General features: G+C 40.0%; 1 protein-coding gene across 2 annotated transcripts; it reads left to right on the top strand.

The window, feature by feature from the left end:
- The first annotated feature begins 277 nt into the window (after positions 1-277).
- parga (poly (ADP-ribose) glycohydrolase a) lies at positions 278-163,758 on the top strand. Of its 2 annotated transcripts, none has more exons than XM_067972525.1 (18): positions 278-381; positions 5,030-5,096; positions 5,781-6,833; positions 15,467-15,629; positions 18,987-19,109; positions 20,829-20,912; positions 23,543-23,617; positions 66,504-66,596; positions 80,173-80,330; positions 108,559-108,638; positions 113,402-113,462; positions 116,718-116,793; positions 122,198-122,345; positions 136,883-136,961; positions 138,855-138,963; positions 159,595-159,700; positions 162,299-162,427; positions 162,792-163,758. In XM_067972525.1, exons 1-18 carry the CDS (start codon positions 375-377, stop codon positions 162,932-162,934), a joined length of 2,754 nt encoding a protein of 917 aa, XP_067828626.1. In that variant the 5' UTR covers positions 278-374; the 3' UTR covers positions 162,935-163,758. The 2 variants fall into 2 exon arrangements, with proteins under 2 accessions (XP_067828626.1, XP_067828625.1); XM_067972524.1 differs by lacking the exon at positions 278-381 and adding an exon at positions 616-969.
- Positions 163,759-217,836: the final 54,078 nt, after the last annotated feature.

A 217,836-nucleotide genomic window follows, 5' to 3' on the forward strand; every position in this document is an offset into this window, starting at 1 on the left:
ACGACTAACAAACATTTAAACCAAAATGAGCATCACTGCAAAACGAATGAGAGTTGGCAGATCTGCTAAACAACGAAGCATTGCCTGGCACAATTTCAACCAATTTCAATTCTTGGAGTTTCCTGCAGTCTGGCAGCACCCGCCCTCGCGGTGACGTGTCCCCACCCTCGGCAGGATTGGTGGATTCAGCTGTCAATCATGATGCTCCCTGACAGTTGGCGGAAACGCATGCCGGGATTTGTAGTTCCCGCCTCCGTTTTTCACCATTCAGTTTCGGCTCCGCCCTACCCGCGGAAAACTACAGCGCTCGGCGCCTGGAGAGAAAGAGAGCGATCGGAGGCTGCGATCAAAGCAACAATGCCGGGGAGGCGGACATGACAGGTTAAATATAAATTGTTGACCAACTGTACAGTAAAGCGGGCCGGCGGGGTTTTAATTTGCTTCAGGGCCGCTCTGTGGTGATGGGGAAACCCGTTCCTCCTCCTCCTCCCCCCCCACCTTGACTCCGGGGCTTCTGGAAACTTCAGCCGCTGGCCCGTGCACCCCGCGCGTACCGATCGCGAGACTTGTCCGTTAGCTTCCCTCCCTCCGCCCGCCATCTTCCATTCGGAGCCGCCGTCCTGATGAGTTGTCGCCGCGGCCGAGTTGTGTCCGGAAGCGGCGGTCTGTGTGCCCGAATCCAGCCCCTGGTCATGACCGACTCTGGGCTTCCACAGTCGCCACGCTGACAAAAAAAAAACATAACATTTTTTTTGTTTGGCCGGGGGTAGATTTAATTATCTTCATTATTTTTGATTTTTTTTTTCAAAAGAAAAAATATATAGTATATAATGAGTGCAGTGCCTGACTGCGAGCCCATGAGGAAAAGATTCAGGTTGGAAGTTTGCCCATCAGCGCCACAGCAGCCCTCCTCTTCCACCAACTGTCAGCCAGAGGAGAAAAGCGCTGGCATTTTAGTCCGCAGGAAAGGTCTGTAAACAGCCAGGAAAGGCCCGTCCTTGGTGCATACAGTAGCATTTCCAGGGGAGTCTTTCACCTTTTAAAACATCCCACTAATCGCCTTCCATACGGGACTGCAATGCCCATTCATTTTCAGGCAATGCAATTTTATCTGCTATAGCAAACCTTTTTTTTTTCCATGTACTTCAGGTGAAATATATAAGAAACAAAATGTACAGTTGTTGGGTAGGGTTGCCAACTCTGGTTGGACCTATGCCTGGAGGTTTCACAATAAGACCTCTGACCTCCAAAGATCTCTCCCACTCAAACAGCCTTGTTTCCTATCTTTTATAAATAATAAACAAAAGTGTTCAAAGAAAATGAAACAATGCCCCTATGATTTTTGTCCTGGGTTGCTTGCAGCAGTGTCCATGAGATTAATCTTTAATTTCTAGAGACTCCAGGACAATCCTGAGGGGCTGGCGGCCCTATTGTTGAGTGTGGCAGGCAAAATCATTCCCATCAGTTAACTTTGCAGTCCCTGTTGCTCAGCCAGTTTCCTATCTTCTTGATTTAACTCGTTGCTTTATTTACATCTGCTCCTCTTCAACAGCAGTCTGTTGAGTCCTCTCAAAGATCCAGTTGTTAACATTTGCTGCACTAGGTGGCAGATTCTTTCACAAATCACCAAACCTATGTGAGAAGTTGTACTCTGGCATTGTTGCTGCTTTCTTTTCACGCATAAGTGGAATTTTTTTTCTACGTGCAAATGCCATGCTCTGAATTAGTGCTGGTGCAAAGTAAATTCATGTCCAAAGTAACTGTTAAAGATTTTTTTTCTGCTTTACATGATTCCCTGAGAGGATGGGTAAGGGAACTATTCCCAGGCCTGCGCGAATGTTGCTATTGAGAAAACTGAATGTGGGTGGCACAAGTTGACTTGTGCTGTAATTCTTGCATCATTTTTTATTTTCTGATTGTGTTTTCCTCTTTCTGTGGGGAGATGCTTGGCACTTCTCTCTGGCGATGTGGCTGTGATTGTAAACTGTTACTTTATATTGAAATTTCTTTGAACACAGTGAGATATATTTCTATTTCTTGATGAGCAATTAAATGCACTTCTGAATTATTTGAGATTTTGGAACCATGACTCAAAGAATTATTGTCAAGGCCACTGAATCACAGTTTACATGAAAAATGGACAGAATCAAGGAATTGAATCCCCAAAATAAGGATGCAAATTCTGGTATCCAGTAAATTAGAAACAGAATTTGATTTATTTAATCATCATAAATCAGTAGTTCTGATTTATGTGTGTTATATATATTCTCATGAAAGTCATTCACTTATATATTTCATGAAGCCATTATACCTTCATGTATATATTTTATGAGGCCACTGTACATTTGGATTTCACAGTGGTTGTGGGAAGAGTACATTGATATAGTTACGTTAGGAATATTGTAAATTTTCTGGACACAAATTGTATTTTTTAATTTAAAATTTTAATTGAACCTGGCATCAAAATATTCAGTGAATGCAAAAAAAATCCATCTTCTAAGCTCTCTGTATTCTATTTTGCCTTTTAAAAAAGATTTTTGTGCTAAATTTCTCCTTTTCCCTCCTCTAATGAAGGGTTTGACTCCTTCCTGGGGTACAGTTCTACAGGTGTTTGCTTTTCCTGCGCTACCTACATAAGTGACCATTTTTATGTCTAAGCCCGGCATTATGTTTTGGCAGGCTATTTAACCATGGGGATATCATAGCCAAGCACATGCCTGTCATCACTTGCCTCCCATGCAAGTGCATGTTCAGCAGGAGTTGCTGGATAGTGATCAGGAATGCAAACCTTAGTTAATTTTTTCCCCTTGGTAACGGGGGCACTGAATCCAGACACCTTGGTTAAGATCAGCTAATAACGCAGACTGGGGATCAAACCCAGGACCTTTCTGCTGTGTGTAGTTCAGCGACTCACTGGATAAACATAATGAGCCATTGGGGAAGCCACACTGTGTATTTTTAAGATAATTAATATCTCAATGTTTTGTCACTACTTTTTTCCATTTTAAAACAAATACTACAAACCGTTATTGAAGGTACCACCACTCTTGCTTCATTGATAACTATCTGGATTGCATGACAGTGATTCTGTTTAACAGATGTTGGTTTTCCTATGTTACTTCACACAAATGGCCATTATTCAAGTGCGAGCAAGACAGTGAGTTTTGTCAGGCTATTCGTCATTGAGGTGTATCGCTGCTGAGCCCAAGCCTGTCTTCAACTTGCATCCAACCACAAACATTTCCAGCAGGAGTTGCGAGATAGCGATCAGGAGTGCGAACCTTGGCTAAGTTTTAAGAGAGATCTATGGCTTTTAGCCTCCAGTGGGCTAACTAACGCAGTAGTTGCTTCCCCAGCTGTTAGCCAAGCTACGCATGCTGGCCTTATGTTCATGAACTGAGGCTTTAAAAGAATAAAGGATGCGCAAACTTACACTTGCAGTTGTTTCACAGTGGGAGTGGCTGATGTCGAAACCATGTTGCAATATTAGCTTCTTTGGTGCTTGGGACCAGGAGTCAGTATTGCAGGCACACTTGACTAAAATTGTTCTGCAGTGCACATGCATCATTTCAGCACAGGTCATGGATAGATATTGAGACTTTCCTGGTCTGTATGGCTCCATCCATGCATGTATTTACCTGCTGAGCTAGTGGGGCAAGACCTGACATTTTTTTCACGTATTCATTTGATAATTTCTGACCTAGAAGCCAGAACTACAACTTTGAGATGTTGGTGATGCTATTAAATGGCAGAACAGCCAGTTTGACACTAACCAAATGGTAGAAAAAGTGATTCCTCTAAAATATTGTCAGAAAAAAGATTCCAGACTGTGCAATAAGTGTAGCCCTTGTTTCAAAATTGTGATTTTTCTGTTAAGCATAGTATTACCAGAAGTTCAGTCAAAAAATTATTTGAAGCCTCAATCTATATATCTATATAATTAAAATTTTTGTGCACATTGCTCTTTTCTGATTGGTTTCTGAGATGGTTTAAGCCAATCAAGAAAGATTTTTATGGCTAAGCACAACTTGCACACAATTCTTTCCAAATCTCAGGTGTGTTTGCCACCTCTGATCTTTCTTTGTGTAACATCTAATGAACTTACACCATATTATGCAACTTAATGCCATGGAGATCCATGAGGATTAGGTGTCTGCCTTGGCTCAATGGTCACACTGTCACCTCAGAGTCAGGTTTGAGGGTTCACGCCCCACTCCAGAAACTTGAGCACACAACTTAGATGAACACTTCAGTGCAGTACCAATGGAGTGCTGCATTGTCGGACCTGTCATCTTTGAGCAATTTCACTGAGGTCTATCTGCCTGATTGGGTGAATGTAAAAGACATAGAAGATTCTGTGGCACTATTCGAAGAACAACAGGGGAGTTCTCCTAGTGGCCTAGCCAACATTTATCCCTCAACCAACATAACAAAAACAGATTACCTGGTCATCTACACTTCAAAAGTAACTCATTGGCTGTGAAGTGCTTTGCGACGTCCTGACGTGTTATATAAATGCACCTTCCTTTCTTTATTACTGTTTTGTACTAACTACTACTTGTGGAAGTGGATGCTTATTCTATGTCGGAGTTGCTGTTAATGAAATGTAAAGCAAGTCATAGCTTAAAAAAAAAGTTGAAAATAATGTGTAGGATGGAAAAGTACAGAATGTTCTGACCATGAGCTGATCATGCATGAGGTAATGTCTTGATCTTAAAAAAAGATACTGGAATTGGGAAATAACACACAAATATGCAAGTGCTCCTTTGAATAAGTAGAAGTCTGTGAAAAGAATTGCTTCAGTCAAGACAGCTACCCTTTCTGAGATGTAAACAACTTGGGTATATAGGGGAAAATTAGGGGAAAAGTACACATCAAGAATAAGAAATGAAGAGATGATAGTCAGCATGGGTTAAACAGTTAGTTCTGTAATACCTGGATGGAATTAATACAACAGTACCATTAGATTTTTTAAAAATTGAATTTGAAATCATGAATTTTACAGTATTGTATGTTTGATATTTTGTAGGCCAAAAACAAAAGTGGGCTGATTTGGCGACAGACAAATGTAAAGATTTAAAGATGGACCAAGCCAGGTATGATCCTCTATAATGTGTATTGCTTGTAATGTGGTAACTCCTGTTGTGCTTTAATGCAGTCAGTTTCCCCAAGAGTGTGGTGCAGGACGATATAGTTCAAATCCTACGATGACAAGTTGTAAAGTAATAAAATGATGATGAAAGCTGTTAGATTATTGTAAAACCCAACTGATTCACTAATGTCTGGCGTATGTGCGATACCAACCCTACACTATCTGCGGTTGACTCTAAATGCCCTCAAGGCAGTTAGGGATAAACTAATTGGAAGTTAGTCACATGATTAAAGCAAGCTGGGGATCAGAGCAAAACTTTGTAACCACAGTATTGGACTCTTAGCTTGGGAGGTCAAATTGGGATTCTTGACAGGAATTCACATTTGGTTTTCCCCAGGGTATTTGGTTAGGTATGGTGTCTCTCCACAAAACTCAAATGCATCTCCTTTTGGACAATCCTAGGATCAGCAAGGAGTATTCATGGATTAAACTATAGCTCTCTAACTGTGGAGGATACACTGGTGTGTAGTTTTTGAAAAGTGTGGGGGGTGGGTCTGCAAAGTGGCAAAGGATGAAAATGTAAAAAAAAATAGTAGTTTAGTTTAACAGGGTGAACAATTTATTAAATACACATTTATATATATTTAAATAAGTTGATTCTTCATCTCAACATTGTATGATTTTGCAGCACTGAACAAACACTGGAAGTCAAAGATGGAGGATTGGAAGAAACTCCTAATGAGAGTGGAAACGTGGATGTACAGACAGTCCAGTATATGCATCAGAGCAGTACGTTGAATACTTCAGAAAATGATTCCAACAATAGTAAAACAACAGAGTACTGTGAATCCGAAGAGAAGACTAGAAAGCAGAAAGGGAAAAATCCCTTTGGTTCAGAGGCCAATAGATTTGAACAGACCACCAAAAGTGTGCAGTACACACACACTTCTGAAAGTGATAGAGATAACCAAAAAGCACCAAGTACCAAAGTGGAAAGTTCTGGTTCTGGAGAAAACAGTAAGAGCGTTACCCTGGATACAAAAAAGTACAAGACACTTGAGGCATGGGTAATAAAACCTGGTACAAAAGGCTCAAGGAATACCACAGTCACCCAAGCTGGTGAGCTAATCGCTGTTAAAGAGGACCATCACATCAAAGACCCAGAGGCCGTGAACTCGATTGAAGATCCATTTGATGAGATGTATGTTGTTCCTGAGAGTCCGCTCTCTGATTCTGGCTGTGAGCAATATATGCCTGGTCCAAGTGGAACTGGAAAGCAAGATAACGGGAAGAGAGACACAGGAGATTGTTTCCCCATTAGGAAAGGGACTGAGCCTATCTCGCCTATGCAAGTAGATACTTCAGGTAATAGTTCCCATGAATCAGAGACTGAACATACTTGTTTATCATCCAAAGTTGCAGAAGGTCTAAAGGACACCTCCTTTACCCAGAAGGCTGAATGTGTTAATACTTACTTTGGTAATAAAAAAGATGAAATGATGGAAGTGGATGAAGACATAAAATGTCTCTTTGAGGATCCATTCTTAAAGGCACACTCAAAAGCATTTTGTGGTTTAAAGGATGGCACACATGAAGCATTGAAGCCAGAGCAAAAAATAAACCCATCAACTAGTTCATCTTCACAGATGGGGAAACAGAAAGGTCCTTCAAAGATGCCAACAAAAATCACTGACCATTTTGAGTACCTGAGCAGGAAGACACAAAGGATAAAAGACAACAGGTACAGTTCTTCTTTTGATTTTTCCATGTTCCAGGGATCCATGTGTACAGAGAAAATTTCATCAGTGATTATGAGATCGAGCAATTCCTCCACAAGTGCGTGAGGTCCGCAATGGCCAGTGAGTTGCTGAGCCATACAGACGAGAATGGTTTCTATTTCCACTCTGAACTGACATAATTAATCTTAGCCAGGGTGATGATGGGATACTACAATTATCTTCAGTGCCCCTTGTTAGAGAGTGGAAAATCAGCCAGGGTTCCCATTCCTGTTTGCTCAACCAACACTTGCTAGGAATGCATTTGTGGACATCTGGTGAGGATGGGCTCTGGCTTGGCTGTGATTTCCTACTCACTAGAATTGCATACAGGCGCAGTAGACTCAAACATAAACAAAGGCCTTCGAGGTAAGATGTTGGAGAGTGATCGTGGGACTATAATCTCAGAAGAAGTCACCAACTTTAGCAAAGGAGGGGAGCAGCGAAAATTAGGGAGAAAGAGAAAAAAAATGACTATTATTTACCAAAAAGATATGCAAGACCCATAATTGGTCACATAGGTTTTCTTTAGGCGGGAAAGCATGTCAGGGAAGGTATACTGTCTGAGATATTCTCTGTGTGTGGGGATCCTGGGAGAACCTTTTACTACATCTTATAAAGAAATCTAACATTACGCTCCATGCTTTTTGTAATCTCTGTGGTGACTGGCTATTTTTGATTTTCTTTTTCCTTTCATGTGCAGCATCTTCTATTTATTGATGTGACAAATTATATCAGTGCACATATCATATTTTGTCATGTTGCACCAGTGTTATCTTTTACTATCTAAGTTTCAACATGCATCGCGATGGTTGTGTTAAATAAATGATGAGGTAGTGCTATGACTTAAATAGCAATGACAAAGTTGCTGCATGCAGTATAACCTAATTGAAGTGAAGTTATTGGATATAAGGTAGAGTTTGATAGAGGTTTAGGAGTTACCTAATGCCAATCCAGGGACTGAGTGGAGCAGTTCTCATCCCTGTGCCATGAGTTTGAATAGATATTGTAGTGGTAGTCATGTGAGCTTAAGTTTGGGCATTGTTGCTTGAGCTCCTGGTGGGTGCAGGTTCACGGTACAGTTTCGCCAACAGTTTTACATCAAATTCAGTGTTACATAGTGTGGGCAGCAGGAAATGAAAAAAGGGCTTTGATGTATTGCCGTGATCTTCTGATAAGTTTAAAGTAGAACACTAACCATTTTAGAATTCAAACCTTTATCAAAATTCAGAAAACTTCGTACAGAATATGCTAAGGACAGCAGATTTAATAAAATTGAATCTTACACCATTCGTTCTGAAAAGTTCTTTGTTTCTCAGTATAGAACTTATTAATGACATCTAGTGATAATACGCAGCATTAAGTTGATGAAGCTTTTGGTCATCCGTCTTAATATTAGCTTGGTGATATTTTTTCCCTTAAGCTTCTACGCAGCTCTTTGGAATGTTTTTCTACATTCATGCTGCAATATAAACACATTGTTGTTGACCTAGCAATGCTTCACTGTTAGCAATAACTTTTAGCAAGTTCAGTACGTAGCTGTAATGCAATAAAAGTAAGTAAAAGTCTTTCTACCAAGTATTTTGAACTATGTGGAGTTGACTGGAGAAGAAATTGAGCTTAAAACATTATAATATTTTTGTACTTGCTTTGTCATTAATTGTGGATTATCTTCCTGTTTTAAAAATGCTTATGCATGGGCGCATTATTTGAAGTGTTAACAGCAGAGTCCCACCCTCTGTCCTGTTAGTCAGTAAATCTGCATTCTGGATAGTGAATACTAGCTGGGACCATTTTTATTGGTGAAATTGGGTTGTAGTGAAGTCAGTAAGTAAATGCAAGGAAGGCAGTATTGGCCTACATACCTCTCCCATCTTCTGCCCAGAAATTGCTGAAGCCAATTGCAGTGCCCCATATCCCCCTGTCCAGCTAACAAGGCACAGATCATGGATCAAATCTGTAACTTTTCAGATCTATATGGCCCAGTACACACTAGGTGGTGCATTTACCTATTTAAGCCATCCAGGACATTCCCAACTTATTTTGTTGTAAGTTAATTAAACCACACCAAGTGTTTTGTGATTCTAAGATATGAACATAAATAATTTAGAATAAACGGGAGACTTTTCAAAAGTGATACTTTTGCAGTATTTGATTATTGCGCACTTTTTAAAAAAGGAGTAGAGCTGTATTACTGATCTCCTACGTATGCCTAGTAATGCTACGAAGCTAGCATTGCAGATGTGGTTGTGTTTATGTTCCGCTCACTTAAATTTTGTGTTATCAGTAATATATAGCTCATTTATATTATAATTTGGAAGATTATGATAGCTCAAAGATCTACATGTGAAACAAAAGGAGTGCATACACTGAAATTCATTCACTGATCTCTTGAACTTTGATTGGTTGATTTGGAAACAGGAAGCAGGAAGCAAACAGTGGATGGTGGTTCCTGTGTGTGGAGTTGATTTGCTGAACTAATTGAAGGAGTTAGCGACTGAGCAAAGGCCTGTTCCTGCAGTGTAGCTGGATGAGATGCCCTGTCAATTAGCTGAATTTTACTCCAGCTGCAAATTAGGCAACTGAGCGAAAGTGATGTTTTAATGCAGAATTTAATGCTCTGTTGCTGAACAATTGTGGCTGTTTTTAAGTGTTTTGTGATCATGAAGGTTTGTAGAAAATGCTGTGAAGCTGTGGTATTTTGGTTGTTGCAGTGGGTGCTGTAGTTTTGTTGAATTTGCTAATTTATCAGATAGTTGTGAACAGTTCGGTAAATCGGCCTATAATGTATGGTGTGTAGAAGGCACAAAAAATGAGTGTTCCTACTTTTGCATAGTGCCATCACTATATCGAAGTAGAAGGGTTTAGGAGAGTGCTGTAGATGTTTAAGGAGCTTATCATAAGATATGTTACATTGCTGTTCCAGGTGCATCAAATATTATAAAAGGAGTTGAATGAAAAATTGCACCAGGAGAAAAGTTAAATTACAGAATTTGTGCACAATACAGTGTCTTTTATCCTTGCTTCCTGAAAAGAGGCAGTCAGGCTAGGATCCTAAGAAGTAAAACTCTTTTTTCCAGTTGAAGAACAAATTGTGTGGAAATGTGAAACCACAGCAACAGTGAAATGTTTGGGCTGAATAAGAATTTTCTACCTATGTGGTTTTGATTTTTTTCTCTCTCTCCAGGAGCTGGAAATGAAAGTGAAAGTAACACAGCAGTGCTCAGTTTTACTTCACAACCACAATTTGTTGCATTATCTTGCATAACAGGGTCAAGTCTGAAAATTTACGACACTGCATCTGCTGTGGCACTGTTCCTGTAGGCAGAGGATATGGGAGCACGTTAATGGACAATGTATTCTGCTGCTTAAGTGAATAATTTGATCTGTCCTTTCTTTTGAAGTGCAGTCACTTGTTATCTAGGCAAATGCAGCAACCAAATAGCACAGCAAGACTTCACAAACAGCAAATGAGATGAATAGCCAGTTATTAGAGTAGTTTTAAAGTATTAAAAAAAACAATTTGTCAAGGCAAATTGTGAAATGCAGTACACGGTACTGTGTTCTCTTGGAAGTATGTTGACAGGTTTCCTTGTGTACAGTCCCCACCACTTCCACCATCCATGCTTATCATGGGCAGCTGTCTATATCTGGCAAATAGCGCTAACCAATTGTCAATGCCAGTACTGGAGCTGCGTGGTCCTAGCGGAGCCCAAACTAAGCATCAATGAGCAGGTTATTGCTGAGTAAGTGCCACTTGATAGGACTGTTGATGACTCTTTCATCACTTTGCTGCTGATTGAGAGTAGACGGATAGGCCGGTAATTGGCTGAGTTGGTTTTGTGCTGCTTTTTGTGGATAGGACATAGCTGGACAATTTTCCACATTGCCTGGTAGATGCCAGTGTTGCAGTTGTACTGGGCCAGCTTAGCTAGGGGTGTGGCTAGTTCTGGAGCACAGGTCTTCAAACTATAGCTGGGATGTTTCAGGGCCCATGCTGTATTCAGTGCACGTAGCTGTTTCTTGATGTCATATGGAGCGAATCAAATCGGCTGAAGGTTGATATCTGTGATGGTGGGGACCTCAGAAGAAGTCCAAGAAGGATCATCTACTCAGCATTTCTGTCTGAAGACGGTTGCAAACACTTCAGCCTTGCCTTTTCAACTCACATGCTGGGCTCTGCCATCATTGAGGATGGGGAGGTTCATGAAGACTCCTCCTCCTCCTCCTGCTGTTGGTTGCTTAATTGTCCACCACCATTCATGACTGGGTGTGCTGGGTTGCAGAGTTTTGACCTGATGCATTGATTGTGGGATCGCTTAGCTCTGTCGAAAGCATGTTGCTTTTGCTGTTCAATATGCATGTAGTCCTGTGTTCTGGCTTCACAAGGTTGGCAACTCATTTTCAGGTATACCTGATTCTGCTTCTGGAGTGTTCTTCTACACCTCATTGAAGCAGGGTTGGTCATCTGGCTTGATGGTGATAGAGGAATGAGTGATAAGCTGGGCCATCAGGTTGCAAATTGTAGTGGAATACAATTTTGCTGCTGCTGATGGTACACATTGCCTCATGGATGCCCAGTTTTGAGCTGCTAGATCTGTTCTTAATCTATCCCACTTAGCACAGTGGTAGTGCCATATGACAGAGGGTGTCCTCAGTGTGAAGATGGGACTTGGTCTCCCCAAGGACTGTGTGGTGGTCAGTCCCACCAATTCTGTCGTGGACAAGCACATCTGCAACAGGTAAATTGGTGAGGACGAGGTCAAGTGGATTATCCCCTCTTGGTTCTCTCACCAATTGCCGTAAGCCCAGTTTGGCAGCTATGTCCTTCAGGACTCGGCCAGCTCAGTCAGTGGTGGTACTACCGAGCCACCCTTGGTGATGAACATTTGAAGTCCCTCACCTAGAGTACATTCTATGCCCTTGCTACTTTCAGTGCTTCCTCCAAGTGGTGTTGAACATGGAGCAGTACTGATTTCATCAGCTGAGGAAGGGCGCTAGGTGGTAATGAACAGGATCTTTCATTGTCCATGTTTAACCTGAAGCCATGAGATTTCATGGGGTCTGGAGTCAATATTGAGGATTCCCAGGAGCACTCCCACCCCAAATGTATAACATTGTGCCCCCAGCTCAACAGGATTGATAACACTTAAAATTTAAAAAATAGGACTAGAATTCTGCGTCGTAAGTTTGGAAATCAAGGAGTTTTACCTTTTGAGGAAGAAGTTTCATCGTTTTTTTTTCCCCCTTGCCTATTCACACTTGTAGTTTTGCATCAGTAGTGGCTTGCACTTCTGAAGAGGGATCTTGGATTAGCTTTTTTCATTTATTTGCATACTGCATAAATTGGCTCCTGATTTATGTAATGATCCAAGTTATAATTGATTAGTGTTCCCTACTTTCTTTTTGAAAGGGGGATAAAATTCAACAATGTGAATATGAGCATCTCTCTGTCCTAATTTTGTTTCCCAGCCTTCCAGTTTTGCAATATCAACAAGCAATTTTTTTGGTATACAACCCTTACTATATGTACTACCTATCAGACTCAACATTTCAGTCATTGTATGGCGATGAAAGTAGAATCATTGTGGATGATATTGTATCTCATCCTGTGAAGTGCACTTGCCTGCTTCTGACCTTGCCCTGCTTTCTTGTCAATTTTGGACCCTCCAGTGCTGCTCCACTCTCTCTTGCCTTGTGGTGTCCTGTCTCTACCTCTGGTTTCTTGTCTCCTGCTCCCAGATCTCTGGTTTGCTGCCATCTGATCCCTGTCTTTGTTCAATTGTAACAGAGCATGGATGTTGGCCTTATACAATAGTATCTATGGTATATATTGTCTGCAGTTTGATTTGGTTTTAGGCTGCTCCAAGCAACAACCATTTTCTTTAAAAGCTTAAAAGATGTACAGTGCACATGAAACTCAACTTTTAATCAATTCTGTAAAGTCTAGTGCATATGTTTTTTTTTGTCCTGGAAATTAGTATGGATATTGTAAGAAAATTTATAAGAAAGGTTGTATCTTTGAACATACTGGTTTTGAAGGAGAGCATTTACAGTCTTTTGGATCCAAAAATAGCTACTTTTTTGTAGGAAGATTGCAGTAATGTAATATCTTGTCATTTTATATAATAAACAGTAACTTACTGAACTGTTACACAGCAGCCTTATATTTTGTGAAAAGTTAATTCTGCTTCATGTATTTTTGTCAGCTGTTATTTTATATTGCGCACATCATTGCAGCACTGCTTTCAACTATCATTGCCAATTTTGTAGCAAATCAGCCTATACACACCACTGTTACAACAGTATGTGTTCTCAATTCAGTTTTTTTCTGTCATCTTGACTTTTTAAGCAAAATACATATAATGCCTGATTTCCATCCATAATGATCTGAGTTTTATGCAGAAAGTAGCTATAGATAGTGTTAAATAAAATTACTAGGTACTCTAGAAACATTACTGGCTCTAAATCGATCTGCTGTGTCTTGAGGTTTGCAAACTACTGAAGCTGCATTTTCTTGCATTCTGGATAGTTCCACATTGATGTGCCATTGGTGGTTCCTGTCAATATAAAAGAAGCAAACCCAGTACCTCCAATGGCATTGAGGAACCTGACATTTCACAGTTTCCAAGAGCAAAATCCAGTCTTCCATCATATTCGCTCTCCAACAGGCGTAATAGGTTTCCCAGTGGCATGGTGCAAATTTTTTTAAAAGAAGACAGTGACACTCATAAGCTGTGGTTTCTGTCTGCATGGCACTCTCCTCATACCCGACTGTCAACTTAAAAAGACCGTATGATGTTACCAGATAACTAGCTGCTGGTGTGTGTGACAATAGAACTGCAGTATGCCGACATTGACATGGCTTGCCTTAATTGGGTTTAACCCGAATTTTATAATTCATCCATCAGGGGTTAATTATCAGATTTAACCCTAAAATCAGAAGGAAACATTTTTGCTTATAGCCCTTGAGTAAAACTTTTACTGATTTCTTAGTAAATGCCTACTTTTTCTAGAAAGCCTTTGTGTTAGAGTATTTTGAAATGTCAATGAGGAGTAGCAGCACATAAGTTTGCTCTTTTTTAAATTTTGTTAAAATAAGCTTGTTAAAATCTTTGGGTACCATTAGACTACAGTGTTTTTGTACAGTCTACTTTTTCCTCCAGGGGTATATTTGCAATGAACTGAGCGTGTTGTGTAATTGACAGACAGTAAAGTACTACATCTGCAGAAGTGCTGCAGTAATGTGTGTATCCAGCAAGGAAAGGGACAGGAATCAGAAGCAATCACCTGCTTCTGGGCTGTTCATCTGGTGCCATCAAAAATGGAAAAGCCTGTAAGTGATGTTTGTGATTTTTTTTTAACATCCTCAAGTCAGTTACTGTGAACATTCTGTAATCACATGATTTTAAAATATTGCACAATGGCACATATCTCAAAAGCAACTATGTCTGCTTGTGGAAGTTGAGAATGTACATCAGCAATTGCACAGTTTGCAACTTGGGCAATCATGTGCTGAGATCATTTTCAGCCAAGTTTGTGTGAACTTGAAAGAAAGCAGAGGAATAAAGAAGTATTGTATGTAATCTTATTTGCATGATACTCATAGCCACCAAAAAATACTGCCATACTGTCACAATTAGTTGCTGTTTACCACCACTGCCCTCAGAAGGACACTTCATAGTGTTGTTGCTCTTACAAGGCATGGGAGAGTCCCCAGTTTAATCCATGACTTTACCATTTGGAGATTTTTTTGGGTTCCAAGACACCTCTTATGGTCTTTGCCATTGTAAGCAGTATTTCCCTAGTAGATAAGAGAATGATAGTGCATGGAAACCAAATTGGTGTCATGCCGGCTGCAGAATTTGCAAGTATTGGAGGCCAGAAGTGCCTTGAGTTGACCATGACACGAATGGTTCATTCTCTCTAAGCCCAGATATGTGAATTCTGTTTATACAGCATGCATTACTGGTTAAATAGTTTGCCCTTTTCATTTATTTTCCTATTGATTTTGGGCATCTGTAACAAGAGGCAAAAATCATGTCAGATTTTCAAAACAACATTAAAATAATGAGGGTACTTTTTTAAAAAAATGATAAGACACTTCTTAGGTTTTTAAACATCTCTCCAGCTGAAACTCATTTGGAAGCATAAATCACTGGTGTATACCACAGGTGAGTTGTATCAAATAGGATAATGAAGATCAACGCCACAATAAGTGCTTTCTCCCAAAGGTACTCGTTTAACATCCTGTTGAACCAATCCCATAATAGCAGAGTCTGGCAGTGTAGGATTTACTTTTTCCATCTGAAATATTCATTGAAATAACTGGGCCTTTTTTTTTCACTTTTGATTTGAGTGGAAAGACAAATCTGAACATTGAATCAGTTGAGTGAATTTTTGCTCACCTGGAGGATTACGTTTTTTTAGCTCGGTCTAGAAAAAAAATGTTATTACCTATTTAAGTTGTGTTAAGTTTTGTGTCCTTTGAATTTTTCCTCTGAATGTAAGGAATCCTGGCACTGTGATCTACAAATTAGTAGTTAGATTTTGGAGGCAGGTTATAGTATTTTTATGCTAACAAATGTTTGACTTTTAGAAGAGCGAATTGTGACGTGGAAAACAAAAGGCCTAACAGAGAAAGATATCCTGTGGATGTCAAATGGCTTGGAACTCCAATCTGTGAGATGCGACGAATGCCAGAATGCAGCGGTGTTTTGCCAGCTTTAAGAGCATCTGGCAATCATTCAGTGACCATCCGAGTAAGTTGAAATAAAATCTCTTTCCAAGTAGTATATTAGCTGTTTGAAAATAGGAGTACCCATCTTAATATTAAGTGTTAAGCTATTTATTAATCACTGTTACAGAAAAACTTAGCTACTCACTACCTTATCCAACTGAACCATTGGGGAAGCACCTGTGGCTTCTCTATAGTACTGACTTATTACTGAGTTTTGTACTTTGGGACCGAATATTGTTCCTTCAATATGTTAAGCATCTTGTTTTTCCTTTTTCCAAAAATTGTGTCCTTTACAGTACTTAACTGATTTACCATTTTTTAAAAAACTTATTTACTGTGCAGATCTCTCCTCTCCTCTTGAATCGAACAGCTCTACTTTAGAATAAATGTTATATTAAAAAATGAGGTACAAAAACTTGAAAAGAAACTGAGTTTCCAAAAAAAATAAAAGTTTTTAAAAAATCTTAAATGGCTGCTGAGCTCAATAACCAGATAGGTTTAGTAAGAAACATTGATGTGATTTTAATGTAAAATTGCACATAAAAATAAAGCAAATGTTTTCAAATGACCTGTATCCAGACAAGTTTGGAAAAGTTTTACATTAAAGCTTTGAGATATCACTGGTGCACTGTGTGTTGGGCACTTTGTGCCCTGGTCAAACCACATCTGGAGTACTGTGCACAGTTCTGGGCATCGTACCGTAGAAAGAATATACTGGCCTTGGAAGGAGAGCAGTGCAGATTCACCAGAATGTTACCAGGGCGCCAAGGGTTAGATTATGAGGGGATACATAAACTATGATTGTATTCCCTGGAATATAGAAGGTTAAGGGGTGATTTGATTGAGGTTTTTAGGATTTTGAAAAGAATTGACAGGGTAAGTAGAGAGAAACTTTTTCACTGGTGGGGGTGCCTAGGACAAGGGGACATAACCTTCAAATCAGAGGCAGGCCATTCAGGAGAGAAGTTAGGAAACCCTTCTTCATGCAAAGGGTGGTAGAAGTGTGGAGCGCTCTCCCACAAAAAGCAGCAGATGCTAGCTCAATTAATAATTTTAAATCTGAGATCGATAGATTTTTGCTAGCCAAGGGTATTAAGGGATATGGAGCCAAGGTGGGTGGATGGAATTAAGATACAGATTAGCCATGATCGCATTGAATTTGTTGAAATACCAAACAAATTCTACAGATGGAGAGGAAATTAGTGATTGATTCAATGTGCTACCTCACATACTACTGAAGGACTGGTTCATGAGTGGCTCTGGTAGTGAAAGGTCTCTTTCCTTCACTTTTGAGTTGGAGCTTGTGGATTTATAGTTAGGGAGACAAAACATGTGGTGAGAGCGTACTGTGATCATCAACTTGTAATGGCAGATAGGAGTCAGACTGAAAAGGGTTTAATAAAATCTAATTAATCAAATGTGGCTTGACTGGTTGCATTGTCAATTATTAAAATATGAGTTTGTCCTCGGTTCCCAGTTGTTTCTCTAGGGTTAGGAGGTTGATAATAGGATTTCACAACAGGAATAAAACCAGGTCAAATTTTGATGCCTGTGTGCTGGCAGAGACTCATGTTTTGGGTTTCAGCAGAAGAACCAAGTAGCAGGAAGGAGAGAAAAGCTGAAGGAGTATAGGGAGCAGTTTTAGGAATGGTGACACGGGACAGGTGGTCAGGGCCTCAGTGAACTTAGAGGAAAAGTTATAATAGTTCATTTTTATCAGTTCAGTTTACTTAATTACTGTAGCTCTCTTTCAACAACATGAGTTAAGCAGTAGACTACATTACATTTAATAATATCAGTTACTCTTTTTCATCTGCGTCCTTGGTCTTAGGGATTCTTGCCCTCTGGCTCCCACGAAACAATATATCTTCACGTTTGGAAAACAGTCAATCTTTGCAGAAGTAGCATGTTTAATAGTTGCAGCTAAATTGCTTTCTGGTTCATGGAGTAAGTACTAAAAAAGATTGCGAGGCAAAAGACATATATTCAAACTATTGTAAAATTATACAGAGTTCTGTGCTGGAATCTCTTTTTTGCATTTATATAAATGATTTGGACATAGGTATCCAAGGAATTATATTGAAGTTTGCTGATACTAAATTAGGGTCATGACAAACTGAGAAGGAATGCAAGAGGACCCAGACAAATTAACAGAGGGGACAGCTAGGTGGCAGATGCAGTTCAATTTAGAGAAATGTGAAGTAATACATTTTTAGGAAAGAACAGTGAACCTTTCCCTTAAGAGTGGAGGCACAAAGAGATCTGGAGGTTCAGATATGTAGATCTTTAAAGGTGGGAGTGTAGGTAGAAAAGGCCATAAAAAGGCAAATGGGATTCTAACTTTTAAACACAGGGGCATTGAATGTATTGAAACATAAAGTAAGTCATGCTGAATTTGTACAGCTCATTGGTGACGTCACTGTTGGAATATTATGTGCAGCTTTCGGTGCCCTCTTAGAAGAGTGATATTAGAGCTATGGAAAGGTCACAGTGATGATTCATTAGAATGACCAGGAATGGGAGATGATAGTTATGAAGAAAGGCTTGGAAAATTGAGGCTTTCTTTACCAGAACAGAGCAAATTAAGGGAGGGGGGGGGTCTAATTGATGTTTTCAAAATTCCTCATGGTTATTCTTTAGTACATTGGAGTAGTACATTGGCCTCAGCACTGCCGGGTTAAGGAAGAGAAAATCAGTGAATTTGCACACCTGATCATTCTCCAGTGAACCCTGCTGGAAATTGCACTGTGGACATTGGGTGAGGACAGGATCGAGCTTGTTTGGGATGCCCCCATTTTTGAATAGCCTGCTGATATTTGGCATCTAGATTTACACATGAATAATGCACACTTGGGTGAGGTACTGCAGATGCCTTTTGCTTCGTACACCAGCAAGAAATCGACATCTTCAGGATGGAGCTTCAGTTTGAAGTCTCTGCTAGAAGATGGCACCTCTGATGTTGCAGCAATCTTTCAATACTGCGCTGGAGTGTCGGCCTAGATGATGTGCTTGAATCCCACAACCTTCTGACTTGGGAGCAAGAGTGCTACCAACTGAGCCAAGCTGACAACTGTTGTCATCAATCGTTGATTTGCACACTCCCATTTCCAAACTTAGTAAAGTGGCTCAAAAGACTTTATACCAAATGATTACAGCACTTAAATAAATTAGAAACTGCAGTGAGAAATTAGCCATAGTTTTTGAAGCCAATTTTTGAATTGGCTAGATGTGCTTCTTCCCCCTAATATTTAAAGGGTATCAAACTGAGGGCTATTTCTTTTGATGTATATATCTGTTTGGTGCGAAAAACTGTTTTTTCCATTTTCTCCTACAGGCTATCTATCCAACTGTTGAAGTAACTTTTGTGCTTATATTGCAGACAGACTTGTTGAAAATTGGTGAGGTCCCTCGACCCTATCCTACGCATTTTAAAGATGCCTGGGATGACAAACACGTGAAAATGCCCTGCTCTGAGCAAAATCTTTTTCCTGTTGAAAGTGAGGTAAAGAATTGTCATGCTTTAATTAAACGTATTTCTGTGGATTTTGCAAATGTGCTCAACTGAAATAGAATTTGACTGCAGTTTACCAAGCTCAAGAATCCAAGCCAGATTTTCATATCTTTTCATTTTTCTGTAGCTTGCATAAAAGCAGTTCTCTGAATTGGCAAATAGTTAATTTAACAAGTTTGAATGCATAAAATACATGATCAGCATGGCTGTCGAAGCACTTTGACGGACTTCAGCTTGTTATGAACCTGCACGATTGATGGATAGATTTAACACTGCAGCAATGCAATTGAAATGAGAACAATAACCGAGGACGTAATTGTCATCGGGCTAGTCAGCTTGTCTCTTATGACCGTTATGAATGTCATTCTGTGATCAGCCAGCAAGATCGGTCTTTCAAATTCAGCAAGTGGGAAGGGTCATCTTATCATTCTACTCCCAAGTTGGTACTTATTTTGACACAGTGCTTTGCCTGGTGGTTTAGCTGGGAACTGGTGAATCATACCGAATAAAAGCCAGATGGATTATAGTGATGAGTCGTCTTGGGGCTCAACTATTTGTAGCTAGTTGGGAGGCAAGCACTTGCAGGTTCGTACCATCTTCTGCCACAATTTGAAATATTTTTCAATCTAGTTCTGGATTATTGTAATACAATCAAAGCTGCAATGTTAAATCCATCTATGAATCATGTGGATTCATACTGACTTATGTAGGCTCAATGAATTAAATGCTTCCCCTTTAAAGACAACTCGCTTACTTGTAAACGGATGAGCTCAATAAGGAGAAAAAGAATGATGTGGAGTTGCCACACGGCAACAGTCTAAAGATCATCATATTACCTTATATTTCTAATTTTTGCTGTGTACAAATGTTAGTGTGGGAAGAAGAAGATGTAGTTTTTGTAGAAATGTTGCTGTAATTTTAAATTGTATTTTACTTTAGAAAAAAATTAGTCATTTTTAATTGGGTTGTTTTGGAATCGTAATTCTTAACTTCAATCACCAGGTGTCACTCTAAGAGCAATATGAATACACAGGGCTTGATCTTGTAGATCAGTAGTGCTCAAGCTTTTTTGTCTTTGGGCTACTTAAGTGAATGCCATGGAGCCCCTTGGGACATACGTAAAGTTTAATTCACTAGTTCATTAATTTGTATTTATCTCGATGGTGCAAATTACTCTATCCTGTTACAAACTTTTCTCTTGAATACCTAGCACATAAATTGTATGTTAGTATTGTGCAGAAAACATGGTCATGCATGGTTCCACGTAGAATGCAGTTTTGTGGAACTTCTTCAATTAGTGTGTTTGAGTTGTTGCTGCTAAATTGTAACATTACATATCCTTAATGCTTATGTGAAAAAATGAAGCTTTTTGTCCATCATACCACAATTTTTTTTGAGATAGGGAATATTTCTGCACGATTGCGGGTTTAGTGGGGGGGTTGTCACTTAATGACACCCCATTATTTTACATGTGTCACGTAATGTTACGTTTGCAGCACCACACCATTTGACTATAGAGAACACTCACCCTTTTTAATATATAGTAGATTATTTTATTAAACAGTGTTTGCATTTCCAAGGAAATGTAAATTTTTAGAGGATGCACTTTTGAAATATCTTTGTCATTTGGTATATTGTATAAATTCTACTGCACAGCTTGTGAACATGCACCGCACTGCAACCTAATGTTAGTTTGTTTTATCTTTTCAGGATGGAAGCAAGATCGTGAGCAGTCGATGGGATTTGATTCGAATAGCACTGTTGCGAAAGTTTACCAACTCACTGGATGTAAAGGTGCAGTGTGAAATAAGGTTAAATCTGCAACTCCGGATTGCGGGGTGGGGGGGTTCACTAAGAAATTATTTGAAATGCATTTCTAGCAATTAGTTCTTTCGAACACGTTTGCATGTTGAATTAAACAATTCTCTTCCATTGTTAGTCAGGCAAGCATTTTGTTACCACTGAGATCCCCTCAGAAGACTGCATTTTCACTCCCTTGGGACATTTTGTGCAAAATCATGGCAGCTGATGGCTTTAACGGTGTGATTGTAGAAATTTGTGGGATGTTGCACTTAGTTAAATCTCTTGTCCTAAATTTCAGCTCTCTATGTGGTATTTTAGTAGTTGATAGGTTAACAGAATGGTCATCATTACTGTATCGTAGTTGTATTTGTAGTCGTGATGATAAGAAGTAATGAAAAAGCTTTCTCGCGTTTTATTGAGGAAACAATTACATTGATTGCATGCACTTGCAAGTTTATTATAACTGTCATATAATAATTGCAGTCCTCAAAAGGCTTTGGGGAAAGGGCAGGGAAATGGGTTTAAGTGGATAGCTCTTTCAGTTAGTTGGCTGAGGTGTGATGGCCAAATTGCCTCCCTCTGCGCTGTATGATTCTATGAAATCACTGCACGAATCTCTAACAATCTGCAAAGAATTGTCAGAGGCCTTACCAGTGTTGAGTTTTAAAATGATACCCTCCTCATGCTTCGCAAAGCTATGTTACCAGAAAATTAATATTCTGCATTTTTTCATAACTTCAAACTGTCTTATTTATGCCTGAGATTCCAACACCCAGCAAGTTATCAATCTTGACTGATCTGTCATGTGAGGCGGCACAAAGTGAATTTAAAACACATACTTGTTGAAAAAAGCTGTTCAGTCCTAGATTTTATAAATGGGGATGTACAGTGAAAAATCCAAGAGGCAATACTAAACTACAAATCATTGGTTAAAATATTGTGCACAGTTTTGGGGACCCTACTTTAGGAAGGTATGAAGGCTATGGAGAGAGCGCAGAAGAGATTTACTAAGATGAATCCTTACCACTCGCCTGGGAGGATCCTATCACAATAATGCTCAAGAAGCTCGCTACCATCCAGGACAGGGCAGTTGGCTTGATTGGAACCCCTGTCATCAGACTCAATATCCCCCCCACCATCACCAGCATACTCTGGCTGCAGTATATATGATCTGTGGGCTGCAATGCAGCAACTCATCCAGCTTACTTGAGCAGCACTTTCCTCCACTGTGACCTTGACCACCAAGAAGGAGAGCAGCAACGTTGTGGGAATACCATCTACTCCAAGTTTTGCACCAGGTTTCCCTCCAAGTCACACACCACCTTAAGTTGGGCATATGTCACCATTCCTTCATCGCTGCTGGGTCAGTATCCTGGAATTCCCTATCTAACACCATCACCATAAGGACTAGTGATTCAAGGAGAAAACCCACCATCACCTCCTCAAGGTATATTGGGATGGGCAATAAATGCAGCCTTGACAGCATCACCCATATCCCGAGAACAAATAAAAAAATAAAATAATGCAAGGGATGAGAGGCTTTAGTTAAGAGGTGAGAATGGAGAAACTGAGGCTCTTTTCATCAGTGTAGAGAAGATTAAGTGGTGATTGATAGGTGTTCAAACTTAGAAGGGGTTTTGACAAGGTAAATTGAGAAAAACTGTCCAGTGTTGGTGAATTGGTACCTAGAGGACTTAAATTTATGGTCATCACCAAAACAACGAAAGGAGAGGTGAGGACAATTTCTTGTAGGACAGGGACCAAAAATAGTGATAACAGCTTTCAGAAGGAAAGTGGATAAATATTCAAAAATTAAAAGGATAAAGGGAATGGGATGAGAGGATTAGCTCTTTCAGAGAGCTGGCGCAGGTCCGGTGGCCATTTTCTCATGTCAGGCAAGAGGGTAAATGTTGGTGGTCTGTTTGATTATGGAGCGTATCACAACCAAATTCAATGCTGTCCTCCCACATAAACACATTGGAGCAGGATGCTGATCATGATTTTTTTTTTGCTTTGCCATCCACCAAGCCAGTGATGCTGAGGCCAAGGAATAAAGCTGGAATCTTGGTTTTCATGGCTCTGTGGTAAATCTTGAGAAAGTAACTGAGATTTAAAAAAATACTAAAACAGAGTAATCTTTAAGTGTCGTTGTGGTTAAATAAAAAGAGAAGAAAATTCTTTGTGGTATGCAACAGTGCTCGAGAGGCAGATTATGGGAGTGCACTTTCAATTTGTTCAACTTTCCTTTAGTTATAATCAGAATTTTCACATCGTGTTTTTTTATAAATTTTCTTTGGATTTGCTCTATTTTCTCTCTTCGATTTTGTTTTTTTTCCCCAATTGTCATTAATTCTCTTTCTGCGATATGCTGGTGTTTTCAGTCCCTTTTTGTTTTTAGATTCAACCATATGCCGCTATATCTGCTTTCTTCTTGGCTTGCTGGTTTATCATTCCCTGAACTGCTCATCCTTGCCTTGTTTTGGTTCCTGGCTGGTTACATTAACTTACAGCAGGGGCATGCTTGTGGCATAACCTTGGCAATTATCACTGCTGAGAAAGGATTCTTTATTTTGAAACCAGTTGAATAACCAATGCTTGGAAATTATTCTTTTTTTTTTAAGGATGCAATACTGAAGTATAATGCAGGATTTGCCAAGAAATGGGACTTCACAATCCTGAATTACCTTTGTACTGAGGTAAGAAAATTACAGGTGGGGTTGTGAGAATGTGAATCTATACTATGCAATTTTGAAATCTCATCTTGCACATTTTTTTAAGTGGCAATATTAGACCAACATAACTTGTATATATTATGGGGCATGATATCAATCCTGCTTTCACTTTGTTTTAAAATAATTCCAATAATATTCTTTTCTATGTGTTGGTGACATTGGCTAAACCCTAACTGGGATACTTTACTTTTAATGAATACGTTAGTAATTTCAGTGGATATTAGGATGTACCTGCACTCGGTGTCAAAAACATTCAGATCCTGCACAATATGTTTTTATTTTCGTCTTAAAAAGTAACACTATCTTATGTCCTTCTCCACAGAAAACCTCCATAAATGTAGTCTTTTTAAAAATTGTACTTCAAGGGCTCTTCAGTTAACACTGGGGAAAGAAACTGGGATGAGATCAGCCACCTCAGCAATATGTCTGCACTTCAACATTGGTGTCAGTCTTTTGAGAGTTCAATCTTTGTGTGGCTACCTCTGCTATTAGTCTCTGAGAATTTGTTGAAATGCAGCAAATAATCAGAAAAACAAAAGTGGGGGGAGAAGGGAACTAATGTCCTTTAAACACAGGAGGTCGTCCAAACCTCTTGGACTCTTCCCTCAAATCTTTTCTTTGCAATGCATATTGGGTACATCAAGAAGAAACTGGGAAGCACAGATATTTCACACTCTTGATCCGTGTATCTGAAAGTATGTAGGACCATTTTGGCAAGGACAACAGTAGCCAAGGCCTGGAAGCATGCTGTTTGTACAGTCTACTCAATTCAAATTATATGATAATTCATTTTTTTTAAAGCACTAAATTTGCACTTTGTTGTATTATATTAATTCACATCATTGAATAATTCAAATATTTTAGTGCAAAAAAACTTGAATTATCAGGAGTAGATGGTACCCTGTTGTGGTCTGGAATTTTGCACGCCACTTGTGAAAGATCTAAATTAAGTTTTACTGTGTTCATAGAATAGAATCATAGAAGTTTACAACATGGAAACAGGCCCTTCGGCCCAACATATCCATGTCGCCCAGTTTATACCACTAAGCTAGTCCCAATTGCCTGCACTTGGCCCATATCCCTCTATACCCATCTTACCCATGTAACTGTCCAAATGCTTTTTAAAAGACAAAATTGTACCCGCCTCTACTACTGCCTCTGGCAGCTCGTTCCAGACACTCACCACCCTTTGAGTGAAAAAATTGCCCCTCTGGACCCTTTAGTATCTCTCCCCTCTCACCTTAAATCTATGCCCTCTCGTTATAGACTCCCCTACCTTTGGGAAAAGATTTTGACTATCTACCTTATCTATGCCCCTCATTATTTTATAGACTTCTATAAGATCACCCCTTAACCTCCTACTCTCCATGGAAAAATGTCTCAGTCTATCCAACCTTTCCCTCCAAGTCAAACCATCAAGTCCTGGTAGCATCCTAGTAAATCTTTTCTGCACTCTTTCTAGTTTAATAATATCCTTTCTATAATAGGGTGACCAGAACTGTACACAGTATTCCAAGTGTGGCCTTACTAATGTCTTGTACAACTTCAACAAGACATCCCAACTCCTGTATTCAATGTTCTGACCAATGAAACCAAGCATGCTGAATGCCTTCTTCACCACCCTATCCACCTGTGACTCCACTTTCAAGGAGCTATGAACCTGTACTCCGAGATCTCTTTGTTCTATAACTCTCCCCAACGCCCTACCATTAACGGAGTAGGTCCTGGCCCGATTCGATCTACCAAAATGCATCACCTCACATTTATCTAAATTAAACTCCATCTGCCATTCATCGGCCCACTGGCCCAATTTATCAAGATCCCGTTGCAATCCTAGATAACCTTCTTCACTGTCCACAATGCCACCAATCTTGGTGTCATCTGCAAACTTATTAACCATGCCTCCTAAATTCTCATCCAAATCATTGATATAAATAACAAATAACAGCAGGCCCAGCACCGATCCCTGAGGCACACCGCTGGTCACAGGCCTCCAGTTTGAAAAACAACCCTCTACAGCCACCCTCTGTCTTCTGTCGTCAATCCAATTTTGTATCCAATTGGCTACCTCACCTTGGATCCCGTGAGATTTAACCTTATGTAACAACCTACCATGCGGTACCTTGTCAAAGGCTTTGCTAAAGTCCATGTAGACCACGTCTACTGCACAGCCCTCATCTATCTTCTTGGTTACCCCTTCAAAAAACTCAATCAAATTTGTGAGACATGATTTTCCTCTCACAAAACCATGCTGACTGTTCCTAATCAGTCCCTGCCTCTCCAAATGCCTGTAGATCCTGTCTCTCAGAATACCCTCTAACAGCTTACCCACTACAGATGTCAGGCTCACCGGTCTGTAGTTCCCAGGCTTTTCCCTGCCGCCCTTCTTAAACAAAGGCACAACATTTGCTACCCTCCAATCTTCAGGCACCTCACCTGTAGCTGTCGATGATTCAAATATCTCTGCTAGGGGACCCGCAATTTCCTCCCTAACCTCCCATAACATCCTGGGATACATTTCATCAGGTCCCGGAGATTTATCTACCTTGATGCGCGTTAAGACTTCCAGCACCTCCCTCTCGTAATATGTACACTCCTCAAGACATCACTATTTATTTCCCCAAGTTCCCTAACATCCATGCCTTTCTCAACCGTAAATACCGATGTGAAATATTCATTTAGGATCTCACCCATCTCTTGTGGTTCCGCACATAGATGACCTTGTTGATCCTTAAGAGGCCCTACTCTCTCCCTAGTTACTCTTTTGCCCTTTATGTATTTGTAGAAGCTCTTTGGATTCTCCTTTGCCTTATCTGCCAAAGCAATCTCATTTCCCCTTTTTGCCCTCCTGATTTCTCTCTTAACTCTACTCCAGCAATCTCTATACTCTTCAAGGGATCCACTTGATCCCAGCTGTCTATGCATGTCATATGCCTCCTTCTTCTTTTTGACTAGGGCCTCAATCTCCCGAGTCATCCAAGGTTCCCGACTTCTACCAGCCTTGCCCTTCACTTTATAAGGAATGTGCTTACCCTGAACCCTGGTTAACACACTTTTGAAAGCCTCCCACTTACCAGACGTCCCTTTGCCTGCCAACAGACTCTCCCAATCAACTTCTGAAAGTTCCTGTCTAATACCATCAAAATTGGCCTTGCCCCAATTTAGAATTTTAACTTTTGGGCCAGACCTATCATTCTCCATAGCTATCTTAAAACTAATGGAATTATGATCACTGGTCCCAAAGTGATCCCTCACTAACACTTCTGTAACCTGCCCTTCCTTATTTCCCAAGAGGAGGTCAAGTTTTGCCCCCTCTCTAGTCGGGCCATCCACATACTGAATGAGAAATTCCTCCTGAATACACTCAACAAATTTCTCTCCATCCAAGCCCCTAATGCTATGGCTGTCCCAGTCAATGTTGGGAAAGTTAAAGTCCCCTACTATTACCACCCTATTTTTCTTGCAGCTGTCTGTAATCTCCTTACATATTTGCTCCTCAATTTCCTGTTGACTATTTGGGGGTCTGTAGTACAATCCTATCAAAGTCATCTCTCCCTTCTTATTTTTCAGTTTTACCCATATAGACTCAGTGGGCGAATCCTCGGATATATCCCCTCTCACTACTGCCGTGATGTTCTCCCTAATCAAGAACGCAACTCCCCCTCCTCTCTTACCTCCTGCTCTATCTTTCCTATAGCATCTGTACCCTGGAACATTGAGCTGCCAGTCCTGCCCCTCCCTTAGCCATGTTTCAGTAATAGCTATAACATCCCAGTCCCATGTACCCATCCATGCCCTGAGTTCATCTGCCTTGCCCATCAGACTTCTTGCATTGAAATAAATGCAGTTTAATCTAGACTTCCCTTGGTCTTTGCCCTGCTTTCTCAGATCATCTGTCCGGTCATGTTTTGTACACTCTCCCTTCCTGCCTTTTGTTTCTGTCACCACTTTACTTCCCACTGACTTCCTGCATCGGTTCCCATCCCCCTGCCACATTAGTTTAAACCCTCCCCAACAGCACTGGCAAACACTCCCCCTAGGACATTGGTTCCAGTCCTGCCCAGATGCAGACCGTCCAATTTGTACTGGTCCCACCTCCCCCAGAACCAGTTCCAATGGCCCAGGAATTTGAATCCCTCCCTCTTGCACCATCTATCAAGCCACGTATTCATCCTAACTATCCTGTCATTCCTACTCTGACTAGCCCGTGGCACTGGTAGCAATCCTGTGATTACTACCTTTGAGGTCCTACTTTTTAGTTTAACTCCTAACTCCCTAAATTCAGCTTGTAGGACCCCATCCCATTTTTTACCTATATCGTTGGTACCTATATGCACCACGACAACTGGCTGTTCACCCTCCCCCTCCAGAATGTCCTGCAGCCGCTCAGAGACATCCCTGACCCTTGCACTTGTTCAGTTTTGTTTTATTTTGTTTGCCCATGTCATCTCTCTTATACCAAATGCTGTCAAGACTGAGAATCACAAGGTAAGTGGGAGTGGGTGGAATTTCATACAGTTATCCAATAAAGCTTGGATGGAGTTAATTTATGAAGCTGTATGCAAAAATATTCTCTCTCCCTTCTCTTTGTGTATTGCACTATTGCTAGTAGAGAGCTTAATGTGGTTCCAGGCCTTTATGTATGTCATTCTTGAGTAGTGCAAATTGACTATACCTTTTACTTCCTCATTCCTCTCATTCGTCATCTTCCTTCTTGCTTTCCCCTGCAAAAGCATTGTGGATGTAAACCACAGTAGTGTATGGTATGAGATGCAGTATGTAGCTATCCTTGAGGTAACTAAATGTAAACTTACCAGTCTAGTCAAGGACGTAAATGTTGATGATTTCAGTAGGTTCTGTATTTCAAAAAATATAATATTCCTCACATGTTGGCATACTATTTCTAAGAATTCAGTCCTGGATCCAATTATTGTTCTCTTTCCCTGATCCAGTGGGACTAATCCAAGGATAGCTCATTTTCACATCACTTAACATTTATCAAGCTTCCACTGTACTTGTATAGAAATTAAATGTAGGAAGAGGTCAGACAACAGAAGGTACACAAACCCCAGAGAGAGGGATTTCTATTGACTGTCATTAAAGTTGTCAAAATCCCCATAAAATGCAGATGGTCCATTAACATTTTATAATTTTCCCAATGCAAATTTAACATGCTGATTTAATTTCCTGTGTGTATGTTGTTTTTTAGAAAAAATCTTCTTAAAACCATTAGGTAAGTATTTGCATTATTGATGGAAGATTCTGGAGTCTCTGCAAGCTTGAGAGATATTTGACTTTGTGTGTGTGTCTGCGTGTGTCTGCGCTGTCCAAAGTAATCCGACTATACATCATGTATATTCAGTATACCTGCAAGTTCTTTGGCTATCTCATAGTTGGACTGAAGGATAAGGTTTTTTCCCTCTTTTGCTGGTACCCTGTGCGTATTGGGTTGAAATGATTTTCTGTAAAAAGAAAAAGCTGCAAATGTTGGAAATCAGAAATACAAAAATCTTTTGAGTCCTTCCAGCTGCCTGAAAATTTTCATTCAACTGAAAGCATAATGTAATGCTGAAAAAAAATGGTGCTAGTATACATGCGTTCATGATCATTTTCTTTATCACTGCATCATGCCATTTCCACTGTACTCTACCTGTTGGGGAAAAGTCAGAAATCTGAAAGTTTAGTGTATTAAAATAAAGCAGACTGCATAATACAAGAACATGAAGTGCCTGTTAGTAAGTTTAAGGTGTTAAATCGTCTCTATGAATTGATTTTCAGAAACCATTCTAGTATTACTTGTAATGATGACATTAGACCCACTCAATTAAATTGCTGCCACCTGCCTGTCAACTTTTTAATGTAAAACTATAAATCTTTTAAAAGATCAGAAGAGGGAAGGCAAATGGAAATGTTGGCTGTTTTCATGCATATGTTGGAATTTTTTTGAACATGTGGGTGCTCTTAAAATTACAGAAGCACATTGCTTTCATTCTGCTTACCAACAATGTTTTTGTCTGCACACTCCGCTACCTTTAAATAAAAATGATGAAGACTCTCAGTAAGAATTTGCCAGATGCTCTAATACCAGTATTTACATTATCATCCATAATGTTTTTACCCTTTTAAGCACAAACCTGCCACAATGAAAAAATATGGGACATCGGATGAAACGTATGATTTTCTTTGTAGTTGAACTTGCTTAATGTTGACAGATGCAGAGTTATGCTGAAATTGAACCTCAATATTTAACCCCTTCCCTCTTTCAGTTACCAGTGTTCTCCGTTTTACAGCTCTCAAGTGTAGCATTATATTAAATTACAGGGTGTATGCCTTTAATTTGTATTTGTAGTAATTAATATATACCACTGTGATTTTTCTCACTAAAACCAGCTTAATAAATCATTAATGGGGAATGATGCACCCATATTGCCAGAAGGCATTTTGAAATGTTTCTTAATAGACTTCAAATATTTTTCTGAGTAACAGATTTGTATCGAATTTCTGCAATGTGAACCAGCAGAGTTCACTTATTCTGCATATTGTAAAAGGAGCAATATTAATAGTTGCCTTACAGTACTGTAAAAATAAATTGCAATATGTTTAATCATCTTTTAGTTCAGGGTCTAGATATAACATGAAATGCAAGTCTAACTTGGCAGTAAAAATTCAATTCATATCGATCTTGAGCAAATGGATTTTTTTTCTGGATTTTTTTTTTCTACCCACAGCCCCCCGCCCAAGTACAATGACAGGTATGGCTTGTGAAAATGACCACATATTTTACTGAGTCTGAATGCAGTTTCCTGGGAGGATAATAAATTGGCTCATTTGAACTGAAATTAATTAACTCGCTACAAATTTTACAGAAGAGAGAATTTAACACTTTCCTTTCAGAGCTGGGTATGTTCTAATAAAATCAAAATGGCATTTAAAAATTTTTGCACTTGCTCCTAGGTTTTTTGTTTTGCATTTAACGAGACACATTGATAGCATTCATAAAGACAGTAAGTTAATGAATGCTCACGTCCTCCTTGGATGATTTTGTCTAATAAAGACTAAAAATCTGTAACTATTCTGATATCAAAAGTACAAATAACTCAATTCTTATGAGATCCCTGTGATTTTTAAGGGTTTCAGCTATTCAGTAGTTGGGTTTGAAACCATGTTCTTTACGCTACCCACATAGCAACTGTAGTTGTCTTCCACTTTCCTCACTGGCCTGTTTGTTACTTGAATTTCTCAGATTTCCTCCTCCACAAAGCAAGCATGGAAGTCTCACTTCAACAGGCACCCTTGGATTGAATGCAAGATCTCAACATGCTTTTTAAAAAGTTTCTGTACCTCCCCTTGGTCTTAGGTTCTGTAACTCAGAATAATATACTAATATAGGAAAACATACCCTGTTGGTGAAGTTGATTTCAACCTGGAAAGTTGGTAAAATCTAAACATTCATCAACCCTGCCTCATCTGGTGGGAATGCTTGGACTTTATCTTAGGCTCCTCCCTATGATAACTTCTGAGTTCCATCTTTGGGAATGGCAAATTCTCCACTTTCTCCTCCTGCATCCATTGAAAATCGTTGTTGATTCCTGTGCATGGAGGAAGGAGGAGATGAAGACTAAAACCAGTTGAATTTTGAACAAGTATTTGAAGGAAAAAAAGAAAATTGTCACGAGAGATTTTCAATGCTCCGTGTGCTGTAACATTAGGTGCTGCAATTCAGCCTGCTGTGACAAATATTGTAGTTCTCAGCTATCTAAAATTTGATTTAAACATGCATCATATTCTTTATGTTGCTCATAAAAATACATGACTGAAGTGTAGTTCTCCACCAAGTTTCTAGTTTTGGATCAAAATTAATATTGCAGGATTAATAATTCTCAGCCTTGTTGCCTTTGGACCATAGGAACATAGTTGGCAAAAGTCACTCTTGGATCAAAGTTTCAGACAGTACAAAGGTATTTATTTTCTATATGGTGATGTCTACTGGAAACATTTCCATAGAATGAGCTTCCCATGTGTGAAAATAGTATACAGTGAAGCTACAATTTGAGGTTCAGTGGACCAGTCATACTCGCACTGTAATTGGCAATTTGCTAAGTTAACTTGTATATCTCTGGTGAATCAGTACTGGAAATTAGTCCAGAAAATGGAAATGTGAAACCTTGGAACAAGATGCTTGTATGTGGGAGTCAACTTTACTCGGTTGAAATTTTAATTGAACTGGAATGATGTGACTTGAAACATACCTAATATCTTTTTCAGAATGATCACTTACATTTTTAAAAAGACTGAAATTACAAATTAATCATTGTCACTCAGTGACTTAGAGAATTGAATACAGTAGTACAGGCCCCATCACTTAAAACGTCCACACTTATATCGGCTAAAAAGTGATTACCATTACCCATTTGCATTAACGTCGATTTCAAAGTTGCTGGTTATGGCGTATTAGGTGCTCTGTTTATTTTGGGCCGAAACAGCTGTACTTAGTCACTAGTTCGCACCTTGTTAAGGTGCGCTGAATGCAAGAATCAAGATCTTGTTCGATAAGACAAACTGTCTTCAAGTTAAGAGGCTATTCCACGAATAGTATCGCATAATTTCCACCAGCAAAGTACTTTACCACTAATGACAATTTCTAGGCTTCATAGATTTCTACATTTCCTGATCAATAGCTTAATAAATGTTGGTACAGATTTCACAGAGGTGCGCAGCCACTGAGGCATTAACATCCTCTGTTCTGTATGTGTTGCAGCTGCCCGCGTTTCAGATGTAATGTCTGCCTGTCTGCATTTGTAGATTAAAATCAATGGAGCTCCCCAATTTTCCCCTTCTGCTACCTGATGCCAGTTATTTTTAATTTAGAAAAATAATTAGGGGCTAAGTGAGAGTCAGAATCCCATAAAATGGTGTCCTTGAACTGTGTAAACAATTGTGGATCGTCATTCAGCTTGACTGCATGTTATCTTCAGTTACAGAAACGTTCAAAATAAAAACTTTTTAAAAACTGACTTCTCTCTGAATTTCCCCACTGATTTTTCTCCTGTTAGGCTAAAATTAAAACTCGGAAAATCCGAAGAAACCTTTTTTAAATAGGCAATAAAAACTGACTTTAATTGATCCTTACACATCTTTATTATCTGCAGTCTAATTTTCTCTCCTTGGACTAAACACAACAGAATTTAGTTTCAGCAATGAACTGTGACAAGTCTTTACATCAAATCTATTAATCTGTGCTGGCTTGAAGAAAAGGCTTCCTTTGATTAATTTTAAGTTACTGTCTGCCTGAAAGCTCAAGCTATCAAAAATAATAATTTCAGTCGTTGATTGAAATGTTTTTATCGAATACTGCAATCAAAAGTGATTTCCTATTATTTCTCAAATGGAGGGAAAGTCAAGGAGAAGTGTGTTTTTTTTTCAAAATACTCCCTACAACTCTTTAAAAAAATATGTGGCTTCTGAAAATATACACTAGTTGTATTGAAATACAATGACATTTGTTGTCTCAAGGAAAGCCATCATTCCAGGTCTACTTCCCTCCTCAGCCACTTTGTTGAATTTGGTTATGTGGAAGGGTCACCTAAAACCCATGGCAGCTTCTTTCATTTGAGAGTCGATCCGGAACTAGCAGACTCCAGAAAGCCCTTTACTGACTGAGGATGCTGCTTTACTCAGTGTGTATTTTTGCTGAATGGCTTTAGGTTGTCTCCCAGGCTGAAAAAAGAAATTGTTGGGAGTTCAGGCTTTTTGAACACTGCTTGCCTTTCACCATTTGTATCAGGCTGCCCATGAGTGAACTATGCCCCATGTGAACAAGGATTGTATATCTTAGGTTGTGCAGCCCAGGGCTAACAATTACTCTATTTTGCAGTAATTTTTTGGAGTGGAATTTACACAGTTTTCTCATAGTGTCTTCTACAAATCAAATATGGAAATATACTCAGGCTCTCACTGGCTAAAATCGCTACAGTACTTCCCACTTAAATATGCTGAAGTTTAGGAACTTATGCACTTCTGGAAATAAAAGACAGTATCGCCAGGCATACATAGATGGTTTGATAGTATCCACTAAGGGAGTAACTTTTCCTTTTAAAATTCTTTCAACTCTATAAAAGATCTTTTTTTAAAAAAAAGCTAGAATCGTTTTTCAGTGAAGGTATGAAAATAAAGAGTATTGGTAAGATTGGCTCAGTTCTACTACTCTTGTCTCGGTGTCAGAAGGTTGTGGGTTTAACTCCAAACAGGATCAGAGCATATAATCTGGGCTGAGACTTTAATGCAGCAATGAAGGAGGGCTGCATCAGCAGATGCTGTCTTTTGGTTGAGACATTAAATTGCGGCCCCATGTCATGTTCCAGTGGTTCCGGTAGGCATTAAAGATCTCAGGGCAGTATTTAAAGAAGATCAGGGTGTCCCAGTGTAATAACACTGGGATCAACACCCTGGCAAGAATATTCATCAAGGGCACCAGAGAAATTGTTAATCATATCACCGTAACTCCTCTTGAAGGAACCATCTGGGGTTTACCACCCAGTCTATGCTTGGAAGTTAATGCCGAATTGTCTTGCATCAACCAGTTTGGATTATATTAACATTTAGACTACCAACCTCCCATCAGGATTCGCAGATGCTACTGAATGAATTCATTAATCCTTTCTTGCCAATTATCAAAGATGTCGTCAGACAATAAAATCATAAACTAACAATTGTTTATTAACCATACAACAACAACTTTCATTTATATAGCGCCTTTAACATAGTAAATTGTCCCAAGACGCTTCGCAAGAGCATTATCAAACAAAATTTGACACCAAGTCACATAGGAGGTAATGCACAGGTGACCAAAAGCTTGGTCAAAGAGATAAGTTTTAAGGAGCGTCTTAAAGGAGGAGAGAGAGGCAAAGAGGGAACTTCAGAGCTTTGGGCCTAGGCAGCTGAAGGCACAGCCGCCAATAATGGAGCGATTGAAATCGGGGATGCACAATAGGCAAGAATTGGAGGAGTGCAGAGATCTCGGAGGGTTGTAGGGATGGAGGAGGTTACAGAGATAGGGAGGGGCGAGGCCATGGAGGGATTTGAAAACCCGGATGAGAATTTTAAAATCGAGGCGTTCCTGGACCGGGAGCCAATGTAGGTCAGCGAGCACAGGGGAGATGGGAGAACGGAACTTGGTGCAAGTTCGGATACAAGCAGCAGAGTTTTGGATGAGCTCAAGTTTATGGAGGGTGGAGAATGGGAGACCATCCAGGAGAGCATTGGAATAGTCACGCCTGGAGGGAACAAAGGAATGGATGAGAATTTCAGCAGCAGATGAGCTGAGGCAGGGGTGGAGACGGGCAATACTGCGGAGGTGGAATTAGGCGGTTTTGGTGATGGAGTGGATATGTGGTCGGAAGTTCATCTCGGCGTCAAATAGGACGCCAAGGTTGCGAACTGTCTGGTTCAGCCTCAGACAGTGACCAGGGAAAGGGATGGAGCCGGTGGCTAGGGAACGGTCTTGCCAATATTTAGTTCTCAATCATAGTTAACAACACTTGCATTGAATGTGAAAATAATTAATAGATAGTTAATTGACAAAATAGATAAGAGGTTACAAAGGCAGTTAAGTTACATCACAGTAATTCAGCATTAACTGATTGCTGGTTATAAATTTATGGTTGAAATAGTATCTGAGCTTGATATAAATTAGTGAAATTAATTTAGCATTAGGCTCATTGGATAGCTGACAAGTTAACAGCATTAGGTAGCTAATCTATTTAATATATGCTTTTAGTTAGCAATGTTTCCAATGTTTTATATGACCGTGTCATTATGAGCTGGCGTGGATGAACTGGTTGCCTTGCCATCCACTGGGAGAATGGTCTTAGTCTTGTGAGACGGCAGAGTGAGGAACCTTTGGCTGTAGAGGTGCTATCCATTGCTCCTGAATCTTCTGCTCCTGGATAAATTCACCGTCTACACAATTGCTGTATCCGGACTAACTGTCTTAAATTTCTCCTCCCTTGATCACAGGGAAACTTGTACATCCAAGTGGTACATTTATCTCTGCCTTTATCTGGCTGGTAAAGCCATACTTTCTCGCTCAGAGATGCACTTTCTGATTTTCAAGAGATACCCTTTTACATACACTCAACAAAGGACTTCTACACCTTCTATTACAAAGACTACTACTACAAGAACTATGACTGAGGACTTTAGTGTCAAAAACATCATCTTATATATCCTTAATTCCCTAAGAATCTCCTCAATTCTGTTGACCAATTTAAGTGACACATGTTGGAAGAGTTCAGCCCTTTGGGTATCGGTCATTTCACACAACCATGTTGGTACCCTTGATGACTTCCAAATCAATAAAGCATTGGCATCCATGCATGCCAGGTTGCTCATTTACTCTAGCTTCTCATGTCTTTACTCACAAAGGGTCTCACACAGGTCCAGATAAGATGGGGCATCTTTATGTTCCCCTTAATGAGCCATCTCAGGGCCTGCAGCATTGATGGCTTGTCTTCTAACCACAGTAAGGAATGTTTTGTTTGCATAAACCTTCATGGTTTAATCAGTATTAGTCCTTTCCTTTCCAAGCATTCAGTCTACTGACTCCATTTAATGACACAATTAAGGCAATTCTTAGGCAATTTCTCCTAGTGTAGCCAACACTTTCCCTCAACCAAACACCATCAAAAACAGATTAACTGTTCATTTGTTTCATTGCTGTTTACAAAATGATTACCAAGTTTGTCTAAATAACAACAATGACTGCACTTCCAAGTAATTCTTTGTATCTGAATTCCTTTGAGGAATTTCTGAGAGCTGTGATAAGGCACTATATAAATGCAAGTTTTTTTTTTCATTTTACTTATGCTGCAGCAAGTTCTCAGAACACACAAGAAAATATCTCCAGCTTTTGCCTCTTACTCAATACTTGGATGAAACTGGCCTTTCTCCTGGACCTAGGGGAAAGTGTCGTCATAGCTGCAAAAACTTTAGCTTTGTAGCTGTTTTGCACCTAAGCTTGACAAGACGACCAGTTGTAAAATACAGTTCATAATGGAATTTTGTTTGCTCAACTAATTTTGAGATCAAAAGTTTTGAGCATCAAGCAGCTACTTTACAGATGTAAAATTATATCTTCATACCAAAATACCTGACACCATTGGCAATTCAAAAAGCTCAGACATCCACGTAGAATAAGATGATGTGGTTACCTGTCAACAAATTCAACTGAGATGGATATTTAACACAGTGTTCTTAATCAATCTAACAGTGATGAAGTCTATTTGCAGTGCAGCTGGCAAGGTTAATTGGCAATCTGAATGTGCAAAGAAAAAAAATTCTCAAGACATCCCAGAGATACAGCTTTGTAAACATACTCTCATCCATTTTAATTTGAGTTACCATTGCTTTTTATAACTTGTGTTGCCAGATCCATAAAAGTAGGTGTGCACAAGGCTGCAAAACGAACACTATTTTACGATGAGCAAGATATATATTTGATGCACTTTTTTTTCAAGCACAGATAGGGAAAGTGTTTTGAATAGAAAGCTCTCCTTCGTGAAATACTATTTAAGTTGCAGCCATCTGTAGATGGTATTGTAGCACAGATATTTCTTAATGTCTGGTCTATAACTGGTACCATAATTCAGACAATACACAAATCTGTGAGAGTTGAGTTAAGTTGCCCCATTTATACTGTCGGCTTTGTTCTGATTTTTACCATGCAATGAAACACAGCCACATTGTGAATTATATTTTAGGATTGATAGTATTGTCAAGCTTGGCTGTGAAAGCAGCTTCAAAGCTGCTTTTTTTTCTGCTCCTAAGACACATTCCGCTAGGTCCAGGAGACAGGCCAGTTTCATCCAACTATTGAGTTGGAAGCAGAAGTTGAAGACTTTATTCTCGTGTTCTGAGAACTTTGAAATGCGCACACATAATAATAGTCAATTTGGATTGGGTCTGACCGCTGCTTTGACAATATAGGGTGGGTTAAGTTTTTATGTACTAATGGCAATAGTTTACTCAAATTTGCCATTTTGCAAATACCAGCAAATTTCTGAGGGTGTCTCTGTATTACCTAATCATTGCTCTGAAATAGGTTAGCTTGGATCTGCTGGGAATTTAAATTGCTGGCTTCAGAGTTGAATTTAATCTTGGCAAATACTCTGTTTTTATATACATATCTACAATTAATAGACTCGTGTTATCAACCACGCAAATTCTTCTGAACAACCGACTTAAGGCACTCTTATAATGCAGGAATGCAACCGACTGCAAACGTGAGTTTTCCTCCATTGGCTGTACTCCATAATGTACACAGGTGCAAATTCCAGAACTGGCAGCATCATAGACCCATGAACATGTTTAGTTATTTGTCTTAACATCTTAACAATGGACTGCAGCATGGCCGTGGAGACTGGCCCCGACAGAGAATAGAAAAATGGAAGACCAGCATGGGATCTGAGAACCAATGTTTGAGTGCAAAAGTAACAACATTTTGATATTACAAAGCCTAGTTTTATTGCAGCTTAATTTTTAAAGTCATTATTTTTGCCATGCTTTCTCCTGTGATACAAACCATTCCCCTGACCAAGTGACCAGTGAGCTGTTCTAGGGACTCTACCATCGCTTTCTTGGTCCAGCAGTTAGGAGACATCCAAGAGTGGTTCAAAATTACTTTCTTTCCTTTACTGAAAAAATAATTTGACTTTGTTTGCCCTGATAGCACAGCTCGCATCCTGGAATCAGATCTATGCACTGAAACTTGCTGCAGTGCTCGACCTGTCTTTAATCTGTATGTGCAGTTCTTGTGAATTATTTAATGTTGCTTTGTGCATGCTTCTAACTTAAGTTTTCATTGCTGTTAATCTTTATGTACTACCTGCTTCTTGCTGTTTTTTTGTTGTTGTCCTCCTTCATTCCTTTAAGATACAGCCATTCTGGAAATTACTTACAGCTGTGTTGGGTGGTATGAAGTATACGTTATGTTTAAGCTTTGGAAACTCTTTGTAATGGGTGCGTTCTACTTCATTACATGGCTCTATGTTATAACACAATTTTTGTTATAAGGCTATGGACTGTGGCTTTTTCTGTGTTCCACGTCATGACACACTCACTGTAGCAAACAAACATCTTTCCTCCTTGAATTCTATTATAATGACGGTGGTGGATATTAAAACATATTATTTAAAATTGACTAGATTGGATGAAAATAAATTCGACTATCGGATAAAATTGTCACATGTCCATTCATGTGTGCCCACTGTATTTTTTTTTTAAAAGTACCTCAAGATGTTTTCAATGCATCAACATTTATCATGAGAATTGCCAATAAAGTTCCTTTACCGAAATGTCAAACCTCATGCTGTTGTCCTTTAAGTTTGGCGGGGGGAGGAAATACATTACCTTATGTAAGGGAAGGACGTAGAAATAGAGATATTTTGTCCGCATGTTTTTATTTAAATACATTTTTAGTTTATTATATCTGGCAGTCGTTCAGAATACTGAAAGTTTTTTTTAACTTGCAAATATGTAAATGCAGAAACAAAAAATTTTCATCACTGTTAAAAATATAGTCTGTTGATGCTGAACCATTTTATTGCACGTGGTTCATTTAGCGGAGTTCCTTGGGTGTAAAATACTATTTGTGCTATGAAGGAGATTGCATAGGCTGCAGTAAGGCTTATCGTAATGTTGATGAATCTGAGCAGCCTACCAACTGCTAAGTATAAATTTTATGTCCTTGCAAGATCTCAAAGTGGACTGACAGCTAATTAGGCAAGGCAGAGACATGGAGCATGAAATCAACAGCTGTTAGGTATGTGCTGTATTGAAAGATGTGATGGGCCTTTCTCACTAAAAGGATGCTAGTAAGATATCTTAAGTGCTCCAAGTTTAACTATAAAACTGGAGTGGCTTAACATAGAAATTACGAGAGACCCAGTAATGCATTTAAATCAGTCACTTTCTGCAACTGTTGATTGGTTTTAAACAAAGTGAATACTAGTCCAATAGACTGAAACCAATAAATTTAGCAGTGCAGTAGTGACTGGTCCAATAGAACAGTGAGGGTATTCCGAAGTGGATGCTTGCTCGTGTTATTACAGTCCAGCACACTGGAATCTTGGCATTTTTTGAAAATTACACTCAATGGGCACTTTTGTGTAAAAGATAAGTACATTTCAGTTTTTATGAAGTTGGTGGACCAGTGTCTGTTCACTTTTTTCCCTCCCATTTATGGACAATTACATTTGTTATTACATTTGTTATTACTTGAGCTAGCCTACTGGTTTGTAGTCCTGTTGGATGTGGCTCACTTGCAGAGGTGGCAATTATATTTGTGATAACAATTGATTTCCTCAGCAGGGCTGTAAGGTGAGATTTTTCCCTACGCAGAATGACTGAACACTTATTTGCCCCATGGAAGCACCCATATATGTGCTTGCAAATTGAGACAGAAGTATAAATGCTAAAAGCTGTGGCGGAATCACATGTTAGTTTTACAAGTTGGAGGAGAGAAGGGCATGTTTTACAGACATAACTGTCCTTGATTTTCAACAAAAGATCTTCCAGATAGAATTAACTGATTGAGACACCCAGTAATATACTTAAAGCACCAGCTTACAATGTGCCAGTTTATGCATCTGGTAATTTATGCCTCTGCAATCAGTAACTATTTAGATGATGATCTATGAATTAATTGCATGTGAAAAGTAGTGAAAATCTTGACTTTTCTGATGGAGTTGAATAATATATTTTAAATCATATCTGTGAGCATACACCATCAGAGAACTTTCTGTCCCGATTAAAGTTTAAAAGCTATGACGATCACTTCTGCAGTTGAAAAATGCTACTGAGGTTTATGCGTTTGATTCAAGAGTAAAATGTTCCCACTATATTATTTACTTGTCTTGTGTGTAGCCATGAGAGGATGTAGTCAGAATTCAAGGACTGTTAATTTTGTGGTCTGCAAATTTCAAACCACGGCTGTATTTAGCATCTATTCCTCTTTAACTTTTTTAAAGCTAAATTTCATCAAGTGCTGAGGATTTTGTTACAGACAACTTTTTAAAAAATATACATTTAACTAGTTGATACTGTGAGAAGTTGGGGTAGATTCTCTGATTTTGAAATGCCAGTATAGTCTCTCTGCATTTATTGCTGTTCTTCGTGATAAATTGTTTCACACATCTCACACTCTGACTAGGGTGTTGTGCCCTCTAGTGGGGGCAAAGAGTAATTGTGCTTGGAAACTGAGTTGAAGTAGCTACCTAATATGGATTACTTGCTTCATTACAACTTTACTTCAGTTGCCAATTTAAAAATGTATGCAGCAAAAAAAAAACAAGAGCCGGTGAAAGGTGAATGGGGAGCAGGATGAAAATGAAAAGCATATGGAAGATTCCCCAATGTGTTCCCTCTGAATGAAGGAAGTAGCAGGAACCATCAATCATCTAGAGTACCAAGTGAGCTGAGCACTTCCAAAGAAGACATATCTGAAGTTATGTCTTGAAATCAAATCCAAAATTTATATATAAATGTATTCTGGCAAAATGGAAAACATGGAAAGTTAAAGTTGCAGATTAGGTTGGAACCGAAAAAGGAGGCTTATGACAAATGTCAGGTTCATAATGCAGTAGAGAACCAAGCCGAATACAGAAAGTGCAGGAGATAACTGAAAAGGAAATAAGAGGAGCAAAGAGAGAGTATGAGAATAGATTAGCAGCTAACATAAAAGGGAACCCAAAAGTCTTTTATTAACATATAAATAGTAAACAATGAGGAGGATTTGTGAAATGGGCAGATACATGGCAGATGAAATTTAATGCAGAGAAGTGTGAAGTGAAACATTTTGGTAGGAAGAATGAAATGAGGCAATGTAAGCCAAATGGTATAATTTTAAGGGGGTGCAGGACCAGAGAGAACTGGGGTGTATGTACACAAATCTTTGAGGATGGCAGGACAAGTTGAAAAGGCTGTTTAAAAAAGCATACGAGGTCCTTGGCTTTATAAATAAAGGCTTAGAGTACAAATGCAAGGAAGTTATGCTAAACCTTTAGAAAACACTTTGGGCCCCAGATAGAATATTGTGTTCAATTCTGAGCACCACACTTCAGGAAGGATGTCAAGGCCTTAGAGAGGGTGCAGAAAAGATTCACCAGAATGGTACCCGGGATGAGGGACTTCGGTAACGTGGAGAGACTCGAGAAGCTGGGGTTGTTCTCCTTAGAACAGAGAAGGTAAAGGGAGATTTGATAAAGGTGCTCAAAATCATGAACGGTTTTGATGAGTGTAAATAAGGAGAAACTGTTTCCAATGGCAGAAGGGTCAGTAACCAAAGGATACGGATTTAAGGTAATTGGCAAAAGAACCAGAGGCGACATAAGGAAAAATTTTTTTACAGAGTTGTAACGATCTGGAATGCACTGCCTGAAAGGATGGTGGAAGCAGATTCAAAAGGGACTTTAAAGTAACTTTCAAAAGGGAATTGGATAATACTCGAAGAGGAAAAATGTGCAGGGCTGTGGGGAAAGAGCAGGAGTATGGGACTAATTGGATAGCTGTTCGAGAGCCAGCACAGGCACGATGGGCTGAATGGCCTCCTCCTGTGCTGTATCATTCCATAATTCTATGAATCTAGGTCATAGGCAGGTGAGTTTGATGAGGAAGGCCGTTTGGCCATCCAAAGAAATCTACAGTCCAAAACATCACAGCGTCATCGGTTTCTAATTATGATTTTCAGGTTTTTCCGTTATTGCTATTCCTAGATGTATGTTCCGTGTGTAGTTCATCCTTTGCATGAAGAAAGACTTGCTGACATTTGTCCTAAATTTGCCATTCACTACTTTGAGCCTGTGGCCCTGTCATTCCGTCAATATTTAGTTTGAAATACTGTTCTGGATTTACCTTTGCTATACCGTGTCAATATCTATGTAGGACTTATAAAGCTAGTTTTTATTGTCGATTTCAAAACCTGGGTGTTTCCAGGTGTTTTTCAGTTTTTGATTTTTAAAAAAAAAATTAAAAAGAAACCAAGAAGAAACACTTCTATTGTAAATTAGGGTTGATTAAAACTTTTAGGATGTATTAGGACTTGTGTTCTTTCTAACCCCTCCTCCCACCGCCCCCCCCACCCCCCTGCCCTGCTATGCAGCTTCCTGAAGATCCAAAGAACGATGTAACGTCAGTTTTAAATGCAGTCAGCAAGTGGCTCCAGTGAGTCCAGGATGGATCATCATTCTTTTTGCTTCTGAACATGAATTACGAGTGGTCAGAAAGTGGAAAATTCAGCATTGGTTACGGTATTGCTGTGTATTTGACTGGTACTGATTTCCAGTCTCTGTTGCCTGCCAGTTAACATCCGGAAGAAAAAAGGACCCCGATCGATCCTAAACTCCATGCAATCACTTTCTGATGTCAGCTGAGAAAATATCTCGTAGTTTTTGAGGTCCAGAAGATTGGATCTCCAGGAGACTGTGGAAGTGAACATGAAAAGACATTTGAAGCACTTCACATTTATTTCAAATAGGGGGTGGTGAATGCTTCATGTGGTTGGTATGGGCGATGAGTGAAGTTTCCCTTCAGACCTTCATTGTTGCAGGTTTAATTTTGTTATTAATGATGATTTAGTAAGTCTGCTGTACATGTAATAGGTTTTGTTAGGTGATAAACTACACCTGGTTCGAAATTGTTTGTAGTCTGATTTATTAGTTATCAGACTCTGTTCTGATATTCTTGTAGTATCCACTTCAAAAAAGCAGTGTGAGCAATAAAAACGTGGAAAATTTGTTCTTCAGTTGTAATACAAAGTAGCATTTATACCTGCCAACAGATGGCACTGTTAAATCATCTTGCATGCTATTGGCTTTAAAAAGAAAGAACTTGCATTTATAGAGGATCTTTCATATCCTCAGGATGTCTCAAAATACTTCACTGCCAATTTAAATTACTTTTGAAGTGTAGTTACTGATGATAGCGACTAACTAATGGTAGTGATTAACCATCTTCTCGCAATACTTGAAGAACAGCATCGAGCTTTTAGACCACGTTTCTCCCTCAACTGGTATTACCAAAATTGAATTGAATGATTATTTGTCTGTGTGTAGAATGTTGCTGACATCCAATGACTGCTGAATTTACTACATAAGTCACTGCAGTTCAGTAGTAATTCATTGTGAAGCATTTTAAGATGTTTTGATGTGATACGGTGCCATTCAGATCCTGGTGATGCTACAATAATTGTTCTTTGTTTTGACTTGGAGTGAACTGTATAAATATATGTCATTGAAGGAGTCACTGATTCTGATGAAGATTTGGATTTGTCATTTGAAGTGCTGTGAGAGACACTTAAAGTAAACATTCTTGTTATCTAAAAACTACTTAGACAAAACCAGACCTTTGGTACAGTAAAGAGAGCTTAGACATAATTTAATCAGTGGGAACTAATAGTTTAAAACCTTGCCTTATCAATGGAAATTGAATAAAGGATTTCCGTGGAAAGTTGATTACTTTTTGCGTCATCGTGCACTGACTAAAATGATAGAGGAGGTGACATTGTGCTTAATCTCTGCTTTTAAAAAAAATAGCACTGTTGAGTTGTCCATGTATGTCTTCATGCAGACAGTAGCAGTCCTGTATTCATATTTACTAGTAACAACTGATGTATTGGTTTCGGGACTAAAATCACCACAACAGGGAAAGGCCACCCTCTTCAGCTTTTATAGAAATTGCCAGAAGCTTTGTGATCTTTAGCAGGCATCAAGTAGAAAAAAAAATTCTGATATAAATAACCTGACTACCCAGGCAACTAGTGGGGGCTGTGCAAATCAAAACTCTCAAAAGCCCCTCACTTGCTTCCGTCTGTATTATGGGTGTCCTCAAAACAAAATGAAGCTCAGTTCTTTGACAGAATCCTTGGAGTTTGACTCAAAATAAATTGCAGCATGGCTCCTTGGCCAAGTTCTTGGACCCTGACGAGCAAAAAGAGCAAAAACATAATAATTCAAAGAGCACTATCTGGGTGTGGTCCTGAGCAGACCCAGGCCCAAGAAACAGAAGCCATCTTACATCTTGATGTGTGTAGAATATCATTCCAGTGTAGCTTGAAGCTAAGTTTGTCTGTTTAGGCAGTTCATACAACTTTCTGGACATTTTATGTACTTACTGCAGAGTCTTTTAGAAAAAAAAAAGTTTTGAGAAAGTGGGCATTTCTGACCACAATCTGAAAACATTAAAAAAATTACAACCAGAGAACATGTAAGTGCAGAGCTCTCACCTGGCGGAGCAGAGTACCTACTGCGCTTTGCATTCTGCAGATACTGGTCTTAGATGGGCACAACAATACATAATTGCAATCTTAGACTGATTGGATTGGATGGTCTAGGGCATGACAGATCCTGTGCTTCTTGGGTGGAGCTATCTGTGGAAGCTAGCAGACCAGGGCTACATAGTGAGATGTGAGAATAGATGGTTGTCTGTAAGTTCGCTGGGTATCCGGGAATACTGAACCAGAACTTTACCTCAGGAGATTAAATAATTGGGCTATATTGTATGTCGTCTGTGTAAGCCAGAGCTTCATGGACCAAATTACTTTTACTTGCTCCTATGCTTCCCCCCTCCAATTTTCTTCCCTGCTATCCTGAAAGAGCTGACATGTACTGCAGTATGATTCCAAGGGTGCTGGCAGACCTCTTCCTTGCTCAAATGATCATTCCTAATGTGGGAGCCCAGAGAGTGAGTGTCATGGCTTTACTGTGCAGGGCATCACAGCCAAGCCACAATGAATCACTGGGGAATAGTTAGCAGTGGATACCGGAGTAGATTTTTTTTTTTCATTTCTCCCTAGTTCAGGCCACTGAGACTATTGTTGCACACCAACTGCTGCCCCAGCTGAGATTAGCTAACTCAACACATACTGGGGATGATATCTGGGACCGACCTGGTCTGTACAGCTTGGTGCTACACCAAGATGTCCTTGCTTTAATTTCTTAAACCGCAAGACATTACAACAGTCCAGTGTCTTTGGTACGGATCTCTGTAGTCTACTTGTCTTTCCACAGAGATTGCTCGCTTTCCAGCATTAAAAAAAATCAGCAATTGCTTTCAGCGATGCATTTTCATTGATTGCTGCCCTATTCTACAAATTTGTTTATTTCTGTAGAACTGCTACCATAATTTTTACAAGATCCGCTACATCTACAGCACCATAGTAAACCATAACCATTCCTGCTCTTATCTTTCTCTTCTGGTTGATTACCTCTCTGACATTAGAATTTGAAATGAGGTTTTCAGCTGCAGGTACTCGAACCGAATGCACTTCTTTGCTGCTTAATTATTGCTTCAGAATTATCCCTAAAAATAATAACCTGTAATTCCTTCACACCAATTTATAAGTTTCTCCAGGTTTTGTACAAAGCACTTTTTTAAAAAACATTTGTTCTCGGGATGTGGGCGATGCTGGCAAGGCTGCATTTGTTGTCCATCCCCAGTTGCTCTGAGAAGGTAATGGGGGGCCAACTCTTTGAACGGCCACAGTACTTTTGAGACAGCCTGAGGACATGAAAAGGTGCTAGGTAAATGCAATTTCTTTCTTTACTTACCATTTACTGACGATGAGTGACTTGTTCTTAATCTTTTTGCAAATACTGGTCTGATCTGACCTGACTAGGAGGAGATTCAATTGTAGACTGTTTGTAAATGAATTCCCCGTGGGAAGTGGTGTAATTTTTTTCGCTACTGTTGCCATTGAGCATAATTCAGTTCCAAATTCATTGTCGGTGAGTTTGTGTTAACACGACAGTGGAAAGGAAAGTACACGCCGCTGGTTATTAGAGAACACTTTGAAGTGAAAGAAGAATTGGAACATATGATGATACAGAGGCTACCGCAAAAGCTGTTGTGTATATAATGTTTATTTCAATGGATGATTATATAGCAGTCCCTCATTCATGCAATAAACTGATTTGAGTTCCAGTGCTGCGTTATATTGATTTGACAAATGAGTTTAAGTTTTGTGTTCATTGGTTAAAAAATTGAAATAAAATTTGTTTTAGCAGTGCGGTATAGTTTTGGGCTGGTACAAGTTTTTCTTCTGCTATGAGTTAGAACTGCAGAATTCTTTAGTGTTTGTTGTCATTGTGATACCTTCAGTTGGATGATGTTGGAAGATTGAAGCAGTGTGCACCAACTGGTTATTAGGACATAGTGGGAGGTTTGTTCAGTTTTATTTTGGTGGTGATTTTATTTCTATTGTCGATTTATGGATGCATTTATACTGCCATAGTTGCATAGATTCAAAACAATTTTGGATGTGTAGTGATGTGAAAGTCGCAGTAGACAACATGGGGTCGTTAGGTACTGACTGAATTCTTGAGTGCACCTCCAGGAGATGTCTCCCATCGGTTTGAGTTCATACTTGGGGCAGTATAATTATAGACCAGTGCAAGGCTGCATTTCAAAATCCCAGGCAGTGCTTTGAACCACTGCTCTAACATTGAAAATTAGCCATCTAAACAGACATGTGCCTTGCTCCTTTGTCACTGGTTCCATTGTGACCATTGTAAGGCCAGTCAGGTTTGCCAGTTATGTATTGCACTCCACAGATACTGGTATGAAACCAGCAGCTGCAGTATAACTGCAAACAAAAGCATATTATCGCTTTGTTCAATTTTATTAAGTGGGTGGTTTTATAATTTGGTTACAGAAGACCATGTAGTTATTCCTTGTCAGCTTTTTATCTTGTGGTATTGATGTGATAGAATGCTCAGCTGCAGTTATTAGGTAGGAATTGCTACAGTTACAAATAGCAATCACTGGTGCTTAGGACAAGCTCACAGCTTTTGCTTTTTCCTTTCTCCTAGTGGTCAGTGGCTTGGAGGAAAGCTGTACTTGTTTGTCAATTATGGAAGAAATGAAAGAATGGTCAGTGTGTTTGGATAGCATAGAATGACAAGAGGCCATTCAAGCTTGTTCCATTCACAGATTATGCTCTATCATGGTCTGTACTTGACCCATTTACTCTTCTGATTCTACACAATTGCTCCCTGATTTTTTCCACTTCCTCGCATTAAAGTAAATTGAGATTATGTTAATATTTACTTAACCATATCTTTTGATCTTATTTATTTCTAATTGGTTGCATGACAGAGTCTTCATGCTTTTAACTCCTGGCCTTGTTCTGAACTAAATGATGATGATCAGCACATTATTTTTAAGGTGCTGTTTGGCACAGCATTACTGGTTTAGGCATGAGTTTATTTTACATAGCTGTGACTTTCACATCTGAAAACTTGATGCTTTATCCTGCTATTTTGTGCTTGCAGTTAAAGTTCAAAAGCCTTTTTGCAGCTAAATTATCTATTCCTATGAAGTCTTCCACGAATCCTCTTTTCTCCAAGAGTGTCTCTTCATAACTTGGAACACTAATATTTACAACTGTACTCTTCTCTAAACTCTCTCCTGTGTGTCAAAGTCCTTTTGAAGGCAAGCTGCTCAAAATTTCACACCTCATTGCAAATGTGGCCTCAACGATGATCTATTCAAGGTCAGAATAACTTCTTTTCAAGTCAAATAGTCAAATACTCTTCCGATGCACTCTAGTAGAAGAGGTCAGAGTAGCTGCTGTTGACATCAAGGCAGCATTCGGCCGAGTGTAGAACTAGGGAGCTCTATCAAAACTGAGGTCATTGAGAAGATACCCGTATCTGAAGGATCGGAAGATGGTCGTGGTTGTCGGAGGTTAATCCCTCGGACTTTGTTGCAGGAGTTTCATGGATCAGCATCATTGGCTCAGCCATTTTCAGCTGCCCCATCAGTGACCTGTCATGAGGTTAGAAGTGAGGCCGTTTGCTGACTTTTTTCTTAAGTGTTCAACTCCATTCACACGTCCTCCAGTAATGCAGCAGCCCATGCCAGCCTACAGGTAGATCTAGACAGCATCGATGCTTGTGCTGACAACTGGCAGGTAACATTTGCATCGCATAAATGCCAGGCAATGGCCATCTCCAACAAGAAAAGGCCCATTATCTTCCCCTGACCTTCAACAGCACCACCATCGCTGATTGCACCCCCCGTCATCACCATCCTTGGGGTTACCATTGCCCAGTAGCTTAACTGGATCAGGCATATCAACACAGTGGCTACAAGAGCAGGGAAGAGGCTGGGTACTTTGTGATGAATGTCTCACCTCCTGAGCCATCATAGCCTCTCCACCACCTAGAAGACTCCATTCAGGAGTGTGATGGACTATCCATCGCTCGCCTGGATGGGCACAGCCACAACAACACTGAAGAAGTTCAACACCATCTGGGAGAAAGTAGTCCGCTTGATCAATTTCCCTGCCAATATCTACCCCTCCACTGCCAGCACACTCTGGCTGTAGAATGCATTCTCTACAGGATGCACTGAAACAATTGGCCAGTCTTACTTTAGCAGCCCTGTCACTTTTACCATTGAGAAGGTCAAGAATAGCAACATGTGGGAACACCATCACTGCAGGTTTTCCTCCAACTCGCACAGCATCCTGGCCTGGTCATGTAGCAGCATTCCTTCATCGTCACTGGGTCAAAATCCTGGATTTTGTTCCATGTGCTTAAGCTTGCACTTACTGACATTAAAATCTAACAACTTCTCCGTAGCTCATTCACTTAGTCATTCTCAGTCTCTTTGAATAATATTGATTGCTCTTGTGTTCATCATCTGGCCATATAGCTGTGTGTCATCTGCAAATGTTACCGGCAGTAACACCCTCTATTTGGCTGAACAGTGTGAAAAGCAGGGTACCTGGGTTAGACCTTCTAACCCGAGGGTCTCAGTATGTCACTAACCCCAGCCAGACTGTTTTCTTCCTTTACATTAGCAGTCACATATATTGTGTAAAAGCTACTTGACACTATTGAACTGGAATTCAAAGTGGTTTTGCCATATAGAACTGTTGGATAATATTTAATACTAACAATGATAATGTAGAATTTATTTGTGAATTTTCAGAAAAATGGTGTTTTGGAATATTCTTCCTTTGCTTTGAAACTTGAAATTCAAATAAAGTTTTAGATGATCTAAAATTGCACGCAGAAAGAAAAATCTAGAGAAAAGTAAAATAGAATTTTTTAAGAAGTATATGCCATTGAACCTGAGTTAATTATATTTCATATTTTTTCTTAGGATTTGAACAAAATGTTCACACAGAAAATGCCAAATGTAATTGGGATGAATATGGCAGTGTTTTAATAGGATGATTTAATTAGTACGCCTTGTCGTGTTTGGCATTATATTTTGTGAAATGAAATGTCTAATTGTGGTTTTGGTGTGCAAAAACTCGAACCTTTATAAAGTAGGTTTCTAACTGCATGATTCGGTGATATAATTAAATGTATAAATCATAGCTGCACTTTCATTCAGCTATCATTTTACAGTCTCTGCTAGTTTCTAATCAGAATAATTGAGGGGCAAGGTTGACAGTTGTGGACATCTCATATCACGTTAACACAGTGGAGTGTGTTACCCTGTAAGTAAATAACGACAGGAGAGGATGCAGTTAATTATTTTCTGCTGGGCCTGTCAGGGTTGAGCCTGGAGGTGAAGGAGGTCTGAGGGGTGTTGAGACTGACAGTTCATCTAAATGACAACTAGCTATAAAAAAAAAATTCCACTATCTTGTCAGCTATATTGCACCTGCTGTCTGCCTTTAAGATCTGCTGGTTAATGAATAAATCTAATTTGTGTGCCTAAAGAATGCCTGGTCTGCAGCACATAAGTGATGAAAGGGTCCAATCCCAAAGTGTTAGTCTTGAGAAGCAGAAATATTTTCCCCCCAGTTTGACCTTTTAAAGCATCACAGCCAAGCCCAATTCTGTTTAAAGTGACACCCAGCACTGTCCATGATGAGTGATCAGGAAAGGCCACGCCCAGACCTACATATGGGACCCCCATCAGCCTTTCAACCCCTCCCAAACTCTCTCTTCCTGTCCTCTTGTGCATCCCCTTTTCTTTCACTCCACCTTTGGCAGCTATGCCTTTAATTGCCTAGGTCCCATTCTTTGGAACTCCTTCCCTAAACCTCTCCAGTTCTCTCCTCCTTTAAGACCCTCCTTTAGACTCATCTCTTGGACAAAGCTTTTGGTCAGCAATAGCTCCTTCTTTGACTAAGCTTCCATTTTTCCCTTACACCCCTGTGAAGCACTTTGGGATGCTTTTCCACATTACAAACACTGTATAAATGTACTTGTTGTTGTTTACAACATCTTCCCCCTCACCCCCTTAAAATCCACCTCCTTTGTTGAAGCCTCGAGTCTTTTGTAATCTCTCTTGAGGTTTGCATCCATTTCTCACCATGTCTCTGTGAAACCCCTTGGGATATTTTTTCTACATTAAAGACGCTATAGAAGAAGAAATATGTTGTAGTCGTAGTTTATAAGATTGACTTTTTTCTCCCCCCTCCCCCCCCCCCCCCCCCACCCCCAACCCTTGCTGATGACAATTGTAGAACCTCAAAATATTGTCTGGGCTGCTTTTAACTGACTTGGCACAGACTAGAAATAAAACCTGTGTCTTTCTTAATCAGTATTGCAAAGCTTAGTAGGAATATGTATATACGGTATTGTAACTCTCCATTGTTCCTAACATTACCTCTTCATGGACATGTGTTTAGTCAATAATCAGGTTGAAGATCAGCCATGATCTGATTGAATGGCGGAGCAGGCTCGAGGGGCCATTTGGCCTACTCCTGCTCCTATTTCTTATGCTCTTATAACAGTTTCATGTTGGAGAGCACCTTGGAGCATTTTACAGTGGTGAGTGGTGGATGCTGAGTAGGAGATGAGAAAGATGGAAGGCAAAAGCTAAAGTACTTTTTAGGGTTATGGTAGAAAACAACATTTACCCACATATTGTTGAATTTCAATTCTAAAGACTAATGTTTCATAATGTGTGCCATATTCTCATAATATGGTAACAGTCTTTATTGAGAAATATTTAAGGGTATAAATTACTTTTTCAAACCTCTGATGTAAAAGCAATGTACTATTGGATTCCACAGTAAAAGAAACAGCGCACATTGATATAAGCCATCCAAAAGCACTTCACACCCAATTAATTACTTTTAAGGTGTTGATACTGCTGTTTTAAAAGCAAATGTGTTTGCCTGTTTACTCACGTCAGAGTCCCACAAACTTTAAGTGAATGAATGACCTGCACTAATTAGACTGTAATGTTGGTTGAGGGAGGAATGTTGGCCAGCACACTGGTAGAACTCCTTCCTCGTCTTTAAATAGTGCAGTGGGATCTTTTACATCCACTTGAACATCAGACTCTGTTACACATTTTAAGTGAAAAATAGCTCCTCTGACAATGCACAACTCTATTGAAGTGTCTAAATTATGTGATTAAGTCAAGGCCTTGGAGAAGGTGCAGAATGGTTCCAGGAATGAGGGACTATAGCTATGTGAAGAGACTAGAGAAGCTGTGATTGTTCTCCTTAGTGCAGAGAAGGTTAAAGGGAGATTTAATGGAGGTGTTAAAATTATGAAGGGTTTTGATAGAGTAGACAGGGAAAAACCATTTCCACAGGCAGGAGGGTTGATAACCAGAGAACACAGATTTAAGATAATTGGCAAAAGAACCAGTGGGGAGATGAGGAGAATTTTTTTTTCACAGCAAGTTGTTATGATCTGGAAGGCACTATCTGAAAGAGTGATGAAAGCAGATTCAAGAGTAACTTTTTAAAAAAGGGAATTGGATATATACATGAAAAGGAAAAAATTGCAGGGCTATGGGCAAAGAACAGAGGAGTGGGACTAATTGGATAATTCTTTCAAAGAGCCAGCACAGGTTGTAAGATTCTATGATTCTAAGTCCCAGAGAGGCATTGTACCCACAGCAGCCTTCTGGCTCTAATATTCCTTGGGATGAAGATAACAGTGCTGTCCTGATCTATAATTTGAGCGATGTTTTTCTGAAGGGAGTTTCAGGTTTACTCTGAAGCTCGCAAGTAGAGCTATGACTTCATCCCAAGGCTGAGATTAGATGATTTCTGAGGCTATCAGAGCTTAATGAAAGCATAAAGAAAAAGCATAAGAGGCACACAGAGTGGGATACATATAGAAGGAGACACAAAAAAGACTTATCAAGAGAGAATGAAAAAGGCAGGAAGGTTTTAACAACAATAACTTGCATTTATCTAGCACCTTGACTGTAGAGAAGATGCTTCAGAGACATAATTTAAAAATTGGATGAGCCAAAGCCAGAGATATCTGAGGGCTGACCAAAAGCTTTGTCAGAGATGGGTTTTAAGAAGGGTATTAAAGGCGAAGATGGAGGTAGAAAGATGGAGAGAATTCCAGCACATGAGGCCTTGGTGCCTGAAAGCAGGCTGCCAATGGTGGGACAAAGGGAGGTGGATGAACACAAAGCCAGAGTCAGCGCAATGGAGAGCTTGGAAGGGGGGAGGTAGTAGGGCTGCAGGAGGTTACAGAGATAAGGAGGGATTGAAACACGAGGATGAGAACTTTAAATTTGAGTTGTTGGTGGACTGGGAACCAATGTAGGTTAGCAAGGACAGAGCTGATGGGTGAGCAGGACTTGATGTGTGATTGAATACAGGCAGCAGAATTTTGGATGAGCTGAAGTTTATGGAGGGTCGGGGATGGGAAGCTAGTCAGGAGAACATGAGAGTAATTGAGTCTGGAGTTGATAATGGCATGGATGAGGGTTTCAGCGGCAGATGAGGTGAGGGCGGAGGCAGATGACGTTATGGTGGTGGAAATCGGCAGTCTTGGTGATGGAGATGATATGGGGTTGGAAACGCAGCTTGCGTTCAAATAGGACATTGAGGTTGCAAACTGTCTGGTTTGGCCTAAGACAGTGATTTCATGGCGAAAGAGACACAATCTCATGTTAAGAGGGAGAGAGAATACATGAAAAAAATGTATTTTGTTCAAGATTTTTTCCTTTTGCTACCCAATGACATTTGCCATTTTGAATGTGGGAGGGCTGAGCAAACTCCAGCTGTGTGTTCCAGGTGACCTACAAACTATATTTTCCAGGCTGCGCATTCTCCAATGCCGGACACCACAGGCACACAGCATCAGAGCTGACCCAGAGACATGATGCAGGAAGGGATACAGAACCACTACTTTTTTTTTAATTCACTTTTTGGAATAACAAGGGTATTTGGGAATTGCATTGAAAAATAAAAAGCACAGTTGCAGCTTCTTCAAAATTAATATTATTTTGGATCAGCAGCCTCACCATAAACTGATTTCAAAAGCCAAGATGAACATAAAACAAAGAAAAACATTAATTACTTATGGAAGGAATTATGCAACAAAATAATTTTACATCATACAGTGGTCATTTCTTTGTTGAAATGTGTACAGCACAAATTTCTCATTTAAAAAAAATAGGTATACTGACTCATTGATGACCCGTTTGGCACAATCTTACTGATTTTAAATTTCTTGAATTATGAATTGTTTTGTACTTTAGTGTGCAGCCATGAGTTACAGTAATGCAGATTTATTATGACTTCTAATGGTACTTTTCTGACAAACACATTGGTTCTATAATTATACTCTAGATATGATAACCCAAAATTATATCCAATTTCTCTGTTCTCTCTATTCAGGCATGTTACTGCACCAAAATCATACTTTTCCTGATTTTCCCAGGAGGAGGGGATAACAAGGATGTGTTCAGTTCACTGCTATTCTTACCTGTGATTTGCTTTACCAAGGGAAATCCTGTCCTTCTGGCTGTACTGTGCCATTAAACCTATCCGACCTTTGGGGAATAGGTTTTGCCCTAACATTGAGTAGCAGTGCCACTATCGGCAAAGATTTCCATTATGCACTAGGTCTAGTGCAATCATAATGCAGGGTTATGATTTTGCTACACCTGGTGTGCAGAGGAAGCTTTCCCTCATTGTCACCTTGTACATCATTAGCATACATTTGAAGAATCTCTACAGTATAGCATTTGCTGAGCAAATCTTAAAACACAGAAAATAGCTTCTGTGCTAGCTTTTTATTTATTTTCCTTTAGTGTGTCAAAAATCAAATGATACAAGTGGCAACCTTGCTTCAGATGAAACTTCTGACAAATAAGAATTGGTCTTAATGAGTCTGTATGTGCTGTGCAAAAAAAAAGTCAGAATTGTTAGGAACGTACACCAAATTGCTTGATGTTGATATTTTTTTATGTCGAACAAAGTACTCCAAACATATTCTTTGTGCAAATACCTGTCAACTACTGATGGTCATTAAGTTCTTGAAAGCAATATCTACATGTTTTAAAATGCAAATTGAAAGTCAATAAATTGAATTTTATGGTTTCATTTTTTCTCAAAGAACATTTTAACCTTTTTGAGAAGTCTAGTGTCAGTCTCCATTTTGATGACATTGAAGTACAGAACTGCCTGGGGAATTGTAACAAAGAAATGCTGTCTCTTTAGTGATGGTTTCGGCTCTCAGTAGAGAAAGATGAATGATAACTTTTTTTTAAAATACGCTTGTCAGCTTTGCTCCTCAGCAAAAGGAAAGAAGTGGTTCAGCTTAAATTCAGTTGTTGATTTGCAGTCCACAAGATAAACGAAGGATCAAGGACTAATGGATAAGTTTATTTTCAGTGGAGCTGCTTCTTTGGAATAACATTTACTTGGGGCATACTTGATTACAAATTTGACTTGAAATATGTAGAACTTAACAATTCAAAGAGCTGCATTCATCCTATTGTCAAGGTCTGTCAAAGTAAATCAACCGTGTCAGCTTATCGACGTGGATAAATAAAATACTGTAAATCTGCCCCTTTATGTACATGGGTATTAAAACTGCCTTTTTACTTGATTAGTGCTTCTGCTTTGTGATGTATGGAAATGCCTGTGGTCATGTGACAGGTCTTCGTTTACTTGATTTGATGCGTTGTCAGGGTTTGATTTAAACCTGCTAGGCCTGCTGCCTCAGCTCCTTCTCATCCAGTCCCGTCAGGGGTACTCATTCATTACCCACACTAGAACAGTTTTATAGAGACACACAGTCATTAGTTATGACAGTATTTAGTCAAGCCTCTTTGTGGCAATATAAATGTTCGCTTTACTAAATTGCTAGTCAAGGCTGTCTGCCCAGGAAGTTGCCGTCCTCCAACTAAATCAAGCCATTTGCATTTCTTCTCTGCCTCCATTTAATCAACATCCTGTGAGCCAGCCGTGATGAAATTACTAAGTGATTGATTGCTGTGACACTTCCTAGCCAATATCTCTGTAAATCAATACTTGTGCAGGTCAGAGCTTGGAATATTTTTGTTTCAGATTTAATACAGAAATGGCCACTTTCCTTGTATTTTTGGCTATAACCCAAGTATTATTGTTTGCAAGAACTTTGTACTGCGAGACTTTCCTTCCAGTTTCACACATCTGTTAACTTTGAAAAGAAACAAGAATTATAGTATCTGCGCAACACTGAAGCAGATTTGTAATAATTCTGATTCGAATAGCAGAATATGATGAACATCTTGCAGTTTGGGCAATACAAAAGGATGTTATCTTTTGCCCTTTGAATTGCCACTAGCAATATGCATTCTACCCGATCAAACCTTGTTTAATATTCAGAGTGAGCTTTGTATTGGTGAGCCTGTTGCCATTATCATACTTTGAGTGTCACACCTGTAAAGTAGGAGAGAAATTTAGTATTCAGAGGATTAATGATTATTCAGGATAGTGTCTGTGCCATGCAGTGTATGGAAGCTGTTGACAGGTGCCAGAAATCAGGTCCTGCAAAAACTATTAGCCAATGACAACCTGCATCTTTTGGCCACAGGCTGAAAGCTGATTGCCTTTTCTCACATAACATTGCTCAGGAGTGACAGTACTACTAAGAAATAGGTTAGCTGTGGTCAAATGTCATGTTTGTAAAGCTGTGGTTGTCCAGAGCTTTGTTTTTTTGGTTTGAGGATTGTCAGAATACCATGGCAAGCTAATAGCTGAAGAGTGACAAGATATTGACTGAAATCACTGGGGAAAATATAGTAGTATTGAATCGAAGAAATAATACGACAGACGTAATTTATTTTGACAAGTTTTGGATTAGTCTGAGGAAAGTGAGTTTTACTCTTTCATTTTTTGAAAAAAGTGTTTTCTCTCTCTCTTTTGGGTCTCCAAATGCCATGCACCATCTCATGTTACCAAAAGTTTGCAAACTGCTTCCAAGTATTCACCTGTCCCTCTCAGAAACAAATTGTTGAAAATAGTTTAAGAGCAGTCTGGGTTGCTGCTTCTGATCATTTTTGTTGGCCCCATTAACTCTAAAATGTTTTTTTTCTTGGTACCACTTCATGGCAGCACAGCCAAGATCAAAAACACAATGTATGGGGGTTACAATGTGAACTGATGCCACAGTGTTCTGTGAACTCATCCCAAGGTTAAAGAGTGGTAGGTATCTGCTTCCAGGCTTCTGCCAGTATTGCTGGGCATTTGGATCTGGACTATTTCATGTTTTTTGTTTATGTACTTACAATGTAAGAGAATATAGATTCTGTGATGGAAACCTGAAACCATATTGTCTTTTAGATGCTTTGAGATTCCTTGGGGTACACATTAGTCTGGGCCCTGTCCAAGGATTTATCTTTGACCCACTCATTTTTCTCATCTATGTGCTGCCCCTAGTGGCATCATCCACAGGCATGGGGTCATCAACCATATGTCTGTTGATAACATCCCTCAAACCCAAAACTACCTATGTGCTGACTGACTGCATGTCTGACATTGTCATGGGTGTATCAAAATTGCTTCCAACTGAACATTTGGGAGACAGAAGCCATAGCTTTCGGTCCCCATCATAAACACCATTCCCTACCCACTGATTCCATCGCCTCACCCAACCACACCCTCGAGCTGAATCAGGCCATGCAAAACCTTACCATCTGCTCACTCGAGAGATCAGTTTAATGCGCCACATTTTATCCATCACCAGGATCACGGCCATCTCCTCAACATTGCTTACCTTCGCCCCTATCTCGGCCAGGCCCCTTATCCATACTTTTGTCACCTCTAGACTTGATTTCTTGAATGCTTTCCTTGTCAGCCTTCCATCCATCACTTCCCATAAACTCCAGCTTGTTCAAAACTCCATATTCTCCTCTGATCTAAGTCCTGCCCACCCATACCCCAGTCCTCCCTGAGCTGCATGGCTTCCATGCCCCTCAATGAATTTGAAATTCTCTTCTTCATCTTCAGATCCCTCAATGGCCTTGTCCCACCCTACTTCATTCCTTCTGTGCACCCTCCCCTCCTTTGCCCCACAATTAGAATAGAGCCTACAGTCGGCACAACCCTAGTTATCTAAAGTTCCTCCCCAACTTTTCCACCTCTCCAGTTTTAAAAACCCAAGACATTTTTTTTCAACCAAACTGCCTGTCATCTCTCACCACAGCCCAGTGTGCACTCCTTTTATTTATATATTTATTTATTTTCCCCTGCAAAAAGCCTTGGCACATTTTCTACATTAAAGGCATTATATAAATACAAGTTGCTATTGTTCTGGAGCATTTCTCTCCTCTTTATAAGCAATCTGAAATCAAGAGGAAATGGAGCTTTGTCAGTGGTAGCATTGCTAGAGATGTGTTGATGTCACCTCACACAGCATTTTCAGAGATCATTGAGCACAAAGTGCTGCTGGGACTGTTGGGCCACCCTAATTATCAGCCAGTTTTACAGAACTCCTGCAACGACAGTGAGAAGCCATTTGACAGCTGTGTGGAGAAATGGCTGGCACAATTTTATCCAATAATTTCTTTCAAAATGTACAACTGAAGGTGCGTTTTAACTCTTTAAAGATAGTGGTGGCCATTTTTACTTAAACATTTTTTAAAAATTCTCCATTCTGCTGAAGACTAAAACTTCAACCAAGCAGCTATTTTTAATACATCTTGACAGTGAACAGTGGCAGGCTATTCATTTTGTGGGATCATCAAAACCATACCTGATCGTGCCATCACCCAACATCCATCCATACATATTGTTTTCTAGCATGTGTTAATGGCAAGTGAGCAGAAGTGAACACATTGGTAGATCATTTTTTCTACCTCCCAAAGCCAGGGATATTAATGTCTTAACTGCCTTCCAAAATGGCCGAGCAAGCCACTCGGTTGTACAATCCCACTCCAAAAAATCGTCATATGAATAAAACCAGATGGACCACCCGGCATCGGACCACTAGGCACTGGACATGACAAAGGCAAAGACAACCAAACCCAGTCAACCCTGCAAAGTCCTCCTCACTAACATCTGGGGACTTGTACCAAACTTGGGAGAGCTGTCCCACAGACTAGTTAAGCAACAGCCTGACATAGCCGTACTCACAGAATCATACCTTTCAGCCAACGCTAAAGGGTACGGTAGCGTAGTGGTTATGTTACTGGGCTAGTAATCCAGAGGCCTGGACTAAAATCCAGAGTCACGAGTTCAAATCCCGCCACGGCGGCTGGCGAATTTAAATTCAATTAATTAAATTTTTTAAAAAATCTGGAATTAAAATACTAGTATCAGTAATGATAGCCATGAAACTACTGGATTGTCGTAAAAACCCATCTGGTTCACTAATGTCCTTTAGGGAAGGAAACCTGCCGTCCTTACCCGGTCTGGCCTATATGTGACTCCAGACCCACAGCAATGTGGTTGATTCTTAATTGCCCTCTTAGGGATGGGCAATAAATGCCGGCCTTGCCAGCGACGCCCACATCCCGTGAACAAATTTAAAAATGTTTTTTTTAAAACGTCCCAGACTCCTCCATCACAATCCCTGGGTATGTCCTGTCCCACTGGCAGGACAAACCCACCAGAGGTGGCGGCACAGTGGTATACACTGAGGAGGGAATGGCCCTGGGAGTCCTCAACATTGACTCCAAACCCCATCAAATCTCATAGCATCGGGTCAAACATGGGCAAGGAAACCTCCTGCTGATTACCACCTACCGTCCTCCCTCAGCTGATGAATCAGTCCTCCTCCGTGTTGAGCACCACTTGGAGAAAGCACTGAAGGTAGCAAGAATGTACTCTGGGTAGGGGACTTCAATGTCCATCACCAAGAGTGGCTCAGTAGCACAATTACTGACCGAGCTGGCCGAGTCCTGAAGGACATAGCTGCCAGACTGGGCCTGCAGCAGGTAGTGAGAGAACCAACACGAGGGAAAAACCTACTTGACCTCGTCCTCACCAATCTACCTGTGGCAGATGCATCTGTCCATGACAGTATTGTTAGGAGTGACCACAGCACAAACCTTGTGAAGGCCCGTCTTCACACTGAGGACACCGTCCATCGTGTTGTGTGGCAGTATCATTGTGCTAAATGGGATAGATTCAGAACAGATCTAGCAGCTCAAAACTGGGAACCCAAGAGGCACTGTGGGCCGTGAACAGCAGCAGAATTACGTTCCACCATAATCTGTAACCTCATGGCCTGGCATATCCCTCACTCTACCATTACCAACAAGCCAGGGGATCAACCCTGGTTCAATGAGGAGTGTAGAAGAGCATGCCAGGAGCAGCACCTGGTGCACCTAAAAAATGAGGTGCCAACCTGGTGAAGGTTGCGAAACAGCGGAAGCAGCATACTATAGACAGCTCGAAGCGATCCCACAACCAATGGATCAGATCAAAGCTCTGCAGTCCTGCCACATCCAGTCGTGAATGGTGGTGGACAATTAAACAACTAACTGGAGGAGGCGGCTCCGTGAACATCCCCGTCCTCAATGATGGCAGTACCCAGCATGTGAGTGCGTAAGACAAAGCTGAAGCGTTTGCAACCATCTTCAGTGGATGATCCATCTCCTCCCGAGATCTCCACCATCACAGAAGCCGGTCTTCAGCCAATTCGATTCACTCCACGTGATATCAAGAAACGGCTGTATGCACTGGATACAGCAAAGGCTTGGGCCCCAACAACATCCCGGCTGTAGTGCTGAAGATTTGTGCTCCAGAACGAGCCACACCTCTAGCAGCTACAACATTGGCATCTACCCGACAAAGTGGAAAATTGCCCAGGTATGTCCTGTCCACAAAAAGCAGGGCAAATCCAATCCGCCCCATCAGTCTACTCTCAATCATCAGCAAAGTGATGGAAGGTGTCGTTGACAGTGCTATCAAGTGACACTTACTCACCAATAACCTGCTCACTGATGCTCAGTTTGGGTTCAGCCAGGACCACTCAGCTCCAGACCTTATTACAGCCTTGGTCCAAACATGGACAAAAGAGCTGAATTCCAGAGGTGAGGTGAGAGTGACTGCCCTTGACTTCAAGGCAGCATTTGACCGAGTATGGCATCAAGGAGCCCTCATAAAATTGAAGTCAATGGGAATCAGGGGGAAAACTCTCCAGTGGCTGGAGTCATACCTAGGAGGATGGTAATGGTTGTTGGAGGCCAATCATCTCAGCCCCAGGACATCACTGCAGGAGTTCCTCAGGGCAGTGTCCTAGGCTCAACCATCTTCAGCTGCTTCATCAATGACCTTCCCTCCATCATTAGGTCAGAAGTAGGGATGTTCACTGATTTTTTATTTAATTCGTTCATGGGATGTGGGCATCGCTGGCGAGGCCAGCATTTATTGGCCAGCATTTATTGCCCATCCCTAATTGCCCTTGAGAAGGTGGTGGTGAGCCGCCGCCTTGAACCGCTGCAGTCCATGTGGTGAAGGTTCTCCCACAGTGCTGTTAGGAAGGGAGTTCCAGGATTTTGACCCAGCGACGATGAAGGAACGGCGATATATTTCCAAGTCGGGATGGTGTGTGATTTGGAGGCGAACGTGCAGGTGGTGGTGTTCCCATCTGTCTGCTGCCCTTGTCCTTCTAGATGGTAAAGGTCGCGGGTTTGGGAGGTGCTGTCGAAGAAGCCTTGGCAAGTTGCTGCATTGCATCCTGTGGATGGTGCACACTGCAGCCACGGTGCGCCGGTGGTGAAGGGAGTAAATGTTTAGGGTGGTGGATAAGGGTGCCAATCAAGCAGGTTGCTTTGTCCTGGCACTTGTCTGGCGCAAATGTTACTTGCCACTTATCAGCCCAAGTCTTGCTGCACGCGGGCTCGGACTAATTCATTAACTGAGGGGTTGCGAATGGAACTGAACACTGTGCAATCATCAGCAAACATCCCCATTTCTGACCTTATGATGGAGGGAAGGTCATTGATGAAGCAGCTAAAGATGGTTGGCCCTCGGACACTGCCCTGGGGAACTCCTGCAGCAATGTCCTAGGGCTAGGATGATTGGCCTCCAACAACCACTACCATCTTCCTTTGTGCTAGGTATGACTCCAGCCACTGGAGAGTTTTCCCCCTGATTCCCACTGACTTCAATTTTACTAGGGCTCCTTGGTGCCACACTTGGTCAAATGCTGCCTTGATGTCAAGGGCAGTCACTCTCACCTCACCTCTGGAATTCAGCTCTTTTCTCCATGTTTGGACCAGGGCTGTAATGAGGTCTGGAGCCGAGTGGTCCTGGGCGGACTCTTGAACGGATTGCACAGTGATTAGTTCCATTCACAACCCCTCATAATGAAGCAGTCCATGCCCACATGCAGCAAGACCTGGACAATATCCAGGCTTGAGCTGATAAATGGCAAGTAACATTCGTGCCAGACAATGACCATCTCCAACAAGAGGAAGTCTTACCACCTTCCCTTGACATTCAACGGCATTACCATCGCCGAATCCCCCACCATCAACATCCAGTGGGTCACTGTTGACCAGAAACTAAACTGCACACATAAATACTCTGGCTACAAGAGCAGGAATGAGGCAGAGTATTCTGAGTATTCCTGACTCCCCAAAGCTTTTCCAACATCTACAAGGCACAAATCAGGAGTGTGTTGGAATACTCTCCACTTGCCTGGATGAGAGCAGCTCCAACAACACTCGAGAAGCTTGACACCATCCAGGACAAAGCAGCCCGCTTGATTGGCACCCCATCCACTACCTTAAACATTCACTCCCTCCACCACCGGCGCATTGTGGCTACAGTGTACCATCTGCAAGATGCACTGCAGCAAATCGCCAAGGCTTCTTCGACAGCACCTCCCAAACCCGCGACCTCTACCACCTAGAAGGACAAGGGCAGCAAGCACATGGGAACACCACCACCCGCATGTTCCCCTCCAAGTCACACACCATCCCGACTTGGAAATATATCGGCGTTCCTTCATTGTCGCTGGGTCAAAATCCTGGAACTCCCTACCTAACAGCAGCATGGGAGCACCTTCACCACACACACTGCAGTGGTTCAAGAAGGCAGCTCACCACCACCTTCTCAAGAGCAATTAGGGATAGGCAATAAACGCTGGCCCTGTCAGCGACGCCCTCATCCCCTGAATGATTTTTTAAAAAAAGGTACAGAGCTTCCACTACTGCCTCAGCTGAGGTCCAAATGCTTCAGCAAGGACCAGGGATTAGACCTAGTGGCCTCAATATATCCACAATCTCTTCATTTACCCACTACAAAAAATATTCAAAGAATACTGAAATGCAGTAATGTTTGGGTTCATAGTTCTGTTTCCATTTTCTAGGACTCTGTGTCACAAACCTCAGAGTATATTTTTTTGCAGGTACTCTGGCAGTTTGTTATAAATAAGTGATTGTCAATGCAAGGTGATTTAGTTATATTGTAAACAATTTTACAACACCAAGTTATAGTCCAGCAATTTTATTTTAAATTCACAAGCTTTCGGAGATTTTCTCCTTCCTCAGGCAAATGTTTCAAGATCAACATTTGCCTGAGGAAGGAGAAAATCTCCGAAAGCTTGTGAATTTAAAATAAAATTGCTGGACTATAACTTGGTGTTGTAAAATTGTTTACAATTGTCAACCCCAGTCCATCACCGGCATCTCCACATCATAGTTATATTGTCACAGCTCAAAGTTGCATCACGTTTTTGTTGGTATTTGCCAATGAATGTGCCAACATGTTTTTTTGTGTCTTATGTTCCCAGATCCCTATTCCAACGTAAAATATGCTAGAATGTTTTAGTTATTGCTGTAGAAAACTGGAGTAGGTTACAACATCTAAGCAAATTCATTATTCAAAATGATAAATATTAGAGATACTTCCTAATCAGTGGTTTAAAATAACTTCCAGGAGTTTCATTTCCTCCATCCATTAGCCAGATTAACAATTGCATTAAAATAGCTGTAATTGAATTTAATGCAAATGTGTTAACCAGCACACTAAAAATACCCATACAGAGGAAATTAAACCTCTGGTGACCTATTAAGATTTTAGTAGTGTTGCTTTGAAATGTAAAACTTATCTTTTGCTAGTCGTAACAGCCCAGATTGTCCTCCGAAAGGAGACGGATCTATGAATTTTATTATTTCATATATTTTGACACAATCAGGGCCATTCTGAATCAGGTCTTGAATTAGTTTATTTTGGAGCAGTGAATCAGTCTGGTTAGTTTGGAGTTGCCTTTCTATTGATCAAACCTAGAAAAAATAAGTAAAATCAGTACAAAAAGGCTGCTTAAATTAAAGATGGTACTTTTGGTAAGGATTGTGAAAGCATGTATGACTGTATAGTGATGATCAGATATTTGGGATATAAGGAAAATCAGGTGATGCTCTTGTTCACAGCATTGCAGCCAAGGAAAAATCAATCTAACCTACTGTAATTAAAGTTAATAGGAAAATAACGATCTTCAGGAATCACGTAGCTCAAAGCAATTTCTACACTTCTACCTATAGATGTGTAAAATAAGCCATTTGGCTATAAAGCATAAAACAATTTTAAACAAACTCTCATTAATACTTTTATTTCATTTTACAATCTAACTGTAAACATGTTTTAAAATATACATAGTGAACCTAATAGAGGGGTTTGTAAATTGCTCATTGAAGGAACTGTCCTTTCATTGGTTGAAGTGGACATCAAAGACCTCATGCCGCTTTTCAAAGGAGAGCAGGGAAGCTCTCCCACTGTCTTGGACAGCATTCTTGCTTCATCTACCACCTAGCAAAATACATTAACTGGTCACTCGTCTTATTCGGTTATGGAATCTTGCTGTGCACAAATGACTGCCACGTTTGCCTACATAACCCATCACTGCACAATTATATTTGCATTGCCAATGTTTTTAAAAAGGACTCCAGTGAACATCGGTGTTTCCTTCTTTCATACAACTTCCACGGTCATGGAAGGGGCAAAAGACGCATTGCAGATTATACCTCTGAGAACTTTAAATTGCAACTTTGGTGCCAGTGTCCTGCTGAGATTTTCAGTGCACTGGTGCCAGAAGTACAGTGAAATAAAATGATTGGTGTGAGCTAGTATTGAAGTAACTGAGGTCCTCTTGCTTCATTATTGCCGTGTACAGTTTGAATGAAGCTAATCTTTGAACTTGGCCGCTACAAAACTTCAAAAACAAACTATAAACACAGTACTTTGCTTTCCAAGTTCCACAAATTAGAAAGAGCTGACTGTTTTGTCAGCTCTTTTCAAATAGGTCAGAATTGAGATGATTCAGCAGTACTTGGGCCTATGTCCAAATCTGTCGGCACAGATCTGTGCTTTCCTTCTCCCCCCTACCCCAATCCATTGGAAAGTGAGCAGATGGTGCAAGTCTGATGCACAGCTTGCATTTTTTTAAAATATTGATCTCAAGTTAATAGGTGTAATGTAGAGATAACGTAAAAGAGATGGACTAGCAACAGTGAACAGTGCTACTTTTCTTTGTGGGATCTGTTCTGTCTTGCTATTTGATCAGAGCATTCAGAAAAAAAAAGCTTGCTCTTCCCTCCTTTCCATTGTAACTTCATTCATCCTTTTTTTCTGTCTGTTTCCCTGTTTTCTGCTTACTAGGTTTTCTTTCATTTTTGGATTTAATTCTGGTCCTTGATCTTTGCCAAAGTGAATTATGTGAGGACCCAGATTAAGCAGTTGGTGATGAGTAAGTCTGGTATTCGGCACTGGACTTGAACATTGAGGTGGCTGATGTGTTGCAAGCTGCCCTTTCTAAGTTATTCCACCATGCTAAAGGTAGATGTCAGTTGAATATCTAAATTTGGGATGAAGACTGCTGGAAGGCATTACCTGGAAGCTAGGTGTAAGAAAAAAATTTGAGCCTATATTCAGAGCTAAGTGTCCACCATAATTCCTGGATGGATAAGCAGCTAGAAGCTTACCAATGCTTTGTGTTGGCACAATGCACACAACACTAAGCATTGGGTGTGCCAACCTGCACTTAATCTCTGAGTTTATGTAGAGGGTATGTCTCTATGGGGAGAGTGTGTGCACTTGACGGCAGGCAAACAGCATTCTACCTTTGCAAATTTCTCAGTAGCTTGGTTGAGGACTTCTAAACAAGATAATGGATTTTCATGCATGTTAAACATCTAATTGACCAAGGAAAATATACCTGCCTTGGGTTAGCTCATGGATCCAAGACATGCATGCCATTCACACCGTTGCAATGCCACAAAAACTGCTTTTACTTGTGTTATTTCATGTACATTTCAAAACTTAAATTTTTTTTAGAAATGACAGCCAAAAATCATTTATTTTTATATTGAAAATTTATTTGAAACTATTACACAGTAATAAACATGTGCACCTTTTAATAGTGAGTTATTTCCGATTTCACGGAAAATGATGAGAGCTTTTTTTAAATTAAAAAAATGCCCCCTCTTTCACTTTGCTATGTAGTATGATGCAGTATTAATGTAATTGCTTGGCAATCATTTTACTGACTAATGTTCATCATGCTAACATTACTGTGCTGAATATGTAGATGCCTTTAACACCTTTTACCCTAGGACACTGCAGCAATACTGCACAGGACATGGATTCAATTATTGCAACAACTTAGTAAGTTTTTTTATTTTTTTTTAGGATTTAGATGATGTTGAAACACAGCACCTTCTGCAGTCCCTTTTGCCTGAGATGGTCGAAATGGCTCTGCGACTACCAGATGTTTGTACCCAGGTAGGTAACGAAACTCAGCGAGGCTTGAGGTTTCACTTCTTGAAGTCTGGACAAATTCATGTATGACTAATAGAAGGGGTCAGGCTGTTGGGGCTGGGTTTTTTTTAAAAGGTCATTATTACTCCTTTGTCATTTCAAATTAAGAATAGTAGAATTAAGAATAACTGCATACATCACAATGAGACAGCATGGTAATAGAAAACAAAAGAGGCTTATGGGTTGGCAAATGAATCAGTTTTTTAATAAAATTCTGCCCAAAGGTGGGAACAATATTCAGCAGTGAGATATTAACTTACGTGGAGGACTAGGTGCTATGTAGATCGGGTATTGTACATTTAAACAATAAGCAGACTCCGCAGAATGACATCCAACTGCTGAAATCACTGTTACGTTATGAGGTTATATCCCTTTGTCCTAGACTCCCCCACCAGTGAAAAAAGTTCCTCTCTATCTACCCTTTGAATTCCTTTCAAAATCCTCAATCAAATCACCCCTCAATCGTCTCTATTCCAGGGAATACAAACCTAGTTCATATAATCTCTCCTCATAATTTAACCCTTGGAGCCCTGGTAATATTCTGGCAAATCTGCGTTGCACTCCTTCCAAGGTCAATATATCCTGTCTAAGGTACGGTGCCCAGAACTGTACACAGTATTCCACTGTAGTTTGAGAGTAATTGAATGTGGATTTTGAAGAGATTGTTCTTAATTAATTTTTGTTATATTTGAAGTTTTTCACTATAGTCAGATGTTTGTCCTTGCTCTGCCCCTACCTCAGCCCATTTGCTACTGAAACCATCATACATGCCTTTGTCACCTCAAGGCTCAACTATTCCTATGGTCTCTTGGCCAGCCTCCCATCCGCCACTCTATGTAAACTCTAATTATCTATCTAAACTTCTGCTGCCTATATCCTATCCCGTGCCAAGTCCTGCTCACCTATCACCTCAGTCCTTGCTGACCAACATTGGCTCCCGTTCCCCCAACGCCTCAAATGTAAAATTCTCATCCTCTTGTTAAAACCCCTCCATGGTCTTACCGCTCTCCATCTCCTCCAGCCTACAATCCCCCACACACCCCTGCACCTCTGACCTCTTGTGCATCCTCCGTTTCCTTCACCCCACCACTGGCAGCTATGCCTTCAGCCACCTCTGCCCCATGCTCAGGAGTTCCCTCCCTAAGCCCTTCCATCTCTCCACCTCCCATCTCCTCCTTTTAAGACCCTCTTTAAAATCCACTTCTTTGACCAAGCATTTGGCCATCGCTCCTGATATCTCCTTCTTTGTCTTGGTGTCCATTTTCTTTTATCACGTCTCTGTGAAGTGGCTATATAAATGCAAGTTGTTGTTGATTGGTGAAAAGCATTAAATTACACTTTCCTTTCATATGTTTAATATTGAAAAGGAATTCAGCTGTTTGCCCATATACGCAAAAAGCAATTAAGTAGATTGGTACAGATGCAAAATTTAACTGTCTGACACATATGTGTGTGTGTGCGCGTGAGTGCACATAATATATACATACACACCAGTAAATAAGTTTACACAGCAACTATACTATAGTTTCTATCATTTTAATGCCCTGCCTTAAGGACAAAACTACTACATAGACTTACGTCATTTATTTATTGAAATGAAATATATTTTTTCCAATGCTGTATCCTGAAGGAGCAAAAATTAAGTTTTGTTATTCAATTATATTGAACGGGGGGAGGGAGAAATCCGTAACATAATTTTGTTAAAAAAATTGTATTTTCAGTATCTCCACTTGAGATAAATTTTAGAAGTTAAATTTAGGGGTACAGAGTAGATGCAGTTGGTTGAAGTACATCTGGGACCTGGGTTCAAATCCAGTCCAGACTGGTGGGACGAAAATCTCCTGTGTCTGCTGGCTGTACGTGAAATGAGTTTGGACAGTCTCGAAGACTCTATAATTCACATAGCAGAAAACTGCCCATAATATGGCACCAATTGGTATTAAATTTGCGATCTCATTCAGGAAGACCAAAAGATGGATTGTGTAGGAAATGGAAAGTTATCACATTGATGCATAGGTGTTCTATTGAGATTGGGGCTGAGGCATATTGTTGGAGGCAGACCAAAGGGAGCTTGAGGGCATCATAAAGGTAGCTTTACTCCAACTTTGCTCTGCCTGATCTGGGAATACTTAACGCTCACATTGAATGTTGAAAATGGAATGGACCATTGCCCAGCACATAATGAGCACAAAAAAAATCTGGTTAACTGATTATTGATTTCTGTGAATCATCAGGGAAAGTAGTTGACAGAAGTCATGTAAATATATAAATTCCTGAGCTAACAGCAAATGTTTTACATTCCAGTAACTAATTTGAAACTCCGTATTTAAAAAGTGTTTTAAATCCTGAATATTATTTAAGTTATCAGTTGGTAGCAATCTTGCTATCTCTGAGTCAGAAGGTTGTGGGTTCAAGCCCCACCACAAACTTGGCTGGCATTTCAGTACAGTGCTGAGAGAGCACTGCCATTGTCGAAGGTACTGTCTTTCAGATGAGATGTTGAACCGAGGCCCTTTCTACCTATTCAAATGGACAGAAAAGATCTCATAGCACTGTTCAAAGAAGAACAAGAAGTTTTCCTGATGCCCTGGACAGCAATTTTCCTTGAACCACAAATCAATTGAACCTTCAATATATTTGATGTTCGTGAGATCTTGTGATTCATAAATTGTCTGCTACGCTTGCCGATATAACAGTGGCTCAAAAGTAATTCATAAGCTGTAAAGTGCTTAGGGACTGAGACTGTGATATGGTGCTATATAAATGCAAGTATTTTCTCCTTTCTTTAATTGTCAAAATTGCTTTTCTTTTTCTTGGCAAATTAACTGTTTGGATTCTATATTTAATTAAATAGATTACAGTGCAATAAGCCTTTATGACATCAATTATGTTTAAATGTATAGCAGCAGTTACTCAGGATAATTGATCACTTCACTGAAATTTAGGTAGAATATCACAACACAGGGACTACCAGGAATACTACATAGAAAAAGATATTAGGTGCAGACTTTAAGTTTTAAGTCATAACTTTGTCATGCAAAATTAATATCATATTTTGCACAGTTCAGTATTATGGATGCATTCAGTAGTATAAAGGAGAATAGCACTTTGTGTAAGGGGAAAGTACTTTTACAGCAAGGTTGAGATGGTATTTAATATCATGGTTATGCCATGACCTGAAGTTAAATAATTTTTTTTTATTCGTTCATGGGATGTGGGCATCGCTGGCGAGGCCGGCATTTATTGCCCATCCCTAATTGCCCTTGAGAAGGTGGTGGTGAGCCGCCTTCTTGAACCGCTGCAGTCCGTGTGGTGACGGTTCTCCCACAGTGCTGTTAGGAAGGGAGTTCCAGGATTTTGACCCAGCGACGATGAAGGAACGGCGATATATTTCCAAGTCGGGATGGTGTGTGACTTGGAGGGGAACGTGCAGGTGGTGTTGTTCCCATGTGCCTGCTGCTCTTGTCCTTCTAGGTGGTAGAGGTCGCGGGTTTGGGAGGTTGATTCAATAATCATTTCCTTTGTTTTACCATATTTTGCCTGTCTTTTTATCTTTCCCCACATTTGGTTTTAAAAAAAAATCAGTCCTACCAGGTCAGCTAAATGTTTAATTCTGCCAGCCTGTTGAGACTGACATACTGGGTCAGGTGGAGACACTGATTTGTTCTCAGTGAAAAGCTGTGTTGTTGAACAATTAGAGAGCACTGTCCTTTTTTCTTTCTTGGGTGCTGATCTGGAGTGGACATTAATTCCCTAAACCAGTGTCAGGCAAGTACACAGCCATACTTGACTGCTGCTGGCTTGGAACAGCAGATGTCCACTCAAGATTGCCAACCTTTTCCTTCATGGATGACTATCTCCATTCTTTGAAACCAGCAGCTGACTGATTCTGTTTGTCACTGATTTCAGCTGAGCGTAAATCAGTGGTTGCAACTGACTTGATGCATCTTTGGTCTCTTGAGGGGTTGGCATGGGGGAGTCCAGGTAGAAATGTTGGGATGAAAACTGAATATTATTCCTAATGGAATTTTTTTCTTTTCAAATTTATAATTGGGGAAGATGAAAGGAGGAAATACTGAACAGTAGTTTCCTCTTGAAAATTGCTTTGGATTAATTACTATTAAATGTATTGGGTTGACTGAGTTGTCTGTTTTGAATTTCTTTTATGTGTAATCAGCTTTTTGTGTCGGATGCAACAATTTTATAAATAAAAGTCACATTCAATAAAAAGTGATATTTGTCAAATTAATCATTGCCAACAAGAGAACCAAAAATAAACGTGTTCATTTATTATTGTGGGGTAGAACTACTCCATAACAATGCGAGTATTACTTATAGAAGAATAGGAAGTGATCACTTTTTCAGACTGAGACACTTGTATTTATATAGCACCTTATCACATCTCGAATACTTGACAAATATTGAAGTAGTATCCAACTAAGCTGCTACTGAAACAATTCAAATAGACACAACAGACGAAGCCTTTTAAATATAATTTTATTTTTGAAAGAGGTGAACTTTTTGTGCTCAATGATATGGAGGATATGAATGCAAGGAATATTTTTCCACTTTCTGAACCCAGCATCTGTGTCCAGCATTTCCATGTTATGTATATCATAGTTCAAATTGATTATAAAGCTGCCTCTGCTTAGCTCCAATCATATTTCACAGTCCAAGTCTCATAGATCACCAACTGTGCCAGCATGACATGTCCATTTCTCTCACCAGCCATTTTAGTGGTCTACCTGAGTGATACTGCCAATTTGGTACAAAATTGTAGACAGTTTTATATTGTGAAGTGGAACCAGCCAGGACAAACTCATTTCACTTGAGGTCTTACAACCATCAGAATGTGCCATTCCATCAGTCTGGGCTGGATTATAACACAGGTCCGAAAGGGTGAAAGGACAGTGTTCTAATCAATGCATCATCCGGATCCCCATTAGATTACCTAGTTCCAAGAAACAATAGGAGAAAATAAATTCAAAAAATTGTACGGCATTCTAGAAGGAACTTATAAAATGTCTGGGGAGGTGTTACAATATGCCATCGACAAAAGAGGAAAACAGGTGCAAGCACAGCAGGGGGGGCTTTTTGTTGCTCATGGAAAGATGGACTTACCACGAAAGTACAAAGTGTGATTATTCCAGTTTGGCTTGATTCGACGATTGCAGTGGTTGCAAACTATGAAGCAAGATTGTCAGGGGTGGAGAAGATGGAGTAAAAGGCTTGAAGCAATGGTTGGGATGTATTACTTTAAGTATGTGTAATATACAGGAAAGTATGGAAATGAAGTGTAAGGTGCACTGATGGTGAGTGTTACCAGACCCTGTTACGGTAGACTTGCAACCAAATGTGTTTGACGTTGTTGACCTTTATTTTTGTCCTTAGTTTCTTCATCATTCTGTTCAACAGAAAATGCTGGAAATGCACAGCATGTTAATCAGCATCTGTGCAGAGAACAGATAAGTTTATATTTTGGGAGCGGACCCTTTTTCAGAATTTCTGTTCAGCTACAATTTTTGGGGGAGTGGGGAAGAAAGATAAAAGTTTGAGCTATGGGTGACTGCACAATCATCGGCAATATTGCTTTTACTGCTATCTGACATTAGGTGTACTTATATCGGGGCATGTTGGCACTCCAATTTTCCTTGCCTTCAAATGGGACAACTTGCCATGGTGAGGCTTTATCTTAGAACTGACACAGCTCATTCCCAACATTCATTTGAATGCTGAAGTGACACGCAGTACTGGCGTTCAAAACTGTAGCCATCTGCTTGGGAGGAAGGTACACTTGGTCTTTTATTTTCAAGCATTGTGAGGGTATTAGAAAATGGAGATTGACTTTAAATTGTATACATTTTATTTATAAAATGTTTATCCTGGATTAAATACAAAAGTATCTAGTTGAACAAATCTTTCTTTTAATTCTAAAACTTCATCTTTGGATTCAACAGCGCATTTGAAAATATGCAAGAAGTTTTCATATTTTTCCGTCACTTCATGGCAAGCAAGCAATATTTACTTATGTTTTTTGTGAGTTCAATTCTCATTCATGTGCCTGACTCATTTTAAAATTTCTTATGAGACTACAGATTATCCTTATAGTAGTGATACATTCCTACAAATTACACTGATAATGAATAACTGATCATGTAAAGTCAATCTGTGGAGTCTTTTTTGTAGAAAAGAACAATTAGCTATCAAAAATAGAACTGAAAAAGTAAGGAAACTATTGTGGAAACCTCAGCAACATTATATTGCGTATGTAATGCATTGAGCAGTAATTGGGAACAGTTTTAAATGTGATTGATGCACATGAAGATTATTGTAGAAAATGCAATATATTGAATATGATTTGAAAATGCTCTGTTTGAAGTGACCTTTGTATCCTTCAGGGCTACTTGTTACCATTGGAAGTAAACATAAAAGAATACACTTGTTATGTCATCACTTAAATCTTAAAAGCAGACCTGTAGAGATTCAAGCATAGCCTTGCATTAAGCTCATTTGATTTTTTGGTTCAATTATTCAATTTAAAAATTAACAAAATTACCATTTTCATCATTAATCCTTTAAGTAAGAGAAGAAGATCCATCACTATCCACTGAAGTGCTTTAAACTGCTGTCAAAGGGCAGTGGTCTAGTAAGATTACTTAGGTTTTGAAATGGAGCAATGCTACATTAACTTTTATGCCATTTTTGCTGGATAATGCCTTCCATTAAGTGCTGTTTTTATTTTACATGATGGTGAAACTCTGTACGATAATAGCAGAATTCGGATTTGAGGTAACAAGGGCTCTGTAGCTTTTCCTGAGTGCTTGTGACCTATCACAAGTTTAATAAGACAGAAAATTGAATGGCTAAATGTGGATCAATAAAGATGCTGCTCATTCTTCAGGGCTGATTGGAATCTGTTGGTGATTGCCAAGGACTTAATGTGGAGATTAATGATTAGCTGATACCAAGTGCTCTTGTGTACTTTGTTCTGGCTGAGGGCTGTAAATCAACCAGTTGATACTGTGGAAAAATAATTGTTTTTAGTCATTCTGAACTAATTTATAGTTTCTGCTAATGTATGAGAAAGAAGGTGGACTTTTTGTAGTCTTGAAATCTGCTGCATGACTTTCTACAGGGTGCACCCATTCATAATGATGTGCAAAATTAAGTTCAGACCGTTTTTAAAATCTTGATGCCTTTGGCTAATTTCACTGAATTATTTGCTTGGAGAACATTTAACCATATTCCACTTCCACAGCTTTTATTTTCTTTTATTGCTGTTGTTAGTCTTTCACATATTAAAATTTAACACTGGAGAGAGCAGACTGACAGGGAAATTTTTTTGTTTTGTTTTTCCTCCCTCAATTTTCTCCTCTCTGCTGCTGAAGACACTGACTCGTGCTGGGATCAGTTTCTGCAGCCGCCTTTAGGTGTCTCATCCAAATGCTGTTCTTCATGTATTAAAAGTGATTCAACCATGAGGAGCAGAACGGCCGAAGCTGAGACCGTCCTCACACGACATCCAAGCATGAGCACTTTACAGTGGGGGGGTCACTGGATCATGATTTCAGCATAAGAATTCTGGCTGTTTTCTCCCTTTCCTTGGAACTCCGCAGCTAATTGTAGTAGCTGGGCTTAGTTGTTCCTTGCTCAGAATGTTGTGTGTTTGAGCCACATACCAATTAATAAGACCATAATCTAGGCTGGCACTTGGTTCAAGTGCTAGTTAAAAACGCCATGGCCTACTCAAAGAGTAAGAAGTTCTCTTGAGTTCCTTGCCAACATTCCTACCTCACCAAAAAATAGATTAATTGGCTGTCCATCTTATGATTGTTTATAGAATGTTGCTTTTCCAGAATGGCTACCATGTTGGCCTACATAAATACACTTGCTGCTCTTCAAATTAATTCATTATCTGCAGCGCTTTAAGATATTTTGACATGATGAGACATGACAGAAATACAAGGATTTTTTTTTCAAGTGTCCCTAATGCCACTGCTGGCTGAGATCAACAAATTCCACATGGGAGATTGGATATGGTCAGACTTTCAGAAAGCCTTTGACAAGGGGGCTATTGGAGAAGATTAAGGGGTATGGAATTAGGGGAAGGATAGTAAACTGGATGAAAATTTTGTTAGAAGGGAAAAAACAAAGAGTCGGAGTTGAAGGTAGTTTTTCAGAGTGATTGGAAGTGGATAGTGGTGTTCCACAGGATTCAGTTCTGGGCCCACCATAAATGATTTGGATATCGGCCTAGAGGGAGTGATGCTGAAATTGGCAGATAATACCATAATAGGAGGCATAGTTAATTCTTTGGAAGACCAAAGGAAGCTGCATTGGAATGTTAATGATAAGATGGGGGAATATGCTTAAAAAGTAGCAGATGGATTTTAGTGTCAGTGTGAGATGATTCATTTTGGTAAAGAAATATCAGCAGTAATTATACTTTGAATGGAAGTCGACTCAATGCTGTGGAACAACAGAGGGATTTGGGGGTACAGGGTCGCAGGATTTTAAAAACAGCACCTCAGGTTGATAAGGCTGTAAAAAAAAAAGCAGCCAATGGAATTCTAGGTTTTTTTTCACAAGTCATATGGAATATAAAAGCCCAGATGGAATGAGCCGAGATAAAATCTTAAGACCTCAGTGAGACTGCAATGTGTCACTTTGAGCTGCATGCTATGGGAAGGATATTGAAGCTTTAGAGAGGGTACAGCACAGATTCACTAGGAGGTTGCCCAAAATGAAGAAATACAAATACAAAGAAAGGTTTGAAAAATTGGCTCTTTTTTTGGTTAGAACAATACAGAATACCAGGCGATATGACAGATGTATTAACATTATGAAAGGATGGGACAGAGTAGAAAGAAGCATCCTGTTTCCAGCAATTGAACAATCAAGATCAAGGAGCCATAGATACAAGATTAAATGTAAAAGATTTGGAACAGAGGGCAGGAGTTATACAGAGAGTTGTGAGGCTCTGGAATTCACTTCCAGGGTTAATGGTTGAGATAGAAATGATGTCAACATTCAAGATTAATTGGATAGGTGGTTAAAGGGATATGGGAATGGGTTGGATATATGTGATTAGGACTATTTGCTTGTTTGGAGGGTAAACGCCAGCATGGATAGGTTGAGCAGAATAGCCTGTTTCCATGTTGTAACTTCGATGTATTCTGTGTAATTCAGTACAGTTTTCAGATTGACCCCTGGACTTTCGTAATCTTTATAATGGAGCAATGAATTACAGTTCATTTTTTAAAGTCAAATGTTATAAGTACATACATTTTATAAATCCTAACCTAACAAGTTAGTATAAATGTTATTTCCGGTAGGCCTCATCTGTCTTTCGATCAGTAATTTCAAATAGTTTAGAACATGCAGAAGACCGCTTTTAAAAGGCTTTCTTGGCAAGCCATTGATGGATTGTGTTATGGGGTAATTGGCGAGGAGGGGACGTTTACGCAAGTTTGGTATTTTGTCAGCAGTCATGTTACATTGCAGGAACTTTAAAGAGCTGCGCCTCTAGCCAAGCTGTTCCAGTACAGCTACAACACTGGCATCTACCCGACAATGTGGAAAATTGCCCAGGTATGTCCTGTCCACAAAAAGCAGGACAAATCCAATCAGGCCAATCCGCCCCATCAGTCTACTCTCAATCATCAGCAAAGTGATGGAAGGTGTTGTCGACAGTGCTATCAAGCGGCACTTACTCACCAATAACCTGCTCACCCACGCTCAGTTTGGGTTCCGCCAGGACCACTTGGCTCCTGACCTCATTACAGCCCTGGTCCAAACATCGATAAAAGAGCTGAATTCCAGAGGTGAGGTGAAAGTGACTGCCCTTGACATCAAGGCAGCATTTGACCGAGTGTGGCACCAAGGAGCCCTAGTAAAATTGAAGTCAATGGGAATCTGGGGGAAAACTCTCCAGTGGCTGGAGTCATACCTAGCACAAAGGAAGATGGTTGTGGTTGTTGGGGGCCAATCCTCTCAGCCCCAGGACATCATTGCAGGAGTTCCTCAGGACAGTATCCTAGGCCCAACCATCTTCAGCTGCTTCATCAATGACCTTCCCTCCATCATAAGGTCAGAAATGGGGATGTTCGCTGATGATTGCACAGTGTTCAGTTCCATTCGCAACCCCTCAGATAATGAAGTGGTCCGTGCCCGCGTGCAGCAAGACCTGGACAACATCCAGGCTTTGGCTGATAAGTGGCAAGTAACATTCGCGCCAGACAAGTGCCAGGCAATGACCACCTCCCCTTGACGCTCAACGGCATTACCATCACTGATTCCCCCACCAGCAACATCCTGGGGGTCACCATTGACCAGAAACTTAACTGGACCTGCCACATAAATACTGTGGTTACAAGAGCAGGTCAGAGGCTGGGTATTCTGCGGCGAGTGACTCACCTCCTGACTCCCCAAAGTCTTTCCACCATCTACAAGGCACAAGTCAGGAGTGTGATGGTAATACTCTCCACTTGTCTGGATGAGTGCAGCTCCAACAACACAAGAAGCTCGACACCATCCAGGACAAAGCAACCTGCTTGATTGGCACCCTTATCCACCACCCTAAACATTTACTCCTTTCACCACTGGCGCAGTGTGGCTGCAGTGTATACCATTTATAGGATGCACTGCAGCAACTCGCCAAGGCTTCTTCGACAGCACCTCCCAAACCCACGACCTCTACCTCCTAGAAGGACAAGGCCAGCAGGCACATGGGAACAACACTACCTGCACGTTTTCCTCCAAGTCACACACCATCCCGACTTGGAAATATATCGCCGTTCCTTCATCTTCACTGGGTCAAAATCCTGGAACTCCCTACCTCACAGCACTGTGGGAGAACCTTCACCACATGGACTGCAGCGGTTCAAGAAGGCGGCTCACCACCACCTTCTCAAGGGCAATTAGGGATGGGCAATAAATGCTGGCCTTGCCAGCGTCGCCCACATCCCATGAACGAATTTTAAAAAGAACTGAGAGCTATTGACTGGGGCCCATTCGGTAGACCATTAATTTGGTTGTGGAAATGTATGAGAAAGCTGTTTGTTTGCCTCAGTCCTGATATTCCTAAAAGCTTCCTCTGTCAGTCTCTCCCTTCACCGATAATTGAATTTTAACGGGGAGCGTGCGTGAAATGTTGGTGCTCTATTTCTAACCAGTCGCCTAACCGTGATAATTTCTTTTTCATGATTTTTCCAACTGGTTAAAGTGACTTACTGTATTATAGAATTGAAAACATCTTCCAAGTACTCTTATTAGAAGAAATAGTGTTTGTAACGGGCTTACTGTGATGCATATTACCAGGATTTTAAGTTGGCAACATTTGCTGCATTTGTATAAAGTGCATAAATTTACAGTGATTCTTGAGTAGTTATCTGTTCCATACTGATGTTGCATTTTTCAAGTAATTAATAAAGTTAACAGCATGAAAATAAATTCCTTTGACATCAGTTAAGCATCCTCATAACAGAAATACTGTTTCAATTAATTATAATTATTATTTACTCTTGAGTTTTGCTCCATTTTTGGATTCAAAAATAAAGTATATTAACCTAATGTTTGTGTGCTTGGAATATCTTTTAACTCTAGTAAATGACAACTATGTGAGGCTAGAAGAAGCTTTTTTAAGTTTAAATATACAAGTCAATGCATTTTCCTATGACATGAGGTTAATAAAAGAAGACACAACAAAAGATGCAAGTAAACATTATAAAGGTGTGAAAGGAAAATGCCAAGTGTACCAAATGAGTCTGTTTTTAATCCAAGTATAATATTCAGGATACACTAATACCTTATTTATATTTGGAACCTGAAGCATGGTAGTTGCATCGCAGATTAGATCAGTTCAAATAATTGTATAATTCTTTGCTGTTTAACTCCCAGCGTGCAAGTATGAGTCAGTGGCGCTGCAGAAATTTGATTATCTTTATCATGTCTCTCCACACTGAAAATACCAGTAGCTGACAAACCAAATGGGGAAATTGGTCAGCAGTTGATTCCAACTAGTTTTGCTGGAATTCAGGTGCAGATCACGTAACAAGGTCTGCCAGAATCCAAATCAATTTGCTACTGGATATCCAGGCAGCATCTTTACAAGAAGCTGGAAACAAAATTGCTTGGGAAAGTTTGGGCACTCCAGTTTTCAATTGATGGTGTAACCATGGAATGATAACCTCCAGTGTGTTAAACTTTTGTTCCACATTATGTTGAACGATGCTTGTGGAATCTGTTTTCTCCTTTGTCATAAAATAATTGATATTGTAAGCACTTTTAGCAACAACTCATTTTTTTAAACTATTGAATTTAAAGATTTTAATTTTTAGTGATTTCTACAGCATGTGCATTAAATTTAATTTTTTAATAAACAAAATCAACTACTTTTGTATATCCATAAATATAAATGCAAATTTTGAGGGTATTCTACTGTACCAAGCCTGTCAGTTGTACAAGTGTTGGGTGAGTGGGTTAAAACCAAAATTAGCAGTTGTTTCTTGTATCCTGAATAGTTTGTTGGCAAAAATATATTGCATTTTGTGCCCCAGCACTGTTCCTTAGCTGATCCGGAAGAGCATCCCCTATTCCAACAGTGTATATTTTGCATGCCATCAACCCTTGTGGCTTCTCTGAGGGTTATTGCTCATTTTCGCCAAAACAATTCCAGTAGCAATTGGGTTGAGATTACCCAAATGCATTTCACGTAGACAGAAAAGATTTTCAAGCCTCTATCTGAGTTGAAAGGATGGTTTATTACATCAACCAATTTCCCTCCAGAAAAAAATGGATTTTCTGTCACTTAGCTTAACCTTCAAGTGCAGTATAAAAACAGAAGATCTGGATCATTCCGAGAAATAGGCAAATTATTTGTAAAAGTAAAAAATAATTGTTTCTGAATTGTGGTCAAAATCTACTTCTCTAAAAACAAATGCTAAGTGACCATTTTATTCTTTAAATCAAAACTTTTAACTTTATAGTTAATCTCACCAAGCTCCACTTCAAAATGTTGCAATGGAAACTGAAATTCTGTTTGAAAAGTGATATTTTCAATTTTACATAGGCAGTCCATATAAAACTCAGTGCAAATACATAGCCCAACATCGTGACACAGAATCAATCTGAATAAAATAGTATTTTTTTTGATTAACTAAGGGTGTAATTATAATTTAAAATATTAATCTTTTAAATGACCAGTGTGAATTTAGAAGAACAAGAAGTGTCCTCTCCCTTATTCCAGATAAAAGTATCCAGGCTGTATTGTGACCCTTGCACAAATATTGGAAATGAGCCAATCTGTTTTTTCCTTGAGATTGTTTTGAGGGATTTTAAGACATCGGGAATCTGTAATACCTCGAATAAGAATATTTTCCGATCAATCGAGATAAATGAGATTACTGCCACAATGCTGCTTGTAGAACGTAGCAGTGTTCCTAAATTGCCACATGTACTATAATTTGGTAAATGTAATTTTGCTTCTCTGTTTGCTAAATTGCTAAACTAATTACCTCTGCCTTGCCTCCTTCCATGCCAGCCGATACCGCTGCTTAAACAGAAGATGAATCACTCCATCACAATGTCACAAGAACAAATAGCCTGCCTTCTGGCCAATGCCTTCTTTTGCACATTTCCACGACGCAATAACAAAGCAAAAGTTGAGTACTCTAACTTCCCGGACATAAACTTTAAGAAGTAAGTACAAGAAATTCCTCTAATGCATACTGCTCTTTAATTACATAATGCACAGGTTTTACAATGCCATTTCTCAAAGTGTGAGTCAACATTATTTTGTTTTAATTTATTGTGAATTTTCTGTTATAATTGTACATGCATGGAGAATCGTGCTTCAGTAATATTTGAAGCTGCCCTAATGTTTGTAATTTCACACATCAGTGTACCAGACAGTCAACCATTTATCTTGGGGAGTTGCCACTTGGAAGGCATGTGCTGTGCTGGAGGGAGGGAGAGAAAAAAGTATGGGTTCTTGGGTAAATGGCCTTGTAGTTGGATAAAGAAAGAACAGCAATACTGAATGCCTGGAAAATTATCTTGAGCTTATCGTCTTGGCTGAAGAAATTGTGTAGTGTCAGGAAACTGTGAGAAGGGACCGAAAAGGAAAGAGAATAACTTGCAAGGGAAATTATATTGTTGAGAAAGAGTGATTTAAATAGCATGTATTCAAAGAAAATGGAGCGAGCAGGGCCCTTGGTGATTTTGGTCGTGGCAGTCCATCGAACTATAACTGCTATGGGATATTGTGCAATCTTAAGATGATGGTATGTGTCTGGGTGCTTAATCATTTTTAAGTTTTATGATAAAGTTGGAGGTAGTAGTCTGAGGTATTTGAGAGTCTGTTTTGTGGCCTATTAGCTCTGCTGTGCAATTGACAACCAGGTGCATGCTGGATTGCTGGTAAGCATAGTCAGCAGGTTAGAGACTCATTGATTTTTTTTACAAATGCTTGCATGTGAGAGGGTAATTGGTGGAGTAGATCATGTTTTGAGAAGAATTGAGTTTTGTGGGGTAGGGCGATTCTGTTACCAAAGTAACATTTTTGTAAGTGCACAACTAAAACATTTTGGAATAAATAGTAGTTTGCAAACATGAATGTTGAAGATCTTAGTTTGCTTTTATATCCTATCTATATATTGGTGTATGATTTACGTAATGGCCGTAGGATTTTTTTCAAAAATCTTAAGAGTAGAGTATTGTATGGCTAAATACATGTATCTGTCTATTACGCATATATAGTAAGTCTTGCATGTACGTTCTGCTCCTGATTAGTTTAGCAATCATAGTCATCAAATAGCAACGAATCATAATTGAACATGTAGAAAATCCACCAATAAACAAGTCATGTCGTTTATTAGAAAAATATCCATTCATTTCAACAGACAGGAGTTAGAGCAATTAGTCTCTAATTTGCCTCAGGGTGTGCCTATTTATAGAATTCCTCCACGGAGCCATTGATTTGGTGGAAGACCAGATTTCTCTTCCGATCCACCTAGACATTGTGGCATAAAGGGACTTGCCAGGTTGAGCAGACTTCACCTGAGCTGCAGACAATTTTCCTCAAGGCAGTCCTTTTAAGCCTATTAAATAAGGACTGTTAAGACCTAAACAATCTGTTTTGAATTTGGTCTACCATAGCTATCTTCTCAGGTACAATGGTGTCAATTTCTCCCTTAAATATCTGAGCGCCTACTTTTTATGGAATTTGACTCCCACTGCTCTAGATCTACCCGTTTAGTAGTTGAGACCCAGGAGTGTAACAGTGAAACTTCCTTGTGATCTGGACAGAAATTCCATATCTTCTGCATGTGTACTCCTTCACTCTCTCTGAAGGTGAACCGAGTTACACTGGGTGAGGCAAAGTTCGGTTTGAATCGTAAGCTGATTTATTCCATAGTAGGTAAAACAGCACAGAACAATGAGATTGATGAGAGTCGCTTGATACAATCTAAACAACTTCTGTTTGTTTACTGTTAGAGAAATAAAGAACGTGTAAGTGCTAGCTCATTCCGGAGCGTTGTCTAACTCAACATAAAAGCACAATCTCTGTACTAGATCCTACCACCAGGACAGCAACCCATTGCTTTTTCAGCTTTTTGCTGCTCAATGGCTCTTGGTGTCTCTGTTCTGATTCTTACACAGTCATCACGGAGATCAAAAAAGGCTTCTAACACCAAGGTACAAAATGTCCTTTTGAATAACCAGACATGGTTAATGAATTTCCCATTGTTTTGGGCCTCAGAGAGGAACAACCTCCCATCTTGCATTGTAATTACCATTTGACTGCCTACGAGTACACATCCAAGCACAGAGCCATCTTGGGAAACTAATCTCTTTTAGGAAAGCATTTGGTAAACAAACATTTCTTAACATAGCTCATGTCCAAGGCCTTTCTGGAATAGAAAATGGCCAAAGAATCCCAAACCATGACACACTCCCCTAATAATAGGTTGTGTGTTGCATGATAATGTTTCTGTGATCATAAAACAGTTTATCCTCCAACTTGCGATACACAATGCCTCAGGAGATCCACTGGTACTGTTAAAGAAAACTCTCAAATGTTTAAAATATATCAATATTTATTTTTGTAATGCATGTTTATCATTGTGCTCCCAGGTGCAGTGCAATAGTCTGTCCATATTGTTGTGATAAGCAATCTTAATTCAGTTTAAATAACTTGAACCACAGAAACTAGAGCACAGAAGAAAACCATCCAGTGAATGTGTCTCTGCCAGGACTAGCCCTTCCATCTACTCCATTTAATTGCTAATAGAAAGAAAAGTTACTATAGTAGCAACAGTAACCACAACAAATCCAAATATACATTCAGTGAAGCACACTGATGAAAACATCTTGTTCATCCACCGATTTGTTTTCCCTGTTGACTTGCTTGTTAACTTGTGAACCCTGAGTACATCCAGTGTAGAAAATAATTTTTTGGTTGAAGAAGTTTGTTAATACATTGCATGATCTAACCACTGTGCCTAAGTAACAATGGTGATTGCACTTCAAAAGCATTAGTTGGATGTGAAGTGTTTTAAGATATCCTGATGGATGTGATGAGGTGCTATATAAATGCAAGCTCTTTCTTTCACTACGAAGAGTGACAATAATTCCAAACGTATTCTACAAACTTAGAACACTTCTATGATTACAAGTACACTGGCTATGACCAATCCGATGAATTATAAGTTTACGTAGATTACTTTTACAAGGCTAAAAATAAATTACTATGCAAAAATAATGATTGATAGATTTTAAAAAGTTAATTTGTTAGAGAATTATATAATTTTAAAAATCAAAGTGTACGTATTGTAAAATTGTAAAACTGATCAGATTTAATATTCTTTGAGACACTTCCAAAAAGCATTTCGGAGCAATAAGTGGGAATAGCACAAGTTGACAGTAATAATGTGCAATGCTTTATTTAAAATCAGTTCAAGCATCCAGCCACATAAGCAGCAAAAATATCTAGCCTATGGCATGAGAGATTTGTAAATGGTTAGCATTGTATTTATTCAGTTTTGAACCTTAGAATGTCAAACTTTTTGTGGTGTTCAGGAGGTGAGATGATGTTTGGTTGTTTTTTAACACAGTAGATTTAACAATACCATCATGTTGTGTCACAGCACACTTCACCCTTTTAAAAACACAAGTTGCTTGACATATTGCTTAAATTCTTGGTGGAATAATATTACTAGTAAAGTCAAGTTGTATACTGCATTGAGGTATATTTTGTGTATGCATAGTTTGTAATTATGAAGAGAAGTCTTATTTGTGGTATTCCAGAAGAGGCATAAACAAAGTTCTGGTATGAATGAGGGGCAAATTGATAAGTATGAGTATTCCATTCATAAGACATTTCCGCTCATGTTTGCTTTAAAAAAAAGGTAATTAAACATGTCGTGTTCAGAATGGTTTTCAATTTGATTTAGTATTATAAAGTGATTATAAAAGATGCATTACAGTAAACAACATAAATTATGGCAGTAATGGGCATCATCTGGTGATTCTTAAGAGTAAATTATCCAATTCAATTAATCTAACATAGTTAGAGGACAGCAGAGTAATGTCTTAACATAATTCTTGTTGAAGGCACACCAAAGTGTTCAAAAAACAGTTTCCATAGCTTCCTGGTTTTCATAGGCAGCTGCTCCCTGCGTGTTCATGGATAAATGGGCACCAGCAACCGAACCAAGCTTATGGTACAGTACATTAATTCTGCAACGACCAGTCCAAAACTGGCAGTATCAGTTTCAGCCAGGCAATATCTAATTTCTACTGACTAGCTTCAGCTGAATGCTCTGGCCCAAGAAAGTGCTGATGCATGCATATTTACACACAGACACAGAGCTTCCCTCCCAACGGTTAGAATTTTCACTAGGAGCATGACATTTGCTAAAATTTCAAATCAATTCTTGATACGTTGTAGTGTGAACACCTGCCAAGACCTTTACGAAGAAAATCAGCAGCGTTACGTCGAGTCTGTCGCACAGAAACAAGCCATTTGGCCCAACTGGTCGACCATGGCTTTTATGCTCCACATAAGCCTCCTCCCACCCCACTTCATCTAACCCTATCAACAGATCCTTCTAATCATTTCTCCCTCATGTGCTTATCTAGCTTCCCCTTAAATGCATTTATGCTATTTGCCTCAGGTACTCCATGTGGTACCTGTGCCCTGACTCCAAATGCTCTGACTTTAGTCATGCATCTACTATGCGGCACCTTTTCGAAGGCCTTTTGAAAATCCAGATATATTACATCTACTGCATTACCCTTGTCTACTCTTTCTGTTACTTCTTCAAAGAATTCAATAAGTTTGGTCAAGCATGATCTTCCCTTCGGAAATCTGTGCTGACTACTCTCTCTTTATATTTTCGGTTTCTTGGGGTATGATTTTAAAACTGAGCCGGGAGGGGGCGGGGGAGTCAATTTGAGGTCGGGAAACCCATTAGTACGGGTTTCCTGGACGTCCTTACGATTTTGACGTAAGGACTTCTTTTATTTTTTTTGCCGGTTTCCTGTCCGACTGGCCTGATTGACAGGCTGGTCTCAGTCGGACGGGAGACCAGCCAGGGAAAGGACGTCTGCAGGTAAGTCTTTGTTTGCATGGATTGGGGGTAGCATGGGTGGGCATAGGCGGGCACGGGGGTCGCGAGCCATGGAGGATGGGATCGGGGGTCAGTCACGGGGGAGGGTGGGATGGAGAGGGTCGGGATCAGGGGTTGGGAGTCCACGATCAGGGGTGGGGGATTGTCGGTGCAGGTAGGTTTGTTGGGCCTAGGGGAAGCACTCCTGCTCCTCCTGGCCCACAAGCTGTGCCAGAAAGGTACCTACCTGTTAGTCTCGGGCCTTCTCGCCTCCTTTCACGAGGCGTAAAACAGAAGGCCCGGGAATCCCAGCCCCCCAGGGTTGAAATTGGGAATTAGTGAAAAATGGAGGCCTGAAGGGTCAGTCGTCCGCCCCCGTGAAAACCAGAAATGGGCGGGTCTAAAATGGTGGCAATTTTCAATGCCCCCCCAACCCACCAGTTTTTTACTTTTAAAATTGAGCCCTAGATGTTTTTCAATTATATTGTTGAGTAAAGATTCCATTATCTTTCCTACCACCGATGTTAAGCTAACTGGTCTATCGTTCCCTGGACTTGTTCTGTCTCCCTTTTTAAATATAGGAATATCGGCTGTCCGCCAGTCCTCTGGCACTGTTCCCTTTTCCAATGAATTTTTATATATATGTAACAGTGCCTCTGCTATCTCTACCCTAACTTCCTTTAGTATGCATGGATGCAATCCATCTGGACCAGGGGTTTCAACCTCTAAGTTTGATTAGTTTATTAATTATCTCCCCCCTTTCTATCTTAAATGTCTTAATAAAATTTTTGTTCTCTTCTTCTAATGTCATGCCCATCTTGTTATTCTCCCTGTTAAATACTGAGGCAAAGTAACTATTCAATATTTCTGCCATTTTGCTGTCATTACCTGAGAGTTTTTCTTGTGCATCCCTAAGTGGCCCTATCCTTATCCTGATTTTTCTTTTGTTTCTGTGTCTGTAGAATACTTTACTATTTTTATATTCCTAGATAATTTAATTTCGTAGTTCCTCTTTGCTTTCGTAATTTTTTTTACATCTTTTCTAACCTCTTCATATTCACTTTTGTCATCCTCTCCTTTATTGTCTATGTACTTAGAGTATGCCTTTTTCTTTAGTTTCAATTTTACCCTTACCTGTTTATTCATCCGTGGTGTTTCATTATTGGCTAGTTTGTTCTTTTTTAGAGGAATATATTTCTCCTGAACTCTAATGATCACTGTTTTAAGTATTTCCCACTGCTGTTCTATCTTTGTCTATCAACATTTTTTTCCAGTTTACCTTCCCTAGTTTCACTCTCATCCCCTCATAATTAGCTTTTTTTTCCCAATCTATTATGGTCTTTGTCTGTCTTATGTCTTTTTCAGTCATTATTTTAACCTTATTATGTTATGATTGCTGTGCCTAGATGTTCCTCTGCACTTACTTCTCTTATCCACTCTGGTTCATTTCCCATTACTAGATCCATTAGTGATTCCTCTCTGGTTGGGCTTCTTATATACTGGGTAAGAAAGGAGTCCTGAACATACCGCAAAAACTCCATTCCCTTTTCCTACCTCCTCTTGCCAGTTTATTTGGGCGTAGTTGAAATCTCCCATGATTATTATTCGTGTCTTTTGCTCATTTCATAGATTTGCCTACATATTTCCTCCTCCACTTCCCTTCCACTATTAGTTCGTCTGTAGAATACCTCTATTAATGTGATCGATCTGTTCTTATCGTTTGTCTCACTCCATATGGATTCCGTTTCTATCTTACGTATGAACATACGAATTAAGAGCAGGAGTAGGCCATTCGGCCCCTCACGCCTGCTCTGCCATTTGATAAGATCATGGCTGATCTGATTGCGACCTCAACCCTACTTTCCCGTCTACCTACTGTAACCTTTGACTCCCTTGTTAATCAGGAATCTATCTAACTCAGCCTTAAAAATATTCAATGACCCCGCCTCCACCGCTCTCTGGCGAAGGGAGTTCCACAGATTCACAACCCTCTGAGAGAAAAAAATTTCTCCTCATCTCCGTCTTAAATGGGAGACCCCTTATTTTTAAACTGTGGCCCCTTGTTCGAGTCTCTCCCACAAGGGAAAACATTCTCTCAGCATCTACCCCTTCTAGTCCCCTCAGGATCTTAAATGTTTCAATAAGATCACCTCTCATTCTTCTAAACTCCAGTGTATAGAGGCCAAACTCGTCCAATCTTTCCTCATAAGATAACCCCCTCATCCCAGGAATCAGTCAAGTGAACCTTCTCTGAACTGCATCCAAAGCAATTATGTACTTTCTTAAATAAGGATGCCAAAACTGCACACAGTATTCTCGATGTGGTCTGACCAATGCCATGTACAACAGTAGCAAAACATCTCTACTTTTATATTCCATTCCCCTGGCAATAAATGACATATTTTACTTATGTCCTTTTTTTCTATTGCCATTATGTTGTCTCTAACTAATCGAGCTATCCCACCCCCGCCCCTTCTTCCTTCCCTATCCTTTCGAAATATATTATATCCTGCAATATTTAACTGGCTGTCCTGCTCTTCATTAAGCCATGTTCAGTTATCCCTGCTACATTTGGCTCCTCGCACGGAATTATTGCCTCTAGTTCCCCCGTTTTGCTTCAGCTGCTATGCATATTTCTGCACAGGCAATTTAATTTGTTTTTCTTAATTGTTCCCCTTTATTTTTAACAGTCATTTTATACTTATGTTCTATAACTGTATTACAGTGTCCTATTAGAAAAGGAAACAAAATTAAGCTTTAACAATATACTGGTTTTGCTCTTCTGTTTAAATATTGGAAGTGGTGTCAGTTCATCCCTAAATGATGCTGAGTAGCATGAGTAGTATATGTTAGTATTAATCTTGCAGCAATTTTGTTGGCTTCAGTTAGTATTTAGAAAAAAAACTTGGGGTTCAGGGCCTTGAAAATGGGGATCAGGCTGCACACTCTTAAAATTAGTATTGTTTTTTAATCTTGAACAATAGGAACTCCATTACATTAATTGATGAACAGTTCCAGTTTTCCTAATCCATATTGCACATTGATCAAATAGGTCATCACAGTTTTAAATACTGATAGCATCTTTTGGTCACATAATGATCAAAATTAATTTTAAAATAGAGAAAACCAATAAATCATTCTTGAGATTACAGAATGTTTACAAAAGAATTTTGTGACAACATGGAAAAATTTTTAATTCACAGGAACTACTTTGGGAAATTGTTAATCATTTTCAGGAATCTTGTGTCATTTGTCTCTACCTTGGAGAGAAATAAAGATAATTAAATTCAAAGGAGCAACTAGTGCTTCAGAACTTCAACAGATTTTCTGCTATCCACACGTTCTTAACTCTGTTGGAAAATTCTTTCTAAGGTGAAAAACTTCTCTTTGGTGTGGCCTTGCAAAGGAGACACTTTCAGATTTTTAATCTTTTTTTCAGTACAGCAGATTGCATTTATATAATTTCTTCAAATGTCAAAAGGCTATCCACACAGCCAAAGAAGCAGAGATTAGATGGGGTGACTCAAAGTTTGGTCAAAGATGAGTTTTAAGGAGGCTCTTAAAGGAGCGGGGTGGGGGGTGGGGGCGGGGGGAGATGCAGAAGCAGAGGGACTAAGCGAAAGAATTCCAGATCATGGGGCCTAATTGACTGAGTGCATGATTGCCAATGATGGAACAGAAGGAGAGCAGGGGGGGATGCATAAGATGCTGGAGTCATAGAAATGGAGGATGTGTGGGATGGGGGTGGGGACTTCATTGGGCTAGAGGAGGTTACGGAGATAGGGAGAGCCGAGGCCGTGTGCAGATATAAACAAAAGGATGGGGAGCCAATGCAGATCAGTGAAAACAAAGGTGATGGGCAACAGGGAAGTTGTGGGATAGGGTATGGGCAGCAGAGGTTTTGATGAACTGATAAAGGCATGATTGAAGGTTTCAGTGGTAGATGAGCCACGGTATAGGTAGGGGCAAGTGATGTTACAGAGGTAGAAGTAGGGGATCTTTGTGATGGAGAGAATGTGGGGACAGAAACTCAATACGGGTCAAACAGGCCACCGAGGGTCACGGTGGCCAGGCAGTGAGATGGAGCCAGTGACAGAGGTACGGAGTTTGTGGCCGAGGCCAAAGACGACAACTTCAGTCTTCCTGATATTTAGCTGGAGGAAATTATGGCTTATCCAATACTGACTATTGGACAAGGAGACTTTTTTTTTATTCGTTCATGGGATGTGGGCGTCGCTGGCAAGGCCAGCATTTATTGCCCATCCCTAATTGTCCTTGAGAAGGTGCTGTTAGGAAGGGAGTTCCAGGATTTTGACCCAGCAACGATGAAGGAACGGCAATATATTTTCAAGTCGGGATGGTGTGTGACTTGGAGGAGAACGTGCAGGTGATGGTGTTCCCATGTGCGCCAGTGGTGAAGGGAGTGAATGTTTAGGGTGCTGGATGGGGTGCCAATCAAACAGGCTGCTTTGTCCTGGATGGTGTCGAGCTTCTTGAGTGTTGTTGGAGCTGCACTCATGCAAGCAAGTGGAGAGTATTCCATCACACTCCTGACTTGTGCCTTGTAGATGGTGGAAAGGCTTTGGGGAGTCAGGAGGTGAGTCACTCGCTGGAGAATACCCAGCCTCTGACCTGCTCTGGTAGCCACAGTATTTATATGGCTGGTCCAGTTAAGTTTCTGGTCAATGGTGACCCCCAGGATGTTGCTGGTGGGGGATTCGGCAATGGTAATGCCATTGAATTCAAGGGGAGGTGGTTAGACTCTCTCTCGTTGGAAATGGTCATTGCCTGGCATTTGTCTGGCGCGAATGTTACTTGTCACTTATGAGCCCAAGCCTGGGTGTTGTCCAGGTCTTGCTGCATGCGGGCTCAGACTGCTTCATTATTTGATGGGTTGCGAATGGAACTGAACACTGTGCAATCATCAGCGAACATCCCCATTTCTGACCTTATGATGGAGGGAAGGTCATTAATGAAGCAGCTGAAGATGGTTGGGCCTAGGACACTGCCCTGAGGAATTCCTGCAGCAGTGTCTTGGGGCTGAGGTGATTGGCCTCCAACAACCACTACCATCGTCCTTTGTGCTAGGTATGACTCCAGCCACTGGAGAGTTTTCCCCCTGATTCCCATTGACTTCAATTTTACTAGGGCTCCTTGGTGCCACACTCGGTCAAATGCTGCCTTGATGTTAAGGACAGTCACTCTCACCTCACCTCTGGAATTCAGCACTTTTGTCCATGTTGGACCAAGGCTGTTATGAGGTCTGGAGCCGAGTGATCCTGGCGGACCCCAAACTGAGCATCGGTGAACAGGTTATTGATGAGTAAGTGCCGCTTGATAGCACTGTCGACGACACCTTCCATCACTTTGCTGATGATTGAGAGTAGACTGATGGGGCGGTAGTTGGCCGGATTGGATTTGTCCTGCTTTTTGTGGACAGGACATACCTGGGCAATTTTCCACATTGTCGGGTAGATGCCAGTGTTGTAGCTGTACTGGAACAGCTTGGCTAGAGGCGCAGCTAGTTCTGGAGCACAAGTCTTCAGCATTACAGCCGGGATGTTGTCGGGGCCCGTTTCTTGATATCACGTGGAATGAATCGAATTGGCTGAAGACTGGCTTCTGTGATGGTGGGGATATCGGGAGGAGGCCGAGATGGATCATCCACTCGGCACTTCTGGCTGAAGATGGTTGCAAACGCTTCAGCCTTGTCTTTTGCACTCACGTGCTGGACTCCGCCGTCATTGAGGATGGGGATGTTCACAGACCCTCCTCCTCCCGTTAGTTGTTTAATTGTCCACCATCATTCATGACTGGATGTGGCAGGATTGCAGAGCTTTGATCTGATCCGTTGGTTGTGGAATCGCTTAGCTCTGTCTATAGCATGTTGCTTCCGTTTTTAGCATGTTGATTCGCTCACCACCTGCTGCAGGCCCAGTCTGGCAGCTATGTCCTTCAGGACTTGGCCAGCTCGGTCAGTAGTGGTGCTACTGAGCCACTCTTGGTGATGGACATTGAAGTCGCCCACCCAGAGTACATTCTGTGCCCTTGCTACCCTCAGTGCTTCCTCCAAGTGGTGTTCAACATGGAGGAAGACTGATTCATCAGCTGAGGAGGGCGGTAGGTGGTAAACAACAGGACGTTTCCTTGCCCATGTTTGACCTGATGCCATGAGATTTCATGGGGTCCAGAGTCAATGTTGAGGACTCCCAGGGCCACTCCCTCCTTGACTGTACATTACTGTACCACCACCTCTGGTGGGTCTGTCCTGCCGGTGGGACAGGACATACCCAGGGATGGTGATGGAAGAGTCTGGGACTGGTAGCACAGAGGCAGTGGAGGGGTGAAGAGAGATGATGCAGAGGTAGAGTCGGCTGTCATCAGCGTACATATGGAAGCTGACCCCCATCTTGATGGATGATGTTACCAGGGAGAGCATGTAGATGACTAGGGGAGTCAAGGCTCGATCCTTGAGAAACTTGAGGTGACGGTTGGAAGAGGGGCCATTGCTGGAGATGCGCTGGCTATGATTGGATTGGATAGGTAAGAATGGAACCAAGTGAGGGTAGTTTGCACTTATTTGACTATGTGGTCTCCAAAGTGTGTTATTTGGAAGCATTCCGCATCGTATGACTTCTTAGTTATTCCTTCATATGAGGATTTATCCTCCAAAAAACTACTCAAAAAACAAAATAAATGACAGCAGGTTTTGAAAAGCATATTTTTGCAATTGCTTCTCTTTTGTAACTTATTCCTGCCCTCCTTTCCCCTTTTCTGCCTGCCCCCAAGTGATATTGATACATGAGCTTCTTGAAGGAAGATTGGTGGATTAAAGTAATGTCCATTAACGAAAGCTGCCAGTATTTTCTAACTTCAGTTCTTGCACTGGAAACAAAACTTGTGTCATGTTTTAATTTTTGCCAACTCAATATATAATTCTTGCAGAGGAATCATATTTATTATTGACTGACCTTTTCAGTCACCAAACCTTTCCTCTTTGGTGGCTCTACATAAATTCAATCTGCAGTGCAATGAGTTTTTTTAAAAAAACTTCTAATTTAAAACTTCATTTAACAAAAGAACTAAGCAACCTAATGAAATGTTTTCCTTGATTTGAACACAGAAGGTCGGGCTGCCATTCTATTTCATACAGAAAAGTTGGCAGGTGTATGTGCTTAATATATATATCCCCACAGATCTGGAATTCTAATTAGGCTTTCAGCTATGCTTAAAGTACTGTGTGGTCCTTACCATCGTTGTGGGAAGGAAGCATGTCTGCAATAGCAATTGAATCGGAATTGGATCTCCAGTGGTACAGGTGTCTGAAAGTTGACCTGATGACTTTTGACACTGAACAGTAAAATCAGTTTGTTCACTGCCCTTGATTTCTTTGTTAAGTAGAAGATGTAAGAGCATGAAGATATGTCACATCTTTCAACCAATGGAATTGTATTCTTTCTGAAAGTATCTTTTATGTGCACATATTTTTGGCCTTTAAGTAATGGCTTGTACACCCCCACCCCTGAAATATTTGTTTTCAGGCAGCGAATCAAAATGTAAGATTTGTTTAATGAATCTGCATGTCAGGATTTGGTTTAGAATGTTAGTTGATAAACTGTGAAAATGCATACCAGGTTACTATCACCATAGACCTCAACAAAAAAACATTATAAAGGAGTGACAGTAAGGATTTTACGAGAATGTTAATATGAGGATAACCTGTGGCAATGAATCAGCACTTCCTGGTACTAAGGATTTTGGCAGATGAATTTTATTCATACAAATGTTTAATTTCATTATGATTTCTCAATTTTACTTGTATAAGACAGCATTGCGTGATAGTGTCCTGCTATATATGTATACAATAAATATTTTAAGTTTACATTCTGAATGGTAGCTTATCCATCAATCTATATTATATGTATTAAAAATCTTACGTCTGCGCAGTTCCTGTAAAGTTTACCCACTAGAAATTCCTGTGTCCGCGTTTATAATAGGAGCTGCGTATTTAAACTTGTCATGTTGTAATTGCACCCTCCTGGCAGCAGTGGTGCTGCAGCAGCATAAGTGGAGCAAATAATAATGCTGATTGGCAGCTAATATCTGGAGAAGAGAAATCTTGCCTTGAAATGTTTAAGACTTCAAATGTGAGTTTAATGTAGAAAGTAAACACTTTGTAAAAATCCTCTGTTGAAAAAAAAATTGAGATGTTAGAGTAAGTTTTTGTGTAACTGTTTTGTCAGATGAACAGGTAACTATCAACAGATGGTGGTCAATTCAGTGTAATATATTTATTGGCTTCTGTCGCAGCAGCAGGCAATGTTTGGCTTACGAGTCTTGTCACACGCTGCCTGCGCAAGATTCATCAAGGTAAGGTTTCATTTTGGTTCATCTCATAAATAAAACTGGTCAGATATCTAACTGCATTAAATTGGCTTCATTTTTTAAAATTATTGAATGTTTGGCTCATGTACAGAAAGAGCCAAAAGAATAAGAAAAAACAATTTGTAAGCATACTCAAGAGGTAACAGTCAGAGCAGCCTCTTAACAAACTTTCTATTTTTCTTACAATCTTGCTAAAAACAACTTCATATATTAGGTTAATTAGGCTACAGCACAGATTCACTCGGATGCAGCCTGGTATAAAGACATTCAAATACGAAGAAAGACTTGAAAATTGAGAATAGAGGCGATTAAGGTGTGATTTGAGAGAGGTGTTTAAAATTAAGAAAAGATGAAACAGAGTTGATAAAAACAGACTGTTTCTAATAACTGAGGGGCCTACAATGAAGGGATATGGATATAATATTAATTGTAAGAGATTTAGGCCAGAGCTCAAGACCTTTTAACACAGAGGATTGTGAGGCTATAGAATGCACGACTAGAGTTAGGAATAGAAGCAGAGACCATGTCAACATTTAAGAATAGGTTAGATATGTGGTTGAAGGAAAGAAGGATAAAGGGATATGTGAACAGGGCGGGCACATGGGTTTAGGACGTTAGATCGTGGAGGATAAACACCAACACAGACTAGTTGGGCCGAATTGCCTTTTTTGAATTTGTTCATGGTATGTGGGCGTCGCTGGCAAGGCCAGCATTTATTGCCCATCCCTAATGCAGGTAGTGTTGTTCCCATGTGCCTGCTGCCCTTGTCCTTCTAGGTGGTAGAGGTCGCGGGTTTTGAAGGTACTGTCGAAGAAGCCTTGGTGTGTTGCTGCAGTGCATCCTGTGAATGGTACACGCTGCAGCTACAGTGCGCCGGTGGTGAAGGGGGTGAATGTTTAGGGTGGTGGATGGGGTGCCAATCAAGCAGGCTGCTTCGTCCTGAATGCTGTCAAGCTTCTTGAGTGTTGTTGGAGCTGCACTCATCCAGGCAAGTGGAGAGTATTCCATCACACTCCTGACTTGTGCCTTGTAGATGGTGGAAAGGCTTTGGGGAGTCAGGAGGTGAGTCACTCGCTGGAGAATTCCCCGCCTCTGACCTGCTCTTGTAGCCACAGTATTTATATGGCTGGTCCAGTTAAGTTTCTGGTCAATGGTGACCCCCCAAGATGTTGATGGTGGGGGCCTGTTTCTGTATTGTAATTTCTATGTGATTCTATGCTATCCAATTATTTTCGGCCTAATTGGATCCAGAGATTGCAACACTCTAAGTCTCATCCATTGCGTTTTACATATTGCCAAGTCCTGAGGTCTGGGAGGATCTAACTTGTATTGATCAAAGACTGGGATATTTTAACTAACGTTCCCTAATTTATTAACAGTTTGTTTTCATGGATTTGTTGAGAGAGTGCAGAGCCTAACTTGAAGTGTTAAATTGTTATTTTATTTAGTTATTTGTAGACTTTAGGGATTGTCACGGATGTTCTCTCTCCCATCCCTGAACGATAGGTCTTTTGTTGGGGGGGGGGGGGTGGAGGTGGTTAGGATGTGAAAATCTGATCTATTCACGAAGCTACCTGAAATAATTTTATTTGTAGAAGAAACAGCATCCAATTTAACAAAATGATCAGAACAAAACAAATACCTGACATCTCCACAACACATTTCAATGCAGCATTTGAAGGACTTTACTCAGGGATATATATTTCAGTCCAACATATTAAGAATACTCTATTTTGAAATGTGCTGGTCCATCTTGCCATGATTTAGTGCTTCAGTGTCAGTGACGAGAACTAGATGATACTTCAATGTGAGCTGATATTGCAGTACTTTAGGAAAACATGCTCAGAAGACTTAACTGCTTGAAACCATGGTGCCATCAATGAGTTGCAACAGTTGATGCTGTTTATCAAAATATCTGAGTCTTGGGCTTTTATAAAAGTAATTTACAAGTACTAGTAAATTGCCCATGATGCTGCCCAAGGTCAGTTAATGAATATAATTTTTTTATATGTATAAGGTGACAACAGAGTGGTGAGAGAGACTTCAAAAACCCACTCCACATCGTCACCTACTGGCAAGTGCCAGCAACGACGACAAAAGCAGTTTCAGTATTAAATATTTACATAAAAGCATGACACAAAATCGTGACAATGGGAATTTGGACAGGCAGTGCACATATACACAGGACTTTTTAATAATTTATAGATATGCATGAAGCTTAAATTATTTAGTATTTCATAAAATTTCATTTTTATAATTAAATAATGAAAAGTCATGATCTATATTGAACAGTATACCTTTTGAAGTACAGGTAAAACAGGAATAACTTTAGTTTGAGAAAGCACTGTAAACCTTGACTTGGTTTGTTTAAGCATCAAACAAAATTTGCATTAATTTGACTAGTTTTATAAGGAAAGATGTTAATAATGAATATTTGTCTCCATTAAACACACTGTGCAAAACCATGAGAAAGTTTAGTCCGTAACTGTCTAGGCTCCCCGAGTCATAAACTGCAACCTAAAATCACACATGGACTATGGAGTAGTACCTAAATTAGTCATGCATTTGATGTCCAATACCCTGCACAATCTAAAAGGTCATGGATAATTATGCAAGAGTTATTTTCATAATATAAACAACCTAATCCTAATGACTTGAGGGAGTAATTTCTGCTGCAAATGGTTATTATTCTCCAGTGAATCTTAATTGTCTGCAGCTGCTGTCTGATGACCTATCACACAAAGTTCAATGAGGTCATAATTTGTTACTTGACACAGAAAGAATTGTAAGCCCCAAAGCTGGTTACCATGTAAATGGGGAAGAAATAGCAAAGAAGAGCCTACTTCACAAGGAAACGGTCTATCATTAGGATTAAAAGAAAGTGCAAAATGGAATTTGAGACTGTATGGTGTTTCTATAATAGAAGTACATCAACGCACACTACATAACGGGACAAATGGCCTGACCACTTTGATCATACAGATCTGTTCTACGCACCAGTTCTTTTTATAGTTATTTTTGAAGTGTGGGTTCAGAATTCAAAATATCTATTCTGACATAATGTAACATGTTTTTTTAAAAAAGGGACAGCACAGAGAATTTCTTAACCTTCATTGCAGATAGAGTGGCCTGTAAACATTGTGGACTGTGTTTTTCCAAGTTTTTCTGTGTTAAAGGGTGAATTTACATTGTTTCAAAGATACTTCATGTTCATGAATTCAGTGTTTATAGAAAAAACTTGAATAATTGCAGATCTGATTGAGTGGGTTATAAAGTAAACCAGCTAGTAAGAAATGTCCTCGGTGGCAATCACTATCTTACAGTCTCTGTACTCCTTTGATTTGCTGAACGATAAGATAATGAAATACGATTAATTGCTTTTTATTTCCAAAGATGTTTGCTAAGTGTTGATTTTTTTTCTTCAAGCATTTGTAATTTGCTCAAGTCTTTTACTAATTTGAGTTCTTTTGAGTGCTTCTGTTGAAACTAAAGAGCTATAACTGTCAAGAAGCATTTTATTTCTCTTGGAACTCGAACAGTTTTGAAAAATATAGTAAGCTAATGATTTTTCATACCAGACCTGGTATATTGACTTCGTTCTATTGGAGTTTGATATTGTGCTTTTGTTACGATCCAGTTGTCAAGCTGGATTTTCAAATCCAAACTATTCAGTCAAATAAACACACAATCATACTTCTCATTCTGACTGATCTGCTCTTCGACAAGATGAATAAATTATGAAGACCCATGTGGGCTGTCCTCTTAACTACACCAACTTTGAATTCTATTCCTTGCCATGCATGGGCTATATCAAATCTCACAGATGTTCATAGTGCATTTATAGCATAAAATGTAAATTAATTGGGTCAAAAGGTTGAAATGTCCCTATAATATAAAATACTAATTATTCTGGAGAGGTTTTAGGGGTGCCCCCCCTCCCCTTCTTTTCCCCCACCATCTTCCCCAATGGTACAATTGGAAACTGAGCTGTTGCAGGTTAGAAGCTCTTGAGTTGAATCCTTGGTTTCTACTAAGTGAGATAATTGCTTGGATAACAATACATGCACTACAACTTGCCCAAGCGCTCTGGGCTGGGGAAGCAAAAATCAGCCTGTGTTCTTGCTCCTAATTGCTATTCAGTAATCCCTGGTGGAAAGTATGTATGTGAACGTTAGGTGAGGGCAGGATGTGGCTCAAGTGTAATGCCCCCATGGTTATAATACATGCTAACATTCGCTGTTTAGGCTCAAACATGAAAAATGACGACTTGGGGTGGTACAGAAGGCACCTGACACCTAACTGTAACTGCATTATCTTAAGGGAAGAAAAGAAGAGAAACTTGCAAAGAAAAAGAGGAATTTAAAGGTGAAAAAAGGATTTCATTCTGAATAATACACCTTAGTAGTTTGTTTCCAGTTCAGATAGCAACAATTTGGATGCTGCTTAAGATTTTGTGTGGTGTAGCAAAGAGAAATATTCCAGCAATTTTGCAATGTGACGCCATTGCCATGAAATATTACAAATATTTTGTAAAATGACATTGTAAGCAATACAATCTAAATTGCTCAATAAGATAATTTGATTGTTATATGGCTGCTGCCAGGTTAAGCGATTGACAGGATGTAGGAGAAAATAATTTTATACTACTTCCAATATTAAGCAGGATTCATTCAGCGAGACTCCATATACAATTAGGATTTGCCATCTTGAACAGGGGAAGATCACCTAGGAAATTTGTATTCTTGGGTAGTTTGTTTCCTCCCCATTCCACTGTATATACGGCCTTATTCTGACCACATAGTTAGGTTCTTATTTCTTTTTGGTGGTCAGCAATATTCTGGATTGCTATCCACATACGCAGAAACATTTCTTGTGTGAGTTTGATATTTTCCTACATTGTAAGGTACTGTTGTTATGTTATATACAGTTGTTGTGAGAGTTCCACAGGAGTTCTGTTTCGAAAATTTAACATAGTTTGGCAAAGTTTAGCTTCTGAAAATTAGACGTCTCAGTATTGGTTCACTGCGACACACCTTGGGTGGATTGGTCCCATCAGATCAGCCTCGAGTTAGTGCTAGCTCCTGGTCAAATATCATGGATTCTTCCTAGTTACTGATAGCCACAAAACTTGCTTGCTTTCTCTTTTGTCATTATACAACTTTCAAAAGTATCAAGCCTACTTCAAGTTTAGCACAAAATATCATCACCACACACATCTGATTTACTGCAAAGTTATCTTGTTAACAGTGTCCAAAGTTAATGTTCCAAACGTCAGTCTCAGTCTAAGAAGTTGAAAGATTTCCCATTGTGTTCCAGGAAAGGGACAGCATCTGAGTAACACTCCAGGATACTGTTGCAGCTGGTTCAGTAGAAAGCATTGGCTCAAAATTTCCTTGAGTGCACAAACCAACTTGTGACCGAGATTTTGTTTAGCTACCAACCCATTGGAGGTCATCTGCCATGGGCTGGATTTTTACAGTAAGAAATAAATGTTGCTACTGCATCATTTGAAGAGGTGTTCCAGGTCCACAGCTGAGAACTATAAGGGACAGAGGAGCACTTATCTATATAGGTAGACTAAAATATAACTGCGCACTATTTGTAATATAAACTGGTGGTATGAGTGGGAGACCCAGTTTATATTACAAATAATGCGCAGTTATACAGTTCAACAGCCAGTGCTTGGCATAATGTTCTCTGTCACTTAAATATTCTCTGGTGACCATGTCAATGTGAATTCAAATCCAAGAAGTTGGTACAGCGTACTTCAATTGCCTCCTGGATTGACAGAGAATTTTGAACCTTCAGTGGCAGAGGTAGATGCCTCTATTATGAGTAAATAACTTAGTCAAGAAAGGGATATTCAAAAAGATGACATTACATACTATAATTTCATTAATGAAAAACCATCCATTAAAATATTCATTTTTTAAACCATGCCTTTTCTCTGTAAATGTTTAGTTATTATATTCAATACGGATCTTTCCTTTTGGGTTGGCAATGGCCAATGTATCTTGGTAATGTCACCATACTCATCTTTACTTGAATGACTGGCTTCTCAGCTCAGTCAAGTTCCTGGAGAAAAACCTAGCAAGTTACTTGAAGCTAAGTGATCATCGGGATGAAATTTTGCCTAGTGCCAGAACTGAGAAAAGGATACTTTCCCTTTGAGAAGGAGGTATCAGTCAAATGGCCTGGCAGTTTCACTCTCCCATACCTCTGATGTCAAGAATGCTCCTAAAGCTATTAATACCATTTAACTGCCTTCTCAACTGTATCTTGAGACTGTTCTTTGACAAGAAAGTCTGGATAAGTTTGTCTTCTGTTTGGCACAGGAGCAGGACAGGGCACATGATAGCAGGTATCCTCCAGGCACCCTGACTGGAAAGTTCATCAGGACCCATGAATGTCTGAAGATCTTTTACATCAGGAGGAACATAAACGTCACTTTAATGCTTAGAAATCTTGGTAATTTCCACTGCTTTCCACTCAAACAGCTGTCCTATATTATCTGAAGCAATTCTGCAGGACCGAGGCAGAATGCTTTACACTGGTGGCTGTCTTCGAGAATAACTCTAAGGGTACTAGTCTAGCCATGACATAGAATGTTTTACTGATTATCTGAACAGATACAAATATCAGTGGGCTATATGGTAAAGTGTCTTCTTAGGACTTTAATTTCACCACTTCTACTCGTGGTCAGCTCAGAAGACATTCTTGAAGTGGATGCTTTCTTCCTTTCTTGGAGCCACATGGAAATCCTGCATTATTGTTGAATGGAACTGAACTGTTCGTCCATCTTGTCTGAAGGATCGCCTTCTTCATTTAAGGATTTAGTAGCAAAGAAAAACAAAGGAATAATTACCAAAGCTGTCGGTTGAAAGTTAATGTTATCTTGGCAGCTTTTGAACTCCATTTCTGTCGCAGCCAAGTGATAGTGTAATTCCCAGGTTCTTTATGAATAACCATGTTTTTTGAATGTGCACCTGAGTACACTACTTTATTGTAGCATTTACTGAATAAACTAACAAAATCAAGATGTGGAGATGCCGGTGATGGACTGGGGTTGACAATTGTAAACAATTTTACAACACCAAGTTATAGTCCAGCAATTTTATTTTAAATTCACAAGCTTTCGGAGACTTCCTCCTTCCTCAGGTAAATGTTCAAGAGCTCCTTGAAGCCTCCTTGAAGAGTTTTTTTTCTCTGTTTTTTTTCCCTGTTTGTTTTTTTGTTGAATGTGTATTTGGGGGTTCTGCAGGTGACACCTCTCTGTCTGAACACGGTGATTGCCTTGGCAACGGGCAGTTGCAGGGGCAGTCTGTAAACACCATGTATTGTTCTATATGTATAAATGCGTAGGCTTCAAGGAGCTCTTGAACATTTACCTGAGGAAGGAGGAAATCTCCGAAAGCTTGTGAATTTAAAATAAAATTGCTGGACTATAACTTGGTGTTGTAAAATTGTTTACAATTAACAAAATCAAAATTAACAATGGTGCTAAAAGGGTTCAAAAGAATGAATTTTAAAACTGTTGTATAAAGTTCGTCTGTGTCGATTTTATTTGGTTTTTTCCCACTCCTCTCATGCTTTTATTCATAATGACTAGCAGTGCTGTGTTTTTATGCCATTGTCCTGTCTGCATTGGGGTAGTTCAGACTCTGATTATCCAAGGAAAGGAATATATTTGATTAGCATTGATGCAGCTGCTCCATACTGACAGTGAAAAGGTCAAAGATAAGCTGTGGGTGGCCTTCATGGTGTGCTTCTCCTGTTAATTGAATTAGATGTATAGCATTCTGACATATGGCAGTGCCAAAAAGACATTAGTGTCTCCAAAAAGTACTGCACTTATGTGTGTTTAAAAAATAAATTCAAATTTGAATGTGGTGTGGAATATTTTGTTTGATTTATAGTCCCAGTAATTGGATGAGTGCATGCTTTCCCATTTAAACATTTGGCTTGTGCTTTTATAAATAGGAAATGCATTGACCCCTGATTACTGATCACTAAGCTATTTTTTGTCTTAAATATTCTGGCCAGCTTCTGTTGTCTGGCATTAGCGCAGAAATGACAACATTGTCCTTTTACCTCCACAACCGTACAAATGACATGCACATCTGCTGCCTGACATGCGACTCTGCCTGATTGGGAAATCTCAACGCATTAAATGATCATAAATCAACAGCTCCAAATTACCCTCAAATTTAAATGTATTAGATAGAAAATGCAAGGAAATGGGAATAACGCAGGTATGGGATGGAGTACTTTCCTTGGTCAATGAAGTAATCTGATGCAAATGGATCCCTGCATCTGTCCTGCACTTTACCCAATGTAGGAGTGTTCCATGCTTTCATAATGCAGCATGGCTAGTGCTATCCTTGACTGGTGCACAAATAGTTTTTGTTAGTCTGTTGGAAATATGCTAATATTAATGCTACCAAGGGTTGTTAATCCTTCTTAATAATAACTTCCACAATGATTCAGACCTGAGTGTGACCGAACACGCAAGCTTTATTATAGACGCAAGAACATCGTTCTAATGCCGTTATACCAAACAACAAGTATTTGAGATAACAATGTTCTAATTCAGTTATATCAAATAAACAAGGATGCTACAACCTGTCCCTAGGAAGTTTCAAGCTGATCAGGCCTGGTATCGTAGGGTGTGTGGACCTCCATTATCCCAAGAAACTGCTTCGAACTTTAGTGGGACAGTGCTTCAGTTTGTATATCTTTCCTGAAGCATGTTTGGTTTTGGTAGCTTAACGACATTAGTCTCACAATGTCGTCTGTCCCGGAAATCTCCCCCCACCAGGGTGCCCATTGTTCCAGACTCCTTTCCGATATCCATTCTGTGGTGTTAATTGTTGTCAATTCTGTCTATCTTATGGGGGAGGGACTTATCTTTCTGTGTATTTTGATTGTTCGGATGCAGATATTTAAGTTTTTCATCCTGTATGTGCCTATGATGAAAGTTACCTAATTAACTGAACAAAGCTCCTGCAATTAACACAACAGGATTAGTCTGTGTCCAGGTCCTGAGTCTTTGGTTATGCCTTGGGACATTTTGTTATCTGTTTCTGATAATTTGGTCTTCAATGTGTCTGTTGACAGTTTTATTGTCTTTGCAATATTCACAATTACTTTGCCTGATGTCAGGCATATCATTTTCTGTGGGATGCTGGTTCCCTTTGTATTCTCACGGATGCAAGGTCTGCCTACAGCCTTGCTTTGCAGGATGGGATACATGACTATGACTTGGTCTAGAAATCGTATTTCTTACACAGTCCATTGCAATAGTTGCATAGGAATTATATAAGCCAGCCCGAAATGACCATCACCAATTATTTTTTTCAGATTCTCCTCACAGTGCAGCCCCATACAGGGAATTACTGTGCAAATCATTTAACATGAGATAAAACCCACAGTTAAAATAACAGTCAAATAAATAGTGTCACGTTTTTGGAAATTGGGACCTTTTGTTTTACAGGCTCATTTGCAGGCCTCTCCTTAAGATATTTTGATAGATTGTAAAAATTTAAAAAGCAATAGCATGTTTTGCAGACAGACTTTTGTAGTCATTGCTTACATTTCCAGTTTATAAAACTTTTTGTGTTCTCCATATGCTTTCAGGAAAAAAAATCAGTGACCTTAATATAAGTTACTGATACGTTTTGTTTTAAAATTGTATTGTACTGTTCTGTGCAACCAATTGAGCTTGTAACTTAGATTACTGTTATCCATGCAGTATTTGACAGTGTTCTGATTTTATTTTTGCTGTAGTGTATGGTTAAAATATTACCATTGGCTCTTCTCAGCTATCCATAACAACATGCATGAATACAAATTAATGGTTAATTTTAGGGAAGTCAACATGCCTATTTATGTTGTGCAGTAAACTAAGTTGAACTACACTGTTTCTTTAGTGAGCCTGGAAAGAAATGTAATGGAGCCTCTAATTTTGTTCACAATTTTGCCTGCAGTCTAGACTTAACACACATAATTTTACCTACTTGCATGAAATGGGATGGTATTACAGTGACATGACTCTGAAGTGGGGATAATAAGTTAGAACCATACCACTGTTTGCCGCATTAAGTGCTTAATCATTCAGGGTGTGCGTATGGGTAGAGTCCACACCATCTATGTCCTTAGTCTGCATATAGTACGTGAGGGCATGGTAGACTTTTTTTTTACTGAATGCCTCTTGATGCTTTTGTTAGGCTAAAAATGTGAGTAATTATGTTAAAATTAATTTTATCACGCATACCCCTCATTATATCTGTTCTGTGCTTCCATGCTTCTAGTACAAAGTATTTTAAGCCTTTTGAATATAAAATACTTTTTCCTGGTTATATTTCAAGCTTCTGAATTTGGTTGGAATAAGCTTCTCCAATGGCACTGTAGATAAGTGTACTGTGTGGTACTGAGCCAAGAAGCATCTAGGTTTGAGCTTTCGATAATAGTCAGTACATTTCTGCAGGGGTAGTTCTGGGCATCAGAATCAGCCTTAGTGCTCTCAAGCCAGAGTAAGAAATGATTGGCCAGGATCAATGGCTTGTGATCAGATAGCTCGATGATACAGACTAGGAAGACTGGTCAGTTGAATGAGGTAGCAGTTATTTCCATCTTGCAGAACTGTATTCCAGCATGATTCACCACCTTCAGAAGCAGATGTAAACAATTTTACAACACCAAGTTATAGTCCAGCAATTTTATTTTAAATTCACAAGCTTTCGGAGACTTCCTCCTTCCTCAGGTAAATGTTTCAGGAGCTCCTTGAAGCCTACGCATTTATACATATAGAACAATACATGGTGTTTACAGACTGCCCCTGCAACTGCCCGTTGCCAAGGCAATCACCGTGTTCAGACAGAGAGGTGTCGCCTGCAGAACCCCCAAATACACATTCAACAAAAAAACAAACAGGGAAAAAAAAAAGAGAAAAAAAAACAGAGAGAGGCAGAAACATCCGGAAGGCAGAGAGAGCCAGCAAATGACCCATTATATTAAAAACAGATAACATTTGTTCGCTGGTGGGGTAACGTGTAGCGTGACATGAACCCAAGATCCCGGTTGAGGCCGTCCTCATGGGTGCGGAACTTGGCTATCAATTTCTGCTCGACGATTTTGCGTTGTCGTGTGTCTCGAAGGCCGCCTTGGAGTACGCTTACCCGAAGGTCGGTGGATGAATGTCCATGACTGCTGAAGTGTTCCCCGACTGGGAGGGAACCCTCCTGTTTGGCGATTGTTGCGCGGTGTCCGTTCATCCGTTGTCGCAGCGTCTGCATGGTCTCGCCAATGTACCATGCTCTGGGGCATCCTTTCCTGCAACGTATGAGGTAGACAACGTTGGCCGAGTCACAGGAGTATGAACCATGCACCTGGTGGGTGGTGTCCTCTCGTGTGATGGTGGTATCTGTGTCGATGATCTGGCATGTCTTGCAGAGGTTACCGTGGCAGGGTTGTGTGGCGTCGTGGACGCTGTTCTCTTGAAAGCTGGGTAATTTGCTGCGAACGATGGTCTGTTTGAGGTTGGGTGGCTGTTTAAAGGCGAGTAGTGGAGGTGTGGGGATGGCCATAGCGAGGTGTTTGTCCTCATTGATGACATGTTGAAGGCTGCGGAGAACATGGCGTAGTTTCTCCGCTCCGGGGAAGTACTGGACGACAAAGGGTACTCTGTTGGTTGCGTCCCGTGTTAGTCTCCTGAGGAGGTCTATGCGATTTTTTGCTGTGGCCCGTCGGAACTGTCGATCGATGAGTCGAGCGTCATATCCCGTTCTTACTGGGGCGTCTTTCAGCGTCTGTAGGTGTCCATCGCGTTCCTCCTCGTCTGAGCAGACCCTGTGTATTTGCAGGGCCTGTCCATAGGGGATGGCCTCTTTGACGTGGTTAGGGTGGAAGCTGGAAAAGTGGAGCATCGTGAGGTTGTCCGTGGGCTTGCGGTAGAGGTGAGGATGTTAAGGAGAAAAAACACAAAAAGCTGTGTGACAGTAGCATCTAATATAAAATGGTGCGAAAGATCATTTAGATAAAAGATCATTGTAAATCAGTTGAAATGTGAATCTGAACAAAAGTGCATGTAAGTGTTCTTTTAGAGTCCATTTTATGAAATGGAAATAAATGTATTGTATCCACTTCAACAGAATTCACGATAGAGATAGGATTTGATCAGCAAATCAAAGGTTGATCAGAGAATGAGGCTTTCTCATCTGTGCTCCTTGACTAAATTACACCTAACAGATTGATCAACAATTGTTTTTGTGACTTGAGGCCCTTTTTATATTGGTGCCAGTGGGCTATTTGCACTGCCAGTACGGGAGGTGCAGTTCTTGTTGAACAAGTAGCAACTTCGATATGAACCAGTGATTGGTTAAAAAGTGGGTCTTCCCACCATTGGATGTAGCAACTCCAGCTGGCTTACATTGGAGTTACTGTTGGCTACATGACGACTCAGTGGTGCAAACACCAGAGTCAAGAATATAAAGGGGTCTTTTGGCTGTAGTTGTACTATGCTGTTAATCTGAGACTTGAAGGTGCAGATTGCCTTTCAACCTGTTTCATTGCCTTCTGTAGTGATGTTTTCTACAACTGAGTGGCTTGCTAGGTCACTTCATAGGACATTAAAAGTCAACATTGTCATGTGTCGGCCAGAACAAAGTAGGCATGGCAAGTTCCCTTCCCTGAAGGGCAATAGTGAACAAAATTGAGTTTTTAGAACAATCCGGCTTTTAGGGTCATTTTCGTTTCTGGTGCCAATCCGCAAATTACCAGAATTTTTGGATTTAGTTTCACAACTTGATATGGTGCGAGTTGAACTCACCCTCTGGATTGTTGATCTAGTGCCTTAACCCACTATTGTAAACAATTTTACAACACCAAGTTATAGTCCAGCAATTTTATTTTAAATTCACAAGCTTTCGGAGGCTTCCTCCTTCGTCAGGTGAACGATGTGAAAATGAAATCCTCGAAATGAAATCGCATTTATAATTCACAGAACAATGCTTGGTGATTACAGACAGTTTTTTCAACTGCCCGTTGCCAAGGCAATCAGTGTGCAGACAGACAGGTGTTACCTGCCAGGTCTCAGAATATACAAATCACCAAAAAAAACAACAAACAAAAAAAAAACAGAGATAGAGAGGTAGAAACATAGAAAAGACAGCAACTGACCCGTTAATTAACCCACTATGTTCACACCCAGGTATAAAACTCCACTCCAGGTTGAAAAATTGTTTATTTTGAGAGCACAGAGGGAGCTGATGCTTTCTCAACGTATAAAAGCCTTTGCATAAGTCTATAAGGTGCCCCCAAAGTCCACCTTCACCCAGTGTCAGGCCCCACGATGTGTGATTGCCTGAAGGAGTTTCACACCACTGCATTCCAAAGTTTGATTGACTCCTGGCACCAGAGTTTACTCAAGTGGAAACTACTTTGCAGTGATACAAAAGTGGCAATATAATTGCACCCCAAATGTTTACTATTTTAAGTAAAAGCCATTGATTTGAAAGCAATGGTTGTAACAGGCCATTTCTAGACAACCTGTATATTCAAAGTGGAATTTTAATAGTTATATGTTGAGGCTTAGAAAAATATGCAAATTGATCAGTTAGCAAAGAATTACAAGATGCAGTATATCAAATTTACTCATCGTTTTTAAGGTAAATGCAAACGGTGACAGAAAAGTTATATTTGAATAATTGAATTAACACAAAACTTGTGGATACTCAAATTATAGAAAATAAACCATTCAACATCAAAAAGAACAATCCAGGCATCAACTGAGTAATGTTTTTCATAATTGGATGACTTCATTAATAATTCAAAAATGAAAATCACTCCGATGGAAGTTGGCAAATAGAAAATAGCTTCTGTAAGAGAGCAAGATACTTAATTAAAACTACATTGGAGTACTTGGGCTGTACAGAGACGCATGGATATGTTTAATGTCTGTCTAATGACAGCAAACTGGAAATATTTTTTTCCTTAGACTACAACAACAGAAGGGAAGTACTGTGCACTAATATTCAGTGAACAGCTTTAAATAGTTTTGTCACTGTGCGAACTCTGATATAAAAAATAGGGATTACCCAGGAAGCTAAGTTATCCTGAAGGCTATCCTTCATCAAAAAAAAGGTTTGCCCGTAAGGCATGCAGCAGTTCACCCGGCTGATGAAAAACACTATGTCACTTTAGTTTGGCAGTGAAATCAGTCGTATAGTGGAATCGGCTTTCAGAAATGATATCTGTAGCCTGAAGGGCTTTTACTGCATCAGCCTAGATTTAGCAATTTCATTCCCAACCTTGTTATTTGAAAGGCTCTGAGAGTGATATTTATATCTAGGAACAATGACATGATGTAGAAAGCAACTAAATAAGCTGTGCAGTCGGATGAGGGAGCGAATACTTTTCATACAATAGATTAGCATTTACTTGGGTCTAGCAAAGGAAAAAAAGACAATGGTATTACATTCAAGGGTTTCAGAATGGAGCATTACATTATTTTGAATACTGCTTGAGGGGTTAAAAACTTTTTTAAAAATTAAAATGACCATGAAAGGTACACAATTCATTAAGAAATTCCTTGGGTATTCACTTGTTTCTCAGGCTTTTTGAAAAGAATGAGACCAGTGAGGAGTAAAGAGATGAGAATTAATGTGTATTTCTTTGTTACAGCATTAAGCTTCCTTCGTCACGATTTAGAGAACAGTTCCAGTACCCATGTTTTATTTCCTTAAAATATTCAAGGTTGCTGCAGCCGGAGTAATTTATTTAACCAATTTGATATTGGCTATATGAGAAACTATTAGATATGACTTGTGCCATTAATACAAATTTAATCTTCTTGTCATCATTCTCCTCCCTCTCTTGTTTTCATTGTGGAAACTTTTTCTTGTGTTTTAATATTGCTTTAATTATTTTCTCAGATTGTTTGAAGGATCTTCACTCAAGAAAGCTGAAAAGCTTAAAACTCTTTTCTGCTACTTCAGAAAGGTCACAGAAAAAAGTAGGTTCATACTACTTAGAATAAGCGTTAATAGTTCTTCATTAAGCTTCTGCAAATAAAATAGAATTGAAAGATCAAAGCTTTCATGAATGGACCATCTGAAATCCTATTACTGATCTTGTGATATTAACAATTAAATATATAGAGCACCATATAAAATAGCAGATTGAAGTTCAAGTGCGCAGTGCCATACAGTAGTGAAGCATGGATTCATATTCTTTACTATCCACATCTGGAATTTTGATCTTAGCCATTATGTGAAGGTTGCAAACATAAGTCAGGATCTTTATCATAGGGAGGAAGGGGAAATCGTAAGCATTAGTTCCCCCCAGGTCAAGCCTGTACACTTCTGACCACTTATTTATAGAGTGACATTGTTGGAGGCCTGAGAGCACTGTGGTGTGAGAGCCTTCAGGGAAAAAGTAAAATAAGGTAAAAATGAAACCTACGTGGATTTTTGCAGCAAAAATTATATCCTATTGTGTGTGTGTGTGTGTCAGGAAAAAAGAAAAGAATAGTAGTTTTACAATTACTCTAACTGTTGTAAAATGAATTTTAAGTAAAATTTAACAAAATGTATCCCTGACTATTCATACTTCTTAGATTCTATAAATTCTAAGTTCCAGTGCAGAAGGTGTGTTACCTACTCCGGTGTGGACGTGGATGTTTAAGGTGGTTCTACTTACTGCAGAAATAGCCCTTTGTTACCATCGGGGAGGAAGATCATTGTATCAAATTAGGAATCTAAAGACAACTTGAAAATGGGTGTTGAAACAGAAATATGACTTCCCACCAATCTAAATGTTCCATTTTTGTTTTTTAATCTAGCACAGCTATGTCTGTTATGATATGAAGGAATATTGGAGAAATCAATGATGATTTCTGATACGACAACTTGTGTTTTTGTACAACCGTTAATAGAATAATACATCCCAATGTGTTTCTTAAAGACAACTGGACACCGATAGGAGCTGAGTTTGGAAAGGTTACCTTAGCGTAGTCAGAAAGGCAGATTTTGAGGACTTTTGAAGGAAGATGGGGGTGGGAGGTGTATGGAAGGGGCACTCCTTCTGTGTTGCGTTTTGCCGCACTATGAATTACAAGCAAACTCCTCATCACAAGCAGCTACTCTAGTGTTAGTAAAAGATAGCAGATCCTGACACACAAAAACAAAAGGAACAGCTCTTTGATTTAGCAATTTGAAGTAGCATAAAATGCTAAAAAGCAGCAAGAAGAAAAGCATAAGCCTGTGATGGTTCAAACTTCACAGGTGGAGAAAGTGACGCAGTCGGCAAGATCGCACTTTTGCAGAAAATAACATTATCAAGACTGCTGCAATTGCCCACGTATCAGAAATGGCATAATTGGTGCGATCAGCATGTTTCAGGAAGTGGCCACAGAATGTCACTATTCACTCTGAAAAAAGATTTAGTTCAGTTTTGAGACCAAGTTTTGAAGGATACATTGCTGCAGTCTCATCTGGCACCAGGACAGGGGAATTCTAGAGTCACATCCAAAATTCCTCTCCAATGTAACAGCTAAATTAATTCTAGCCAAATGAATTACAATACTGTCTTTTTGCCCTGCTCTTAAGTAAATCTTAAATGGGCTCTAAATGCCATTGTAGAAGTCCAGAGGGGTCCCTTGTTGCAGTGAAGGCAGCACAAAATGTGCCAGAAAATTGTCTCAGCAGTTTGTCTAATGGAAACAAAACTCTGGGCAAACCTGTAGTGAAATAATTGCTTATTTTAAGACTGCAGCTTGCTTTACTGAAGCTGCATGAGAGCCCTGACTCTGACAGAGTTGAGATTCATTTCATATGTGCAGTAACAATAGCATGATTGAGTTTTAAGCATTTTGCTTTTGAAAATATGCGTAAAACATCGATTAGGATAATCACGTTTTCACCAAACATTTTTCTACAAATTCGTGGCTGCCACAGATATCTACTTGGGTTCATTGGCATCAGGCACTCCCTTGAGCAGTCTGATCGTCTGCTTCTTATGGAAGTTGATTCTTACTGCCCTATATCTACAAGCGTGGAACACAATGTCAGGTCCCATCTGTACATTGCCAACACCCAGCTCTACCTCACCACCACCTGTCTCGACCCCTCCACTGCCTCTGATTTGTCATGCTGCTTGTCCAAGATCCAGTACTGGATGAGCAGAAATTTCCTCCAACTAAATGTTGGGAAGACCGAAACCATTATCTTTGGTCCCCACCACAAACTCTGTTCCCCAGCCACGGACTCCATCCCTCTCCCTGGCCGCTGTCTGAGACTGACCCAGGCCGTTTGCAACCTTGGCGTCCTATTTGAACCTGAGAAGAGCTTCCAACCCCATAGCCACTCCATCACTAAGACCTCCTACTTCCACCTCCGTAACTTCGCCCTTCTCTGCCCCTGTCTCAGCTCACCTGCTGCTGAAACTTTCATGCCTTTGTTACCTCTAGACTTGACTATTGCAATGCTTTCCTGGCCAGCCTCCCACCTTGCACCCTCCATAAGCTTGAGCTCATCCAAAACTCTGTTGCCTGTATCCTAACTTGCACCAAGTCCCGTTCACCAATCATCCCTGTGCTCGCTGAACTACATTGGCTCCCGGTCTGGGAACGCCCGATTTTAAAATTCTCATCCTTTATCTCCATGGCCTTGCCCCTCCCTATCTCTGGAACCTTCTCCAGCCCAACAAGCCTCCGAGATCTCTGCGCTCCTCCAATTCTGGCCTCTTGCATACCCCCAATTTTAATCACTCCACCATTGGTGACTGTGCCTTCAGCTCTCTAGGCCCTAAGCTCTGGAATTCCCTCCCTAAACCCCGCTACCTCTTGCTCCTCCTTTAAGACGCTCCTTAAAACCTACCTCATTGACCTTGGTCACCTGTCCTAATATCTGCTTATGTAGCTCGATGTCAAATTTTGCTTTATAACACTCCTCTGAAGCACCTTGGAACATTTTACTACGTTAAAAGCGCTGTATAAATGCAAATTGTTGTTGTTGCGGGACCCAGGAATGAAACAATAAAATTCCCCTATGTTCTGGATCAATCGCCTTGTCCTACGCACATGTACTCCCTCGATGTTTCTGAAAGCGGGCTGAGTTAACATAGGCTGAGAAGTTTGGTTCGAATCATAAGATGCTTTATTCCACAATAGGTAAAACACACAGCAATGAAATTGATGAGAGTTGCTTGATACAATTGGTAACATTTCTGTTCATGTACTGTTACAAAACAAAAGAACACAATAGTGCTAGCCCACTCTTGCACCCTTCTGCTGCTCAACTTCCGGTGCTTGTGTTGATTTTTAAAAGCCTCTCTCAGCAACTACCGTGATCGAAAAAAGATTCAAATACCCAGGTGTGAAGCGTCCTTTTGAATAACCAAACGTAGCTAATGAATTGTCCATTGTTTGCGTTTCTGAGAGAGCATCCCATCTGCGTTGAAATTGCTATTCGTCTGCCAACTGATACACAATTCAGAATAAGCCATTTTGGGAAGTTAGCCCCTTTTAGGCATGTATTTGTTAAAAAACCATCTTAACCTAGCTCATATTCAAGTCTTTTCTTTGGGGAAAATGGGCAAAGAATCCTGAATGGGTTTAGTTTCAAGGGAGATATACAGCTTGGCAAGCTATACTGGACTCTGCTTTGGCTCCTACAAGTAGGTTATGAAAAAGGCATTTTACTCACCTTTAAGTACAGTATCTCTCATTCTTTATATGTAGTTATTCCCTGTCCGCCCCACCACCACCACCACCACATCGTAAGTGTCATATCCTACACCTTCTGAAGTTTGTTCTTGGGGTGTTTGGATTTAATACATTGTATTTACAGCACAGAAACAGGCCTTTTGGTATTTCTGTGCTGTAAATGCTATGTATTAAATCCAAACATTATGCAGGTTTATATGCTCCTCATAAGCCTCCTCCCACTTCACTTCATCTCACCCTATCAGCATATTGTTCTGTTGCTTTCTCCCTCATGTACTTATCCAGCTTCCCCTTAAATGCATCTATGCTGTTTGCCTCATGGTAGCAAGTTCCACGTTCTAACAACTCTGAGTAAAGAAGTTTCTCCTGAGTTCCTTACTGGATTTATTAGTGACTATTTAATGTTTATGGCCCCTAGTTTTAGACTCCCCCACAAGTGGAAACATCTTCTCTACCCTATCATACTTTAGGAAGTAGTCAAAAAGAATTTCAACTGGGAGGGGAAATCAAGGTTATTGCTTAAAAAATGGGTTATTATTAGTTTTAAAAATAAAAGCAGTGATCTCCTTGACTATTTCTCTGCCAAAAAGAACCTAATATGTCCACACAGAAAGGCCTCTTGTAGCAAAGGTGGAGGTTATGTGCTCCATGTCGCGAGTTCTTAGAGGGACAGTGTGCCTCGTTATATCTCTCTTTGCAGTGAGAACCTTGTGGTTTGTGAAGGATGGGCATGTTTGAAGTTTGAGGAATAGTGTACTTCAAGCTGTGTCTTCTATTTCATGGCTGTTTTCTTGAATTTTGAAGTAAGAGGAGATTCGGAAAAAGTAACTGGAGAGGCAACAAAAGATACTTTGTGAAAGGTAAATGTATGTTTTCAATATCTCTAGAAAAGAGGTATTTGCCTAAAAGTGTGATGTGAGGTTCTTCTAGGTAAATATTGTAATAAATGTAACATTGTTTTGTTATAATTAGGTATATTTATCGGTGTGTTTATTATTTTGGATGCCTCAGTCTTTTTTTTAAATTAATTTCCATTCCTTTTTTTGTCTTAGAGCCTACTGGTCTAGTAACTTTTCAGAGGCAATGTCTACAGAACTTTCTTGAATGGGAAAGGTAAGAAAAATCTGTGGACCTATATTAAGCTTTAATTAGCAGCCAATACAGTTTTAACATTAACTTCAGCACAGCTACCAGTACCTAGTCACCACGTTTTGCTCAGTCATTGCTGAGTCGGGGCTGTGTTTGGTGTGGCTCTGTTGAAAAATGATTGAGGTTGCCAATAGCATGTAGCGCTTCTACCACTTAACATCTGCCACTCAGACCGAACCTGTGGGCAGATTTCATGTTCATGCCATCCAAGGTGAAAGCTAACTCAGCGTATCGCATTGCCTGCATTTAAATCAAGTCACACTTGACAGTTGGCACTTTCCAGCTCACAGAATGTATGTCATTGAATAGCTTTTTGTCGCAGTATAGTTTTAGTGTTAATAAAACAACACAGTAGTTTATTTTCCTTGTTGGTAGATAAAAATTCAATTTAACAAGAATTTAAGATGAAAAGAACTGGATTACTAGTTAAGCATATATGAAATATGTAACTTTTAACAAATATCATCACTTACTGGCGCTGTACCTTGACCCTATATTAAAGATCTCAAAAAATTAAGCACATAACAAAGCTGATTGTTGCAAGAATTTGTTTTTATCTAAATTAGTCTTGCAGATTGATACCGTATCGCTGTTAGTGCTGGATAAATGGACAGCCCTAAGGACATAGTATTGGAGTTTATTTGAGAGCAATGCAACTAAAAGTAGTCACCCAGAGAGCCAACACCTCAGTCCCCCGGCACTAGCAGAGAGTGCAGTTTGATTCAGTAAAGTGCAAAGAAGACATATTCTTTCAAGGTTCTGTTGCAGGCATGAGTTATTGAGGACAAGCACTCACATCAACAGAAAGGCCTCAGAAAAACATACAAGCAATGTGATTGCTAAAATAGTAAGCAAAGAAAGCCAGTAAAATCTATAAATTGCCGTAGTGCATCTGGAAAACTCATTGTGTGTGTTTAAATAATTTGTATTATATTACATTGATGCTGTTGGTGAAATCCTTTTCTGCCTTTAGCTTGAGGGTAGTTTGCTAATGTTATATTTCAGGATATGTTGCACTGGGATTTAATTGACATGTTTTTAGTACATTAAAACTCTATAGGAATAGTCAAACAGATCTGCCATGACTTCACCCTTTTGAAAGGTTAAATTTTTCTAAATAAAATCTGCCCACTTTTGCTTTTTGAAAGAAGTGTAGTATCTCAGTGTCACTGCTACCAAGAGGTAAAATATGGGTTCTTTTTGGCTGCTTTATTTGTAGCTTATTTGTTTCATTGGGTTTGTGCTCCTGTAGTGCAAATAATTTGCATGTTTCACAGGTTTGCTTCTTAATGTACATGTCCTGCACCTTTTCACCCTGTCTTCAGGACTTTTGAATTTGCAGAGATATCATTTCCAAGCAAAATATTGTTGCTTAGAAAACAGCATTAGGAATAATGGGCAATCAGTCATTTTTAAATAATGAATGTTTAAAAAAAATACTGATAGGCAGGAAGATGTGTGTGATTAGGGACTTGTCCTAAATATTATTTTAAAATCTGGCACTTGAATGTGTTCGTTTCCATTTACTAGTTGTTTAAGCAAATGTCTGATGCTGAGCAATCTTAACTTCCTTAACTAAAAGAATATAAAATATTGAATGAGAAAAACTCTTTCACCCAAGAAAGGCCACACCTTCCAACAGACATTCTGTGAATATATTAAATTGAGTACAGGGGTCAAGGAATGTATAATAATAAATTCCACTGATATACCGTTTTCACAGTAAAATGGACACTGGTGGAATTTGATCCAACTCACTTCTGATCAAAAATCCCAGAAAAACTCAACTTCACAACATCCGCCATCATAAATGAATGGGTTGGTTAATACAATGTGTGTCATGTGGCATAAACCAGCATGTCCGCCCACTTTCTGTGAGTAATGTCATGGGCGATCTGCTAAAACTTCCCCCAGTAGCCATAAAAACATATGACTGAAGTTCTACTCTGTTGCAGATATATCTGTTTGCAAAAAAATGTGGTAGTGAAAGATTTTTGTGATTTTTAATTCTATTGATTTTACAGTACTATTAAATAAATACTGTTAAAACACATTTACAACTTGTTAATAATTTAAAATTCTGGCAAATAATCAGATTTACTGATGGGTGACATTTTTTCCCTTATCATTGTTTTTAAAGGACAAGAAAAGATGGTGGTAACTTTGTCCTTCCACCTGGGTTAAAATCCTGAATACACAAGTAGTAAGGCCTTACTGTCAGTTTGGGCACAGAGTGCAAATTTATTTTGATTGGTGGTGGCCTGTAAATTTATTGTAAAGCATTGGCCTGTGAAAATTCATACCTCAAGCACTAAGGATGCTCATTACTATGAATGTAATTTGAACATGGGATATAACTTTTGCAATTCATGAAGCTACACTGAGAGCATGTGACAGTTCATAGTTTGTTTGGGGTTCAAGATTCGACAGGACTCGATTTTTCTTGTTGTGACAAACTTCCATTTTCTTTCGAGGAGGTGGTTTATTCATGTTTGATTAAACTGACTTGATACTTGAGTGAAATTTCATGGCGCCAGTTCACTTGAGATGCATATAGCCCAAGGCAATCTTTCTTATCTAAATACTTTGACTAGTGCATTTGCACAGGTATAATTGGATATTTTTTCAAAATTTGCCTTGGAAAAGACAAACGGCAATTTAATTAGGCCCTGATTTGCACATATTGTTTTGCTGATGTGCAGGTTTAAGGACTAGGCTTTGTCCTCTGTTTACACTATTTGTATAACTTGGTGTTTCTTTTCAATTTTGATGATTAAATTAATCACTTGAAAGCTTTTTTTTATTTCCCTTAAACAATTTGTCCAGTTTTTTAAAAAAAAGTAATTTCTGTCCAATTTCATGTATTTGGAGCAGTGATTTTTATGAACTTTGAAAGATGTAATTTGAGATGGATAAGAAATATATCACTGCATCAATAAGTAAACAAAAGAAAAACAGAAAACTTGGAATTCCAAAGGGAGATAATTTACTTTTTTTGTTATAAATTGCAGCCACTATCAATGAAACTTCAGGCAAGGATATAAAGCAGATTTAAGCCAGAATGCAGACAATCAGATTGGTTGAATATTCTGGAAAAATGATTAAATAAATATCCAGCATAGCCAAAGATGCATTCCTTAAATTTCAACAGCATATTAGTTTCCATGTATACCAGTTGTACGAATTAGATTTGTTTAATTGCAATATTTTTGTGTTCAGGTCCACAAAAAAGCTGACCAAGCTGCACATCACATGTGAAGGAACAATTGAAGACAATGGACATGGTATGCTACAGGTAGGAGCAGAACAAATGATTAAAGGAAGCTATCAGAATTAGCTGATACCCAAAACTATGTTGATCATTATCTTTCTTGATCCAACCAATAACACAGGAATGCTGTACATGTAAAACAAAATATTAAAATAACATTTACCTTCTAATTGACATTTCAACAGTGTTTTAATCAATTTAGAGTACTATACTTAAAATACTAGATTGCAATTAGAAAGCTTTTTCAGTGCAGTATTGTGGAAAAGATTTTGGGACCATTTTTTCCTACATAAAAGTAGTCACTGTATTCAAAAGTAATTCATAGGGTGAAGTGCTTTGATGCATTTTGACATGATGAGGCACGATATTCCCAGATGCTATGGGTGCTTGGTTCACTTCCTTTGCACGCACAAGCTTAAATGCAGAGTTAAACACCAAATTATATTTGACACTATAGCCTTTTCCAGGAGTGGTCAGCAAGCATAGAGTTCATGGTCTTTTTCTGCAAGTGTAGAAATTTACTGGATATTGCACCAGGCCAAATCACTTACTCCAGCCATTGTGTTGCATAAAAGCCTAATCAGTATGTGTTTCCATGGTATTCCCACATAGGTAATTGGGTCTACTCCTATTTCCAGAGGTGAATGAGAGCAGTCCAAAGCCACATTTGGGATTCCAATTAGCCAACCTGGAAGTCTTGAATACTTGCAGACTTGAATATTTACCTCACATATTGTGCTGCAATCTTTCTTATATTTTTAACTTTCTTAAGCAGCCTAGTCCATAACAGTAACCTGAGAAATACCCCTCATCAAACCCCATTTCACATTTCAGCAATTGGTAATTAATTTAATGCATTTAAACTTGTGCGTGCAAGGGAAGTGTACCAGACATCCACAGCATCTGGGATAAAGTGCTACAGTTAAGCAAAGTTATGTGTGAAGCTTTATTAGTATTTTCTGCATTGATATAGAATATTGACGTGCAGCTGTGTCAGTTTTTAAGTTCCTGGCATATATATGCAGCTCTGTCTCACACATTCAGCAACTCTTTTGATGCTGCTCCACTAATAATCTTGTGTGAGAGCCCATCCAGAGCATTTTTAGATTGAAGGTATCATATAGAGGGCAACTGGAATGTGAAGTTGCTTGATTCCTGATTGCGAGCTCAGGTTCCCAAGCTGCTTCGTATAACCCTTTTCGGCTTATTATATGGCAGCAGATCTGCACACTGAGAGACTGATTTTTAAATTGACACAATAGCCTGTTCCAAGGGCGTGCTGGTGGATTATTAGTGCAGCCTGAACGCTGTCCAGTTGCCTGTGGCTTGTGGTCAGTTTATAGGTCTACCAGCAGCTGCGATAAGTGTGCTGTTTGTGCTACCCTGCAAAGTCCACTATCCACCGAGGCAAAACGCAAAGGCTATTGTCAACATGACATATTTTTAAAAAGGTGTCAAGCCATTCCATCACCAGGTGGTTGAAATCTCAAGGCTTCATTTTTTTTGGTGGTTGGGGGGAGCGGGGGGGAGAAGAGAGATGGAATACAGCAAACAGCAGGTTATGTTGCATCTGATTTTCACTAGGTTAAGGAGATGTACCTAATTGGATAATGCACAGACATGTAACTCTAGAGAATTTACCCAAATGCAATTATGAGTGAATAGAGGTTGCTTAACCATAGAGCACTACTGGGAAGAATGTACAATCACAGTACACCCTGGGGATTAACTTCCTTTAAAGCAAATCGAAATAGTTCTCCATCTAGTAGCCTTTTTGTAACATTAAAAAGGATGAGCTTTTAATAATCGTTGCCCTAAAAGTCTTAAGAAATTACGATAATGTTTGATTATAATCACAGACTCAACATCCTTGGAAAACAGTATTTCAAGAAGCATACAGATTGATAAAATCGAAAATAAACTAAAAAGAATAAAATTGAAGGTTTTATATAACTCTTTAGCCTGTCTGGTTTAATATTGTGATTAGAGATGGAAAATGAAAAGTGCTTCAGAAGTTGCCGAGGGACACAGTTAGATTAGCATCTGAATAATGCACTGCTTTTTAAAAGTGCATTCTGCTTGTTGCAAATTGGAATGAATTACAGGTACATGAAGATGCTGGTGGTCATTGAGAAAGTCTACTTAAAATTTTGGCCCTGAGGCAGCTTCTATCATTTCTCCACTTCATTTTAACATGCTTGAAGGAGCTGCAATGGCAGCTGTCATCTGGCAAGTCGGAGACCAGAGCAAGGCTCTGATGGGATCATAGCCTCATCTCAGCGCTCTCCCTTTTTTTCTGTTGAATTTATAAAGAGCTTTTAAAGGACTCTGTGGCTTTCAACATGAGAGCATCAGAACTGAATTACAGAAGTTCAGATTTAATCTGAAACTCAGAAGTGTGATTCAGCCAATTAACCCTTACAGTCTTAAACTAGAGGCTTTATTGATTTGGTGTTCAATATGAGGGGACAGATTTCTTTTTGGTATTCTATTTCTTCAGAATGGTATACTGATGCTCGAGAGAGTAGCAGAGTCTGCGTGCGGTCTTTCCTCCCCTGCGAGTTCCCAAGCTCAGTTGTGCCACATGGGGGCCAAACATTTTCACACAAAAAAGAACAGAAAACTGTGCATCAGGTTACAAAACAGAATTGGCAGAGTTCTGGAGCCAGTTTCCAGCCCATTGAGCATGTAATCATGCAGACTTTTAGTATATTTTGAGGAAGTTTTCTCCCCATCCCTCCTCTCCTGAAGGTATTGATTTTTGCTGGGGTATGTATGTCCTGCAGCCCTGCTTACAGATGGTTTACAAGAATTTGCTTTTAAAATTGTAAATTGGAAAACTTGCACCTTACAAAACAAAGCTGAAGTTACATCGAGTATAATATTAGAAATCTGTGGTGACCTTGAAGTGAACAAATCAAACAAGCATCTTTTTACAGCAACAGGTTAAATTAGTTCTGCTTGTTTTATTGATTCAGTTCAATCTTGTTCTATATTAAATGCTGTTTACAGAATGTAACTGGGCCATAAATAACAATAGTTTTCAGTACTCATTCTCTCGCTGCTTTGATTAAATAATTATAGTAGAGAGGTAGATACACCGTGGTAATTTTATTGAATCCTTGAAACTATTTTACTAGTTTAGAAATCTGGCCATGGTGATTGGCTTTTTTGAAGTATTTTCCCACTTTCCCATGTCCTGGCTCTCCATGTGCAATCCCTGGCTGAGTGACCTGTTCCCAAACCTCTGCCAGTGCCCTTCTGAAACTTAGGAGGGGTATGACAGTGGCGCAGGGTGACCCTCCAGATAAATATGACCATAAAAGCTGCTGAATTGTCACAAAAACCCAACATTTTTACTATTCTTAAGGGAAGGGAACCTGTCATACCCACGTGGTCTAGCCTACATGTGACTTCAGTCCCACATTAATTACATGGTCAACTCAATGCCCTCTGAAGTGGCCTAGCAAGCCACTCAGTTAGAAAAGCAATCTTCTCAGGGCAGCTCGGGATGGGCAATAACTTGGCCTTGCCAGCATAACCTCGAGAACAATGGTTTTAAAAAAACTTAAGACAAATGAATTGAGGATTTAAGGTGCCAGAAGGAAGAAGTATCTCAAAATAGATTTAATTTCCAGCTTGTAAAAGTTCACCTGGCACTGACAATTTTGAAAATTGTCTCTGCATTTCTTTACTTAAAAATGTGTTTTCTTTGAACTGCGATTCTGTGTAAAAGTTTTACAAGAGATTTGAAGCTATGACCATTCTATGGAATGTTGCCCGTAATGAAGCAGTTGTATCCCTCTGGTACAGTATGACAAGTTGGACTCTCCCTAACATCGTAGCCTGTGGTTGAAAACGCTTAATTTTTGTGCTTGCAAGTTAACTGTTGAATGTACAAGCCTTTTATACTGAGTTGAATACTCCTTTAATAATCAAGATGCAGTAATTTGTGTATACCCCTAACTGACATGTTGTGCTGTGACTCATTAGTGTGTAATTAACCCACCTAATTAGTGTTACATTGTGCATATTTAAGTGAAACATAGGATTGTAGCAGTAAAAAAGGAAAAGGATTGGAGCAGTAAAAAATGCTTAAATAAATTACTAATTTGCTGATAGTAGGTAATGAGGTAAACCTATTTTTTATTGATTAATATAAATATTAAAGAAAACTCTAATTGAAGGTCATTTAAATTGTTGGACATCTTAGCTTACAGTGCTCCTCTTTTCACGTGATTTATGTGATTACCTCCAGTGTATAACATTTAGTTTTCTTCATAAATGTGACCTCTTTCTGTATTTTGTTTATAATATATTTTTGTCGTACTGTGTATTTTTGCTGTGTGTTTTCAGGCTATGAAAAAGTTAATGTAGTTGAACTGTGGGCTGGGTGATCTTAATTACTATGTTAGAAAAATGTTTCCAGTGTTGATTAATCATTTCACTATTTATCAAAGCAATTAAGAACCTTGTTTGGAAATATTAAGATTCACAGAAATGGCAATTGTTGGGAAAGAATTTTAGTAAATGATTTTAAAGTATCCATTAGAGTTAACTACATTACAAGGCAAAGGTGTCCAGTAAACCAGAGATTCAGCATATTAGAGCAAAAAGTATATTAAGTTAAATTAGCAGTACTGCAGAGTATAATTGAAAACCGATTAGCTGTCAGTTCCTGCTGATTTGTATTTCTTCATGACGATTAGCTAGTAACATGATGCTTCGCTACTGTTCAGATTTGTATCTGTTACTCACGTCAAGTTTTTCAACTGGACTGTTTTTTGTCGACTGGACCCTACTGCCTGGGAGTGCGGGCAAGCAAAGGCAAGGTGATTCTTTTGTGGGAGCACTTTCTCCTAGAGTGTGCCATTCCACTTACGAGTGACTAGCAAGAGGCCAGGGAACAATGTGCCCTCTGCCCTCTTGGTTGGGAAATAATACAAGAGACAATGGACCTAAAAGAGGTGAAATTAAAGGGAGAATATTAATAACTTTGATCAATCAGTTTTGGGCAGATCACCACTTCAAACTTAAAATAGCAGAGCAATGGAAATCTATTGCCACTCAACATTCCACTGCTGTCAGTGCAGCGGCTTCCATCCCTCATGTCCCTGTCTCAGCCTCAATCCAGATCATGGTCTCACTTTCCCAAGCCCACCAGCCAACTACTGTCTCACAGAATTAAAGTTCTTGCGTGTTTTACTGACGCTTGTGGTCTGGTCTTAGCACACATCCAGCCGCGGCACACTCTGGTTCGTAGGGAGTGAGAGTTTGCTTACAGCAGTGGTCTATGGTACTGGCCATGAGGCAAATATCCATTGAAGCCCTAAAAATGCAACAGCATTTGATACATATTCAATGCTCCTTACTTGTCTTTAAACCATAAATTTTTTTTAAAACACATAACATCTTCTTTTACTTTCAGGTGGACTTTGCAAACAAATTTGTTGGAGGTGGTGTCACTCGTGCCGGCCTTGTGCAGGAAGAAATCCGTTTTTTGATAAACCCTGAACTCATAGTTTCACGGCTGTTTACAGAGGCTCTGGACCACAATGAATGTCTCATCATTACAGGTTTGTTTTCTTTCTTGCCCTTTCTTAACATGACATTTTGTAGGTTGGCAAATTGTAAAAGATTCTTGATTAGTTATGTAGCATTGGACAAAGTAGAGAGGTGTCATTTAAACCTAATGAAAATTCTTCAGTTCTGATTAATTATAATTGAATATAATCAGAGTTGTAGGAACCTGCATCCGAAAAATCAATTCTATTAAGGATCTAGTTGAGTTTATTGTTTTGAAAGTAAAATGGTGCACTTCTCAAGATTTCAGTAAATTTTGACTGTTTTCCCAGCTGAACACATTCTCAAGGACCATTGCATTATACTTAATGAGACGATTCTGAAAATTGCATTCTCCACAAGCCATTTCCTCACTGCATTGTGATTCCCCTCGTTAATTTCTGTACTATTGAAGAATCTTGCTGTATATTTCTAAGAGGTTGTTCATGTATGAGTTTATCAATAAATTGTATGTATTCATGAAATTGTATGTTTATAGATTCAGTTATGTAGTACACATGAATTTGTTATTTGATGTGCACTTGCATTCAAATTTTTAAGTACCTGATAGGCTGAGAACCTGCCAACCACAAGAGACTATCTTCCCCCTCACAACTTGGAGGCGATGTAAAATAATAGGGAGGAAATGGCTCCACGTTACAATACTTTGGTCACAAAGATTGGGAATTTCATACATTCAGAACTTTAAAAGAAATCTCAAATTGTTCCTGCATTGCCACTGAGAAAATGTCAGCTCTTGAAAATAGTCCCAATTATTTTCACAAGAGCATGAATGCCAGGGTGGATCTGTCATACCTGAGCGTGCACATCTTCTTGAATATTGGAGCATGTTCTTTGAAAAGCAAAACGTATTTTAGTACATTGGTTGGTCTCTGTAGTAGCAACCTCTCCCTCCTCCTCCATTCTTTTATCTGTGTAAACAGGTAATGAGTAGATTCTTGTGAATAAATCACTGCAACAGCAACTCATCCATCGCTGACAAGACAGGTATCGTAAGCTCATATATTATGGGTTATTCACTGGAGGCTTTTAAACTAGCTGGCTGTTACTTCCAATGTTGAGTGAAGCACTGTAGGTGTGCTACAATCAGTCACCATTAAGTGACTTTTCTTCCGCTCCAAGCTTGTTTTCCTACAGCTTCCAGCAATCAGCTGTATCCTGCTGATTAGAGTACTTGATTCACTACTTAGTCTGATTAATTCAAACTTACTTCCAATTAGACATTGAATTCTGATAGAAACTGAACAGGATGATAAAAGTCAGTAAGGTGTGTGTGTGTGTGTGTGTGTGTGTAAAATGACGCAATACAATGAATAGAACACTTAATAAACTGATAATATGCCCTGTGGATAAGTATTTAAACAAAACTGTTGTTAATCCCGACAAAAGCATCCACTCTTTTTTAAAAAAATACTATTTGCTAAATTGAAGGTTTGATCAGTGCTGAATGAAAGCACAGTATATTATCAGAAATTAGTAATAGATCTGTGAGTTAATAATTTGCTGACATTTTATACCTGTAATTTTTTTTGTGTGACTTTAGAGCAATTATACAGTACATCCATTGAGGATTTAAGTGAATACATGGTATGATTTTATCAAACAATTCAAAGGAGAAACATTCCCCAAGGATAAGTACAGTGAGTGGCCAATATTTAAGGGCAAGGGATTGCTTATAACATCTGCTCCTTGAGGTTGTTGTCACTGATGCTGTGCATTATCTTTTTCAAAAACAAGATTTCCACTCTTTGCATAGTATTGGCTATATTGACAAGCAGGAGGAGAGAAACAGTGGGTGATGAGACTGTAATCAGTTTGCACAGGGACCATGACGTATTCCCTTGCCCTGCATCGTACCAGAGTGTCTCCAGCACTCATTGCTGATGAAATACTTCAATGTTGGGCTCTACATCAGGGCTTTGAAAATGTTCTTTTTAAAAGTATACATTATTTTAAATACTAACTATATAGCAATGATCTTGGGGTAAGCACTCCCATTTCTAGTGATGAAATATTTTTATGTTGCTATAAATAAGCAATTAGTAGGGTAAAACTGCTAAATTTATACAAAACAAAATATTCTGAAAGAATTAAAGTATTGTTAATTCTTTAACATTTAGATGAATAAAATATTGGTCACGAGAAAATAAGGCTAATTTGATGAGTGCTTTAACAGCACAATATTTCAGTGAGTGAATTAAAATCTACTTAAGATAGTTTTGCAGATTCGAAAGCAGCTGAAAAAAGAAAAGGTAGCTTAACATTTCAGATGTAGACTCCTTATCAGAACACTGATTTGAATTCTGACAAATGGTCTGCACCCCAAACATACGTAACTAATTTTTACCTCTTTATGGATGGCCGAAACGCCTGCTATGTAGACCCTTCATTTCTGCTTTTAATTCAGACTTACAGCTTTTGTTCTTACAGTTCTTATTTTTTTATCTCTGGTATTTTGAAAGAATGGTGATTTCCAACTACCAGGTAAAATGGATCTCTCATTGAAGGTCTCATGAGCCTACTGTATATTGAAGAATTATATTATTTCCATGTTCTGTGGTGCTGCACATGGGAGTCAAGACCATGTATAGTCTTCAGGTGAAGTGTTTCGAGACCAAGGATAATTGGACCAGGGCAAGGAGATATAATTCAGTCTCCATTTTGAAGTCCTACTTTCTGTCTCTATTTTATATGTTTCCTTTATAAAGTCATGTGTCTGTAATTATAATGGAAACTACCAATGTAAACTTGTCATGCTGTAAATACACCCTCCTATCAGTGGTCATACTATAGCACTTCAACTGCGGGGGGGGGGGGGGTGTTAATTATAGTGTGACATGTTTACCTTGGCAGTTTTCTTCATGAATGTGAACATATGTATAAAATAAAAAGGCAGACCAGACATGCAAATATCACTTTCTATTGCTTGTTTTGAAGCTGGGATTGTGGCTTTGTGACTCTTGTACGAAATTGTACAAAATACTGTAAAATCCTAAACCTAATCACTGTATGGATGAAGATTTCAGAGATTGAAAAAAAGATTCCAACAAATATCTTGCAGCCTATTAACTGTTCTTGTTGCAAAATTAAAATGCTACAAAAAACTTGTTTAATTTCCATAAAAGTGTACAATAGACTTACCTCTTTCCCTGGTGTATGACAGCAATAGTTGCCTGTGGGAGCCAATATTTCTGATTTGTGGCACTAATTGGTTCACTAATTTAAAACGATAGGACTTGAGATATGCTGGAGTTCGTGCTCGCTATTCTCTGATCTCGACTATGCTGCAATGGGCTGGTGTTGAGCAGAGACCAGATACCTGCCTGCAGGGAGAAAGGGTAAAATCAGATGCTCAGTCATCCAGTAATGTGCTCACACAACATAACATCTGGCTGAAGAATATGTTGTCTTAGCTGGAGAAAGTCCATGGCATAGTGAGTCTACAGGAGAGGAAAACAGAAAAGCAAATAAAATAAATGACAAGCTAAGCTGAAACTGGTGTTCTCCTGTTGCCATATTATTTTTTTCTCTCCTTAGAAGTTAACTAAAGAAAGACGTACTCCCTCTCCCAACTCTTTCCAAAACGATACGTGGTTGAAGGGATCCTTTATAGATCCCAAAGGACAGAAACACTTCTGATGTCATGGAATTCTCATGATGTTTCCTCATCATTCATTTTTACTAATTTATGATTGTTGAAAGGCACAGATCCCTTGGTTTGATTAACATAAAAAGATCAAATAATGTGGAAATTTTTGGTTTGCAGTGCACCCCGTCATAGGTCTCTTCCCTAGTGTCAAACAGGAAGCGTCAAATTTGAGAAAAAGACCACTTGGCCAAACATATTTCCAGTATCCCAGCTCTCACAGTATAGCATCAAACTGCATTTTGAATGCCTCTAATGGTTTTGCGCTACTGCCTTGTCTGGCAGATTATTCGAAATATATTTCACTCTTTGAATAAATAAGTTCTTCCTAATACCTTCTTTAAATTTACTTTTCACTAATTTAAATTTATGCCTCTAGTCCTACTTTTCTGACTTGCTTTAAAGTAATAATCTGGGTTTATGTTATTTTATACCATTTAGTATTATATACCTTGAGTAAGTTCGCCTTCTCTTAACCACCTTTCTAAACTGAGAAGCCTGAGCTTTTCAAATCTTTTCTTGTAGCTCATCTGCCTTCCACTTGACATCACTTTTATTGCACTTCTCCAGTACATGTGTATACTTCTGGTTGTATGACAACCAGAGGCATAATCAGACAAAAATGGACACCAAGACAAAGAAGCAGATGTTAGGATGGATGACCAACAGCTTGGTCAAAGAGCTGCATTTTAAGGAAGGCCTTAAAGGAGGAAAGGGAAGTGGGGAGTGAATCCTCGATCATAGGGCTTAGAGGCTGAAGGCAAAGCTGCCAATGTGGGGCAAAGGGAAGGCACAAGATGCCAGAATCAGTGGGGAGGTTGTAGAGATAGGGAGGGGCAAGGCCATGAAGCGATTTAAATGCAAGAATGAGAATTTTAAATTTGAAGCATTGGGGCACCATGAGCTAATGTAGGTCAGCAAGGACAGGGGTGATAGGTAAGCAGGACTTGGTGTGGTATAGAATACAGGCAGCAGAGTTTTGGATGAGCTGAAGTTTACAGAAGGTGGAGAATAGTATACCAGCCAGAAGGGCATTGGAATAGACGAGTCTGGAGATGATAGGCGTGAATCAGGGTTTCAGCGTCAAATGGGCCGAGTTGAGGGCGGAAGCATGCGGTTAGAGGTGGAAGTAGGCAATATCTGTGCTGGAGAGTATAGGGAATCGGAAGTTCATTTTGGGGTTGAATAGGATGCAGAGATTGCAAACAGCCTGGTCCAGCTTGAGGCAATAGCCAAGGACAGGGATGGAATCAGTGGAGTACAGTGTTTCCAGCAGGGGCCAAAGTCAAGACCTTCAATCTTCTCAATGTTTAATTGAAGGAAATTGCAGCTCATCCAAGATTGGATAGTAGTAATGGAGGGGTTGAGAGTGATGGTGGCGAGGTAGAGCTGGGTGTCGTCAGCACACACGTGGACGCTGATCCTATGTCTGCGGATGGTGTCGCCAAGGGGCAGCATGTAAATGAGGAAGAGGAGATGAAATTGAATATTTTATTTAAAGTGACAAGACTCTGACAAATACTAAATTTTGCTTCGAGCGGTACTGAGTGCTCATTTTACAGCAAAGTCCATTTAGCTTTGTTCTGCTAACAGAGTAAATGCCATCCAGTTTTTAAAAATTAAACACGTAATAGCTCTTTGCTCGATAAAGTTTGAACTGTCATTCATGCTGTATTGTTGTGATGAGGCTCCAGTAAACCAGATAGTAATTTCTTACAATGCAAAATACTCTTTTTTGATTACCTGGTTCAAAATAAAATTGAGTCTTAATAATTGTTGAGAGAAGAAAAATGTTATTAGAAACGTAGTAGAAGCTGTTATTTCTTGCTGTATTTAGGAGAGGGGCAAATGTTAGTTTGCTATTAAAGGCACTTTTCTTAATGCATCGGTCCTTTGTGTAAGGAAAACCTTCTGCACCTTTCAAAGTCCATGTAGTGTTGTAAAAATGTTTCCACATCCATTTTCCTCCAAGTACCAAAGGTAAATTATTATGAAATATAGGTAATTGAGGTGGGGTCTATATTCCATTGAGAATTTATCCTGCTTTATGTGGCTTCCCAGCAGCGTACATGAATGGCTCTTTTACTCCCCCCTATGGATCCCTACCCTCAAAAGCATCTTGGCTCATTCTAATGGCTCCGCCCCCCGGCTAAAGAACAGTACATATTAATTTCCTGCAATTACGTTAGTTCAAAACGGATGTAAAATTAAGCCTGGAATTTTTGGCGCAACAGGAAACAGTCATTTTTCTGCTCTTATATTGCTATTTTTTTTAGTTTTTAAAAAAAAAAATTATCCTCACTGAGACCTGCACTGTATTTTCTGTTTCTTTGAATGCATTTTTATGGCATCAGTATAAGTCATATTATAAATTGAAAAGCTGCCACAATTGCATGATCTTAAACATGCTATGACTAATGTGCATGGATGATAATTTGATGGCTTGAAAGATTAATTTTCATACTAAAACAAGGAGTATATGGTTTGAGTTTGGTGCTTACGCTGATTTCTGTTTGTATATGCGGATTTTTACGTTCCGGCATATGTTATTGAGATTGACAGGAAATTTGGGTGTAAATAGACATCAGAAAAATTGTCGCACAAATGGGTGTAATTTTGGGTGTAACTTCCTAATTACACCACACAGGAAATTCCACCCCAACATTCAGTTCTTGAATTATGAATGGTTTGGAAGTGACACTAAAATCATCCTGAACATCCTTCAAGTTCAGAGTACAGTTTGTGTTCTAAGCCAAATGGCCTTGGGTTGTGATGATTCACTTTCTGTGAAGTGACTTCTTATCACTTTCAGGGATTTACAATTAAGGTCCACTTAGTGTTATTGTGCAGCTAGAGCATTAATAACCACAGATGATGCGTGTGGCCCCTTAATGGAGAAGAATATTTCATCACACTTGTTATTCAAAGTCCAGCACATTTATTTCTGTACCTGACTTTAGCTAAGTCTCCTTAATGTCATGCCTGTCTGATGTATTCATTATATTGAGTTTTGATGCATCCTGACAAAAGGCCTAATGGATGTAACCAAGTTGATATATTTGAAGAAGGGGCTGAACATTTCAAAAGCACGTAATTAAATTTCTCTTTGCTGATGCTGTGTTTGGAGGAGATTGGGAAGAAACGTTTTGTCCAATGATAAATTTGTATCATACCAGGGAAAAGCAAATTATTTTGTGGGCACCTTAGGAATTAGATAGTTTGATGTAAATACTGGAGTCAGATTGGTGGATTTTAATGAATTACAGCAGTTTAATTGACATAACTGCAGATGGCAAGAGGTTGATATTTTAATTTTATCTTTAATGGAAGTACACTTGAAGGTCAGACTCAGCTGATTAATGGGGATTTCCCCGGAATGTATTTTGAAAGACTTATTATAGGTCTAAATCAATACAAATTCTACAGTGTGACAATTTTAAACATTAACATTTTAAGTTTTTACAATTGATATATTTTAAAGAGGTTTTTGCATTAAACTGAAAAGATTTGTTTCACTGATAACTTGAAAGCATTTTTACAATTCTTCAATATTTCAATACACTTCAATTCACAGGTTGTCCTTGGAGAGAGCAGACAAAAAGGTCACTTACTTCCATTTTTTTTTGCTATTGTTACTATGCACTTAACGGAGACATTTCTTTCCAGCTTGTCAATTTGTCAGAATTTTAAGCAGTAAAGAGCTGCTGGTATTTGAAGTTCACCGCCCACAGCAGTAAATAAACATGAAGCTGATATCAGTTTTTTCTGTCATGATTAAAATTCATTTTTTGTTCTGTCAGCTAACATGCAGTACCCTGAACAAAGGTCTGTCACATTGGATATTATGTGTGGAAAAACAAGTAATATATCAGCATTAAATGGTTTAATAAAAAATAAGCAGTGGTTCAGTAAACAGAAAATCATTGCTCTGCACATTAAACATAATCCAATTCATCAAATGATAGAATGAAGTCTTTGTTGCATTACCATGCTTCCTGGTTTAAAACATTGTTTCTATGAAGATATCATTATCTATGAGTTTCTTGCCACATATATAGGATATGCAACCATGATAAAGCAAAGTTAACACTTTATTTTTTGGTCAGCCAGATTTCTGCGATGCATGAAAATCCATTGCCATGTTTAAGTCTCCACACCAAGCTCCTGAGTAATCTACATGCAGAATTTCTGTTTGTATGGAGTACTCACTGTCTCTGGACTCACATCTATGGACGCACCCCACTTAGCTAAATCCAGAGAACTTAGATGCAGCTTTGCAGAGCCCAGGCCTAAAGACCTGAAGTGTGTTTGGGATACTTTGTAGTATTAGCAGCTGAAACGGTGTAGCTTTACTAGCACAGAGCACTGTTAAGCTTCCTGCTGCTTGTCCAGCTAGAACCACCCTACTGGCTTGAGCGTTGACTTGCAGAGTTCTCTGGAGTGAAGTGGAAAAAATCCCAGTCTCCGGATAGCAGATCGACCCTTCAACGTTTCATTAATGAGCCAGACTGGCTGGTGAATCGTCATCAGTGTCCTGCAGCACTGCGGAATTGCTTGACTTTGGTATCAGATTATTGAGTTTGGCACAAACGGCTGAATTAGTTCAGAATTTCAATTGCCAGACATATTCTCTTATGCATCAACCCTTAAGAGACCTTGCTTACTGTGATTCATCCCCTGTGAAGGCAATGACTAGTCAAGTTAACACATTTTAATGTTTTGCCATCAAAAAGAATATATGGCTGAATACAGTTGTCTATAACACCATTAAAATTCCTCTTTTTTTTATAACTCCAATCTCAAGCTGGTTAGCACAAGTCACACAAGTGTTCATCTTTTTGTACTCATGTAATTTTGTGATACCATACATTTAAAATGATACTCTGTATATTGTATTTCCATTAGAAGGGGAAACTAGAAAGAAGGGGTAAAAATTGTCAATAGTAAATATACAAGCTGAGAAATTTAAATTCCAGTGAATAACTTTGTTTTGTAGTTAACACATTTTAACAAATTTCTGAAGAGCATGCAATAAATAAATAAGCAGTTTCTAACCACTTTGTGCAAGACATAAATCTATGACCTCACTTGCTCAGCTTTTTATAAATAGTGCCACAACGTTGTTTTGTAAATACTACACGCTCCCCATTTTACTCCCTTTGCCAGCTATTTGCATCCTTGTCCTTATGAATCAGAGACAGGTAAGAAATTTTGCAAGAGAGAGAGGGGAAGGATCTGGACAGGAAGCAAACACTACTGCCTACCTTACCCAGTCTTGATCATAAATCTTTTGGTTTTGTACTGCACTATAGTGAATGCCTGTTAAGTACATAATTGATGTACGACTGTTTTTATACATAAATCAGGAGTAGATATAAAATATGTAGTAGTGCAAAACATTATTTAGTGGTATTTTATTCATAATAGACAATTTCAAATTTATTAATTAATGGTATTTACAGTAGACAACATGGCATATGAACTCCAAAAATGTACAACTGAGCAATTTCATTACTTGCAATGCAGGCTGCTATAAAAATGAGCGGTGAAAATTTTAACGGTGAATAGTTTTTAAAAACTTTACAGCTAACATATACCTAATGTTATAGAATTCACTGTTCTGTTTCACATTGTCACTGTACAAACACAAATCTGAACATAGTGACACATTTACATTTGAAGCTTTTACATTATGTTTCCTTCCAGGTATGAAATCTTTATGCCAGCCTTGGCTCAGTGTTAGAACTCCTGCTTCTGTGTCAGAAAGTCATGATTTCCAGCCCCACTCCAGAGACTTGAACACATAATCTAGGCCGACACTTCAGTACAGTACTGAGGGAGTGCTGCACTGTCGGAGGTACTGTCTTCTGGATAAGCTGTTAAATCTAGCCACGTCTGTCCCCTCAGGTGAATGTAAAAGATCCCATGGCACTATTCAAATAAGAGCAGGGAAGTTATCCTGGTGTTCCAACGACAATCAACATCACTAAAACAGATTTTCTGGTTATTTGTGTCAATGCTATTTGTGGGACTCTGTGCTCAAGTTGGCTGGCACTCTTCCCTACATTACTTCAGGGACTACACTTCAAAAGTACTTCATTGTCTGTGAAGCACTTTGGAATGTCTTAAGGTTGTGAAAAGTTCAATATAATGTAAGTTCCTTCTTTCATTATTGAAGTGGCTCCAACATGTGTAGATAAGATAACACCTGTATGCAGTTACCTTTTCTGGTATTTGGGCTTTGCTACGTACTGCCTGGTGATGCCTTCTGTTATAAACATCAGTCAGTTGATAGCGTGCCAAATAGCATCTAAACTAAAATGAAATGAAATAGTGAAAATAATTTCAATCTGCTTTTCTCATCTGGCAACACTGGGACCTACAGGGAGTTAACTTGGAAAATAGATCAATTCAAATAAATGCACAGCTCCAATTAGACTTGTTTTCTTTAAGTGGCTAATGTGATCTGACAGGAGTTGGCAGTTCTTGTGTCAGTCCAAACTGGAAGAAAATTGCCCTAAGTGGGCATCAAGAGTGAAAAGTAAAATCCTGAGTGTAGACAGTAGAGGGGGCTATAGTTGGCACCTCTGCTAATAGCAGTGATCAATGTTTTTGTCTTTCACAAGCTTCGAATATTCAAGTAAGTAAGCTGGATTTTAAATATACTTTGCTTTTGGAATATATTATGCTTTTTAGTTGTCATATACTTCCAGGTATTATATCTGGGAAGTCAGGAATCAAATCTGTCTGGATCCTAAAGGTCTAATTGGCTTACTGGCTGCAAGGTTGAAGACCACTGTATTTTGTAACTGTCAACAATTAGATTTTTGTTTGAAGAAAAGTGTGGAGGCAAGGAGCATCATTTACCTTTTTTAAGTGACGTGATTTGCTAATTATTATTCAGTCAAAAAGGATCCATCACATAAACTGTTGTGACCATGCCAGCAATTTTATTGTTTTATTTTATTATTACTTTGTCTCGTTCAGTTCAGACTGAATTTTTACTGGTGTAGATTGTATGGCTGAATCACTGGGGAACATCCTGTCAAACATCAGTATCAGCAAGTGCAATTTGATGTCAACTGCTAAAACCTAAAACAGAAAGCTACAGTGCTTATTTTTATAGAGGCAGATGTTGTTTACTTTTGTAGTTGTATTATTTTACATTGTTTTTAGCATAACTCAAAAATAATGGAATTGCAAAACTGTAATCTAATCTCAGAATTGATGCAACATCATGAATGGCAAGAGAAAAGCACCCATACAGTTCATGGTAGTAATCTGAATCCCAGGATTGGGTTACAACATCAGTCCCCGATATCTGTTGTTATTGATAAACATTTACTATTTCCCTTTTGTTTTCTATGGTGGTGGGAAAGGATTCGTTCTGCTAAATGGTAGTTCCACGATATCCATCAATGCAGAAGCCAACGAGTTATATATTCTTGATTCATGCTGACATTCAGGCACACTGATTAGCATTTGTACAACCTTACTTCAGTTTTATCAAATGGCAAATTACTTGCAGATGAATGCTCAGAAATTCTGTGTCCAGTATATGTTATGAGCCATTGATCCACTGGGATAGGCATGTTAGGATATACTTTTTTATTTGACATGATCATTTAATCCTGTTCTGCAGACGATAGCTAATGTTAATTGTAAAAGTACAAACAATGAATTGTACGGCTGTGTCATAGGTACTGGGTGAAACATGTAACTAAAAAAGTCTTTTTTCGCTATGATACCCTTTCTATTAATGAATTTTAAAAGATTTAACAAAGATATTATGTCTTTTTATGGTGGTTTTGGCATATTTGAGTGATCATGTGTTTTTGATGCAAGTAAGAAAAGTCAGTTTGAAGGGAACGGAGGGAAAAGCTTTCAAACCTTAAGGGAAAATAGACCAGAGTTCCTACTCTTGATTGTTAGCCAGTTGCTGGACTTCTGAGTATGTGGATGTTTGGCTGTGATGCTTCTTGCAATCGAGTAGCTTGCTGACTCTTACTATGAAGGTTCACCCATAAATAATGACCAATATTGGGGGAGGTATCAGAGGGTCTCCAGTGCCCATGGAATTGTATCCTAGCACGGAGTCAACACCTTAAGGATGGGAGGAAAAAATTAGCATGAGAAAAAGCTACTGCAATGAAACTTGTTCTTAGAATTGCTCTTAAATTGAGTAGTCTGCAACTGAAAATATTCAATTATAAAATTAGGTTGTCAAGCCTACTAAGTATCATAGAAATGTTCATATAATTAAAAGCCTTGGATTTATTGCTTTACATATTTCTAATCTAATAAGATTTCTAATTTGAACTTCCACAATGATTCTGGCCAAATATCATTGAAAGGAGCATTAATATCAAATTTGCAGAATCCATCCTTATCCTGTTTGTCATAGTTTACAAGCCTTTAATGCTTTTGTATGAAATTTCTCTGTCCATGTTTGTAACATAGATATTAACTGTTTGTTAAAGTAGAAAGAAATAACTTGCATTTATGTAGCACCTATCGCATCCTCAGGATGTGTCAATGTGCTTAATATTCAATTCATTACTTTTTTGAATCATTATTGTTATGTGAACGTGATAAATTAACCTGTTTTGGTGGTGGTTGAGTGATAAATGTTGGCCAGGACAGCAGGAGAACTACCTTGCGCTTCTTCGAACAGTGCCGTGATATTGTTTATGTCCACCTGAGTGGACAGACAAGATCTTAGTTTTATGTAAATGATGGCAGCTCCGGCAAGGCTGTACTGAAGTGCTACACTGAGTCAACCTAACCTTTGCAGCAGAGAGAGGCCTATCACACAAAAGTCTTAAGCTTCATACACTAATAGGCTATTGTTTTAACCCTAAATCTGAAGTACTTCCCAGCTATTTATTGCTATTGTCAAAAAATATGTTCTTGATAATGTAATGTAACTATTTAAATGATTTCAAAGAAGCAATACCAGAATAGCTCCCTAGGTGGCTCAGTGTATCTCCGGCTTCATAGAGTTGGTTCTGAACTATATACAGAAAGGTGCCATGTTTAATCCCTGGTCTGTGCTGAGTCAGTCAATCTGAACCCAGGTGGTGGTGAGGATGCCAAAGTTGGCTCTAATGTCTTCAGTTATGGGAAAAATCAGCTAGAATTCATACTGCTGATCACTATCCTTTGATCCCTTGTCATATAACTTACTGAGTAGCTAAATAGATATGGAATGGCCACCACAGCATCTGGTCATCATACCACACTGACAGCTTGTAAACACCTGCAGTGCAACCAGCTGCTAGGAGATCTGTGTGAGTAGACCAGGTGATTTGCCCTCTGATTTTTCATTGTTCGAAGCAAAAAACATGGCCTCTGCTTAACCCTTCCCTTTACTAGCCCACCTGTGATCATTATCATCTTTCCTGTGCTGTTGAGGCACATAAGGCAGAAACTAATCGATACCGTCCAATTCTGTCTTGGGCTATTGCCTCCAGCCCCCTTGGTTGCAAGTGTACTGCAGCTTTATCCCTTGTTATAGAATCTTACAGCATAGAAGGAGGACATATTGTCTGTGCCGGCTCTTTGGAAGAGTTATCCAATTAGTCCCACTTCTGCCGCCCTTTCCCCATAGCCCTGATTAGAGTTCCTCTAGCTTGACCTCTAATTCTTTTCCCTCATGGCTTCCAATTACATGACTGCTTTGGGATCCTTGTGTCAGGCATTCTCATAATGTGACTAATTTCGGTCCATCTTCTCACCTAAACTGTTACAATCAGTGGTAGCATCTGTGCTTTCTGAAGTATACTTTCATTCCTCATTTTATTAAACCATCTGATCTTAAAAAGCCGGCGCAAGCGGAGGAAGTTAAAATGTGCGGATTGTAAGGACAATCACTCAAATTATCACGAACATGTAATAGGGCTAGTTTTCTTGTGTTGCTATCTTTGGTTCTTTTATTTGTTGATTGTGCATTATTTTTGTTAAAACTATTATTAAATTGCATTATTCCCAAAATATAGTTTAAGCAAGTGGAGGCAGCATTAGAAACACAAATATAAAATGATATCGAGAGTGCAGTTTGTTGAACTTAGAAAAAGGATTTTGTGCTGATCAAAGGATTGAAGCAACTTGTTATGTGTATACCTCTTAGTTGCATGCTCAGCTCTATTTTATGGCCAATATTAAACAGTAACAGATAATAGTGCATAATGATTTCCAAAAGTGCAACAAATTAAAATTTATCCCATACACATTCCTTTTTGTAAATTTTTACTCAGTTAATTGGCTTGTCTAAAGTCAGCTCATCTCTAAATTTGTGACAGGACCGTCATGACTTTTGTCAGATTATTTTATAGAGTAGTTATGGTAAGCGGAGTAATTCCCTGATCGTGTTTGAATAAGTCAGTTTGTTGAAAGTAACCAACATTAGCATCACTCAGCCACTGCATTTTGATTTGCTTCATCTTCACTTCTGCTGTTTTCAACATTGGTGCCTGGTGGATCCAGGGCCTTAGCCAACATTCATCAATAAAAATAAAACGCACAAATCTGTCAGAACAATGGTGGTGAGAGTGATTTGTTTATTTGTGCTATGCAGGATGGTTCCTAATAAGCCCAAATTAAATGCATATTTATACGAATCTCTTTTGTCCGGAATGTTGCTCATCTGCCATAATCCTAGTATTTAATTTTTTTTTCTTCACTGAATATTTGGAGCAATCTCCAGGGTAATGATAATTTGACTCATCTCAGCAGGAGATAAAATGATTCTGCTCTGTGCTATCGTTCAATGTTCCTGCCTGGTAAAATCATAGACAGTGTTTCAGTAACAAACAGGTTGGTGGGGGGGAGTCTTTTGATTTTTTTAAAACTATAATTTACTACGAACTATCTTTGCATTGTTAGGTACTGAACAATATAGCATCTATGAAGGCTACGCAGATAGCTACAGATGGATGGGGAGCTGCAATGACAAGATTCCAAGGTATTGGCTTAGGATGTTTCAGCTTAGATTGTGATTCAAAATTCTGTCTAGATCTTCTAAAATAGCTTTACTTTGTTTTTACTTTTACGAAGCCAGGTAACAAGGCCCACTGGCATGATTCTAAAAATTCTCTTGTGGATCCTGTTTTCTGTGAAATAACAGGAAATGAGGTTAACTGACAGAAGACCTGTATTATTTATCAGTGCATGTGTGCCACAAAATGATCATTTCTGAGCTCTATAATAATTATAATTACAAGTTAACTGTTTATTTCCCATTAACTTTTTGCACCAGAAAACCTTTTAAGAGGATTTGTTAGTTAAAGCAAACTGTTAAAACTCTTGTTTTTAAAAATGTTTCATTTCTCTCTACAGTTGGAATATTTAAAAAAAATCTGGCTTGACTTCTTAATGTGCCAATGTCTTGTGATAAGACTTGTGTTTGCACCTGTGATTTCTAACCTGGTGGGTTCTTGATCTTAACTGTGCTTTTGCAAGGCAGAAACAAAGAATAAGGACTCCCTTCTCTGCCCTGCAGAAAGGGATTATTATAGGATTGTCCTGGTGCTAGAGAGGAGCACCATGATTTCCTATCCCAGGCCATTTGAATGACCAGGGACACCTCCAATACAGAGCTGGTGGGATAGGTAGGAAAGTTATTCAAAACTGCAAGCTGCTCAGGCCTGCAGCCCTATTTCAGGTCTTGGAGATTGGGGCCTCTGGCTCCTGACGGAGATTGACAATCTGAAGATTCTAGGAGGGTGTTTCAAGACTTCCTAGAATCCCCTAGGACCCCCACAAACTCTGGGGTCATTGGTGACCCAAGAGCAGGCCACACACCATGTCTTCTGGTTACCTCGGTGCCCAGCCTGCCTTCCTACCAGAAAATGAGCCAGCAGGCTTATTGTGCCTACTGCAGGTGTAGGCTACCTGTGACTACCTGTGCCTACTGCAGGTGTAGGCCAAGCTCCACCCCAGAGAGCCCAGGAAATCTCAGTGCTATGTAAAAGGATGGAGACCCAGCAAGATGGGCTTCTGCCTCTTTTTCCTGACATTTGCACTGGGGGAAATGGGCATTCCCTAGAGGCAAGGGTCAGGAAAATTGGCCTTATTGAGCAGCATTAGTAAGTTGCCTGAAGTAGCTCATCTGTCCACCCTCTTCACTAGGGATGTGTGTAGAGGCACCATAGAGAGAAATAGCTCAAAATGTTTCATAGCAATTGTAAGGTAAAGAAAATAGTCTTTAAATGTCCTGTTGTGTTTCTGTCTGCTCTAAACTGCATCTATGTCATAAATTATTGGTTGATTTGAAAAATTATTTCAAATATTAAAACTTGTTGCTAAGCTGTCTTTATCTGATGCAGCATCTCACTGGCTGAGACTGCTTCGATTATGGTAATACTGAAGTAAAAACCTTTCAGTACCCTTGTGGTAAGGTTTAATTTATTCTGAAATGATGCACATTCGTTTTGTTGCGTTTTATGTTTTGACCAAGAGAAATTGGAGAACGACCTGTAATACGTAAATCTTTAAAATGGATGCAGATCTATGTAGAATAATCAGTCAAACTTAATGCAATCTGTTTCTCATCTCTGCATGTTACACAATGACAGCATAATTATTCAGTCGCTACTTACTATATTCTGTTTAAAAAAAAATTATTTGAGAAAATAAGATTTTCTTATTCTATAGCTTCATTTCTTGCTGTTCTCTAACTCAGCTGAAATTTTAGTTGAGTATCAGCAGTTTAACAAAGAATAGTCACGACTTTTGAATCATTCATTCAATCATATGACATTCTGGAATTTTATCTGTTGTCATTTTGGATTTATCCTGTTCCTAAAGTAGGCCTTGGTGTTCTTTTAAAAAGGATTTCCTGCTTGATTTTGTACAGGGATGATTGGCAGAGGCGAAGCACAGAAATAGTAGCCATAGATGCATTGCCTTTCAGACATTACCTAGATCAATTTTCCCCACATAATTTAAGGAGAGAAATTAATAAGGTGAGTGTTTTGTTCTCATTACTTCATACATTTAAATTGATTGAAATAAGTAACTTCTGTTTAATTTTGTACATTCTTTATTCTTTTGAACAATCGCGACTGGTGGTATAATTAAAATGAGTAGTAAAGTTTTTTTTTAAATGAACAAAAATACAGTTTTAGAAATGGGTTTTGTGATGTCTACACCATTTATATACAACTTCAGTTTGCTGGTTTGCATTTTGATATTAATTTGAAGCTTTAATATGTGGAGAAATTGGAGAAGCTAGGGTTGTTCTCCTTAGAGCAGAGAAGGTTAAGAGGAGATTTGGTAGAGGTGTTCAAAATCATGGTTTTGATAGAGTAAATAAGGAAAAACTGTTCCCAGTGGCAGAAGGGTCAGTAATCAGAGGACATAGATTTAAGGTGATTGGCAAAAGAACCAGGAGCGACATGAAGGAAGCATGTTTTTAACGCAGCGAGTTGTTATGATTTGGAATGCACTGCCTGAAAGGGTGGTGGAAGCAGATTCAATAATAACTTTCAAAAGGGAATTGGATAAATACTTGAAGGGGAAAAATTTACAGGCCAATGGTGGGAGAGCAGGGTAGTGGGACTAATTGAATGGTTCTACCAAAGAGCCGGCACAGGCATGATGGGTCGAATGGCCTCCTTCTGATTCTAAGTTTAGCAAGAAGCACAACAAAACTGGTCCAACGTAAATCAATAATCAAACTGTAAGTCTCCCTTTGCTTGAAAAAATGTGTAAATGCCAATTACAGGAACAAATGTTTAAATCATCCCCCATTCAACACAAAGGAACTATGTACATGAGTGTAGAATAAATGGCATGTGAGATAGACCTGTGCATAAAAAACCCTGGTTAAGGGTGCTGTTGGTACTGGTATACAACTAACACTAAGAAGATATTCTCACTATATTTGACCATTTCTGTTTGGCAAATGGGAAGTTCCATTATGAAATGCTAGGATCCACTTGTACTTAACATTTTATTGTCTGTCATACCGATACAGTACTGTTCTCCAAGTACTTTTTGAAAAAAATGTGATCACATCAACAGTTTTTTTTCTGCAATAAATAAACAATTAGTCTGTTTCTATATTGAACTCAAAATAATTTTGGAACCTGCCTTTAATTGCTCTTTAAGATGATGTACAGCATTTAATTTTTGACTCAAGATTTTGTTTATAAACTAAATGGGAATATTTTTCTATTATAAATTCTACAAGACACAATTAGAGTAGTGAAACTTTTAACGTCACTATAAGCAGCAGACTTAACAATATGTTGTAAGTTTTGTTATGACTATAGTACACATTTGTGATCTTTGCAACTCTCCAGTACCAATTTATCAGGCTACAATATGTTAATGCTGGGAACAGCCATTTGAAAGCTTTTCCTGGATTGTGAATTGGAGCCCAAAGCCCCTCGTAGTTCAGAGATTAGATATAAAGCAAGATGTCCGAACTGACTAATATTGTGCCTTTAAATCTCTCGCTCACTGAAAAATGAGATTGTTGGTGTAAATAGTGACAGCTTGGAATACAAATTGGGTGAAAAAAATGAATTCAATCACTTGAAGGAAGTTTGTGGCATAGAATGCAAGATTTAGATTGTCTAATAGCAGAGCACATTGGCGTAGCAGTAGAGTCAAGAGGCAGGAATATGTACACGCCATCGTTCACGCGGTGACACCCAAATGATCAAGCCTTTTCAGAAGGGATAAACTGAACAGTGGTAAATTACTCCTCAAGAGAATAGATGGAAATTTTTTTACATTGTTTCTGTTTAGCTGTTCTCCGACATCTTTTACTGATGAGTTCCAGAGCAGCTTTGGCCTAGAAGAAGTATGCAGGCCACACCGGGGAATTGTGCTTTTGTGACCTAAAATAGAATGTATTTTTTAGATTAGAGATGGAAAAATTCTATATGCCTTATTGTAAGTAATGACTTTATCTTGAAGCCCTCTTTAGGGGGGAAAAAAAGGTGAAAACTCATGTTTTTGAAATACTAGAATGGTCTTTTAGTCCATTCAGCACTAGCTTGACTGTAAATATACATGAAAGGATACCCAGCAGAAAAAATATAAATATTGTTCTGTGCTCTCAGTCCTGTGTTCACTGACAACATCGACCTGTCCCCATCCTCTGGCTCAGTTGCTACATTTATCAAAACCACTGTCATCACACTCCTCAAAGAAGAACTTGCATTTATATCACGTCTTTCATGACCTCAGGACATCCCAAAATTCTTCACAGCCAATGAAATATTTTGAAGTGTAGTCACTGTTGTAATTGTAGGGAAACAGAGCAGCCAATTTGCACACAGCATGATCCCACAAACCGCAATGAGATAAATGACCAGATAATTTTTTTTTAGTGATGTTGGTTGAAGGATAAATATTGGCCAGGACACCAGGGGATGCTCCCCTGCTGTTCTTCGAATACTGCCATGGGTTCTTTTACGTCCACCTGAGAGGGCAGACTAGGCCTCAGTTTAACGTCTCATCAGAAAGGCGACACCTCTGACACTGCAGCAGTCCCTTAGTACTGCACTGAAAGTGTCGGCCTCAAGTCTCTGGAGTGGGGCTTGAACCCACAACCTTCTGACTGAGAGATGAGAGTTCTACCATTGAACCAAGGCTGACACCAAAAATATCCTCAACACCTCCAACTTCTCCAACCACTGCCCACAACTAGAATGATGTGGAGATGCCGGTGATGGACTGGGGTTGACAATTGTAAACAATTTTACAACACCAAGTTATAGTCCAACAATTTTATTTTTAATCCCACAAGCTTTCGGAGGCTTCCCCCTTCCTCATTTCCACACAACTAGAATGTTCTCTTTCTTTCTAAAGTGTTAGAAAGTATCATGGTCTTCCAGCCACATCTCCCTGTTCAAGGCCCTCCAATTAGGCTTTCACTCTGCCCACTGAGAGCACAGTAGTCAAACTCACTCGTGGTATCCTGTGTGACTGTGACTGCAGCTCTGTTCAGTAAAATTGTGTTCGATGTACAATTTTTGTCAATTCAAAAAAAAGCTTTGTTAATGCATCAATGTCTGAGAAACTGCGAAAAACAGAGAGTTTCAGACTTATTATTTAAACATTCTTTGTGCCTTAGCACCCCAGCTCCATACAAGCAAGGAATTGAATGGCAAATGCTGGCTCCAGTCAGATTCTTTTTTGGAAAAAAAAACTATTTTGTTAAAAAATGTTTTTTTTTCTTAAGCAATTTTCTAATACAGATAACACCATTCTAGGGCCACGTCCTGGGGTGTTACGGATTTTCAGGTGATGGTGTCACATTATTATAGCAGCTTATGCTATTGAATTTAAGGAATGCTGATTTACTAGTTCCAGAATTTCTCAGTGTAATTTGCACCATGCCCAGAGCAAATAAAATGTAACGTATATTTTTAGTACAGTATTTCACACATCACTGAAGAGAAAGGTTACACTTTTGTGATTATGAAGATATAAGTGTTGCTATATTTTAAAATCGACTGTCTGCTATATACAGCCAGAGTTAGCCTGCCTGGTTCTCTTGATGCTGAAAAGATTGCTGAAAATTACACCCTGCACTGTCCAATTCAATTTCCTATGCCATAAAAATGGAAATTTGAAACTACATCGTTCTCATAAATATATTACAGTTGTCATAATGTCAGGGAGATGTCAAATGAGCTTTGCTGTGATGTTAATTTTAACTAGAGTTGTACAGGTTATCTAGAAAATATAATTTATGATGTCTACAGTGTGGTTTAACCTCATCCTGCTGTTAAGCATGTTGTTGCTTTATCATAAAATTTTGTAACACTCCAAGAAAATAGTTCCATTATGTTTCTCCAAATGCAGCAATGTTTAAGAGTTTCTAGAAACAGTTGTAGTGATTTCAAGAAAAAGGAAGTTATGGACTTAAGTAAAGTAGGTTAAAAAAGATTATAGGGTGTATTTTCCTCCTATTTGTACCTGGGGAACATGAAGAGGAAATGGAGGTGGAGATCCATTGTGTCAGGTCTCCGTCCCTGCAACACTGCCTCGGGATTTCCAGGAGTTCCTAAAATGAACGGGACTAAGTGTGCACCTGGAATAGGTGCAGGCCTAGTGTAGACGTAGGTTAGGCAGTAAAAGAAAAGAAAGAAAGAACTTGCATTCATATAGCGCCTTTCACAACCACAGGACGTCCCAAAGTGAAGTACTTGTGAAATGTAGTCACTGTTGTAATGTAGGAAACACGGCAGCCAATTTGTGCACAGCAAGGTTCCACAAACAGTGATGAAATAAATGACCAGATCATCTGCTTTGGATGTTGGTTGCGGGATAAATGTTGGCCAGGACACCGGAAGAACACCCTTGCTCTTCCTTCCAATAGTGTGGTGGGAGGCAGTTGAGGATGCTCCTGGCCATCCTGCTTCACTTTCCTCCATATATACCCATGGGGTATACAAAAGGAGGAATTTCCCATTAAAACCTACAGTGAGACTTGTTTTGGGACCCTCTGCACCACTTCTACTATCTAACAACAGCCAGATGACCCTGATGCCGGCAGCCATGAGCACAACTGCAGGCTTCTCAGTGCTGCAGCTATGTGCCTGTTACCACCTCCCCCCCCCCCCCCCACCCCAAAATCCCAGCCAGGGGGTGGGCCTGCACAGAGAGGGCACTCTGGTGCCCAGCAAAAGTCCAGAGTTAAATTAGCTCCTACTTGTCTCATAGATCAGACCAAATTCAGCTAAGTTTACTGCACCTTTTCAATTCAGTTGCATGGTTTTATAACTTGTTGGCTGGTCTGGCGATGGAATCTATTTCTAAACAGTTGGCTTTTAAGTCCAGCACTGTGACTCCCTGATGGTCATTATGCACTCTAGTGCAAATTGACCAAATAAAAATGTTGTAAATTTGAAATAAATCAGATTTCGTGGTAGCAGCTATCCTACTGATTGTTAGTGGTAGCATGGGTTCCCATTCATTGTATCACATAGATTGTAACTGGTATGGAGGAAAAAAGTTGAGAACCAAACAGAGCATGCAGGTTTTAAGTTTAATGTGGAGGAGGGACCGCATAGTAGCTCTGGATGTAGTGTTCAATTCCCATGCAAAGGCCCAAGCCAATTCCCAATCGCATGTTTTAATTTAAACACAAAGGTGAGACCACCCAGTAATTTTATATTGGTGTTTAATTTCCATTTAAAGGCCCAAACCAATTCCCAATTTCATCGGACATTACAATTGGTTACTGTCAGCAGTGAAGTGTCTAAAAGAATAATAAAGAGGGAGAAAATAAATTATGAGAGTAAACTAGCAAGAAATATAAAAACTGACAGTAAAAGCTTCTACAAGTATATAAAAAGGAAGAGGGTAGCTAAAGTAAACGTTGGTCCCTTAGAGGATGAGACTGGGGAAATAATAATGGGAAACAAGGAAATGGCAGAGGAATTGAACAGATATTTTGTATCTGTCTTCACAGTAGAAGCCACTAATAATATACCAATAATAGTAGAAAATCAAGGGGCAAAAGGGAGGAAGGAACTAAAAGCAATCACTATCACTAGAGAAAAAGTACTAGGTAAACTAATGGGTCCAAAGGCTGACAAGTCCCCTGGACATGATGGCTTGCATCCACGGGTCTTAAAGGGAGTGGCTACAGAGATAGTGGATGCATTGGTTGTAATCTTCCAGAATTCACTAGATTCTGGAAAGGTCCCAGCGGATTGGAAAACCGCAAACGTAACACCCCTATTTTTTTTTATTCGTTCATGGATAGAAATCTGTTTTTCAATAATTGAGGAATGTTTAATTGGACATTTTATAAGTGATTTTTTTTGCCAATCATTCTATCCCGATAATTATGCTCTGAGCGCAAACTCCAATCAGTCAAGTTTCAAATTACCCAAACGCAGTGTTGTGAATTAGAAAAACACTGGTGTTTCATGGGAGCAGTAGTCCCACTGATTATTAGTGACAGTGTGGATTGCCATTCATTATATGTAACGGAGAGGGAAATGTAAGGATGAAAATGCAATTAGACATCTAACTAGCTGTAACTCTAGCCAGAAAATGCACAGTTTGTGAGCACAGTTCCACAAAGGAGCTCGCTCATTCTTTTCAACAGGGGAATGCTGATGTGTATTTTTTGCTGGCAGTGTTCTGGTTGGAAAACTGTTGTCTGCACCGGCGAAGAAAATAATTCTGGTGAGACTATAGAGCTCTTTTCACCTCTGAGTTACAACGCTTAGAATCCACTTTTACCAACTGTGGTATCAGTGCAGTGTGTTACTAGAAACATTGGATCTCCCTGAATTTTTTTTTACTGATGTCTTTACTCAGTAGGAGATTTAACAACTACAATTCCTGCATTTAAAATAAATGAGAAGAATATGGATGTCAGATATTGTTTAAAGCAATCTGTTCACTATGCATAAGGTATTTAATCACAGTAATTTAACTGAAGATTTTAACAGTTGAAACTTGTATAAGGTTCTGATGACTTCATTGACTAGTTTTTGACAGCTATGATTATTTTTACAAACTGGGCACCAATGCAAAAATTACTGTTTGAAAATAAATATCAGATTTTTATAAATGTGGGGAGTGATGTGCAATTATTTGTTATGACAAAGTTCACAGTGGAATTATGGACTTCTTTTAATTCGGATTTCTAAAATTTCCTGTGCGTCAACAAAATCACTAAACATGGGCCTAATGGCGAATGATTATAATATTCCAAATACAGTGTGGTGCTACTCAGCTTAGGATATAATATTTCGCCAGCCTGGCTCCTGCATTACCATTCTCTTCAGTCTGATCTGTTGCCACCTAATGTGCACCATATCATATTTAAAACACAACAGTTAATTTTTTTTTTAAAAATCACTTTTGAAGCAATAATCAAGGTGCAATTAGCTGTCAATTAGGGCAAGTGAATTGGCTTGGTGCTACATTCTCCAAATTTCCATGATTCCTTTATGTTGCAGGATTGCTGCCTGAATACCACAGCTATGCATTAAAAAATCCCAGGTGAAAATGAGGTTTCTGAGCAGTTCTGAATTATGATAAATAAGTTGCCCTAGCTATCATACTATTGTTTTAAAAAAAAATCTCAAGTATTCATTTGGAATTTTAGTTGTTCTCTCTCCTCCCTGTTGCTGGTGTAACAAGCTGTTATTCTTCAGTGTAACTCTGTCTTCCCTGCATTAATTTCAGTCAACCAATTTAATGATTTAAAGAATCCATTGTATTGGGAGTTTTATCACAATTTATGACAATTGTAGCACCAATACAGAAGAAGGCCATTCGGGCTCATTGTGCCTGTGCCAGCTCTTTGCTGGAGAAGACCAGAACTAATCTCACTGCCCTAATCTCTCCCTATAGCCCCGTATCTCTCTCTGCTTCAAATATTTTTAAAACTCTGCTTTGGCTCATGCCAATCACTGACGTGGTGAATTCTGTCCTAGCCCCCAGTATATGCATATCTATTATTGCTGAAGCAGATTTAATTTTATTGGGTCATTTAAAACAATTGTATTACAGTTCTTTAAAAGTTTACCACTCTACTATTCAAAGTGGAGTCTTATTTAACAAAACTGTTCAGCTCATCCCTTCCAAACAAACAGTTCAACCTTTTTCCCTGGTTTGCCTTACCATTCTTAAGCAGCCAGTGCAGCTTCTGAACCCCTCTTCACAGTGGAGAATCAGTCCAGATGCCGCAGACTTGGAAATTAGAACAAGCCCTTTCAAAAATCCACATTAAGGATACATGTCACAGAAACAGAACTATTTCCTTATAAATGGAAACTTAAAGACAGGTGGCAGATAGCAGAAGAGAAAGCAAGACGCCAAATAGAGCTTAGTTAAACTGCTCCATTCTCACATTCAGGCAACTGTTAAGAAGAACAAAGCAGCAAAATCAATCTCTCATAATAACTTGCATATTGGTATGCACGATCTGGTTAACTCTCAAGAAACACAATGTAGTCATGGTATACTGTGTTTTAATTTATACAAATTATGCTTCAAATGTTTATTTCTCCAAAGTAGAAGTGCCTTCTATTACAAATTACTGATTGCAGCAGAGTTATGTAGACAATAAAATGTTGCACAAGGGGCTTTGACATCATCAGCTGTAGAAGTGAAACTTCTGTGGGGTCCATAAAGTAAATTTTTAATTTCAGTTTATACTTTCTGGAGTTTGGCAGTTATCCAAGTGACAACGTGTAAAGAGGCTGTAGAAATTTCATACTACTTATTGGTAAAAATTCCTGAGGTCCAAATGCACAATAAATGAATTTTGTAAACTTCAGAGACAGTTTAATTGGAAAACTAAATCAGCAGCCCAAACACATTTTTGTGGTGACAAATTGTTCAATCATATGAAGAGCATTTGCATCTATATTAAGATAGATTTATGAATCACTAAGTTCCACTTGTGAACAGATAAACACTGCATGTAACTGGATTTAAGCACAATTCTACAAATTGTCAATAATTCATTGAATTAGTGAAAGTGCTGAGTCTACAGATTTCACATTCCATTAACTAATGTAAACTTGAGTTTAGTAAATCATGACCATTTTCAGAACATTGGGCATCAGCAGTCTCGGTAGGACTGATGTGTTGCAGCTGTTATTAATTCATTTCAACTGTAGCTCTTCCAGTCAAAAAGCCAAAGCTGAGTTTTGTAGTTCCAAAGTAATGTTTCTGATTTCTTGCTATTGTGTGTTTGTCAATAAGTTATTATTTGCCCTATGTGCAAGTCAGTATTGATATAACATACAGACATCTAGATCAACAGTGATGAATTTGTGCTGCTCATGGATCTTCATCAGATGTCACTTTACTCTGCATTCTTCTCATGAAATGTATTTTGTCTGAAATACCTTACCCAATTTTACGCATCAGTAAATAGCTTAATTTGAATTAGCAAGGAAATGTTGCATAAATATCCGCAACTGTCTCAGCAGCGAAATGTTCTACTGTTCAGATGATCAAAGAACTGTCAGTTAGCTCAACAAAACCCAGTTTAATTTTTTTTTTACAAATTGGTATATAGCTGCTGCATAAATTAGTTGAATACTGTTATTGAAAGATGGGCTCATTATGTTCAGTTTTTCCCTTTTCTATTTTGATAGTGTTTTCATCTTGAATGCTTTAAAGCAACCCCACATAGAAATATTTTGAGGTAGCAAATTGTCGCAGGCTACCTCTCAGAACAGAACCCAATTTATTCTCATCCTTTGGATAAGACAATAAACTGAGGCCCCATCTCCCCAGTCTGGTGGTTCAGGTGTACGTTAAAGGTCCCATGGCACTCTTCGAACAAGAGCAGGGAGTTCTTCAAATGTGCTGGACAACATTCATCCCTCAACCAACACTGCCAGAAACTAACTGGTCATTGTTGTAGTGGAAGCTTGCTTTATTCAAAGTGGCTACCAGAAAACAGCTACTAGACTTCAAAGTAATTCATTGTATATCAAATACTTTGAAACATTTCAGAGAATTGTAATAAGGTGCTACATAAATGTAAGTCTTTTATACATTATTCTCGAGCTGAAGAAAACCATAAAAAACTTGAGTGCAGATAGCTCTTTGTCACAAAATAGATACAGACATGGGTTGGTAATTTGAAGATTCTTTCAGTAGAAAAAAATGAATTATTGCAAATGAAGACATACCTACTGTCAACAGAACATTTTGCTGTTGGCTCGAGCTTTAAAACTAACATCAATTAACATTGTTGTTTAGATTTATTGCTCCTCCCTTGCTCAGTTTTTAACCAATGAGGCTTATTGTGTAAGCAACAGAAAAATGTAGGAGTGCAAATTGTTCTACCTTTTATTTTTATACTTGTGTACTGTTCGTATGGCTACATGTTTATCCATTCCCAAATGTATAAACTAAAAACTCATTCTGCAAAATTAACCGGCCCTTGCATTAACTGACTTTGTAATGTTTATATGCCACAATTTAAAAATCTAACAAGTGACAAACTACTTTAGGACACAATCATAATGCATTAATATATTAGATGACCCGTAGAGTGCGTACAAGTTTGTATCATGTCAGGTAACCATAATGACTTTGTTCTTTATTCCTTCTCTGTACAGGAGGAATGATAACCTTACAACATGGTTAATTAAAATAAAGCTGCTTGATTTTGACATTTGTGTTAAATTTCCTAAGATGTTATTGTTTCTGGAGTCTGTCATGTTCATACACAGAAAGTCCAGCAATATGTACAGGAGACTGGAGTACAATAAGGTGTACATAGGAGGGAGAGAAAAAACAGGGAATTACAGGCCAGTTAGCCTGACATCAGTCCTCAGGAAAATGCTGGAATCCATTATTAAGAAAGTGGTAACAGGGCACTTAGAACATATAATATGATTAGGCAGAGTCAACATGGTTTTATGAAAGGTAAATAGTGTTTGACACATTTATTAGAGTCTTTTGAGGATTTAACTAGCAGGGTAGATAAAGGGGAACCAGTGGATGTCGTATATTTGGATTTTCAAAAGGATAAGGTGCCACATGAACAGGTTGTTACACAGATAAGGGCTCATGGGGTTGGGGGTAACATGTTAGCATGGATAGAGGATTGGTTAATGGACGGAAAACAGAGAGTAGTAAAAAAAACGGGTCATTTTCAGGTTGGCAGGCTGTAACTAGTGGGGTACCACAAGTATTGGTGCTTGGGCCTCAGCTATTTACAATCTATATTAATGATTTAGATGAAGGGACCAGGTGTAGTATACCCCAGGTTTGCTGACGATACAAAGCTAGGTGGGAAAGTAAGCTGTGAGGAGGACACAGAGTCTGCAAAGGGATATAAACAGGTTAAGTGAGTGGGCAAGAAGATGGCAGATGGAGTTTAATGTGGGGAAATGTGAGGTTATTCACTTTGGTAGGAAAAATAGAAAAACAAAGTTTTTTTAAATGGTGAGAAACAATTAAATATTGGTATCCAGAGAGACTTGAGTGGCCTGGTACAAGAAACACAAAAAGTTAGCATGCAGGTGCAGCAGGCAATTAGGAAAGCAAATGACATGTTGGCCTGTATAGCAAGGGGGTTGGAGTACAAGAGTAAGGAAGTCTTACCACAATTGTGCAGGGCTTTGTTGAGACCTCACCTGGAGTACTGTGTACAGTTTTGGTCTCCTTATCTAAGGAAGGATATACTTGCCTTAGAAGCAGTGCAACGAAGGTTCACTGGATTAATTCCTGGGATGAGAGGGTTATCCTATGTGGAGAGGTTGAGTAAAATGGGCCTATACTCTCTGGAGCATGAGAGGTGATCTCGTTGAAACATATAAGATTCTGAGGGAGCTTGACAGGGTAGATGCTGAGAGGTTGTTTCCCCTGGCTGGAGAGTCTAGAACTAGAGGGCATAGTCCTAGGCTAAGGGGTCGGCCATTTAAGACTGAGATGAGGAGGAATTTCTTCACTGAGGGTTGTGAATCTTTGGAATTCTCTACTCAAGAGGGCTGTGGATGCTGAGTCTTTGAGTATATTCAAGGCTGAGATAGATAGATTTTTGGACTCTGAGGAATCAAGGGATATGGGAATTGGGGAGGAAAATGGAGTTGAGGTTGAAGATCAGCCATGATCTGATAGAGTGGCGGAGCAGGCTCGAGGGGCCATATGGCCTATTCCTGCTCCTATTTCTTATATTCTTATAAGAATTTATAAGGATAGGAAAAGACCATTAGGGTTTAATATGCTTGCTCCTCTTCCAGAGATTATATCCACATATTCACCATATCCATCAATTTCTTCACCATCCAGAAACAAACCAAATTGTCTCTTGAACCTATTTATGCCATCCACTTCAATAGCCTTCCCTGCTAACTTATTTCACAACTCTGTTATGCTTTGGGTTTAAAAGTCCTTCCTGATTTCCCTCTTACTCCTAACCTAATTTTCAACCGACCCCCCCCCCCCCACCAACGGTGTTTGAACCTTTCACTATAGTCAACAATTTGTTTGCATCAAATTTGTTAATTCTCTTTAGAATCTTCAATTTCAGTCACATCATCTCAAAGTCTCCTTTTCCAAAGAAAACAAACAACCGTTCCATTTAACATACACTTTGGTTCCTTGCTCATATACTAATTATTTTACCCTGATCCACATTGAATTACATCTGCCACCTTTTGGCCTAGTCACCTAAAAGGTTTAATTTCTTCTGACTCTGTTTTATTATTCTTAATTATTTGCCCTGTCTCCTATTTTGATATCATCCACAGTCAATACCGTCCCTGTCAGTAGTACATATTGATTCTTAGATAACCATTAAGCAAGAGAGTCAAGATCAATTCTTAGGACACCTGACTCATCCTCTTTATATCTTGAAAAGGTCCCATTTATGGCTACCCTCTGTTTCTTGTTTTTAAGCTCATTTTCTAGTCCTTGCTATGATTTACTTCCTATTCTGTGACTCCTTACCTTAGCCATCAATTGATGCTATTATGGAACCTTGTCAAAAGCCTTCTGAAAATCCCAGTATATATTACCAATTGCATTCTCCTGTTCCTTATCTCAGTAATGTCTGAAAATCTCCAGGATAACAATTCAGAGCATCCAAACTTTAATTAACCATATCCACCACAATCAGCATACTGTCGAGCTTTTCCTCTGCCTTTCTGGAAACCTGCTCTCTGGGGCAATTTTCACTCCGATTCCTGAGAAAAGATTGCAGTGAAATAACTATTTAACAACTTGCTGTTTCTTTGTCCTGGATTCCAGCTTCCCATTATTGCAAAACTAGTAATTTGCTTTACACCTTGACTCCTGCTTCTATAATTTGGAAATCTCTCTCTTTCTGTCACGAGATGTTCTTAGCAATTTTGCATTTCATGTTTCTCTTGGCCTTTCTAATTACTTTTTTTCCACCGCTTTTGTTTGTCATAACTTTCCTAATCCTCCTGTCAACCAGATTCCTTTGTGTGCTTTAAAAGCTTTCTGCTTATCCTGAATACTACTCTTGACATCCCTGCCCAGCCACATTGGCTTTAATTGTTCTTTTATTTGTTTTGATTTGGTCAGAATTAATTTTGATTGTAGCCGAACCAACATATCTTTAAATACTTCCCATGTTTTACTGTACATCTTTTTCTATTTTGTTCCAGTTAAGTCTTGAAGTCTACTCTTTTAAAAGTCCATGTAATCCTTTGCTAATGTGAAGTTTAGTATTAATATTAACTGTAAAACCTCTGAAAGGATTGAACATGCCCTGCTTTGAATTTGTATAGCTGGATTTATTAGGGGCTTTGAAGCTATTCCTCTTGTGATTTAATGACTGCTGCTGTTCTAGCCAAAGAGCAATTTAGTTTACCTGGATTGAGTTACTTCTGTGAGATAACGCATCAGCACGCAACAAATCTGTCTCCATTCAGATGGCTATTAAGCTCACACGTATATCTTTAGTAATTGAGTCAGACTGGGGCATATACTGACACTAACCTATTACAACATTGTATATTTGCAGTGAAACAAATATGACAACTAATTTTTGTGAGAGATAAGCCGGGCCAAAAATAAATTACATTATACCTACATATGTCAATGAAGACATATGCTCACAATGAGAGACGATCTATTATCAAGACTATGTAGCTCATTGGCTGGAAGGTCTTTGCAATTTTTCAAAAGCCTAGATTAAGCATTAAACGCACAATATTTAAATTGTATAAAAAGAGGAAATAACACATTTGACTGATGCATGAAATCTATTATTTTTAAAGACCCTTGGTTCTGCTGAGTAAATCAGGTAGTAGAGTAGTGTCTTTGTAAATAAATGTAAGGATTTATAGTCCTGCTGGGATTTCAAGAACTTTCTTTAATACGAGAAATCAAAAGCAGTTGGGTTGGTGAAGTCATGTTAAGATGTAAATTTTATAGGAGTATTTTTATGGCTAGCTTTTCTGCAGCAATAAATCATCTATCAACAGCTTGGTTACAGAGATAATGTCAAATGTAGGTTTCTCAAGCATTTTTCTTGGTAAATAATAGGGCCCTCCAATTTTAGATTTCATAATTTTTGAATCAAACTTTACAATATGTAATCAAAAATTCTTTGACAGAATCATCCCCTCATAAATTGAAAATGAAGTTTATTTCAGATACTCTAATTCGATGGATGATCTTGAAATGTCTCTTACCCCCACCTGCCACCCAATCAAAGTTTCTCTCCCCTTCTACTGTCCTTTCACAGGCTTGGTCAAAATTGTGTAAACTCAAAGAAACAAGAACTTGCATTAAGATAGCGCTCTTCATATCTTCAGGATGTCCCAAAGTGCTGCATGGCCAACGATTTACTTTTGGTGTAGACTATTTTGTAGGCAAACACAGTAGCCAATTTTCACACAGCAGGGTCCCACAAACAGCAAATAACATAAGTAACCAGTCAGACTATGCTGGTTGAGCATTGAATATTGACCAGGACACTACGAGAAGCCTCCGTCCTTTTTAGAATAGTGCCATGGATTCTTTTATGTCCACCTGAACAAGGACATAGGACCTCAGATTAACGCCTCATCCAAAATACAGGACTTTCAATAATGCAGTGCTCCCTCATTACATTACATAAGAAATAGGAGCAGGAGTAGGCCAATCGGCCCCTCGAGCCTGCTCTGCCATTCAATAAGATCATGGCTGATCTGATCCTAACCTCAAATCTAAATTCATGTCCAATTTCCTGCCCGCTCCCCGTAACCCCTAATTCCCTTCACTTCTGGGAAACTGTCTATTTCTGTTTTAAATTTATTTCATGATGTAGCTTCCACAGCTTCCTGGGGCAGCAAATTCCACAGACCTACTACCCTCATGAGTGAAGAAGTTTCTCCTCATCTCAATTTTGAAAGAGCAGCCCCTTATTCTAAGATTATGCCCCCTAGTTCTAGTTTCACTACTTTACTGAATTCAAGACATCAGTTGTTGTCCCAAAGAATTTCTGACAACTCAAAGATTTGAATTATTTAGGACAGATAGCATTGACTGCCAAGTTCTGGACCCATCTGTACCTTCAACTATGCTCCATTAGACAGTATGACCATCTAACTGAACCAATGCAGCATAGAATCATAGAAAGTTACGGCACAGAAGGAGGCCATTCGGCTCATCGTGTCCATGCCGGCCGAAAAAGAGCTATCCAGCTTATTCCCACTTTCCAGCACTTGGTCCGTAGCCCTGTAGGTTGTGGCACTTCAATTGCACATCCAAGTACTTTTTAAATGAGTTGTGGGTTTCTGCCTCTACAACTCTTTCAGGCAGTGAGTTACAGATCCCCACCACCCTCTGGGTGAAAAAATTGCTCCTCAGCTCCCCTGTAATCCTTCTACCAATTACTTTAAATCTATGCCCCCTGATCACTGACCCCTCTGCAAAGGGAAATAGGTCCTTCCTATCTATTCTATCTGGGCCCCTCATAATTTTATACACCTCAATTAAATCTCCCCTCAGCCCCCTCTCTTCCAGTGAAAACAACCCCAGCCTATCCAATCTTTCCTCATAGCTAAAATTCTCCAGTCCTGGCAACATCCTCATAAATCTCCTCTGTACCCTCTCTACTGCAATCACATCTTTCCTGTAATGTGGTGACCAGAACTGTACGCAGTACTCAAGCTGTAGGTTAACCATTGTTTTATACAGTTCTAGCATAACCTCCCTGCTCTTACTTGCTATGCCTCGGCTAATAAAGGAAAGTATCCCGTATGCCTTTTTAACCACCTTATCTACCTGTCCTGCTACCTTCAGGGATCTGTGGACATGCACTCCAAGGTCCCTCTGTTCCCCTACGCCTCTCAGTATCCTCCCATTTATTGTATATTCCCTTGCCTTGTTTGCCCTCCCCAAATGCATTACCTCACACTTTTCCGGATTGAATCCCATTTGCCACTCTTCTGTCCATCTGACCAGTCCATTGATATCTTCCTGTACTCCTCCTCACTATCAACTACATGGCCAATTTTTGTATCATCTGCAAACTTCTTAATCATGCCCCTTACATTTAGATCTAAATCGTTAATATATACCACAAAAAGCAAGGAACCTAGTACTGAACCCCACTGGAAACAGCCTTTCAATCACAAAAACACCCATCAACTGTTACCCTTTGCTTCCTGCCACTGAGCCAGTTTTGGATCCAACTTGCCACTTTCCCTTGGATCCCATGAGCTTTTACTTTTCTGACCAATCTGCCATGTGGAACCTTGTCAAAAGCCTTACTAAAATCCATGTAGACTACATCAAACCCGCTACCCTCATCGACCCTCGTTGTTACCGCCTCAAAAAATTTAATCAATGATTCTATGATTTATCCCTCAACCGTCATCATTAAAATGTAGATTATCTGGTCATTTATCTCACTGCTGTTTGTGGGGCCTTGCTGTGCACAAATTAGCTGCTGTACGTGCCTACATTACAACAGTGACTACTCTTCAAAAAGACTTTGTTGGCTGTGAAGCACTTTGAAACGTCCAGAGGTCATCAAACTCGCTATATAAATGCAAGTTGTTCTTTCATTCTTTCTACATTAAAACCTTGCTAATAGTATATTTTATTGTGTTACTTTTGATGCTGCCAGTGCTGGTACTCATCTCTGAGACAGAGGTTTTGAGTTCAAGCCCCACAGCAGGACTTGAGCACGTAAGCTATGTTGACACTTCAGTGCCGTACTGAGGGAGTGCTGCATTGTTTTAGGTAAGATGTTAAACTGTGGCCCTATCTGCCTATTTAAGTGGATGTAAAAGATCTCATGGCACGATTTGAAGAAAAGCAGGGGAGTTCTCCCAGTGTCCTGACCAATATTTATTCCTCAATTAACATGACCAAAATAAATCTCACCGCTGTTTGTAGACTTTGCTGTGAATAAATTGCCTGCCATGGTTGCCTGCATAACAGTCGTGATTGCACTTCCTGAGGACATGAAAGGCACTTTATAAATTCAAGTTCTTTGTTTTTTTTATTGTAATTTCAGTATCAGTGATATTGCCAAATTATTTCAGTTCATGATAGTTAAAACAATAGGGCTGAAGTAAAATGATTTGTTTAATCAAGCTTATATTTTCAAAGATGCAGACTCTGACAAGAAGGCACCGTGGGCCCTGTTTAAATGTTTAATGATAATACAGAGAAAAAATATATAGAAGACCATATAACCTTCGTAAAAACAGGATAAACCTTGCAACTCGATTACCCTTTCGTCAAAATCGCGCTTCATTCATGTCCAATGTACAACGAGAGAAAGCAATTTTTTCAAACTATTCATGCTGTATGTAATCTGAAATAGCAGATAAAGAAGACAGCACAGTGGTGCAGCGCACTCGGGCCCCACTACAAAGCACCACCAGTTGGGAAACACAAGGTAATTTCCCCCATGCTGCTGAGTTGCCAATCTTTTTGTCATGTTGCTATGGGGAAGCACCAAGCTGAAACTTAAAAAAAATAAAAAAACAGCAAGAGGAGGATTTAATAATCTATAAGGAAATAAAGCATATTTCAAAAGTGTGACTTCTACAGAACTGAATCCCGTCGAGACTGTTGAGATCTGCACATAAAGCCAGTGTGCATTCAAGTCTTGTAACTACAGCTGTGCTGCTGTGTAAATACTCGCTCTATGATTGCTGCTAATCCCCAATACTCTCAACAGGCTTTCAGTAAATAGAATCAGAAAGTTACTGTCTTTTCTTGAAAGTACATCAAGCAAAGTTGAATGCCAGCTGAAATGGTGCACACGAACTATAATTTTACGGATAAACACTGTCATTCATTAAGAAGTTCAGAAGCTTCTCAAAACTCTGTTGTCTCACAAATGTCCATCCTTCTCCTTACACCTCTCCATTATCCAGCTTAGTTGGGACTGCCCTCGCTTCTTTCCACTCCTAACTATCCGACCATAGCCACGGCATCTCCAGCACTGGCTTCTCTTCCCGCCCCACACCATTACCTCTGGAGTCCCCCAAAGATCTGTCCTTGGCCCCTCCTCTTCCTCATCTACAAGCTGCCCCTTGGCAACATCATCTGCAGACCTGGGGTCAGCTCCCACATGTATGCCAATGACATCTCCACTGCCTGCCTTGACCCCTCCAGTCTGTTGTCAGACTGCTTGTCTGACATCCAGTCTTGGATGAGCTGCAACTACCTCCAGTTAAACAATGGTAAGCCTGAAGCCATCGTCTTTGGCCCTTGCCCCAAACTCTGTACACTTGCCACCAATTCTATCTCTCTCTCCAACCACTGTCTAGGGTAGACTTTCACTGCCATAACATCTGCCCTTACTTCAGCCCACCTGCTGCTAAAACCCTCAACTATGCCAATGTCACCTCCAGACTTGACTATTCTAATGTACTCCTGGCCGGCATCCCACCCTCCACCTTCCGTAAACTTCAGCTAATCCAAAATTCTGCTTCCAACAGCTTATCCCACGCCACATCCTGCTCACCCATTATCACTCTCCTTACTAACATCCGTCGCCTTGCAGTCCCCCAATACCTGAAATTTAAAACTCTCATCCTCATGCTTAAATGCCTTCATAGTCTTGCCCCCTCCCTATCTCTGTGTCCTCTTATAGGCCTCAACCCACCCCCCCCCCCCACCCCCCGTACCTCTGACTCTGGTATCTTGTGCATCCCCTGCTCCCTTGAGCTCCACCATTGGTGGCCTTACTTCCAGTTTCGTAAGCCCCATGCTCTGGAAATCCCTCCCTAAACCCCTCTGTTTCTCCACCTCACCGTACTCCTTAAGTCCTCCTTAAAACCCACGCCCATGACCAAACATTCGCGCCAGGCAATGACCATCTCCAACAAGAGAGAGTCTAACCACCTCCCCTTGACATTCAACAGCATTACCATCGCCGAATCCCCCACCATCAACATCCTGGGGGTCACCATTGACCAGAAACTTAACTGGACCAGCCATATAAATACTGTGGCTACGAGAGCAGGTCAGAGGCTGGGTATTCTGCGGCGAGTGACTCACCTCCTGACTCCCCAAAGCCTTTCCACCATCTACAAGGCACAAGTCAGGAGTGTGATGGAATACTCTCCACTTGCCTGGATGAGTGCAGCTCCAACAACACTCAAGAAGCTCGACACCATCCAAGATAAAGCAGCCCGCTTGATTGGCACCCCATCCACCACCCTAAACATTCACTTCCTTCACCACCGGCGCACTGTGGCTGCAGTGTGTACCATCCACAGGATGCACTGCAGCAACTCGCCAAGGCTTCTTCGACAGCACCTCCCAAACCCGCGACCTCTACCACCTAGAAGGACAAGAGCAGCAGGCACATGGGAACAACACCACCTGCACGTTCCCCTCCAAGTCACACACCATCCCGACTTGGAAATATATCGCCGTTCCTTCATCGTTGCTGGGTCAAAATCCTGGAACTCCCTTCCTAACAGCACTGTGGGAGAACCGACACCACACGGACTGCAGCGGTTCAAGAAGGCGGCTCACCACCACCTTCTCGAGGGCAATTAGGGATGGGCAATAAATGCTGGCCTCGCCAGCGACGCCCACATCCCGTGAACGAATAAAAAAAAACTCATCCCTTCTAATATCTGCGTCTGCTCAGCATCCATTTTTTAAAATTACACTTCTGTGAAGCGCTTTGGGACATATTTCTACGTTAAAGGCGCTATATAAATGCAAGTTTTTGTATCAGGAATCAGAGATATTTGCAGCAAAGCTCACTAAAATTTCCTGAACATACTGTAAAATCATTTCTTTCCACCCCCCCGCCCCCCCCCCCCCCCGACAAATAAGGAGCAGTGATTAAGAAATATCTCAGAAAGCTTTCCAAAGGTGACGAAATTTAACCTGCAATATTACTTTCTTATATCACCAGGAAATCTCAGTGCACGTTGGAAAGTATGGCATGATTGTTGCTTGCTTATTTTCTGTGACCATGCTATAAAACTTTCCAGACATGGTGTAGTGTGTTGGATGCCAATTCTTGCCACGAGAGTGGTGAGGAGTGAGCTCATGCCCGTGAGTTGCCACTCTATTAATTGTTGATAGCTGCTGCGGGGAAGTGCTGAGAAGAGGCTAAGCTGCGCTTGCTCATCGCCGAGGAGCAGGTCATGTCTTTCTTGGCAGAGCCCATTGAAACTTCGGACAGGGGAAGGAGAAAACTACCTAAGAAGTACCTCACCAAGTGGGAACTTTTCAGCCAAATTTAGCTCTGGGATAAATAGTCATTCAGGAGCCAAGCTTGCTTATTCTATTAAGGTACTAGAATTTGTAGTCAGCTGGAAAAGAAACCAGCTACAATGATGTGATGATCCTTGGGTTACACTGTATCGAGCAGAAAGAGTAGTCATTTTCTCGTCAATGCCCATGATAAAAAATTTATGTTACAAACCAAGTTTTCCCATAACAGCAGCATATGAACAAACTGTTGAAATATTAAACTAAGATGGACAGAATTCCTCCCCTTCACAGTTGTCTTCTGTTCTGGAACCAATTAATGATCTACAATCTGGGACAAGAGCATTGGTTGTATCAGTAACTGTATTGAAGTATTGAGGCTGAACAAAATTAGTGCTGATAAATAGCATTTTTTTTCTCCTTTGTTCATTTTGTACATTAAATATTTTCCTATCTCTTTGCACTTTACTCATTTCCAGGCTTACTGTGGTTTTGTGCGACCAGGTGTTGATCCCAAGCACCTTGCAGCTGTAGCCACAGGGAACTGGGGGTGTGGAGCTTTTGGTGGAGATGCCAGGTTAAAATGTAAGTAAACAAGTGCTACCTGATTTTACTAAAATACTTCCAAATCGCAATACTCTTAATTAAACTTGTATCTTTAACATAACTGCTCTTTTGTGGCACACATTTCTCCCATGTTGGAATACACAATGAATTTGTATCTTCAGTGGAATGTCACTTAAATTCAAATAGTTCTATTGATTTTCTTCATCAGTCACACCTAGTTGAGGGATATGATTATGGCATGAGTCAAAGATTGTCTGGTCATTCATCTCATTGCTGTTTGTGGGACCTTGCTGTTGCACGAATTACAGCCATGTTTGCCTACAAAACAACAATATACTTCAAAAATAACTCTTTTGTTGTGAAGTGCTTAGGGACATCTTGAGGATGTGAAAGGTGCTATATAAATGCAAGTTCTTTCTAAGTTCTTCATAGTGAGAGTTGGTATTATGAGCATACAAGAGGTTAACATAAAGAAAGACTTGCATTTATATAGCACCTTTCACGACCTGAGGATGCCCCAAAGCTCTTTAAGCCAATGAAGTACTTTTGAAATGTAATCAATGCAAGAAACACAGCATCCATTTGCACACAGTAAGCTCCCACAAATAGCAATGAGATAAATGACCAGGTAATCTGTTTTAATTATGTTGGTTGAGGGATAAATATTGGCCAGGACACCAGGGAGAATTCCCCTGCTTTTCTTCGAATAGTGTCATGGGATTTTTTACGTCCACCTGAGGGGGCAAGCAGGGCCTCGGTTTAACGTCTCATCCGAAAGACGGCACCTCTGACAGTGCAGTGCTCCCTCAGTACTGGCATTGGGAGTGTCAGCCTGGATTACGTGCTCAAGTCTCTGGAGTTGGGCTAGAACCCACAACTTTCTGACTCAGAGGCGAGAGTGCCACCCACAGCCACTGCTGACACCTTTACACATTTCCATTAAAATAACAGAGAGGAATTTGATACAAGAATGATAGCATTCGCAGCAATAATTTCTACCCTTGAGTCTTTTTGTGTGTGTGTGTGTGTGTGTACATACAATTTTGTTCAGATAATCATATGAATAGTGTTTTATTTTCGTGATGTTGATAAATGTATTGTAAATGTCCATCTATTTTGTTTATTTCATATAATCAGGTGTGATTCTTAGATGAAATGAGCTAGATTGTGAAGATTATGTCAGAATAAATAATTAGTGTCTTCCATTCATTAATCATTATCCTGAATGCAGCACTGTTTAAATATTCAGACTTGTGAGCTGTGATTGCTGAAGAGCTCAGCTCAGTCGCAGTGTTGGAGGCCAGTTGTAGCAATGCAGCCAGACTGTTGCTGAAAATCTCACAGTCGTACAAAAGAATAGTATTTCACAAGTTGTTTGGAGACATTTCCCTTCTTCTTATCTAATAAGTAAGAATTATCAAATACACTCTGAATATTTGAAACTGGTGCTTCCGGGTACATGTGTACAGTTCCTATGTGACTATCCAAGTACATCAGTTGATGTACCACCGGCGCACTGTGGCTGCAGTGTGCACCATCCACAGGATGCACTGCAGCAACTCGCCAAGGCTTCTTCGACAGCACCTCCCAAACCCGCGACCTCTACCACCTAGAAGGACAAGGGCAGCAGGCGCATGGGAACAACACCACCTGCACGTTCTCCTCCAAGTCACACACCATCCCGACTTGGAAATATATCGCCGTTCCTTCATTGTCGCTGGGTCAAAATCCTGGAACTCCCTTCCTAACAACACTGTGGGAGAACCGTCACCACACGGACTGCAGCGGTTCAAGAAGGCGGCTCACCACCACCTTCTCGAGGGCAATTAGGGATGGGCAATAAATGCCGGCCTTGCCAGCGACGCCCACATCCCGTGAACGAATAAAAAAAAATACTTTTAGGCAATTATAAAATGTAGCATCAAAAGGCAAAATTACAGACTAAAGATATGAGATATATTGCCTGAATAGTACAATGTTGCTCACTTCTAGGTTTAGAAATTCATACAAAGACTGACTTTCGTTCATTGACTTATTAAATAACTAGGACACATATTGCTTTGCAAGATGTTTAAGTTTGTAACATTTTGGAACAGAAGGTCAAGCAAAAGTCAACTCCGCATTGAACAAACACCCACATATAACAAGTGTTTCGCATGGAAAAATAGTATTCATTGGATGTGGGCTTTAACTATAGTAATGTCATTTCGGAGTTCATCACTGGTCCTAAGGGCCTCATTACTACCCCTGACTTTGCTTAATAATAAGCACACCTTGGAGGGTAATTTTCTCATTGCTGATCCAAATAATAATAATGCTGTATTTAAGTGGCTTTCATGTATTAGCTGCCAGGCTATTATGGTTTAGAAAAACACTGAAATGTTGAATATACAGTTTCTCTAAGGACTGAAGAGTAATATTAAAAGCCAGGCTGAAGATGGCTTTAAAATAAAAAAACAAAAGGTATCGCAAATGCACAAAAAGTCAGTCAGCATTTGAAAGGGAGCAATAGGTTACTGTTTTGGGCAGGATACTTCATCGGAGGATAGGTTTCCTTGTTCAACAACTGCTGTTTGAAGGAAGGAATGCTGACGTGCCGATGTGAATTTGTTGCAGCCTTATTGCAGATGATGGCAGCGGCAGAAGCAGGGCGAGATGTGGTTTATTTCACCTTCGGAGACCGAGAATTAATGATTGAGATCTACGATATGCACAAGTTCCTAATTGAGAAAGAGCAAACTGTTGGTAAGCAGAACTCATTTATAAAAGGTTTTTCCTACAACGTTATCAACATTTACAGCCTAAGTATGCAGAAACAGATTTTGAGTGACAGCAGCATTTTCTTGTTTTATCTTTGCATCTAAAGGGTTTAAATTCTGTAGATTGACAGTAAAAATGCAAAATTTCTGTTCAACGTCTTGACACATCCACATTCAATTCATTGTGACTCTTTATTTGGATTGCTGCATGTTGTGTGTAATTTGTGGATACTTCAATATTGGATAAATTCTGATAATCTCTATAATTGCTCCCCAAATCTTGAACCAAAACATTGAACTGAATAGGCCGGACTCAGTAAACTTGTTTACTAGTGCCTTTTCCTTTTCAGGTCACATCTGCAAACTTTTGGAGCGATACTACAGTGATGTGTGCAGATCCTGTTCCTTTTCAAGACCAAACATTAAACTCTACAACTTCATTTATGATTCTGTAGGCTTATACACAGATTCAACAGATGAGGATGACGATTGACAGCTTTTCAAGCTTCGTAACATTTGAAAGATTACCTTTAAAGTCATGAGGTGGCTGAGCTTTATTGCTCAACACCACAGTTATGCTTGCAGGCGTTCCTGATTGTATAGGCCCATTCTTAAGTAAAATCCACCCCAAAACATTGTCCATTATTCTGACAGAATATTTTCTGAAGTATTTTTGGTAGCAATGTTTGTTAGTGCTAGAAGTCAAGCCTAAAGTGCTTCAAATTGAAATTTCAGGTATAGTAACCATGTGGAGCTGTTGGCCCAGGGACTAACCAGGGCAATATATACTTATTCTATATAATACATGTCCTCTTACTTCACATTTTATGCAATCATAATAGAAGAACAGCTACCAATAGAAATCTATCTTAATTAAGATTATTAATTAATGCAATTATTCTGAAGGATTAAACCAATGTTATCTTCTATTTTTTTGAGTAATCTCTCTGGTTAATGGATTTAAATCAAAGTTGGAATCCCAGCATGCTCTGAGCATGGCTTTGTTTAATGTGTTATCAAAAAAAATTAAAGACAGACTTGTAAATTGGAGGAGCAAGAAAGTGATCCTCTTTGGCTTACATTGGGAGGAGAAACAATGATGTGGATGTTTTTTCTTTTTTGTTTAAAGATAACTAAGAACTTGAATACCAGTTGTGTATTCTTTCAGACTGTGGTACTAGATGCCGAAATTATTTAGGAATCTTAGCTGCTGTCTGAGTGGTTGCGATCAGTAATATATCTGGGGGAAATTCTGTGCCAATGTGTAAAGATGTTTTTTTTTAATTGTCTAAATAAAGGTTTGGTGTTGAGTACAAAGCTTTATGAAGTTCTTTACAGTCATGTCAGATTGCATTGTACATTCTGGTTGATCGTAAACACATACGGAATAGAATGAAAACTGCTGATTACCTGTAGACTGGAAACATTTAGATTTATGTTGCAGAGCACTCAGCTATGACAAGAATGGGATTGGAAAGGACTCATAGTCACTCCCAAATTCCCATCTCCAGGATGAACAGCGCTAATGTGAGGGGTCAGGCTCAAGAAGTGAGTACTGAAGTGGTTTCAATATGTGGTTGACAGAAATCCTTCAGGGACTGTGACTCATTGGGGAATCTGGGAATCGTGATTGACAGATGTTTCACTGATATGGTCTGGTCAATGTACCACAAGTGAATGTGTTTCAAGTATCGATGATCACCTTAAAACATATGTCATCCTACAATTATGAAGTGAACCAAAGCAGCATTCTCAGCTAAATTTAGATCAAATAAAATGTTTCTGATGTGATGCAGAAACCTTCCAATGTTTTTCAATGGCAGAGTTGAGAATTGCGGCGATGCATTTCAGCGGTTTTAGGTTCACGTTACAGTCAGTGATATTTTTGATTATAATTCAGCATTAAGGTTATCAAATTTTCAAGCTTTCACAAAATAAGACTTCTTAACTCCAGCACAATGTACAGTCATTTTGATTCTTCCTCATTCATTCCATGTATACATACAGTAGAATATAGGTTGTCTGTAACTGTGAGGGAGCGGATTTCAGATGGTGCATTGCCCCCCGAAGAAAATAGCACATTTTGAATGGTCACTTGATTTGCTGTCAGCCTGTTTCAGTTGTTGAAGTTAAATTCGTAGCTTTGGTCTACAAAATTCTCGCATAGCTTTCACCAATATCATTCTCAGTAGTCGTGCACCTTGATCAGATAGATTCTGGTTAGCTTACACTGCAGCTCCTGATCCATGGGGCCTGTAGTGTGTCATCAGTGCGTTCTACCTATTCTCTCCAATGATGTCACAGCTTCTTGAAGTCTGAGGCCAGTTCCCATCCATAAAGTTTCTAATGTTAGAAAAATGCCAAGCAATTATGCCAGTTCTCATCTAATGTTAAACTGCTTTATGGGCATTAGGGTGCCAGTGGGTAGAGTTCTGCGCTTCTCTTTGCCCAAGCACAGAGTGGGGCAGCATAGCTCAGTGCTGCTTCACATTACTTTAGAAGCAGCTAGAAGTATCAAACTGCTACCAACATAATCACAGCTTGCGGAGAATTGCTAATGTCTGACTGAGGAAAATATTACCATTAACAAATTATCTGAAGACCCTAGGTTTTTCATGAAATTTCAAATAAAAGCCATCATTTCAAGTGTTAACATTTTCAAACTGACAGGCTGTCACGTCATTTATCACTCATTTTATATTGAATGATCAGTTTCATTTGTATTGTCTGAACTTCACGTAACCTTGGACCAAAACTATTTTGCTAACAGCCCTCCCCACCTCGCCCCCCGAAAAAAAAATCCAATACTGAAGCTGTGTTGTCATTAATCATGACATTTTAATCATGCACATTGACTTGGTGTCCTCCATCAAATGACAGATGTGGCCATGGACAGCAATTGTTCTTATTCTTGACAATGTTACTCCTATATATTTACCCTGAAAATGAAGGAATCTATTGTCCCATCACCTCCTGATAGAGAAGGCTATTTTTCCCTTAGCAATCGAATATCCTGCTATGCCATAGCCAACCAACACAATACTGCATGGTATCACAACCAAACACAAATGGGAGGGTAACCATGACCATGAGGTTTTGTATTCTCTGCATTGGGAAATCTGTCAGCCAGTTTTATGTTGTCAGTGTTTCAGTTGGTGAATGGGGGACAAAGTAAATGCTGAATCAAACCCATAGGTTAAACATTGTATTGCAAAGTGGAGGTGATCTTTTCAGAGTTCTAAAACATTGGAGCCATTATTGAGCTAGAAATTTCACGAATTCTTATCAGTTTTGTCAATCCTGTTTCATGGGCACTGCAGTTCATTTCATGCATTAATGTAGCTGTGTATAAACTTTGCCTCAGCACGGAATGTACAACGCAGAGTCACAAAACATAAGTCTATGAATTATCTTGTATTCTGGGCCTTCTCGGACGATTGACACTGGCAAAAAGATTAGCCTGGTCTACCAGATGTGGAGCCATGTTGGTACAGGACCGACACTGATCACAGATTCAGTGCTGTTAGTGAAACAATATAATACAGTACAGATACGCAGCACTACATCATAACTTTTTACTTTATTCTATCATCATTGGAGTCATTAGCATCAGTATCTAAGTTGCATGAATGAAAATAATTTGTATGTAGCATTTAATTTTTTTGCAGAAATTAGAGTTAGCAAATACGGGTGGCAAAAACCATGCTGTTGCAAAATTAGAAGAGGAAACTGGTCAAACCTTTCAATAATTACAAGTAAACAGGCAAGGTATGAACATTTCTATTTTCTACGAACAATTAGCAAGTTATCCCTATTAATATCCTGGAACACTTGCTGAGTGTGTCTTTACCTGCCCAATATCTAGGTAATTTGTATCGAGCTCAGGGACCAAGCAATATTACTGTATTTTGGCTACTGGTTTTATCACATGATCTTCCTCAATTTCAGAAGACGATAGTGTAAATGCCTTGGCTAGAAACTGCCTAAACGGCTTATTAAACAGTAATAGGATAAGTGAACAAAAGCAATACAGTCATTGCAGGCTTAATTATCCCTCCTGAGAATATAGAAAAATAACAAACTGCTGTGTCCGCTGTTGCTAAACTACAATGTAAACTGGACTGGACGTAAGGTCCCCGACGAGAGCTTCAGAATAAGGGGTACCACATAGCCTTTGTAGCCATCTAGGACCCCAAATAGGGGAAAGAGAGGCAGGGAGTCTCCACACCAGAAGATAACCTGTGAACATTAACAAGGTATCTGAAATCGCAGCCAGCATCGAGCAAATGTTGCAGTAAATTTTGACGGTTAACTTGCGACGAGACTTTTTTAAAATAAAGTAACACTGTAAAACTAACGTCAAATTGAGAAAAGATAAGTGATTTTAAAGAAGAGGTTTGAGAATGGAAATTGAGTAACAATCCTGAGGACCAGGAGCATGAGTGCACAAAGGTTCCACGACGGCCGTCCTAAATGTCCACTGAAATTTCATTTCTTTATTTTTATATAACTTTTTTTCTCTCTTCCTTCTTTGTCCTGTCTTCATTTGCACCTCTTTTTATCCTCCCCATCCCTGACCACTTTCTCCCTTCTCCCTCCTTTCCCTATTTTTCTCTCCTGCTGTATTTTATGTGTAACCTCTCTCCAGCCTATCCCTCTTCTGTTTTCGCTCCTGCTTGTACCTGACTTTAACAGCGATCGAACTGCCACATACTGAGGCTGCTGGGAACAAACAGCCCAGACAGCGGACCTGGAAGTTCATTGTTATTTTATTGATTCCCTTTAATAACCCATGTGCCACTTCAGATCATCAAAGCCCAATGGAGTAGCAAACAAGGTGTGAAGAAGGGCCAAGCAATAACTTTTTAAAAAACTTTTCTTTTTGCCCCTCAGATCAATCTTTCAGCATTTTTCCACGTGGCCTTATATTCATCAGAGTGAAGCCCATCCCCTTTCTCCATGCATGATTTGTGGAGGTCCCTTTTCCTCTTTATATCACTTTGGATTTTTATTCTAGTTCTAGTTATTTAGCTCGGTTGAAAGCTAAATCCATACCAACGGCAGAAAATGTAACGTATCATGAGCAGACTTTTTAAAATTAGCATTTCAATGAGATCTTGACACGTAAATTCCCCATTTTTTGGGTGCTGTGAACGAATGATTGGGAGATCCCCATTTAAGCCCTTAGTCATTAAACACCTTAGGTAATGTACTGTATTGTAAAAGTACCTTTTTTCTTACACAATATTAAAGGATTTTGGTCTTCTGCGTAAATGCACAAAATCTACGGATCAGAAAAATAATTCCTTCTCTAATTGCTTTCATTTTCTATTTCTCCCCGGTAAATTGACTGGAGAACAACACTTGAAACCCTTAGATATATAGATGCATTTAAATCTTCCCACAGAGCTAAGTAAATACAACTCTTTAAAGTTAACTGACATCAAAGGAATAGCCCATAAATTATATTCAGAGTGCGGCAGTATGAGGTCGGTAACGAATGCACTGCGAGACAGCCCCATGCTTGCTTCTGACCTTTTGGAGGAGCCCACCTGCCATAGTAAATCTGGTAAATTACACGCCAAATCACGCTCCATTTCTTCATTCATATTTTATGAAAGTAATTGTATGTTATTTGTGTCACAGACATTGAAAATAATTGCTTTTTTTAATATAAAATAGAACCGGGTCAATGTTTCCAAATCAGTTATCATTTTTTCCTCGGGTAGTTTTTTTGCAAGGTATTCCAGCACATCTTGCAGTCCCCCTTTCTCCTGTCACCAAGCGAGCACCATTCACCAGAGAGGTTTTGACCCACCAACCCTGTGACAGCCTTGTCATGTTGTGAAGGTTCGATCTGTGACCTTCTATGTTACGTTCCCATTTCTGGATCACGCCCTGCCTTCTTAATCACTGTCTTCTATCGCCAATCAATGACTCCACCATTCTTCAGGAGGAATCTAAGTGAGGTGACCAGAAATCTCTTGCAGCCCTCCTCTTTTTTTAAAAAAAAGCTAGTACAATTGAGTCTCAATGTTTTGTCTCTGTTTAATTCAGTACGTGATAAACCTGTGGTATTGTCATCAAATTTCAGAAGATCCTTTGAAGAATTTGGTGATTACTAACAATAAGAAAGTGTTCCTTACATAGGACTGAGATGAAGTTCCTTCCTGTTCTAGGCCAGCTGGAAAAATCGAGTGTAGCATTTACCATTGCACTGAGCCTTCCTTTCCCCCACCTGGTGTGATAATCTGCTGAAGTGAACACTGCCAAAAATTATGTTATGGAACCTCTAATTGACTTTACTTGTATATTGTTATTGACCACTTGTATACTGTTATTAAATACTTATCAGTGGACGTTTTGTAGTTAGTCTGTTAACTAAATGGAGGCAGGCATGCACAAAAATGAACCTGAAAAATTACTGCTGACGATAAAGAAAAACTGCATTTACATAGTGCCTTATCTTTCAAAATTGTCTCAAAGCACTTCACGGTCATTTTGAAGTACAGTGACATTTGTTATGTCGCCATCTCCAATGGATTGACAGAATGGTCTCCAGCAGACACTTGTATCAGGGCTTTCATTAATATAAGAGGGATCGGTGGTTTACGAAAAGTGACATTTGACAACAATCAGAGCCTGGGCCTTTTCGTAAAATTTGGAGAAAAAATTGTTTTTAATTCAAATGTATCTATTTTTAAGTTGTGCTTTTCACAACCAATGGTGGCAAATTTTCATCAATAAATTCTGTAAATGCTTTTCCTGTCTGTTTATCTGCAGTGCACATACTTTGTCCAGGAAATTATCAATTTATACACGGCACAGGAATAAAAGTATCAGACAAGGCACATCTTGAATTAGCAGATTGCCTGTCAGCTTGATGCTGACATGGAAACCATTTGGCAATGCAGATACTGACTTCTGACTTGTGCATAAATGAGAGGCACATTTCAAAAGAAGCATCAAAAAATAATCAGCTAACTGGTGCATGGAAAAATACTACAGAGAAAATCATTCAGTCTCTATGCCCAAAGGCTGGCTCTGTACTCCAATATTGTAGTTTGACAAGGAAAGTGATTTGACAAGTTCCATTATATTGGTGGGGCTCTGAGATTTTCAATATTGATTAGGTTATTGACTTTAGGTGCTTAGTTTTTGTATTTTACATGTCAGTTTGGCTCAACGGTAGCACTCTTGCCTCTGAGTCAGAAGGTCTTGAGTTCAAGACCTAATCCAGGGACATTATCTGGAGTGTCACTTCAGTATGGTACGGAGAGAGTGCTGCACTGCCAGAGGATGTGGCTTTTGGTTGAGATGTTTAACAGATTCTGCCTGTTCAGGAGAACGTTAAAGATAAGGCAGTATTTGAAAAAAGCAGAAGAGTTCTATCATATCCCAGCCAACATTTATCCCACAACTAATACCACCTAAATGAATAACTGGTCATATATTTTATTGCGTTGTGTGAAATAACTGTCGTGAATGCCTACATAACAAAAGTGGACAGACTTCAAAATGAATTAATTGGTTGAAAAGCACTTTGGGACATTCTGAGTACATGAAAATCGCTTTATAAATACAGGTCCTTTCTAGATATATGCATTTTATATGTTTTTAAAATTTCCATTCCTACATTTTTCATATAAAGTGTGTGTTCTCATTTAATACCACACACACATTGCAATTAAAACCCTGGTGGAGCTATTAGATTCATCTTCAAGCAAAGAATTCATCTTGTGAAATTAATATTTAAAGATTTAGCTCAATATTTCTTTACTTGGTAGATGGGGATGAAAAGCCAGTCAGAGAGATATTGATTTCTGGGAGAAAAATCACCTTTGAACATTGAACTGTATCAGGCAGATGACATGTAGCAAATGTAATGCTGAGGATGTACAGGGCAGCAAATCAGTAAAGTGCGTAATATCGGAATGAGAGAAGGCAGGAACCATTAGGGAATAAGAGACCAGCAGGTGACAGGGCGCCGTTTCAGATTGCTTCATCACTTTAGCTTGCTGGCGATTTCTAGTTAATTGAGCTGCCTGTTTGGTGTTCGGATATTACTTGAACTCTTGACATGTCCATGATGAGCGACATTTGGCTGCAGGTGAAATAAAATCGGATCCACTAATGACATGTGACAAACTGTTACCAGAGGGCAGATAAAACCATATTTTCAAGAATAAATCAACTGGCAGTTTTATTATCAGCATGATTTCTATTCATTTCTTGTACATTTGATAAGTATTTTATTTTGTGCGAATACCCAACCACCTTGTTAATATATTTTATCGTTTAGTGCCTTCTGTAATATGTAATTTCTCTCCCCACAGGACCGATATTTTATTTGACAAGGGCTGTAATCAGGATGGTGAGAAGAGCTGTAATCAGGGTGGTGACCGGGGCTGTAATCAGGGTGGTGACCGGGGCTGTAATCAGGGCGGTGACCGGGGCTGTAATCAGGGCGGTGACAGGGGCTGTAATCAGGGCGGTGACATGGGCTGTCCCTAAGTAGCTGCACTTAAGCCCTCTGGGCTTTAGTAAGTCTGATGTGTCCCTATAGAGAAAGTGTGTGTACTCCATAGTGAGTGAAGCGAAACTCTACAGGTAGGTGCAGATTTCTCATAGATTGATTGCCAGAATCTTAATTATGGTTATGGATTTCCATGCAAGACAAACACCCAGTTAACCCAAGAAAAATCACAGTAACAGGGAACAATGCAGACATTTCCAAGTGAGACTGTGGTGCACCAAAAGAGAGAATAACCTTTTGTATTCTTAAATTACTGAAAGTTTACAGAATGTGACTTGCAGAGTGATTCTCCCACCCATTTGATTTTTGTAACAGTGGATAGAAGCAGAAATATACATTTAAATTTTGTGCTCTGCATAATTGTAAAGCTGAGGCTGGGGAAAGTCGAAACTACTCGTCAGGCTCCGATGTGTCTGGCTTCTAGAAGGTGCTTTTTGTCTTCAGCTTGCAAACAGCATTACTACTACTGCTAAATCCCCGTCCTTCAGCTCCGCAGCGACGATGGAGCCGCTGCAAACAGCATTAAAATGATAATTGATCAAAGAAAACCTTGTTTGGATGATGTGAACAATGTCCATCTGCGGATGATTCAAACTGGAAATGGGACTGTCAGAGGAAACATTAAGGTATTAATATGCATTCCAGGCAATTCAAAGGCTAATGGGTCATTTAAGCCTGCGGCCCGTGAGATAGAGGGAAAGAGAAAGGCTGAACCACTAAAGCATGGGAAGCTGGAAATGAAATGGAATGGAAAGCGAGTCCTGGAGTGTGTTGCAGTCTGTTGGTGAAGAGATTCTTTACACACATTGCTGTCAAGAGCAGAGTGTAGCTTTAAGGATCAGGCCTTGCACTGCTGTCATTACTTTTTTTATATTCAATCTTGGGATATGGATGTCATTAACAAGGCCAGCGTTTATTGCCCATCCCTCATTGCCCTTGAGAAGGTGGTGGTGAGCCGCCATCTTCAACTACTGCAGTCCGTGTGGTGAAGGTTCTCCCACAATGCCGCTAGGTAGGGAGTTCCAGGATTTTGACCCAGCAACGATGAAGGAACGGTGATATATGTTCAAATTGGGATGTTGTGCGGCATAAACTGTTGCTGTTCTATATGTGTCCTACTTGTTTACTTTCTGTAAATAGATCTAGCTAGTTAGTTCAGAATCTGTGCCCAATTTGATTGCAGTGTGCTGATGTCACCATTTTCTGGAGTGGCTGGGAGAGAAATAAAACACAGTTGGCACTAACGAGCTAGAATTGTGTGAATCCGAAAGGGTACAAGCTGCAGCTTCTGGTTCATAGGAGATGCATGGTCTGCCTAGGGGTAGTGATCGAGACCATTACAGAGGGCATCGCCCATGAAAGAAGCCTGAAATCACATCACATCGGTGTCAGCAAAGTTGTGAGAGATACCCATCCCGTCACATCCATTTTTATCACGTGACGGTGATCTTACTGGGATTGGATGTTAAAGCTTCCTTCAAGAAACTTGACTTCCTTTGTGTCATGCACTTCTTTTCCTTTCAACAACTTTTAATTCTCCATATAGTCAATGTCCATCCAGACTTAAACACTGCTTCTAGATCTGAGGAAACACTTCTGACACTTGTCTTGCATTCCTGGACAGTATACTAAGTTTGTGATCTGATAGGCATTTATCCTTCTACCTGCCAACAGCTCCCTCTGTCACACTCTCTTATTTTCCTCTATTTTATCTGTGGTCATTGCTCTTTCAGGTGAAATCTGGACCAATACATTTGCTGTATGGAACTTTTCATATGTTAATATGTTTCTAATGAACTTGTATTCTTGGGCAACACACATTTCAAAACTGAGCAGTCCTGGGATATCAGTAGTAGATTGAAAATTAAGAAAAACAAGCCTGACTCCTGTTTTTTTTTCTGAACAGAATTTTTTAAAAAGCGATATCGCATTAATATTCTCTAATGTGGAAACTTGAACTACTTTGAATTTTAATAAATCCAGTTGTAATATGTCAGTGATGTCGGATGCCCTGAGGGTTAACAAGAAATGAAACATTAATTACAAATTGCAGCCTCATACCTCCGCATATTCCAAAGGTTTACATTTGTTAATGGTTATCCAGTCTTGTAAATAATATGGGCATTCCACTGACCACCTACATTACTGAAGCAGGAAGACCACAGAAGGAATACAAATGTAATTTAAATAACTATATAAATAATAGGACAATCTCAGCCCGAACTCTCTCTCATCTGCATTTGCCTTTTGTTTCGAGCATCCATCCTCATTTTCCTTTATATTTGCTCCATGATTCTTTGTATATTTTATCTTTTCATTAGCATCAAAATAATAAGCAAAACCTGATCAGCAGTGCTGCAAATCACATTGGGGAGGAAAGTTCAGCCCATATTTTGGTTACTACAGTATGACTGTGAACTGCGGTTTGTTATCATTCTAGGATGAGTATGTACATAAAACAGTTACAATCTCGAGGCTCATAAAACTCAAGTATAGCATTAGCTAACCACTATTACATGATTTAACTTGATAAATGCATTCGCCTCTTGCTCGTTTTAACCTAGGTGAGGTCCTGAACTAGAGGCCTTGGTCCTTCATCTTGGTTTCTCTACAAGTAAAAAGAATGCGGGCTTTAGCATTCCCTTTTCTATTCTTCCTCACGTAGATCAGCCCCCCTCCCCTCACCCCACAGACAATGCATCATGTTTGTCTAAAAGATAGCACATGCACACGCACATCCACAATTTTGCCATATCTCGAGCTCAGGAGTTTGTTGGTTTCCAGACCACACTGCGCACTGGGCTGAATTCTTGATGTGGTTGCCTGCCTGGATAGGGTTGCCAACTCTGGTTGGACGTATTTCTGGAAGTTTCATCAGCTGACCTCTCACCGTTAACCCAGTCAAACAGCTTTTTTCCCCCATTTCCAATATTTTTATAACTAAAAGTATTCAAAGAAAATGGGACAAAAAATGCACATGATTGTAATGCCCCTATGATTTTTCTCCCGGGTTGCTTGCAGCAGCGTCCAGGAGTTTAGTCTTTAATTCCTGGAGACTGCAGGACGATCCTGAAGGTTGGTAACCCTTTGCTGGTGATGCCTGCCAGTGGCTCTGTTGATGGTTCCTGTTGATGGTGCCTGCCGATGGTTCCTGGTGGTAGTGCCTGTCGATAACTCTTGCCAATGGTGCGCTCTCTCAAACAGGTTGTGCAAGAACTTCATTACAAAGTCTATTTGGACGAATAGTCCATCAGTGCTTTCTACCAATATTGCAACACCTTTTTGCTCATGCCCAATTTTTTGTTGAAATTAATAAACAGATGAAAACATGCCCCTTATCACGTACTCGTTTCAAGTTTGGCAGATAACTGAGCCCTGACCCTTCACCTGGATTGTTCAATAAAAGGAAAACTTAGTTGCTAAGCAATAAGTAAACTGGCTACAGATCAATTAACAGCACTCAAGGTTGAGATTTAAACTCACATCTCTGTGCTGTAGAAGTGAACACTCAATCACGAGAGGTACTGTGTCACAAGAATTGCTCTATTTTAATCAACCATGATAACTGGCACAAACATTTATCACAAATTGTGAACTCATCGAAAAAGCTTTTATAATGTGCTTTTGATACGACTCTCAGGTAGTTTTACAAAGGGGTTCATTGTATTATATTATTAACAGGTCCAGGAGAAGGAGGCCATTCAATGCGTCTATTCGACCACTATCATTGAAAGGCTAGTTTCACGGGTAAATGCTACACCAACAATTTTCAACCAAATTGTAAACAGCAGGTTAAAGAAAGAAAGGAAGAAAGCGCTTGCATTTATATAGTGCCTTTCACAATCCCAGGACGTCCAAAAGCACTTTACAGCAATTTAGTACTTTTGAAGTGTAGTCACTGTTGTAATGTAGGAAATGTGGCAGCCAATTTGAGCACAGCAAGGTCCCACAAACAGCAATGTGATAATGACCTGATAATATGTTCATTTTATGTGATGGTTGAGGGATAAACATTGACCAGGACACTGGGGAGAACTCCCATGCTCTCCTTCGATATTGTGCCATGGTCATACTTAATTGTGCCAATAAGGAACAACCACGTTCTCAGTTTATTAGTTTTCTGAAATACACTAGGTAAGATCCTTAACCTGATTTTTGAACCAGTATTTCAATGGGAGAAACAAAACAATGAAAGCCAATTTGAAGTGAGAGCCAACATAGATTTGCAAAGGGAAGGTCATGGCTAACGAACCTAATTGAATTTTTTGAGGAAGTAACTAAAGTAGTAGACAGGACAATGTCTATGGATGTAGTTTATATGGACTTCCAGAAGGCATTCGATAAGGTTCCACACAAGAGACAGTTAGCTCAAATTAAAACTCATGGAATTGAAGGCAAATTATTGACCTGGTTATGAGATTGGTTAAGCGATAGAAGACAGAGAGTTGGGGTTATGGGTACCTACTTGAATTGGAAGGAAGTGACTAGTGATGTCCCATAAGGATCTGTGCTGGGGCCCCAACTATTCACTATATTTATGAATGACTTAGCTAACACAATGGAGAGCCATATATCCAAGTTTTCCGATGATACAAAAATTGGTGGCATAGTAAGTAGTGTAGATGGGAGCATAAAATTATAAAAGGACATTGATAGATTAAATGAGTGGGCAAAACTGTAGCAGTTGAATTTCAATGCAGGTAAGTGTGAGGTCATCCATTTTGCACCAAAAAAGGATAGATCCAAGTGTTTTTTAAATGGTGAAAAGCTCGGAACAGTGGAGGTCCAAAGAAATTTAGGGGTCCATGTACACAGACCACTAAAAGATAGCAGTCAGGTACAAAAAAATCAAAAAGGCTAATGGAATGTTAACCTTTATAACTGGAGGACTAGAATATAAAGGGGAATAAGTTTTGCTACAGCTATGCAAAGCCCTGGTTAGTCCACATCTGGAGTACTGTGTATAGTTCTGGGCACTGCACCTTAGAAAGGATGTATTGGCCTTTGAAGGAGTGCAGTGCAGATTCACTAGAATGTCACCAGGGCTCCAAGGGTTAGATTATGAGGTGAGATTACATGAACTACGCTTGTATTCCCTGGAATATAGGAGGTTAAGGGTAGATTTGATTGAGGGTTTTAGGATTTTGAAAGGAATTGATAGGGTAGATGAAGAGAAACTTTTTCCGCTGGTGGAGGAGTGTAGGACAAGGGGAAATAACCTTAACATCAGAGGCAGGCCATTTAGGTGAGAAGTTAGGAAACACTTCTTCACGCAAAGGGTGGTAGAAGTGTGGAATTCTCTCCCACAAAAAGCAGTAGATGCTAGCTCAATTAATAATTTTAAATCTGAGATTGATAGATTTTTGCTAGCCAAGGGTATTAAGGGATCTGGAGCCAAGGAGTTAGGATACAGATCAGCCATGGCGGAACAGGCTCAAGAGGCTGAATGGCCTACTCCTGTTCCTATGTTTCTATGTTCCTATTCATTCTGTAGGACACTGCACATAAACCACTTTAATTGCGCCAATTTCTTGGAGTGTTTGCTGCAAAAGGGAGAAGTATCTTCCGATACTGTGTAAATGTGACGTTCGCTGGGAGCAGCTGTATTCCATAATGCTGCCAGCTCAGTGTATACTTTTTCAGCTTTAAGTGGCTCCTATGATGAGCTAAAAGTGAAATTTTGAGGGAGGTCGGCTTCATTAAAAGAGAACCTGAGCTGGTGGTGTCTGCTGACCCCAGCCAGTTAATCAAATTAGTTCATGAAATTGTTATTTGATCCTAGCTGTGTCTGTTTTGTTCAGTGTAGATAGAATAACAGATCCCCATCCTTACTATAAATATTTGCAAAAAGTCAAAATGGATTCTCAGGAAATTAACTGCACCATTGGAACCAGATTATGTTATTGGCAGCTCTCGCTTCTGCTGTCATGAAATTAATCTGAAAGGTATGTGCGTTGACAATCCCCTAACCAAAGAGAATGTTTGAGATGAAATTGGTGACATTGTAATACATTATATCATACCTGCTGCTTTATAGAAACAAGAAGAAAAATGGCATTAACAAACACTGGGCTAACTTTCTCGTCTAAATACCTACATTGCAAGTTAATTACGCAGCAAAATGTGCAATTCTTAAACCATTGCCTTCTAATTTGCCTCAGGGCATTTAAGATGAATAGTATTAATAAGATGCCAAAAATGGGAAGCTTTTACTTCATCTTTGTCACAAACAAGAATCGAACAAACAAAATGGCATTTTCATTTAAAATTGTCTAACCCCACACAATTCTGGGTCATTGCCTGAACAGAAACTAAAAAGCAAAAAAAAAATAAAGCCAGGACTAACAGAAGCTTTGCACAACACAGACCAGACGACTTATAAAGGAAATCGTTTGTTTCTCCGCCCGCCAGAGTTTTATTTTCTGCACATTAAAAACTGTTAGTGTTGAGAAATGGAACACTTCCTATTCTGGGCACCCAGTGTCAGCAGCAAGCACACTCAATTCAGTGAGAGCAAGTGCTGCAGTAACCAACCTATTGGGACAGAAATTGCTTGCGAAATAACGGTGAGCTCAATATCGCTTAGTGCTATTAGTGGCGAAATTGAGGAGCAAATTCCAGCGCTCACGCATGTGCGGAAATCCAGAAGTTGCTCCTACTGGGTTCGCCGGCGATATGATTGTTTCGAATTAAAGGTATATCGCACGCTTCAATCAGAGAAATCATTGAAAAAGTGCAAACTTGTTTATCTGCCCAGCTGGAAAATAACTAATTACGCCACAAAACAGATCCGCTTAAAAATACCAGGTCTAAACTAAGTTTTAACAGACGATTGTTAATCGATGACGTGAGTAAACATGCTTTTCTTTATTAAATGACAGAACTTTTGAGGTTAGTTTTCATATCCAGTCCTTTGCTGTGTCTGTCTGTGTATGAATCTGGCCAATATGTATTCCCTATTATTTGAGTTTGCTGCAAAGAAAGTGGCCAGCATTTTTTTTAGACCATCAGACCATAAGAGATAGGGGCAGGAGTAGGCCATTCGGCCCCTCGAGTCTGCTCCACCATTCAATGAGATCATGGCTGATCTGAATTTTACCTCAACTCTACTTTCCCGCCCTGTCCCCATATCCTTTGACTCCCTTGCTGATCAAAAATTTGTCTAACTCAGCCTTGAACGTATTCAATGACTCAGCCTCCACAGCTTTTTGGGGTAAATAATTCCATAGATTCATGACCCTCTGGGAGAAGAAATTCCTCCTCATTTCCGTCTTAAATGGGTGACCCCTTATTCTGAGACTATGCCCCCTAGTTTTAGATTCCCCCATGAGGGGTAACATCCTCTCAGCATCTACCCTATCAAGTCCCCTCAGAATCTTGTATGTTTCAATAAGATCTTCTCTCATGAGTATAGACCCAACCTGTTCAATCTTTCCTCATAAGACAACCCTTCCATACCCGGAATCAACCTAGTGAACCTTCTCTGAACTGCCTCCAATGCAAGTATGTCCTTCCTTAAATAAGGGCACCAGAATTGTACACAGTACTCCAGGTGTGGTCTCACCAGCACCCTGTACAGTTGTAGCATGACTTCCCTGCTTTTATACTCCATCCCCCTAGAAATAAAGGCCAATATTCTGCTTGCCTTCCGGATTATCTGCTGCACCTGTATGTTGACTTTTTGTGTTTCATGTACGAGGACACCCAGATCCCTCTGTACCGCAGCATTTTGTAGTATTTCTCCATTCAAATAATATTTTGCTTTTTTATTTTTCCTCCCAAAGTGGATGACTTCACATTTTCCCACATTATATTCCATCTGCCAAATTTTTGCCCATTCGCTTAACCTGTCAATATCCCTTTGCAGACACTTTGTGTCCTCATCGCAACTTGCTTTTCCACCTATCTTTGTATCAACAGCAAATTTGACCACAAGACACTCTGTTCCTTCATCCATGTCATTGATATATATTGTAAATAGTTGAGGCCCCAGCACTGAGCCCTGCGGCACCCTACTAGTTACAGATTGCCATTTTGAAAATGACCCTTTTATCCTGGCTCTTTGTTTTCTGTTAGTTAGCCAATCCTCTATCCATGCCAGTATATTATCCCCAATACCATGAGCTCTTATCTTGTGCAGTAATCTTTTATGTGGCACCTTATCGAATGCCTTTTGGAAATCCAAATATACTGCATCTATTGGTTCCCCTTTATCCACCCTGCCCGTTACTTCCTCAAAGAACTCTAATAAATTTGTCAGTCACGATTTCCCCTTCATAACACCATGTTGACTCTCCTTGATTGTATTACGAGTCTCCAAATGTCCTGCTACTACTTCCTTAATAATGGATTCCAGCATTTTCCCAATGACAGATGTTAGGCTAACTGGTTTATAGTCACCTGCTTTCTGTCTCACTCCCTTCTTGAATAGGGGTGTTACGTTTGCGGTTTTCCAATCCTCTAGGACCTTTCCAGAATCTAGTGAATTCTGGAAGATTACAACCAATGCATCCACTATCTCTGTAGTCACTTCCTTTAAGACCCTTGGATGCAAGTCATCATGTCCAGGGGACTTGTCAGCCTTTAGACCCATTAGTTTACCTAGTACTTTTTCCTCTAGTGATAGTGATTGTTTTTAGTTCCTCCCTCCCCTGTGCCCCTTGATTTTCTACTATTATTGGTATATTATTAGTGTCTTCTACTGTGAAGACATTTACAAAATATCTATTCAATTCCTCTACAATTTCCTTGTTTTCCATTATTATTTCCCCAGTCTCATCCTCTAAGGGACCAACGTTTACTTTAGCTACCCTCTTCCTTTTTATATACTTGTAGAAGCTTTTACTGTCAGTTTTTATATTTCTTGCTAGTTTACTCTCATAATTTATTTTCTCCCTCTTTATTATTCTTTTAGTCATCCTTTGCTAGTTTTTAAAGTTTTCCCAATCTTCGGGCTTACCAGTAATCTTTGCCATGTTGTATGATTTTTCTTTTAACCTGATACCATCCTTTACATCCTTAGTTTGCCATGGTTGGTTCACCCTTTTTGTGGAGTCTTTCCTCCTCACAGGGATATATTTTTGTCGCAAGTCATAAAATATCTTTTTAAATGTTTGCCACCACTTATCCACTATCATATCATCTAATCCGTTTACCCAGTCCACTTTAGCCAATTCCGCCCTCATTCCTTTATAATTGCCCATATTTAAGTTTAATACAGTAGTTTCAGACCCAAGATTCTCGCTCTCAAACTGGATGTGAAATTCTATCATGTTATGATCACTGCTTCCCAAGGGATCCTTTACTTTGAGATCATTAATTAATCCTGTTTCGTTACCCATTACCAGATCCAAAATGGCCTGTTCCCTGGTTGGTTCCCTGATGTATTGGTCTAAGAAACAGTCCCTAATACACTCTATGAACTCCTCCTCAGGGCTATTTTTGCCAATTTGATTTGTCCAATCTATGTGAAAGTTAAAATCGCCCATGATTACTGCATTACCTTTTTTACAAGCCCCCCCTTAATTCCTGATTAATATTTTGCTCTACAGTGTAGCTACTGTTAGAGGGCCTATATACCACTCCCACCAGTGATTTCTTTCCCTTGTTATTTCTTACCTCCACCCAAATTGATTCGACATCTTGATCTTTTGAGCCAAGATCATTTCTCACTATTATACCACTATTTTACTGAATATTGTTGTGGAAAATAATACATGATTGTAATCTCATCTTTTAAAATGCTCTGAGCATTTTCAGCCTTGCCAGCACCGTGTTGATTCCTAGTCTGTGTGATATTGCAGAGGAGTAAATTCCATCATGAGAAATGTAATTGAATTTTATTTTTGTTGAGGATTTTAATTATTTATATAAAATGTAATTATCTGCCAGTTTAGCAATATAAACTCTTTTCCAGAGTGAAGCAATATTTTTTATTATATTCTTGTGCAGCTTTAAAAGAGTTTTCAGGAGCACATGTTGACAATAAGGCCAATTTTCCAAATCCTCGCTGCCAGCCTTGCATATCAGGAAATTGTGGGCACTGCCTGCAATTTACATCCAGTGACTTTTGAGAGGGGGGAAATCACAGTCAGTGCTCCCACGATTTGCCAGTGTGCATGGCAGTGGGTGAGGCTGCCCAGAGGCAGCGTGTACTCAGAAAATTAGCCCTAGTATCTACAAAGTATAGGGGACAACATTAGTGGGCGTGCATTGAAAATTGGAGAGCTCATAATTCACCTCCTTACTGACAGACACTTTGCAATATGGGTCTGATCCATTATATATATTACTAATGAAACCTAAGTGTCCTCATCCCTCATTTAGGTTTCTGGAATGTTCCAAGTGTTTACAAGAGAACCCAAATCTTATCGAAAATGTCTGTTCGATCCCTCACTTTGAAAATATCTTTGTTGCTTTGAGTAGTGAAGAATCTCAAATGAGCATCAGACCATTGAGAGATTAGCAGCTTGTAAGTACACGATTCTTGCCAGCCAAACACATTGAATAAATCAAACGGTGACCAGGGGTCCATACAAATATCGACCGTAGAAAACCACTGGAGCCCAGGGTAACTGTAATTGAATAGGTCTATGTAGAGTGCCCTCCTCCTGCCCCCCAAAAACATAGCCAAATATGGATAAAAGCAGAACATAAAGTGTCTTTAGCATAATCACATCTCAGACAGGCTGGGGAATTCCCCTTTGACCTTTTGTTTATAATTACAAGAGTAAACTACATTCCGCTCGAACGCTTACAGTGTTCATCCATTAATGTCCTCTCTCTCTAAATGCTGCCATCTGTTTCTTTCACTGACCCTCCCAAGGTCCACCTCCGTACCATTGGTTATTTTTATATCTCATCATTATTTAGACTTAATCCCTGGATCGTGATATCGCAAATAAACTAAGAGAGAGTCACTATTAATTTAAAACGTTCTTTTGTCTGTCTTTTTGCTGAACTTGCAATATTTTTACACTGCTGTATAAGGCACTTGGTCCGACCTAAGCTGAACAGATACAGAGGCAAGCAACCAAAGCGCTTCTGAGTTTCAGATATTTAAGTGATTAGGAAAGGTTAAACAAGACAGGCTTCCTTTTTTTGGAAAAGAGGGGACTTAGTTGAATGTTTCAAGATTCTGAAGGTGATTAGTAAATTGTTCATTATGATAAAGGGTCAAATACCAGGGTAGACATAAATTAGGAAATTACAACGAAGAGAAACAGATGGAACTTTTTTAAAGTTGTGTACTAAGTTACCAAAAAAGTCCATTGAGGCAGACAATATAATTGGGCTCAAGAGGCAATTAGACGTATCACTGAAGAAAGAAAGGTTTGAGGAATATGGGGCTCGATTTTCGCACCCGCGATTGGGTGCGTTCGTGGCGGGGGGGTTGCAAAAATCCGGGATTCCCGGGGCGGGTCTGGAATCTATATTGTCTGCTTCAATGGACTTTTCTGGTTACTTAGTACACAACTTTAAAAAAGTTCCATCTGTTTCTCTTAGTTGTATTTTCCTAATTTATGTCTGCCCTGGTATTTGACCCTTTATCATAGTGAACAATTTAACTAATCCCACTTCCGGGTTCCCCAGTGACGCGCTGACATGCGCGCGCAGCCCCCGCATGTGGGACTCCCGCCGGCAATTAAAGCCGGCAGGGTGCCACTTAAAGTAATTAAACAGGTACTTCAAGGTACTTCAGGTCGTTTACAGACCTGATTGACCTGATATTTTAGGAGGGGTGGGATTTTGAAATTAACTGGGACTGTTTCCCGTACTGGGGGAAACACTCCCAGTTGAAATGAACGTGTTGCAGCCATCAGCCTGTGGCAGTTGCAACGGCCCATTTGACAGGTTGTAGGGGGGAGACTCTCACTCATTGCAGGAGACCACTCTGTCACTTGGGACAAAGTTTGGCCTCCACCACCCTTCCCCTAACAATAAAATTCACCAACTTGCACACTTACCCCGGTGTCCAGACACATGTACCTACCTTGCGGACCCCCTCAAATGTACATTTTCCGGATGGGGGCCGCCGTAGCTGCAGTCATGACCTCCTCGGAGGGCGAACAGCATCACCAGCCTCGCTAGCCACGCTGTCCACCTCTGACACGTGGAACTCCACAACACAGTGCTGTGACACATCCACCTGCACAGCAGGAGGGAGGGCAACCGCAGAGAGAGATGCGTCGCAGAGGGCACTACCCTCGCCACAGGGTCTACAGACCGAGGCTCAGCTTCCTGGACCTCTCTGAGCAGCAGTGCACACGGAGGCTCAGAGTCACTCGACGTGTAGTCGTGGACATCTGCAGCCTCCTTCATGCCGAGCTGCTCCCGGCTGGCCCAAGCACCGTCTTCTTACCTGTCGCTGTCAAAGTCACCACTGCCCTCAACAACTTCTCTTCCGCATCCTTCCAAGGTGCCACCAGGGACATCGCCGACATCTCTCAGTCATCTGCACAAAAGAGCCCTGCAAATACACCTACACCCACTCTGGATTGGGGGTAATATTCTGGCATGGGTGGAGGATTGGTTATCTAACAGGAAGCAGAGAGTTGGGATAAATGGTTCATTCTCGGACTGGCAACCAGTAGCCAGTGGTGTTCCGCAGGGGTCGGTGCTGGGTCCCCAACTCTTTACAATCTATATTAACGATTTGGAGGAGGGGACCGAGTGTAACGTATCAAAGTTTGCAGATGATACAAAGATGGGAGGGAAAGTGGAGAGTGAGGAGGACATAAAAAACCTACAGGGGGATTTAGACAGGCTGGGTGAGTGGGCGGAGATTTGGCAGATGAAATACAATATTGGAAAATGTGAGGTTATGCACTTTGGCAGGAAAAATCAGAGAGCAAGTTATTATCTTAATGGCGAGAAACTGGAAAGTACTGCAGTACAAAGGGATCTGGGGGTCCTAGTGCAAGAAAATCAAAAAGTTAGTATGCAGGTGCAGCAGGTGATCAAGAAGGCCAACGGAATGTTGGCTTTTATTGCTAGGGAGATAGAATATAAAAACAGGGAGGTATTGCTGCAGTTATATAAGGTATTGGTGAGACCGCACCTGGAATACTGCATACAGTTTTGGTCTCCATACTTAAGAAAAGACATACTTGCTCTCGAGGCAGTACAAAGAAGGTTCACTCGGTTAATCCCGGGGATGAGGGGGTGGACATATGAGGAGAGGTTGAGTAGATTGGGACTCTACTCATTGGAGTTCAGAAGAATGAGAGGCGATCTTATTGAAACATATAAGATTGTGAAGGGGCTTGATCGGGTGGATGCGGTAAGGATGTTCCCAAGGATGGGTGAAACTAGAACCAGGAGGCATAATCTTAGAATAAGGGTCTGCTCTTTCAAAACTGAGATGAGGAGAAACTTCTTCACTCAGAGGGTAGTATGTCTGTGGAATTTTCTGCCCCAGGAAGCTGTGGAAGCTACATCATGAAATAAATTTAAAACAGAAATAGACAGTTTCCTAGAAGTAAAGGGAATTAGGGGTTACGGGGAGCGGGCAGGAAATTGGACATGAATTTAGATTTGAGGTTAGGATCAGATCAGCCATGATCTTATTGAATGGCGAAGCAGGCTTGAGGGGCCGATTGGCCTACTCCTGCTCCTATTTCTTATGTTCTTATGCAGTGACACAATGGGTGGCATCAAGTGTTACGTGTTCACGGTAAACCCCATGAAAGGGACCTATTCCACAAGCCAGTCAAGAATGGGCAAGACGTGGCAGTAGTGGTGATAATAATAATATTTATTGTGCACGTGAAACAAAACAACAGAAATGAAAAACATGACAAATCGTCAGACACCCTTGTGCATTCCCTTTGTGCTCACAAAACCTTCGCCTTGCGTTTCCGGGAACCCCTACGTGGTGCTACCCCTGTGGCTTCCGCAGAGGTAGTGGCAGGTTGCTCTTGTCTATGCCCTGACCGATGAGATGCTTTGGGCCGACGCCCTCTGGGTTTGGGTGCCCGTGAGGGCCCCTTCAAAGACTGCTCCACCTGCACCTGTGCAGGGGCAGACTCGGCCACCTGGAGAGGGGGCAGCATTGCGGGTACTGGTTGAGAGGGGGGCAACGGGTGAGACGTGGGAGCGCTTTGAGTGGCGTCCCCACTTCCATGTCCCCTTTCACCATCATCCCTCTCGTGGCCCAGGCCCACATCACTCCTTCCACCCTGCTGGACGGCAGTTTGGAGGACTTGTGTGAGGCCTTGGAAGGCCACTTGTAAAGTATCTGTCAGCCTGTTCAAGGCAGCAGAATGTTGCTCACTCTGAATCCGAACGGCTGTTGTCAGGGCTTGAATGGACTCATTGTTGAGCTGTGCTTGACTCTCGATGGAGGCTAGCCTTTCCTCCATCGCAGGCATTCCCGCACCTACCTGCGACACTATCTCAGAGACGCCTTCACGTCCCTGCAAAACTATCTCGGAGATACCCTCCTGTACCTGTGCCACCATTCCCCTCGTGCAGGAGTTGGACTCCTCCATCCTCTGCGCGATTGTGGAGTGTGCGCGTGGCACCTGTTCCAGTGCCTTGGCAATGTGCTGCTGCCCCTCGACGACTTTCCTTTTCACGGCTGGCCCCCAGGGTTCAGCATCTGGGTCCAGCTGAGCAGAGCCTGGAGAAGAGTTCTCCCACCGACGCGGACTCTCCACGGTTTCCCCTGCCACCAGGATTTGCTCGTGCTCACATGTGCGTGGTGACTCACCATGTGCAATCCCAACTACGTGAGGACGGGGACCCACCGAGGTGTGTGTATCTGCGCTGGTGGATGCATGGCTCAGATGTGACGATGCACCCTCAGAGGCCGGCAGGTCTCTGAGGAATCGCCCTCCACGGTCACAGCGCTTGCAGATGGGCCTGCAAGAGAACAGAAAGCAATATTAGGCATGTGGACAGATGTTGAGCTGCTGCAGATGCCAAGTGATGCTAAGATCATTCGCTATTATGAGTGCTGAGTGTTAGCTTTCTGTCACCGACCGCTTGTGCAATCCCAGCCTCGGCATCCGCCACGGACAGGCACTCCAGCGTGCAGCTGATCTCCAATGCCTGCTGCTCCACGTCTGTTAGTGCCACCTGGTGTGGTGGGCCCCCTCCGGTCCATGCCCTCTCCCGGGCGTTCTGGCACCTCTTCTCCTATCAAGGCAAAACACAGAGGTGTGATTGAGTGATGGTTGCAATGATGAGCCGCTGCATGCATTGGTGTGGGTGGGGTTGAGAGTGAGGGAGATGCATGGGAGGGTGCGTGTGAGACATAGCCATGATATTGTATGAGGATTGGGTTGCGTGGTAGTGTTCGAATGGGGACGGGGCGGTGAGTACGTGCAGGCAAAGTGAGGGGGACCTCGTTGGTCACCTCCAGGCAGGCCTTCTTCATGGTGCAGGGAGGGCACTTCCTCCCATCAGACGGGAAAAGGAATTCCCTCCTCCTCCTCACCCCATGGAGTGAGGAGACCGAAAATCTTGGGGCAGCCTTCCCTCTGGCCTGTTCCATGGTTCAGCATTGGTTGTTTGCTGCAGGAGGAGCATTGGTGGACTGCCCCTTTAAATAGGGCTCCTCCAGCTGACAGACCTTGCTGCGCATGCTCAGTCCGCCCGCCGCGCAGCTTACCAGCGGGAAACCTGGAAGCACAGCTAAGTGGCTCCAATCAGCCTGCGATTCTGTGCGGAGCACACTGATTTCACCGGGTGCGTTACCTACCCGCCCAGTCGACCCCCCGCTGAGAACCCACCGCCCTGCTAATATCGAGCCCATGGTGAGAACACGTACCTGGGATTTCTAAATTACAACAGTGACTGCACTTCAAAAGTACTTAATTGGCTGTAAAGCGCCAATAAAAATGTTGTAAGAGGCGCTGTAGAAATGCAAGTCTTTTCTTTTTTTGGGATTGATTTATCAAAAAGGGAGGGGCTATTGAGCGGAATGCCCTTTACTGACTCCTAAAAACTCTTTTGTTCTTATTCAGAAATATTTATTGGTAGTTTCTGGATGACGGATCAGGCAGGAGCAATGGTGCTTTGTGAAAAGAAAGAACTTGCATTATATAGTGCCTTTCACGACCTCAGGACATCCCAAACCACTTTACAGTCAATGAATTGTGGTCACTGTTGTAATGTAGGAACTGTTTTAATGTGCTGGTTCTAATATTTAACATTATAATGTAATTGTTTAGAAATTTTCAGGTTGCAGCCTATCCTGGTAAATGGAAGAGATACTTGCAAGAGTGTTGAATGCAGATCTGACCCCCAAAAATTGGAATTTATTGAAATGTCATTATTTAGCAGCGTTCTTTGAACTACGACCATCTTTCATGTTGGAGTGACTGCACCTGCGAGATCCTTATCTTTGAGACATAATGAAATATTGATTGGTGTGTGGCAAATCCTAATTGTAGCTTCTGCTTGTGGCAATCACATACCATCAGTGAGAATTACACATCTTCATCAGGAACAAGTCTGCACTCAATTGCAGCAGCATAACAAGTTCTAACATTCCAATTACAATGATGAAAATGATGATCCTTCATTACGGATGAGAACGGTTTTTATTCAGTGGAAATGACTTGGGATAGTTGGGAAAACGACATCATCAAGTGAAAGTGACAGGGCTGGAGACTTTGCATTGTCAGTTTCAATGCTGTAATGTACTGTGTAAATTTGTCCGCTACATTTCACCATTATTTCCACTTAATATAGTTTGATGGGAGGTAGTTATAATAATAATGTTTTTGAAAAGCATACTTATATTTAGGGTTCCATGTTTTGCCTCATATGGGTGATTCTGTCCCCAATGCCTGCCATTTTCTTTTCGCTCTCATGGACATCCCCCCCCCACCTTCAGATGATATCACGACCCCTTTTCAGTTTGAGATAGGTACCTGTCTCAACTCCCGTTAGATGGACTGTTCTCTCTGGGGCACAGTTGAGCTTTAGCCAGTATAGCCAGGATTAATTGGTTCTTTCAGAATTTTTAAGATATCGCCAGAATCTCCCATTTTAATCGGCAGGTGACTTTCTTCCCAGTAAATTCAATCTTTGTAATTTCACTCTTATAATACTGCTAATCAGTTTGTGTATTGTACACGGCAGTTTTAAAAATTAATTCTCTGTTTCTGAATGTTCTGTCCTTGGTAGATCTGGGTCGTAATCCGGTGGACAGATCATTATAGAAGCCGCACGTGCTTCATTCCATTGATTTCAGGTGGTGAAGGCGAAAATCTATATGGTATTGTTTGGACCATTATTTCCACCTTATCATAATAACAATTTTAAAAATTAAATAAAAGGCACATCTATTTTACTAATTTCTTAATAGCCATCAGCAAGTCTACTTTATCTATGTGTTAACATGGTTGGTTTGTTATAATTTATAAAATTCTGTTTATTGAAGGAATATTGTTTTCAAATATTCCGATCAGTTGGAAGAGACATTAAATATTTTTAATTGTAATTATATATATTTATAATTACAATTACATTACAATTGTATATATTTACAATTGCATATATGGATAATTGATAATTTAATATTTAATATTTTTTAACATACTGTCAGACATATTTACATCAAATAATATCACAAGATTACAAGGTAGATTCAGAGTAGCACTGACCACAGTGGTATCAATATAATCAAAACACGAAAGCCTGCAATAAGGAAAGAGGTTGTAGCTGGGTGGGGGGAACGAGAGAGTGATTGCCTTCAGATGAGGAGCTTTTTTTGTATCTTGCTTACGAAGAGATAGCCTTGAAAGTATGTATTCCAAATGGATATACATATGTGTAATGTATTCTGCTTAATTAAGCTGTGGACATTGATACTCCATGTCAACGAATCTTACATATTCTATTATATACGTCCTATCTAAATAACATATAGTTTCCAAGTTGTCTATTCCAATATTTATACCTCAACCAACATCACTAAACAGATTATCTGGTCATTTAGTTCATTGCTGTTTATGGGACCTTGTTGTGCGCAATATGGCTGCCGCATATCCCTCTGTTACAACAGCGATAACACCTCAAAAGTACTTCATTGACTGTGAAGTGCTTTGGGACGTTGTATGGTTATGAAAGGCACTATAGAAACATAAGTTCTTTTTCTTCCATCCATTCCTGCCACAACCTAATTTTAGTTCCATATTTGAATTTCATTTGTGCAATATTATAGAAAAACGTACATTTTGAAAGCTGCAAACACACTGCAGAACTCAATCGGTAAATATAAAATAAATGAAATAATGCCTGTAGTTGACAGCATAGAAAACACTACACAGTGAAGTGGGGGGATTGCAGGTTCCTCTCATGGTGAGTTCCTGTACTCAGATACTCTGTCATAGGAAGCCACCAAGTGTACCTCAGGAGAGAAAATTGAGGGATAAATCCCCCTAAGATACACTTATCATCCTCAAGGTCACCATAAGCAATGTTAGTCATGATGTGGAGATGCCGGTGATGGACTGGGGTTGACAATTGTAAACAATTTTACAACACCAAGTTATAGTCCAGCAATTTTATTTTAAATTCACAAGCTTTCGGAGACTTCCTCCTTCCTCAGGTAAATGTTTACCTGAGGAAGGAGGAAGTCTCCGAAAGCTTGTGAATTTAAAATAAAATTGCTGGACTATAACTTGGTGTTGTAAAATTGTTTACAATAAGCAATGTTGGCAGAGTCCTGGGGGCAGGTAGCCTGCACAATAAATTTATAGTGAAAATAGTACTGAGAAGTAAAAGCAATCATGAGAGTAACAACTTGGAAGACCAATTCCTCTGGTTTTACATTTTCAAGTAATGAGAATATTTTCACTCCTAAGTATTTGGGTGATTGAATTATTTCCTAGATTAATTTTACACACATATATATATGCAAATAAATAGATTAAGTCCAAATACAGATCAGAAAAAAATAAGTCAAATTAAACAGGTCAGTTAACATGGTTTCAAGCTTCTCTTAATGATGTTACCTCATCAAAGACATGTCGCTGCTATAATCCTTAGAGACAAAAACGGCAGCTGTGGTGTGATAAGATGAAAGTGCTGTGGGTATCATTCATGCTGTTTAAGAGCATCAGTGGCAGGATCTGGAATGAGCATCACCCATGTGTAGAGAAGCTGGAAGTGTGGAGTGGGGGAGGGGTGCAAGTATTAGCCTTTGAACTGAATTATATGAACTGAAGCCAGATTACACATACCAGTTATAAATATTGTATATGAATTTGCACACAGGAGTTTAACTGAGTTTTAAAGTACTAAAAGAGCTGAGAGACAGAAGGAAGCTCTGTGCGGAAGCATTATCATGAATATTGGAGCTAACTTTTAATGAGAATTGACCACTCTGAAACAGCAGGAAAGGAAATTTACCGATTGCCGACTTTTAGTGAAACCCCTTGTTCATTTATGTGGACAAGTATGGATTGCTAAACATGGGATGATACATCCATATCGGTTGTAATGATGCAGTGATGGTGCAATAACCAAATCATTGATAACGTGCTGTAGGACTGAATTACAACATTACAACTGTGACTACACTTCAAAAAGTACCTAATTGGCTGCAAAATGCCTTGGGACATTCTGAGGTTGTGAAAGGCACTATATAAATGCAATTTCTTGAATTAGCAACATAATACTGAAGTATAAACGCATTCTGTCTTACAGTAGTTTCAGATGTATCATGACTTAACTCAGACCAATGAAAAAGAAGCTTTAACATTTTTTCTGAAGTCCTACATTACTCAAGTTACACTTTTTTAATTTGGACATTTAGCCGTTTTTCAAAACAGGAAAGGCATCTACAGGCCGTAAAGGAGCATCACAATGAAGTACATCCACGAAGGTGGCCTGAAATTGAGCCTGCCAACTAAATCTCACTAATGTAAATTATATAAAAAGATAGTGGAGAAAAATAAGGAACCGGGACCACCCGATGCAACTGCAACAAAATGGACTTACTTCCAACAAATGGTTTGGCTTTTAACTTGACGAGTCAACAGTTGACTTGAGAGGTCAAATTCCCCAGTTGTTGTTAGTGAAAGGAGATAAAGGGAATGAAGTGGAGGCAGTTTCCAATATGCCTGTTATCTTTAACTTTTTGCCAATGTATCCTCCAGTAAAGTAGATAAGCATCACCATCGATGTGGATACTTGTTGATATCCTAAAATGAAATGTACTTGGACCATTACTCTTCCTGATATTTGTTCCTCTAACTCTGGCCTCTTGTGCATCTTCCTCTCCCTTCGCCCCACCATTGACCTTCATCTGCGTGGGCTCCATGTTCTGTAATTCCCTCCCTAAATCCTTCTGCCCTTCCACTTCCCTTTCCTCTTTTAACAGCCTCCTTAAAACCCATCTCTTTGACCAAGCTTGTGGTCATCATTCCTAATATCTCCTTCTTTGGCTTGGTATCCATTTGTTTTTGATTATGTCTCTGCAAAGCACTTTGGGATGTTTTTCCATGTTAAAGGCGTTATATAAAAGCACGTTGTTGTTGATGACCTGGATTGAGAGGATGAATCACAGATTGGTTTAGTTTATTGATAGGAATATCATCCAGTAAATCTTCCCAACTCAAAGGTAACCAAGATGTCATCACCACACAATTCAACCAAGATTTTGCAGCTATTATTTGGGCTGTGGTCAACACTGGCAAGGCCACACTTATTGCCCATCTCTATTTACCCTGAGAAATAGTTCAATGGCTGGCTAGGCCATGTCAAAGGGCATTAAGAGATAACCCTATGCAGCGTGGGATTAGAGTTATTTATAGACCAACCCAATTAGCAGTGACTGGTTCCCTTTCCTGAAGGGAATTTGTTGAACCCACTGGGTTTTGTTGATAATCAGGCAGCTTTACATTATCATTTCCTTTCTGGGACCCAGCCCACAAATTACTAGATTTACTGAATTCAATTCCACAACTTGCCATGGTGGGATTTGAACTCACAATTTCTGAGTTGCTAGGTCAGCACCATAACCACTGCACGACTGTATAGCGGTGCAGTTCATCACACTGTCTGGCATTATCATGAACCAGTAATTGGTTATCCTTAAGGCAATCAGGCAAAATGGCTTTTTTTGGCACAGTGCTGTCACAATGTGGCAAGATTGCAGCATATGAGGATTAGAATACAGCCCTTATGGTGTACATATAAGATGAGTTAGACCTTGCCATTATTAGTCTTGCTTTCCTGAACGATGTTCAGAGATCAGCATCGGTCATAAAAACAGAAAATGTTGGAAATACTCAGCAAGTCAGGCAGCCTCTGTGGAGAAATTGTAAACAATTTTACAACACCAAGTTATAGTCCAGCAATTTTATTTTAAATTCACAAGCTTTCGGAGATTTTCTCCTTCCTCAGGCAAATGTTTTCCTGAGGAAGGAGAAAATCTCCGAAAGCTTGTGAATTTAAAATAAAATTGCTGGACTATAACTTGGTGTTGTAAAATTGTTTACAATTGTCAACCCCAGTCCATCACCGGCATCTCCACATCTGTGGAGAAAGAATCAGAGTTAATGTTTCAGGTCGAAGACTTTTCATCAGAACTGAAACATCTTCCAGTTCTGATGAAAGGACTTTGACCTGAAACGTTAACTCTGTTTCTTTCTCCACAGATGCTGCCTGATTTGCTGAGTATTTCCAGCATTTTCTGTTTTTATTTCAGATTTCCAGCAGCCTCAGCATTTTGTTTTAGATAAGCATCAGTCATATTGAACTGGATGAAGTGGGCACTGCGACACTTTCACCACGCGAAGTCAACAAAACAAACGCCTTTGTTCTTGTTCTACTACATGCTTAGTATCCAAGTGAGGAGTGTCAACATTGCTGGCCAAGCTCACACCTGCAATAATAACATTTGCAGATCGAACAACAGTTAATGAGCGTTCACAGTTTCTAGCTTGAAGAGCCTTGCTCATGAGCTGTCCATCATGCAAGCTCCTTCCTGTCACAAACAGCACCCCTGTGGAATCCCTTACTGCTTGACTGCCTCATGACTGACAATCCCCTGAAGGAAATATAAGCTTTCAAGACAGCAGTACACAGACATTATATGAATATAAAAGCTGCTTAGAATTTTTCTTTCACCAGTTTACCAAATAATAGCAGAGTTTTTAATGTTTTACATTTTTTATATTGAAATGGTGCTTGGTAACATAACTGGCAATGTGTGTCTGTCTATGATTTTTACAAAACTGTTGCACCCACTGTGTTTTCCATTCATTACACATCAGATGTCACATTTTGGTACAGATGCAAAACACTCTTATAAAAAAAAGAAAGAAAGCTGGTCATTTAATTCTGGGTACTTCTGACACAAAGCCTAAAATTTACAAGCAATTTTCAGCCAACATTGTTCTCCCACCAAATAATAATTAAACTTTGATTGATATTGACTGTGGTTACTGAAGAATAATTAGACTTTGTGACCATAAGGAAACACAGTTCTACCTAAGCTGTAGAAAATACATCATGCACTACATGGTGTAACACTCATGTCTAGGGCTGCCAACTGTGGGTGGACGTATTCCCTGGGTTTGATCACGTCACAGTTGATCACATGACAATCAAACACATGACGATCGATCGCATGGCAATCAATCACGTGATGGTTGATCACATGGCGATCGATCACGTGACGTGAACCATACCCAGCAAGTTAGAGTCCTCAAGAGAGGGATAAAGAAAATGGGAGCAAAAAAATGCAAATTTGAGCCCTCGGGCCCTATAGTCATGAACAGAATGAAATAGCTATCTCAATGAAGTTGTACACCTGTGGCACTTTCAGGCAGGATCCTCAGACTACTGATTTTTTTTTTAAATGATATATTTTTAGTTTATATATTTAATTAGGTTAAAGCCTATACTGTTCATCATTTATACTGAAAGTCAACAATCGTATCAATGCGAAGTTAGGGCAGTGTAGAGACGGACACTTGTCAAAATTATTATTTCTGCAATAAAATTTTGTAAGATTGTAAATTTATTGCAATATAAAACATTTTTTGTAAGACTCAAGAAAGAAACCTCAAGGCAAGATATCATGGATGTATCTGAGTACCGCACATTGGGAGCCGCGCCTCTCTATAATAGAATGGGGATATTTGCCAATCCGTAACACTCTACCTCTCTCTCTATTCCTTTATTTTTGCTCTCCTCAGCACTCCAATTATTTACTCCCTTCTGCTTTCCGGCCACTTTTTTCTTTGTCAGTCACAGAAACATTTCCGTAAGTAATTCAGTCTCCTCTTTGTCATATTTATGTTTCTATCCCTTTATTATTTGTTTTTTCCTCTATCCCATGACTGCCAATTACATTCCAACACTTTTAATTTATGGAGCTGAATGTGGCATTTGACGGTGTGATGGCAGAAGGTGACTCTTTGTTACTGTACTTCCTGCAATTGGATCGAAGGAATCACGCACGACAACTGCAGCCTGAGAGACGAGAAGGTGACATTCGCCATCTCATCACTCCAGTGGTGGCTGCTTCTCTGCTATTGTGTAATGCCCTAAATTAGTATTTGAAAGAAATATAGCACCTCATAGGCCTGGTTTCAGTTTTACACTGAAATAGTATAGCGAGTAATTTATTTTCCTTTGAAGACATTATTAATGCTTAATTATTATCATGGTTTTATACAACAACTAAAGCTGAACTGTAGTCTGGCTTTAATGAAAGAAATGTGTGCAACTTGATAACCTATAGATGTATAAGGATATATCTATAAATTGTCTGAAATTCCTCATGAATTGGATTCAGTGCCGGTTTATTTATGGTGTTATAACTAGAAGTCATTTGAAGAATTGATTTACTCTAAATATTTCCGAAAGTGATCATTTCTGTTGATTGCACCTTGTTTGTAAATGTTCTCTGCTGCGCTACTTTTCTCCATTCAGTGCAGATCAGCAAATGCAATTTATTTCCCTTTATTGTTCTGTCCTCTGGTCTGCTGAATTTACCATGGTTCAGGAGCGGAAGCAGCAGCAACCTGCAAACCTTGAGACCTCACCTGGTGCCGCGGCCAAACATAGGCCCCGATTTTAACTTCTCCCGTCTGGGGGAAATCTGGTGGGGGGGGGGGGGCAGTTAAAATTAGGGGAATAACTTTAACTTACGCCCTCAAATCCCACCAATGTTTCCTTGTGGGCCACGAGGAGGAGGAGCATTCCTCCGGGGCCCACAAGGAAACCTTGGACCTCCCTTGCCCTGGGCTTCCCCCTCCCTCCCCTGATTGCCTTTGCCCCTCCCCCCTCCCCCCCTTCCCACTTACCTGACTGCCGGGGACCGATCCCATGGCCCCTTATTTTCAACTTGGCCCCTTATTTGCATATGCAAAGGTTCTAATGCTTCGGGCATGGGGAAAGGGCGCCTCTTTTGTCCTTACCAAATACGGCAGCACACTTCCGGTTGGAATTGTGTGCACGTTGCATGTCTGCCATTTTGGGGCCATAGGAGACAGTGTAGCACCTGAAAAATGGGTGTGACACGGCCCAATTTCACTTCCATAATTATCTGGAAGAGGTGAAAAACCAATAGCATTTTGATGCTGCATTAATTCAAAGCATTGCTTGAAAAATAAAAATGTTAAAGACATGTTTGACTAACTTGATTGAGTTCTTTGATGATGTAACAGAGAGGGTGGATGGGTAGTGCGGTTGATGTTGTGTGCATGGATTTTCAAAAGGCGTTTGACAAAGTACCACATAATGGACTTGTGAGCAAAATTAAAGCCCATGGGATTAAAGGGACAGAATTGGCTAAGGAACAGAAAGCAGAGAGCAGTGGTGAAGGGTTGTTTTTCAGACTGGAGGGAAGTATACAGTGGTGTTCCCCAGCAGTTAGAATTAGGACCACTGCTCTTTTTGATATATATTAATGACCTAGACCTGGGGCATAATTTCAAAGTTTGCAGATGACACAAAACTTGGAAATGTAGTAAACAGAGGAGGATAGTAACAAACTTCAGGAGGACATAGACAGACTGGTGGAATGGGCGGACACGTGGCAGATGAAATTTAATGCAGAGAAGTGTAAAGTGATACATTTTGGTAGGAAGAATGAGGAGAAGTAATATAAACTAAATGGTACAATTTTAAAGAGGGTGCAGGAACAGAGGAACCTGAGGGTGCTCATACACAAATCTTTGAAGGTGGCAGGACAAGTTGAGAAGGCTGTTAAAAAAGTATATGGGATCCTTGGCTTTAATAGAGGCATAGAGTACAAAAGCAAGGAAGTTATGCTAAACTTTTATATAACACTGGTCAGGCCTGAGCTGGAGTATTGTGTCCAATTCTGGGCATCACACTTTAGGAAGGATGTCAAGGCCTTAGAGAGGGTGCTGAAGAGATTTACCAGAATGGGATCCGGGATGAGGGACTTCAGTTATGTGGAGAAGCTGGGAATGTTCTCCTTAGAGCAGATAAGGTTAAGAGGAGATTTGATAGAGGTGTTCAAAATGAAGAATGGTTTTGATAGAGTAAATAAGGAGAAACTGTTTCCAATGGCAGAAGGGTCGGTAACCAGAGGACACAGATTTAAGGTAATTTGCAAAAAAACCAGAGGCGACATGAGGATTTATTTTTTACGCAAGTTGTTGTGATCTGGAATGCACTGCCTGAAAGGGTGGTGGAAGCAGTTTCAAACAGTAACTTTCAAAAGGATATTGGATATATACTTGAAGGGAAAAAAATTACAGCAAGGAAGTTATGCTAAACCTTTATAAAATACTGGTTAGGTCTCAGCTGGAGTATTGTGTCCGCACTTTAAAAAGGATGTCAAGGTCTTGGAGAGGGTACAGAAGAGATTTACTAAAATGGTACCAGGGATGAAGGACTTCAGTTATATGAGAAAACTGAAGGAGCTGAAGAAAGAGCAGGGGAGTGGAACTAATTGGATAACTGTTTCAAAGAGACAGCACAGGCATGATGGGCCAAATGGCTTTCTTCTGTGCTGTATCATCCTATGATTCTCTGATTCTATTTCATGACCCTGATGAGGTCAGGTAAGCCAAATCTACTAGGTTCTTATTTCTTTTTTAATTGAATTCATTATTAACTCTTGGACAGGACAGTATCTGTTCACACCAGGGCTATTTGCTATTTCCTTTACTCTGGTGTCTAGGATTCCTAGCATGTAGATATGGCAGGCCCATTTAATGTAGGATGTGAATATTTAATTCATAATACAAATTGCTATTTTCTGTCTCCAAATAGAAGAGGGACAATAAACAGGATGTTGTAACATTTGTGCAGCAATTAAGAATAGACTTCATTCCTATCTATCCAGTTCTCAATATTGAATTGTATTATGATTATGCATTTGAATTTGACATGACATATTATGAAATTACTACCCCAAAAGGACCTTGATGATATAAATGTGCACTGAGTACCAGAGTAGGAATTTAGAATGAGTCGCAGTTTAAAAGGGCGCAATCTTTATTAATAGGATTTGGAAAACTTTTTTTTTCTATAAATGCATGACATGATGACTTTAATTGCATTGATACACACCATTGCACTAGTAACATATGACAGCATAATGACAAAAAATGAAATACACTTCTTTTGTCTCTTCTCCCTTCCAAAACAGAAAACAATTTTACAAAGATTTTTTTTAATGAAGTTAGCATCTATTAAAGGAGCTTAAAGGTATGGCTGCAATATTTAAATTTAGGATTTTCCAGCAGCAAAGTGCAGCTTTTTGGAACCTTTATAAATCCTGATTTAGCTTCTTCAATAAAAATGTAGGTTCCTCTGGTACTATACTAAAACCTACCTCTTTGACCAAGCATTTGGTCACCTGTCCCAATGTCTCCCTCTTTGGCTTGGTGTCAATTTTGACTGATTACGCTCCTATGAAGCGCCTTTGGATGTTTTACTATGTTAAAGGCGCTATATTAATGTAAGTCATTGTTGTATCTCGTTTGCATGATGCAATAGCCTGGCTATTGGAGACATGATTAGAAAATGGCAGTCTTGGCAATTTCTTGGCGAGATCAAGTCAACAAAATGAATTAATACCAATTACCACGACAGGGTTGGGACTTCAAACGACTGAAGTCTTATTAGTGATTTTTAATTGTACATATAGCTTTCAGTAAAGTGACTGGGAGCACCAATTACCGAATGTGAAATGCTAACTCACTTTGTATTGACCCTAGTGTCGTTACACACATGTGGTTTAAGATGTGTATTTTGTGTTGTTTTTAGCTTCATGCAAAGTATGCCTAACTGCAATTTATAGTTTCAGTCAAATGTTGATAAAAATCCAAATATCTTGGTATGTCTATCTGCAATACATCAAAGTTTTAATGAAACCAGTGCTTGCTATACTGTGCAACATGTTAAAGCTTCAGATGGTAAGTTATGTAATTAATACCTCAACATTACTTATCGTGACCTTAAGATAATTCACTAGTTGTTTGAAAACTGCTATTGGTTGAATGTAATTTATTCAAGTAATTTTAACTGTCAAAGCTTATCACATCAACTATTGTAATGGTCCAGAAAGCAAGAAATAATCTAGCATTTCAGAACATTGGAGCTATTTAAATATCAATGAAATTAAATGTTATATTTTAAAAGGGTGCATAAATGTCACTGCCATGCATGTATTGCAAACATGTTTAAATTCACGGCTGCATCCCCCTCACTTTTCCCATTCATAGTTAATAAGACAAAATCTTTCCCCCTATGTTGTTCAGTGAAAAAATCATAAGTGTCTATTATAAAATATAGCTTAATAAGGTATAAGAATTTGTTGACGAGACGGCAAATTGATGCATTGCAAAAATACACCAATACAATGAAGTAGATTTTCAACTTGGCATGCTGGGTACAACTGGTATTGCAGATTGGTCGCCCAATCAATGGAAATAAAAATTGAGTGTTTTTTTACAATGGGGGCCAATCCGGAATACCAGTTTTACACCCGATTAGCAAGTTGAAAATCTACTCCAATGGGGAGATTTTAACTGCCTTCCGCTAGGTGGAAATGGTGCAGTGACAATCCGAAAATCGTGGTGCAGTGCCCGCTCCTGATCCGTCCGACGCCATTTTCTTCGGGGCTTTCACGAAGGCGGCCCGGGTGCCCATTTGAAGTAAGCAGACACCTCATTTCAATATTTAAATTGGGATTTTATGTGGTCAAGAAGACCCCAATACCATTTTTGAATGGAAAAGCAGAAGTTCCACTCAGTGGTATATCTGGCCACGAATGTTTGGTGTTACAGGTAGGAAACGGCATTTGGGTTAAAGGGGCACTCACCTGAAAATGTCAGATATTAGGACTCCTCCTGCAATTGGTTTTCCTGGCTATTTTGAGGACTGTGAGACTTGTAAAAATTATATACTGCTAAACTCTGCCAGAATTCCTTCTGCAACGTCAAAGAGGGAATGAACACTTCTGCCATGATGTCATCCTGGCCACTCTCCTGTGGCTGGAGGAGGAGGAGGAGGAGGAAGAGAAGCAGTAGTAGCGGCTACTAGGGAATCCTCAGTGAGCTGCATTTGGATCGCTGAGGAGGGTGGGGGGCGCTGTTCACAGGCACCCCTACCCTGCAAATAGACACTGAGTCACCTACCTCCAGTTTTAAGAGGAGCAATGCATCAGGAGGCTGCGATTCTCCACGTAAGTGATCACAGACCTGTGCAGCCTCCTACAGGAAGACCAACAACCAATTCACCCAGCTGGCCATTCCTTGAAGATCACTGTGACCCTAAATCATTCCAGATATTAATCAATCTGCAGTCCATGAAACAGGTCACAGATGCTCTATTTACCAAGGCGAATGAATTCATCAAGTTCCTCATGGACGCCAGTAGCCAGCAGAAAAGAGGTGTAGGGTTTGCTGCCATAACAGGGTTCCCCCAATTACAGGCAGCTCCAATGACAAAGAAGATGGAGGAGAAGTGAGAAGACAACAACACCAGCATGTAGCCTGGGCTCTGCGTCAGCAGCTAATTGACCACTGATTCAGCTAATCTGGACCATCCACCCATCACCCAACCCTGCATTAACTGTCCATTAACAGTCCATCTGAACAAGTACATCCACCCTGCAATAAACAACTTCTATCCTCTGACTAACACAGATATCACTTGCCATTAACTCAGTGCCTACTAAAAAACCCACACTGCAGTCAAAACCTCAATTTCCACATGTACAACATTTTAATGACTGACACAACTGATATAACACAAGACAATCACCCATTTGTTGCCCCACGGTGCTTTTTTAAGTGATTTACTGCCTGTTGTAATTCTCCCACGAGGTGCTCCTCCAGTGGCTTGAGCATGGATGACGGAGGCTGCTGATGCTCAAATGAGGGTCCTTGAAATGCTCCTGGTCGGCGACCTCTGGGAGCTTGGAGCCATGAGGGCTCGACTGCAGACTGCAACAACTTGGCTGCTGCCGGGGCAGCCAGGCCCGGCTGGCTTTCTTGCACCATGGTAGGCATTAGTCCAGTGGGTGGAGAGGAAACAGACGTACTGTCATTGTGAGAAAGGGCAACATGTGCCACTCGCATTGAGCCATTGCCAGTCCCATGGCCACTGTTCCGCGGGAGATCAGACTGTAGAAGATGTGAGACGTAGTGAAAACCCCTGTCAGTATGTTCCCCCAGCCTTTCGAAGGTTGTGGAGATGGTGGAGCCCTGGGCTTGAATGGTACCAGTTGGAGCTTCAGTCAAAGCTGCAAGAGCCTGTGCAGAGGGCCTGGCTGTATTATCCACAGAGGTGACCACATGCTCCATGGTAGACTGCAGAGTGCTAATGCCACTGGCCAGAATGCCAGGCAAGCTGGGATTGGACTCCTCCATACCCTCAGGACATGCTGTGCCAGCTCCTAGTCAGGCTGTCCAATACCTCCAATAATTGATGGTGGACATCAAGCAGTCTCCTTTTGTAGTCTGGGCCTCTGAAGTCGGCTCAGCAGAGCTCGGACCCGAGCTTGCCCTCTCTGGAGCAACCCTTTCCACAAGCCCCGACTGTTTTTACCTTGTGCATTTCAATCTAGCTCACTTTCTATCCCAACCAGCTGGTGCTTGTGAAGGATAGAGTGAGTGCCGGTGCTTCTTCTGGACAGTTGTCCCTCTCCAATCTTCTTGGGCATGGGAAGAACCTAGAGAAAGAGGAGAGGGTCAAGGGTCAGCATGGCAATGGAAGGTTAGCAGCAGCAGTTGATTGGCGGTGCTAGGCAGCACTGAAGTGCCTGCATGTATGATTGCTGAAGGAAAGAGAGAAGGTAAGATAAATAGGCAGACACCCTTCTGAGCATTGCCTCCAGCCTCGCCATCACCGACACTGCTCGAACTATCATGAGGGCTTGGATGGAGGCTGCCCTGTTCTGCCCGTCTCCTTGTTGTGAACCAGCTTGTTCTGCATAAACAGTTGGAGTGAGTTAGTGAGTGGTTCTTTGAAAAGGTTGTGTAGCTGTGAGAGGCATTTTCGTTATAAACATGACAGGGGGAAGCAGCAAGTTGGGGAGGTGGTCATGTGCAAGAGAGTGGCTCCAGTCAGATGTCTGCAAGCAATTAGCAGAAGAGCAAAAGGCCTTCTAGTTATGAGCAGGTTAACACAGAATACTGCCGTGATGTCGTGAGAGCAACGCCCAAACAATTCTGCCGGACGGGTTTAATTAGGATCTCATTGGCGGGCTGTCCATGCATTTGAAGCACGCATTTCCGAGTGCTATCATTGAAAAGATGATGGTATCTCAAAGTAACAAAGGGGAAGAAAACATTTGGGCAATGGCCAAGTGAGTTTCCTCAATCTGCAAGGAAAGTGAGAACGGTTAGGAGGCAGCACATTCCGGAAGTTACAAAGAAAATTGGGATACAGCCAAAGAAATGAAACCACAATCAAAAAGTGGAGGGATGGGGAAGGAGGCATATATGTAACAGCACAGCTGGTAGTATGAACTTACTGATTACAAATAGACTTTGTGGTCTTTCCATGTTATTTTAAAAATTGGCCTGCCCTTCACATTTAGATAAAAATACTATCCTAAATGTTTATGCAACTACTGCCTAGTAGAATTATAATAATTTACAGAAAAGTAATTACTTCTCCCACCAAAAATGATGATGACGTCAACCTTTTTTTTGCCAAAGAGTGGAATGCATTATTTATGTCCTCATAAGGAACAAAAGCAGTTCTGTGAAAGGGTCTGATTCATTTGTTGCCTGAATTTCATGTTTCACCAGTGGTATTCCAGTAGAAGCTTTATTTTGTATCTTAAAGCATGTCTATTTAAAAATATGCCCAAAGATAGACATAAATTAAGGAATGAGCTTGAACTAGTGGCCCTAGTTCTAAAGCGCTGTAATTTACAAAAATATAAACAAGAAATCCGTTTGAGACTGTAATACAATCTTGGGACTTCCCCAATTAGATTGCAGGCTTCTAACACACTCCAAAGTATCAATTTCTACACATGTATATTAGATTGAGTGACATTGTGTTTCTATTATTGAATTTAAAAACAAGCCTTTTAGGGCTTACATGATAATGGAGGACTATTGTGTGTAACCCAAGTACTAATTTAACATAACTAGACTAACATAATTTCACAGCATCACACTCAGCCTATATTTTGCAGCTACTAACTACAAGTCGAATTGCTGAGTGTTGTTAGTGAATAAGTGAAGGGCTGCATTAACTAAGGGACTGAAGGAATCACCTGTTTACAATATTGCTTCCCTTGCTGGAAAGAGGACATCGACCACTTCTAGTACTCCATTCTGATTGGCTGGTGCTGATTACCACACTGAGAATACACTGAACACTAATCCCACTGCCTTTCTCCAGGAGATCAAATACATTTGATTAGAGTTCACCAGGGACAAGACTGTACATAGTCTGTGGAAGGAACTGTTTTGATAGGCTGAATGGCCTTTTGTTGTTCCATGATCAATAGGTAGCTGGGACTAATTACTGATGGGTATTTTGGCCAGTACAAGTCCAAAAATTATTGGCCCAAATCAGCTTCATTCTGTGGGCTCCCCAACCCATTAAAATATCAGAGGAGAAATTGCATTTGACTTCCTGATACAAGAGTAATAATAATAATAAGAAGAAGAAATATATTTTCTTCTTTATAAAATCCTTCACAATACTTAAGCATTTATTAGATTTGACAGGAATTAATTGCATCAACTACAGCAAAAGAAATAGATGATGCACTCTGAAGGAAAATCTCTTAGAGGAGATCACATTTACATATTTTCATGATTGATTGTAAATTTAACCAACATTTGGGATCTTTTCCAATTAAATGGTTTGACAGCAATGTACCAAAGTACTAAATAAGGTTGAAGTGGTTTGATGTGCTGAGATTTAACAAGTGATCTTCAGTTGATGCAGGCCATGGCTTTTCCTGAATACTTGTCTGCCCATTCAGCAGGAGACAGTTATCAATCAGTATAACAGGTCAAAGCAATTATCTTACAGCATAGCTGATGTAAATAAATTATCAAGTCTTTTTTTTTGGAACTGGCAGAGTTATTCCTATTTGATATCTACTTCTCAAAGTGACATGATTGACCCCGACTTAACCCCTTTTATGAGATACTTTGCCATGTGCCCTGTCATTTGTGTGGTCTCTACCATTGGTTGAGGTTACAGTTTTGAAAAATTATCTCCCGCTTCCTCAATTTCAGGGGAATTATGAATACAGTGACACAGTGACATTGTATAACCAATTCTCAGGTAGTTCAAAACTGGTGGTTGCACTGGGAATTTGCTGTAAATAGTAGTAGAAAGAGAATTAAAGCACCCAACCAAAAAAAATAGCAATTTGTAAGGCCAGCAATTTGATCTATTGCTTATTAAAAATGAAGGCATATACAGATATAACTTGTGCACTGAGATGTGATGCCATAAGCTAGAGATCAAATTTACTTCTGGTGGACACCATTCTCCCTGTTGATGTTAAAGGACAAAAGATTAGTCAACGATTTAATACATTTCTATCACTTATGGAATCTCATTTAGGTAACAAGTATGCGCATAAATCTTTTAACTGGGCATTTAAATTTCTTTAAAATTATATAATTTGTAACAGTCAAAATGACAAATGAACTCCAGTTCTTGTTTAATTTTAATTCGAATGATGAATTCACTAAACAGTGCATTATGCATAAAGCTGTGATAGAGATGTTATCATTTGAAACCTAATGTGCGGTTGAATTTTTATTCACAAAGGCTAATGGCACTACATAAATACAAGTTCTTTCTTTAATAACTAGCTATATGTGGCATAAATATTTTCACAAATGAGCTGATGTTGCAAGTATATTAAATCAGTTCAGGAGTGGAAATATTGTATACTCATCATCCATTCCTTTGTTTATAGCACGGTTTGAAATAGTATTTGAAAACTAATTTTTAAAATTTATTTTCAAATTACTTTTAATGGGAACTATTATGCAGGTAGAAGCCACTTTAATTCGCTCCATGTATCAAGTAGCTAGAAACTGATCCAGCTATTTGCTTTTGTTAATGTGGGTCCTCACTCTGCAGGATTTGTTATTTTTATTATTACTTGTGGTAATATTTGAATTGGATTATTCCTTTCTTGCAATTAGGGCAATCATGAGATCGGATTTACAATAAATCAAAAATATTCTATTAATATACATAAATTTGCCATAATAAACAAGAAAGTTAGTTTACTGAAATGATAAATAGGCACCTGAGCAAGCTTTTTCAAATAATTTAGATTTTTATGCAGAGCTTTAAGTGTGTCTCCATGCTAAGGTACATTGTCATAGGGTAAAAGGACATCAAATATGTCAGCTGTTTCTTTAATGGCCTTACACACTCGTGAATATGAGATTGAAGATAGTAATGTCGTGATTTTGGTACTGGACTAGCAACCCAGGTCAAGAGTTCAAATCCCATCATGGCAAGTCATGAAACAAAATTCAATGGCTTAAACTTTCCTTAAAAAAAAACATTTCCGGGCACTGTCGAGGTGGTCTGGCAAGTAAAACGGGATGAAGAGGCCGTCTGATGAAACATTCCCCCCCAAAAATGGCCCATTTCCCTCCTGTGACCCTACTGTCATGCTGATCCGCTTGCCGGAAACCTGCTCCCCACTGCACTTAAATGAAGCAGTAGGTGTGGCCAAGTGTCCCCGATATTTTCCTGCATTTCCACCTGCTTACCACCTCTGAAAACCACTGCCGTTGGTAACTGGTGCTGAGCCTGTAGCGTGCCCCACAGATGGGAAGAGATTGGCAAGGTGAAAGGTCACACAGGAGTGCAATTCTGTAGCTATGAGTGGAAATGATAACAAGAAGTCTTTTTGGCAAAAATGCACAAACACACCAAATTTCCAGAAATGTACATGATTACTACCACCTTGTGTCCTATTTCTACTGTCACCTCTTATCACCATCATTGCCACTTGTGCCCATAACTCTTTTTACAAGTAATCTTAATCACTTACTTCTATGTAGTGCCATCTCAGTGTTAGGATATTGTGAGGTTTGTAACGAACGAGACTCTACCAATGGAACCCTCAAGGAATGAAGTGGTGCTCATCACAGTGAAGCAGATGTCCTTAAAGGACTTGCTTCCAGTGTCATGGAGCTTGCGAGACCAATGCCTAGCAAGCCCAGACTGAAAGCTCCCTCCCAAAGTGGCCTTGGAGGGGACTGCATTGATGTAGGCACATTGTCACTGCCATGAGAAGCAGTGACATCTGCATCCTCTCTTTGCAGCCCACTAGTTCGAGGCATAAGTTCAGTAGGGCCAATGGTCTGTGTGAGAGCAGGTTGAATAGTCCCAATTAAGTCCTGAAAGCCCTGAGCTAAATGCTCTTCAGGACATCTGTGGAAGCACTCATTGCTGCCATTCCAGAAGTGAAAAGTGCCCTCAGAGCCTCCTCCAGGCTTCTTGAGGCTGCATTAAGCTCCTGGACGGCCGCAGTCACCAGTGTTCCTCATATCAAGCCATACCTGCATTTTATTGCAGATGTAAGTTGTGGATTCTTCTAACGATTCCACCACATTGGAGGAGACTGTATCCACTGCCTGCATGTGAGAGCTATGCTCCCAAGTCATAGATCTTTTAAAGATGGGATTCCTGAGATCTTAGTCTTTGGAATTCTTGACCAAGGGCAACCGCTTCTACTGTCTTCAGGGAGAGACATCTGTTTCAGCTTTTTAGTGCCGCTACTGTGTTGATATGGTTAGAGTCATACGGCACGGATAGAGGCCCTTCACTAGTTAACCAGCTTCACTATATAGTTATACAGTTTTGTTTTCTTTTTTAGTACCTGTGCATATGCATGCACTGTGTGTATGTCAGGTATTGCTTGTACATGGATTAATGCATGCAAATATGCTTTTTTAAAATTTTAGTCACTCAGCGTAGGAGAAGACGGTGCGAGACGGGAGGAGTGAGCAGAGTAGGAGCGATAAATGGGAGCGAAAATGTGGCAAGAATTTACGTGGCAAATCAAGCTTCTGTTTTATTCTAAAAAGTATTCTCATGCATGAAATTGACGATGACAATGACAGTGACAATTTATATAGTATCTTTAACGTAGAAAATGTCCCAATGCGCTTCACAGAGGCGTGCTCAGACTTCATTGTGTCTAATTATCATGAACTCGAGTCCCTAGGCCATTGTTTCTTTAAGTCTTTAAGAGTTTTCTTTTTAACACAAAAAGACATCAGGGGATCGATATTAAAAGTAAAAAAAACAGGTGGGTTAGGGGTTGGGGGGGCATTGAAAATTGCCACCATTTCAGACCCGCCCATTTCCGGTTTTCATGGAAGCGGAACGAGGGGCAGGCAGCCAACCCGCTCCCAGGAGATGGGTCGGGCCTTTAAACCTTTCATGGAGGCTTCAGGCCTCCATTTTTCACTAATTCCCGATTTCAACCCCGGGGGGGCCGGGATTCCTGAGCCTTCTGTTTTACACCTCGTGAAAGGAGGTGAGAAGGTCCGAGACACCAGGTAAGTGCATAGAAAGGCACAGTTTGTGGGCCCGGAGGAGCAGGAGTGCTTCCCCCAGGCCCAACAAGTCTACCTGCACCGACACCCTCCCCTCAATCGCGGAGGCCCCCCCCCCGATCGCGGACCCCCCGACACCCCCGATCATGGACCCCCCCCGATCGCAGACCCCTGACCCCGATCATCCGATCCCAATCCTCCCCCTCCGACCCCGATCCTCCGACCCGATCCTCCAACACCGACCCCAATCCTCCGACCCTGACCCCAACCCTCCGACCCTGACCCCAACCCCGACCCTCTGATCCTCTGACCCCGATCCTCCTACCCTGATTACCCGACCCCCAACCCTCCCCCTCAACGATCGCGGACCCCCGCGATGTCCTCCATCCCGCCTCCCCCATGACTGATCCCACATGATTCGCGACCTCCGTGCCCACCTATGTCCACCCGTGCCCACCTATGGGCACCTGTGCCCCTTGCCAACCTGTGCCCTTTGCCCACCCATGCCCCCCCCCCCCCCATGCAAACAAAGACATACCTGCAGACTTAATTGCTGACGTCCTCTCCCTGACTGGTCTCCTGTTCGACTGAGACCAGCCTGTCAAACAGCCGGTCAGTCGGATGGGAAACCGACAAAAAAAAAGACGTCCTTACTAATAGGTTTCCCGACCTCAAATTGACCCCCTCCCCCGCCTCCATCCCAGCTCCATTTCCAAATTGAGCCCCAGGACACCATTTGTTGCTAATTCCAAAAATTTCAACAATAAGTAGCAATTTTATCATATCTCTAAGAATATTTTTCATATTTCCGTCACATCTTTCCCATGCACTATTTTGGAATTCTCATTGTTGTAGACCACATACTTTTCACAAAATAGCTTGACATGTCTGCAACCTTTTTTAAAACAGTTGGGAGTAGTTTATCCTCACTTATAATCTATAAATGGTCAAAAGTGATGTATCTGAGTAAATTTGTCAGTGATGTAGCACTGTAGAGTCCCTTCAACCAGTCAGATCACAGGAACTACTGTCTATTCCACCAATTGCTTGATCACGAGTACTACCAACCAGCTCAAGTATCTGAACGACTGGTTTTCCTCAGAGAGCCAATCATTGAGACTTTCTGTTTGTACTTTGTGTGTTTTTGTGTGAAACCAGTGTCGGCAACAACTTACCATAAGCAGTGTCACAGGAGAATCACTAGTAGATCATATATATATAAAATATATATGTAACACCAAAAAGACATACATATTTATGGCAAAAATTTACAAAACTCATAATAAAATTATATCAATTCTGATCTCAATGGTGGGAGTGAAGAAGTTAGAATATTAATTTTGTCAAAGGGATATTCCTGTTTAATACAGAATATTAAAATGGAACTCAAAATAATGCTTCCCAATCCCTATATTATTCATATTCTAATTATAAATGTTTTCCTCAATTTAATACTCACAGCTCCACACAATGAGAAAAGAAAAACAATTCTAATACAGCCCTAGAATAGTCAGCTAGCCAGATAAAATATAAACTTAAAGTGCATAAGACTGGTGGTTCAAACCTTATTAGAAGTACTATTTTTGACAAAATTATATTCTCAGTAAGGTTTAATTTTCTCAACATTCATTAACTATTTAAGAGATCAGAACTATTTGCATACAATATAAAATGATAGCTGTCCAATTGATACCAGTTACAGATTGCACATACATAAATACCAAAATCTAAAAATCTATTTACATTCAGGACTAATTTCTTAAGAACCTGTTAACCTTTCATTAATTATATTTTTAAAATATCAAATACTTTATATTTTAGGTGACGTTGAGCTGCAGTTTTGCGTTGATGTGAAGCCGTTTCAGGTGCTCACTGATGCAAAAAGTGACAGTACATGTAAGTGTCAGATCCTGAGCTGATGATCAAGTGCACTAAAGAAATGCAGTGTAAGACCCCCACTAAGAGGTTGTCTCACATTGCTTTGAGTTTGCACCAACTGCAGTATATCTCCAGCTGGATGTGAAGCCCCATTTGAAAGATGTCCAGGCTAGGATCACATGGGAACTTTTAAAACTTTGTACGAAATGTTTGTAATGTTGAAACAAAGTGAACATTCCCATTTGCTGCCTTCTAAAAGTCAAAATTAGTGGCTGGAGAATCGGAGCTCTGTGCATCTATCAAAGCATGCGCGGAACTTCATTACTTCACTACTGCCAGTCGGATTGACATTGGTCTGGTGTGTAATTAGGGTCTGCTGACTCCATTGCAGTCTCCGGTCGGTAGCTTCAGTATAACTGCGGCCTCAAACTTTCCCTAAATCCAATCCAATTTCAAAACAGTTTTTTTTCCCATTGTTGCTACTTGCATCACGTTCACTGAGCAATTATGCAGCGATTTGTGTTGGAACTTCCAAAATACAGTCCTACAGGGCAGCCTAGGCTGGTGAAAAACAGCTTCAGACTCAGTGTTTGAACCAATTAGTAAAACAACTGCAAAATGGTTAACATTTTCAGTTGCGATGAGGAAAGGTAGGACAGCCTTATTTTCTTGCCCCAAATTAGAAATAATCTTGAGAAAATAGACAGATAATTAGAACTATTTGCAATCTTTTATAAAGTCGTAAAGCTGTGAAAAAATGAAAATTGATTTAAAATACTGAAGAGTCCAAAGCTAAAATGTTTCAGCTAACTAAACAGACTCAAGTTGATAGAGACAAATGCTGTATAGAAATCAATGAAAAGGATATATAACTCACAGTTAGTGAGCTGCACACAGTCTAACATCTTTGAAGCAAATCTAATATTGTCACTAATATGCATGTTTTTTTGCCAATAACCAAATTACAAGATAATGGACCTATATTTCCAAAGGTTGATGCTAGACTCTTGTTGTTTTTCTTAAATATGGTGACAGGGTGCCAATTATCTATTAATAAGAGATTGTGCCATGGATTTAAAACTCTAAGGGCATACTTGGTCTCTGAGTAGGAAAAATGGATTGGGATTTATTTCTCTTTTTGGCGTTTTATTGTAATTCTATTTTTTATTTGGCTTGGGGTTGTCCTACATTATCCTACATTTAGCGGATTTGTTCCACACTCAAATTTAAAGATCCAGCCACAGTTCGGCCATCAGTAGGAATGCAGTGCAACCTTGATTGAAGTACCATTTAATTCTTAGTTCACCTCAATAATATCAAGGACTGCAAAGGACAGTATCTGATGCACCTCTCACCTGTATGATGTAATTGTGCACTGCAGGTTGGGATATTTGGCAGATACCTGCAGCTGTTCTTAGGAAGAACTCAATGGAGTGCAAGTTCAAGGCAACTGTTACCGTGACAGTTACCAGCAGAGATGTCCCTGTCCTGGAATTCTCCATAGGTCTGGTTACAGGAATGTGTATAGTCTTGTAATGGGACTCTTTGTTAGTCTCTGCATGCAGGGACTTTTGGATATGTTCATGTATGATTGCCTGGCCCGATATAAAAGTATGTTGGTGTATGGGCATCTCAGTTGCAAAGACATCTGTGGGGTATACCACCTTTAAACTTCCACCTCTTCTTCCAAATCCTGAAATTACAGAAGGATACCCATCTCAGCAGCCCAGCATGAAATATCCCTAGAAAAACAAGCAGCTGTAACTGATGGACTGCAGCTTTAAGAAGCTGAAAATGTCCAGTTCCTTTGTATCAAACAGCTACATTGCATATTAAATTTCCTTTTGGGTGAAAAAAATACAGCAGGGACAGTCAGTAAAGTCACTTTAAGGAGCAACAAACAGCATAAGGGAACAGGCTTCCCTTCCTGCACCCATTTCATATGGCGCTCAATGTCTCCAGCATTCTTTAGGTGCAGTAGTTGCACATGGGGTGCTTTCCTAATTTTGGTTTGGAACATCTAACAAACCTTGTGGACACATTGTGCACAAGGTCTAGTGCTGCAAGTGTTTTAGGATGCATTATCTTACACAGTGTGCACTGGATGCTGTGTAGGCCTCTCCTTTGTGCTCATACCCTGCTGCACAAATGGCATCTGAGTTTGCAAGGTGAAACTTCAATTTTTTTTCATGTTTTATTGTCACCCCTTTCTGTAGAAGGACAATTTTGTTGGAATTTTCACTGAGAGTGAAGCTCTGAATGCCAATTGATTTTTCCAAGCGATCATAAATGACCTTTGTAAGGTCATTGTTTCACTTATCGACATTGGCCTTCAATCTTTTAGCATATTTATGATACCCTAAGTAGGATCAGAAACTATTTTAGGACATTTTTAGAATATGAATTTTGAATGAGCTCTCAGGCAGAGAACAAAACTAAACCAGTACCATATGTTTTTATGATACTTTTTATTCCCTAATGATGGCACAGGAACATAGGAGCAGGAGTGGGCCATTCAGCCCCTCAGCCCTGTTCCGCCATTAAATTAGATTGTGGCTGATTTGTATCTCAACTCCATGTACCCGTCTTTGATCCATGTCCCTTAACACCCTTACTTAATAAAAATTTGTCAATCTCAGTCTTGAAAATTACAATTGGCCCAGCCTCTTGGGGGGAGAGAATTCCAGATGTTGACCGGAGGTCACCGGTTAGGGTTACTGGCTTAGTACAAAGAGGAGAAGAGTCAATTCTCTCTTAACTCTCAATTCACTTTATTCACGCCGTTAGATCATATACATATAGCTTATACGTCTGATTAGATATAGGCATGCAGTTTACACCAGGTTATACAGTCTTATACCCAAACTAAGATCTAAACGCACACCCACTAGGTTTCTCTGACACTCCCTGAGTGGTCACAGAATATAAAGGATAATACCCGAAAAGGAGATCTGACGCTGGCCAGGCGTTCTGTTCTCTCTTTCGACGTCGTCTCTACGTCCCTGACGTAGGGTCTTCCACTTCTGCGATGGTTGGTCTCCAGAGTCTTCGCTCTGGCTCCATGCCCCAGATCCTTCATTCTTATTCCGAATCTTATCTCTTCAAGCTGTGCTGTCTCTCTATTTCGTTGGTTTAGGCTTCCTCGGTTACCCTGTGTCTTCTCCTCATTGGCTCTGTCCCAAGGACTTAGGTAGCATTACCTCATTACTCCTTTTCTAAATAAGGACTTGTGTCTTATCACATTTCCTTTGTCTTTCACAAAACTTAGCTAATTCAAACCGGTTCCAGCCAGCTAAGGTCAGTGACTGAACTCAGGTTCAAAAGTCGTTCCTGCCTGTGTGTATCAGCAGCTGACGTCTCAGGTTACTTTCTGCAGCCCCTTGCCAACACAGATTTCCACTACCCTTTGTATGAAAAAGTGCTTCCTGATTTCACTCCTGAATGGCCTAACTCTAATTTTAAGATTTTGCCCCCTTGTTCTGGAACCCCCCCACCAGAGGAAATAGCTTCTCTGTATCTATCCTATAGAATCCTTTTATCATTTTCAACACCTCAATTAGATCACCCCACCACCTTCTAAACTCTCAGGGGGTGTTTTTTTGGGTTGCAACCGCAACATTTTCGGACTTTGCATTCCCTGTACTTTTACTCGCCAACGTTAAACCCGGAAATAAAGCCGGGTTGCGGTCACGACCCAAAAAACAACTATTTTCAACTCCCACCCACCCCCAACCCACCCGTTCTTGGGGGTTAAAATCACCCCCTTAGGGAAATTGGTGAGCTCACAGTACAACAGCTGACTTGTTGTCCTATGGGATTGACTGGGAAATTGCTACCGGTCCTGGCTGCAGCTTGTACCTGACGCTATTGCTTTGCTCTAGTAGCAGTGGGATGCATATTGGAATTCCTGATCTCACAGTGGATTAGGAATTCCTGCCGACTTCATCAAGAGGAGCTGCAGCTGGAGTTTGCAGTGAGATCATCATGAAGACAAGCGTGCCTCTCTGATCAGAGAAGGGATGGGAAGTTGGAGATAGTAGAGTGCCTTTGTGAATTGGAGGGGCTCGAGAGGGTAGAATGGCTTGAAATAGTGTGGCTTTTTGAACTCGGAGGTCGAGGGTGTAGAGTACCTCTCTAAATTGAGGGATTAGAGGAAAGTCTCTCTGTATTGGGGGCTAGAATGCCTATTTGAAACACGGACAGAGGCAACAAAGGGGGAAGAATGCCTCTGTGAACTGAACTAGAGTAGAGAAAATAGATTGGCTTTATGGGGAGTTAGAGGGAGTAGAGTGCCTCTCTGAACTGGTAGGTTGAGGTGGGAGAATGCTTCTTTGGGCTGAGGGATAAAGAGAGAAGAATGTCTCTCTGAACAGTGGGGAGAATTCTGCTCTGAACGAAGGCAATAGAGAGAATAGAATTCCTCTGAACTGAAAGAAATTAAGGGTAAAGATTACCTTTATGAACTTGAAGAGTTAGGGGGTTTGTGTATCTCTTTGAACTGACAGGCAGGTTAAAGAAAGTAGAACAGGAGTAGGCCATTCTGCCCCTTGAGCCTGTTCTGCCATTAAATTAGATCATGGCTGTTCGCATGAAGGAAAGTAGAATGTTTCCTTGAACTGGGTGGAATTAGAGGTGGGAGTTCCTCTTTGAAGTGTGAGATAGAGAGGTAGAGTGCCTCTGTGAACTGGAGGGGTTGAGGGGGGTAGAGTGCTTTTCTGAACAGGGTGTCAATGTGTCCCTGAACTGGGAAGTTAAAGGATGTAAAGTATCTCTGTGATCAGGAGGTAACAGAGAGAGTAGAATGCCATTGTGGATTGGAGGAGTTAAAGAGGTAAAGATGCCTCTTGGAACTCAGGGAGGATAAGGTGGTGTAGAGTGCCTCAGTGAACCAGGTAGTGGGGATAGTATCTGTGTGAACAAGATTAGAGGGGAAGAGAGTCTAGATGAGGATATAATGGATACAGTGAGGACAGAGTGACGTTTCAGCAAGCTTTTGGGGAACTGATCGGCATTTATTTCCCTATTTTTAGATTACAACTTATCAATTGTGAAGCAAAACAGTGTTTAAAATTAATTAGAATGCCCCATTTGTAATGTAAAAATTCAAAATTTTCTAGGGAGGCATATTCTTGGATTCCCTAGAAAAACATGCATCATTGGGAACAGGGCGGTATCTACATTTCTAACTTTTCTGCCCGTGCCCCTGTTCTCCAGTTTTGATGCTGACAGTTTGGGGCAGAAATCTGTCTGGGCCTGTTTTTGGACCCAGACTCACCGCTGCGTAGGCAGCACGCACCGCAACCAGGAAGTCTGAGGCTGGCCCGAAATTGGGCCTTATTTTTTGCGGGAACTACCGGCACCTCCACATGCAGTTCTCGCATTATAAATTATGAATGTCAGGCCACTTGAAGGTTCTTTTTTATTCATTCATGGGATGTGAGCGTCGCTGGCAAGGCCAGCATTTATTGCCCATTCCTAATTGCCCTTGAGAAGGTGGTGGTGAGCTGCCTTCTTGAACCACTACAGTCCGTGTGGTGAAGGTTCTCCCACAGTGCTGTTGGGGAGGGAGTTCCAGGATTTTGACCCAGCGACGATGAAGGAACGGCGATATATTTCCAAGTCAGGATGAAGAGAAACATGCGAGTGGTGTTGTTCCCATGTGCCTGCTGCCCTTGTCGTTCTATGATGTGGAGATGCCGGTGATGGACTGGGGTTGACAATTGTAAACAATTTTACAACACCAAGTTATAGTCCAACGATTTTATTTGAAATTTACAAGCTTTCGGAGGCTTCCACCCTAACCACATCAAAGGGGCCATCCCCTATGGACAGGCCCTGCGAATACACAGGGTCTGCTCAGACGAGGAGGAACGCGATGGACACCTACAGACGCTGAAAGACGCCCAAGTAAGAACGGGATATGACGTTCGACTCATCGATCGACAGTTCTGATGGGCCACAGCGAAAAATCGCATTGACCTCCTCAGAAGACTAACACGGGACGCAACCAACAGAGTACCCTTCGTCGTCCAGTACTTCCCCGGAGCGGAGAAACTACACCATGTTCTCCGCAGCCTTCAACATGTCATCAATGACGAAGAACACCTCGCTATGGCCATCCCCACACCTCCACTACTCGCCTTTAAACAGCCACCCAACCTCAAACAGACTATCGTTCGCAGCAAATTACCCAGCTTTCAGGAGAACAGCGTCCACGACACCACACAACCCTGCCACGGTAACCTCTGCAAGACATGCCAGATCATCGACACAGATACCACCATCACACGAGAGGACACCACCCACCAGGTGCATGGTTCATACTCCTGTGACTTGGCCAACGTTGTCTACCTCATACTTTGCAGGAAAGGATGCCCCAGAGCATGGTACATTGGCGAGACCATGCAGACGCTGCGACAACGGATGAACGGACACCGCGCAACAATCGCCAGACAGGAGAGTTCCCTCCCAGTCGGGGAACACTTCAGCAGTCAGGGACATTCAGCCACCGACCTTCGGGTAAGCGTACTCCAAGGCGGTCTTCGAGACACACGACAACGCAAAATCGTCGAGCAGAAATTGATAGCCAAGTTCCGCACCCATGAGGACGGCCTCAACCGGGATCTTGGGTTCATGTCACGCTACACGTAACCCCACCAGCGAACAAAAGCTATCTGTTTTTAATATAACGGGTCATTTGCTGGCTTTCTCTGCCTTCCGGATGTTTCTGCCTCTCTGTTTTTTTTTCTGTTTGTTTTTTTTTGTTGACTGTATATTCGGGGGCTCTGTAGGTAACACCTCTCTGTCTGAACACTGTGATTGCCTTGGCAACGGGCAGTTGCAAAGACTATCTGTAATCACCATGTATTGTTCTGTGATTTATAAATGCGTAGGCTTCGAGGAGTTCTTGACTTGTCCTTCTTGGTGGTAGAGGTCGTGGGTTTGGGAGGTGCTGTCGAAGAAGCCTTGGTGAGTTGTTGCAGTGCATCTTGTGGATGGTACACAGTGTAGCCACGCTGCGTCGGTGGTGGAAGGAGTGAATGTTTAATGTGGTGGATGGGGTGCCAATAAAGCGGGTTTATCCTGGATGGTGTCGAGCTTCTTGAGTGTTGTTGGAGCTGCACTCATCCGGGCAAGTGGAGAGTATTTGGGGAGTAAGGAGGTGAGTCACTCGCTGCAGGATACCTAGCCTCTGACCTGCTCTTGTAGCCACATTATTTATGTGGCTGGTTCAGTTAAGTTTCTGGTCAATGGTGACCCTTAGGATATTGATGGTGGGGAATTCGGCGATGGTAATGGCGTTGAATGTCAAGGGGAGGTGGTTAGACTCTCTCTTGTTGGAGATGGTCATTGCCTGGCACTTGTTTAGCGTGAATGTTACTCGCCACTTATCAGCCAAAGCCTAGATGTTGTCCAGGTCTTGTTGCATGTGGGCATGGACTGCTTCATTATCCGAGGGGTTGCGAAGAAAATCCCAGGATTGGGGTAGGAGGGGGCTACGGGGCAGGGGAGCAATTGCGATGACTGTGGAGTCCCGGGGGAGTGCTCCAGTTCTGCCTGGCTCCACAGGTCAGTTATTTTTTAAAAAATGATCTTTCATTGGCGGCCGCTGAAGTATCGTGAGCAACTGCTCCGTTCATCGGAAACAAATTTTCCAGAGGGGGTCCTTCAACAGGCGTTAGCCTATCCAAGAAGCCTAACAGGACACCTGAAAAATGGGCCCGACGAATTTAGCAGTGGCCCGAACCCTGCACAGATTGCAAATTTTTCAGCGTTGCGTCAGTTTTATGCCTAAAAAATGGTTGCAACGCATACAAATTTCTAACCCTTTGTTTTTCAATTGCAAATGCCTAAAATGTATAATAGACACCCATAATCTTTTTCACTTTATGTGTCTTAGGTGAAGATCTTAATTATTAATGTTCAGTGAATTTTCATCAAAAGCAAAGCATCATTAATGGTGTTGAAATAGGTAAGGATGAAGCTGAAAGTGACTAGGTGTGTTTGTAGATTTGATGTTCAACATTTCAAAAAATACTGAGCAGTTATCAACAAAGCCAATAAAATGTTGAACCATGGCGCCAAAACAGTAGAATACAAGTTGAAGTAAATTATGAACAAATTGTATAATGCTTGGTCAAAGCACACCTTGAGTAGTGCGTCCAGTTCCGATCACCAAGACCAAACGGAGGCAGTGCAAAGAGCTCCAGTGTCAAAGGCTTGACTTATGAAGATCGAAGAAACTTGAACCTATCAGTCTTGAAGAGAGACATCAGAAAGGTGATGTTATAGAGGTATACAAAATAAGGAAATGAAAAAGGCAAATCAGGAATATGACTTTAAATTGCAAGAGCAGGAGAAGGGGACACAGGTTCAAACTAATAAAAGGTAAATTTAGGACTGATAATAGGAAGTTTGTCTTCACACACTGCGTGATCAACACTTGGAATGGATCTCAAGATAGAGTAATGGAGGCAAAATCACTGGAGTCATTTAAGATACAATTACATAGAATTTACAGCACAGAAACAGGCCATTCGGCCCAACTGGTCTATGCCGGTGTTTATGCACCACACGGGCCTCCTCCCATCCCTCTTCATCTAAACCGATTATCAGGTCATTATCTCTTTGCTCTTTGTGGGACCTTGCTGTGTGCAAATTGGCTGACGCATTTCCTACATTACAACAGTGACTACACTTCAATAGTACTTCATTGGCTGTAAAGTGTGTGGGACGCCCTGAGGTCGTGAAAGTCTTTATATAAATGCATGTCTTTCTTTTTTCTTTAACCTATCAGCATACCCTTCTATTCCTTTCTTCCCCATGTACTTATCTAGCTTCCCCTTAAATGCATTTATGCTATTTGCCTCAACTACTTCATGTTGTAGCAAGTTTCACATTCTAACCACTCTCTGGGTAAAGGAGTTTCTCCTGCATTCCTTTATTAGTGACTCTCTTATATTTATGAACCCTAGTTTTGGACCCCCCACAAGTGGAAACATCTTA

The sequence above is a fragment of the Heptranchias perlo genome, chromosome 36, assembly GCF_035084215.1.
Source record: "Heptranchias perlo isolate sHepPer1 chromosome 36, sHepPer1.hap1, whole genome shotgun sequence".
Classification (NCBI taxonomy): Eukaryota; Metazoa; Chordata; class Chondrichthyes; order Hexanchiformes; family Hexanchidae; genus Heptranchias; species Heptranchias perlo.

What these genes read in the sequence shown, in the direction of transcription:
- parga (XM_067972524.1), top strand. Translation starts at nt 831, where the DNA reads ATGAGTGCAGTGCCTGACTGCGAGCCCATGAGGAAAAGATTCAGGTTG. An exon ending in CATTTTAGTCCGCAGGAAAG is followed by an intron (nt 970 to 5,029) that starts GTCTGTAAACAG and finishes GATATTTTGTAG; the next exon opens with GCCAAAAACAAAAGTGGGCT. An exon ending in TGAATTACCTTTGTACTGAG is followed by an intron (nt 23,618 to 66,503) that starts GTAAGAAAATTA and finishes ATTTTTTTTTAG; the next exon opens with GATTTAGATGATGTTGAAAC.